Consider the following 288,358-nt stretch of genomic DNA (forward strand, 5'->3'; position numbering starts at 1 on the left):
ATTTTTATGCAACTTAAGTTTTAAAATTTTTGTTTAGTTTTTTATGTAATTATTTTATTTCAAATCATTTTTAATTTTGTTTATGTAATTAAATTTTTTGAATTCTTTTTTAATTTTTTTGTGTAATTATTATTTTTAACTCTTTATTTTTTTCTCTAATTAAATTTTTTAGTTCCTTTTTTTAATTATTTTTATTATAATTTATTCTATTTCACTTTATTATTCACATCCCTTATTATTGACAAACATTTGTAAGTTTACACAAGTGACAAAATATCAAAAATCATAGGAAATTAAATATATTTCACAGCTTCGCATGTGGTGCAGTGCCGCTGATCTTATAGACAAGGTGGTGGGCATTATCGTAGTGTGGACTGCAGCCTGCGCGCACGCGTTTCAGCCATGCCTTGATTTTCGGGTATTTGATGCGCACGTCATAATCAGCCATGCCTGCAAGGGAAAAGTGTAAGATTTCAAATATTATTTTAGGTAAAGCCAAGAAATGAAATTATAAAGTATTTTTTGGAGTTCTCCGAGCGAAAGTGTATATACAAAAATGGTTGTAAATACGAGTGAATTTAGTTTTCGTGTTATGAGAAACGAATTATTTGTTAGTTTTTGAACTCGCTTTCGATTTACTCGAAAAATGAACTCCACAGCTGAGGGCTTCCAATTTAGCCAATAAAAAAAAACACATTTTTTACTAAAAACCACTTAAATTAGATAATAGAAAATGAGACACTTACAGAAGAAGTCTTCAAAACAGAAAGTTTTTACGCGACCATTCCAATTCTTTAGAAGAGTCTGATTTTGGTGATATGGTGATATGAACCTTACGGTTCTCAATTTACTTAAAACACATAGCTTGGGAATCTAAAACCTATAGTTCTCTCAAGAATGATAGAAGCTATATTGCGCCCAACATAGAGTGCGTGATGTCACACTAACCTAGTTGTGTAATGTTGCCAACCCTTTGCTCTTCGCAATAAATTGAGTGCCTCTTTAAACACAAATTGCGAAAATTTTTGATTTTGGTGTTTGTTTCTTTTTTTAAATTGAAGCTACCAAAATGGTAAGTAAAAATTATAATTAAAAAAAGTTTTAAAAGGCAACTCTGAGAACTTTTTTGGTGCTATTGAAAATTTGTTGATTTTTATAAAATTTGATGTTTTGGAAGTGCAAATCCTATTTTTTACTCCTTTTGAGATTATACAAGAATATTGGATCAACTCCTCTTAACATTTAAAACTTTTTTATAAATTAAAAAAAGAAGCCTTTGAATTTACTGAGTACTAATTAAGTCCATGGACGACGTTTTTGAAAAATGAGTATCTTATCTTGGTACATAATCTCAAATATAGCAAAAAAGTGTTTTCGGCCTTTTGTTGAAATTGTTGTTGTTGTTGAAATTCTCTTAACATAAGCCTTAACTACAAGGTTGGATTTTTGAAACTATGTTTTTTTGATACTCTGTCTTTTAAAAAACGCACACAGTACAGACAGCTGTAAATTCTTTAATAAATCAATAAAAATTTGGTATTTTCTTTTCATTAAATAAATGGGTGTTTTAGTGCTTTTTCATATCCAAAACTAGGCAAACTAAATTAAAATTAATACTCATCAACAGTTCTCCTGTGAATTCGTTTTTCAAAATATTCAAATTCTTTCGGAATTCATTTTAGAAAAAGGGCGAATGAAATGGTTAAAGTAAAACACAGTTCGCCAAATTTTGGATTCATAGTGAATTTGATTGAAATTCAATCGGAAGGGAAATGCAGAATTTGTCTTCATATAAAAATAGTTTTGGATGGTTCATAAGGGTGTCGTATTGTTGCTTCGTTACATGCCACTTTCGCTTTTTTTGTGAATCCACCGAAGGCCACGAAGAGCCAAGTAACGAATCGCTGTGTTGACAAGCTTGACAATTTGATCGGTCAGACGCGAAGTTTATGTTTAAAATATTAAAAATTGAAGTAATTATAGCCAAAAATTCGATGTTTGAAGAATATATTCCGGTGATTGAAACGAAGGTAATTCGCAAGTGATTCAGCTGGTGCGAAAGGGCATTACCAAGCTAACAGAAATAAGTGAAAAGCGGTTCACAGCAAAACACATTTGCCGAATTGCCTCCCGCATTTTATCCCCGCAACTAATACGGCTATGCAAAATGCCGATGCTTAATACCAGCAGCACTATCAGAATTTGGAAGGACCTCTTCGAGCCGTTTGATACCAAATGAGGTTTCAGACAGGGTGACTGGCTAAAGAGGCAAAGCGAATGGGTCTGGTGGTGAACGAGGACAAATCGACGTACCACCTGTCATCAAACAATCGGCGCACTCGCGTATCAGCACCCACGTCACTCTTGACAGTTCTGATTTCGAGGTTGTAAAAGACTTCGTTTATTTAGGAACCAGCATTAACGACAAGATTGTCAGCCTTGACATCCTACGTAGAATCTCTCTTGCCAACAAGTGCTACTTTGGACTAAGTAGGCAAATGAGTAGTAAAGTCCTCTCTCGACGAACGAAACTAACACTCTACAAGGCTCTCATCATGCCCGTTTTAACGTATGGCGCAGAAGCTTGGACGATGACAATATCTGATGAGGCCTCCCTTGGAGTGTTTGAGAGAAAGATTCTGCGGAAGATTTGTGGACCTTTGCACGTTGGTGACCGCGAGGCAGTGAAGCAATGGGCTGTATGAGCTTTACTGCGACATAGACACTCCGCAGCGAATAAAGATCCAGCGGCTGCGTAGGCTGGGTCATGTCGTCCGAATGGATACAAACGCTCTAGCTCTGAAAGTATTCGATGCGGTGCCTGCTGGTGGAAGGCCTCCTTTGCGTTGGAAAGATCAGGCGGAGAGGGACTTGGCTTCACTTGGTGTGCCCAACTGGCGCCGGTTACCCCGAGAAAGAAACGACTGGCGCACTTTGTTAAACTCGGCCAAAATCACGTAAGCGGCAATCGCGCTAATTAAGAAGAAAAAGAGTTCGTTTTATAGCAAAGAACATAATAATCTAAGTTTCAAAGTTTTACATTTTCTACAAGATTTATAAAAAATAGACAAAATTCCAAAAATTTTCATCAAATTTTGAAAACTGTTAATTTCTTACAGCCCATTAATTTTACTAAACATCGTGCAAGTTTGAAATCGTGCAAAATATTCCTTGATTTTTGATCATTTTGTTTTCTTAACGAAGTTTCGCATTTTCTCTGCATAAAATAATGTTCGTGTCTTTATAATAATTTCGGTGAATGTATATTCCAAGTACTTTTAAATTTTTTACCCACTCACGTGTCTGTTCGATTTCGCACGCCGCAAAAATATCCGCCACCGTCAGCCGTTGCCCGGTAAGAAAATCGGTTTTTGCGAGCCACACATTCTCTACGATATCTAAATTCGCCTCCATTTGACTTTTGACTTTCGCTACTTTCTCATCCACCGGACGTTCACCGGTTACCAATGGATCCAGCCAAATGGTGCGGAAGTAAAGTGAACAGGTAACACGGAGAGTGATGTGTTGCCATTCGAGAAATTCATCAACTCGTGCCTGCTCCACAAAGTATTTTGGGTAAAGATATTCGGGAATTTTACCCTTTGCGCTGAGGTACCTGTGGAGAATTTCTTAATGAATACTAATTTTTTTTTTACTTAATTATAAAGTAATATTTTGTAATAAAGAGTGTTCGACTTAAGGTAAAAGTAAAATTCAGTGTTGATGTGGAGGAAAGAGAAATTTAAAGCACAATTTTTCCTCTAAAAACTTCAAGGTTTCAAGTGAGCTTGGCGAAAATATGCAAGGGAAGCTTAAAAATTGATGAGAAATTGCAATTTGTGGGTCGACGTACGATCAGGCTGCCAGTGGAGAGGAGGTCTGGACATTTGAGTATGACCGCAATGACTGTAAATAAAGTTAGGATTTCGAGAAAAAGGCTGAGAAGCAGCCAACGAAAGAGTGCAAGTCGCAACTAATCGATTGTTTACGACAATTACAGCCTCATTCTTCTTCTTCTTAATTGGCGCGATAACCGCTTACGCGATTTTGGCCGAGCTTAATAAAGCGCGCCAGTCGTTTCTTTCTCGTGCTAACCGGCGCCAATTGGACACACCAAGTGAAGCCAAGTCCTTCTCCACCTGATCTTTCCAACGCAGAGGAGGCCTTCCTCTTCCTCTGCTACCACCAGCTGGTACCGCATCGAATACTTTCAAAGCCGGAGCGTTTGTATCCATTCGGACGACATGACCCAGCCAACGTAGCCGCTGGATCTTTATTCGCTGCGCTATGTCTATGTCGTCGTAAAGCTCATACAGCTCATCGTTCCATCGTCTGCGATATTCGCCGTTGCCAACGTGCAAAGGTCCAAAAATCTTACGCAGAATCTTTCTCTCGAACACTCCAAGCGTCGCTTCATCGGATGTTGTCATCGTCCAAGCTTCTGCGCCATACGTCAGGACGGGCATGATGAGAGTCTTGTAGAGTGTTAGTTTTGTCCGTCGAGAGAGGACTTTACTGCTCAGTTGCCTACTTAGTCCAAAGTAGCACTTGTTGGCAAGAGAGATTCTACGTTGGATTTCAAGGCTGACATTGTTATAGGTGTTAATGCTGGTTCCCAAATACACGAAGTCTTTTACAACCTCAAAATTATAACTGTCTACAGTGACGTGGGTGCCGATACGCGAGTGCGCCGACTGTTTGTTTGAAGACAGGAGGTACTTCGTTTTGTCCTCATTCACCACCAGACCCATTCGCTTTGCCTCTTTATCCAGTTTGGAGAAGGCAGAACTAACAGCGCGGTTGTTAAGGCCGATGATGTCAATATCATCGGCATACGCCAGTAATTGTACGCTCTTATAAAATATTGTGCCTGAGCGATTAAGTTCTGCGGCTCGTACGATGCTCTCCAACATCAGGTTAAAGAAGTCACACGACAGTGAGTCACCCTGTCTGAAACCTCGTTTGGTATCAAACGGCTCGGAGAGGTCCTTCCCAATTCTGACGGCGCTGCTGGTGTTGAGCAACGTCATCTTACATAGCCGTATTAGTTTTGCGGGGATACCAAATTCAGACATAGCGGCATACAGGTAACTCCTTTCTGTACTGTCGAATGCAGCTTTGAAGTCGACGAAAAGATGGTGTGTGTCGATTCTCCTTTCGTGGGTCTTTTCCAAGATTTGGCGTATTGTGAATATTTGGTCGATGGTAGACTTTCCAGGTCTGAAGCCACACTGATAAGGTCCAATCAGTTGGTTGACGGTGGGCTTCAGCCTTTCACACAATACGCTCGCTAGAACCTTATAGGCGATATTTAGAAGACTAATCCCGCGGTAATTGGCACAAATTGCAGGATCGCCCTTCTTATGGATTGGGCAGAGCACACTTAAATTCCAATCGGCAGGCATGCTTTCATCCGACCATATTTTGCATAGGAGCTGATGCATGCACCTTACCAGCTCCTCGCCGCCATGTTTGAATAGCTCAGCCGGGAGTCCGTCGGCGCCCGCGGCTTTGTTGTTCTTTAGGCGCGTTATCGCTATTCTCACCTCGTCATGATCGGGTAACGGAACTACAATTCCGTCGTCATCGATTGGGGTATCGGGATCTTCACATTCTCTATGACATGCGCAGCTGTCACTGTTTAACAGGTTCGAGAAGTGTTCCCTCCATAATTTAAGATTGCTCTGTACGTCAGTCACCAGATCGCCGTCTTTGTTCTTACAGGAAAAACGCCCCGGTCTTAAAACCTTCTGTAAGCCGCCGAACTTTCTGGTAGAATTTTCGGGCGTTGTTCCTATTGGCCAGCATCTCAAGCTCCTCGCACTCACGTATTTCGGCCTCTCGTTTCTTCTGTCGGATAATACGTCTCTCTTCCTTTTTCAGCTCTCTGTAGCGATCCCACATGGCTCGCGTTGCGCCCGATCGCAGCGTGGCTCTATAGGCGGCATCTTTTCTTTCTGCGGCAGCATGACACTCCTCGTCGTACCAATTGTTTTTTCGGGCTCGCCGGAATCCGATTTCTTCTTCGGCGGCGGTACGTAGGGAACGAGAAATGTTGCTCCATTGCTCGCGTATGCCGATTTGTTGGGCAGTCTCATTAATCGTGGATAAAAAATAAAAATAAATAATTGGGGCGTACACTTTAGTTAGGAGTTTGGCCGAGCTCCTCGACGTGTGTGTCTTGATGTTGTTCCAAAAATAGAGGGACCAAATGGTTTTTATGAGGAGCTTTTTCATGACAGAAATACACTCGGAGGTTTGCCATTGTCCGCCGAAGGGCGAGCGCTATTTGAAAAAAAAATTGTATTTGCTGTTTATCCACGGAGGTTCGAACCTACGCACTGGCGAATGGTAGCCACGCACCAATCTATTCGGCTACGGAAATCATGGACACGTTGTCGAATATAGTGACAGATTGAATAGTTTTAAGTTGGCGTCACGGAGCGTCACATTTCGTGGGGCCACATTTTCTATGTTTCATTCTTCGTTCTCGTTAATTGGATACTAGTTTTTTTGCGAGAAAAATTATCAAGTAACGAGTTTTGGCGCTCCTTTCCAAAAGATCTCTACTACACGGATCGAACTTAGTGCACATTTTAGAAAAATTCAATTTGGGCTGGTTGTTAATTTTTGAAATCAAACGAACTCATAGACAATGAGATACTCGGTCTCACGACAGTCGGTTCAACGTACTGGAATGACCAGGACTTATATCCGGCCAAGAACTGTCTTTTCAGCAGCATTCCCCTCATATGTATGGGGAATGTTTATGTTGCTACAACAACAACCACAACAACAACAATAATGAGATGTTGCTATAATAGCTTGTAACATCTGATGGACGGACGGATGGATTAGACTTAACATACAAAAGTGGCCGTGATTTTCATCCGATCTCAGTCAAATTTATGTTGGAAGCAGTGCGTGTACTAAGCAAGGGCGAGGCTTATCAAGTCGTTATCGATATACCAGTAGGCGTGGCCTCTTCCATTTTTGAAAGTCTTACTTGCGTCATATTTCATTTTTTAGGGTCCATCAATCGCATCAAATTTAAATAATTTTGCTTTATTTGGAACGTCATAGATAGCACGGTTTTTTTTCTTTGAAAACAACCATTAGATGGTAGGCGGACGTGTTTATGAACCGATTACACCCATCTTCAATATTAAATTACGTTGGATAAAGAGAAAAATGTGCACCAAGTTTCATTGATGTATACAAATTTTTGCTCGAGGTATCGTGAGCACCGACTCTTGGTGGACTCTTCAACATTCTGATCATTTTGGTACATATACAGTCTGTGTCAGAAGAAAGGAACCGGTTTTTTTCTTGTAACTTCAAATTATTTTTCGTTCTGCTATTTGCTGCGTAATAGTCCCACTCAAGTTAGTGTCGTTCGAAACTTTCCCGTAAACGCAACCAAACAAAAGTTTGCACTCAGTACACGAAGTGTTTCGAGGTGGTATTTTTATGCACGCATTCGAAAGAGCCGAAATTATCCTACGCCGCGGCTGCAAAAAAAAAAATCAGCGGAATGAATGATAGAAAAATGTTGATGACTTTTCTGAGCACGGCTTGAAGCGAAAGGCGACAAAAAAGCAGGACAAAGTGATCGTCCAAGGGACCCTTCTTTGTGGCTCGATCAGTTCTTGCTGAAAAGGGAATAGATGTGGGTAAGAACACCATCGAACGGCGACTGAAGGAGGCGAACATATCCTACCGTCCCACATCATCAAAACCACTGCTCTCAGAAAAACACATTGAGAAACAACAAAACAAGAAAATGGCGTCACAGTATTGGACTAGCCTTCCCAGTCCCCAGACGCCAATCCCATTGAAAATGTGTGGGGAACTATGAAAACACTCCTTGTTGGAAAGCCAGTCCACGATTTAAAGCAACTCGTGCGTCAAGTTCGCAAAATCTGGTTCTCTTTGTCCACGAGCTACTCAGAAAAGCTCGTTCAAAGCATGCCAGGCTATACTCGACAACGATGAAGACTACACGGCTTATTGAGTAATTACGACTCGCAATTTTATACATAATTTCATGTAAATTTTAAATATATATCTTTAATAATCGCGGTTCCTTTTTTCTGACACAGACTGTATATATGTCTATATTTACCCCTTGTCCTGCTACATACAACCGTTTTGTCAACAAACTTATAGTGCGCCCAGGTAAATGGAAAACATAGGACTATGATTGACTTACCTGAGCACTGCAATACTTTCGGCCAATTTGAAGCCATCATCGATAATACAGGGCACACGCTGGAAGCGATTAATATTTTGCTTGAACTCTTCCGTGTAATGTTCACCTAGAAAGATACACGGAGGGAAAATAAAAATGAAAATATAAGCACTTAAGTGAGTAAATACTTTCCAAATGACTTTGATAATTGTGAAAATGCGTGCGCTCAGAGGAATTAGCCTTGCGCAAAATATCTTAAGGGGTGATCCAGAAATTTCAAAACATCGATTTTTTGTTTTTTCGATATTTCAAAAGTATGGTATCTTAAGAATGTATTCACAAATTTTCATGCGGGAATTCCCAATATTATAGCTGTCCGCGCGCTCCTGTACCTCAAACTTTAAACTCATTTATCTCGAAACTACTTTTTTCGACCTGGGGGTAAAAAAAAAAAAAAAAAAAAAAAAAAAAAAAAAAAAAAAAAAAAAAAAAAAAAAAAAAACTATTCAACAACATATTTTATTATGTTGTTCACAACACCAATGGCTACCATATTATTATTTCAATTACTTCGTTTTTTTTTTTATTAAAAAACTGAAAAAACCCCGATTTTTAGAGTGCCAAATTCAAGACCGTGCCATTTTGTGAATTTTTTTATTTTTATGTTCTAATACGGGACATAGCCACAGTCATACTGATCAATAATTCTTTTGGTTTTTGTGATTCGGATAAATAGAAGAGCCAAAATGGACAACACCGTCCAGGCCCAATTTTTCGGGAGGGTCAATTTCAACGCCATTTTTAAAATTACTAAAATTAGACACATTTTATTTTTTGTTTAATTTTTATATGTAAAAGAAGTTATATAAAAACCCTAAAAAATTTAAATTTCATTTTTTTATTGTATTTGTTCCTGAAAATATCATAAATTTTCGAGCTCTAGACTACCGGGACCCCTTAAGGCTAAAATAAAATTCACGGTCGTGAAATTTCGCCAGCAACATGCACATTTCATTTGCCGCGAAATGTTACTGGAACATTGATTGTCAAATGAGAAGAAACGTCAAATGTATGAAATTCTGAACCGCAGAGGCGATTGGCAAATTTCGGTAAGAAAAGTGTTTTTAAATAAATTCATACACATATAAATTGACACCAAAATTTATAAAGAAGATTTATTTACACGTTTCCCTTAGGAAGGCGGAGTCTTCAAACTCAGGCACTTCACTCGCAAACGAACTGTCAGTTTTCGCTAAATTTTAAATAACCTGTGTATTTTAAATAGGTGTGAAAAAAATGTTGCTTCTTATTGTTTTTACGGCGAGAACTGAGTACTGTTTTTGTTTTTTTTTTGTCGGGAGAACTAGCAAGTACATACAACACTCAGACAACAGCAAGTCCATGTACTGCACTCGGGTTCCCTTTTTAGTTTTCTTTAAATATACCGGACCTCCGAAGAAATCTCAGTAGATTTTGTGAGCTAAGGAGCCAAGCTGGTCGCTCCTCCTCTCCACAGCCAGAGGGCTGTCAATGATATGGACGTCTTTGTTTCAACGTGTGACTTCCAGAGGTGTTTACTATCGAGGATTACTTTAAATATTTAATTTCTTTGGATAGCTGAATTGCGACTCCTTTTAGCTTAGGCAGAACGAGTCCATCAAGCATCCTCCTTATGGTTAAGAGGACAATGACAGTCTTGGTGGGGTTTGCCGATAGTCCATTAGCACATCACCAAGTGCTAATCATATCCAGAGTTTTCTGCATTTTCCTGCAGATGTTCGTAAGCGAAGGGCCTGTTACCAAACAGGCAACGTCGTCCGCATATGCTTGTGCGTAGACTCCAGCATCGTTTAAGGTGGTGAGTAGAGGATCGATCAGCATGCACCAGAGCAATGAAGACAGCACACCATCTTGGGGGCAGCTTTTTTTAACCTTTTTTTAACCTAACATCGAACGAATCCAATTCACTAGCACCCGGTCCACCCCATGTCTACTAGCAGATCTGCACATATTGTCAAAAGTGGCATTATCAAACTCCCCCCTATATCCAAAAAGATGCCTGCTGTCGATGGTAGGCTCTACCCTAGGAACAAGGTTTTGCAGTGCCGACTCGCAGTAGTTTTGAGTACTGCTTTGCCGTGAGATACACATGAAATTTCACGCATATTTCACTGATATGCAAACTTAGTACTATGTTTTAGGTTCAGACAGAAATGCTCCCCGGAAATATTGGTTTGAGCTGAATATTTTTATACAAATCATTTGATGGAATTCATAAAACATAATAAACATTATAATTTCAATGAAAAACCGCAAACTTGCTTTGGTGTATGGTATATGTAACCATGTATGAATGTATATATTTATGTATGTATGTATAATATGTATTTGTGCCCGATTATTATAAACAAAGAATACTCTTGCGAATAGCTTTTGATAAGCATTGATTAAAAACGCTGGAACGCTAACTGTAGAAAACAAAAAAATTGGACTCGATAAAAATGATAACCACTAAATAAACACTTTTTTGGTGTAAAAGAATAATTTTAATTACTCGAACCTTAAACATTTTTAAACGGTCAGTTACTTTTAGAGATATGAAAAGTATTTTAATTTTGAAATGTTTACCTTTGACCTTTGATGCCTCTTAAATTTTTTTATAGCATAAAGGCATTTACAATCGTCATCACGCAAAGCACTAGGTACTTGCATGGTTGCCTATGGTTGAATATTGTTACGAGTATACAAAAATTGGAAAGAAATGCGTATTGAGAGAAAATAAAAATAATATTGCGGAAACGTTTTATAAAGCTTAGCCGAGAATCCATGACGTTTGTCTCTTATTTAGATTTAGTTGTTGTTGTTGTAGCAGCATAAACATTTCTCATATACATATATACGGGGAATGTTGGTGACAGTCCTTGACCGGATATAAATCCGGGTCGTTTCGGTAGCTTAGAACCGACCGTCAAGGGAACGATTTAGATTTTGTCGTTTTAAATGGATCTGTAGATAAACAAATTAAAAAAAAAAAAAATACTTGTATATAAAGAGGAACCACAATCAATAGATGAATGAAAAAATTTTAATATATTGTGGGTTAGGGGTAGTCAGAGGCCCGAAAAAATGATGATTTTCAATACTTTTTTCCCTACTCAGTTGCTTAATTTTGGAAAAATAAAAACATAGCATTAATACACCATATTTCGACTTGACTTTAGCCCGTTTCCCCAGAAGCCCCTTGCGGTGATCATCACAAGACCTTGGAGATTTATTTAAAATCAATCGGACAAGAGAAATTAGTTTTATTAATAGATAATCTTGTGCCTGATCGAAGCTTTTTTTTCAAATTAACTATATAGGGGCTTCAGGAAATATTTTTCAGATTTTCGAGAAAAAACCGGCAATTAATTGCTTTAAAAAAATCTATTTCTGAAAAAAAATCCTACGATCCGGTACGAGTTTTTTATGTTTTTCCAAAGTAGTATACATTTTATTGAAATCTACCTAGCGGTTTTCGAGTTACACCGATCAACAGTTCAAAAAACACAGTTTTGAGAAAAACGCATTTAAAGTTCTGCGAACGCTCCGGAGCGCCCTTTGTTAATTGTTGAATAACTCGCAACGCATTTGTCGGATTCACTTCAAATTTTCACACAATATTTTAAAGATATTATACTTTAAAAATATGCAAAAAAGAATTCATTTGTTTTGAAAATTCTGACTATCCCTAACCCCTTATTTATGGCTTTACAAAACAGAAACAAGTGTTCCTCATTTTTAAGTAAAACATTTTCATCGACTGGCTTCATGATAGCGCATATTATTAATCCAATCTTCAAATGCCCTGTAAATAGCTTTTGACTCTATCTTAGGAAGACCTGGTGCAATAAGCGGGCATTCTAGATTTCTGCTCAAAATTGACCTTTCAAGAAACCCCACAAAATAAGTACCACTAGAAATTCAATACTTTGCAACGTTGTTTAGGTTTTGGACCATTAATTTGTTTCTGTGGAAGTATTTCACTAAGTCACAGTAAAGATTTCGACCCCAACAAGCAGTCAGAACCAAAATAAAATAATTCTAAATTTAGATTTAGATTTATCGGAGGTCACCTCTTCGATTTCATGGACTTTTATGCCCTCTACTCATCGCAGTACTTCATCCAGAAAAAAACATAAATAAAGGGTCTTTTAAAAGTAACGCCTAGCTGTCAGTAGTGAACAATTCCTAGACGCTTCCTTTTTTTTATGCCATCTTTGACATTTGTCAAGTAGACAGATGCACAATTTTACACGATAAAATAACGCGTTCAAATAATGAATCTTATTGTGAAAATGATCGATCTTTAGGAACGACATATTGAAAAATTCGTGATTTTTTTAATGGAAATAATCGTCCAAATGAGTCAACAATACGACCGGACATTATACAGACAATCATTAAACGACATTCATCGGGATACTTTTACCACTACGAGTCCTGCGTAACTTTGACCCTTTCTGGATATTTTAGTAGGTTGAACTCTTACTTTTCCAGAATCGACCCCGACATATCCAATATATGTCCAGCGTGTGAAGTCGCACCGCATGACCTAACCACCCATTTGCATGCCCCATCAAACCTACCCACGTAACACCCCTCTCCCTCTGGGCCCAACTAGTCAAAACAGCACGTTTTCTGTGTCTACCGTTAGATGATCGTGGTCTTAGTAAGGAAGAAGACTACCGGTGACTAAGGTTTTTATTAAAAATTTCGACAAACTGTTTTTGTTGGGGATAGAAAAAGGACTGGAAGGCCTAAAACTGGACGTTCTGTTGGAATATTGCTGCCACATATAGCGCAAAGTCTTGCTGAGCAACCTTCAACCAACATCGATTTCTCGACGTTCTCGACAATTATTCACTCATAAAAATCGACTGTTTGGATTTTACCTGAAGACGCCCACCATGAATTGCCCCATGGTGGGGCATATATTATATATTTTTTTTACATATAATTGTTAAGAGCTGTATTTTGAATAAAAATACTGAAACCTAAAGGAATCTAAATGTTTACATGTAAATTTTAAACGTCTCGGCGCGTCTTTTGAAAGACCCTTCATAAAATTCAATTCAAACTTAGTGAACTTTGGCCCTCCCTAATCGAAATTCCACTACGTCCTACGGGTGCATTTTAAATGTGCATACAAACATACATAATTACATATCAACATCTGAAAATGCAACAAACAAAAAAACAAATGCCAACTTACATACCTTTTCTCAGCGCCACTGGACATTCTTCGAATTGCATACCGCTCATCTTGAGGATAATATGCAGCGCACGCGATGGCTGCGACATCAAATCATAATAGAATTTTAGCGACATGTTTTCCCTTCGACGCCAACGAAATGACACTAGAACACCAACAACACACAAATATTAAGCGCAAAAACTAGGCAATGCAGTGCGTAGAGTGTGATTTTGAAAAGCAGGTGTCGACGAATTTGTTATCGCTGGAAATCTTTATATGTCCAAAGCACTCAATAATTAAATATCAATTGACGCATTCACTTAAATATATAATATTAAATTAATCACAAAAAAAGAGTTGTACACATCAATTTCAGCGAGGCTCTCTGTTTTTCTTTTCATAGAACTCTGCTCACTTCCTAACCTGTTGCCGATTCGCGTTCAACTACTGAATACTAGAAAATTTGAAATGTGCCAGTCATGAATGGAATGCTGCGTTGTTGCTCTCTTAATCTCTTTGCTGCTCATTTATTGGATAGAAAAGTTAAAATTCGCATGCTTGTTGTTTATTTGTTTACACATTTTAAGTGAGTAAAAGCGCACGCTCATTTGGCTCTCGGAACAAAGTTCGTTATACACATACGTACATATGTGCATACAGGCATGTGTATGTATGTATGTAGTTGCCCATAGGCTCGCTGGCTTAACAGGTGCTTCTTTTTTTATTATTAAATATTAAGTAGATTCTAGTTAATTTTACGCTTTTTATGCGATATTTTTTGCGACAATATCAATTTCTAACTGTTAATAACCTGAATTGATAAAAGAATTAAATATTTCTCATATCAACATGTAAACAAAACATCTATTGAAAGAGATCGAGAGATTTGAGAGCTAAACCACCTGCAAGCTCTTAAATTCACCTTACCGTGCGGAAAATTGGGCATACAAATAATTTTTTTTAAGAGGAATTGATTTAAATGCAAACATTTTACTTTGACATTGTTGTTATTTTAATAGTATAAAACATTCCACACAAATTGTTGGGGTATCATGCTGAAGTGCAATTCTTAACCGGATACACTTATGCTCACAGAATTAAGTCACTTTATACTCGCAATATTTTTCATGCTAAAGTTTTTTCATTAATTTTTTATTAAAATACAGTTCATTGTGTAACAAAAACTCTAATAAATCAAAGTTGCAAATTTTGTACAACATTCATAAAAATAAAACAAAATGTCAATAGGCCTGTTTATGTAAAAATTATCCAGTAATTTAATTTCTGAGAATTCTCCCTCAAAAAGAAAAATATCAAAAAAATTTGCAAGTTTTCCGAACAGCTAATTAAATTCTTGGTGTTAAAAATCACAAAACTAAAAACAAACAAAATTCATTTGAGCTACCTCGTATTAAATTAAAAAAAAAATATTGTTAGTGAAACGGAAAATAACGAGCTTCGCATCACATAATTTTTTTTGTCCACAATAATTTTTTTGTTCTTGAGGCAAAGACAAAGAAATATGGTTGGCGACAATTGTCCGGCCATTTGTAAATAACGCTGCGTCTGTCTGGTTGCCTGGAACTAATGATACACAGTGGCCGCAGCTTCAGACAAGCCAAAACACTGCCATTCGGATATCTCCTGATGTCCCCATTACAACACCTACACAAGGAGGCACAGATGCTCCTTGTGAAGGAGCACAACAAACTGCTCAGCAAGCAATTTCTGATAGGGTGCTACCGCAGGTCCTACCCATGCAGACACCTGCTTGAAACTGTACCGCCTACCAAGCACGTCAGAAAACACCTTTTCAATTGTGCCGACGAGATCCAGGACAAAATAAATCGACAATTACTTGACGGAGAGTGTTTATACAGACAATTAACGACATTCATCGGGAGACACTTACCACCTTCTTAAGCTCACGACCCCCGAATGCCGTTATCAGAGTATAACCACCGCCCACTGCAGATGAAGAGCCCCAGCGTCCTCGTGAGACCCGCATAACACTAGCACAATTACGTTCTGGATATTGCAGCAGGTTAAACTCATAGTTATCCTACTAAACATATGTCCAGCATGTGAAGGCACTCCGCACGACAGTTACCACCTTTTCACATGCCTCATCAAACCCACTCATCTAACACCCCTCTCCCTCTGGATCCAACCTGTCGAAACAGCAAGTTTCCTGGGCCTACCGTTAGATGAACTAGGCGAAGGTGACTGGAGATTTATATAACACTGACAGGGATAAGTATACTGCTACAACAACAACAAAAAACACCTTCAATGCTTTCGATTTGTATTTTGGAAACTCTAGCATCGGTGACTGGAGGTTGTGGTTCAGAAGTACATATGCACCTCTATATCATTGACCGACTCCTATTTCCTGTATGTCTTTAAATAAACTTAATAAATTTTATCTAAAATATATTTATGCCTATTTCTTTTTTAGACGAATTGTGTTAACACGATTTCTAAAATTTTATGAATTTTTCTTGAATCTAATAGAGCAAATAGAGTGAGATTTTTCGACGCAAGCACGCGTTTAAATTAGTCTCAGGAAAAGTCTCTGAGACTAGGTAAATTTTGCCCTCGCCGTTTTATAATTTATTTCTTACTGTTGATGGATTCACACCACTAGGGAAGGGATCTGTCAGCTGCTACACCAGCAAGAAATATTAATATCAGAACACGTTTTTCTTTTCTTGTCTTCACCCCGAACTTCTATTTCTAAACTTAGATTCGAAAGGAACCTGCAGAAGCATTTAAATACTTTAGATAACTTTATCTTCCTCTGTATAATTCAAAGATCATCTTGTGTTTGATAGAAACAAGGCGATCTCTGTTGAAAGCATTGGAACTAAAAATAGTTGAATTATGTAACGCGTTTTTCAATAGGTGCGCTTCAACTTTTTTCCGATAGGGAGGGCGAACGACGCAATATTTTTGAAGTGAAAACTTCTTTAGAATCGTTGGGAGTGATTTGAGGAAAAGTGAAACGAAAAAAGCGACCAACTTGGCTACGAAGCGTTATATTATATGTTGATATAAACGTAGCGACGAACTAAATAAAAATAACTTTTATTTTTTCTTGTGATTCGAACCAAGGATTTTGGATCGGAAGCTCACATTGCTAGTCGCTCGGCTATCGCGCCATGCTGTCTTCGCTGGCCTAAAAGTTATTTAGTTACGAAGCGTTATATTATATGTTGATATAAATAATTTTTGTGAGCGTGTAATTCTCAAAAGGTTTATTAGGTTTATTATTTAAAATGTATTGACTAGGTAGTGTGGTTATCAGCTTAACATCTGATAGATCCTCCATCGGAGGACAACAAATGTTAAACTGATTTTTGGAAATGGGTGGAGTGTTTTAGGGGCTTGCCTCCACCTCTGCCACGGGTTGGCCCGGTATTGCAGTACCGCCGGGATTTCGGCCTTGAATAAATACAAGAAGAAATATACTAATACATTTAGCCTTGGTGGGAAGAGCCATAAATTTTTATATGAATACATGTAAACGAAAATGAAATTTTTTTTTGAAATTTGCATTGTAGGACATTTCTGATTATTTATTGAAAACAGTGTTTTGGTTTAGATACTGAAAGTCAGTTTAAGTGAATCGGTATAAACATTTCGTACATTAATTTTTGTGAGAGTGTAATTCTCAAAAGGTTTATTAGAAAATGTATTGACTAGGTAGTGTGGTATCTGTTCTTATTAGCTTAGCATCTGATAGATTCTCCATCGGAGGACAACAAATGTTAAACTAATTTTTGGAAATAGGTGGAGTGTTTTAGGCGCTTGCCTCCACCTCTGCCACGGCTTGGCCCGGTATTGCAGTAACGCCGGGATTTCGGCCTTGAATAAATACAAGAAGAAATATACTAATACATTTAGCTTTGGTGGGAAGAGACATAAATTTTTATATGAATACAAGTAGACGAAAATGGAAGAAATTTGTAAGTCTGTTTCTTCGGTCCGTTTGGGTATTTTTTTTTGACAACATCAAAACCAAAGCATTTGTATCATATTTTATCTATCATAAGCCACTCGTATCATTTGTTGAAATTGAAAACATTGAGGATGAATAATGATAAAATGAAGAAAATAAAATATGAACTTTATAGCAATATTATAATGAACCTATAATTATCCCGCTCCTAATGCTGCTTTCGTCTTATCCTCTCTCAGTTTGTTTTACGGAAGGTTTCACTTCTATCGAGTCTAACCGTTAGACTGGTATTTTTTTATTTTTCGCTTGTCATTTGTAAACTTCATTAGTATACATTTCATCATGGAACGCTACACACTTGAGCAACGATTGCAAATCGTGCCAATTTTTTATGAAAATAATCGTTCTGTTGCTGCTACTTTAAGAGCATTACGGCCATTTTACGGTCCATTTAACAAGCCATCCCGTTCGACAATCGACCGTCTAGTGAAACATTTTGTATCTACGTTTTCGCTACATAATGTTCCGGTGCCAGTGAGAGCAAGAAGTGCACGAAGTGTTGAAAATATTGCTGCCGCCAGGGCTTCAGTTCAAGAAGACGCAAATGTGTCACTCACACGACGTTCTCAACAATTGGGCCTTTCTGTGTCGTCATTGTGGCGAATTTTGCGAAAAGATCTTGGCCTACATCCGTACAAGATCAAGTTGACACAAGAACTGAAGCCGTTTGACCATTTGAAGCGACGTCGATTCGTAAATTGTGCTGAAGATCAACTCGAAAATGATCCAGATTTTTTCCAAAAAATTATCTTCAGTGATGAAGCTCACTTTTGGATCAATGGCTTTGTCAACAAGCAAAATATGCGTTACTGGGCAGAAAGCAATCCACACGTGATTCATGAGGCACCGTTGCATCCCGAAAAAATCACTGTTTGGTGCGGTTTACATGCCGGTGGCGTAATTGGCCCATATTTTTTCGTTGACGAGAACGATCGCCACGCTACTGTGAATGGAAATCGATACCGCGACATGATAAACGATTATTTTTGGCCGCAATTGAATGGTATGGACTTAGACGACATGTGGTTTCAACAGGACGGGGCCACAAGCCACACAGCACACGCTACAATTGATTTGTTGGAGAGTAAGTTCGATGAGCGCATTATTTCCAGAAATGGACCGGTCGAATGGCCGCCGCGCTCGTGTGATTTGACGCCTCTAGACTATTTTCTTTGGGGTTATGTGGAGTCATTGGTCTACAGTAACAAGCCTGCGACGATTTGTGAGCTCAGAGCCAATATTGAACGCGAAATTGCTGGAATTTCGGCCGGTTTATGCAAAAGAGTGGTCGAAAATTGGGTTCAACGATTGGACTTCGTAAAACGTGCACGCGGTGGTCATGCAAAAGAAATCGAATTTCATACTTAAATGTATATGTTCAAACTCGATAATAAAAAAAAAAAAATAGTTAAAAAAGTTAAACCGTTTGTGTTTTATTCAAAAAAAAAAAGTTGAAGCGCTCTTACTGAAAAACGCTTTAGTAGTAATGAATTAAAATGTGTAAGCACAAAATAAATTCTTAAGAGAACTTTAAAAAGAATTTTTTAGGGTTGTTGTCACTAAATTCTCTTTTTGCATGAATTTTCTTTTTACACGATTTTTTGGGAACGTATCTATGGTGTAACAAGAGAATTACGTGTACTTACATCGTCCATTTAAACCCTTTGGGGACGAGTGTCGGCATATAGTCGCCCAAATTAGTTCGTAGCTGCGACGTCTGTCGTTCTGAGCGATAAGATACGCATAGGTATAGTAAAAGAGTCACGTTTTTATTCAAAGAAATTAAGGGCCATTAGCGATGAAGTCTTATCTTCCTTATAATGTAAACTTACGATATGAGACGACGGTAGAGTCAGAACGAACTTCAGTTCTTCGATTTAGTCTCTCAGCAGGGAGAGACTTCCTCTCTGCCAGAGGAACCAGCATGGACACTATAATTTATATTTTATCCTACGCACGATGGCTAAGCGATCTAGAGATGATACGTTAGATAGTGACAGTTCTGACGAATACAGGTATTACTTTGAATCTGATAAGACGGAAGATGACGGCATTACTTTGTCAAGTGGAAGTGAAATCCGTGCAATAAGAAATCCACTCAGCCATTTCAACATTAGCAGTGATAGCAGTTTGTTTATAATTATTTTTTGATTTTATGAAAAATTTTTATTGTGTTAAATAAAAAGCCTTAGTTTTTATAACGTTCAACGTATTTATTTTCTTTACTGCGTACTCCAATACCTCTCGTCCTCAGCGACGCTCACCCGTCGAGCGGCTCCTTCGCCAAAGGGTTAATCATCATTTTTATTTCAATTCAGAACTGCGGCTCAATGCGCAAATTTGAGTTCGTGTTTATTTTTACTTTGCGATTAGCTGTTTTTCTCGCTTGCAAATTCTTACAAGTAACAATTTTTCCAGTAAAAATTTGCAACTTCCCCTCAAAATGAAATGCCATTTCGCTCTCTCACTCTCTTTTTTGGAAAGATGAACATCAAAATTTGATAATTTGCCTATTTGCTTCATGAACAGACCTAATATTTCAACTTTTTAGGAGGAATCTTTAGAAAATTGTTGCCTATGCAGCTTTATAGCCTTAATATTTGGTATAATAAAGTGAAGTTTAAATTCGCTCAAAAATCGTTTTACTTTTTGAAACTTTTTTCGCATACGATTTTTCTTCACGAAAGTCTTTTTGTCTGGTTCAGTGTTGTCTAATTCACAGATGTAAAATATGATGGACGTACAACATTTGCAAAAGTTGTTAATCTGCCGACAAGGTGACTAATTTTGCGTCCCGAACGAATATTGAAAAACAAAAAAAAAAAATTAAGTGACTTAATTATGTGCGCACAAGTGTAAATCGGGATCCTTCTGGCAACGTAAAACCGACGAAAATCTATTATTAACTCCATTTAATTCGTGTCAATTTTAATTGACTCCAAAAATTCTAGTATTAACTCCAGTTAATTCGTAAAAAAGTTGTAAGAGAGAAGGGTGAAAGGGCGGTCTCACCTCAAGCGCGGCCCCTTCAATAATTTTATACCTATGTTGGTGCATTTTTCCGCGCTTCGCCTTCAATATAATCGAAAAACACCTGTGTGCATAGCTGAACACATGAGTGATTTGTAGAAATTTTGCGCACCTGAATTAACCCTAACTAAAAAAAGTAAGATGAAAGCCGTTGCAGCCAGAGTTTTTATACTTGGTTTGTAATTTAATAAACAAAAAAAAAAAAAAAAAATTTAGCCTACATTCGCATAAAAAGTGGTCGGATATTATAGTATATATGTACATATGTAGCCTCGATCTTAGCAATAATGCGCTGAGGAAAATTCATAAAACCAAAATTTACCTAAATCGATAAGTATATAATTTTTGAAACTCGAATTTTTTTTCAATATTCTAGTAAGTAACAAGTTTTTATATATTACAAAAATTTGGACATACTGAACTTTTTTTGAAGTGAAACTTCTTAGGCGTCGATGGACGAGTGAGAATGGAGTAAAATTTCAAGGCCATGCAACGTTTTGGGCATTTTCATTCCGCGAGAGAGAAAAAAGATGTAACGTAGAGGAAAAGGAGAGAGAGAGCTATACCTTATATATATCTTAGATACACTTTACGCTATTTTTCCTGAGTTTTCCCTTGTGGTTGCTAATTTCTAGTGAGAAATAACACTGCCTACTCTTTGGCGCTTGTTTGTTGGTGTAATCTTGTAGGAAATATATTTTTGGTGCCTACTCTTTGGCGTTATATTTCCTTGGTGCCTACTGTTTGGGGCGTTTTGGTACCAATTTTTTTGGCGTTTTTTTTCTGTGCCTACTTATTGGCGCTTATTTCCGTTTCCTGGCTAGTGCTTGGGTGTACTATAAAGTGCTATCCATTCCGGCGTCGCAAATGTTGTGAGCTTACTTAGATATATATTCTTTCTCTCTCTCTATTCTCTCTCGGGTCTCTCCCTCTTTCTTTGTCTGCCTTGAAAGTATCACTTCTGTTATGTGTACTACGCTACACGCACTTTTTTTTTTAGAATTTTTTAAACTCCAAAACACGTATGCATTTATAAATGTATGATTGATGTTTACATCCTTTTGTTGAGTGTTTGGCCAAGCTGCTCCTCCGATTTGTGGTGCCCGTTTTGATGTTTTTCCCCACCCCATTTGGTGTTTTATGCTCGAAGTCGCGAATCTGCGCACTACGGAACTCTGTGACGCACAAACTGACCGGAACGACCCGGACTTACATCCGGTCAAGGGCTGTCACTTTAGCAGAATTCCCTATATACATATGTATGGAGAATATTTATGCTACAACAACAACAATACACTAACTCCTTCGGCTACCTCGACCTTCTTAACAATTATGACGCTGAAATTCTCTGGCAATTGCAGTGAAAATCACTCGGAAGTGAATTACAGAACCTGCCCGATGCCCATTTTTCAGATTTTTTTAAAGGGTTTGAAATAAAGAAAATAATTTGGCTCGCGCTTCACAATATCTGCATATAAGAATAAACCGGCGAATAAGAGTTTCTAGAATTGAAACAAAATTGAAATATCGCTACTAAATACTTTTATTCAAATACGACTTCGTCCAACTCCGTTAATTTCGAGAACATCTTAATGAAACTTAGAAGTATTAAAAACATGCAAACTTATATGTCTGTAAAATTAAGATGAACGTGCAAGGTGTAAATGCAAAAAAACCTGAACTTTGGTCTTATTAAAAAGCTGCCTTAAATGACCAATTAACCGTTGCTCTCTTAATAACTGAGTGATTAACATGAAATTTTATAACGAGATATCTTCACATTTCATAAATTAACAGTGTTTACATATTTTTTGAAATAAAATGAATTTATTCACATTTCGCATTAAATGTCAGTTTAACTCAACTTTCTTTCTGTTCGCAATTCAATTATGAGAACTGCATTTGTGTACCAATGCATGCAATTTTTTTTATTTATACATATGTACATGTTCGCACACGTCTATTCATGAAGCAAATGATTTGTTACGATTGTTTGTTGTAATTTGTACAATAACAATTTGGCGTTCATGTATCCAAAATATTTGCAAAGTAGGGGAAAGTGAGAGAGCAAAAAAGCATGCATTTCATTTTGAGGGGAAGTTGCAAGTTTTTACGGGATAAATTATTGTACTTCTTACAAGTAAGAATTTTACAAGTGAGAAAAACAGCTGATCGCTAAGTACAAAAAAGAGCACGAATTATAATTTGCGAATTGAGCCAAAGTTCTAAATTTAAATACAAATGGTGGTTAAAACTGAAAATATAATTAAATATATTTTAAATAAAATTTATAAAGTTCATTTGAATTCATATGTATGTATATTAAATAGGAATCGGTGAATGATACGGAGGTAAGTGCTTCAGAACCACAGCCTGGGGTCACCGTTGCTGGAGTTTCCAAAATACAAATCGAAAGCATTGATGGTATTTTTGAGGCTTATGCTTGTGGGTATCTAAGTACAATTTTCTGTATCTGGTGGCCCGAAAATTGTATTTCAAACGAACAACTCTTTAAACGAAGCAGATTAAAAACCAATTGCCATTGAAATATGAGAACGCAAAAGGAGTCAGATTGGCCATACGTTGCGCAAGCCAGCGACCGACATATGTACAATGGCACTCGACTGGAACCCACAAGAATCTCACCGCAAAGGACGCCCTAAAGGATCGTGGCCAGGTAGCCTAAAAGAAGAATTTTTAGGAATTGACGAATCTCTCTCATGGACTAAAATTAAGACGGAAGGGAGAAGTAGATAACATTGGAAAACATTTGTTTCGGCACTAAGGCGACGCGATAGCAACTAATAATAATATAATAACTTCTTAGTTAATAACTAAGTTGACAATATATTTATACATGCATAGACGGAAGCAAGAAAAGAATATGAAGAAAGCTGTGATTTCCACAAGAATGCAATTGCTAATGGAATGTGCTGCATCCGACAGCGATGATGGAAGGGAATAAATTATTGCGGACAAAATAAAATCATGTGAGGCGAAGCTCGCTATTTTCGAGGCAGGTTAGGCTAGGTAGTACTGGCTGATTTATATTTATAAAAAGATCTCACTTAAGGGGCGAGAACGTGAAAAAAATCCATTTTTTTTGTTTTTCCAATAAACAGATAAAATATCTAGAAAACAATTTTTTTTTTTTTGTTTTTTTGTGGTGGGTAGCAGACCATAGCGACATATCTCCTGATGAATAATCGACCGAATTTTTTTTCCAGACGAACCTGAGCAGCCCAATCAGTTACGGCAGTGGCATGTGTTACGTGAGGGGAAGCAATTTTTTATTATTGTCATTGAAAAAAATTTTTTTTTTATGTTTTTGGTTTTTTTTTGTACATAAATAATTAATCTAATGAATAAAAACGATTTTCAATTAATACCGATTGTTTTTCTTCAATTTTCAACGCCTTCAATTTTCACGTCTCTAGACCAGAAAGGTGCCTTAAAGTCCTACGGTCGACTGTGTTGCCAGTGCTATGTAACTGGAGTCGAAGATATCACGGTTTTTTATTTTATACGAGGTAGCTTATTGAACAAAATTTTAATTTTTGTGGTTTTTCACGCCAACAATTTAATCTGCTGTTCGCAAAACTTGCAAATTGTTACTGGTTTGCGTTCATCTACTTTTTTGATATTTTTCTCTTCGAGAGCGAATCCTCGGAAATTAAGCGACTGGCTAAGTTTTGCATGAACAGACCTTACATATGTAGAATGAGTCAATTCCACTGACATTTACTGAAATGCATTGATTTTAAAGACATTACTTGGATGCTATACCACATATGTTTTTGACTTTTGTTTTTTTGAATCCGATAACATATCAAAATAAAGGGTTTTCCAATAACAGGTGTTATTTTGAATAGCCCGCGATTTTGGTAGATGTCACTTTTGAAGCTGTAATTTTTTGATTTTTGACATGTAGAAACTACGCCATTAATAAAAATGGAACGATAAACGCTTAAACAACGCATTGAAATTATTAAAATTCACTATAAAAATGATGAATATTTGGCAGAGACGGTTCGTAAAACACGAACATTTTTGGGTCATCGTGAAGCAACTTGTCGGACCGCAATACAGAAATTGCTGATTGGGTCGTTGAAATGCATGAAAATGATCCGGAATTCCAACGAAAAATCATCTTGAGTGATGAGGATCATTTCCACCTCGGTGGCTTCGTCAACAAGCAAAATTGTCAGATCTGGGGCTCAGAAAATCTAAGAGTTATTGTTGAAATACTTCTGTATCCTCAACGTGTGACTGTTTGGTGCGGTGTGTGGTCCGGCAGAGTTATTGGACCTTCCTTTTTCGAAAATGAAGCTGGAGCAACAGTTATGGTGAATGGATTGCGCTATCGAGAGATGATCGGCAATTTTTTTTTTTTGCCGCAATTGGATGGTATTGATCTGGGCAACGTTTATTTTCAACAAGGCGGCGCTACGTGCCACACAAGCAACGAAACCATTGATCTTTTACGGGGAAAGTTTCCGGGCCGTGTTATCTCTCGAAGAGGTGATCACAATTGGCCACCGAGATCTTGTGATTTAACACCTTGTGCCTTTTTTCTTTGGGGCCACGTAAAAGAAAAGGTCCACGTTAACAGTCCAGGGTCGATTCAAGACCTCAAAGATGGGATTCGTGACATAGGGGCAGCCACCTGCAATTCAGCTATGGGAAATTTCATGAAAAGGATATTGTTCTGTAAGCGTGGTCGTGGTGGTCATTTGCCTGATGTTATTTTCTTTATAATGAAATAAACATCCGGTCATTTATATTAAAATATAGCATTTTTCTTTGAGTATCAAAATAACACCTCTTATTGGAAAACCCTTTAGATATTACTGGGATGCAATACTAATTTTTTTTTTTTTTTTTAATTCGATAACAAATCCAAAAATATTAAACAGTAACTAAAAAAAAAGTATGTAATTATTAATGGCATCAGTTGGCAGTTAAACTCCTTTCATAAAAATTTAATGCATACAAATTCATACTATTTTGTGTTCACTATTATTTACATGAACTGAAGTCAAGCGTAAATAAGTTCCATAGGCGCCACAACATTTTTTGAATAAAAAAAATTAAATAAAAGTAATTTTATGCTCTACACTTTATGCTCTTTTTTACTCTTTAATATATGGCTTTTGACCTTTCGAGAAATTGCTAATGAAGTTCCCGTTTCACACTTTCATCCGAAAATTCTACATTTCAGTAGTTTCACGAAATATTTGCAACATACTAAAATTTTCTGCAACATATTTACTGTTAAATATAAATTAGCTTTTGTCGTCCGTTTTTCCCCAAGTCGCTATTTTACGCGTAAAAAGAGTTTAATTTTATCAATATAGACCAACAGCTAAACAGAACTGATAAGCGTACAATGGCTTCTAAGATATCTTGCATACTGGAGCATTATTATTAGCGCAGCAATAATTGAGCAGGTCCAAAACAATTTCTTTTTTTAATAAAGATAAGCGAGAAGCTCTTTGCTTAAGAGCATATTTTTGAATAAGAGTGGCAAAGCCTCTTAAATTAGATTACATGAATGCAGACAAATGAGAGCGCACACTTGGACCGATAGCGAAAGAACACTTCTTCATTCATACTTTTAATGTATTAAATTTTTAGACAGAAGTTTACTACATAATTCACACTCCTGAGTTATTTATAACAAAACAAACGGATGGTATCAGTTTAACATATCCACAGTCCACTATGGAAAGTAATCTTTTAGTTTACAAAGGCAGTGCGCAAATAAGCAAAATGAATAAATGAGCAAATGAAAAAGGGGTGCAAAAAATGTGTTCTTCCTACGACAATAAAAAAATACTTTTTCGAGAGTAGCGATTCGTTGTCCGGTTTAACTCTCCAGCGATACCATGTCGCGGCAGATGAAGAATGCTGCAATCAATGCTGTTGTTTGAGGAGACTCAGTGCAACCTTTCGCCAAACGTTCCTCAATGTTGGCCATTTTTATAACTAACTTGTTCATAACGCCTGGCGGGAGCTCCACTAAAAACAAAGAAGTTGTGAAAAGCAAGATTTATAAATGCAAAATGATTTTTCAACTTACAGCGCATAACAAATAAATGTAAATCCGTGAGAATATCGCTCATCGCTAGGCCGCGCACAGATTTGATGCGTTGAATTTCTAAAACGGAAATGGAGAAAATGATGTAACTATCAGGAAACGAATATCATTAACTCTTTTAAAAGCTGTTATACAAAAGTTCTATAGAACTTCATTGTTGGTTGACTGGGTTTTTTCGGTTTCGCTTTATTAATTTCTCATAATCGTAACTTTGGCAGTTCGTTCCGCACATTTATTTTGCAACGGTATTGCAAATGTTGTGAAGAACGTTTTGAATAACATTTGTAATAATAGAATTTTAATAAAATTCGTAGTATTAGGTCAGTCCATAAGTTCGTGCGTTTTTTAAAGGTGGTTTTAAAATTAATAAAAAAGGTGTTTAAAGTATTTATTAATCAATAATATACAGGGCCGTCGAGGTAAATCCGGAATGTTGAACTTAAAAACAAATGTATTGGATTTTACCGGGACCTGAAGCGCCCCCATGCGCGAGCTAGCTCTTCTTTGTCCATTGTGGTCATCACTTTCTCGATGATTGTCTTCAGAGCGTCCTTAGTGTTATGAGGCTTTGCGTTAACTTTTGCTTCAACTGTGCCCCACACGTAATAATCAAGAGGATTGCAGTCTGGGCTTGAAGGTGGCCAAAAATCTGGTGACCAGCGGTAGGGTAGGTTGTTCTGGAGCCAAGCCTGAGTCTTCTTTGCCTTGAGAAGCAGGTGCGGAGTCCTGCTGAAACACATATTCTCTTCCAGCAGCCCCGCGGTCTATCCAGAGTTGCGTTTTTTTGTAGCCAAACCACTCAATTATCTTTTTGTATTTTCCTTCATTATTTACAATGTCTTCCCAACGTTTAGGCAAATTTTTAATTCCCTGTTCAAAAATTTGTTTGCCCTTCGAGCCAAAATACGCTTCGATATTCCTTTTTATAGCTTCTTTTGAGGAGTAGTTCTTGTTACTCATTTGTGATTGAAGTCCACGGAAAAGGTGATAATCACAAGGTGTAACATCCGCAGACTATGGTGGATGCGGCATTAGCTTCCATCTGAGCTTGTTGTTGTTGTTTTATGTTGTTTTAACAGTATAGGTAGCCCTGTCAGTGTAGGCATATCACCGGTCATCTTCGTCTAGCTCATCTTGGGGTAGGCCCTGCTGTTTCGACAGGTTGGGTCCAGAGGGAGAGGGGTGTTAGATGAGTCGGTTTTAGGGGGCATGTGAAGAGGTGGTTAGTGTCGTTCGGGGTACCTTCACATGCCGGACATGTGTTTGGAATGTCGGGGTCGATTCTGGATATGTAGGAGTTTAACCTGCTACAGTATCCAGAACGTAGTTGTGCCAGTGTTACACGAGTCTCACGGGGAAGCTGGTGCTCTTCGTCTGCAATAGGTGGTGGTTGGACTCCGATTACGGCATTCATAGGACGGGAGTTCATGAAGGTGGTGGCGGTTTCCCAGTGGATGGTAAAGAGTGTCGCCGTGGACTTGGTGGGGGAAAGTTGGCGAGAAAGGTCGGTGAGGTAGTTGTTCACTTTGGAACACAGGCCATCGATGTCATTGTCCGAGGCCATTATTGTGCAGTCGTCAGCGTATGAGATCAGGGAAACTCCCGCTGGTGGTTGGGGGAGCTTCGAGATATAGAAGTTGAACAGCAAAGGAGAAAGGACAGCACCCTGCGGTACACCTTGCTTAATCTTCCTCTGCTTTGATGTTTGATCTCGAAAAATCACTGACGAGTGTCGACCGCTCAGATAGTTTGCGGACCACCTCTTCAGCCCTGGCGAGAGTGTCGACTGATAAATATCATCTAGTAGCGTGGAATGGCTGACTGTGTCGAAAGCCTTCGTCAGGTCCAACGCTACTAGGACAGTCCTCTCGTAGGGGCGGTTTTGGTTAAGCCTGCGGTTTATCTGGGCGTTTATGACGGTGATTGCAGGGTGGTGCTATGCACTCGTCGGAAGCCGTGCTGATGTGGGGCTGGGCCAGGTGTTTCGTGAAGAGTGGGAGAGCTTCAAGTGTCTTCACTACTGTGGAAAGGAGAGTTATCGGCCGATAAGATTCCCCTTGGTTGGCGGGTTTCCCAGGTCTCAGTAGTGGGACCACTCTCCCTGCTTTCCACTTGTCAGGGATGATGAGAGTGGCCAGGGACAGATTGAAGACCCTTGTGAGAAATCCTACTCAAAAGGCTGATATACTGACAACATTTGTGTGTTATAAATTTTAAATTCGATCCACGCACTTACGATATTATAAGTAAATTTATCGTGGTAGTAATGGAAAGCCAACCCAAAAAAAACAGTCTCTCAAAATACACTCACCATCGTAAGCCTGCTCGAAATTCTCTGTGGATAGTAGTGTCTGCAAAGTGCGTTCTATATCACTGCGTAATGGATGACCAACACAGGTGTATACATTATCTTCATTAACGACATCGAATGCCATTGAGGTACTTTGCAAGACATTGAGCACCTTGCGCATATCACCTTTGGAAAGTGTCATCAGCGCTTTCTTGCCATCTTCAGTGACATTGAGCCTACAAATAGTTTAGAAAAAAGAAATCAATAGATTCACGAGTTCACCATTCATATAAATGTAGCGCCATACTTTTCCTTTTCAATAATCGTATCCAGTCGCGGTAATATTTGCTCAGGCGAGAGTGGCGCAAAGCGGTAACGCGTACAACGTGACTGCAATGCTGGTATAATTTTGCTTAGATAATTGCAAATTATACAGAAACGCACATTCTCCGTATACTTTTCAATAATACGTCGCAGCGCATTTTGTGCATCATTCGTCATAGCATCAGCCTCATCTAAGACAATCAATTTGAAGGTGCCACTGAAAATGGTGCGAGTTGAGGCGAAATTCAGTATTTGTCCACGCACAATGCCAATACCGCGATCATCGGAAGCATTCAACTCCAGCACCATCGATTTGAATTGCGCTGGACTGTAGAGCTGCTTAGCGCAGGCGAGAATGGTGCTGGTTTTGCCGGTACCGGGAGGGCCATAGAAGAGTAAATGCGGCAATTGTTTTTGACTGATGAAGCGATTTACTGGTGGGTGTATGGAATAATGACAGTTAAATTTGAACATTGTTCAGGATATAGCAACTTACTTGTAGAGATGATTTCCTCGTGCGAGATTAAATCGTCCAGCTTTGAAGGTCGATATTTCTCTACCCTGTAAAGAATTTCCATTACGAATTTGATATTCCATTAGTATTAATTCAACTTACCATGGCATTCGACATTCTTTATCAGTCTTGTCTGTCATTTTCGAGTAACTTTGCAAAAGTAATTGCCAATAAATATAAATAAGTGTAACAGGAAATTGGCGCCGGTTGCTGTTAATAACAAACAGCTGTGTTTAGCGTGCCTACGTTTTATTATTGTCGCTCTTTGAAGGGTTGCTTTTCATGCGTGTGGTGATGCCATGCCATGAAATTATTTGTATGGCCACTTGCACAAAGTAAATTTGAAATTACAATGGAGTACTAAAAACAAAAAAAAAAAAATAAAATAAAATAGAAAGTATAGATTTAACAAAAAACTTCCTCGTAGACTACAAATACAAAAATAATTAGCATAAATATTATGTAAAATACAAATAATATAAAGTAAATGTTTCTCTTCTTTCAGTCAACTGCCTCATAAACTACACACTTTTTTACGCCTTCATTCCAGCGAAATTCCCAAATTCCAGTGCAGTGGGTGGACACTTTCCATTTACAATGTAGGTAAGTCAAGTTCTACTATTTGTTATGATAACGGAATGTGAAGGATGGTTTGAATGATTGCGTGTGTATATGTGCATGAATGTGGTAGATCTGCATATTTACTGCGCTATTTGTTGGTATGCACATAATCAGCGGGTGATAAATGAATATGCATAAAGAAGCGAGTATATACATATGTACGTATGTATGTATATCGTTATGAAAGTGTGAAGAAAATAGTGAAAATAGGTAATTTTTAGAAAATAAAAAAGGGGAAAAGTTGAAAATTCCGATGAACCGGCTTAAACGAGTTGAACTAATAGTAGAGTATGAAGGAATTTATAAAAAAGTATAAAGTGCGTCATAAGGTAATTATTTAATTATTTAATTTTTGGAAACGTGCGCGTAGATTTAAAAATTACCGCTTTCACTCTCTTTGAAAAAACGGCGACCCTCCTATTTTTCGAAAATAAATGTGTCTTCTTCTTTAAGTATGGATAATTCCGGTTTCATAGGTATATAGCTGGTAGATGTTTTCTTTATAATGAGAAACTAATTAGTATTTCTTACTTTTGCAAAAGGAGAAAAAATACGAGCATCTATTTTCCAAATTATAAAGATTTTTACCGTTTTTATGGGAATCGGTGGTCAAATTTGCATTTTAAATAATGCTTTTCAGTTAGAGCTCAGAATAAACCTGCGGAAGTTGTATGTTGCAATGGGTCAAAACGACTTATACAGTGACTCACAGCCTATTTGATGCAGGTAATACTTTTTTAGAAAAAAAAAAAAAGTCGATGTTTATTAAATTTAATACATTTTTGTATACGACTTGTAATGAAATATGTAACGGTGAATTTAATTTTTTTCTGTTTAGCTTTTTTTCAAAAAATGTTAATATAATCCTTTAAAAATATGTCAAACAATTTTTAGAACGTAAATTTATATATTATAGATAGTCAACCGTAACGATTCTATTCTTTGCGTTCGAGCGCTGGGAGAGGTATAGTTACGTTGTATTCAAACTGTTTTTTTGAATTTAAGAAGTGTTTGGCGGGATTTTATATCCACAAAAAGCCAGGGTGTTCAACGTTTGGTATTGAAAAATACCTTATTTCGGTATGCAAAACTAAGTGCTCTGGTGCATTAAAGTTTTGAGAGTGACATTATTTAAAAGGAAAGGTTGGCAGCACTAAGAAATGAAATAAAAGACTTGAAGACTTCATTGGTTTTAAATATGGAAACGAGGTCCGTGTATGAAGAAAAAAACTGTAATTTGTTCTGATGTGATCAAGGAGTGGACAGTTAAAGATTCTGTGAACGCAAGAGTTAATTTCACCGGCACTGGTTTTTCTTCTGAGAATGACGAAAGCCGTCATACCAATCCCTGAATATTAAATTTCTTATAATTCTGAGTGCCTCTTCAAAAGTGAATTCTACGCTCAATATTGAGCCGTGGCAAACAAGTATTCAAACTTTAGACGCGTTTTTCTCAAAACTATATTTTTCGGATTGGCATACACGATAACTCGAAAAGTTGTTGACCGATCTCCCTGATATTTTGCACACATCGTTTTTATGATATTATCATACTTTCTATGCGAATTTACAATTTCGAAAATTTTTCGAAAAAATAATTTTTTCGAAACAAAAATATGTAGTACGAAAATCGCCCCAAAATTCATTTTCGTTTTTGAAGCATTTTATTCCACGAATTTTTCTTCCCATTTTTGTTTAATTTATATAGAAATTATGACATTAATAAACAAAAAAAGAGGTTGTCTGTAAAGTCGGTTTACTGACGATAGTTTAACGTGATAACGTCATAAGAAAATACTGATTGAATGGTTGCATTTTTCAAAAGAAAATTTTAATTTTATTTGTTTGATAGATATTTTGTATGGATATAGAGAATGAGTTAACATTAACATAACATAACATAACATAACATAACATAACATAACATAACATAACATAACGTAACATAACATAACATAACATAACATAACATAACATAACATAACATGCTGTTCAAGCAAGGTAACGACGCATGGGCAAGATAACGACGCATTTTTTGGTGCGTGCAGCCGGCTACATAGAATTATAAGACGTTATCACGTCAAAAAATAATATTATAATAACATTAAAACAACAGGTATTATTAACAAACTTGGTTTTATTTTAAATTCTTCAAGTAAATCAAATTAATAATAATCAAAAATTAATAATAATAACATTAAACAACAGGTATTATTAACAAACTTTGTTTTATTTTAAATTCTTCAAGTAAATCAAATTAATAATAATCAATAAGAAGGCATATGCAAATACAAATACGTGAATTTATATATGTACATATGCGCATATACATACATATATACGCTCACTTAAGTAGGAGAGAGCAAGATGTCGAACGTTGCCGTTCGTTTGCTTTGTTTGCTTTGCCGTTCGTTCCGCGCTTTCGCTTGCAGTTCATTCAATGCAATGAGTAAGGTAACGACAAATGAGCAAGGTAACGGCAATGAGCAAGGTAACACTAATGAGCAAGGTAACGACACATTTTTTCGTGCGTGCAGCCTGTTAAATCGAATTATAAGACTTTAGCACGTCAAAAAATTTTGGTTTTTTGTATTCAGGTCACTGACGCCGATTCTACAATGCCCGCCGATTGAGAAGCCCCGCTGCGACCCTCCTGGAAGAATTGGGTGTACATCCGCCATTTTAAATGATTAAAATAAAAAATAAAAATTGTTTATTATTTTAATGTATAAATAAACTGAATGCCAATTTTGAAAAAAAAAAATATATTGACTTCTGCATTTTAAATAATTTTAATGAAAATCAGGGAAAATATGGCCGTTTACAGGTATCTGCCCTCTTAAAGAAAAACCCGATTTAAGCACTTCAAAATTAACGAACGAAGTCGAAAAATACTTAGGCAAGATCTGTAACTCTGAAACTGTTCGTAGAGTTCTGCGCGAAGAAAATTTTCATGGAAGGACTGCCCGAAATAAGCCGTTGATTAATGCTCGTCATAGAAAACAAAGAATAGAGTTTTGCAGACACCATTTGAACAAAGACATTTCGTTCTGGAAGTCCGCTGTTTTTGCGGGTGAAAGCAAATTTAACTTTTTCAGGTCTGATGGAAAGTCCTGCGTTTGGAGAAAACCAAACACCGCGCTTCAACCATGTAATTTGCGCTCTACAGTGCGGCGAAGGCAGTGTGATGGTATGGGGCTGCATGTCCTATTTGGGTGTGGGAAATTTAACATTTATCGAAGGAAACATGAATAAAGAGATATATCTGGATCTGCTAAAAGATAATTTAGTACAAAGTGCGGATAAAATGGGCATTAATAAATTAAAAATATAAGATTTTTTTTCTATAATGGAAATACCACAAAATATATTTCATAATTTAATAATTTTTTTGGCTGCATTATATAAAATACGTTATTGGGCGTACATCATTTGTAGGGTATTTCAGCGATCTCCTCCTTCATTTTGTGATGTGCGTCTTCATATTGTTCCACATATGGAGGGACCTACAGTTTTACGTTACCTTTAGACGGCAGATGTTTTTTTTGCAATGAGAAGCTTTTTCATAGCAGAAATAGGAGGTTTGCTAATGCGTGCGGAGGGACGACCGCTATTAGAAAAAACATTGTCTATCATATTTTAATTAACACTTAAATTTATAAGAAAAAATAAACAGGCCTTCTTAATTAATTGTAACAAAAAGTGGTGATTTCTAGCAACAATTATTTTCTTTAAATTCAATAATTTTTTTTGGCTTTGTTGTACATCTTCAAACAGACGCAATTTCTGAAATCTTTGAGACTCCATCTTAGAGAGTACTTTTTTAAAAAGGTAATTTTTTAATCGCTTCTATGATTATACATAGTTCAGTTGAAATTTAGGAAATATGGAACCAAATTTTTAAAATTAAGAGTAGGGTTTTAAAAAAAATTATTTATTTATAAGAAATAATATATAAGACTAAAACTAATACGAGAACGAGTACTAGCTGTCGGTACATATTAACATATTCCATGGTTAATATTATGAAGATATTCAAACTGAAAAACTGTCTGGCTTATAGCCCACACAACGATACCCCTCCTATGCAAATCGGATTAGAAAATGTTGACTAATGTTTTTAATTTTTGACACCTTCATAACTAAACTTGGTGCGGCTACTTATATGTATGTATATTATTTATTTGTTAACCAAACAACAGGATGTTTACGTACTGTAAGATATATAGATATACATATACAAATAAAAACCTTATGACAAGAGTCTATCAGACATACTTATAAGTCACTTTTTAAAGTTAATCTTAGGGTAAGAAAAGCCTAAGAAACAAGAATAAGCATAAAATTGATCTAGCGTCCTCCTACAAGTAGCACTCATGCCATAAACAGTTTCAACAATACCCCAACGGAAAATGTGAGAGCGAACATTGAAATTAATTTTATTGAGCAGATACGCGCAATCTATTGAGCGCGCACAAATATCAGAGACAAAACACATCCACAACGTTAATAAGCAACGAGAGCGATAACACGGAATGGGATCAACAAATTTCATTGATCGCAAAGCAGAGCACATAAAAACTCTCTGAACATACACTAATCTATTTATATAGACTGCATGAAACGGTCTCCAAACAAATACCGCGTATTCTAACTTGAACCGAACTAAGGATGAGTACTACATTGCGAACGATTTAGAAATAATATAGTTTGTGTGGGTGGTGAAGTTGAGCTTGGAGTCAAAATAAACATCCAGGTCGTGTAATTCACTGATTGACTTTAGCGGCGAGTTCGGAATGCAGTAAGCTGTTGAAACAACATTAAAAACTTTCGCATATGAAGTATAGTGACATTAAATAATTTTGAGGAACAATTGATTACGCACATACCAACACTGTACAGGTTATTCAACTCACACGGGAGAGGTGATAAATCTTCTGGCCATGTAATTTCATAATAGATTTCCAGATCATTCACGTATAGAAGAAAATTACACATGGAAAAAGAGGAGGAAAAATCGTTAATGAAGAGTATAAATAGTAACGAACTTAGAACACTCCCTTGGGGGAAACCAGACGAAATAACGAAAGAATAAGTCGATACATTATCGAGCCGAAGGACACAGTGTCTATTATCCAGATAGGAAGTTAGCCGCTTTAGAAATTGACAGTGAAAGCCGTAACCCTCAAGTTTAGCTCTTAATATTGGGTGAGATACCCTATCAAAAGACTTAGAGAAATCTGTATAGATCGCATCCACTTGGAAATCCCTTTGAAAGGTATCAAATAATCCTCCTTAAAGGCAGCTAAATTTAATAACGTAGACTTGCCCGGAGCACACCCAATTTTATACAAACGGGCAAAGCTTCGACCTCAAGCTAATAGAGAATTTGTAGGAGTAAGAAGAGCGGCAGCTCCAAGGAAGCCAGAAAATAAGGAATTTTTTCAGTCTCCGACTATCACTCATAGCGAGCGGTTCATTCTTTCGTTTTGTGTGTTTTCTGACTTTTTCGCCATCTGCATAGCCCACGTGGCTCACGATTTTTGACATTCTTTTTCTATCAATTGATTTCGTTCATTTACATACAGTGCCAATATCTAATTAAACTACACCTTTGGTTAAGTGCTAAAACCATGGCCCCCGGGCCGCCGCTAATTGGCGCTAATCGGTTCGCATTGCTAGCCGATAGCACAACAATAAAAAAGAAAAAACGAGTGAAAAACAATAACAAAAAAACATCTCTGAATACCCCTTTCATTAATTTCCCCGAGCTTCCATCTACCAATAAAGCAAATCCTAAATTTATAGTCTTGGAATCTATTGACAAAAATAAGCCTTTATCTCACTACTCTTGCTTTGCGGTTCATAAATCTATTCGTGCAGTGAGTAAAGAATTCCAAACAGTCTCAGAACTCCGCGATGGTAACATTTTATTATTAGTGAACAACAAAAGCATTGCTGAAAGATTTATCTCCTTAAAAGAACTCCCTGGCATATGTCGTGTAAAAGTAAAATATCACGAAAATCTTAACTACAGTAAAGGAACAGTATATGCACCATTCCTAATAAATGTACCAGATGAAGAAATAGTGAGTGAACTTAGCCCCCAAGGAGTGGTCGCTGTTTATAAATTCCAAAGAAAAAGTAGCAATGATAAAATATTTCCTACTGGCGTTATATTACTTACATTCGACCTCTTCCATACCCCCGAAAAGATGGACATTGCTTGGCGTAATGTTCGTGTTAGGCAATACATTCCTAACCCCATGCGCTGCAAGAGCTGTCAATTGCTCGGACATACAGCCAAATTCTGCAAACGTTCACCAGCATGTGAAAATTGTAACTTGCCCCCTCACTCGCCCGAAGCATGTAAGCGCACGCAATGTGCAAACTGCTCCTCTGATCACCCTGCTTCCTCCAACAAGTGCGAAAAGTTCATCCAAGCAAAAGAAATTTTAAAAATAAAGGTGACTCAAAAGTGCACTATGCGAGAAGCCATAAAAACACACAAAACAATCACTCCAAATCTCTCTGAAAATTCTCCTTCATTTGCTTCCATTGTTTCTAATCCAAACAATAATATTGAACTAAACAACACTCAACCACAAAATAAGACTATTGTCAGCGAACAATTTGACACTCCAACGCCACAAATGCAGGAGATCTGCATTCCACAATCCAATTCACAGCTTATTAAAAACACTCAATCTTTTATCCAATCTCTCACTTCACATTCGATACCCACCCAATCGCAAGTTCATAACAACAACCAAGCTATTGATATTAATTTACAACATTCCTTTTTGAACACTAACACCAATATAGAAAATTATCTACATTTACCTTCAAACTACTCTCTTGACTTCTCTCATATCAGCAACCCAGATGAAATGAACGCTTACTCTCATATCAACTCTTTACCTCCTGCTGATGACTCCACAATGTTATCAGACAAAGAATAAAAATGCAAAGCATAAGATGTAAATTAACAATTATTGATCAACTAATTCACAAAGCAAAAACAAGACACTACTTACATATATACCCTACATATTAACTTTTTGTTTTTTCGTTCATACACTCTTTCTATCCATTCTCTCTTTGCCAAATTTTGTTTATTTAATAATGACTAAAGTACTACAATGGAATATCAAAGGCTATTGGAATAATTACCATGAATTGCAACTCTTGTTAAACGAATATAATCCGGCAATTATTGCATTACAAGAAACTCATTTACATTATGGGAACTCTCCTACACCACCCAAATCATTTTGTGGATATTATCACAATTTACCCATTAACACTAGTAATAAACAAGGAATATGCTTGTTAATTAAAGAGGATATCCCGCAGACAAAATTAGATGTCACATCGAACATTTCAACAATTGCAATAGAAATAAACATTGGGTTTAAACTTACCATAATTTCAATGTATATACCACCCGATCAAAATTTTAATTCAAGCGAACTCCTTTCCGTCCTTACGAGTATATCAACACCAATTTTGTTATTAGGGGATCTTAACAGTTGGAGCCCTCTCTGGGGCTCTGATACTGTTAACCAAAGAGGAAAAAGTATTGAAGACGTAATTCTTGCCTCAAACCTAATCGTTCTAAATGACGGGTTTTCCACCCACTTCTCAACGCACAAAACTTTCACCAATATAGACATTTCTCTTTGTAGCCCTAATTTAGCTGCGAAATGCTCCTGGAGAATTTTAAATAATCCCTATGGAAGTGATCACTTCCCAATTATTATAACAATAGAATCTAACCACAACAACGACAGAATAAGGAAACCACCTAGGTTCCTTACCGACAAGGCCAACTGGCCAAAGTTCCAAAAGTCCTGCGATGATCAATGTTTAAAAATTCCTACTTCCGACAACATCAATAAAGAAGCAGCAAATATTAAAAAGATCCTACGTGCTGCATCCCACCTCCATATACCTCAAACCAAAAATAGACTACTCAAACCATCGGTTCCATGGTGGAATAACGAGTTAGCAAACCTAAGGCAAAATAAACAAAACGCCTGGGCTAAATATAAAAAGCAACAAAACGAATATAATTTAATAGCCTATAAAAAGGCAAATGCTACCTTCAGATACAACTCCAAATTGGCTAAAAGAAAGTGCTTTGCAAACCTAACTGATTCAATCAACCCCAGCACTAGCCCAAAAGATGTCTGGCACAGTATTAGGCTGATTTCCGGCTCCCACAAACAAAACAAAGTTTCAGTTATAAATACAGAAAGGGGCACCATTACTGAAAGTAAAGAAATTGCCAATCACTTCTCCTCAGTTTGGTCTGCATTTTCTAGCGACACCAACTTTGATCAAGAATTTATAACCGAAAAAAACATGGCCCTTAGTGGATCTGACTATCTCCCCCATTCTATTTCCAAAGAAGCTGTTTTCTTAGAAAAACCGATCACTTTTGTAGAACTTAAGGAAGCCCTACGGTCTGCTAAAGGAAAAACCCCGGGACATGATAGAATATGTTACACTATATTGAAAAACGCTTCATTTGATCTAATAAGCAGACTGCTCAGGCTCTATAATAATATTTTCGTCCATGGGATATTTCCACAAAACTGGAAAAACGCCGACATTATGCCAGTTTTAAAGCCTAATAAACCAAAAGCTGACGTCAATAGCTACCGACCAATTTCTCTTCTCTCTTGCCTCAGTAAAACGTTAGAAAAAATTGTTGCAAAACGCATCATGTGGTTTGCGCTAAGGAAAAAACTTTTATCTCCTAATCAAGTAGCATTTAAATCTGGGCAAAGTACTTCAGATGTACTATTATATTTTGATCATTACTTGTCAACCGCTATTTCCAGCCGAAACCATGTCACTGTACTGGGTCTCGACTTTGAAAAAGCGTTTGATAGAATCGGCATACATGTTGTATTGAAACAACTTAAAAAATGGAACATTGGCCAAAAGATATTCAACTTCGTAAAAAGCTTTTTAACAAACCGTACTTTTCGAACTAAAGTTAACTATAAATACTCTGATAGAGTACCTCTGTACAATGGAATTGCACAGGGTTCTCCCCTATCAGTGATATTTTTTATTATTGCTTTTGATGAAATAAGTAACATTATTGAAAAATACGACGTCAAACACTCTATTTATGCTGATGATGTGTTAATATTTTCAAAGAGAAACAACTTAAACGAAATAAATAACATATTCCATAATTTACTTGATGATATATCTCTCTGGACACTTACTTCTGGAGCTAGCCTATCATATAATAAGTGCAAAACTCTGCATATATGTAAGAAAAAACCCTATTGTAATTTTAGCTTGACCTACAATGATCAGACAATAGAAAATGTTACTAACCTGAAAATATTAGGCATAATTTTTGATAAAAATCTTAGCTTTAAGGAACATTGTAAATACCTTAAATTTAAACTTAATAATAGATTAAATCTCATTAAATACTTTGCCTCAAAATATAGTAATGTTACCCAAAATTCTCTAATAAATCTAACAAAATCGTTAATAATATCTTGCATTGATTACGGTCTACCAATATATGGGCAGTGTTCAAAAGGTACCCTCGCGAACATATCAGCAATCTACCATTCAGCCGTTCGTAAAAGTCTTCGAGCTTTTCCAACCTCCCCGACAAAAAATATTTTAGCCGAAGCTGGACTCCCCGAAATGAGTGATAGAGTAAGGTATAATACACTTCGTTTAATTCCAAGGATATATTGTTCCAGTAACCCAATTATAAACAATGACTTGAAAAATGTCATCAGAAGAACCACAAAATTGAAGCGTGAATCAGCTATATACAGAGCGGTGGATGAAACCGCGAAATTCGACGTTTCCATAAAGCCCATGTTAACTTTTCAATCGAGATTCCCACCCTGGGAACTTCCTCCATCCATTTTCATCACCAGCCTACTGATGTATTCAAAACAAAACACCTCTAAAAATGTTTATCAAATGCTATTCTTTCAAATCAAGAACTATTGGGATGCCAAAGGCTGGAAATTTATTTACACTGACGGCTCTAAAGAAACCGACTCAACTGCATTTGCTGTGGTATCTGATAAGGGAAGCATACTTAGGACTGGTCTTCTATTCCCACACAACTCGATATTTACTACCGAGGCGATTGCTATAAACTTCGCCATTGACTACGCCTCCTCAACTAAAGGAAAATATATAATCTGTACAGACAGTAAATCTGCCATCACAGCTCTGTCGAGCGCAAACAGCAGAGAACCTTTAATTGACAATATTCGAAATAAATTGTCCCAGCAAAAGGCAAAAATAAAAGTTATGTGGATCCCTGGACACAGCGGAATTCTAGGCAACGAAAACGCTGATAAAGCAGCAAAAAATGTCAGCAATATCCCTACATTCTGTATCGAAACCTTCGTTAAATCCGACATTCTCAGGATAATCGATAGTATCTATCACTCAACCGTAAGGGAGAAATGGCTTACATACCAACACAGCTACAAATCCATAAATCCAGAACGACTAAAAGCAACTATTCCAACTGGAGCGACACTGCAGCAGACAAAAATCTTTACTCGACTCCGGCTAGGACACACAAATATTACTCACCAACACCTTCTAAAAGGAATGCCTGCCCCGATTTGCTCAGCATGTAACTGTCCACTGTCCATTATTCATATAATAGACTACTGCACCAAGTATAACAATGGCAGAAAAAATATCTTTAACGGCAGCAAACCTTCCGAGTTACTGAAAGAGATTTCTCTAGAAAATATGTCGAAAATTTATAATTTTATATACCAAATTGGACTAGTTTATCTTTTATAATTTTGTTTATTAATTCCCTACACATAATAATTTTTATTCTAATATTTTTTTTATAAATAAGTAAAAAATCTATTAGTATTATTTCAGGCCGATAGTCTTAGCTACTAGTGCCTTTCGTAATGTAATATAGTTATTTATAATTATATTCCTAATAAATAAATAAATAAATAAATAAATAAGGAATTTTTTTCAGTTTTATACAATTAATCATTCTATAGGAAAATTTGTAATTGTAAAACAATGGAACGCTAAAGGTCAAAATAAAGATTTCCATCACTCAGAATAATGTTTTTTCAGATCACTTAATATACAAGGTGGCGCAAAATTAATCAGCCTATCGGAAAATTGTTAATTGTAAAGCAATGGAGCGCTAAAGGTCAAAATAAAGATTTCCATCACTCAGAATAGTTTTTTTTTTCAGATCATTTAAATATACAAGGTGGCGCAAAATTAATCACCCTATCGGAAAATGGTTAATTGTAAAGCAATGGAGCGCTAAAGGTCAAAATAAAGATTTCCATCACTCAGAATAATTTTTTTCAGATCACTTAAATATACAAGGTGGGGCAAAATTAATCACCCTATCGGAAAATTGTTAATTGTAAAGCAATGGAGCGCTAAAGGTCAAAATAAAGATTTCCATCACTCAGAATAATTTTTTTCAGATCACTTAAATATACAAGGTGGCGCAAAATTAATAAAATCGGAAAATTTGTATTCCATCACTGATTTCCATCACTGAAAAGCATTTTTTTTATTTAGTAAACGAGTTATTGGAAATAATATTGGATGATTAATTTTGCGCCAGTTTGTATGAGCGCGAAATGTATGGTGGAATACATTGTTTTTCTCTTAAAAGTTTATTGATCCACTTAATTTAAAGAAAAAATTATAGCAATAAGTTGTACAAAAATCTTATAAAAACTTTTTTCCATTTTTTTTAATAAAAAATGTGCGTTTTTGACAGGCTTAGTGTTGTACTATAGCGTGATTTATTTATATGAGCGCAAGTGGAGATACAAACAAACATACATACATATATAATTTTAAACCTCGAGTTCAGTAGTTATTTTAGATTAATTTTCTTAAAAAAGTCTAATTTACAATTGCGCATTATGAATTTTCCTTCAATTTTTAATACTTTTCAAAAATATTCATATTCCCTACTCGTATTAACGCTTGCATTTATTTTCAAAAGCTATCAGCATTCGGTGTTTTCCCATTGAAAACACACAAACAATGCGATTTCAACGCTCTCAGCAAAGCGCACAGACCGGAAGTAGACGCCATTCAGTCTATCAAAAACAAGTTTGTCATACGCTCCTCTATGCAACTGCATATGTCGATATGTACGAGGTGTACGAAGTGCAGTAGCACTCACACACTCACTTCGAATGCATGCGCGTACACATACACACTACACATACACACACACACACATGCACCAATACGCAATTAATTTGTCGTCATTTACACGCACTCAGCCAGCAGAATCACTGTCAACCTACCTGACGAACAGTAGGATGGATGCTTGGTAAGCTAGCCCCGCTTACCCGTGAGCTTGAAATGAACCTCAACCCCAGCGTGCTAGAACTGAAAAAAAACTGAAACAAAAATGCAAAAAAAAAAAAAAACAGTATACGAACATACGCATATACGTGCCTACATACATACATATATACATACATTTGCATATACATAAGTATGTTTGTATTTGGAACAACAAACAAGCAAACCATACCCCTTCCACTCGCACGTACTCACCCACTTCGCTTGCTCGTTGCCACGGTGAGTGGGCGCCATTTCATTCATTGCATACTGTGACCGGTTATAGCAGCCTCAACACCGATTGCCGATTACGCTCGTCGGTTGTTCGGTAACCAAAAACGAACAAAAACAAAAACACACTAAATAAAACGCACATAGCAAATAAAAACAAAATAACAGCAGGAGAGATGAGCAAAATAATAACAAACAACAAAACACAAATTCCAATGGTGTCACCAGCGGCTCGATGCCATTAACCGCCCTAGTGTACTACACATACATCACAATAAACCGTAATATGTTGTAGTATGGGTGCTTTAAGTGCGCGCCTCAACGGCCTCTTCCGTTTCCTTCCAGTGTGCGTTATTGCTCTAACTTTGTTTTGCTCGGTTACGTTGTGCGCGCGCCTGGAAGCGGCGCGGGAAATCCAATACTCACACTCTGCCACTCTGCTGGTGCTTCCGGTACTTCCAATCGGCTGCTGCTGCTGCTGCTGATAGATATATTCTGGTATGTAAATATGTATTTGTTGTGTTGTTGGACGCGCGCAAATCTGGCTGACTTGACTCGTTGTGCGAAACAACTCGGCTGCCTTGACTCGTGAACCGACAACGACGACGACGACGACTATGCAGCCTATGTAACAGCACTGAGCGGCTGGAGCGCTTTGGCTATTGTCATTCCATATTTGAGTGTTGTCGCAGCAGGATCGCAGTTTCCTTGCACGCGTCACATTTTTTGTGCTACTCACACAGGATACACAACCGCATTTGGCTTGAAAGAAGAAATTTCGATAATCAAAAACCCAAAGAAAAAAAAACAAAGAAAAAAACAAAAATTTTTCTGCCTATGGCTGGGTGTTAGGCCCCACTTCTTGGGTGTAAAAACAAAGAAAAAAAGAAGAAAATTGCGTTCACTTAAAATAAATTGTAGCAGTGCGTAAAAAGTGAAAATTTATTTACCTATGTGTATGTACAAGTATGTATGTGTTAGTTAGCTGTGCATTAAAACGAGATATCCGGTTCCTTAATGTGAAATTTTTCAATAAATGCGAATAGTAAAAATTCGTAAAGTGGAAAAGTGGCAGTAGTGCAAAATTTTTGGTGTATACACACTTGCTTGTTAGGGCAGTGGCGAAAATCGAGCGTATGCATATATAATATGTATGTATGCATGTATGTGTTTAGTGATAGTGTACATGGATATGTGGTACATGCAAGCGTGTGTGTGTGTGTGCGTACTACAATATTTAGTTCAGTTGATATTGTTGTTGTTATAGAGAAAAAGCGAAAACCACTTACTACGTAAAAAGAAAGCTGAAAGTGAGAAAGCAAAAAAAAAGCGAAAAGAAAAAAAAAACATAAAAACTACGCGACACAACTCCCCACAGTTGAAAAAACAACAACCACAACAACAGCAGCAACAATAAAAGCAATTACTCTACAGCATCCAACTCAGCCAGGCAAAGTAACATCAGCAGCAGGGGAATGACAGCAGGAAAAGTGTTATCTCTTGGCAAACAACGATACAGTAAATTTTTCGCCAGCCTCTTATTTTCTATACTACAATTACCGACGAACCGAAACTATTTACAACTACAACACACAATACTTCGTATTCGCATTGCATTATTCTAGCAACAACTACATACAAATATATGCAGTTAACTACACTCGCCCATAGGCAATGCCTCCTTCGACTGCTTCCTTTGCAATCGCACCTCTTATGTTTCGTTGCGGTCTCTACTTTCGCCTCGATGCATACATACATACATACATATACCTATACATATATGTCTGTATGTATTTGCTACAGAGTCAAGTGGTTATTATTATGGCTTACACTGTCCCTTTCGTTGGCTTTCAAATCGAACAATGGTTGACCGCCCAATAAGCCTCCCAACCGTCAACTTGGCTGTGCTTCAACTCCTACTCGCTCGGATTTCCCTATGCAGCTCCTACTTTGTGTTGGCTATTTTGATTTACTCTATGCGAGTATTTTCATAGTTGACTGGTTTTTAGGCGAAACACTTTCTCGTGTGCGCAAAGAAAACGCCCATGAATAGTTGAATGGGAATTGTGAAAGTAGTTTTAGTTTTAGCTTTCACGATGTGTAGGGCTGCTGTAAAATTCTGTAAAATAAGATAAATGCATATATGCATATTTTGAGTAACCGCCAGGACGTAGCCAAACGGCCCATTCGATGGGTTCCAGATTCAATGCCCACTATGGGCTGGGAACATCAAGCGATAGAAAAGTGATTTCTAATTGTTTTCACTCCTAGGCTATGAAAAGGCTGCTCATAAAAACTGGGTACCGTTCGGAGGCGGCATAGGACATGGATTTGTAGGATATATACGTTGAGTGGACAACTTTGACAGGTTAAGTGGGAATTCCTCCACAATCTGTAGTGAAGTTCTATCACACATAGTCACATAGTTTTAGCCGTCCTTAAAAATCTGTGGTCTACTCCTGGAAAGATGGACCTCGCGTCAACTCTGGCAGCTTTGGGGTAGTGCGCAAACGTGGAAAGTCCCAACATCCTTTTGATCACGGGTAGATCGGGGCGCTCGAGGAACTTCTAAGGCTAACAAAGCCGTAGCTTTTAAATTTTGTAGGTATCCTTACGTGAGATTGTCCCTCAGGTGTCTATGCGGTGAGATTTGGGATTGCTTCATGTTCTTTTGGCGGAAGCTGTCTAGAGGATGAGGATTCTTCTCAGCTGCTGATCTGCTCTCGTCGGGCAAAGATTTAGACTGTGCTCTCACTTTTTTGCTACACCTGCAAATTTTTTGTTTGTTTTTTTTTCCCTTGTTCACTCCTCTCGGGAACATAGGGCCTCGTCAAGACTGTTCCATCGTATACGGTTCTGTGCTGTTGCTTTCACACCGTCCGATGAGATGTCGGTATCTGCAAGTTCGCGCAGAATCGATCTTCTCCAAGTGTTTTTTGATCGACCGCGACCTCTGCTCGCTTGGGGATTCCAGTCCAGTGCCATTCCCATGATGATATCTGGTGGTTTTCTAAGAGTGTGATCTATCCAGGGTCACTTTCTGCGTGTGATTTGCCATACGATGTGTTCCTCATTCGTTGATCTCCACTGCGCGTCGTTGCTGATGGTGTTCGGCCAGAATATTCTACAGATGATGCGAAAGATTGTAGCCTCTGTGTGATGGTGTTGGATATCAGCTATGTTTCCCTTCCGCACAACAATACTAACTTCACACATGAGCTGAATATTCGAAGTTTAGATAGCCTGAAGATTTGCGACCTCGCCCATACTGTATGCATTCGTCCAAACGGCATCCTTGCTTTGTTTAGCCTGCATTGAACATCTCCATCTGCTCCACAGTCTGCCGTGGTAGCAGAAGCTGTCCACAAATTCCTGCTTTATTGTGGTTGACTCTCATAACATCCGTCTTGGTGATGTTTTCTTCCGCTTCGATAGTGCATACCAGCGTGACCAGTCTGCCCGTCTGCGTTTTCGTGTCAGTGAGCTTGTGAGAGAGGAGGCAGATGTCATAGGCGAAGTGCAGGTCCTCAAGATGTCTGGTAAAACTACATACGATGTCGCGTTTGTGTAGAGTCAATTGACTCATGACGTCGTCTAGGACGATGGCGAAGAGAAGAGCGACAGGGGACAACCTTGCCTTACGCCTGCGTTGGTGGTGAATGGGTCGCTGCGGCTTAGATATGACTACCACAGGCATCATGGACAACCCAATATGTGTCCACTGCCGGGCAGAGGATGACAGTTCAGTGCACTTTATTTCATTTAGTTCAGCATTCGCTAGACCAAAAAGAAGTATTTTGAGGTTAGATGCATTCGTACTAAGAATACAAAGTAAAGCTCGAAATAAACAAGACTGAACTAAAATAGAAACGACAGGAGCTTTGTTCTGATAACTTCGAGTTTATTTATTCAAAATAGTCCCCTCTGGCTTCAAAACATTGTTTTTCGAAAGAGTGTTTCAGGTCATTGACCGGAATGTCTTTCAGGATGTCGGTATAAGCCTTTTGGATGTCCTCTACGAACGCAAAACGTTTTCCTTTCATGGCCAAATGCAATTTATTTAAAATGCGATTTGTAGTAAAAAATCAGTCACAAGAGTGGATCGATGAGATGCAATAAGCGCCAGCTTCCGCCTTCGCGATATTCAGGGCGAATTCCACGAATGCGATGCAACAAACGCTTCAAAACGCCAAGATAGAAGATTGCATGGACGGTTTGGCCCATTGGTGCGAACTACTTGTGGAAAAATCCCTTGGAATCGTAAAATCGACTGAATTTTTGACTTCTCCAAACGCGATTTTTTGGGTGGTGGCTCGCCTGGGGCCTTCCATTACTTCCATTGACGCTTAGTTTCAGGTTCATCTTGGGAGTTCTCGTCGTTTCTCGCCTCATTAGAGGTCTTTCGAATGCTGAATTCTGTGCGATTTTTGGTCCTCAGTTAATTTGTGCGGAATGAAACGTGCACAGATCTTTCCTAAGCCCAAATGATCAGTTAAAAACCGATAAATCGATTTTTTGGAGATATTCAACTTCGATTCCATGAATTTCAACGATAATTTTGGTTCATCTTTGATAAATTTACAAACAATTTCGATTGAGTTTTCGGTGATTTCTGATTTTGTCCGGCTTGGCCCGTATGTTCATTGTCATTTATGTCCTCACAACCATCTGAAACGTGTAAGGCACTAATGAACTCTAGCAGGAGATAGACAATCATCGCCATAAACTTGTTTCATCAATTCAAATGTTTCATTAACGTTTTACCGATTTTAAAACAAAATTTTATATAAACTCCTAATTTGTTCGAAACTCATTTTTGTACCGATGACACTTTTGATGTAACAACTTAACTTCCACTGAACCAAGTTTTCACTGGAAGTCAGCTAGGGATGAACTTTCAACGCACTAACTCATTATAAAGATGGGACCATCAAAAACATGTCTATGACACCAGTCTGATTTATTTTGGACTTCACCTTGTAGATCAGCTACATTTTCTACCTCTCGACAAGCTTCTCAGATTCCTAAATGAGTCAGCCCGTTTCCGTTTTTAATCCATACTCCCTGTGCTACTTTAAGGGTTTTAAGTGCAGTGGTTTTCCATACCTGAGTGCCTGAGTCTTCACTAATGAGATTCCACTCTATTCTATCTATCTATTCTATTCATCTATTTGTCCCGGAAACTTTTGGTTACTAAAGAATTAAGTTCATTCTACGGCGCTTTCTTTATTATGTGGTGCTGATTGATTTCTTAGGATCGCGTTCAGAAAATTTAGCACATTAAAGGTTATATTTTGAAGATACACAAACTGCGTAGATGCTAGGATGTTCAATAAGTTTGCGGTTCGATAAGAAAAACACAATTTTATGGTCTGAAATACACTTTGTTATTCTGTATAGTCTCTCTGAACATCAACCCACTTGTTCCAAAGAGATTCGAATTTATGAATTTCATTCCTGAAGTGAGAATCTGGAAGGGCTACAAAATACGCTTCCACAGCTGTTATGACTTCACCATTTGAAGAAAAAGGCTTTCCACGCATGAATATTTTGTCTGAAAACTTAAGTATGGAGCTTAATTTTTCTACTATTTGTTGAGCATTTGAGCCCGTACGCAAGTGCTTTTGAAGGACAAAGTACAGTTCCATTTCGAGATAAGCTTACTAATGAATACTTCCGTACAGTAAATCCATAGTTTTATCAGTAGTACGTGGTGGGGCACTGTTTTGCTAAATTAAAAATTTTTCAACCATGGGAACAAAAATCCTTGCACATCATTCTAAGGTGGTCGTCATTCATAATAGCAACCCGATTTCGTTTCTTTTTTGACGTTGGATGATTTGATTACGCCTCCGGTGAACAAACCGGACATATCAAACATATCAAAAAAGCATTTTTCGAGATCTTTTCATTGATGAGTCGCCTGGGGATTAGTGTCGTTTCATATGAAATAAGTTGGGTATTGAAATTTGAATAGGTCAAGCCAAGGAGCACCAAGAGTTTTGGTGGCATCTAAAACACTCCGGCTAAAAAGCCCATTGTATTTAGAGCTCTGGAAAGAGGGTAGATAGTCAAGGAGGGAAGGAGAAAAGTATCAGAGAACGAGACAAAGACAGACACAGAGACAGAGGTAGTTAGTCCTGTGAGAATTTTCCCGATGCTTTGGTAAATCTGTAAATATCCTCCAGTACTGTAGAGAACGAATATTACTAATTCTCACGACAGCGGAACCCAAAACTCGCAGCCTTGCTTTAGCAAAGTCAGGACACTCACAGAGAAAGTGCCCAGTGCTATCCGCCTCCTCCAAGCAAGACAGGCACATTGGGCCCTCAATGCTTCCAATGATGGTCATATGCTGACCCCATGTGCTATGTCCTGTAATAATTCTGACCAGCAACCGGTTGTCTTTTCTTCCAGGTTTTAGTAGAAATTTCGACAATTTTCTGTTCGAGCTTGTCAGAAAATACTTTGCTCTACTTGTCAGAAAATACTTTGTTCTATAGCGTTCTAGACTGGACTATCGCTCTTTATATAAATTGCATACATAATCGCTGATCCAATTCATGATCCCTGCGAACTGATTCTGATTACTGGCTCTGGCGCTTGTGGGGAACCGCTGATCCACGGTTGGCCAATTCATCGGCAATTTCGTTACCTTGAACACCGGAGTGCCCTGGAACCCATATAAGTACAAGCATGTTCTGTGTTGCGCCAAAATTAAGTTTCTCTTACATTCCTGAACAATCTTCGAGGTTTACTTCGCGTTCTTCAGAGTCTTCAGTGCAGCCTGACTGTCACTGAGAACTCCAATCTGTTTCTCGCTCCATCTCCTCTCGTTTACCCAATCGGATACTTTCAGGATGGCAAAAGTGTCCGTTTGGAAAACAATTGCCATTTCCCCATAGCAAAGTAATACTTATTACTATCGTTTAAGCACCACCTGGCTCCAGATCCTATTTCATTCTTTGACCCATCGGTAAAGAAAATATCCGTCAAATCGGTATTGATTCACTGATTTTACAGGTAAATCTCAATGCAGCGCCGTTATAAGCTCTTGCTTGGGTGTTTGGCCGAACTCTTCCTCTTATTTGTGGTGTGCGTCTTGATGTTGTTCCACAAAATATAGGGTCCTACAATTTCAAGCCGACTCCAAGCGGCAAATATTTTTTATGAGGAACTTTTTCATGGCAGAAATACACTTGGAGGTTTGCCATTGCCAGCCGAGGGGCGACCGCTATTAGAAAAAAAGTTTGATTTTGCGGTTTCCTGCATGGAGATGCATGGAGATGCAAACCTACTCACTCCCGAATGGTAGTTAAGCACCAACCCATTCGGCTACGGCGGCTGCGAACCCATTAGCTTAAGAAAATTGTGCCATGAATACTAATAATCTGATAATCATTGAATAAAATTTTATTTTCAATTATTCCACTACCACTCGACTAAGAACCACTCAACCATTCCTCAACGCAAAATGTGCTGATCGAATTTCTAAGCCTCCACTCGTATTAAACCATTATTACTAACTCACTAAAGATTTATGACAGCATTAGCTGAGAAAATCGTATTGAGTAAGTGGCCTTCTTCATTTCCATTATAAATGGCGTCCGCAAAGTCGTCTATGCCAATGTCAGTAATGATGGCAAAACAAAGCGGACTTACGATTGCCAAAACTCAAATGGACTATTAGACACTATTAAGTGGCTGGCGAATTTGCGGGCAGCACAAATATATTGTACGCACACACGCACACAGCGGCCGAATCTGGTGAGTGTGTGCGGAGACATTTTTCGACGCATTTTCGTTGGCATTGAGTCAAACGCTGGATATCAAGTCCATTATATGCTTCTTTGGGGCAACCGAAAGTGCGCATTAGTGAAACTACTCGCCTGTCTGGGCACCCCCTCAACCAGGATCTTTAAATGCACGCATGCGAGGGTGCTTAACTTGCTGGAGGGGTTGATGCCTGGTCATGCCTGTTTTTTTATGCGACTGCTGCTTCCTCTGCCGCACATCACCCAACTAGCGAGTGCGCATTATTTTTGTCTACCACTGCCAAACCATTTCTGTTGGATGCTCGAGATTTCCTTGCAGTCGCGTAAATAATATAAATTTGTTCTGCTGTTTGCGGATGTTGTTGTTGTCACACATTTATTATGCGTAAAGGCAGCATAAATATAAATTGTTTTGTGCCATTAACCCAAGTGCGTGTGAATTTGTGTCTGTGTGCGCGCGCCCGTCTTTCACTGGATATGTCAGGCAGCAACAACACCAACCCTTGACATTTGTTCTCGGAAAACATAGCCAACAAATTAAATTGTGACGTAGTAAATTTGCGCCAGTGCACAGCCGAAAAATAACATACTTGTACATAGCTGCTCTTGTTGTTGTTGCTGCTGTTGTTGTGTGTAAAGTAAAAGTATTCGTTGCATGTGTCCTCGTTGCAGGTCTGTGAACTGGGAGATGCCTCAGCCAACAGTTGAAATACCACTTGAAAGCATTTAAGCAAAAAAAAAAAACAGTTCTTATGTGAGTTAAAGGCGTAGAAACCAACAAATCAAATTTGGGAAAATCATAAAAAAAAATTAAAGCGCTTTCATACAGTGTTTCAGTGTAAATCGGCATTAACAGCAACACCGTTATAGCGTTGCAAAAACGAAGTCATGGATAGTTCACCCGATCTATCCTTGAAGTTACGTCGTGGCTCGAGCGATTCACGTGACAACTTCTACATGGATTTTGCGCAAGGCATAGACTCTGACATCGAGGAGGTGGATAATAGCGCTTTGGCGCTCGAGCCGCAACAACCACCGCCACCACCCTTGCCCGTCATGGCACCTGAAGATGCACTTGGTGCTGGTTTTATACCGCCTCCGCCGCTGCCCATGCAGGGTCAGCCGCTGCCAACACTCACCGAACACGATGATCTACCACCAACACCACCACCACATCACCCCACTGACACCGCAGTCGATTCGCCACCCGCTTCGCCTACTTCGTCGGTACTCGAAATGATACCACCACCACCACTATCACCACCTATGGCAACACCGCCTCCACCAGTACGCGCCATGGCACCACCTTCGCCACCCATTGAAACCGAAGATGAGGGAGACGATGCCGATGTAGATGAGGAGGAAGAAGAGGATGATGATAAGTCAACTCCACCACCTCCATTGCCACCACTGCCATCGAATTTTTCTTATGTGCATGGCAATGGCGCACATGGCGTGAACGGTGTTACACCACCGACAACCAAGTCGCCCTCAACATCACCATCACCACCAGACACCCCACCGCCATGTCCTAAAATGACATTACCCATGAAGTTGGCCTCGCCACCTCCACCGATGCACGCACAAGCGCCATTGCCACCACTGACACCGCCATCGGAGAGTGATCAATCACAACCTAATTCACCGCCACCACCATTGCCACAGCATGCTGCCCTACCACAATCACCACCACGTTCGGTTGGTTCGCCTACCAGCTCAGTCGGCTCGCAACCACGCTCGATTGGTTCGCAACAGCGCGTCGTTGTGGGTTCACCACCGCACTCCACAAGTTCCCAACCACGTTCCGTGGGCTCACCGCAGGGCTCGATTGGTTCACCGCCACGCAGTAGAGAACTTGTAATGGACGATGATCCAGCTACACCGCCACCAGATTTCGGTGAGCCAAGCGATGTTATAGCCGCCGCCTTGGCTGCCGCGGTTGAAGTCAAGTCAGCTGAGCTAATTCAAGGTATTACCTATGGCACCGCCTACCATATGATCGATGAGACCAAATCATCAAATGAAGATGAATCCACCACTATAACCACTCCTCCGAGCAATGGATATTCAGCTTCGTCCATCATTCCGCCACCAGCTGATCAGTTGGGTGAATTGGAGCAAGATACTGGCATGATGTTAGCTGATATACCGCCACCACCAGGAATGGAAGACGAATTACCTATCGAAGACCAGGAAGAAGAAATGGAAGTAGCAGAAGATGCTAGAAAACAGGCGGCAGAACTTATGGAAGTCGACGAAATTATTGAAGATGAACAAACGTCAAGTGAAAAAACTCCAATATCCGAGCGTCAATTGAGCGACGCTATAACCGAGGATCATACAACCGCCGATACGCCAGCAGACGAGATAGTTGAGACACGTGGCACTCCGACATCACAGGCAACACCACGCGGCACGCCACATCCTACACCGCCAACTTCTGGCTCGCCTAAGAAAAAGCGTAGTAGTGTTACCGGCAGTGGCGGAAGCGGCTCGGGTAGTCGCAGCGCTAGTCGGAGTGCTAGCCATAGCGGTAGTCATGGCAGCGGTAGTCGTAATGCCAGTCGCAGCGGTAGCGTACGCGGCAGTATTGCATCACGTGCTGGTAGTATTGCCGCTGCCTCGGTGGCATCGGCCGCAGCATCCATTGCATCGGGCTCGCAACCGGTCATTGAAGCAGTAGCATCTACAGCTGCCGTGGCATCACCACAACCCTCAGTTAAATCGATACGCAGTCAACCGTCGATAAAGTCGTCGTACTCGAAACATAGCGCTTCGCCACCGGTGATGAAAAGTCCGCCTGAGGGCGACCGGCCACCGGTAATGCCATCGCCACCAGCGATGCGTTCACCACTGCTCATGAAGAGTCCACCATTGATGCATAGTCCACCGAAGGTGACCAGTCCACCAAGAGTGTATAGTCCTCCATTGGTAGGTAGTCCACCTACGCGTAAAACGGATTCCTTGGATTTGAAGAAAGAAGACGTAGAAAGACCAACAAAAGGCCCAGTTGCAAGGTAAGAAGATCTCTTATATTATTGTGAATTTACTATCCAAATGGGAAAATCACTTTTGTTGAATGCAATGGAAATTGCGTGCATTTTGTTATGCACAAGGGCCATAAAATTGTATTGTACCCTATAGGATCTCTATTTGATGGACCACTTTATGGTCCAAGAGGGTGTGGAGGGACTCGTTGAAATGTATATGTAGAGTCGATGGATTTAGTTAGAAACAAAGAACTTAGTAGAGAAAGTCATAGTATTATACGAAGACTGAGCAGCAGCTTAAAATTAGTTGTATCTACTTCTGGTCAATTTCAAGAAAGGGTCACACGAGATAAAATAGTAAGCTGGGTGGAGAAAAAGGCTTCGATACCATCGTCACACCCATAATTTCTTCACAAATAGATCGAAAATAACAAAAGTAGGGGGACCTGAACTTGATTCAGAACTTGATTTTTAACTGTCGTACCAGATCAGACTATTGCAACTATCAGATTATTGCAACTATAGCTGAATCGGCAGCCGAACTAACCACTTTCAACTCTAATTATCGTCGTTGATAGCCAGACCGCCATCATTTTATTGGATGTTTGTCCAAACTTCTTTTCCAACTCATAGTATGTGCCTTGCAGTTGTCTTATAAATCGAGATACCTACTGTTTTATCACATCTCCGAACTGGGGACAACTTTTGAGCATCTTTTTCATATCAGAAATGTACTCGGAGGTTTCCGATTGCTTGCCAAGGGGGAATAGCTATTAGCAAATTTGATGTTTCCCCCTACTACTGTGGGTTTCTTACGCGAGTTAACCGAGTAGCTGTCACATACGAATCCATTCAGCTACCGCGCGCATCGACTCTTGGGATCACAACCTTTTCTTCTCTTTGTACTCTAATAGGTATTTATTTTGAAGGCATCCATGTATGAGATCTTAACATGTGTGGAATAACTGACGGACGTTTTCCTCGACTGCAATTAATTCAAACTCTTCGTACTCACCTTACTTTGCCTTCCTTTTAATGTTTTTACAAGGTCTCATCTGCACCTTTTCTAGCAGTTGATTTCTTGCTGAAATTCAATAACTTTGTTAGCCAAGTCCATCTCCACCTGATCTTTCCAACGAAGAAAAGGTCTTGCTCTTCCTTCCAGCTGGTACCGCATCGAATACTTTCAGAACCAGAGCATTTGTACTCATTCGAACGACATTAACCAGCTCGAAGCCGCTGGATCTTTATTCGCTGCGCTATGTCTATGTCGTCGATAAGCTCATTGCACCCATTGCCGTGTCCAAACAAAATTTACCAAATCCTACCTTTACGCATCCTTTAATAACATTTTGGCGAATAGAATCAGCCTTTCAACCCAAACTCTGCGTAAACCATCCAGGAAATCCGTGAAATGATTTCTCGAGAATCTGAGACCTATTCCTCGAAGTGGAGGGCATTTCCACAGACTCTGTCTCTTCCTTATCTCACAGCCTCTTCAGAAATCGTTATGTGTGGATCCAGACCAGGCGGTCATATACCACCTTGATCAAAAAGTACCCGGAATATATTCAGAAAATTCAAAATGTAAGTTTGTTCCTCAAAAAAGATTCTATCGGTAATACACTTAGGCCAGCGTTTGATCCAGCTGTTGAAAATCTGTTTTCGGTATAGCCATCAGAGCCGTCTTCAATTTTTCTTTTACTTCTCTTCGCCTGTTAAAACGCCAAAGAGGCTAGCCGTAGTGGTTTTTTGACTCGATCAAACAGAAAATATTGCAGGGTGCCATATCAGGGGATTTTGATAGCGGTTGGATGGTATTCGCTTCGTCGATAGGTAGGTAGTTAGGTGAAATGGTTGAAGTAGCACGCTGGGAGTGCCATCAGTAGCACCAAAGCGTCATTTCGATACTATTATGAGACTCCCAACAGGCAGATAGCTTCAGCCGGCCAGACCTGTTAGTCTAATGGAGACGATTGATGGAATTTAGATTGACGAACTGCCACAGGCTGTCGATCTTCTAATGACTGGTAAACAGTCTGAGTCTGGAAATTTCGGCGTAGAATCCGCAGGACCTTATGAGTGCTTCGTCTATTGTACTGGAAGAAGTAGAGCTCCATCTTTTCTGCATTTTCCTGGGAAATAAGTTGTAGAATTCCTCTTTTTACCACAGTCAGGGGGATGACAGGTTAGGCATCAGCCCCCTTCCTGGCAAACTTATCACCAATTTCATTTCCCTCTATGTACCTATGTCTTGGAACCCCGATCAGAGGAATGTTAGCTGCACATCCACGAAATTTCTCGTCCTTACCAGAGTTGACTAGTTCGGATGTGCACCATGGCGTCCTCAGAGCCTTGATCGCGGCTTGACTATCGGAAAATTAAAAAAATGTTAACATCTCCCTCGCTCCCACGTTCCCTAAGCATTTGGCAAGACTGCAGGAATGCAAAGCCATCTGCCTGATAAACACTAGCAGTATTCGGCAGTTTTAAGGAAGTAGATAAGTTGCCTGATTTAGAAAAAACCTTTGCTTCGACTCTTGATTCCATCTTGAAGCCATCAGTGAAGACAGAGGTTTGCTTCGTTCTCGGTTCAAAATTCGCGGACAATGATGGCACTCTGCGGCGGCGTCTTATCATGGTGGAAAATCCACGAGTTTTTTTTCCACAAATAACGTCCAAATAATAGTTCTTATTGACTGTCTCACCTTCTGGCGAAAATTCGTGGTATAGAGTATCTTTGTAATCTTTAAAAACTGTGAGCATCACTTTCTTCTTAGAGCTCTCCGCTCACTCACTTGATGTCTGGCTTGATGTCAGTAATGATACGTTTGATGAATGTTGGGTCGGATTCGGCCTTGGAAATCATGTCTTTGGCGATATCAACGCGGCCCCTTTCTTGTATAAGTTCAGGTGCTTTGGGAACAACTTTTTAGCAACTTGGCGTAAACCAAACCATTAACTACAATGCCCTGAAGGGATCTATAAGCAATGTTCAAGTCCTCTGCCAGCTGTTTGATGGTTAATTTTCGGCTATTGATCAACTTTTCTTTCACTTGATTGATATTTTCATCAGATTTCGATCTCGATGTGTTACGATGTGCTTTCGAAAAGGCTGTAGGGATGTTCGACATTCTTGAGCACATTTCGAAATGTACACTACCATCATAAGGGCTTTGATAGCAGCCCGACTGTGTATATATGTAGAAAGTTTTTAAAGAGCGAGTTCCATTACTCTAACCAGCTCTTCCTCCATGTCAATTGCATAGATTTTGTTCCTTTAAAGTACCTTAAACAATATTAAAAAATTGATCAGCAAAAATTTCTGTGCATTTGTCTAGAACAGAGCGCAAAACTAAAGAAAACCAATTGCGTAAGTCTCATCTATCAAATAATTTTTTCTAATATTATCCCGGAGCTAAGCTGGATTTCTCGTTTGTATGTAAATACCCGGAAGCGATTTTTATCTACTTTAATGTGCCGGTTTGTTGTTATGACTCAAATCCTTTGAATGAAAATATATGTCGGTATGTAAAAATATGAATATGAAACACATGAGCGCGCATATGTACGCATAAGCATGCAGATATGCCGCAATCCAAAGCACAATTAACAATCTTGAAAAGGTTGTAGAAGCGAGGTTACGCTACTTGTATATATTGTGAGTAGCAGTGCCCCCTATAATATATGTATGTATATGTGTGTACCTATACATCTGTATGCATTGCATGTGTATTTGCGTGCAATGGTGGTGTATGGAAGTCATTGTCCTGCCGGCAAACAGTCGCGTCATGCATGGCATGTCCTTTTTCCACTTTAACGCTTGTTTGTTTAAACTACTTGCCGGTGAGTAGTTGGTGTTGTTGTGCCAAAGTAGTAGTTGTAACAAGTTGCATGAATGTCATTATTTATTAATGCAATGGTAGAAAAAGCGACGAAGAAATGATACTCATAGAATTGAATAGTTAGAGTTAGCGGCAGAGGCAGAATCAGAGGTAGCGGCCGAGACAGATCAGCGCAGCAGACGAAAGTGCCGTAGGAAAGCACACATAGACTTGGCTAGTTCGACATGTTTGACTTTGTTTATGATATTTCTCAGAAAACTTACTTATTAGAGGTTTGAAAGTATGGATAAAGGGCAACAAGACCGCGCCTAGAGGATGGAGATTGTCGTAAGTTTTCTGATCTTTAAGTCACCTACAGTGAGTCATAGTAAAATTGAGTAAAATTATGTTATTAGTAGAATTGTTTGAAAACTTTTGTTGGAGTGCCATCTTAATATAGAAAAAAAAAACGATTTCATTTCGGGCCATTTTCTAGGAAATGTATTTCTATTCACCTGCATAGTTATAGAAGTATCATTGGGATACCTAAGTTCCCGAGCCAACTAATAATTAAAAACAGTAGGAGGCCAATAAGTCTTGAAGAGATGACGGCATGTGCGTAACAGTGAACACAAATAAATAATAAAAATACAAAGGAACTACTTAGCCTTTCAAGAGAAGATATCTCGAAGGACTCGGCTTGTATAACCGATCATTGGCTATTTGGCAAGCCTTCCTTGAGACTAGGAGTTTTCTCCCATGAATATTTTAGAAATTGTAGAGATGAGGGAGAGGCAGAAACAGTTGAGCACTTCCTTTGCAATTGTGTAACCTTAGCTAAAATCAGAGCCGGTTTTCTAGGTAAATATTTTTTTCAATTCTCTTATAAAATTGTTCAGAGGGGGAACTGGACCAATCCCGCGCTTCATAAGGGCCACAAAATGGTTCCGCGAAGAAAAATAAATGAGGTTCCCGTGTCGCACAGTGGTATCACAACACACTATAGCCTAACCTGATCTAGAACCGTTTTTTCATCTTGCCTATAGAATACGCTTTACTAACCGAGACGATGGCTCCAAGCAGGGTGGGCGGCGATAAAGTCCCTCACAAAACAGTCGACAACCTCCAAGGTAGCCATGAAATTCCGCGCATCTCTTAACGAGATGGCTGAGTCATTTCCCCTAAAGATAATATTGTGACATTGAGGGGAACTGCAGAGCCGATGAACTAGCGAAAATCGGTACCAAATTGACTGATGAGTACATATACAATAAAATAAGTATACCCTTGAAAACATGTAAACTACGTATCCTCGAAGAAATTATAAGTGTAGCGGATGAAAGATGGCGTAATGAAACCACTTGCAAAATCGCCCGACAGCTTTGGCCGACTCTTAATGCTAAACGCACGGGACTTCTACTAAGAAGAGATAAATAAGCACAGTCTTAGCACATTGATTTCAGTTATTACGAGACCTAATCGGTAGGCGGCCGCCGTAGCCGAATGGGTTGATACGTGACTTCTGCAGAAGTTGTCTAGATGAGAAGAGACGATTCCGCACCTTCTGTGTCACTGTCCTGCTCTATCCAGACGCACAGTGGTGCCACAGCGGCCAAAAATACAAGGAGTCATTCTAGAACTTTGAAAATTTGCAGAAATCACTTTTAAGACATTTTAAACTTCTAGTTAAAAAATCAAAAAAATCTGCCCCCTCTTACGACCACCTCCCATACAATACTAACTTAAAAAATGCTCTAACTGGCATAAAATTTTAGGTGAAACTTTAAAATTTGGTACATTTACGTTTTAAAAAGTTTTCAATATTTGGTGTAAATTTCAAATTATTCCTACTATATTATTTTTACGCCTACTTTTCATAGTACTGCAATAAAAAATTTTTTTTTTTTTAATCTTTTAATAAATTTTTTACATCATCATGGTATTCCGATTTCTTTAACTACAATTTTGTTCTAAATGAATTAATATATGGATGAGATAATATTTGAAGATGATGCATCACATCTTCATTCGTAGAAATGCGGGAACTTTTACGCGAATGAAATTGCCGACAGTTTCTGTAATTCTTATTCATGGCTTCTTGAGCTTCTTCAGATAACATTCCTGTAAAACAAAATATTAATAGTTGTGATTAAATATAAACATTTATCAAACAATAATATAGCAAGAAAACATACTTATTGGCAATATAGCCTCAGATACAATTTTACTGCCATGAATCAAAACTTTATGTACAGTAATGGGCATATAATACCACGCATAAAGTTCTACATATAATTTTGCAGTGTCCATGCAATAGACGTGGAACTTGTTGGTATCTATAGGTTTCCTACTATTTATGGTATTTAAAATAATTTTAAATCGGTGAATTAAATTTTTATTAACACCAGTTATGTCAGCCGTTGTTTCTGGATTTTTAAAAAATCTTCGAGAAACATTTCCATCATTGGTCGTACCTTGCTTAACAATATCAACTTTTAATCCCAGTACTGATCTAAAATTTCTTTGAATTTCTTTTTTAGTTTCTTCCTTCTGTTCTTTTGTATGTTCATTTGTCCTCCATGCTGCAAAATTTTTATTATATGCGATGTGCAAAATACACTCCATAAATTTAATTCTCGCATGAAGCGGAGAAATTCCAAATTTAAACTTTTTTCCATTTTTTAGGAATTTATTTTTTTGTTTGTCATTTTTGATAAAGAAAAATGGTTCTTACGAATTGCATTTTTAGAAATGTTGTGTGATGTTTCATATGTAAATAACAAGCATTCAAATATAGCACTTTGTACTCCCATATTTCAAGTATGTTGTCATACCTTAACTTTGACATACTGTGTACAGAAAAATAATCAAGATTATGGTCTAAAATTTTAAAACAACAATTCTTAATTAGTTGTTAATAAATTTTGAAAATTTCATGCAAATCGAACGATGTGAAAAAAATTGATTTATGGCCGCAGTCTACATGAAAAGTTCCCACTGTGAGACGTAGACTCGTCATATTTGGTGGACAGTCCTTTAATGAATTGGACGACCTCGGCTCCGTCGAAATTAAGGATCTTACAAAATTTTTTAAAAGTACACAGAAGGGATAAGGGCTAGTTCCCCACGCGGCATCACAATGGGCCATGAACCTGAGTGTGTCCCATAAAGTGAGTGTGGATAACCGCTTCACCCTAACCTAACCTAACCGAGACGATAAATTGTTCCTTATTTAAAGTGCCCTTTGATTCTTTCCGCTTTCTCAGCGAAATATTAAAGAACAATTTGTCAATTACGAAACTAGAACAATGAATGAGTAATTTGTTTGAAAATTACAATTTCAAATTAAATTTAGTAACAGCGATTTGGTGTTTGTAAACAAACAAAAAAAAAAACAAAAAAATCAAAAACCCCAAAAAATAAAAACTTTGTGAAAAAGACGTAAATGGAATATTAATATTAATTCAAGAATTCATCACATGTTTTTAGAAGTGTTAAATGCAGACATGCCATTCGTTAAATTTACTAGTATTACTTACAATTTTTGAAATTCATTAACCCCCAAACTCATAATACAGTATGTATTACAAATATAAAGCTTGTAATATAGGCTTCAAAATTTTTTCCATTTTTTTAAGAATGTGATTTTATACATCTACTAGAATTGCCTTTTACATTTTGCACCCAATACTGAAAACACAGTAAAATAATAACGAAAATGGATTGGTTGTTTTTCAAATATTTTCAGTGGAAGTCCTAAGTGATTCTACATGACTCCCTACACCCTTATGAAGAGTGGAAACCACCGTAATTCAACCTAGCCTGATATCAACTATTTTCTAAGGAAAATGTTACAATAAGTTTGCTGCTCGAGGACATTGCACAGACTGGTAGGCTCTTCCATCGTCTACTTGCAATGGTGTAATAGCAAGACGCCACTTCCACTTAATCCGAAGGAAACTTCTACTGGCTTTGCTTGGTTGACCTCATCCACTCAACGCTAGAGTACAAGCTGTTTTCGTATTCTCACGAGTTTGGTTTAGTTGTAGCTTTTGCCTATTGTAGGCGAATTTATCATATGTAAGAAGAGGTTTCAACAATGCTAGATCTTTTAGTTTCAACTGAGTTTACTGTGAAATTAAACTAAATTTTTCTAATTATGTTCGGGAACATGTCTGAAACCATTTGGTTGAAGGTAGAGAGAGTGTTTTTGATAACTAGTAGCCACAGCAGGGCGGTTAGTACACCTGCCTGCGGGGTACCTCTGTTAAGAGATTTTCAATTTCTGCGCGAATTTTCCTGTTTTTAACATTGAAATAATCTATCCACTCAGGGCTGCTTCTGCACCTAACCAAGAACACTTTCAAATAGGGTTGGACAGAACTTATAAAATCTTTGTTTATCGCAGGCCAATTAGTTGTAAATTACCCTGGATTGGGCATTCCGTTTAAATTGTTCTTCTGTGTAGCGAGTGTTTTCTGCCATGAAGGATCTTCTCATAAAAAACTATTTTACCATTCGGAGTCGGTTTAAAGCTGTAGGTCCCTCCGTTTGTTAGAAAACTTTGAGACGCACACCACAAATAGAAGGAGGAGCTCGGCCAAATATCCAATAAAAGATGTAATCGGCGAGAACAAATTCGTATAAAAAACTTTCGTTATTTTTAATTTTGTTCAATGCATAATGCTGATAAATTGTACTCAGTTTCGTGGCAAATTTCGCATGTGAACAATGAGGTGGGGAGCTTAGGAAAATCGCATTGCTGTGATTGCATTACAAAAGTGTGGTAAAAGCGCAAGTGAGATTTACGAATTGCTGAAAAAACTAAATATTTAGAGAATGTTTGGTTACCGCATGAACAACCGTTTTTCCTAAACGTCTGAAGTGGCAGACAGCAAAAGAGTGCTGCTATAAAATCCGTTAGTGAAAAATTTGCAGAAATCTCCTTAGAAAGCAGAAAATCATGTCTAGGGAAATGAATATGTCGACCAGATCCATGTCAAGACTAATTAGAGATGATTTCCACACGAAAGCCCTCCTTCGCTCAACTGATCATCTATTGACAACGCTCTTGAAGAAAATTAGACTCGGCTGATGCAAGCAGCTACTTCGGTGGCTGGCGGTCAACGGCCATGAAAATATTCTTTCCACAGATGAGAAATTTTTACTGTTGAAGAAGTTTTCAATAAGCAAAACAACAAAATCTGTGTTAAAACTTCTAAAGACGCAAAAAATGTTGGTCCAAGGGTTCAGCGTGGCCACTATCCAGCCTCCGTAATGGTTTGGTGGGGATTGTCTTGTAAGTCTCTCCATTTCTGCGAAAAGGGGGTTAAGATCAGGGCAAAAGTGTACCAGGAGGATGTCTTAGATGGTTTAGTAAAGCACTTGAGCAGTCCGAGGGATCCTCCAGCAAGATTCCGCTGTAGCCGATAAGGCAAAAACCACCCAGCAGTGGCTAAAACACAATATTCCTGGGTTCCTAGCTGTAGAAGATTGGCCGTCTGGAAGTCCAGATTTAATCCATTGTGGTCAGAATTCGAGAACATGGCCTGTCGAAGACCTCACAGAAAGTTGAAGAGTCCCAAACAATCTTTGGTTCGAACAGCCACGTCAATATCCATGGAAACCGTGCATGCTGCAAGAGCTGAATGAGCTAATAGTTTAAAGGCCTTTGTAAAAGCAAATGGTGATGATTTCGAATGAAAATTAAAATTTTTTTTTTAATATTTACATGAATAAATAAAACTAACTTTAGTAAAAAAAGTATTATAATTTCAAATGTATAACGGATTTCACTTGTAACAGAACTTATGGCAGGACTAAGTATAAAAACAAAAAACAGAAAAATTAAGCCATCATACCATACTCACATCCGTAGGCAAACAATTATGACAAAAAATCGTGAGATAATCACATTAAAAAACAAAACTATTACCAGCACAGCAGCACATGTTTATTCAATAATACGGCACATGTACGTATGTATGTGTGCACATCTAAACCAATCCATATAATACGAGTGCAAACGATCAGCGGATATGAGGTTGAAATATCAAAGCCACAATAATATTGGCAATAATTCGCGGCAACTTTCTTTTGTTGTTAAAGTCAACAGCAGCAAACGTATATGTGTGTATGAGCACATGTGTACACACATACATCACATATGTACACACATACATCATAATCAGAGTATACTTTATGGCGCTGAAACGAGCGAGTGCCCGTAACTGTGTTCTAAGCTTTCGCTGCATTTCCTTTGCCATTGTCTGGCGTTCGATGAGCGGCAAAGTGTTGGCGCACAAACACAAAAGCCATAATCCGCTAACATCCGCACACCCGTGCTGCCCTCCGTGCTTTTCCCCCCTTCCTGGGTGCCGATTTGTGCCAATGTGCAAACAATTTTTATGAGTTCTTTGTTTTTCAGTCACATCTTTCTTTATTTTTGTAACTCAAAACCCGCCACGCAATCCCTGCTTTTCTAAAGTCACACATTTCTATGCTTCACTGTTCTTTTGCTCTTTGGCTATGGCTTTGGCTTTGCGTTGTTCGGGAATGTTGAAGTTTGAAAACAAAATGCAAATCCGTTTGGCACTGACCCCTTCCCGCCTTCTAGTGGCCGGGTGTGAGTAGTCGCCCACATGTTTAGCTGCGTTGCTCGTCTCACGCCACCCTTTTTTCATCGGTTACATCGCATGGCGTGGCGCAATATTGTTTCAAACATTCGAGCAGAAACGCACAAATATGCGGCAACACGGGAATATTTAACAAGGAAAATTAGAACCACGTACCCTTCCTTGTTCGTATAACATATTTTAGCTTGATTTATTTGCTTCTATCCTTTGTGTGTGTGTGTTCACCACGGCTCTGATGTATGATTTCTTCGTCTTTCACAAATTTTCTTTTGTTTTACTTTTTATGATTATTGCTCTTTGTTGCACACGTTCTTCCGACTTTCATGCTCCTATGCATGGCTGTGGGGATGTGTGTCTACAGCTGTTGACTGCAAGAGTTAATAGCTTTTCGCCTGCCTATTAAAGTCCAAGGATGTGGGTTGTTTTGGGATTTAGCGGTGGGAAATTTGCATACGAAATATATAAAAGGGAAAGTATAAAATTAACATAAGATAAATGTATGTAAGCTGCCGCCATTCGACATTTCGTGCTTGAGCCATAAAACATCGTAATAAGCAGCAGTGTAATTTGTTCTCCCAAAACTGCCGAATGTGAGTGAAAGCTGTAGGGGCTTCTAAGTGACACTGCGTGGTTATGAATGTGGCTGCCAAATGCAAGTATATTAAATTTGTTCATATGAGCGCCATTCATTTGGCGTTGCCAATTTTCTGGATTAATTGTAAAGTCTATAAATATTTGACATTTTTGAGAAAGACTCAAGGAAATTCGTATATGAGACTCTACAGAACAGAACACTCACACACTCGGAGAGGGATCTAGGAAGTCTGAGGAATCAGAACAGTATTTCACTTAGGAAGACGGGGATCTCACTTATATAGGATGGGCCATGTAAAATTTGCTTTTTGAATCGGCTATAAAAAAAACTAATCAATGTTTTTTCAAACTTTTTTTTATTTTGAAGATTGAACATTGTCATTTATGAATGAAAAATAATATCGTTCAAATGACTGCTACGACTGGCTTTACAGTAGGCCATTCGGTCAACCCAATTTTTAAGCACATTTTCGATTGTTTGGGCTCCAATTTCATGAATGGCACCTTCGTTTTCGTGTTTTAAGGTGTTAGGGGTAGTCAGAATTTTCAAAAAAATTTTTGCATTTTCTTAAAGTATAATGTTTTAAAAATATTGTGTAAAAATTTGAAGTGAATCCGACAAATACTTTTCAAGTTATTCAACAATTAACAAAGGGCGCTCGGCCGCTCCGGAGCCGATAGCAAAACTTTAAATGCGTTTTTCTCAAAACTATGTTTTTCAAACTGGTGAACACTGTAACTTAAAAACCGCTACGTAGATTTCAATAAAATTTATACAGCTTTTGAAAAACATAAAAAACTTGTGCCTGATCGAAGGATTTTTTTTTTTCAAAAATTTCGATTTTTTTTTAACAATTAACTGTTGGTTTTTTTTTCTAAAATCTGGAAAAAATTTTCTGAGGCCGCCATTTTGTTCATTTTGGAAAAAAAAAGCTTCGATCAGGCACAAGATTATCTATTAATAAAACTAATTTTTCTTGTCCGATTGGTTTTAGATGAATCTGCAAGGACTTGTGATGTTCACCGCAAGGGACTTCTGGAGAAACGGGCTTCACACAAACAGCGATAACTTTTGCAATTATTAATTTTTTTTTTTGAAATTTTGGTGAAGTCAAGTTAAAACATGATGTTTTTATGCTATGTTTTTATTATTGTTAAATAAATTAATTAAGTAGCAAAAAAAATTCGTGAAAATCATCATTTTTTCGGGCCTCTGACTACCCCTAACCCCTTAAAGCATCAACCGTTTCTGGATGGTTCGCATAGCATTTGTGCTTAACGGCTCCCCACAAAAAATAGTCCAACGGGCTTAAATCACAGCTCCGAGGCGGCCAATTGATATCGGAATTTCGGCTGATTATTCGGTTTTCAAAAACGGTAGCCAAAAGTTCGAGTGTAACTTTGGCAGTGTGAAAAGTTGCACCGTCCTGTTGAAACCAAATGGCGTCCATGTCATCCTCTTCAATTTTTGGAAACAACTCGTTGAGCATGTCACGGTAACGCTCGCCATTTACTGTAACCGCGGCTCCTCGCTCATTTTCGAAAAAAATGGCCCGACGATGCTGCCAGACCAAAAACCGCACCAAACAGTGACTCGTTGTGGATGCATTTGCTTCTCTACAGTAAGGTGTGTATTTTCTGAGCCCCAAACCCGACAATTTTGTTTATTCATGTAGCCACCGATGTGAAAATCAGAAAAGAAGAAGAAGACTCAGCACTTTGGAAATAGGTTTTCAATATTTCCCAATTTCGTTCAAGCGTATAACGTCCCATTTCGTAAATGTCAAACCTTTAAGTAAATTATGAACACATTTGACATGTCATTTATGTTACCATTCTCAAAAAAATAGGTGGTTCAAAAAGCAAACGCTATATGGCCCACCCTGTAGAGAGAAGATAATAGGGGGGACACAGGGCGTAAATAACTCTTTGTTAGAGTTCTTTTACTGAGCGCTGAGGCTCCAAGAATTGCTCAGGCTGGCTCTTGTTGTTTCTGCAAGTAGCGTGATTGCTGTCAGCTGTAAGACGAAGTGAAAGTTCTAAGAGAAAACTATGGTAATAATGCCGTGCTCTATAGACTCATACCAAGCCAATTATTTTGCCATAAGCTTGATGAGTTTAGCGTAGAATGGGAATTGGCGTACGAAACTTAAGTGAATGATGCCTCTGGTTGGTAGGTAGGTAGGTAGGTGAAATGGTTGAAGTACCACTCTGACACTCCCCAAGTGGCTCTAAAGCGCCGTGTTGATACCATTTTGAGACCACCAACGGACAGATATCTACAGCCAACCAAAGCTGTTGATGCAATGAAGAAGAATGATGGGATTTAGGTTGGGCCACTACCCCAGTCTGGCAAAGAAAAGAGCACCCAATGACCTTAATCGTCTATCAACCAAACCGGGACATTTACAGAGAAAGTGCTCAACAGTTTCCTTTTCTGCAAAGGTCCCCACAGTTTCGGCAATGGGGTTTAAATGGTAAACCTAGCTTTTATGTGTCTGCGCCGATCGTCCGTTTGACCGGTAAGCACTGCTATAAGGCACTCATAAGGTCTACCCATAGAGGACGTTGGTCTGGGTTGAACTCGTGCAGAGTAGCCAAGTGCTTTGTGAAAGGACCTGAGAGTACCGCCTGTGGTCAGGCTGCCATGGGGGTCGTCGACAGCTATCCTGTCTTGAGGATGACGACAATGCAGAGCGTTTTCTCTGTAGTTGTCCGGCGTTTTCCAGAATCAGATTTAGGATATTGGGTTGCGATATACTGAGTATGGATAAAGTTCATAATATTCGTCTTCCGGATCTCTTAAGATTCATCAATGAATCCAAGAGATTTGTGGAGGAGTGACTTCAAACTAATCTTTCCGTCTTATCATCCACATTTTATCTTTCCTATCTCTATTAATTCTACTGAAATCTATGCGGGTGTAGTACAATGGTTTCCTGACCGAGTGCTTGGACTTGTCTCATCAGCAGTTTAATTTCTCTTCTATTTCGCTTTATTTCAGAGCCCTTATCGCGGCTTGACTAATTCTAGCTCGCGCCCACGTTCCTTAAGCATTTTGTATGCCTGCAGCATCACAAAGAAGAGTTCTGCCTGAAAACTCCTAGTAATATTCGGCAATTTTAAGGATATACATATATAAATTTAGTTATAACTCCTAGTTAGAACCGCATTGTTCCCATGTCCCAGTACCCAGATTAAGGTGCCGAGGTTTACCCTTAAGGTGGTTAGGCTACTTCTCTGCTTTGTTCCACTAGTTTAGAGGTTGTTGTAAATGAGTCCAACGTCTGGATTGACTATCCGAATGCATTGCGATGTTGCACTTAAAGAGAAGTCAGCGATTATTAGCTTAATCACTTTCCTCAACACTTCCGCCTGGAAGGTACTGCAAGTATTGGGAGGACGCAGAGATTTCTAAATTCTAAGTCTTTTAGAATATATACCAGCTTCAACACCACAGTCCATTATTGAGCCCTTTATATAGACTGTAGTGTCGAAATTGTTAGTAAAATTCCCTCCCGAGATGGGAAGAGAGTGGCGAAATTTTTATTGAATGCCACCGTTGAGATGATGTAATGAACCCTGAGTTTGTTGTTGTTGTTGTAGCAGTAACTTTGTTCTGTCAGTGTAGTGTAATCACCGGTCGCCTTCGTCTAGCTCATCTAACGGTAGGCCCAGGAAACTAGCTGTTTCGACAATTTGGGTCCAGCGGGAGAGAGGTGTTAGATGAGTGGGTTTTAATGTAAATTGTGCCAAGGTTACGCGGGACTCTCGTAGTAGTTGCAGCTCTTCGTCTGCAATGGGTGGTGGTTGGAGAGGTTCGGGGTTTGAGAGCTTAAGAAGGTGGTAAGAGTCTTCCGATGAATGTCATTAATTGTCTGTCTGTACACTGTCCGACCCAGTAATTGTCGGCCTGTTTTATACTGAATCCCGTCCGGGTAGTTGAGAAGGTGCCTCCTGACATGCCTGGGAGGCAGCTTAGGCTCAAGCAAGTGTCTGCCTGGGTGGGACCTGCGGCAACATTAAGGAAGGAACAGTTTATTATGCTTCTTTACAGGGAGCATATGGGCCTCGTTGTGTATAGAAGTGGGGACATCAATAGACATGCCGTGACAGTCCTAATGGCAGTGTTTTGACAAATCTGTAGTTTCGTGCACTGCGAATTACTGGTTCCAGGTGACCAGACAGGCGCAGCATAGTTTAGAACCGGCCGTCCTATTGCCTTAAATGTCAATAGCAACATTTATTTGTCTTTGCCCCAAGTGCTACCGGCAAGCGATTTGAGGACCTTGTGGTGTTTTTAGACTTTAGTGGCAAAAGCGGTTGTATGCGCTGAGACGGAGAGCAAACTGTCGAAGGTAACTACCAAGATTTTGGGGCTGTAAATAGTCGGAATTAGTGAGTCATCGACTTTTATCTTGAGTTGTAGTTTGACCCCCTTTGTCCAGGTGGTAAAAAGGTTCGCCGGGGATTTAGTGGGGGAAGTTGCAGATTCCTCGCAGTGAAAAGGCGAGAAAGGTCGGTGAGGTAGACGTTCACTTTGGCGCACAGGCCATACTAGGGCGGTTTTAGCTAAGCCCGCGATTTATCTGGGCGTTTATGACGGTGAGTGCTGTGGTGGTGCTGTGCACTCGGCGGAAACCATGCTAATGTGGGGCTGGGGACAGGTGTTTCGTGAAGAGTGGGAGTAGGAGAGCTGCAAGTGTCTTCACTACTGGGAAAAGAAAGTTATTGACCGATAAGTTTCCCCTTGGTTGGCACGGTTTCCCAGATTTCAGTAGCGGGACGACTCTCCCTGTTTTCCACTTGTCAGGAATAATGAGAGTGACCAAGGACAGATTGAAGACCCTTGTGAGAAATCCTACTCCCAAAGGACCCAGGTGCTTCAGCATCCGTGTGTTAAGTCCGTCAGGGCCAATGGCTTTAGATGGTAGCAAGGCTTTTGTCGAATCATCTGTCACATTTCTATAAAAAAATGTGAAAAAATACAGCGTGAAAAATGTTGCGAATTTTGTAAAAGATAAAGTAACTTAATTATGTGAGCACAAGTGTACATACCTACATAGTTATTGTATATACCTAAAGTATTGAATACTTCTGATTGAACGACTGTCGAGGTAAAATGTACGATATAAACGGACTTAAAGTTTTCCTGTAATTGGCAGTTCGAGTATTTGAGACAAAGCGTAATATCTGTTTTTTGCCTGCAAAGCAACGAACTAAAACTTTATTAATTTGCTACGGGCTTTAAAATGCACAACTGACCCAATTTCCCATTGTTGTGGTCTTATATACATACACACACACATACATATCAGGCTGGTATTTTCTCCAGGAATCCACAAACGCGCACATTCATGTGTGACAGCAGCAATGAAAATCATCCTTTGGGTGCTTAAATGGCAGCCTAAGGAATGGCTTATAAATTCTTAATTACAAATTGAATGGAAAATCCAACTCTTTCTGCAACACCCTTTCTAACTCCACTTTTCCGCTGGAACAACGTCGTATCCCTTTATTTAAAGCATGTAAATTGGTGATTTCGCGTAATTCAGCCGCGTTGTAACTACGCACTAACGCAATTTCAGCGGGGCGGTGGAGTTTTGGGGGCGCCGGCTGAAAAGGGATGAAAGCATTTAAATGCCATTAAACAACTTGAACATATGTCGAACTCTTTCAACTTGCTGCTACCCCAGTTGCAAAACTGTGCAATGACGCTTTTATCCATAAAAAATACAAACAAAAATGCAAAGAATTAAGTGCCTGCTACGCAGTAAAGCAAATCACAAGCGAAACAACCACTAAGCTGGTGCTTGCAGGAGATGAAGACATGAGGTGAAGGGGTAGATCTATGCATGTATATGTACAGTGAGTGTTATTAATATTCAGTGAACATTTTCTACATACTCAAATCTTTATTAAAAACTCAAAATTCATGAGTTGGTTTTATTTTATAATTTTTTACTTTTTAGTTTTCATATAATACTTTGTGCGAGATTACTTCTTACACATGACATAATCGATATGTATATATAATATATTGGGTTGGGGAAAAAGTAATGTCGTATTTTGTCAATTGAGCGCGACATTTAAACATATCTTGCGTTGTACTTATTGCATCGAGTCACACTAAACGGCGATTTGAAGACGAAAATCTGTACTACAAGTGCCTCTTTGACAGTGTTGTGATCGTACGTTTCAGTCTTTAGTTATAGCGCGTCAAAGATGGAGTCCACCAAGCAAGAAATTCGTCATCTTTTACGTTTTTACTACCTTAGAGGGAAAAATGCAACGAAGGCGGCGGCAAAAATTTGTGAAGTTTATGGGCCTGATACTGTAACGATTCGCACAGCACAGCGTTGGTTCCATCGATTTCGTTCTGGTGTAGTATGAGTAGATGTCGAAGATGCACCCCGTACTGGTAGGCCAATCATCGTAGAGACTGATAAAATCGTTGAAATTATCCAAAGAGACCGGCATGTGAGCATTCGCTCGATTAGTCAGGAACTAGGTGTAGAACACAAAACCGTTTGGAACGATTTGCAGAAGATTGGATTCCAAAAAAAAACTGGATGTTTGGGTGCCACACGTGTTGACGCAAAAAAATCTCTTGGACCGAATCAACCCTTGCGACTCTCTGCTAAAACGGAACGAACTTGACCCATTTTTGAAGCGGATGGTGACTGGCGGTGACTGGCGGTCAAGTGGATCACGTACGACAACGCCAAGCGAAAGAGGTCGTGGTCGAGAAGCGGCGAGTCGGCCCAAACCATCGCCAAGCCTGGATTGATCGTCAGGTAGGTTTTGCTGTGTGTTTGGTGGGATTGGAAGGGAATTATCCACTATGTGCTACTCAACTATGGCCAGACCCTTAATTCGGTCCTCTACTGTGAGCAATTTGACCGTTTGAAGCAGGCGATTGACCAGAAGCGGCCAGAATTGGTCAATAGGAATGGTGTTGTGTTCCACCAGGACAACGCTCGTCCTCACACATCTTTGATGACCCGCCAGAAGCTACGGGAGCTCGGATGGGATGTCCTATCGCACCCACCATATATTCCGGATCTGGCACCAAGTAACTATCATCTCTTCCGGTCCATGCAAAACACCCTTGATGATACCAAGTTGGCCTCAAAAGTGGCTTGCAAAAACTGGTTGTCTGAGTTTTTTGCAAATAAGGAGGGGGTTTTATAAAGCGGGGATAATGAAGTTGCCTTCTAAATGGCAACAAGTTTGCGAACAAAATGGGGCATATTTGACTTGAATCGGATAATTCTAAGTACGTTAAATGAAGCGTCAAATTTCGATCACAAATACGACATTGGAAGCCGCAGATAGTCCGCAAGGGGCTTAGCCGATAGACGGTTGCCAGTTTTTTTGTGAAGCTAACATATTTAGGTTTAGTGCATCAGCCCAGATCGGTGCGGCATACAAAAGAACTGAGCTGACTAGCCTGCTATATAGCATTCTTTTGCTGTGGCTAGGTCCGCCATTGTTTGGCGTGATTCGCGACAGGCAAGACTGCACACTCGATGCCTTCTTCACAGCGTATTCCAGGTGCATTTTGAAGTTTAAACGGCTGTCATCCATCACTCCTAGGTATTTTATAGCGGGTTTTGAACTAATGGTTACAGACCCAACATTTACATTCATAGTTTCTACTATATTCTTTCTGCTTACTATAACTACATCGGTCTTATGCTCAGCTAATTCCAGCTTCATAGATCTTAGCCTAGTCTTAATCCTGCTTACTGATTCGCTGGCGATCCTCTCAATTCCGTGGATATGTTTTGCTACCACCATTACCACCGCGGTGTCGTCCACGAATCCAATGAATTTAGTTCTAGGGGCATATCTAGTCTTAGAACCCCATCATACATTGGGTTCCATAGCAGTGGACCCAGAACCGAGCCTTGAGGAACCCCTGCTGACACGATATACTCCTCAACGCCTTTGTCACTTCTAAGCCTCAGCTTACGGTCCGAGAAATAGCTCTCAATTAATGTGCTAATATAACTAGGCGACCCTATTTTTGCGAGGGTTTCTAGTGTACGCTGCCAGCTAGCTGTGTTAAAAGCATTGAACTTCTGTTGCTAAATCTACCACGCATTTGGTAGCATCCACTGTTGAATGGGATTTCTTGAAGCCAAACTGGTATGTGGATATAATACCTTTATCTTCAGCGCAAGACGACAACCTGTCGCAAATAATTCTCTCCAGAATTTTCCGCATTGTGTCTAGTACACATATTGGTCGGTAAGACTCGGGTTCACCAAGCTTTTTGTTGCCCTTGGGTAAAGGCAAAAGTGTTTGCTTCTTCCACCTCTTTGGGAAAGTGCGTTTGTTAAGGTAGATTTGGAATACTGGTGTGAATAAACATATGTTGGTAGCACTGGGAAAGAACTGCTAAAGATCTCATTTGTTTGGAAGCACTTAATGCGTGTTAGTAAGACGGCGTTCATACAGGGAAACATTTGTTGCTTCAATTCGTTACTTGTGTTGCTCGTTCATTCTTCTCAATATTGCTGTTGACTGTAGACTAAAAACTGACAATTACAAGTTGTGTGAACACGACAGGAACCTCAAAGGACAATTCGGTAAGTTAAAGCAACAAAAGTCTCCCTGTATGAACGCGGCCAAATGAAATTCGCCTGACAGCATTGAAAGTGCTAGGTTGTTCAACAAGTTATGTGGTTAGATAAGAAAAACACAATATTATGGTTTCAAATAAATAAAATATTATAAATAATAATATTATAAATACATAATTGACGCGTAAGCTTCTGTTAGGTATTTGGCCGAGCTCCTCCTCCTATTTGGGGCGTGGGTCTTGATGTTGTTCCACAAATGAGGGAACTTACAGGTTTAAGTCGACTTTCGAACGGCAAATGTTTTTTATAAGAAGTTTTTCATTGACAAAAAGTCTAAACAAGAGAGGACCAAGGACAGAGCCTTGCTGCATACCGGAGCCAACACAACTCCACGTGGAGCAGCCAGCCTTGCACATTACCTTTTGAGTTTTCTTGAAAGATAGCAGATCATAGCTTGACAGGGCTATCAGAAAATCCAAAAAAGAGCTTAAGCTTTTTGAAATAAGGGCTATGATGTACCGAATCAAATTTGGGTGTTTGGTCGAACTCCTCTACCTATTTGAGGCATGAGTCTCTGAACGGCAGATATTTTTTAATGAGGCGCCTTTTCATGGCAGAAATACACTCGGAGGTTTCCCATCGCCTATCGAGTGGGGAGCGCTATTAGAAAGAACTTTTTATTCATTTAGGTGTTTCACGTAGATTCAAACCTACGAACTCTGCATGCGGTCTCACGGGACATCAATACACTTGCTCTAACGAGATTCCAATGTATGAATTCCATTCCTCAAAATACGCTTCCACAGCTCTTGAGGGCTGTTCGATAAAAAACGTTCTCCACGCATGCATTTTTTTAGGTCTGTAAGTAGAAAGATGCCGTAAGAGTCCAAATCTGGTGAATACGGTGGATGCTCCAACAATTCGAACTTCAATTCATGGATTTTAACCTTGTTGACTCTTGTGAAACGGTGTGTTATCCTGATGAAAAATACATTTTTTTCTTTTGCAAACTGGGTCTGTTTTGACGAATGTTTTCCTTCAGCTGATCTGAAAAGTTACAAGTTACAAGTTTGCAAGTAATCCACAAACAGAATTCCTCTCAGATCTCAACAAACTGAGGGTCTCACCACTCCTCACCCCTTGTTTTGATTTAGGATCATGGTGACGGCTCCATGCACAAAATCTACTTTATCATTTCGAAAATACTCTAAATGTTGCTGAGAAAGTCGCATTCGAATGTGTTTTTGTTCTATTTTTAGCAAATGGGCCATTGTGCGCACAGCTTTCTGAAACTCAATACTTCACTCAAAATATTATATTATATTGCTTGCACTGCCCAATGAGATGCCTAGGGCTTCTACTAAATCTCGTTTAGTCATCGACGATTTTCCTATTCGATATCCTGTATTCCGTCTACGATTTCTGGATCGTCTTCAAGACTTGTACGATCACGTTTAAATTCAGCAACCCATCCTTCTACCGTACTAACTGATGGCGAATCGGCCAAAATCGCGTAAGCAGTTATAGCGCCAATTAAGAAGAAGAAGAACTGATGTCGAAAAGTTCTTATAAATTTTCAATATTCGTTCATAAATTTCCGTTGCTTTTAAACCTTCCAAAAATAAAAATTCAATCACCGCACGATACTTGATTTTTTCCATTATAGAAGATACTCCGACACGACGATACTAAATGGCTTGTAAACAAAGAATAAATTGATAGATTGAAATGAAACTTCACTTGAGTGCATACGAAGAGTGTGCCAAGAAAACAAAGGAAAAAAATTAAGCTAATAGCAACGACCTGCCTTATCGAACCGTATCAGTTTTATGAGGTACAACCATACTCGTTAACGACGAATCTTGCTAGATAACTTTGTTGTTGCTTTCACATGCAAATTTTTCATCAAGCGAGCAGAGATAAAATTATATGAAATACATAGATATTAGAGCATCAAATGATAGAAGAGTGTCAAGAGAATTCAAAAATATTCTTTTTTCTTACTATCCTTTTCAAAAGTATGAAAAATAGTTTTAAAAAATTTCTTCCTTAAATATTCTTAAAGAATTACATAAGTTTCATTCCAAATAAATCGATGCTTCAAGTTTGTTACTTTATTAGTTCTTCTTTAAAAGAATGATGCAAGTATCAACAAGTATGCAGCATACTCGTGATCTCGACATTTTTAACTATTGGTTAACTAATGAATGCACACTTGTGGTTACGTAATCTCCTTCTAATCTTTTTCACTCTTGCTATCCAGTTGTAGTAAAGTCATTATTAGTCTGCGCTGCGTTAAGAAAAACGACATACAAAATGCAACATCTTGGTGCACTCTGCACTGCAGGGCAATGAGAACTACTCAAACGGTAGCGCTTGAAAGAATACTCAACCTGCTACCGATCGATATTGCGGCAGAATGTCTAGCAGCTAAATCTGCGGTAAGACTTAACGCAATGGGTGAATTTACATGTAAAACATTGGGACATAGCTCAATAAGCGTGAGTTATAGGGCCAATAAGGATTATATGACTCAGAAATGCAACTAGGTGAAGAGATTCCGAACAATAATAGAAGAAAAAGGGTGGAAAAAAGGCATGAAACCTAACTCCAATACGCTTCGTGTATTTAATGATGGCTCGAAAATGTTGGACGAAATGAAAATGTTGCCTAGCCATACAGGCATCGAGCGGCCATTCAAACTCCCTGACTGCAATATCTTTCAAGCAGAAGTCTTTGCTGTAGGAAGGGCTGTAGAATTATCATTCGCAAAGACAGCAAGCAACTCCAAAATAAATATATACGTTGATAGTTACGGCGATAACGGCAATAAACTCATATGAAATTTCATCTCAAAACGTTCTCAAGAGCAGGAGAAGCCATAGAGAGACTAGCAGAGACACGGCTGCACATCCAATACCCGAACATAAGGCCATTGCAGGAAACGAAATTGTAGGTGAGGTTTTCAAGAGCGTAGTTTATACGCCATTTGAACAAGAAACCGACATATTAAAACTCTTAAAGACGATCTACAATGGCATCCTTGCGAAAATCATGTATACACAGAATGCAGGAAAATACGCCAGATTCGTACTAACTCTGTCTAGAAAAGAAAGCACAATTATCTTAGTCGTACTGGCAGGCCACAATTTGCTAGCGGCACATGCATATGATGCTTATGGCCAGCCTCATCTGTGGTCTCCTAATTAAGTTACCTCATCGTTTTACAACATTCACAATATTTTTCATACCTAATTTTTTTTCGCTATTTTTTCTAAAAATATATTACTTTATGGAGCAGAAACTTTATAAATCAAACTTCCGAACTTTCTACAAAATTCACAAAAACCTAACAATTTCAAAAAATTATGAGAAACTTTTGAACTTTTTGTTCCGAATTTTTAAATGACGCACTTGCAGGTCACAAAGAAAGTGTTTTTATGTATATAGAATTGTAGGTTGGTAGATGTTGAAATTTTTGTTCTTACTTTTGTTGGTTACCTGCATTTTTTTTAACTATAGCTGAACCCGAATAGGTGGCTCTTTGACCAAAAATCGAAGTAAGTTGGTCAATGCATTCCTGTCTCGGTAATCCACATTGAAAATAGTAATTAATCATTGCACGATTCTCGTAAACATTCAGGAGTTAATTCTATCTTTGGCGGATATAAATTTCCCAGCTCACTGAAAACAGAGCAAACAAAGCTCGTGAGTGAAAAAGTTATATGTAAGTTTAAGCTAAAAAGTATCATACTAGTATATAAAAATAACGAATTACAGCTAATCATCAACGAGTAGTGTTGTAAAGGAGTTAAATACTATATGAAAAGCAATCCCCGTATAAATTCAAATTTTTCATTAACGAGCTCTGTGAGCTGTAGTGATTGCTGAGTTTTTTTTTATTATTAGCTATACAATTGTTTTCTATTTTTTTTCTATACTAATATTATAAAGAGGAAAACTTTGTTTGTTTGTTTGTAATGAATAGGCTCAAAAACTACTGGACCGATTTTAAAAATTCTTTCACCATTCGAAAGCTACATCATCCACGAGTAACATGGATCATATTTTATTTTGGAAATAGGGCTCGAGATATAGGTCAAAACGTGGACCCGGGTAACCTTCGGATGTGTATGTACAATATGGGTATCAAATGGAAGCTGTTGGTGAATGCTTTAGTCCAGAGTATCCTTCATGCCGCTCCGTGACTAGGGTCTCGAGATAGCGACCAAAACGTGGACCCTAGAATGTGTTTGTACAATATGGATATCAAATTGAAGCTGTTGGTGAATGCTTTAGTACAGAGTATTTTTCATGCCGCTCCGTGACTGGGGTCTCGAGATATAGGTCAAAACGTGGACCCGGGTAACCTTTGGTTGTGTATGTACAATATGGGTATAAAATGAAAGCTGTTGATAAGTGCTTTAATACGGGGTAATTTTCATACCTATTGATGACTAGGGTCTGGAAATATATGCCAAAACGTGGACCCGCCGTGTCTTTGCACCGAATTAAACCAAACTTACACACATTGTTAAGGAGGTATTGAAGATGGTTTCCGTATAGTTTGGATACCTACTGGTAGATAGGGTCTCGAGATATAGGTCAAAACGTCGACCCGGGTAACCTTCGGATGTGTATGTACAATATGGGTATCAAATGGAAGCTGTTGGTGAATGCTTTAGTTCAGAGTATTTCCATACGCTCCGTGACTAGGGTCTCGAGACAGAGACCAAAACGTAGACCCCAGAATGTGTTTGTACAATATGGATATCAAATGAAAGTTGTTGATAAGTGCTTTAATACGGGGTAATTTTCATACCTATTGATGACTAGGGTCTCGAAATATATGCCAAAACGTGGACCCGCCGTGTCTTTGAACCGAATTAAACCAAACTTACACACATTGTTAAGTAGGTATTGAAGATGATTTCCGTATAGTTTGAATACCTATTGGTGGGTGTCGAGATATAGGTCAAAACGTGGACCCGGGTAACCTTCGGACGTGTATGTACAATATGGGTATCAAATGAAAGCTGTCGATAAGTGCTTTAATACGGGGTAATTTTCATACCTATTGATGACTAGGGTCTCGAAATATATGCCAAAACGTGGACCCGCCGTGTCTTTGCACCGAATTAAACCAAACTTACGCACATTATTAAGTAAGTATTGAAAATGGGTTTCGTAAAGTTTGGTTGTAATTCGGAGCACTGGCAACGGGTACAGCGTTCTTTTGAACCAGCCATAATGTCGCTTACTTTTTTAACGCTTGGGGCGGAACTGAACTGTCAAATTGACAGTGTGAGTTACAATGTGTCAATATTTCTTTCTGATTTGGATGCCATAAGGAAAAAACGTAAGTGCAACATGTAAAAATTGTTTGTGCATTTTTTTGGAGTGGATTTTGGAACAGTGAATAATTGGATAATGGTTAAAAAAGCTCCAATGCTTAATAAAACAAATAAATTGAAACGAAAAATTCATGGATGATCAGGAAAAAAGACGATTGTTTCTTAGTTATTCATATGCGTTGATTTGAAATTTAAAAACAATCTTATTTTTTCCTGATTTTCAATTTATATTTTATATTTACTCAAAAACAAATAGAAAAACAAAAAATATTGTTTATGCCAAAGCGCTTGAATAAAGAATAAAGAAATAAATAATATGAAAACCATATATTTTCTGTTCTAAACCATATCTATTCTATTTTAGTGTGCCCAGCGAAGAGGGCCGGGTTTGCTAGTCTTCTATAAACTATGATTGATTATATCGAATTTCTTGCATATTTTTAAGAAAATATTTGTACAACAACCAAGAAAAAAGAAAATATGATAAAAATTCCGAGTATTTATTAATCTCACTGTACTCTGAGCCAAATAGTGCTAAACTGTGTAAATACTATTGCAACAATTCTCCCGATTGCTTCACTTACATACACACATAAATACGCACTTATGCATACATCAAAACATAGTAACTGCGCTGCAAAGAAGTAAGTAACAGTTCAGCAAAAGCCGGCAGGTAAAAGGATAAAAGGAAATACTTACATAGTTGAGCAAAAGAAAATAATAAATTTGGTTTCCTTCTCTTTCACTATTTATTTTTTATACATATTTACATGACAATAAAAAGCAACGGAATCACTTCACTGCTGCTTGATTGCCGTTTGATTGCTGAGCGGCGGATAGGGCATTTCGCGAGAGCTGCTTGTTAAATTACACAAACGATTGGGTGACTGACTGGCGGGATAACAGAGCGACTGTTCACAATTCGTTGCACATTTGTGCTTTCAAAATGCTTGCCTCCTAGTAAGCTTCAAATTTCAATTTGATATCACAGCCGTGCTCCAAGGAGTCTCCCGAACGTATGTACGAGTACATGAATGAGTATGTATGTGTGCCATACATAAATTCTTGTTAATTTCCACAACACAACCTTCGAGGATTGAGATTTCTCAAACACAAAATCAATTACAGTTGTTCAGAATTCCATACTTTTCAAATAAATCTCCAACTACTCTGCACTATTTAACACCTGAGCGAGTGTTTGGCATCCAAAAGTTTATCAAGTGCGGTTTGCCTGAGCCTGAATGTTTGCTGGGTTAACTCACCACCAAGTAAAGCAACTACCTATAAATACATACATACAATTATGTGTATGTGTGTGTCGCCTTATTTGTCAAGCGACGATTGAAGTTAATTTGAAAACGTATTTGCGCACACTTCGTCGCTCGCGGCGAAGTTAGCCATGGAATGTGGCAGCTGAAGGAGCAGCAGCAGGACTGCAAAATTCTGCGTGATTGCACTTAGCTATTTGTAACTTCTGTTGGCGAGAGTTGTACAAGTAATGTGGCTTTGCTATGGTTTCATATTATTTACCTTTGATGGGCAAGAACTTGGCTGCAGCCTGGCAGCTTTACAGTTTTGATGAGTTCTTGCAGAAAATTATGTACAGTGTGACAAAGGGGGAAATTACTCTTTAATTCTTCACAGGAGCATTTCTGTAGTCAGTCTTCAATTAGGTTATACATATAATCTATACTATAAAGGTGAATGTCTGTACGTTGTCCGCGCATCACTACGAAACGACAACACCAAATGACGTAAACATTTTTATACATTCATATTTTCACCCAATGAAGGTTATAGGCATGTTTTTATGATAGAACTCCCTTCCCACAGCCCCCAGACCGCGCCAATTGCTTAAATTTAATCCAAACAATTTTAGTTTCTCCTATTTCCCACTATTTATAGCACACTCTAGACTTTATAATCCGCATAAGCTGTTCAAATATGACCCAAATCCAAAGTTCAAAAACGGTTTGAGATAGAAAATTAATAAAAATAATTTTGCTTGGTATTTTTCAGATTGGTTGTTTTGATTTTATTCAACGAGGCATAGCAACGGATGCCGGGTATTGTAATATTATGCTTATTAATAAATAAATATTTTCTATGAAATTATTGTTTTGTAATTCTTTTATATACATATCCTAAATCCCTCAAAACTACTCCTACGCAAGCGGGGCTGCGGGTTAAAGCTAGTATATATATATTGCTCCTCCTCCTATTTGTGGTGTGCGTCTTGATGTTGTTCCCTAAATGGAGGGACCTACAGTTTCAAGCCGATTCCGAACGGCAGATATTTTTATGAGGAGCTTTTTCATGGCAGAAATACACTCGAAGGTTTGCCATTGCTTGCCAAGGGGCGACCGCTATTAGAAAAATGTTTTTCTTAATTTTGGTGTTTCACCGAGATTCGAGCCCACGTTCTCTCTGTGAATTCCGAATGGCAATCACGCACCAACGCATTCGGCTAAAAGTCAGCTTTTAGGTTCGCATAAATAATTAGATAGCTAACCGCAAGGTGCGTGCTGCATTTGCTCACAAATGAAAATAAATTCATTCTTTTGACGACTTCTAAGTGTATTTGGTAATGTTTTGTCGAAATCCAAACAAATTTTGTCACTGCTTCGTAGCCTTAAGCAACAAATGGAGCGATCACAATACTAGAGCCTGACGAATAACCTAGTCATCAAGTTAGTGGGCAGTGATGCATTGAAGGAGAGGGCGATAAGTAAAGGTATTTCTGACGGTTAGACAGGCCTTGATGAAAGTTTGTTTGAGCTGCGTGCGGTGCCGTTCACGTTAATTGTTTTTGAAAGAGTAAAACGTGCATTTGTGAAATAACACCCGTTTTTCCGCCATGGAAAAGCTACTCATAACAAACTGATGAAGCTGATGAATCGATGCGATGCCGATTTCATTAAAAATTTATTGTTCTTGCATTCAGAATATGCTCTGACTTGAGCCTCAGTGACTATTTTCTGTTTCCAAATATAAAGAAATGGTTCAGCGTCATTTGATTTGGATGGAAGAAGAGGCCATAGAAGAAACAAATAACTTTTTTCATACCAATTTAGAAATTGTTTAATTTGCAGGTCATAAAAATTTGGATGAACTGTATCGGGGTAAAGAAAAACGACGAAACGACGTTGAAATTTTTTTTTTTAATTTTATAAATAAAAATAGAGCTGGTTCAATAACAAAGGCCATAATTATCCAACTTTCAAATTTTGTACTTGATTTATAAAAAATCGTGAAATATCATCAACAGTTCAAAATGTATAAACCAAATTTTTTCAAACAATTTTTAAAAACAATAATCAAAAAAATTGAAATTTTTAGAACAATTTTGTGAGACGGTACGGAGCCCTGTTGAAACGTCCATGGTCTGCCACTGAAATGTTTGTCTGCCCACGGCTTCAAAGCAACCTCCAAAATACTTTGCCGATAATATTTCGCATTTACCTTGACGCCAGGCTCGATGAAAACGATTGGAGAGCGCCCATCTGCGGTTATAGCGGCCCAAACCATTACCTGTGGTGAGTGCTGCCTCCTGGTTGCCAATCGATGACTCAAATTTTCGTATGAACAACCGGCCAAATAAACCCTATCGTTTTGGGAGTTTACGCACTGCTTAATTTGAAAAATGCCTCTCAAGTCTGACTTGTGTGCTGCTTTGGATCTTGCGGCGGTTGCTATGGTCAGATATTTTCAGTTCTTTCGCCATTTGATGGCACTTCGTCGGGGATTTCGCTCAATTCGCTTCTTCACTTTTTGAAACATTTCATATGACGTTTCAGTTTTTTGATGACCACCTCCATGATGTTTCGTGATGCTACCAGTGTCACTGCAACGAGTAATGGTGCGATAAACAAAAACTTTATTTACTGCGAGGTGCTCGAGCTCACGTGCCTTAAGGTGCTCGTGCATCAGCTGCGCGAGCGACCTGAAGTTAGTTACACTTCGAGTGCCGGACCCTGTAGTAAGCATCTACTTTAAATAAACAATTCATCAGGTATATCTCTTACTTAGTGCCTCTACTTCCATTAATCAAGCCAACCTGTGCTTGCCTTGAAGTCGTCATTACCAAATCTCCTTGTACTATGTGGGCAAAAAGTAAGGTGAATTTGGTTGTAAAATGAAAAATCTTTATTTATTCTTGTAAATCAATTTCATCCCCTTCAAAATAATCCCCTCTCGATGCCAACGATTTTTCCAATCCCCGAAACATGCCAAATAGTCCATTTCCGGTATAGCCATCAGCACCTTCTTCGATTTAGCTTTTATCTCCTCAATCGACTCGAAACGCGTTCCCCGGAGTGGTCTCTTGAGTTTTGGGAATAGCCAGAAGTAACACGGAGCCAAATCAGGCGACTACGGTGGTTGCGGAACGATATGCGGGGAATTTTTGGCGAAATGGTCACGAAGAACGAGTGCAGTGTGAGACGGTGCATTATCGTGATGCAAAAACCAAGAGTTGTTGGCCCATAATTCTGGTCTTTTTAGACGAATTGCTTCACGTAAACGACGCATAACGCTCAAATAATATTCCTTATTAACAGTTTGGCCAGATGGAAGGAATTCATAGTGCAACACACCACGAAAATCGAAAAAAACTGTCATCATGACCTTTATTTATGAACGGCATTGTCGTGCTCTTTTCGGTCTGGCCTCGCCTTTAGCACGATATTCGCTTGATGGTCGGTTGTTTCAGGGTCGTAAGCATAAATCCAAGTCTCATCTCCCGTAATGATGCATTTGAGCTTGTCCTGATAGTCTGAAAGCATTGTGTCACACACATCAACGCGACGACATTTTTCGAAGAAATTGAGAGTTTTGGGTACCAAACGAGATTTGACTTTTCGTATGCCCAAATGGTCTCTCAAAATGGTTTTCACAGATCCTTCTGATATTCCGATCATATCAGTTAGGTCTTTAACAGTCAACCGACGATTTTTGAGCACTAACTCCTTCACTTTATTGACGTGTTGGTCATTTGTTGACGTCGATGGTCGTCCGGAGCGCTCCAAGTCATCAACACGTTCTCGACCCTCTTTGAAGTCTTCATACCACTTGTAAACATTTTTCTGCGACATGGTCGAATCACCAAATGCCTTCTGCAACATGCTAAACGTTTCCGCAGCCGAAATTTCATTCCGCAAACAAAATTTGATGGCACTTCTCTGCTCAATCAAATCAGACATTGTAAAAATCGAAAAATGCACTCTTGGTCGTTTGGTAAACACAAGCGTAAATATATTACTGATAATGACATGCACGTGATTAACAGTGCTGCCAACTCATGAAAAAAATAATGACATTCACGTGATTAACAGTGCTGCCAACTCATGAAAAAAATAACTAGAGCGAAATTTTAATCCCGCGAAGTTTGACAAATAAATTCACCTTACTTTTTGCCCACTCCATTGCTGTGCCCTTTAAAATTGCCCCGGATATTGACATGTTCTGATTTCTAGCTGCTGCAAGCCATTCTTTCTTAATTCTTTTGCAATACCCAGAGGCAGCACCAGACCCGAAAGACATTATTATTGATTCTTTATTTTTTTAAATTGTGGAAAACGTTCCCGTTGGGATTTTTCAGTCACTACTTTATTCTTTTTTCCACTTTCTATTATTCTATTAGCATACATATTTCAATAGGCAAACACTTTAAAGCACGCTTTGAAGCCGTGATAAATATACTTTAGTCCAAGGGAATGCTACCCAAACTGATTAACAAACATTAGCGTCAAAAAGAAACAAGGCGTTTGCTTTACAAATAAATAAGTACTTCCTCAAACAAGAATTTCGCGAAAGAAAAAAAATTAAATAATTACACATAATAATTTGGGACTTCTCCTAAATAATTCAACTCAGTGAAGGATGCCCGATAATCCTTATTCGAAGAACTTCGTGTTAGAGGGGTTCCCGTTATGGATATCCTATTTTGCTTAGAATTCATATTAATATCTTAGCTTCAGTGTAATTACTTAAAACCATTTTTTGAGAGATTGGTTTGTAGCATGGAATTAGAACAGAAAATATGTTGAATTTTATTTACATTACAATTTTCTATTCACTTACAATAAATAAATTTCCTTCACTCACAATCACTCACTGCGATGGTAGCCACCTGTCGCATTTTTAGGGGTTGCAAATCAACTTGTGGAATCTGAACAATTCGCTACAACTACCTTTGCTTGTGTCTGTATGTCGGTGGTAAACCAACAAATATAATATATATTTAGGTGTGTTCCGCCCTCATCCCATCCTATTTTGGACGGCATGTAACCCTGTTGCTTGCTCGCAAACCACCCTTTCCACAAAATATCAGTACAATTTTAAGTACATTTTGGCTGCTGTTTGCTACTGTCGCCGTCGAATTAAATTTAAATGCAACGAAGCTGCCTGTGCGCAACCCACCACATCGAAAAATATGCTCCCCTTTGTTTGGCTGACCTCCTGTCGACCTTTCAAATTTGTTTTTGCATGTTTGCAGGGGTGAAGCTGCCACTGTTTGATTACCGCATGCTGTTTGAAGTTTGACGTCTGCTCAGCTATACGCCAGCTCTGCGCCATACGTTTCAACGCCATCAAAATCCAGCAAACTCAATTTAAAGAGTTGTCGTCTATTAAATACTTAGCTGGATATCTGGAAAGTTGTTGTTGGTGGTACGGTTGAGTTGGTTGACTATAATGACATTTTACCTACTCCATTGACTTTTACTTTCACTTGTCCAACTTGTCTGGTGGTTTGTTGAATTACCCCCAAAATGTCGCCCACGGCGCTGTTGCTTTCCATTTTCTTTCACTCATTTCGAGTTGTACACAAAATTCGGGAGGCAGTGTATCAGGTGTGTGCTGAGCTGCAGGTAGCCGTTGGTCGTAGTAATTTGCTGTAAGCGATTAACGCTTCAATACACGCCCATAATTTTCAGTAACAGTCCAACAAGTTGATGTAACTCATACGCCCCGTAAGTCCGCTGGGTTGGTACGACCTCGGTCTCGGTAAGCTTTTGTGTTAATTCATGGCGTGCGTCGCCAACAGTAAAACCACAACTGTCTGTCTATGGCAGTGTTGCGTGTTGCCGGTGAGTTATTTGCGTCCACTCATCTAATCGCTTATAATCACTTCCAAGCTTTGTTAAGTTGTCACTAGGATTTTGCGCTCCACAAGTCGCGTGTCGGGGTGCTATGCTTAGCTGTATTTACATACACATTTATGTAATACTAGAAGCTACTGATTTTTTGCGAGCATTCCTTATTTGTTTACCATACAATTTCCATATTTCCTTACTTAGACCTGTGCATTTATACTTTTATCCCGCTGTACGTACATACTTACAGACATACAGACATTTCTGGTGACTTTCATCACGCCAGCCATTTAATTTGTGTTAGAGTGACTGAAATGCGTCTCGACTTGGATTTCTTAATTAGTGTGACTGCAGTTGGGTTTCAGTGAGTGTCTTTTATTGCACGCAATACAAATTTGTATGTGTGTGTGTATATGACTATTAGGATGTATCACTTTTCAGACAAAAAAAAATTGGTACTATTCATCAGAAATGCAAGGTTTATTGTATTTTGAGAGCTCCGCAAAAATATTGTAAAAAATTTTAGAATTTATGTGGGTTGGACCGGTTTGGAAGCACCTCCAAAAGTCAATTCAAAACAAAATTAAAAAAACTAAAAATTAAAAATTTTATAAATTAATAAAAGAAATTGCAAAAAAAAAAAATTATATTATAAAAACAAATAAAATTTACGTGAGTTGGGCTGGTTTGAAATCACCCCCAAAAATCGAATTAAAAAAAGTTTATAAAATGTAAATTAGCCAAAATATAGCAAAGAAATACTAAAATTTAGATGAGTTGCATCGATTTCAAAGTACCTCCGAAAATCAAATTAAAAAAAATTTAAAAATTCAAAATTAAAAATTGTAAATTATTAAAAAAAAAATGCATAGCAAAAAAAAAACAATCAAATAAAAAAAATTTCAATAAAAAAAATAAAACAAACAAAAAAATAATTCTATTTGCTTTACAATAAAATTTAGATGAGTTGGACTGGTTTAAAAGTATCTCCGAAAAAAAAATAAATAAAACTTTATAAATTAATACAAAAAAATTTAAACAAAAAAGAAAACAATCAAATGAAAAAAATTTAAATTATAAAATCCAAAATAAAATTCTATTTTTTTTTACATACAAATTTAGATGAGTTGGACTGGTTTAAAAGCACCTCCGAAAATAAAATTAAAAACTTTATAAATTAATAAAAAAAATTGTTAACAAAAACAAAAAACAATAAAATGAAAAAAAAAAATGTAAATTATAAAAAATTTATATGAGTTCGACTTTTAAGCCAGTCTCTAAAAATCGAATTAAAAAAAATGTTTATAAAATGTAAATGAAGTAAAACAAAAAAATAATTTTTATTATAGAAAAATTTAAATTGTATAAATTAGTAAAACAATAATTTTTTTATGAATAATAAACTAAATAAGAGAAAGTTTAAAAATAAAAAATTTTAAAAATTAAAAATTTTTATATATTTTTTACATTTTTTTGTTTCTAATTTATATTTTAAAAAATTCTCTTTCTTAAATTTTTAATTTATAAAATGTAAATATTCTTTTTAGTTAGATTTTTGGAGATACTTTCAAACCGATCCAACTCACCTAAACTGTAATACAAGAAAAGTTTTAATTTCAATTTTTTATTTTATATATTTTTTTGTTCTTATTTAATTTAAATTTTATAATTTTTTTTCATTAATTTATAAAATTTTTAATTTTTAATAATTTAATAGGCTCGCAACTAAGTTCTCGCTGTTTGTCAATAGATGCCGCCAGCAGTGTGTGCTAGTCGATTCTAACATAACCTAAACGTCATAAACGAAGCTCAGACATATGGTAAACAAACTGCTTCGACACATTAGTGATTTTGTTTTGGTATCATCACCTTTGGTTTTGTGAACAACTGCTCCAGCGGCAAAAAAGTAAGGGTTTTCTTCATCGCACATCACACTGGTATTCATTTATTATTTCATCAGCATAAACTTTGATACGCTCGTACACAATATTTGTGAACACTTTGTAACCAACCTTCAATAGCTTTCAATAAATAAAATAATAAAATAATTAAATTCTTAAATTCCAATTCTTGTTCTAGCTTCGTTTTTTTGTGAGCCGCCCTACTACACATGGCTACAAATTTATATATAGAAAATTGAATTTTGGGTTGAGTAGGCCAGACGTGCTTCCTCCAGTTGCGGCTGAAATTTAATTAATGTCATACCCTCAACGTAGTTTGTTTTTGATGTTGATGTGTGATGACAAGATTTGCGGTTAACAGTTCAGGTGTAATTGTGAGGCGGATCTAAGCAATTTATTATTTATAAATTGCAGGGAAAATTACATTCGGGGGAAAATAATAGCTTACCTTTTTCAATCTTTATATGAGTCGAAATTCCTGAAATGGGCATTTTTATTTTCACAGATCGATAATTTTGGAGTATTTCTTACTATTAATAATGACACTAAAGAATTTCCTTTGCGAAACTTTAAATTAAGCCTTAAGCCTAAAAAAATTAAAAAAAAGTTTATAAAAAAAATAGGTATCTGGAATGACTTTCAATAATTCTCTCTTTTCACATGTGATGTTATTTTTTTTTTGTTTATATTAAATAATGCCCTAAATTTACAATATAAAAATTATGTTTTCCCTTCAAGTTTTTTATATTCAATTTGGACTCTTTTTGCTTCAAATTTAATGATCCAATTTGATTTGTTTTTGAATAACTTTCTTATAACTGTTTTAATAAAAAAAATGATTCCGAGTGATGGAAACCCTTTTGACGTCTATGTGGTCCATTGCTTGTGTGTTTGTATACTGCGTAAGTGTTATATATAATATGATTGACGCATGACGCCATTTTCAAATATTATAAACCCTTCGATAGGTAGATTAATTTTGCGGCACCTTGTGTTATTTCAAAAGAAAAGATGCAGAATAGATGAGAGAATGTAGACGTATGAGTCGATAAACTCTACAGATACATTAAAGAGTTAGGGAAGTTTGAATAATAGGTTTTTTTTTCTTAATAAAAACAAATTTTTTAACTTTCCTTTATTTTAAAAAATCTTTTGCATATTAAAAAAAATTTAATTTGTTTTATTTATTTTAAATTTTTTTTAAATTATTTTGTTAATTGTTTTTTATTTAATTTAATTTTTATTTCCTTTTATTTTATTTTTTGCTAAATGATTCTTTTTTGTATTTTAAAAGAATTTTATTTTTGTTTTGTTGTATTTTTCTAATTTAATTTAATTTATTTTTTATTTTTATTTTTAGTTTAAAATTTTTTATATTTTATTTATTTATTTCGTACTTATTTATTTATTCGAAATTGATTTTTATTTATTTTTTGCCAAGTGCTTATTTTTTTGTTAAAAAGAATATTATTTTTATTTTATATTTTATTTTATTTATTTTACTTAATTATTATTTTTTGATAAATTGTTTTTTATATTTTACTTCATTTTTATTTCATTTTATTTTGGTTTTTGCTAAATGATTGTTATTTGTCATGTTGAATAAGTCAGATCTTTATTTTTATTTTATTTAAGTTTTTAAATTTTATTTTATTTTTGCTTTTATTTACTTTTATCTAATTTTTTTGTATTTTATTTAATTTTTATTTCATTCAATTTGGTTTTTTTTAAATATGCAATTTTTTGTCTTAAACAAATTAATTTTATTTGTACTTTACTTAATTTTTTATTTCATGTTTTAATTTATTTTTAATTCTTATTTTACTTAAATATTTTTTATATTTTATGCGGTTTTTATCTAACTTTATTTTATCTTATTTTTTGCTAATTGATTTAGTTTGTTTTTTGCATTCTTATTTTATTTGATGACTTTTATTTAATTTTCTTTTCTTTTTTATTATATTTCCCAATTTTTTTTTTTTTTTGACAATTTTTTTATATTTTATTTAATTTTATTTTGTTTTTTGCTAATATATTATTTTTTGTCTTAACAAAATTTTTTGTATGTTACTTGGTTGGTTGGTTTAAGGGTGACCCCGCATCGGAGTGCCACATAGACCGCAAGTTGGGTCCGTTGTGTTGCCCTAGAGCTCATTATTTTAAATGATTTCCCCACCTAACCGAGATTTTTATTGTAGATTTTGGTCAAAGATATTAATTCGTTTCGAAAATTTGATGAGAGATTCGATTTTCAGGTCCGAGAGTACTGAAAGATTGTCAATAGTTGGAGAGCCTAGAAGAGCGAGTCGACTTCTGGCTAGACCCGGACAACTGCACAGCAAATGTCTGCTCGATACTTCCTCATCTTCGTCCTCGCAGTATCTGCACAGGTCGTTTTGAGGAACCCCGAGCCGACGTGCGTGAGTGCCCAAAAGGCAGTGGCCGGTGATAAGAGATGTTATATGCCTTAGTTCGTGTTTCGAAAGACTTATAAGGGTTTTTGTCTGTTTCAGATTGTAGGATGGCCAGATTTGTCTGGTCGTAACGCAAGTAGTTTCCACTCGCCACCTCCGATCAGCAACGCTGTGAAATTCTCGATCAATGAGTAATTTACATGTTGAGAGCGGAATGTGGATTGTGGGTAAGTTACTGACATATGATTGCGCAGCTCCAGCTCTTGCGAGCTCATCAGCTTTGCAGTTACCTTCGAATCCACTGTGACCCGGTATCCAGATAACTTGGACAGAATTCTGAACACTTATCTCGTTAAGAGATAAGAGACAGGATCGAACCACATCTGAGTGGGTATAAGAGGAGCTGAGTGCTCGAACGGCCGCTTGACTGTCGGTGAAAAAGCGGATATCCTCTAGTGATATTCTATTTTCTAAGAGAGTTTTCGCAGCATACCAGATAGCGCATACTTCCGCTTGGAATACGCTACAGTAGTCGGGTAATCTAAATGATAGATTGATGTGAGGGGAATTGGAAAAGATTCCAAATCCCACTTTGCCGTCTTGTTTTGAACCATCTGTATATATAGTCAGAGGGCCATCGCTTTCGGTAAGATTTGTCTTCCATTCTTCCCTAGTTGGGAGTGAACAGGAGAATAGCAAGGGTGGTGATGGAAGACTTACATGATAGTCTATGTCGGAAGAGATAACAGTGTTCCTGTTCAGTATGGCCGAATGGCCAAGATACTTATTCCATTTCGATATAGCATTCATGCGTGTCGCTGCTTTCGCTGCAATCGCTTTGCCAGCCAGATCGATAGGGAGCAAGTGAAGCAACGTATTTAGAGCCTTAGTAGGTGTTGTACTTAAGCATCCTGTTATCAGGAGGCAGGCTGTTCTTTGAACTCGATCAATTGTGGCTACTCTACACCGTTTTTCGAGTGCTGTCCACCATACAACCACACCGTAGAAGAGTATCGGTTTGATGATCGAGGTATATATCGAATAAATGATCCGAGGTGAAAAACCCCAGGTTTTGCCTATAGCTTTCTTACAAGTATAAAGAGCTATGAAGGCTTTTTTGCATCTGTTTTCGATGTTCAATTTCCAACTCAACTTCCTATCTAGAATAACTCCTAGATATTTAGCTGAGTCAGATAGGAGTAATGATTCCCCTTTTAAGGTTATTGTTTGCAGTGGAGGAGATTGTTGTTTCCTATTGAAGAGAACAAGATCTGTCTTTGCTGGATTCGCATTTAGTCCGCATTCGGTGCACCATTTTGACAGAATATTGATTGAGCGTTGCATGAGCTCAGTAAGAGTATTCAGGTGTTTGCCTGACACGCAGAGAGCAATATCATCTGCATATGCTACAACCTTGCAGCCTGCTTTTTCGAGATTTCGGAGCAAACTGTTTACAGCGAGATTCCAGAGAAGGGGTGAAAGTACTCCGCCTTGAGGGGTGCCTTTGACGGCGTACATTCTCATGCGGCTTAACCCAAGCTCTGCAGTGATTATTCTACTTTGGAGCATTTGTTCGATCATCTTTCGGATGGAGTAATTGATACCCAATTTGGCAATTTCAGACAAAATAGCGTTGGGTTCAATATTATTAAAAGCACCTTCTATGTCCATAAATGCGACAAGAGAGTACTCCTTATTGTGAAGGGAAGTTTCCACTGTTTGCACCAGTGAATGAAGTGCCGTTTCAGTCGATTTCCCTTTAGTGTAGGCATGTTGTGCCTCTGAGATCAACTTAGTATCAAGTTGGGTTTTGATTTGCTCATCTAAGACTTTTTCAAAAGCTTTTAAGCAAAAAGAGGTTAGGCTAATGGGCCTGAAGTCGTTTGGTTTACAGTGTGAAGGCTTCCCCGTTTTCGGAATGAATACTACCTTCGATTTCTTCCAAATTGTCGGAAGATAAGACAGATTTAAACACTTGTTAAAGATCCTGGTTAACCAAGGCAGTAGAATTTCTAGTCCTTCTTGAAGTTCTGCTGGAATGATGTTGTCAGGACCTGGTGATTTAAATTTTTTAAAGCTTAGTATTGCTGTAGAGATGCTATTAGAGCTGATTAGATCTGATCTATTCCCATAATTACTCTGAAAAGTGCTGGGAAGTGCAGGTAAGTTGGCAACACAGCCTGGAAAGTGAGATTCTAGAAGTATTCTAAGAGTGTGGTCAGTTGAAGTAGTCCAAGTTCCATCTTGAGTCATGATAAAACTGGGAGAGACTGGGTTTGAAGCAAGAATCCTGCGTAGTCTGCTTACTTCTGAGGTGTTCTCTAATTCTTGAGTGTATGATCGCCAGGATGTGCGTTTTGCACTTCTGACGGCTTTCTTAAAGTCTTTGAGACATTGTCGATATTCTTCCCATTCGTCTGTTATTTTAGATTGGTTAAAGAGTTTCCGAGTTCGATTGCGAAGTTCTGAGATTTCTGGAGTCCACCAAAAAGGTTTATGCTTACCTCCTGTTTTCGTCAGGGGGCAAGATTGTCGTGCTGCGCTTTGACACGTCTTCGTTATTATGTTGACAGCGTTTTCGATATCGTTTTTATTTGCCATTTCAAACTGCCTGATATCAGGAAGTCCATTGGCAAGATGTTCTTTATATTTGATCCAATTCATACGTTTTTTGTTAAGGTACTTCATGGGTTTTGCCGTTTCGGCTTTTAAAGTGAATGTTATATATTGGTGGTCGGAAAAAGAGTGCTGTTTATCAACGCTCCAGTCCTGCACCAGTTGTGTACATGATTCGCTAGCAAGAGTAATATCGAGTACCTCTCTTCTAGACGAGTTAAGAAACGTAGGGACATCCCCTCTATTACATATATCAAGCTTATTTGCTAGAATATAATCAAAAAGTTGCTCACCTCGTGTGTTGTTGTTTGTACTGCCCCAAACAGTATTATGTGCATTAGCGTCTGCTCCAATAATGACGCGTTTCTGGATCAGATGCGCCGTATTGACGAGCCTCCTCACTGCTTCAGGAGGAGGCGCCTCCGCTGCGTCGTAAGGCATGTAAGCCGACACAATCCAGATCGGGCCGTGGACTGCTTCAACCTCTATGGCAGTGGTGTCAGCATTGCTAAGGGGAAGAAGAAAAGCATTAATATGTTTTCGAATGAGAATACAAGAGCGCGATCTACCGTTAGCCTCACCTTGAAACAAGGTGTAGTGCCTATCTTTCAGGCCGCATATCTTGTTGTTTGATATCCAAGGTTCTTGGATGAGAATGATGTCTTCTCTGAGGTCAGAGAGACGAAGAATGAGGGCTGCCGAGGCAGCCTTAGAGTGGTGCAGATTAATCTGCAGCACTTTTAGAGGGACATTCGATGACTGTGGCGTTCGCGTCATCATCGCTATCTAAAAGACTATCCTCGTCCTCGAGTTGAATGTTAAATAAGTTTCCCACAAGTTCGCTGTTTGATTCCGAGTCGGACTCAATCGTCGAATCTTGTGAGAGAGGCTTATCGACATCCATCTCTGGGGCCGCCGTACTCTCTTCGCTGGGTGCGAGGAGATTTTTCGGCTGATAGGTCCAAATGGTAGTGGTAGTGAACCCGAATGCCACAATCCCCTTGCGGTCGTCCAGTGCTTGAACGCTTTCCTGGTCCAGGAGCAGCGTGACATGTCTGGAGTTTCCTGAAGGCTCTTCCACCTTAACTACCCTCCAGTTTTCGGTGGGTAGGTTCGGGTTTCCGATCTTCAGTAGCTCCAGGATGGTTTCCGGATCGGATGGCTCTACAGGTATCCTTGCTCTGCCGCGGGGTTTGTTAGGAATTTCACTCTTTTTGATGAGTTGGAGATTCGCTCCGGGCCATACCTCGCCGAGTCGGTCGAGGGCCTTGCCGTACAGGCTGACCGAACGTTGATCCGAGCACGCGATCAACTTGACCCTTGCCTGGAACCATCCCGCGTCAGAGCAGAAAGGAGGAGTTTTCTAATTTATTTTTAATTCTTTTTAATTTTTTTTTTACTTAAATAGTTTTTGTAATATATTTTATGCAGTTTTTATCTAATTTTATTTTTTGCTAAATTACTATTTTTTAATATTTTTGAAATGAATTTTATATGCATGTTTGATTTTTTTAAGTTTTATTTTTAGTTGAATATATTTAATATTTTGTTTAATAGCCAAATGCTAAATGTTTTTGCTAAATCATTATTTTTTGTCTTAAAAATTTGACTTTTATTTTATTTATTTGTTTTTTTATTTTATTTTGATTAATTAATTTTTTTAATTTAGTTATTCAGCGAAATATTTTTTGTGTTTTATATAATTAAAATGTGTTTTTTTTGCTTAATGATTATTTTTGTCTTAAAAAATTGACTTTTTTTACTTAGTTTTTAAAGTTTTATTTTATTTATTTAGGTTTTTTTAGTTTTTTTTTAACTTAAATATTTTGTTATGTTTCATTTAGTTTTTATTTCATTCTATTTTATTTTATTTTATTTGATTTTTTTATTTTATTTTTTGCTGAGTGATTATTTTTTGTATTAAAAAAAAATATTTTTATATAATTATTTTCATATAATTTTATTTTTTTATTCCATTTTAGTTATTTATTTTTAAATTTTAGTGTTAGTTAAATATTTTTTAATATTTTATTTTATGTTTTGATAAATGATTATTTAAAGTATTTAAAAAAATTGGTTTTATTTTATTTAATTTTTTAATTTAATTTAATTTATTTTTTTGATTATTGTTTTTATTTAAATATTTTTTTAAATTAAATTTAGTTTAAGTTTTGTTTTTGTTCTAAATGGAGTTTTATCTGCCTAAACTTAGTCTTTTATTGCATATCAAAGGCATTAAAATAGACAATTAAATATCGAATTCTTAAGTTTAACCTTTAACAAATAATTGCGATAAATTCAAGACTAAATATTTAATTTTAAAATTAAAATTAAAACCGTAGTATATTTCACCTCCGTCGTCATTTTATTTTTAGGTCTTAAGTGCAAAGAGCATCCGTACCAAAGTACTTGGGTTTTCTTTAATGATTCTTTGCTGTACTCAGATCAGCCAAATAAAATAAAGCTAAAATATTGGCCATTTGATTAATTTGCATTCCTAAGCTGTGTACCATCAAAAAACACCCACTTACACCATAAGCACTTAAATCTATTTATTTATTTTTCCTTAAGTTCAAGCAACTTTTCTCACACCATCCGAAGCCATGGCAAACTCTATAATCAGCGTTAATTTGCAAATTAAGAAATTTTCCAATGCAACTTGATCTTTGTGCGACCACTGCTAGGCAAAATAAACTTCTTAGGCCACAAGTTGCAGCCAGTCAACAAAGCAAGAAAGACGCAAGAAAAGAAAAATACGAAAACTGAATGTGCTGACGCAGCAATGGCTGACTAACAGCTGCCATTAATTAAACATCACGTGCCAGTACAACACCACAGGCGCTTAAGCTGCAAACATTGAAGAGAAAGAAGAAGAGAAGCGTAGAAGAAAGCATAGATAGATGCAAATAGAAAAGTGAGAAGTAAAAAATTAGAGTACAGCAAACAAAGCAACAAGCAAGAAGGGGTAGAAATGCAAAAAGTCTGTGCAACTAAGTCTGCTAAAAATATGGTAAGAAAAATTTAAAAAAAAAGAGTTCAGTAGTTGGAATTTGAAAAAGCATGAAAGATTGCAAAAATATGAAAAACATGAAGGATTTGCAAATATGCCTATTTTGCTAGTGATATCACGTATACACCAAGGCGTACACCATCAACTGGAGCGAGCGCTGAAAGAAGTATTGGTGTTGCTGCTCGTTGCAACTCTATCGCCTTTGGCATTAGTAACTGCGGTGTTGTTGTGCTGTTTTTGTAACTGTTTATGTTGCGTCAAGTGCACTACAACTAAATAATGCAACAGAGGCGAGAAGAAAAAGAATAAGAAGGCGAAGAAGAAGCAGTTATAGCTGCAGCAGCAGTTGTAGCATTGAAGTGAAGCTGCATCATTGAGACGTTGCTGAAAGAAATCTACTTCTATGCTCATATATATCATACATACGTACATAACTCTATGTGCGCCAGAAAGTTTCTTTCAGCAACATATCAATGTTGCATACATTCATACATTCATACATACATTCATACATATGTATGGATGATATTTGTTTGCATATTTTCGTCGCTATTTGTATGCGGTTGTTTTCCGTCTGCAACACTTAAACGCAGCTGAAGGCGCCAGCACACAGCACCAACATTGTTGCGTCGTTCGAATTGGAGTAGTTTTTCTATGCCTTAAGGCATCTGCCAGAACGTTGGATGATTGCAATTGCTTGTATGCGCTTATGTTTTCCAAATGAATTTGTGTGAGTGTGCGTGTATGTTTGTGTTGATTTTCGCGCTGCAGAAATGCATATTTGCAGTTTAATGGCCTGGGTGTGTTCCAACAGTTGCCTGGTTGGTTGCCAGTTCAATAGTGGGAATTTAGTCTCTACATTTGGTTTTTGGATTGGATTTCTTTTCATTTCTGGAATAGTTTTCTTAGTTGCATTTAGTGCGCTTAGTGAATAACTTCAAAAATGTGTATATAGATACAGACAGCGTCAAAATAAAGTGTGCACCACATATTGATAAGTTTTGACTATTTACATATTTCTTTAAATTTTTTTCTTTATTTCATTTCAATTATTATTCTTTATAAAAACGTAGTTCATACTACAACAAGAAGCATATAAAGCAAAATTTGAACTTCGGCAACATTTTATAAAAACTTCAAACTTTTTACTTAGAATTTTTAGATAAATGTCAGCTATGCTGTTTTATATATGTATATTAAAAATTACACTGATTTTGGAGAATTTTTTCTCACTCGGTCTCTTTCATTTTCTCGACTTATCGCCTGCTACACATTTTTTATATATAGGGTTTTCCAATAAGAGGTGATATTTTGATATTCAAAGAAAATTGCTATCTTTTAATATAAATGATCGGATGTTTATTTCATTATAAAGAGGAAGGAATGTCGTTAATAGTGGAAAATAACATCAGTTAAATTACCACCACGTTCACGCTTACAGGACAATTTTCCATATCCTTTTCATGCAATTTTCCATAACCGAATTGTAAAGTGGCTGCCCTATGTCCTCGATAGTCTCACGAATTCCATCTTTGAGGTCTTGAATCGACTCTGGACTGTTGGCGTAGACCGTAGACCTTCTCTTTCACGTGGCCCCAAAGAAAAAAGCCATAAGGTATTAAATCACAAAATCTCGGTGGCCAATTGTGATCACCTTTTCGAGAGATAACACGGTCCGGAAATTTTTCCCGTAAAAAATCAATGGTTTCGTTGCTTGTGTGGCACGTAGTGCCGTCTTGTTGAAAATAAACGTTGCTCAGATCAATACCATCCAATTCCGGCCATAAAAAATCGTTAATCATCTCTCAAAAATTTTATATATTTAAATAACACCTGTTATGGGGAAACCCATATTATATAAAACATCAGTTGTGTAATGAAATTTTTCATAGCTGAGGTCATCTGGCTTCACATAAAAAGAGAAACACAACAGCTAGTTGAAAAATGCCAAATAGCCAATAAATGTTAAAAATAGTAAATAGCTGTCGGCCTTGCGAATTTGATGTGGAAAACTACCAAATTTTGTGAAGTGCGTGAAAAGACCTAACACCGTCAGGCAAAAAATTGTCGAAAATTAACGCAAATTTTGAGCAACTTGAAACTTGTACTTCTACTGATTAGTAAGCTTACCCCATCTTGTGTTGAGTGCCGAGATCAGTAAGCTTACCAACCGAGTGCTGAGTGTTGAGTGCCGAGTACTGAGTGGGCTTGAACAGTTGTTATGGAAAGAGTTGACAGAATACTTAATATATTATATAACAGGTGGTGCAAAATTAATCATCCAATTTTGTTGTTGAATAACTTTTTTACTAAATACAACAAAAAAGTGATTTCGAGTGATGAAATTTTGCGCCACCGTGTATATTTGACAGTACATAAATCTTTTCGAAACAGTTCAATGATTTTGAAAAGAGTTTTTAGATTTTCATCGAACTTGAAAATTGAAATTTGAATTGGTGCCAGAGTGCCAAGAGATCTCCTAAAAGACTCAGGCTAAAAAACCCAATGTATTTAGAGCTCCGGAAAGAGGATAGATAGTCAAGGAGGAAAGGACAAAAGTTCATTGGAAAAGAGATAGGAAAGAATAGAGACAGAGATAGATTTAGTTAGTCCTGTGCAAATTTTCCAGATTCTTTGGCAAATCTGAAAATATAATATCTTTCAGTTTTAGAGAACGAATATTACTCATTTTTACGACATCGGAACCTAAAACTCGTTACCCTGCTCTAGCAAAGTCAGGGCAATCACGGGGAAAGTGCTCAGAGCTATCCGCTTCCTCCAAGCAAGACAGGCACAACGGATCCTCAATGCTTCCAATGGTGATCATATTTTGACCCCATGGACTGTCCACTGTAATAATACCGACCAACAACTAAAGAATTTCCTTCCCAATTTTAGTAGAAAGTTTGACAGTTTGACAGATTCTATTTCATTCTTGGATCCATCGGTAAAGAAAATATTCGTCAAACCTCCCTGCATGCATTCTGGATTGCTCCATTGCTCACGCAATGGAAATCTGACATTAAATTTCCTTCTAAATGAAACTATGGGTATCAGGTCATCTTTAGGTGCCAAAAACAGTGGATACTGCTCAGAATAGCAACTTAAAGATTTCTCTGTGTCCCGAAGTTCCATCTTCGTGCCAGAACCCATATTTCCTGTTGTATCTTAAGATCCAACGGGAGCAAATCAAGCATAGCATTTAGAGCATCTTCGGAGGTTGTACTCAAGGCACCCGGAATGCATAAACATACACTTCTTTCAGCTTGTATACTTCCCGGAGTGTGGACGTATCCATGCTCCGTCGCCAACAGACCACAGAGGCGTAAGTGATGATTGGTCTGATAAGTGCTGTGCATATCCATAGAACCACAGCATGTTTCAGACCCCAGGTTTTACCATTGCTGAAAAATCCTTAATGCGCGATTCACATTCAGTCAAACGTGCGTCTCCCAAGTCAGCTTCTTATCCAAGATTACACCTAGATATTTAACTTCATCGGAAAGACCAAGTGCCACACCTTTCAGTGCTGGAAGACTAAGTTCATCCAATTTCCGTTTTCTCGTGAACAAGGCTATGGTTGTTTTGTTCGGATTGACGGAAATACTTTGTCTCATGCACCAGTCATCGATTTAGTCCAGAATGCTAAGCCTTCTTAGGTTCTTCGAACTTTATGTTGCAAATTATTTTATACCAAAGTTTTAATTTCATCTGAACTTCCTCAAAGTCTCCTTATCATCATCCTTGTCACCCCTATCGAGAGTATGAAATTCGTTTAAATTTAGTACTGTATTATTGTAAGACTCCAGATATTATTGATTATCGGGTAAAGGTATTTGAAAGCTAAAGCCAAAACATAAAGGCTTATGTCTTGAAAATCGATCTGTTAGATTGCGTATAAGCAAAATTTAATGATGCCTTCAACGCTTAGTATTCAGTAATAGAAATAGAAATTTAATATTTAGAAATCTAGCTCTGGGTTTTCTTGCTCTATACAAATTAATTATCTATATAAATTTATTCAACTTAACGCGATTTTCTGAAAGAAAGAGACACTTGTAATTATGCTGAGGCAAATACTTGTATATACAAGGTGGCACAAAATTAATCACTTAATGGGAAAATGTATAATTTTTGAAAGTGGCGTCAATCATATTTGATATCTGTGCACTAAACAGTGGCAGTATATAAACAGACAAGTAATGAAGCGTGTAAAGGTCAAAATAAAAGTTTCCATCATCATCCGCAAACTGGAGTTTGAGGGTCTCGTCAAGGTAATATTTGCTGCAAGTAGGCAGAACTGGAACGAGGTGAAAATCTGTAGCTCTGTCTTCACTGACGATTCCAAGATGGAATCGGGAGTCAGGCAGGGGTTTCTTTATATCAGAAAATGTTTTTATTTTCTTAAAACTGCCGAGTACTGCTAATGTTTTTGAGACAGCAGTCTTTGCGATCATGTAAACTGCTTAGGGAACGTTGGAGCGAGGGAGATATTAACATTAGTCAAGCCGCGATCAAGGTTCTATCGACGCCATGGTGTAGATCCAAAGTAATGAACTCCTGTGAGTAGCAGATCAAATTTCGTGAGTGTGCAGGTACAAATTCTCTGATCTGGGTTCATGATTGTGTGCTGTGCTTACTGGTCATTGGACGTTCGTCACACGCGCAGAAGAGCTTAATCACCATTGCAGAATCTGTGGAGATATATAGAGAAGGAGTCTATTGAGCACTCTCTCCTTAAAAGTCCAGGTTTGGCAGCTAGACGATTAAGGTCACTGAGCGTTCCTTTCTCCAATAGCCTGTGGCAGTGCACCAACCTAAGTCCCATAAATTTGCTCCATTACATCAATAGCTCTGGTAGTACAATGCTCTCCTGACTGAGTGCTCGGACTTGCCCAACCCCTCACAAATATAATCCAATCTAATCTGTTGACTGTAGATATCTACCCGTGGGAGATCTCATAATGGTTTCAAAACGGCTTTGGTTCTTCAACAATTTCAGCTACCTACTTAAAAAAGTAATTCAAAAACAAAATTGTATGATTATTTTGCGCCACCTTGTATTCGAATTGTTAAAAAATTAGCATTTGCTCATTTAGATAGAATCAGAATCTCATTATACCAAAATCTAGTATAATTAGCTCGTTTCCTCAAGCATAGAAAGCGCGGAGTGAATGCTGTCTATTCTGTTTAGTGCTTCTATAAAAAAATAAAAAAAAAATAAAAAATAAAAAAATTTCAACATTCGTTATATGGCGCAGGAAACAAAATTCTCAAAAATCAGCACAGTTTTTGATCCACTTGAAACTTGCGCTTTCTGAGACCAAACTGCTGAGACCAATGGGCTATGAAACTGCATACCCGCAATTTTTCGAAAAAGTATGAAATTTTGATTCCAATTTGTTGAATTTATTTCTAAATTTATAAAAAGCTTGAAACTTGGGCTCTATAGTGAACGAGAATGTAGGTACGAATCTCGGTGAAAGATCAAAATAACGAAAATGTTTTTTCTAATAGCGATCGCCCCTCGTCAGGCAATGGCAAACCTCCGAGTGACAATTATGAAAATTTGTTAAAATTTTTTTGAATTTTTTTCTAAATTTTCACAAAGTCTGAAACTAGATTTTATATAATTTTTGTAGTAGAGTGAACCATATTTGCATAAAAAAATTATTAAAATTAAATAAGAAACAAATGGATTGTGAAATATTGCCAATAAGTCCATGTGTCATAGCACACGTAATGCATAAACCCACTCGGCTACGTCGATCGCTTCGTATAAACCACCTTTAAATTTAAGCTGTCCAACTATGCAACAGTTAACAGTCTTTTATCCATTCAAGAGCACTACCATTTGAAAAAGTTTGACGCCCACTGCATAGCTAAAGTACTTAGGGCTGCGTAGAAGTCAAGGTGGATATATCTGCTTATATTTTATTGTATTAAAATTCAAAAGCAATCCAGTTGAAACGTGATGATGCGTCTAGAAGTAGTAAAAAATGCAAAAAAAAAAGAAAAATACTAACAAAAATGCAACTCCTTTCTATGAAACATGTACTCCAACAACACTCGAAAGCACACACACACCAACAGAAAAAATAGATAGCTGGCAGTGTACACAACAAAAGCACCTACCATTTGTTCCCTGAAGTGCACTTCTTCATATAATTCTCCAGCTACTGGCACAGGCATTACAAAGTTTTGTACTTGGATTTCCTTACTCGGGTATGTGGCAATTTTTTATCTTTCTCGCAGTATTGTTGCTATAACTGTTGCACATACGCGTTGCTAGTAGTGAGCCGTAGTGTGAAGCATTAGAAGATGGAGCTGCAGCACACACACTTACATGCCCATATTTGAATACATACACAGATGCATGTGCACATGTGTGGGTACGTGCTTACTTCGCTTGAAAAGTTGCCAATGAGGTCTAAACGTGCTTACAGGTTATCAACCTTCGCCTATTTGGCATGCCTCACTCAGCGCCGGCGAGCATAGCCGAAGGATTCTGGAATGTTGACTTTGTACCTGTATGTGTGTGCATTGGCAAAAGTTGGTTGACTTATCTCTGCCAGTTAAACGCTATGTATATTTACTTTGAGTTTTGGCATCGAAGTTACCTTGAATTGATGGAAAAGATACTAAAGAAAAAATAAATAAAAAGAAAAACCCTGAAAAAATGGGCTCAAGTATTTTATTCGTTTAAGCGAGGATATTTGGGGAGGATATGTTAGATTGTGGAACCCATGACGAATTTCAATTTGGATATTGTTGGTCACGCACTCTGAGTTGTTGTGATATTTTGCATCAGTTCGATAAAAGAAAGTCATCTTCTTCTTCTTACGCGATTTTACCCGAGATTAGCAAAGCGAAAAGAACCAAACTAGTGGAAAAAGGAAGCAGGTGTTTTGGACTAGAAAATGACTACCAACAGTGGCTAATTTCGTTCGTATTAACCACTTCCGCAGGTGGAGAAAAAAAGCGAGAACCTAGGTGCTTAAAACTTTGCGTGCTCGTCGAGAACAGCGCAGCTGAGAAGAAGGTACTGAGATGATTCCACTTCGTTCTCTAGACAGCTGACCAGACAAGGGACCTGTGCGGTAGTGTGCCCGCGAAAGGAGAAGATCGGGATCCCCTTGAAAACCTGCGCTCTACTCCTGGAAGGCTGGGCTTTGCACCAACTTAGCGAGCGCTGGGCAAATACACGAACGTGTAAGGTCGCGAAGTCCTTCTGGCCACGTTTGGATAGGAGGCGTTCGAAGGATATTCTGAGGATGACAAAATCTTATCTCTCACATTTCGTGGGCATCCTCACGTGGCACTATCCGCAGTGTATACATGCCGTGAGACACGGAATCACTTCGAGTCCTTTTTGCGTCAGCTGCATGGAGGATGAGGTGGAAGCATCTCAGCACCTGCTCTTTAGCTGCCCAGCTCTCGCGGGACTAAGATTCAAGCGTCTTGGTTCTCACTTCTTTTCTAAAAAATCTGATGAACTTCATCAACAGCATAAAGAGGATGACAGAACCGCAAATAAGTCACAGTTCTTAGTCCACAAATACTCGACCCTCCCTACCCATTTTCTTTTCGTCCTTTCGATTTTTTTTTGTCCTTCTCCTTTTTTTCCCTCTCGTTTTGCCAGCTCATAAACCCAACAGACAACAAACCCCGGGAATCCAAATGCGAGGTTTGCGCAATGTGTGTCCGATCCATTTCCACTTGCGACGCATAATTTCTATGTGATTTTTCCTTGATTCAATGAGTTGGACAGCCTTTTGTGAATTACGTGTGCTATTTCTTTATTCACCATGCTTAGCAACGTGATTCCTCGCCAATTTTTGCACTCAGATAGGTTACCCTTCTTCGGGAGAAGGGTGATAACCAACTCTTTTAACTCAGATGGTATTCTTTCAAAGTTCGAGATGTTTTTCAATAAGGGCAGAAGGATCTGAGTGTTTATCTTGGGGTCAGCTTTTAGTAGTTTCGGGTTGATATTATCGGGAGCTTTGCAGTTTTTTAGAGACGTTATCGCATATATTATCTCGCTCGCATCTGGGCATATCGTGGAGATGTCACGTCTTGCAATGTAACGTTGGCAGCTACACGATGGAATGGGCTGCAAGGGCGGGGGTGGGGCTGGCTGGAAGCTATTCTTTGACTTGCTTGTGCTTAGATGTTGTTGGCTCACCGTGCTTGGTGTTTTGTTAATTGTCGTATCGTGCGATAAAGGTCTCGGGTACGGTTCGTTTCCGCAGCAGCCTGCGCTGTAGTGGCTAGTTTGTCGCTCCACAGTCTTTTATCAAATCTGGCGACGAAATGGTTGTGGTGCGTGTCAACTATGGGTCTTCTCCATGGTCAGTGGCAGTGCGAACATTTTGTTGGCGATGGAGTGACCAGGTCTGAAAGCCCACTGATACGGCCCAATTAATGCTTGGGCGTAAGGTCTCAATTTATCACATAGCAGGCAGAATAGAATTTTATATGCGATAACGATAAGGCTGATCACTCAATAACTCGCGCAGTTCGTGGGGTCACCTTTCTTTAGGATAGGAAAAAGGGTACTGATACTCCAATCACCGGGCTTGCTTTCTACTTGCCAGAACAAGCCTATAAGTCGGTGCATGCGCGCTACCAATTCATCTCCTTCAACTTTAAACAGCTCGCCAGGCACGCCATCAGTTCCGGCAGCTTTTGAAATATAGAACACTTTACAAAAAATCGTATCTGTATAAAATAAAGTGTGAGTGACTGTATATATTTGTTTATAAAAAGAGTTTTAATCACCTTAACTAACTTTATGCAACAGATTGGATACTCGGCTTTTCGTTCAGTTTTTTTTTTTGGGCTAGTAAAGTGGATGTAAATGATGAATGATATTCCATTAGAAACCCCTTTTTGGGTGAGTTACAATTGGCTAAGCCGCTTCAGTGGTTGTAAGTAAACACACAGCAGAGGAAGTACTCCTTTCGGATTAAGCCCACAAAAAGTGGCAGCAAATTCAAATAAAAAATGTGCAATCTAATTGAATGGTACATTTTCTCACGGTTGCATTTTCCACTGCATCCGGAATAACTAACTCGTTTTTTGCTGCCGCTCTGCTCACTGCTCTCTTTGCCAGAAAAATGCATATCCAGGCGAATTTTTGCGCAGATATCCGCCCAGATGCCGTTGAATAAATCTGTGGCCTGTTTTTTATTTGTTTCATTTTTTTTATTTTTTGTTCATTGCCTTCTCTTTTGCATTTCGTTGGTTCGTTACTGTCAATGCTTGTTTCAAAGGAATTGAGGCTGACTGAAGTGCGTTGACTTTAATGCAGTTTGTCATGAATTTTGTTTTTACTATGAAATAAGTTTGTTGGAAAAGATTTACATACACATACACATACACTTTTATAAACTTTTGCACTTCTATGTTTTCATTGCTAACACCGGCTGTTTTTCAAGGATATACCAAATAACGCACACATGCAAACACACACTTACACACACTCATAGATAAGTAGCTTAAATTTCAGAGAATTTAAGTCAAGTGGGGTTTGGCTAAAGCGAAAAATGCCAGTGAGCATAGAGAAAATATAATAAAAACAAAGACAGGAAATATGAAATAAAGTATGATTTCATGTGGTGAACGGATATGTGGTGACTCCGACTGAACAACTGATGATATGCGAAATTCCCGAATTGAGTCAACTGAATATTTGTGCCGTTGGCGCATTTTTTCAGACATATTTTCCTATTTCTTCCACCGGTATTTATTTGCTGCTGTGCAAATAGCTGCTTGCGTTGGCATTTTTTGGTGCCAGGTTTGCATTTTTATGAGAAAACAAATGCTTTGCTCTCCTTTTAGTGAGCACACTGGTCATACTCGGGCGTTGGCTACTGCGAAACCTTTGTTTTTGTATTTGTTTTGCGTAAAAACTTGTGGCTTATATACTTTCCTCTGGTTGGTTGGTTAGAGTAGTGATTCATTCAGAATCCAACTAGCGCTTCCGCACCATATTGTTGCCACATCCTCGTTACCAACTTGTTTAACAGTTATTTACAGCAATACTATATCCAGTCTGTGCGGTTTAGGAACCTTATTAGGCTGTTGACGTCTAAGCCAGACAGTTGCTCGAGACTCTCGAACAGCGGTTTGCCCAGGTTTAAAATTCTGTACTTCCATAGGACAGGGCATTAACAGAGGAATTGGAAGATTTATTCCTTATTCTCCGGTTGTGTGGAACTATGACATTATACTCGTATATTGTGAGGGATGCCCATTTTGGCGGCTTGTCCCCCGATATACTAGAAGCCAGTTATGACTACCGTTAGTCTACAAGCGTCCCGTCGTTTCATGCTTATCAATGTCGACGATTGCTTGAGGTTGTAGGTGGGCCATAACGTTGTGCTAATTTTGTATTTGGTCTGGTCTTTCCACCTACAATCCGCGTCTAGGAGGTATTTTTGGGAAATTGTACTGTAGACTGCACTTAATGGTGTGAATACCGGTACTGCAAGAACGTTAATCATGGCAGTTGCACTCTTTCTATTTTGCTCATAAAATCAGGATGCATCATAGACTATATAGCAGATACTGATTTTCAATGTATCGATATTAATCGAGTCTCATATCTTGAAGTCCTGAGTTCAATTTAGCTTACAAAGGGTATTTTATATTGTATTATTTAGGATCAGTTTCTCATCAGATTCATTTCTAGACAGGGTTGACGTTAAGTGAGCTCTCCTTAGTCCAGATATGTACGAGCCAGAGCGAGTAAAGCTAAGGTGTTAATTGGATTTCAGAGTGCAAAAGTTGCTTATCAAATATTTAGAAGCTGCTGAAGTAGCAGATGTCTTAAGAAGGTGATATTCGGCGCATTTAAAAAATCATAAAATTCCTCAAGTTCTGCCTTTTGCTAAATGTCACTTATTGGTCGCTATAAACTTTGTTGAATTAAGTACTTACTTTAGTATGATGGCATGCCCTTTAGAAGGGTGTGAACATGAAAAAGATTGACAGGGTTCAAAAACTCGCATCTGTTCTCATAATAGGTACAATGCCAATCACACCATCTAAATCATTATATGCGACACTAAACTTCCTTTCAGTAGATCTGCAGGCAAAATACATTCTGTCAAAAAAGCACCAGGAATTGTTCAATAAAACGCAAAATAATTGTTTAATCATTAACATTTGTTTTGCCGCCTTTCTCCATTCGTAGCAATACTCACATGCCAACGATTAGTCCAGTCATCAAATCACCTTTTAAACGCGTTTGAAGAGATCTTCTTCAGCTCCTTCAGCGAATTCTCTTTAATGACCTCTTTCGACTCAAAGCGGTGTCAGCGGAGTAGCAATTTAAGTTTAGGGAAAAGGAAAAAGGCACAAGAGGCTAAATCCGGTGAATACGTTGGTTTTTCGATGATATTTGTTCAGTTTTTAGTCAAAAAAGTGTTCGCAATATAAGTCTTGTGAGACGGTGCGTTATCATGGTGGAAGATACATGAGTTTTCTTTCCACAAATTGTGCCATTTCCTACAGATATTCTCTCTCAAACGTCGCATAACTTCAAAATAAGATTCTTTATTTACCGTAGAACTATTTGGAACGAATTCCGAGTGCCTGATAACACTGGTTTACAGCCAAAATGCACCAGAGACGCCGTTATGAAATTCCTATGTAAAATCACCGTCTGATTCCGAAAATCAAGGTTATTTTTTATTCTATGGTAACGTTTTTGAGATATTTACGAATTACCGTTATTTCAAAAAAACAAAAAATTGGGCCCACTTAATCATATATATCTCAAAAACGAATTGAGCGATTCCAAAACCGTTTAAAGCTTTTAAAAGGTAATAAAATTTCCTATAAACTGTGTGTAAAACACTTTTTGCTAGGCCCTGCAGATTCAAAGATAACGAACTATCATAACGGATTTTTTAAATTTTTTTAGTAAAAATATAAAAAAATTTGTACTTTGAGAGAAAGGATCTCGAAAACTTTTTACTTTTTCGTGTATTTTTTGTTTTCACTCTAAGCTCTGTTTTATTACAAAAAAAATAAACTTTGATTAAACAAAATCGATGAACTAATACAAAAGTTACAAGCATTCAAGTAAATATATCCATATAGTAAAACTTAAGTATCCTACAAATAATAGCATATGTACTGTATGTATTCTGTCTTAACTCTATGATCTTATTTTATAATTGAAAAAGTTATGTGTCTTGTTTTGACGCTTATTTATATAAGGATCGGTTTCTCTTATGAGAAACCAACAGTAGTCACCCATCATAGCAACATCCCAGAATCCTTGATACCGACTTTCAATCATTTTTATTTGCTGGTGAAACCTTTCGCCATGCTCGTCACTTTCGTCGCCAAAATTTTGCGGGAAAAAATTTAAATGGGAGTGCATAAAATGAATTTTTAAAGACATATTTACTCCTGAAAGAAAATTAAAAAAGGAATTAGATAAATACATAAGTGACACATTAGCATATAATTTTCTTAGGCTGGGTTAATCTTCCAATTCAGAACAAATTTTGGTCGTTCTTGTTTGTTCGGAGCAGGGCAATAAATTCAGGTTAAGGGCTATATATTCTCATGTAAATTTAAAAATTTGCTTTAAAATTTTTTGTTTAGTTTTAAAGTTAACTGAGAAAACGGTCTTATATACATATATATATATATAATATATATATAACGGTCTTATATGTGTTTTTTATTTACCCATTTCCGCATTGTTTTTGATTAAATCGTTCTCTATCAGCTCGAAGGACTTTTGTGTTTGCCTAAAAAAGAAGTAACGACCTTTTCAAAAGAGTCCCACGCCGCTGCCTCCACTCGTGACAATAGTTCTTTGAAATGGGTATTGGCCGTTATTTTCCTTATTTGCGGCCCCACAAAAATCCCTTCCTTTATTTTTGCTTCTGAAATCTGTGGAAAGATTGTTTTCAAATAATGAAAAGTTTCGCCTTCTTTGTCCAAAGCCTTGACAAAGTTTTTGATAAGGCCGAGCTTGATGTGGAGCGGAGTATGAGTATTTTATGTTATCCACCCCAACTTGAAACGCGATTCGTTCTGGCCAATCCTTTATGATGTAGTGGTCTTGACGTGCTCGGCTATCCCATTTGCATAGAAAGCAACAGTATTTTGTGTATCCAGGTTTTAGACCACATAGCTTTCCAACGACTTTTAGATCGGCACATATTTTCCAATCATGTTCTTCGTATTTAATTAATTCAAGCAATTTTTGCATTGTCTCATATGTTTCCTTCGTATTTACTGCATGCGCGATCGGGATAGATGGCTTTTGGTTGCCAATATGCAATAATACGGCCTTTAAACTTAATTAATTGCCGTCTATGAACAATCGCCACTCTTTTGAATCATATGGTTCACCAAACTGTTTAAATAGACTAGCAATGTTTTTGCAATAACAAACACTGTCCTTCTTCGTATAGTACTGGGAGAATTGTTCGTGACGAGTCCTATAATATGTTACCTTAACATCGGATGAAACAAATTTAAATTGTTGCACACGAGAGGCGTGTAGTTCGGCCTTTTCTTTTGACAATTCCAAATCCCTTATCCAATCATTGAGTTGTGCTTGTGACAAAGGGTTTCTTTCGTTTTCCGTTTGCAATTCAGTACAACATGATGCCGCGTAATCAGATACTGCTGTTGACAATGAAACTGGAGCCGAAACTAAAGTTAAATTTGATTCTGGCAATGTAGCTTCCCTTGAATTTAGTTCTGGCAATGACACTGTAGATACGCTGGCATAGGTTACTTTTCTTGACTTTCCAACCCCAAATACTTTTGTAGTACAAATATAGCAGTCCGTTGAATGGCAAGTTGGTTCCCTCCTCTTCATTGGTGTAATAAATTTCATATGTCGCCTAAATAGATAGTTTAAGAATCATATGTACATATGCTACTATTTGTAGGGTACTTAAGTTTTACTATATGGATATATTTACTTGAATGCTTGTAACTTTTGTATTAGTTCATCGATTTTGTTTAATCAAAGTTTATTTTTTTTGTAATAAAACAGAGCTTAGAGTGAAAACAAAAAATACACGAAAAAGTAAAAAGTTTTCGAGATCCTTTCTCTCAAAGTACAAATTTTTTTATATTTTTACTAAAAAAATTTAAAAAATCCGTTATGATAGTTCGTTATCTTTGAATCTGCAGGGCCTAGCAAAAAGTGTTTTACACACAGTTTATAGGAAATTTTATTACCTTTTAAAAGCTTTAAACGGTTTTGGAATCGCTCAATTCGTTTTCGAGATATATATGATTAAGTGGGCCCAATTTTTTGTTTTTTTGAAATAACGGTAATTCGTAAATATCTCAAAAACGTTACCATAGAATAAAAAATAACTTTGATTTTCGGAATCAGACGGTGATTTTACATAGGAATTTCATAACGGCGTCTCTGGTGCAGAAAAAAAGTTGAAATTTGTGATCCAGTGTAATCAAAGAAAACGAGTATCCTGTCTTTCACTTTTGACCGACTTTGACGTGGTTTTTTGGGCTTCGGCTCATGTGGATAGCGCCATTCAGCCACCTGGTTGCATGTTGACTGGTTTGCATGTCGAACTCATATACCCACGACTCATCACCTGTTATGATGCGCTGAATAAACGTTGGGCCCGAATGTTAAGCATATCTTCGTCTTCAGCCACCTTCTCCCTATGCATTTTTTGAAAGAAAAAATGCCTAATTGTTGGTGTAAAATGTTGCGAATTGACCTGTGAGACGCGCTAAGGTCACGAGTTACCTCCCTGAAACTTAAATAATGGATTTCCAGCCCCATTTCCTCCAGTTTGTCGACGTTTTCATCCGTTGAAGACGTTGAGGGGCGACCAGATCGGGCAAATCTTCCACGACTGCTCGGCCCTCTGAAAAAGCCGTATACCACTCACAGACCCGTGTTTTTGATAAATCACACTCACCATAGGCTTTCTGCTATATTTCCAACGATTCAGCCACGAAATCCCGTTCACAACACAAGATTTAAGACAAATTCTTTGTCCGATATTTTTATCAGTAGTGAAAATCGCAGAGCACACCTGCGGTTTACTGACATAATTAAATGCCAAAAACAAGCTAATTGACAGAACACCTTCAAACTCTGCGACACCATACGAGTAGAGGACCGTTGTACCAACATTCCAGCAAAACAAATTTGACAAATGTGTAACGTGCACTTTTTAAATGAACAATTCCCGATATTTTTTTGACAGAATGTATATCGCTAGCAGTGCTTAAAAAAAGTTGAACACCTTAAGTAAATGGTAAAAAGGGATCTATGGAAACGGTACCTTACTAACTCGTATGTTGGAGCTTTCCGGACTGGTGCACTGTACCCTCCCACCTACAATTACCATTACAAAGATCACGACCTTCCTACCCTCAAGGGAAGGCCGAGAATAGGACGATGTGAGTCAGGACGAACTCATCCATGCATGCACTGGTGGCTCGAGGGTAGGGTGGTCGGAGGTGTATATTTCGAATATCTGGGAATCACCTTCAGTTTGCAACTACCCAACTACTGCAGTGTCTTTCAGGCTGAACTGTTGGCAATAATAAAAACGGTGATACTGGTACAATAGTGTTTTGTAGTAGGGATTTCGTTTATATAGCTGAGAAGCTGAGATGGTGGTAAGCGTTCAGGTTGCAGTTGTGCTAAAGATAGGTGATTGAAGAATCCAGTACTGTGATTTAAGACATATTTTTATAGCGAGCAGCTTGCTTCAAGTACGTACACCCGCACCTAGATGGTAAGAAGACGGTTTCTTGTTCGAGTTTCTCTCCTTGATTCGGGATGTGGCTGCTACTGCTGGCCCTACTCAAAAATAAAGGCTCAGTCTGAGTCACAAAGTGAACGTTGGACCTACAAACTCATACCACGTGTTGATGAGTGGTTATTGAGAAAACATGGAGACACCGACTATCACCTCTCGCAGTTGTCCAGCGGACATGGCTGTTTTGAGGAATACCCGCACCGTTTTAAGCCGGCACATAGCCCTTTTTGTCCAAACTGCCCTAATACCAACGAAAACGTAGAACACGTCATGTTTTATTGCGACCACTTCAGAGAGGAACGAGCTATTCAGGAACAAGCCCTGGGTCATCAACCATCCCCCAGCACCCTCACCCTCGCTATATTGACTGCGAACGTAAAGCGTTTCAGCAACAAAGAAGGCGGACAGTTTCTAACGAACCGACAACAAGCACTGACGTTTGAGTGAAACACTACTGCAAGTTTTCCGATGTCTCCTTTACTTTGGAGCCACCTATAAACACCGTGGGAGTAATTGGGACTATCGACGGGGTATATCCTTCATATGCTTGCAGGAGAGGAACCTGGACGCAGGTACCTGTTGCGTCTTTGGACATAAACGCGGCTCTACGCTGCCGAGGTGGAGGACTTGTATAGTATTAGTGGGAGAGTGCCCCACATACCAGTGGTGTGACGGCACCTCTGCGATTTTTCTGACCTTTTGGTTCCTTCCAAAAAAAAAGCTCGTCTGTTACCATTCCTCGAGAAGTGTGACTCGAAAACACACCAGGTCATCTCTCTCTTTCGCTACAGTTTTTATTACTACGTTTCCTCGTTCTCACCAGATACAAGACCATTCGTCTACCGCTACACTGCCTGGTTTGCGCCCGCACTCCGTCCACAGATACTTCTAGGAGATTGAGAGTAAGAAGGTTTTGCCACCCATAATACAAATATATAAAAAAACAAACGCAAACTTACAAATCTGTAAGCGTACAATCGAATAATAACTAAGAAAATCTTGTTTCCTCTTTCAAGTGCCTGTTAAGCAAATTATTTAAATGATGCGTAAAGTAAAATGCCTAGAATAATTTTGCACGTACGCAAATACACGAAAACAAAAATAAAGAAAAAAAATTTGAATAGACCTATTTGCATGCAGCCTTGTTTGCTCAAATCTTAGGGTAGTTGATAAGCAAGTCGAAGGCGTCCAAAACAGCCAGAGCCAGTTCACAAACTTTTCATCTCCTTTTAAGTTCTTATATGTATGTCTTCGGGTGTGTATATATGTATGGGCGTATATATGAGTGTATATATGTATATATATATGTGTGCGAGTATTTGTATGGCAGAGCACTAGGGAGCTGTACGCATTCGTGCGTGACTCGCAGCATATCACCCACACCTCCACCACTTTCGAGCTGTTTCCGTTTCAGCTCTTAGTGTTGACTTTTATTTTTTAGTTTTTCTATTATTTTTACAAGACCTTTTGGAGACATTGGAATGGCTGTATTAAGCAGACAAACTGGCGTGCCGATTGCCGACTGCCGCTGCGCCCGCCTCTGCTGGTTAGCTGATTCGTATGGCTGGTGCGACTGATTGAAGATAGTAAAAATTTGTTTTGTTGGTAGTAAAAAGTAATTTTAGATGTTACTGTTATCCGTTTATAGTTGGCCTACTTGTTTTTTTGCGATTTGTATGAAAAGGATGAGCGGAAAAATGGCGCGTAACAAATTTGAAATGTTTCGTAAATGGAAAATGAAAAATTTCAAAACAAAGCAATACAAATAATAAAGCAAAGTAGTGATGCGATCAAAAGTAAAATGGGGCTAGTACAGCTCTTTGGATGCTATATTCACATTTTTTTTCTTTTTAAGGGTATACAAATAATATTTTAAAGCTAAATTCGGGGAAACATTGAAGCAAGGTTACTAATAATAGTTTATTAACACATTTTCCAGCCACAATTTTTTAGTTATTTTGAAAACCGACAACTTTACTTATTTCTCTTTGTTTAAGTAAAATTTTCGGTTTTCGAAATGATTAATTTATTTCTTTTAGTTTTTGATGTCCTGTTGTTAAGGTATTTGAAATAAATCCACATGTTGTCATACAGATTTCCTTAAATTATGCACAAATGTGCTTTCGAAGCTTGTTAGCAAAGCTTATCCCTATCCAAATATATTTGTGCGTATATATTTTATGCTTATATACTTATATCCGTATATACCTGTATATGTGTATTAGGGGGGGCCAATTTTTTTGTCTTCTTTCTCGCACATTCGGCTACTACATACAGTTTTATGAAGAAAGTCCCATAGCTAAGTTCAAATTTTAAAAGAATTTTACCTTAATTAGTATGGAATAAATATGAAGATTAATTTTACTAAAGTATTCTGAGTGTTAATTTCTAAAATGCCATTTCGTACAAGAAATTTTCTTATTAAAAAGAATGTTCGATAAATATTTTTTATAAAAAAAAACTCATGCGTTTGTAGCGATGTCAAAAATATTTTGTTTTGTAAACTGTACTTTGATATATAATATGTTTACCAGCACCGTTTTACTATCACTGTCTTCGTGTGATGATGTCTTTTTTTTTTATTCTAAGTGAGATCCAAGTATAGCAGAAAATTCTCGATGTTTGAGATCTCATTAATGTGCTTACCTACTTAACTAGTGGGGAAGACTTTCCTTTTGAAGAGGGAAATTTCCCAATACACTTAGAGAAGTCATGCAAGATTTACTAAACATGGTTGAAAACTGGTCAAAAGCAAATGGGCTAAGAGTCAACCCCAATAAAACTGAACTCATGCTATTTACCAGGAAACACAAAATTCCAAATATACCTCCTCCGACTCTAGGTGGAACGGCACTGTCATTTAGTGATGAGGCCCGCTATTTAGGTCTAATACTAGACCGAAAGCTAACTTGGAAGGCAAATGTCGAAGATAGAGTAAAAAGGGCGCCAATAGCACTATACTCTTGTAAACAGCTGATAGGACTAAGTTGGGGTCTCCCCCCATCTATTGTATACTGGCTTTACACGGCAATTGTCAGACCAATCCTAACATACGGCATATTAGTATGGTGGCCAGCTTTAGATAAATTGTACGTTAAGAGAACCATGGCACACGTACAAAGAATGGCCAGTCTTTGCATCTGCGGGGCCCTCAGAACCACATCCACAGATGCACTAAATATTATGTTTAAAATTTTACCAATAGAGCAATACGGTAAGCAAACAGCTGCCAAAGCAACTCTCAGACTAAGAGAAATCGGCCTACTCAGAACGAACCAAAGAGGACACTCCTCAATTTTAGAACAATTCCCCTGCATTCCCAGCACAACGGATTTCTGTAGGACCAAGGACATCAATTTTAATAAATCCTTTGTCACAGTATTTCCTTCCAAAGAGGAATGGGATAACGGGCTCATTGTTAAGATAAATGACTTAAACATCTACACAGATGGCTCAAAACTGGACAACAAAGTAGGTGGAGGGGTCTACTCCGACAAACTCGGAGTATGTCAATCATTTCGCTTACCTGATCATTTCAGTGTATTTCAGGCGGAAGTCACTGCCATAAAAGAGGGACTTAAAGAAATAAAACGAGAGAATTATCCACAAATGAAGTCTTCATTTACTCGGACCAGGCCAAGCAGCAATAAAAGCGCTGGAATCAAAAACAGTTCTAGAATATTTTAAACTATTAGATGACGTATCTAAGTGCCACAAGGTGCACCTTATCTGGGTACCAGGCCACAGGAACATTGAAGGAAACTGTAAGGCGGATGAACTTGCAAGAACCGGTATAACGCTCCATCTCGAACCGGGTAAGGCGCTGATACCCATGCCCATAGCCACTTGTAAATTACTTATAGACAGGGAAACCATCAAAAAGGTAAATACAAGCTGGCAAAACCTCCCAACATGCGAACTAAGCAGACACACATGGCCGAACTGGAACAGCAGTCGATCGAAGATCTTGCTAAGATTCAACAGAGAATCTATAAGAAAAATGATAGGTGTATTAACTAGTCATTATTTAATAGGTAGCCACGCTAGAAGACTAGTTTGGATGAATGGGAGTTGGAGTCTAAGGTCTTGATAGATGCTTGACTATCTGAGAAGATAGCTACTCTTGCGCCAACTTCCTTGTAGAGTTTTAGCGATTTGCATGCTTCTCTGATCGCTAATAATTCTGCTTGGAACACGCAGGCATAGTCAGGAAATCGAATTGACTGAGATAGGTTGAGCGGCTCCGAATGGAAGCCAGCTCCCACACCACTGTTCATTTTAGACCCGTCAGTGTAGATTTCAATATCGTCTCTTCCAATCACCTTCCCTTTTCCCCATTCGGCTCTCGGTGGAAAACGTATCGTAAAGTCTTTCTTGAAGTTAAGGTAGGACTGTGTAGTCCGATCTGGTTTTGAGCAGCGAGGGTGCTTGTAGGAGGATCTTGCTGTGGCCGTATGACCTTGTTGGCCAGCTTCCTATGTGTCAAGTAGCGATTGTTTTTATATGTAAGTCTAATGGTAGGGGTGCCTTTTATATGTCAGGATTAAAACAAAATTTTAATCATCGAAAATCACTTTATTGTTTTCCAAAATATTCTCCATGAAGATCTATACACTTTTGCATTCGTTTGAACCAATTGTCGAAGCACTTTTGCCACTTTGAATGAGGTACCTCCAAAACATGCATTCTGAATGCCGCAACCGCTTCTTCAGGTGTCGAAAAACGTTGACTTCTCAGTTTGTTTTTTACGTACGGGAATAAAAAGAAGTCATTCGGTGCCAAGTCAGGACTATACGGCGGATGACCCATTAATTCGATGTTTTGGGTGCTCAAAAATGCAGTTGTTTGAGCCGATGTGTGAGAGCTCGCATTGTCCTGGTGAAGAGTGATCCGTCTTTGGCGATTGGTTTTTCTAATTTCTTGGAAGACAACTCGCAAACAAATGGTTGTGTACCACTCAGACTTTACTGTTCTGCGTTGTTCTAGTCGTACGGTTGCGACATGTCCAGTTTTTTCGAAAAAACAGGCGACCATTTGCTTGGAAGTGCTTCGTGCGCGAACTACTTTTGTTGGATTTGGCTCATCTTGAAACACCCATACAGTCGATTGCTGTTTACTTTCGGGCTCATACGCGTAAATCCATGATTCATCACCTGCCACGATGTCATAGACGTGTTTCGAAGCCCCGCGATCGTATTTTTTGAGCATTTCCTTCGACCAATCGACACGAGCCTTTGTCTGAGCGATTGACAAATTGTGTGGGATCCAACGCGAACAAATTTTTTTGACAGTCAAATGTTTATGCAATATTGAATGTATGCTGGTCCCACTAATGCCTAAGATTGTCTCAATCTCACGATAGGTCACATGACGATGTTGCAATATCAGTTCGCGCACAGCATCAATGGTTTTCGGAACAACAACTGATTTTGGACGACCTTCACGAAATTCGTCTTGGAGTGAACTACGACCACGATTGAATTCACCATACCATCGATAAACACTGGTCCTTGATGGAGCTTCATCGCCAAAAAATGAATTAAGTTCATCCATGCAATGTTGCTGAGTTAATCCACGTCGAAAATTGTAAAAAATAATCGCACGAAAATGTTCACGATTCAATTCCATTTTTGGACCGAAATGAATCTTTTAAGTTACTGTATCTTGTTCAGCTTGGTTTGGTTGTATTTATTTTCAATTGCGAGACACCAGACTAGTGCCGGATATGTTAGTATTGGCCTTGCAATGGCTGTGTAGGACTAGTTGGATAGTTTTGGTTGGATACCCCATTTACGCAACATTCTCTTACACGTGTAACGTGCTATATTCGCTTTCTTTACCCTGTACTCTACGTTGGACCTACAGCGCTGAACCTTCGCCTGTTTCTTTATATAATATAATAAAATATTAAGAAATTACAAATAATTTTCTTCGTAGGACCATCTTGCGATTTCTTAAATAAAAAGTAGATATCAAAAACAAATTATTCGTACCGAAGAATTTCCAAGAACTAGTTTGTATAATATTAAATAAAAAATAAAAATAAATATTAATCTTGATATAAAATAAAATTCGGATTAATTAATATTAATATTTGAGAGACTCAAACCGGCCTCGGAGCTTTGCTCTAACGAACTTCATTTCTTCGAATTTCATTAGAATCCACAACTGCTGGGAAGTATGACAAAAAAAATTGTCTTATGCAAATGAACCCTCCCTAATGTTCACATACATACATATACATACACATGTATCCAGGCACATACTTGTGCAGCACTCAGTTGTCATTTCAATAAAATCACGTATCTGCCAATTGCCTGTCAAGGCTCTAATCAAATACAATACAATAATCCTTCACTTTTGCATTTTCCAAAGATTGTGTCTGTAGCGGTTTGCAAATTCTAATATTTCAACACATCCAAGTAGTCGCACATTTATACATAGGTGCCCTGCTGTGAAAAGCCAGTCTACTCAGCCTACATGCCACTTCGTAAATTTGTATTTGCCATACCAGTTCGAAAATGAATAGAATTATACTACATAGTTGCGAAATGACCAAATAGAGTTGTATGCAATTTAAAATTTCTTCGAAAAAGTAAGAAAGCTGCCCGAAATGCTGATTAGATTAATACAAATTTTAATGAAGCCGTCCATCTATGTTTTGAATAAAAAACTATAATTTTTTTAGTGGTGTTTTTAAAAATAAGTTTAAAAAGAAATTTAGAAAGAAATTTAAAAATAAAAATATAATTAAAAAAAATATTATAAAAATATTCAAAGAGCCGAAGTTCACTTAAAGATTTGTATGAAAAAAAAAATGTTCAATGAGAAAAAAATTTAATAGAAATATATATTAAAAATGTTTTTTTTTTTTGTAAACATGTTCAAAGGAGCTGAAAAATATTTTTTTTCAAAAATTACCAAAAAAAAAATTTTGTTTTACAAAAAAATAATTTTGAATAAAAAATATATTTTAAAAATGTTTTTTTATAAAAATGTTCAAAAGAGCCAAAAAATATGTTTTTCAAAAATTATCAAAACATTTTTTTTTACGGAAGGAAGAAATTTAAAAAAAAAACTTTATGAAAATATTCAAAGACGCAAAAAATATTCATTGAGAAGATTCAGAAATAAGACGAATATCTGAGTGGGGTTCTATTTCAAAAATTACCATAAAATATTCAAAGAGCCGAAGCTTTTTCACTTCGTCTGTTCAAAAATGTTCAATAAGAAAATTCAAATATAAAAAAAAATATATATGAGAGGGGCTCAAAACAATATTTGTTTCTAAACATTTTGAATAAAAACGTATAGTTTTTTGTTTTTCTTGTATTTAAAAAATTTTTTTTTATGCAAAAAATGTATTTTGAATAAAAACTATAATTTTTTCGAATGGTGCTTAAAAAAAATTAAACAGGAATTTAAAACGAAAATTTTATAAAAATATTCAAAAATACGAAGCAGGTTCCTTAGAATTTGCATGCAAAAAATTTTCAATAAGAAAACTCAGAAATAAGATAAATATCTGAGCGGGGCGGTTTCCCAAAAATGACAAACACACTTTTTCGAAAATCTCACAATTAAAAATTAGAAAAAAATGTTTAATAAAAATGAAATTTCTTTATTGTTCTTTTATAAACAGAAATTTAGAAAGAATGTTTTGAAATAGATAATATATCACATATCTGGCATCACCTTTATTATTCAGACTAAATGTCAATTCATGGAATCACACTTTTTTCATCCTGTTTAATCGCATAAACGAGAACACGTTCTAGCAAGGCTCTGCGTTTCAATACATATTTTCAATAAAATGTGCAAAAGAGCCGAAGCTATTTTACTTAAAAATTTCTATGCCAAAATTTTCTAAATTGAATAAATCTCACAATTATTAATTTTTTTTTCAAAATATTTCCAGTTTACTTTTTATTATACTCAAGCCTAATAAGAAAAAAAAATTAAATAAAAATATTTGAAGCACTTGACATGGCATCTCCAAGTGTCTTGTATTTATAGTCAAATTTAATATATTAAAATTTGCAACGCTAGATCGCTCAGCCTGAATACCCGTATAAGTAGTTCACAACCCAATCTGATATTTGAATATTAAAAATAGTTGACCCATGTTGGGAGAGCGCCGTTTTCCCCATTTTCTGAGGTTTATTCTTAATCTCGTCTTCATTTCATTCAAGTGCAAATCCATTGAGACTGAACTTTACGCATTACAAATCAAAGTTCGTCTTCCTCGCCCTCTGCCATCATCAGTACAGTACTGAGCACTTTGAGAGCTAGAGTACTCACGCTGTTTGAATGTAAGTCTGGTTATTGTGAAATGTCAAACAATAATGAATAAAAAGGCAGACAAATGAACTGTCATAATGTCAGAGTTCCTTCCTGTGGAAAAAGCTTCAAAAATACATGAAATTTGAAATAACTTTTAAATTAAATCATATTTCTGTCAGGCAGCAGTGGATTTGCCATACAACAACGAATAATTGAAATTGGTTTTATAAATATGTTGAAATGTGTACAAATAAACTAAATGTGTATGTATCGAATTCGCAGTCTGCAAGCTTGATAGTACGCCAATTGGGCCATTATTACCGTGAGTAGCATCAAAAGAATCATGAGACAAAAACCAACCCAACGGAATAAGCGAACCATCGGTGACAGGCGAAATTTATTTGGCATCAAATACAGTGGAGAGCAAAACAGTCAACATTTTTGCTAAAACCAACTTCTGTAAATACTGTGGAATAGCTGGAACTATCTCTCTTTAACAAAAATAAACGAATCATTTCATTTACAAATCATTTTGACAGTCGTGACAGCTAAATCTCGTATAGATATGAATAATTTGTCCCAAAATTTTTATTTTGACTAACGTTTTTATACGCCTGGGCATAGGTTAGATTAGCTAGTGCTGGCTGATTTATAAAAAGATCTCACTTAGACCTCCACGGTTCATTGTGTTATCAGTGCAGCTCGTATTTGGAGTCGAATTATTAGCAAATACCTGCCCTAGTGACCTCATCGGCTCTCTCATTTCCCTCCATCCTTTGTGTCCTAGTATCCTGTACATAGTGACTTGACTATTTTCTGAGAGTTAATCCATTTAGGATCTGCATTGTTAAACACATTTCGAGTAAGTCCAAGGAGCCAGTTAGTCTGCTTAGTGCTAAGTGCTTTTGTTGCGGAATAGATTTCAACTAAAAATATACTACAGTAATTATGGCCGTCGTAGCCGAACGGGTTGGTGCGTGACTACCATTCGGAATTCAGAGAGAACATAGGCTCGAGTCTCGGTGAAACACCAAAATGAAGAAAAAGTTTTTCTAACAGCGGTCGCCCCTCGGCAGGCAATGGTAAGCCTCCGCGTGTGTTTCTGCCATGAAAAAGCTCCTCATGAAAAACTATCTATTTGCCGTTCGGAGTCGGCTTGAAACTGTAGGTCCCTCTATTTGTGGAATAACATCAAGACGCTCGCCACAAATAGGAGGATTAACGTGGCCGTACCGCGCTTGCCTTCAACCACTAACCCGACTGAGACCTTTACTTTCACCAGAAGGAGCGCCATGTCGCTTCCAGTTTGTAGTGATGTCCAAAATGCAGAGAAATCGTCGGGATGCTAGCGCCAATGGTGAGAATGTCCGCAATCGTCTATCAATTGCATCACGCCTACAGAAGCTACAAAATGCTAAGGCAGTAGCACCGCTCAAATGCTTTAAAAAAGTTTGCGCATATTCCACAGCCTATTATCTGATTCGCGGGGGTCATCATTAATGGAAGAGGACGATATGGAATTATTTGACATTGAATCGATGCAACATTCCGCAAAGTCATCGAATTCAATGCCAAAAGTGCCCAGCGATCTAGACTCATTGTTTATTGGGCAAATCAAAAATGCGTTTTCACCCGCCCACTGACCAGACGAGCAGTCAGAACTAGTGGATCCACTGAGAACGCCCGAAATTCGTCCACCACTAGTGCGCCGTTGTTTGACTGATAACTACCCAGCGTCACCAAATACGCCACAAACTTTGCTACGACAAGTACAAGAAACTGCCACAAGTCCTTTCGGGCTCAATTTTTTAACTATCCATCGCAGCAATGGCACCATCAGTTATTGTTTTAAGCGTCCCGAACTATCATCGAAGACCAATTCACCTGTGTAAATTAGCTCGGAGCTCGGCCAAATACCCAATACCCGCGCCAATTATATATACATAATTAGGGAGTCTGAAAGACTTTGGAGATCAAATTCCGGACAAAAGACAGCGAGTCCTACTCCTTTCTCCGTTTCGGAGCAATCTGTACAGAAATTGTCTATAAATTCTGCCGTGTATTTTGCTCTATAATGACGCTAGGCTTTTTTCCAAATTTAAGTTGTGATCTTTTGGCTGAGTTTCTTACTACTACAGGGTGGCTGATGAATTTTGCTACATTAAGAAATTCAAATAACTTTTTTTTTAGTGTATGGAATTCATTTATTTTTTTTTTCAAGTTGAAGGTCATTAAATTTTATAAAATGTAGCTTAACTAGTTTTAAAAATAATTGAATTTAAATGCCCCCCATGCTCGTTGACACAAGTGCGGCATCTTAGTAAAAAGTTGTTCATTGCTGCTTTGAGAGTTGCGACAGGAATAACCGCAATTGTTGCCCGAATGGATTGTTTTAGTTCATCCAAATTTGTTGGCTTTGTTTTATAAACTTCTTGTTTACATAAACCCCACAAGAAAAAGTCAGGTGCAGTAAGGTCAGGCGACCTGGGGGGCCAACGAAATTCGGAGTTTCTTGAAATCAGTTTATTGGGAAATTTTCGTCGCAACTCTGTCATAACAGTCTGAGCAATGTGAGACGTTGCCCCATCTTGTTGAAACCACACAGAGTTGAAAGGAATTCTCTTTCGGCGTAGTTCTGGATAGAAAAATTCGTTCAGCATTTTCAAATAACGGTCTCCAGTAACCGTAACGGTGTGACCATTTTCTTCAAAAAAATAAGGCCCGACAATACAGCGTGAAGAAACCGCACACCACACTGTCACGCGAAGAGGATGCAATTCCGTCTCGTGGAGTATCTGTGGGTTAGAAGTACTCCATATTCGACAATTTTGTTTGTTCACATTGCCGTTTAAATCGAAATGGGCCTCATCAGACATGAAAAGGCAGTTTAACATGTTTTGGTCTTCTTCCACCATTTGCAGGATCTTCTGGCAAAATTCCAAGCGAATCGGCAAGTCTGCTGCATTCAGTTTGTTAACCATTTGAATTTTGTAGGGAAATAAGTCTAAATTTTTGTGCATTATTGTTTGCAAAGACTGTCGGCTGACACCAAGTTGGGCAGATAAGCTTCTTGTTGAAACCCTTGGATTGCGTTGTATAGCTGCAGCTACAGCAGCGATCGTTTCCTCTGTCCGAACTGGTGGGTTTCGATGATAAAGCCTTCTTGCGACTGTTCCTTGCTCAGCAAAATTATTCACCAGTCTCATTATGGTCCATCTGCTCGGGGGATCGCCGCCAAACATCCGCCTGTGCTCTCTCTGTACCAAAACTACGGACTCCAGTGCGTGATAGCGGCGGACTATCCAAATTCTTGTTTGCGTGTCCCAGTTATCCATTTTAATAAATTTTAAAGATCAATCTGCAAATTAAAAGAAAAATGGAACAGATAACTTAAAAAGAAAAAAAGTTATTCAATTTTTTTTTGGTAGCGGCTTTCATCAGCCACCCTGTAGTTTGATTTTACGCCTGGACACACTTTCTACAAAATTTTTAATAATTGACTGAGGTATGCGAGTATTTCCACTCCGTACCCGGAGCCACACTTCGTCCATGCTTGATGCTGGATTTCGGCACTGGACCAGTGGATGATTCATACCTCATACCCACAGTTGTTCCATTGAGTTAATATCTGAACTTTTTGAAGGCCATTTGAACGTTTTAAAATATTGATTTAGTGGCCAGGTTTGAACAATTTTTGAAGTTTGCTACTTGCTGGAAGATTATTTCCGCGGCTGCAGTGATTGCAGAATGTGTGGATTCGTCTCCTGGTTCATTACTTCATTTAGCCCATACAATTCACCAACGCGCCACCTCTTGAAGCACCATCGCGAGGATGGGTGCCCCAATTCTACTACCCTCCTATAAGACAGTGCCTAGATAGGACTCCTACTAATTGTCGTAGGTATTTCCTATTAAATTTAAGTAGACTGTTAGTACGACCCATATTCCATTCTGGCCATGCCTGCCTACTCATGCCTACTGTCTGCAGTGATTGTTAACAATACTTTAGGTATATCTATGTATCTATTTGTTGCTAACTTGTTGCCAAGGGCATGGGTATATCATCTTTGACTTGAGTAATTTGGAGCGTAGTGCCCAGTCTAGCTAACGCACCTGCCTCGCCAGTTACCGTCGGTGTTACTGTGGCTCGGCACCCAGAGTAGAGTTATATGTGTATTTCATTTCTTTGTTTTTTGAGTTCCATCTCGTCAAAACCGGCATGCTCTGCTCCACTATTCCCGTTTCAGTTCCTCACCGGGAACGTCAAAAAAGGGTGAGGTAAACCCTGCTTAACTTTTTTCAAGCACAGCAAACACTTTTTAGGTTTTTGGATTTATTTGAAGAACCAACTCTACATTTTCAATGCACAGAAGTGGCAAACTAAGCACACGAATGCAAGCAAAGCAAATCATTTTGCGATTATTCATGTCTACGACGAGAAAATTAGCTGGGCGGATGCCATCACCTGCAATAAATTCACATTTTGACCGCCGAAGTTACTCTCACAATTTTGCTTCGGATTACCAAACCTGGTAATCTATCACCCTTGGCTCTAAACATGGCGGGAGTTTTCTAGCGAAATTGCGCTTAAGTGAAAAACTGTCAAAATGACTTGTAAGTGCAATTAAACGAATATTTTTGTGGAATAATGAAATATTTTTTTTTAGTTTACCAGTTTGAAAAAAGGAGAGTTCCAGCTTCATTTTAGTGTTCAAATGTTATAGAACAAATGTTATAAAAGTGTTCCAAAATTGCATTCAGCAAACTTGTTGACTGTTTTGCTCCCTACTGTGCGTGCCTACATACATAGATACACACACACATGCACATATTTATTGAATCAAACGAATTTGCCACGCTGCGTTACCATATCTGTTGATTCATTGGTCGCACTCTTCTATATGCAAATCTACGCCTAGCGGCAAACATTTCTGTGCTCGCCATATATGTTAACACCTCTATAGATGTATGTGTGTAACTGTGCGTCCTGGTTTGTTTGTTGTTTTTTTTTTTTGTAATCAAAAGTATGATGAGGGAAACTCATTTTGCTTTGACACGATACTAACGACCAACACGACATGCGGCGCGACCTCACATTCCTCTTTTGCGTACACACACACACCCACACGCACACACATACAAACATACAAATAGCCATTTGCAATGGAAAATAAGTGTATGTGAATTTCCTCGACATCTGAGGGTATTCTGTTGGCGACAGCGCCAGGGTCATGCCAACACAAACAGGTTGCCGTTGACAGTTGACATTTGACTCTCTCAATGGGAAAATATATTTTTTTTAATATTATTTATTTATTTATATATATACGTGTTTCTTTATTTTAATCTGTGTGGAAATGGAAATTTAATTTTGGAGGGTTTGAGTGCCCCAACGGCTAGAATGTCAACAGTTTGCAAAGAGCGGCAAGAAATTTATAGAGAAAGCCAGCTTACATAAATAAATACCCAGTTATTTGTTTTTATATGTTTATATGTACTGAAATATGCATTGTTGTTGTTGTTGTTGGGGAGCTAGCACTTTTTTGAGCTCAAGTGAATTTTAAGTTTCCTTTGAAAAAGTTCGCTTTTTGTCCATAGACGGTGTGATTTACGGTATTGTTGACTTTTTTAATTGACATTTTTAATTAAAAATTAAATCACGATGGAATTTTGCAAGTTAGCGAGCTAAAAGCTTTGCGTAAAAGTGCGAGCTTTAAGGAGATTTGGTGGGTTATCAATATATTTGTTCTAGGGAGTATTCCTCCTGACCGTAGCTTATAAAGGGTGTGGCAATTCAGATCCTTATTTCAATGGAATTATTTTCTGAAATTTCTTTTATTAATAATTAAGTTACTATGACTGCAAATAAGTAAGAAAAAGACGAAGGCGCTGCTTAGTTTTTCAAAAGAGGATATTTCGAAGGTTGTGGCTTGTACAAGTGGTCATTGGCTATTTGGCAGGCCTTTCTTGAAATTAGGAGTTTACTCCCATGGATATTGTAGAAGCTGTAGAGATGAGGAAGAAGCAGAGCACTTTCTTTGAGCACTTCCTTTGCAATCGTCTAGCCTCAGCTAAAATCAAAGCAGGTTTTCTAGGTGCATACTTTTTCAATTCTCTTAGGGAACTGTTCGGCATGGGGATGGGATCAATCCTGCGTTTCATAAGCGCCACAAATGCTTCCACGAAGAAAAATATATGAGGTTCCCGTGTCCCACTGTGGTATCACAAAGCACCTGTAAGGTCTAAGTGAGTTGGTTGTACAGGCCGACTTGAAATTTGAATAGGTCGAGCCAAGGAGCACCAAGAGATTTGGTGGCTCCTAAAACACTCAGGCTACAAAGCCCATGAGCTGTGGAGAGAGAGTAGATAGTCAGGGAGGAAAGGAGTAAAGTATCAAAGAAAGAGATAGGAAAGAAAAGAGACAGAGACAAAGGAAGAACTTTCCAGTTTCTTTGGCAAACCTGTAAATATCTTCCAGTTTTAGAGAAAGAATATTACTTATTCTCACGACATCAGAACCCAAAACTCGTAGTCTTGCTCTAGCAAAGGTAGGACACTCACAGAGAAAGTGCTCAGTGCTATCCGCTTCCTCCAAGCAAGACAAGCACATCGGGTCCTCAATGATTCCAATGGTGGTCATATGCTGACCCCATGGTTATTTTTTAATTAATTTATTTATTTGTTTTAATATTTATTAAATATATTATTAATTTATTCTAATTATTTTGAAAAAACTCGTTAGCTTACTTCATTTTCTAGCTGGGGTTCATACGTGTAGAAATTTATTTCGCCTCTACTCCATGGTCTTCGAGTTTGCCGGTATTTTAGTCTTGAAGAGCCTGTCGAAGGTGAGTTTCGGAAAAGTGTAGTCGATTTCTTGGTTATAACTACTAATAGTATGAGTATAAAGGCGTGGTTCCGCCAATTTTGACATATGGTTGCCTAGTGTGGTGGGTAGCTTTTCAGAAGGGCTACAACACCACTAAACTAGAGAGAGTGCAGAGAATTGCATGTGTGAGCATTTCTGGTGCTAGAACATGTCCCACTCATGTCCTCAACGTGATTCTGCACTTACTTCCCGTGGATCTTCAAGTTAAACCCATTGCTGCTCAGAGCGCTATTCGGTTGAAGGAGATTGACCTCTGGAGGCAACTTCCTGTGAGACATGGTAGCATCTTGAAGCAGATCTCCCCTTCCTTCTCTGTACTACGTACAGATCTCTCCATCCGCAAACTGGGTTTTGAGGTTGTGCTAGAGCTATCTTTCCGAGCAGACAAGATTGGAATAAACGCAGAGTCGGCACGGATATATCACCTCTGTTATCACTGACTGATCCAATAAGAAATCTGGAGTGGTAGCGGCGGTTTTTTCTAAATCAGCCCATATTTCGGTATCCTTTAAACTACCGGAAACGAGCAGCATTTTTCAAGGAGAGGTCTTTGCGATCCTGCAAGCATGCAAAATGCTTATGGATCGGTGCTGGGAGGGAGAAATTAATATTTTTCCGATAGTCAAGCTGCGATCAAGGCCCTGTCGTCGCCATATTGCAGCTCTCTTCTGGTTAACTCCTGTAAGGGGGAACTCAAACGTCTCGAACGTGTAGGAAACATTTCTCTCTTCTGGGTTCCTGGGCACAGGAATATAGAGGAAAATGAAATTGAACCGATTTCAGTTGTCTCCTTCTCAGACATCGGCGTCCCCTTGACCGTTGTTAAAGGGAAACTGCACAATTTCTTTCTTAAAAAAGAGCAAACTAAATGGCCGTCGTAGTCGAATGGGTTGGTGCGTGACTATCTTTCGGAATTCACAGAGGGAACGTTGGTTCGAATCTCGGTGAAAACACCAAAATTAAGACAAACATTTTTCTAATAGCGGTCGGCCCTCGGCAGGCAATGGCAAACCTCCGAGTGTATTTCTGCCATGAAAAAGCTCCTCATAAAAATATCTGCCGTTTGGATTCGACTTAAAACTGCAGGTCCTTCCATTTGTGGAACAACATCAAGACGCACACCACAAGTAGGAGGAGGAGATCGGCCAAACACCCAAAAACGGTGTACGTGCCAATTATATATATATACTAGCAAACCCGACCCGCTTCGCTGGGCAAAGACACGGTGGGTCCACGTTTTGGCATATATTTCGAGACCCTAGTCATCAATAGGTATGAAAATTACCCCACGTTAAAGCACTTATCGACAGCTTTCATTTGATGCCCATATTGCACATCCACAACCAAAGGTTACCCGGGCCCACGTTTTGACCTATATCTCGAGACCCCAGTCACGGAGCGGCATGAGAAATACTCTGTACTAAAGCATTCACCAACAGCTTCCAATTGATATCCATATTGTACAAACACATTCTAGGGTCCACGTGTTGGTCTCTATCTCGGGACCCTAGTCACGGAGCGGCATGAAAAATACTCTGAACTAAAGCATTCACCAACAGCTTCCATTTGATACCCATATTGTATATACACATCCGAAGGTTACCCGGGCCCACGTTTTGACCTATATCTCGAGACCCCAGTCACGTAGCGGCATGAGAAATACTCTGTACTAAAGCATTCACCAATAGCTTCCAATTGCTATCCATATTGTACAAACACATTCTAGGGTCCACGTGTTGGTCTCTATCTCGGGACCCTAGTCACGGAGCGGCATGAAAAATACTCTGAACTAAAGCATTCACCAACAGCTTCCATTTGATACCCATATTGTATATACACATCCGAAGGTTACCCGGGCCCACGTTTTGACCTATATCTTGAGACCCCAGTCACGGAGCGGCATGAGAAATACTCTGTACTAAAGCATTCACTAACAGCTTCCAATTGATATCCATATTGTACAAACACATTCTAGGGTCCACGTGTTGGTCTCTATCTCGGGACCCTAGTCACGGAGCGACATGAAAAATACTCTGAACTAAAGCATTCACCAACAGCTTCCATTTGATACCCATATTGTATATACACATCCAAAGGTTACCCGGGCCCACATTTTGACCTATATCTCGAGACCCCAGTCACGGAGCGGCATGAGAAATACTCTGTACTAAAGCATTCACCAATAGCTTCCAATTGCTATCCATATTGTACAAACACATTCTAGGGTCCACGTGTTGGTCTCTATCTCGGGACCCTAGTCACGGAGCGACATGAAAAATACTCTGAACTAAAGCATTCACCAACAGCTTCCATTTGATACCCATATTGTATATACACATCCAAAGGTTACCCGGGCCCACATTTTGACCTATATCTCGAGACCCCAGTCACGGAGCGGCATGAGAAATACTCTGTACTAAAGCATTCACCAATAGCTTCCAATTGCTATCCATATTGTACAAACACATTCTAGGGCCCACATTTTGACCTATATCTCGAGACCCCAGTCACGGAGCGGCATGAGAAATACTCTGTATTAAAGCATTCACCAATAGCTTCCAATTGCTATCCATATTGTACAAACACATTCTAGGGTCCACGTGTTGGTCTCTATCTCGGGACCCCAGTCACGGAGCGGCATGAGAAATACTCTGTACTAAAGCATTCACTAACAGCTTCCAATTGATATCCATATTGTACAAACACATTCTAGGGTCCACGTGTTGGTCTCTATCTCGGGACCCTAGTCACGGAGCGACATGAAAATACTCTGAACTAAAGCATTCACCAACAGCTTCCATTTGATACCCATATTGTATATACACATCCAAAGGTTACCCGGGCCCACATTTTGACCTATATCTCGAGACCCCAGTCACGGAGCTGCATGAGAAATACTCTGTACTAAAGCATTCACCAATAGCTTCCAATTGCTATCCATATTGTACAAACACATTCTAGGGTCCACGTGTTGGTCTCTATCTCGGGACCCTAGTCACGGAGCGGCATGAAAAATACTCTGAACTAAAGCATTCACCAACAGCTTCCATTTGATACCCATATTGTATATACACATCCGAAGGTTACCCTGGCCCACATTTTGACCTATATCTCGAGACCCCAGTCACGGAGCGGCATGAGAAATACTCTGTACTAAAGCATTCACCAATATCTTCCAATTGCTATCCATATTGTACAAACATATTCTAGGGTCCACGTTTTGGTCTCTATCTCGAGACCCTAGTCACGAAGCGGATGGAAATTGTGAATCTAAACCATTCTCGAATCCCATTGAACACACACAAAAAATTTCATCAAAATCGGTTCAGTCGTTTAGGAGGAGTTCAGTGACAAACACACGAACATAAGAAATATATATATAAAGATAAAATTTAGGGGTGGACTACCCTTAACATTTAGGGGGATGAAAAATAGATGTTGGCCGATTCTCCACCCTGTCCGACAATCACGCTAAGGATCACAAAAATCGGTCGAGCCGTTTCGGAGGAGTTCAAGTTCGAACACCGTGACACGAGAATTTTATATATAAGATTATACCTATATATATACCTATATATACATAGATGGAATTCTATCTTATCGTGTGCTATCTCAAAAACGCTTTAGGCTCAGTACGACAGAAACATTACGTTTAAAGTGCTGGGGATCCTCCGTCATTCACTTCACAAACTCATACCGGTGGTCACTGGGGGATCGAAACTCATGCGGAGAAGCTTGGATTTCGGTACAACTGCAATTGCAGAAGTTGTGAAGAAAGAAGTGTTGAAGCCTTTGCAAATATCTGGGTCAACAGCTAGGGTCTTGAGGTTTCTTAGTGTGTTTTTCGGGTATAGCCTGAGGCAGTTCTCCTCCCTAGATCTCGTTTCTCTCCCCCACTACATCAACAGCGCTGGATGGCTGACAATAGTTTTTCTTCCTTTAAGTTGTGAAATTTTTCGCATGTAGTAGTCTACAGTAGGGTATCAAAACGGCACTCAAGTGCACTACTTGAAGTGTATCTGTGCTACTCTTGCCATCTAACCTACCTAGAACAAGCAAGCGCTTTATTAGGGGTGGTCTTTAAAGCAACGGGGATGCATACAAATACAGTTTTTTGGACCTTGCTCAGCAGTTTCCTATAATTTGCCTGACAAGTATTCTATATAGTAAAATAGGCCGAACTAACGAAGTGTAAAGCCAGTGTGAGATACGAGGTGTTAATCTCCATTTGATTCCGACACTTTTTTACATCTGAGTCCTAAGTATTTAACAATCGCCTTTAAAGGAATGTCCACACCCTTGAAAATTAGTGGGGAGACTGTAGGCTGTCTATGTTTTTTTGTAAAGACAATTTGATTTACCTAAATCATTCGTGGCTCTATCGTATTATGAAAGTATCCATTTCTATTGTCAACCAGAATATTTCTATCGTTTTTGATAGAATATTGACGAAGAGCCACCTTTTGATCCCTGCGGAACTATAGGAAGTTATTTATATTTATATATTAGGTGCGCAGCTAAGTTCTCGCTGTTTTTTTGATGAAAATACAGCTTTAGTCTGAAAAAATGGTTACAAGTGAATCATTGAAAGTATTACCCATCGCTGGCTACTACTTTTTCCCATTTTTCTGGTAGATCTCGTATACCGTCGCGGTAAAACTGTTCATCTTTTGAGGCTATCCACGGATCAAGCCATTTTTGGGGTCTTCATATGAATGGAACTGCTGGTCAGCTAGGCCATGTGCCATCGATCGGAATAGGTGATAATCGGACGACGCAATTTCTGGAGAATATGGCGGGTGGGGTAGGATTTCCCATTTCAGTGTTTCCAGGTAGGTTTCAACGGGTTTGGCAACGTGAGGCCGAGCGTTGTCATGCTGTAGAATCACTTTTTCATGCCTATCCGCGCATTGCGGCTGCTTCTCGCGCAGTGTTCGGCTCAATCGCATCAATTGAATTCGATACCGATCCCCAGTGATGGTTTCGCTTGGTTTTAACAGTTCATAATAAATAACACCAATTTGGTCCTACCGCAGCGTGAATACTCGATCGAGGCGACGACGTAGAAGCTTGACCGACATAGAAGCAGTCCCCATGACTTTCTTTTTTTGGATTGCTGTTATGAATCCATTTTTCATCACCCGTCACGATGCGATGAAGAAAACCCTTCCGTTTTTGCCACTGGAGCAGTTGTTCACAGGTGGAAAACGATGATACGGATCCTCATTGAGCAATGCCTCCAATTCAGCGTCTTCGAAGGCTTTTGGTCTTCATTCACGCGGACGGTCGTCAAATTTAAAATCACCGTCTTTGAAGCGACGGAACCAATCTCGGCACGTTGTTTCACTTAAAGCAGCATCTCCATAAACTTTTTGTAGCTCTCGATGCGCTTCAGCCGCCGCTTTTTTCGAACGAAAGAGGAAAATCAACACTTCTCGCAAATGACGATCATTCGACACCAAATCAGACATTTTCACAAACCAAAAGTATATGATACCAAAACGAAATCGCTAATGTGTCGAAGCAGTTTGTTTACCATATGTCTAAGTTTGGTTTATGATGTTTAGGTTATGTTAGAGTCGATTAGCACACACTGCTGGCGGCATCTATTGACAAACAGCGAGATCTTAGTTGCGCACCTAATATATTGCCAAAATGGGCTGAATTGAAACAAAATACGTTGAGTTCGAAAAAGTTGTGCCGGCTTAATGAATAGCATCGAATATGCCACATGAAGTTTTCTTGTGTTACAGAAATAGAAACACAAAAATAGAAAAAGAGAAACTCCAACTGGTTTGCCTTTTAATAAGTTCAGTGGAAGTTGAATGACATCGATGTATTTTACTGTACATTACCTGACAAAGTTTCTTCAAATCGATTTGGCGAAAAGTACATTGCTGTCACAACAACAATTACCAATCTGAACTAGGCACACCTACCACCTTCGTATTTTGTGGAATTGTTGATATTCATGCAACATTTGTGGCACGCTAGTTAACAACGAAAATTGCGATTGCGGCGTCACAACGGAAATACAATAAAGCGAAGAGGCGACGAACCAACAAAATAACAAGAGTGTAATAATAACAACAAACAAAGACGCGCGAAAGTCTCTAGGGGAAATGAACTTTCGCTTCCCTTTTGACTGCTGCTTTGATTTATTAGAGTAAACAAAATAGAAAAGAAAAACAATAAAAAACACGGTAATAAGAAGGAAAGCAGCACAATAAATAATAGCATAAGGACAACTACACAAATAGCACATTACACATACATACATACATACCCGCATTTACACACATTTGTACATTCATATAAATTCATAGCTCGAAATGAGCGAACGTGACGGCAGCGCAAAGATTATGATGAACAACAAAAAATAATTGACTCTTTGTGTACACACAAACACACATACACATATATGCATACATAAGTAAATGTGGGTATAAGTGAAATGCATTTTGATTGTCGCATAAATTGAGGATATAAAGGTCTGAGGCGACACACAAAGGCACTGAATGGAGGCGGATGGACCTGTTGGAATAATAAAAAATAATAACAACGCAACACTATTGCTATTGTTGTTATTAGTAAGTAGGAATCTCAACGCAATCTTAAGCTGAGATTCTCATGCATGCATGCATACCCGTATATACAGGGTGGAGCAAAGCTACTCAGCCAATTTTGTTTTTAAATAACTTTTTTACTAAATGAAAAATAATTATTTTGAGTGATGGACATCTTTGTTTTGATTTTTACGCGTTCCAATAATTGCTTGTTTGTGTACTACAGCTGTTTAGTTCACAAGCGTCATACAAGTAGCATATATGATTGACGTACGATGCCATTGGCAAAAATTATAAATCTTCTAATAGAGTGATCCATTTTGTGCCACCTTGTACAAGTACAGTGTTCTGCCTTAAAATGGATTCACATTTTCTTCGAAGGAAAGGAAGTTTCTCAACAGGTGCGTTTTTAATTAAAGAATTGATAAAAATAATCAATATTGGGTATGGGAATCCGTCCTTTCTTAGCCAAAGTTGCGAAATATTTAAACAATTAAACAATACCTGATATTATGTGAAGTGTGTGCCATTGGAAGTTACAACTCTACTCCGTCTTTCAGGCATCATACGGATTCCTCTGACGAAAAATTCGAATTCTTTTGAGTTGACCCATTCATTGAGCCAGTTTGCGATGATCTCGTAAGAAATGAAGCGCTCTCCAATAAGGACTGACTGCATTGGTCGGAACAGATGGTAGTTCGAAGGTGCAATGTCTGGGGAATACGACGGGTGGGGTAAGATTTCCGAATTCAGTTCCTCTAAATATTTCTGCACCGATTTAGCAACGTGTGGCCTGGCGTTGTCATGCAGCAAAATCAGTTTGTCATGTCTACCGTCTCATTCCATTTCCCATTTCTTTCAGAGCTCGATTGAAATGCATTAGCTGCAGTCGGTAACAATCGCCAGTGATGGTTTCAGATGGTTTAAGGAGTTCATAATAGATGATACCCTTCTGATCCCACCAGAAGCATAACATAATCTTTGAAGCATGAATAATTTTTCTCGCTGTCGATGGTCCTGGCTGGCTCATTTTCGACGCTTAGGGTTATCATAATAGATCAATTTTTCATCGCCAGTGACGATGCCGTTTTCTTTTCTGTCGTTCAAGAAGCCTCTCACACGTCACCAAACACGTCTCGATATCCCTCTTCCTCAATTGATGTGGCACCCAGTTACCTGCTTTCTGGACTATTCCCATTGCGTGCAAGCGTTTAGCGAGGGTTGATCTGTCAACATTCAACTCTTTAGACATATCATTAAGGGTTCACCATGCGTCTTCATCCAATAATTGTTGTAGTTGAGTATATTCGAATTTTTCCGGTGCCCCTTCGCGGTCTTTATCATTCACGTCGAAGTTGTCACTTTGGAAGCGTTGAAACCACTATTTACAAGTAGTATTTGATGGATTACCGTAATCGACACGTTTCAGCTGCACTTTTCTTTAATATGTAATAATGAAGCATGACTTCCCGCAAATCCTGTTTTTTCTGGACGAACGTAGACATTTTTGACGTCAAGCGCTTCTTTACGCTTGAAATGAATATCAACTACTGCGTTCGAGACCTCACATATACACCTTCAAATCACCAGTGTATTATTAGAGCGAACACAAAAATAGTATCAGCCGCGACACCTCTTTTACGAGGGCGGAAACTTATTCCCATAAGCAATGTGAGGAATTATTCGTCTTCCTATCTACCGCTCCAAATCCGACAATTTTGTTTGTTTACGAAGCCATTTAACCAGATATGCGTTGGCCAAGAAGGTCTATTTGAACTAACCTCGAAACTTTTTCCAACTTTAAGTTAAACGCAGTTGATGACAGACTTCAAATAAATGCGCTTTACACGGATTTCATTGAGGCCTTCGAAAGTTTAAACAAAGGATTACTTTTCACCAAATTGAAAATAGGTATATACTCCATCCCTCTTAAAGGGATTGAATCGTACTTGAAGAACAGATCGTAAGGACTACAGTCCTAAGAGAAAAGTTTGCTTTTTATACAAGATATCGAAGAACTGCATGTGGCTTTAATGAATCGATTCATAAGTTCCCTTAATCTTTTAATTACTAAGAGACTATTTTAATAACTAAACTCAAGTTGATCATTTATTTATCATCATAATTGTTGGCTGGACAACCCTGGTCGGGTCTTCGGCTGCTGCAGCATAAGCCTCAAATTGTTTCGATTTCATGGGTGCATCCTCCATGTCCGAAATCTCAAAAACCTGCATCTTCTTCTACACCGTCAGCCCATCTGAATGGGTTCACGAATGTAGCGCTTCTGTCTTTCGTCTATATCACATATCACGTCAAAGATTTTTCATAGGACTCTCCAACTCAGCAGCTTCTGTATATCCAGGCTTCACTACCGTATAGCGAGGTTGGAATAATATGATAATTCAACGGTACAGAGTAAGCTTCGTTCTTTTGCCTGAAAAGCAGCTCTTTAGGTGATTGCACAAATAGAAAAAGCAGCGGTTCGCATAAAGGAATCTGTGAGTAATTTATTTATAGATATTTTTGTTAGTAGATCAAACCCAATAAATAAATAATTAAATCTATTTAATTGACACTTACATATTTTGCTAGTTGTTTGGGCGAATTTCTTAACCACTTGGAGGTGCTTGCCTTAATGTTTTCTTATACATAGAGCAACCTACAAGTTTTTGCCGTCTTCGAATTGCAGATAGGTTCTATGAGAAGCTTTTTCGGGGTGAAAATTCATCTAGAGGTTTACTATAGCCTACTGAGGACAACCCCTATTAGAAAAAAACTGTTTTGATCTTTCATGCTCTCAGTGTGCCTCGAAACCGGATCAAATGTATATCATTATTAGCTTCACAACTAGCTCCGGGCCTTGGCTTGATGTAAAATTTGTCTCCAGTTCGATGTATTGCTTAAGTTTTCCAAACTCCAAATAACTCAGTATTCCGATCTACGCCGTCTAACCATCGGAGTTTTGGTCTTCCTTTGCCACTTTTTCTTCTGCGCATATCCAGTAGGATTTTCTGCCGGTGACATACTTCGTCTGCCTTTATAAAGTCACAAGCTGTGACAAGTGTATAAAAAGTCTCGTGATTGAATCGTATTCCGTAAATGTCGTTTTCGCAAACAGCACCAAATATTTGGGATTTTACGTTCGGCCTTGTTTAGTGTCCAAGTTTTACATGCGTTAATCTGCAATTTCACGATAAGAGTACCAGAAATTATTATTTTTGCTGGTCTCGCAAGAATGCGACCTTTTATGTTGTCTTTATTGTCGATTTTGACACCGAGATATTTGAGTTCCTGAACTAATTCGAAAATATAGGGACTTGGCTAGACAGGGAATCCTGGAGACGACTTCATCGCAATATGAATTGATTGGAGTTCCCTTGAGAACCTGTGGTCTGCTACTGGAAAGATGGGAGTCGTGCCATTTTAGCGAGAGCTGCGCTAGTGCGAAAACGTGCACGGTCACGAAATCTTCTAACCACCACTAAGTCCAACAAAGCTCGTATCTTGGTATCTTTACCGGACATTGTCCGTTAGGTGTTCATGCGGCGTCTGGAGGACGAGGTGGTATCATCTCAGCACCTTCTTCTCAGCTGCCATGCTCTCGTTGTCGGGCTAAGGTTTGGGCATCTGAGCTTTCACTTTTTTGCTACACCGGCGGTTATAGCGGGTTTAAATATCATACACCTGGTGAAATTCGTCAGTAGCTTGAAGCAGTTAAAACGAACGTAAATCGTCTAGTCCAAGCCCCTTTTTCTTCCACCTGTCTGGTTCCTTCCCCTCCCTTCTCTTTCTCTTCTCTTCTCCTTCCCTTCTTTCCCGCTTCTGTTCCCCCTATCACAACCGACAAATTTTAAATTTTTTTCCAAGTTAGAGGCTAGCAAGGACAGCCATTAAACCTAACCTAGGGACCTATTTTAAGACTTTAGCCGATGCTCTGCGCTGCTTGTCCATGTGACCTGCATACGCCAGGATTTTTATTGATTTGAGGAATGTAGTTCCGTCCATTGGTACGCTAACTTTCCTTATTACTTTTTCAAGGGTCGCAGGTATGAAAGATCATAACTTTGTTTGAGGCCATTTTTTGTTATGAATTCAGATGACAGCGAATTTCCAAAATTTGACGACGTTTCTAATATCTGCTAATGTTGATTTTGTTGGTCGAAAAGTTTGTGGGGTCAAATGTATTTTTTCTACAGACTGTCAAAGTTCGTGCATACCTATTGGAAACCCCTTCGTTTGCATACCTCCGGCGTGCCAGCAACAATGCCGCAGTGAGGATATTAATATAACCTCAGTGACAGGTTATTTACCGGTGAATTATGCAAAACAGAGCTACAGAACGCGACAACTGCCCCGAGAATTCAACATTTCAATCACTGTCAGTCATTTTTAAATTTCATTGTTTAAAAGCCTGACAAATGTAGGTACACGTACTAGTGTAGTCTGAGCAAAAAATCTACGCTCACAATTTAGTGCGCTATGCAAATCTGCTTTGAAGCGGATCAGCTGTTTCCAAACCCAAATTACGCCATTCCGCACGGAAATTTTGTTGCTAACGCAGCTCAAGCGAAAGGCATTTCAATTACGCTTAATAATGTGAATTTGTAAAATCTTATATTTGTATGTTTGTATAAGCATAAATATGTATGTTCACATACATCAAATACGAAGCTATGTGTCGTTGTCCAGTAGGGGTTGTACGCTGCCGGTGCCAGACACTGTGCCACACAGCAGCAGCCCAGCACTTAAACTCGGACCACAGGCAAATGAGAATCATTTACAATTTAAAACAATCACTGATCCCGTAGCTGAGAACTGGTACACTTATGATGACTCTAATGTACATATTTACATATTTTGCAAATGCACACACACATATACATTCATGTAACATTTTATTCACGTAAAATGTTAGTCGAAGCGCACACGCCACAATCGCCCGATGAATGTCACAGTCAGCTGTTGCACAAGCTTACCCTGCTGATTATGGCAATTATTAGCGCAGTTAGTTGGTGTTTAACTGAAATGAACTTTGACCTTGACAAAAATACGACATAAATATGTATGCTCGAAAGGTATTTTTAGCAATTGTTGCAATTAGTCTCATTTCCTGCCGTCTCATTTGTGGAAGTTTTTATTTAACGCCTGTTAATGTTGGTTTTCTATTTTGATTTGTTTGCAAAGGCTTGCAAGCAAATGCGTTTTAATATCAGAAGTAAAGTAGAGACTAGATTAGACTGAGCCACTTTTTAGCTGATACTACCCAGGGCTTGTACCTGAAATGGGGATGTCGGGGATTGGGATGTTTTTTTCTCGTGCTAACCGGCGCCAGTTGGACACACCAAGTGAAGCCAAGTCCTTCTCCACCTGATCTTTCTAACGCGGAGGAAGCCTTCTGCTCCCACCAGCTGGTACCACATCGCTACTTTCAGAGCCGAAGCGTTGTATCCATTCGGACGACAAGACCCACCCAACATAGCCGCTGGATCTTTATTCGCTGCGCTATGTCTATGTCGTCGTAAAGCTCATACAGTTCATCGTTGCATCGCCTGCGATATTCGCCGCTGCCAACGTGCAAAGGTCCAAAAATCTTACGCACAATCTTTCTCTCAAACTCTAAAACTCCACGCCTCTGCGGAATACGTTAGGACGGACATGATGAGAGCCTTGTAGAGTGTTAGTTTTGTTCGTCGAGAGAGAACTTTACTACTCATTTGCCTGCTTAGTCCAAAGTAGCACTTGTTGGCAAGAGAGATTCTACGTTGGATTTCCAGGCTAACAAAAAATGGGGTTGGTCCAATAAATAGTCCTTCTGCCCTTTCTTTGTTTCCTTCGTGTTCTTCATGTCCTGGTACCGAAAAGACCTGATTATGAGTGGCCAGTTTGTTGAGCCCATTGTTACACTCTATTAGGACTTTTGACTTGAAGGTGGTGATATTCAAGGCTTTGAGAATCGATAGGCTCTCCGAAAGTATTTTAATTTTTTCTTTGTCGAGCCCTCTTTGGATATGATTTCCACTGTTTCCATTATGGCGAAGAGCTCCGCATGGAAAGTCGTGGTATCTGTACTTAGTGTTAGGTATTTGTGTGCACTAGGCACCCCTATTCCTGCTCTTACTCCTGGGAGTGTTTTGGAACCATCTCTGTACCAATTTTTTGAGCCATCATTTATTTTTAGTTTTAATTCGATATTTTTATTGAATAGTCACTTAAGAGCCTTACTGCTTCTTTTTTCAGTAAGTTGGAAAATTCATCTCCACCAAAAAAAAATATAATTAGCTGGTGAAAATTTTGTTGCGAAGATTTATTACGATTTTCGACGTGGATTATTGAGACAGGGGAGCATTGATAAACATACTTTGAGCTTTGGCATTGAAGCAATACACTTGGCCACTGTAAAACGCTAGGGTACAACGAGTTCCAATGTGGGCGTCGATTCTTGCAGAATGAATTTCTTTAAGGCCGTCCAAATACGGTTGTTGTGTCAGAAACCATCGATATTATGCGCCAATTAGCAATGCAAGATCGTGATGTGACGTAACGCTAGATAGAGACATCCATGGGACCAGCATTAGTGGGGTCAGCATAAATTCAATATTACATGAAAATTTGGTCTTCTAGAAAATTTGTTCTCGTTGGATACCCCATAATTTGACAAATGCGGCACTCCTGCCGATTGGGGTAAAGAAATGTTGAAGAAATTCAGCCGCTGTGGTTCTAACCACGTCTATGACATTGTAATAGGTGACCAATCTTGGATCTATGCTTATGAGCCGGAAACAAAAGACCAATCAACCGTATGGGTGTGCCAAGACGAACTAAATCCTATAAAAGTTGCTACCCAGTTAAAAACCACTTCAAAGCAGATGAACGCGTGCTTCCTCGAATAAACTTGAAAATCTGGTCGTGTCGCTGACGTACCACTAGAGAAACTTAAAACAGACAATTCTGGGTGGTAAACAACTATCGGTTTGCTAGAAGTTTTGAGAGAATTAAGAAAAACCAAATGCGAAAGACGAATCCCTCTTCACCAAGCCAATGCGAACTCTCACGTATCGGCTCACATAAGAGAGTTTTTGAGTACTTAAAAAATAGGAGAAAGATCGGTCATTCGCCTTAAAACTTTGATTTGGCACCGATTTTCATAATTTTTCATGCCTGGAAAGCCTAATGCTTTCACATTAACCTCCCGAAATTTCAGGCTGATCGGAGTAAAGGGAAGCGAGTTATAGCAAGTTTACTAAAAAGTTATGGTGAAGTCAAAGCAGCTTTGAACTAGGTGTTTCGGGTCACTCGGCATTTGACAGTTTTGTTGTTTTACATCCGATTTTCAAAATTTTTCATGCCTTGAAAGCCTAATGGTTTTTGCTCGCGAAAATCAAAAATAAAATGTAAGGTCACCGTTTTTCAACGCCTAAAGAAACTATTGAATACTTGAAACCGCTCGTTTTGGAGGTATCCACTTCTGAGTGCCAAAAGTGGGTTAAAAATTGATTCAAGCGAATACAGGAGTGCATTGACTTTCAAGGAGTAGTTAGTTTGGAAAACAATAAATCCGTTTCCATCACTATTTTACTGTTAGTATTGGGCGCATTATGTAAAATGCAACTCTCGTATAAACCATATTAGACTTTTGCTCATAACAAAAACACCTGCAACACTTAGAAGTGCAGTATATTCGTATGCAGAAAGTAAACGTAATTTCGCCATTGATGTCCTTTCGTGCATTGATCCTTTATACGTAACAAACATTGCTCTGCGCTCCAAGCAAACATTTTTCCGAAAGCACATCTCTTCTCAGGTACTCTCCCAAGAGATTGCGCGTCGCCGTAATTCTTTCTTTTTGTTTGAATTTATTCTAGAATTACATAAGTGCCATCGTTTTATTGTTGAAACAAAAGTTGTTGCTGCGCTGACTTTGTGCGCCATTGTCTCGGGAGTAAAACGTGCCTGTTGGCGAATTTGCTTTTGATTGTGATTTCGAATAAATGGCAAAAACAATGGAAATGAATGGAATATGAAAAAGTTGGAAAAGTTTTCGCAAAGCCGAAATTCGAGTTTATTAGTGTGCGTGGAAAGTACTGAAGGCTGTGGATATATTTGGTGTTAAATAAAGAGAAACAACTTTTCAGCGTTTACTCACTTTTGTTCACTGTTGTTTCCCCATTACTGCAGGCCATACACGTGGACAAAGAGAAAATAAGCACCTTTCACGATTTTAGACCGAAACAAATAAATTCTTGTCTTTTGTTTTTGTGAATTAAGTGTAGATGGCTGTATTTGTATGTATGTATATATATATATACATATGTATGTGTATGTATGCATACAAGTAGCTGAAAGATTTTCTTCTTAAGCAGTAGGCAGCGCAACTTCCAGAAAAGTAGCTAAGCAGTTTTTGCTTAAATTTCGCATGAATTCTCGTATGGACTTAAAAAGTTTGATTCTCGGATTTATAGAGGATTAGAAAAGTATTTGTTTTTGTTTGAGTTTGAGTTTAATGCAAGTGTAAACAAAACGAATGCATCGAATTAGAGAAGGAAGTGAACGAAAACGCTAATAATTTTTTTTAATATAAAATCAAAATTTTAAGGCAGCACAAATTCATTACTTCCAACGATATGGGTTTTTTTCGTGAAATACAATTAAACAATCGATTTTTATCATTATGCGTAAGTTTCTTGTCTTTGATTCGTTTGAAATGATTCTGAACCTCATTGCCAAAATTACTATGGAATCATTTGCTACATACACCACACGAAAAAAAATCAAAAATACATTCAATCAATAAATACAATCGCTCATTCAGTAACGCCTCTGGTTGGTTGATTGGTTAGAGTGGTGATTCATCCATCTTTGGTGCCACATCCTCGTTAGCAACTTGTTTACCAGTTATTTACGTCATGACTATATCCAGTCTGAATCTAAGCCAGGCAGTTGTTCGAGACCCTCGAACAGCGGTTGGCCCAGGGTTAACAGTCTGTCCTTCCATAGGGCAGGGCATTCACAGAGGAAGTGCAAGATTGTTTCCTTTTTCTCCGGTTATTTACAACTGTGACAGAATGTATTGTGAGGGATACCCATTTTGGCTGCTTGTTCTCCGAAAGGCCAGAAACCAGTTATGACTGTGGTTAGTCTCCAGGCGTCCCGTCGTTTCATATTTATCAATGTCGACGATAGATTGAGGTGGTCAGTGGACCATAACGTTCTGCTAATTTTGTATTTCGTCTGGTCCCTCCATCTACAATCCGCGATTCGGAGGCATTTTAGGGAAATTGTACTCTTCACTGCTCAAGAATGCCGATTCTGCAAGAACGTTATTCATGGCAGATCCTCCTCTTGCCAGTTCGTCTGCTTTTTCGCTACCTTCAATATTCCAATGTTTTTCACTCAAGGTGGAAAGGTTATTCCTACTTTATTCCAACACCATAGAGGTTGTTGTAGCTGAACGTACTGCATGGATTGCAGCTTGGCTATCCGAAAGAATAGCTATATTGCCCTTAAAAGAGGGATCTGCGATTAGAAGCCTACAAGCTTCCCAAATTGGCAGTACTGCTGCCTGGAAGACACTGCAGGCATTGGGGAGACGCAAAGATTTTTCAATTCTAAGTCTTTGAGAATATATACAAGCTCCAACACCACCGTCCATTTTACAGCCATCTGTATAGACTGTAGTGTCGAAGTTGTTTAGCGAGAATCCCTTATTCCATTCCTCCCGAGATGGAAAGAGAGTGGTAAAATTCCTATTTACCGTCGGGACGATGTAGTCAGTCCTCTCTGAGATTAACACTTTATCGACCGGTTGTATTTGAGGCTGCCACTCAGTAAGTACCGGCTAAATATTCACTATGCATTGTGTTGTGCTTATTCCTTTTGTTTTAAAGTAATGGAATTTTATTGATATTTATACTTTATTTTGTATTTGTTTTATACAATTTATTGCCTGTTTCACTTACATTCATGAAATAAATTCAAGGTAACAGTAATTAAATTTTTTAATATCTATTTAGAGTGTGGTATCTCTCGTAACAGTACAAAATTTACATACGAATCATGTTCGACTTCTTATCTTTTTCGACGCACATACTCTACATTGTATTTGGGGTTTTTTGCATTTACCACTTGTCTCTATTCTTATCCTTTTGTGCTTCTTTATGCATGATAATCTTTCTGGATGATCTGATTTTGGTGCTCTTCTTGTAGGCCCTGAAGTATTTTGGTGGTCATTTGAGCATCTAAGCAAAACTCTTCATCTGCACTTTCTTTATCCATTAGAAACGGTAAAAAACTATTATAATTGATAAAAAATTGGAGAGGTCAGTACAAAGTTGCAAATAATTAACGACGTTGGCGCTGCGTAGTTATAAAAAGAGCAACCCACTGACAGAAAGCGTCGATAACCAAAAGCCGATTAATAGGCTACCGGTCGATAAAGTGTTAACTGAGCTTTTAACCTAAATGCACTCATGGTTGCCGTCTTCTTTATATGTAGGTCTATTGGAATAACCAGGGCATTGAGAGCCTCTCTAGGACATGATCTGATTGCACCGACCGTTATTGTACAGGCTGATCTTTGTATTCTACCGAGTAATTTGGTGTTGTAATCTCTCTCTAGAGCTTTTCACTAGACTACCGAACCATACGATAAAATTGCATAACCGCCGTGTACAACCGTAATGTATGCTTAGGTTGAAGACCCCATCTTCTTCCAAGCATACGTTTACAGGCATATAAAGCAATTTCTGCTTTTCGTACCCGATCTTCGACGTTTAATTTCTAGCTAAATTTGGAGTCCAAAATTACTCCCAAGTACTTTGCACTGGGTGAAAGTGAGAGGAGTTGTTCGTTAATATTTGGTACGGTAAAGATTGGTACCTTATATCTGGGGGTAAAAAGCGTAAGTTCTGTTTTACGCGGGCTTAAACTTAGGCCTCAGCCTGTGGCCCAAGAGTTAAGCTATTAGGCGAGCTTTTGAATGATCCCACTGATCGCATTAGGACACAGTCCTGATGCATCACATAATCAGCGTACGCTACCGCTTTATCCCACCTCTATTAAGTTTTATTAAGAGTTTGCTAATCACACATAACTAAAGAAGTGGAGATAATACTCCCCCTGTGGAGTACTTCTATGGACTCTCTTAGTTATGTTGATATAACCCATGTTAGCTTTGATGATCCTGGTCTAGCATAGAGATGATCCAATTGCTGATATAATTTTCCACCCTAAGTCTATTAACGCTCCTTGGATAGCATCAGTGCTAACGCTATTAAATGCGTCTTCTATGTCTAGAAAAGCTGCCATGGTATAGTAATGCCATAGGACAAAATAAAATTAAAATAAAACATTAGGTGCCAAGTCAGGGTTGTGTGGCGAATGACTCATTAATTCGATATTTTGAGTGCCTCAAAACTCTCTTGTGTTAGCCCACAAGTGAGAGCTCGAATTGTCCTGGTGAAAGATGATTCTTTTTCGGAGGTTGGTTTTTCTTAATTCTATGCCATCTTGAATGTGGCATACTGGCTAATTGAGAAAATGTGGCGGGTAGCGGTATTGGAATTTCACAGTCAAGCTGCACTGAAAGCCTTTGCTAACCCACGCTGCTCTTCGAAATTAGTCGGTGAATGTAAGACAAAACTGAACAGTGTTGCTAAAAACATCAAAGTTAGCCTTATTTGGGCCCATGAACATTGTGTTATTACATGGAACGAGTTAGCTGATAAATTGGCAATTGAAGGCTCTGCAAGTATGCCACTAGGTCCTGAACCCTTTCTAAGTGTCAATTCTGCATCGATTCAACTATGGGTTGACGACTTCATGAGGTCTACCCACAGAGGTCGTTGGTCTGATTTGAACTCGTGCCGATTAGCCAAGTGGAAAATAGCGACCTTTCTCCTAAAACTCAGCAGAAAAGACCTGAGAGTACTGGTGGGTGTAATCACAGAGCACAACACCTGTGGTCAGCATTTGATTGCCATGGGGGTCGTAGACAGCCCGATATGCCTATCCTGTCTTGAGGATAACGACACTGCAGAGCATTTTCTCTGTAGCTGTCCGGCGTTTTCCATAATCAGACTTAGGATATTGGGTTGCGATATACTGAGTGTGGATAAAATTCATACTCTTCCTCTTCCGGATCTCTTAAGATTCATTAATGAATCCAAGAGATTTGTGGAAGAGTGACCCTCAAACTAATTTTTCCGTCTTACCACCCACATTTTATCTTCCTATCTCTCTATTATTTTTACTGAAATCTATCCGGGTGTAGTACAATGGTCGCCTGACTGAGTGATTGTACTTGTCCAACCCCCCACAAATCTAAGCAGCAATTAGGGCCTTGGGCTCGTCGTTTGTGTATTCGAGACTGCTCGGGGAATGTCTGGCTTCTCCCTCGATTGCATCCAAATACTTCGATATCAGGATCATTTGAGTTCCCGGTCACAGCAGCATATAGGGAAACTGCTGGGTTGATGAGCGGGCTAAACAGGGAACTTTGGAGACAGTTTCGTCGCAAAATGAGAGGATTGGGGTTCCCTTAAAAACCTGTGGTCTGCTTCTTGAAAGATGGGCCTCAAATCAACTCAGCGAGCACTGGGCTAGTGAGCAAATGTGCAAGATCGCGAGATCCTTCTGGTCACGGTTACATCGGGGACGCTCGAGGGAACTCCTAAGGCTTACAAAACCGCAGAGTTTGGTGGGTATGCTTACCGGACATTGCCCGTTATGTGTCCATGGGGTGAGATTTGGGTTTGTCTCAAGTCCGTTCTGCAGAAGCTGTCTTGAGGACGAGGTATAAACATCTGAACACCTTTTTGTCAGCTGCCCTGCTCTCGTCGGGCAAAGATTTAGACATCTGAGCTCTCACTTTTTTGATACACTTACTGATATAGCGGGTTTAAATATAATACATCTGGTGAAGTTCATCAGGTGCTTGATGTGGCTAATTACGAATGTAAATCAGACACCGTCGGCGTCGTCGTAAGTGCATGGGCGTCATCCCCTATTGCCAAGGCTCCTTCTTCCTTCCCTTCTCCTTTCCCCTGTATGGCATCACAAGTGGGCTCCCAAGCAAGGGCAGCCATTTAATCTAGCCTAACCTAACGCACAGTGATGGATTTAAGTCTACATACAATATATCGAAATTTTTAAAATTTTTGTTTACCTTCTGGAAAATACGAAAATATACTGCTTTACGCAGCCTTAAGGCCTTCACTTTATGTTCCCACATGTGCGCCAAGCCCCACTAAGCTGGTATTTGCTAGTCACACAATGAAATACAACTTTTGAGATCTTACTCTATATATTTTATGTTTAGCTACTCATAAACGAAATCTTAAATATTCTCTACAATTCTTAATGCGCCACTCTAAGCTTTTACGCCCTCTAAAGAAAATACATTCGTATGCACCGTAAACTCGCTGCACTCAATGCGTTGCACTTCAACAGTCTCGTCGCATATCCTTGGCAACACTTGTGATCGCAAATAGCCTACTCACCTTTGCTGGCCTACAATAGAAGAGGACAAATTGCATTAAATTGTATGTAACCACCATATTGTGTGTGTGTGCGTGAATAGCTATCTGTGTGTGGGCGCTTTTGCTCCATTAAATACACTTAACGTAACAAATTGCAACGACAAATGTGATTGTCCGCAAATTTACCCACTTTCACTATAAAAAGAAAATTAAGCGAAAAGAGAAAAGAAAAAAGGAAAAAAAAGAAAAAAATGAAAGCATAAAAGTATAAAAGGACATGCACCGGCTTAAATATAAATGAAAGCAAAGGAACACAGAAAAACAAACGAACTGTAAATAAAATTTCTGTGGAGCTGTTGTTGTAGTTGCTGCTGCAACTGCTGCGATGCTGTAATACCTGACCCATTAACTAAAAACAATCCAATTACCAACTTTTCAAGCCTATTGTGGCAATTTGTAAAATATGCACATACACACACACAACCATGACAAATGCACAGAAGCACTGTTGCCTACAAATATATATATTTTTATATGTTTACGTTATATATTGGGTAATCCAAAAAGTTCGGTAATAAATTTTGGCAAAGTAACAAATTTTTTTAATGAAAATTGGATAGACCCAGTTGGCCTATGCGTACGAATTGAGTTTTGCTGAGACAAAATTTTATGAGTTAAAAATGCGATTTGTAAGTGTAAAAGAATGTAAAATGCAAGGTGCCGCAAAATTAATCATCCTATTGGAAGATTTATAAGTCTTGAAAATAGTGTCATACGTCAATCAAATTTGGAAAGTAGACAGCTACAGTACACACACGGACAAACAAGGGAGAGTCAAAACAAATATTTCCATCACCAAACTTATTTCATTTATTAGGTTAAAAAAAACAAAAATGGACGATTAATTTTGTGCCACCTTGTATATTACATTATTTTTTTCTGTTTTAATAATTTAAGAATGAACTGTACAAGTTAACAAGCTGTTGTAATTTCTATGTAGATTTGCACAAAAGCAAAACTACCGCTGCCATTATCTTATAAGATCTAATTTGCTGAATGTCTTATAGTAGATAGATTGCAAATAAAGTAAGTTATATAAAAAAAAAAAAAAAACTCCCCACTTGGCAGTATATGGCCTCGACAAGACTATTCGTATTCGTACATCGACCTTCTCCAAGGAGTCGGTGTCCGACCACATCCTCTGCTCCCTTGCGAACTCCCGTGCAGTGCCATACTCGTGATGCTATTTGGAGGATTTCTAATCGTGTCATCTATCCATCGCTTTTTTCTCCGTTTGATTTGCCATAGGATGCGCTCCTCATTCGTTCATCTCCACAGCTCGTCGTTGCTGATGGTGGTCGGGCAGAGTATTCTGCAGCTGACGCGGAGGCATTTGTTGATGAAAGATTGTAGCCTCGGTTTGATGGTGTTGGAGACCAGCCATGATTCACTTCCGTACAGCAATATTGACTTCATACATGAACTCACCCACCCTTGGTTTGTTTAGCCTGCGGTTGACATCTTCATCTGCCCCGCAGTCTGTCGTAGTAGTGCAGCCAAGGTAACAGAAGCTTTCGACAAATTCCACCGGGCACCCGCTAACCATTATATGTCTTGCTTTATTGTGGCTGACTCTCATGGACTTGGTCATGGCGATGTTGATCTCCAGTCCGATCGTGCGTGCGAGCGTGACTAGTATGTCCGCCTTCGCTTGCATGCCATTGAGCTTGTGAGAGAGGAGGCATATGTCATCAAACTCCATACGATGCCTCTGTTGTACAGGGTCGTTTAAAAAGTTCGTGCAAAGTCAGAGAGATGGCGCTTCTGCTGCGTATCGAGGATATGTTTAGTATCTCTTGGAATCAGATATACCAAGTTTCCGCCAGATCGGTTTACTCCATTGTGTTTGACAGTCGTATGAATCGAAAACGTTAAGTGTTCACAAAATTAATAGAAATAGGGTTCCAACTTGTTTCACATCCCTCCTACTTTCCATACTTGGCTCTTTCGAATACCTTGGACTACCATTTGTTTCCCACTTCGAAGAAATGCTTGGCGAGAAAAGGTTTTACTCAAACGAGGAGGTGATTGCAGAAGCGAATGGCTATTTTTCGGAATTGGACAAATCATAATATTCAGAATTGGACAAATCATAATATTCGGAAAGGGTCAGCAAACTATGTAGAACTAGCAGACTATGTTGGAAAAGGTTAGCCCCTAACAATTTTGAATGGTCCTCGTATATTATGGTGATCTTAAATTTCGAAAATCAAAGAAGAAATAAATTTTATTAAAGACATTTTTGTCAGCCCAGAGACATTTTATTCTTATTGATTTATTTTTGGTGAGTTAGGTGCGAACAATAATGCATTCCTAGCACACTCAAGTCCCTAGCAATATCCGGCCATTATCTGAGCAGGTCTTCGTATCTATTCTCTATTACTTTTATATTTTGCTGCAAGAGCTTCCTTTGCTCTTCCCTTAAGTCTCTTGCGTTGTGTTTTAAATATATCGATATGGCTGTGGAGGTAATGCAGTCTATATATCCGAAATTTCATTCGAAGTCAGTGCAGTTATTCACATCCTCGTTCTAGAGGATTACCACGCATGGATTTCGACTTGAGTAATATTTATCACGATATCACCTAAGCTATTCACTCTAGTGTTCGAGTTTGCTTTTAAAAAATAAAACAATGTATTTGAGTTTTGAGCCGTATTTCGTTAATTTGTTATCAAACTTTTGACACTACCCCACATAAGTCGGATATATGTACCCCATTTAACGGTTTACAGTTAGATATTTGCTTTACGAGTATTACAAGCCGTGGTGTATTCAACCCCTTCACTCGCCTCCACCAACTCAATTTCAACCAACTTCAGTGGCCCAATCGTATGAATTGAGTTGGCGGAAAATCGCCTTGGAGGACGGGAAAAGTGGTTAATGGCGCTGTAAACAGCTGGCGTAGCGCAATGTGTGACTTACATCCCGACTTCTGCATCTATACTATTTCCCATTTCACATCCATGCCTTCCACCTCCGTGCAGAGCTTGACTGGCTTGCGTCTTTAAATGCAATTCAATGCATAGTAAATCGGCATAACCCAACAATCATAGCACAAAACTTGTATGTTCGTATGTGTGAGGCCAACAACAATGTGGTGCCTGCCTGCATTGCGGCAACAACTACAAAAACAATGGCCGCCATTGATGGCTGACTGACGTCGAAATTGCATTTTACCCTGATTTTCATTTTTTATTATTCCTTTTTTTATTGTTGTTTTTTTTTTTTGTTTTTGTTGAGTGGCAGATTTTTGTGATATTTACTTACGACTTTGGCTGCAGCGGCTTTATGGGAAAAGCGTAGTTGTATCTAACCATTGTTGTTGTAAGCGTTATTGCACTTTCATGGCAGCGTATTGTTGTTGGGTTAGGCCACCCGCATCATTTTAAGTAAATTCGCAAATCCAACTATTCGTGCTTTGAAAGCTGCCATCTGGTGAGTGTAAGTAAAGGCAGATCAGTGTGGGTGGGGAGTGGTGTGTAATGGATGGTAGTGGCGCTTAGGACGGACTGTGAGAGAAAAGTGGAAAAGTTATGATTATAACTGCATACCATGAAACTGGGTCATGTGGGTGAAGTTGTGTGCCATGGATTTGTGTCAAATCGAACGTTTCGCAGCTCTGCTTATAGGCGCACACATGAAAGGAGGATTGATATATGTATGTACGTATATTTGCATACAGTGAGTATCACTGCAAATCATATACCTTCTTTTTCGCTTTTTTTTTAAATTTGCCCTTTTTAATAAAAAAAATCGTTTATAGCTTAAACAAATGTCTAAGATGTTTTAAAAGCTCATCGATTTTTTTTTAATTTGAAAAAGTTATCCAAATGCTGTTTTTTAGCGCATGCAGTTTTCTAGTTACCCAGTACTGCTCACATTCGTACAGCAATTTAAAAAAATTTTTTTAAGATAACATTTTTTAAGATAAACGTTTTTTTACGATAAAATTTTTTTAAGATAAACATTTTTTAAGATAAAATTTTTTTAAGATGAAACTTTTTTAAGATTTAATATTTTACTAAGAAAAAAAAAAAACAAAATATATCCATATATATATAAATGAGGGTTCCAGATGGCGTAAAAACTTAACAAAATTTTTTGAACCTTGAAAAAATGTAAACACAAATTTTTGTTTTTGAGAATTTCATTGATAGTAGTAGAGCTATTTTAAAATTTTTTTGTTTGAATTTTTTTATTAAAAAAAAAAATTTTATAAAAGTTCCAAAAGTTTAAAAAGCTTAATAAAATAAACAATTAAGCAAATGTTTGTCTTAGAGTTTTTTTGGGTATGCAATTTTCTAGCCCAGTGCCCCCGACAGTCGAATAACTTTTTTTCAGTTTCTGTTTTGCTGAATTTTTTGTTGTTGTTGTTGTTTTTATTTTTTTAGTTTTATTTACTTTTTACCAACAAATTTCACATAAATAAAAGACCCAGTTTTTTTAAAAACCTTAATTTTTTTTAAATTTGGAAAAATTTAATTTGATATTTCTTAGAATTTTTTCGAACTCAGTGTCATTGATGGTCGTGAAGCTAATTTACAATTTTTTGTAGTTTCAATATTTTTTCATTTTTAGAAATTTATATTATTTATTTCTATATATTTTTCATAAAAAGAAATAATATAAATGCAAGTCTCATAACGAAATTTTTCGAAACATGAAAAAATTTTACAAAACGTTTTTGTTACAATTTTTTCGGTGTCACTGACATTCGAATAACTTTTTTCATATTCTGCTGTTTGAAGTTTTTTCTTACCAAAAATTTTTGAATAGATGAAAGTCCCAGATTTGGTTAAAGTCTATATTTTTTTTAAATTTGAAAAAAATTAACCAGATATTTTTTAGAATTTTTTCGTTTTGTAGCTCAGTGTCACTGACAATCGTATAGCTAATTTTCACATTTTTGTTAATATTTTTTTTTTATTGTATGAACAATTTTGTTTAATTTTTTTATATTAAAACTAAAAAACAAATTAATTTTTTATTAAATTTTGTGTATATGAAAGTCCTATATATTTAAAAGCTTAACAAAATTTCAAAAAATTTGGAAAAACTTAGGCAATTTTTTTGTTGCAACTTTCGGATTAGCAGTCATGCCCAGTGCCACTGTCGAATAACTTTTTTATTTTTTTTTTTGTTCTAATTTTTTTATTTTTTACCAAAATTTTGTTTTTTGTATAAATCAAAGTCTCAGAGTTTTTAATTTGAAAAAATAATTTTTTTTTAATTTTTTTTAATTTGAAACTATTTATTTTTTAAATTTTTATCATAAATGAAGCCTCGTAGCCCAATGTCACTCACAGTCGTATGGCTTATTTTTATTTTTTATTTTTTTTTTCTTTTAAGTTGCTTTCTTTTGTGCTCTTTTATAAAAAATATGGTATACACCCTAATTACATATGTTTTAAAAGCTTAAAGAAATTCTTAAAAGCTAGAAAAAATTCTCTCCGATATATTTTTTAATTATTTCGGGTATTCACTTTTGTTGCCTCTTAAAGTTTAGGCCTTTTACTGAATATTTTCAGCTAAACCAAAATGATATACTAACGCCATTTCCGTTTTTTTAATTGCTTTAGATTTTTCCTTCAATGCTTTTCGAATTTTTTCATTCAATTGTGCGCACTGGTGGGTGTAATCACAGGGCACATCGCCAGTGGTCAGGGCATGGCTACCATGGGAATCATTGGCGACCCAATGTGCCTATCCTGTCTTAGGAATACTGCAGAGCATTTTCTCTATAGCTGTTCGGCGTTTTTTAGTATCAGACGTAGGCTGTTGGGCTGCTATGTACTAAGTATGGATGAGGTTCGTACTCTTCCTCTTCCGGACCACTTAACATTCATCGATGAATCCAAAAGATTTGAGGAAGAGTGACCTCAAAACCAAGTTTCCAGTCTTAGCATCTATTCTGTATCTATCCTGTCTCTCCATTCCTTCCACTGCATTCTATCCGGGAGTAGTACAATGGTCGTCCTGACTGAGTGCTTGGGCTTTTTCAACCCCCCGCAAATATAATCGAATTTATGATTAATATTGCCTTTGTTAGAATTTGCATTAAGAAATCTAACAACAAAAAAGAAATGCAAACTTTGCAAACAATAGTTGTGCGATCTTCAGTGACACTCACTGTATCTGTATGATGCACTTACAATACTGCCTTCATCCTGGTAGCTGAGTGCGTATATACCAACACACTTAAACATATAGGTGCCCTACACACACATACGTATTTGCACAAAGAATGTAAGCCAGTGGCGTTATCAGCAGCAGTAACAGCATTAAACTACGATTATTAATGAAATTTTATCGAAATGAAATTTAAGCTTGTAAAGGAATCCTTTTTACATGTTTACATGTAGTTACACATACATGCATACACCAATTTCATATGGCACAAAGAGATTTCATACATAGCGGCAGGATGCTCTGGGACACTACAAATTTTAATCTCAACTTTTCCACTTGCTTGCGAGTGTGCGGGCGAGCGAGTGATGCAAAGTGGTCATGAAGGTTGTTAAAAAGTTAAAAAAAAGAGAAAAAAAAAATCAAGCCATTAAAAGGCCACAGTAAGCGACTAATAGAGAAACTTTCAGTCGATTACATATTTAAGTGAAAAATTAAAGTCTACTTTAGGGCGGTAGACACATTAAATTTTATCATCTGCGCTGTAATGAAGCTGCTCATCGTTCGCTCTGCCATTAACTGCTTCGATTGCATAATTTTGGCATAATTTAAATTCGTTGGCAAGCCAAAGTGGCGTTTTAGAAACCTCCAACCCTGCGCGAGAAGAAGAATAATGGAAAGAAACAGAGTAAACAAAATAAGTCTGGCACCAGTTAGGCGGTTAAAATTACATTAAAAAAATGAGGTCGCTTAGAAAAAATAGGCGGGACATTTTTGTGGCTATGGAACTTATCATTTCATCTTTTTTTTGTCCTCTTCTGCCTTTACTGCTTCTTTGCTGCCTGATAACTGTTAACTTGTCTCGATAACAATGCGGAAACTAAATTGCCATTTGCCATTGAAGCGAATATTCAGCCCCCTACCCATTTCCACTTCTGTAATTGCTCTTCTTGTAAGCTGCCGGTCTTGACGCTCTACTCCTGCCAGTTTGTACTAAGTAATCGCTTGTTACAGATTTTCCATTCTAACTTTCCATTTATCAGTTTGTTTTCCTTATTGAATTTATCGTTCAAAGCTCTTTACTTAAAATTTTTGTGCTCGTATCAACTTACGTTTTTCGCTTGGCTAGTTTCTGTTTCAATTTTATTATAATTCAATAAATATTTTGGAAATTACTTTGTTGTTATTTTCGTTCTGCTCACTGCTTTTTATTACGCATTCCGCTCATTAGACAACGAGTTTACTGTGGCAGGACGTTCAGAATGCGAGGCGTTTTTAACGGCTGGTAGGGGATTCAATGTTCAAATAAACATTGATGTATTTTAACTTTTTCTTTGCATCGCATTGTCGGATCTACTGTAAGGGGACTATGATATTTGTATTAGCTAGTGGCAATATTGCTAGAAATTATTCTGTTGGAAGAGATAGTATTGCGCATTTGTTCATTGTTGCCTCTTGACAAATCGGCTCTCTTAGCAAGACACTGGGTTGCTAAATTTAAAAATATTGAGTAAACAGGGAGAAAAAGCAAAATTTGTAAGAACAACTTTTCTCTTTCAAAAAGGTGTGCTTATGGTGTGTGCATGAACTTGCCGGGTAAGCCCAGGACCATTACAGCATGGAATATATCCTTACATAACACTTACATAGTATGTTCAATAAATAGCAGAACTTTTCAGATGTAGAATAAAACACGTATCGTACCGTGTTTGAAAGTTATTTTTTATTCAAAATAGTCTCCATTTAACTCGATACAACGTTCAGAACGATCAACCAATTTCGGCATGAACTTTTTTATGTCATCTAAGGGAATGTTCTTTAACACCTGTGTCACGGCTGCTTGAATGGCTGGAATGTCATCATAAAACGCACCTTTCATGGCAGTTTTCAATTTAGGGAACAGAAAATAGTCGCATGGTGATAGATCAGGAGAATACGGAGGGTGGTCGATGACACAAATATGTTTTTGCAAAAAAAATGCACGAACATTTTTGGTTTTGTGAGGTGGTGCATTATCATGCAATAAAACAGCTGTTTCCCCTTTGGGGGATGTAAAACTTGTAAATAGTATTATCCATTAATAGTTTGACCTTCTGCAACAAATTTCTTGTGTATAATACCCTTGGAATCGTAGAACGTGATCAACATTGTTTTGATTCTTGACTTCTGAAAACGCAATTTCTTTGCTTTTGGCTCCCCTTTCGTCTTCCATTCTGCAGATTGACGCTTAGTTTCAGGGTCATATTTGAAGCACCATGTTTTGTCACCAGTTATGATCGAATCAAGAAAATCTGGATCGTTTTCAGCTGCTGAAATGATATCTTTACAATGCTCTACACGAGCGATTTTTTGATTTTCATTTAATTGGTGTGGAACAAAGCGTGCACAAACCTTTCTTTTACCCAAATCGTCAGTTAAAATTTTCCAAATAGTACCAATAGATGAATTTAATTCTTTAGCCAACATTCTTACAGTGAAATTTCCGTCAACAGCAATGATTTCGCGGACTTTTCCCACCAATTCAGCATGATTACTTGCTTCTGGACGACCAGATCTTTCATCATCAGTCAAATCTTCACAACCACTTTTAAATCGTTTAAACCAATTATATACATTTGAACGAGCTAAACAATCATCATCATAAACTTTTCTGCATCATTTTGCGTCTCACTAAATGTTTTTCCAATTTTAACACAGAATTTAATATTTGCTCTTTGTTCCATTGTGTTTTTACGACACAAGCACGAAACATACTCTCAATAAAAGGCGCGTAACTTTTTAACCTGTCAAACGATTTACATGAAGTTGGCTGCGGTTGAAAGCTGACGCTTGTACCTTTTCAATATGATCAAAGTTTAATAGATAGCTCTACGTGTTCCATGATTTAAATAAAAAGTTCTGTTATTTATTGAACATACTGTGTAAATCAGGATATCCTAGAGCATTTTTTGGGGCAATGTGCGCAAGAGATGAACATTTTGACACCCAGAGGCCGACAAGAGTTCATTTAGTAATATGTAATTAATCACGGCCCGCTGCTCGCGGTAACGTGCAAACTGATGGAACCGAGTGGCTTCACCTAAGTTACGTATGTATCAGTGGAGAATTTAAAAGGTGATGAGGTTATTTTTAGGGAATTCACGTCGTGAAAAGAGCTAAAATAAGGATAAGAGTTATAAGAGTTGAATAGCCTCCTTGAGTACGTGATGGAATACATTGCAGGCTTCATTATAAGAAATCTGGGATTGACAGAACATGTTTCCTATGAGCCTATCTTCACTGGGGTGGATGAAGTATTCAAAAAATATAATCTTGAATTAAACCATTGGTTGAACCGTTTCTAGGCTTAACGCTACAAGTTAGCAAACTTTAAATACTATATTTGAATCATGGTATTGTGTATAAGTAATGGAACAGTCAACTTTAGCTTGCTTGCCTTCACTATAAAGGGCATATGTTAGTATAGGGTGGGCCATATAGCGTTTGCTTTATGCTTTAAAACACGAAATCGAAGTTGCCATTTATGAAATTGAAGCCCAAACAATCGAAAATGTGCTTAAAAATTGGGTTGATCGAATGGCATACTGTAAAGCCAAATAAAAAAAGTTTGAAAACATATTGAATAGTTTTTTTATATAGCCGATTCAAAAAGCAAATTTTACATGACTCATCCTATATTTTGTCGTTTAAAGGTACCAATTTTTTTATAGAAAAAAAATTTGCAGAAATGAAGCTTTTTGAATTTTTTTTTACGTAAATGAGAAGTTTCTATATAACATATTTTATTATTTTTAAAAATAATTTTTTCATCAAAATGATTCGACATTTAACTGAGTAAAAACTCTATTTTGCCTAATAGAGAAATATAAACATACAAAATATCGAAAAGTCAACTTTGAGTGGGCAAATTTGCGAAACTTAATTCAGAAAAAAAGTAAATGAGCAACTGTATTTAGCTCTATATAGAGATTGCCTCACAATATACAGGGTGGGCCATATAGCGTTTGCGTTTTGAACCACCTATTTTTTTGAGAATGGTAACACAAATGACATGGCAAATGTGTTCATAATTTACTTAAAGGTTTGTCATTTACGAAATGGGACGCTATACGCTTGAACAAAATTGGGAAATATTGAAAACCTATTTCCAAAGTGGCGAGTCTTCTTCTTCTTCCGCGGTTACAGAAAATGGCGAGCGTTACCGTCACATGCTCAACAAGTTTTTGTTTCCAAAAATTGAAGAGGATGACATGGACGACATTTGGTTTCAACAGGGCGGTGCAACTTTTCACACTGCCAAAGTTACACTCGAACTTTTGGCTACCGCCTACTTTTGGCAATTGGCCGCCTCGGAGCTGTCATTTAAGCCCGTTGGACTATTTTTTGTGGGGAGCCGTTAAGGACAAATGCTATGCGAACCATCCAGAGACGATTGATGCTTTAAAACACGAAATCGAAGTTGCCATTCATGAAATTGGAGCCCAAACAATCAAAAATGTGCTTAAAAATTGGGTCGATCGAAGGACCTACTGTAAAGCCAGTCGGGGCAGTCATTTGAACGATATTATTTTTTATTCATTAATGACAATGTTCAATCTACAAAATAAAAAAAATTTTGAAAAAATATTGATTAGTTTTTTTTTTTATAGCCGATTCAAAAAGCAAATTTTACATGGCCCACCCTATACAAACATTTTTAAATAGATTCCTTAATGACTTATTGTTCTTAATACTATCAGGTAGTTCATTACAACATTTAAGGCCTTTATAGTAAATACAAGGCAGCCTAAAAGTAATCACCCTGCCAGACGATTTATAATTTTTGAAAATGGCGTCCTACGTCAATCATAGACAGCTGCAATGGAGCCCGAAATGGGCAAAAAAAAGATTTCCATTACTCTAATTTTTTTTATATATAATAAACAAGTTATTCAAAAGCAAAATTATTGATTATTAAATTTGAACTAGCTAATCCCCGGCAAACGTTGCTACGCCTCAACAAGTAAATTAAAATTAAATTTATTAAACAAAAAAAGCAATATTATTAATTAATTTAAAAATATTAAACAGAATTATTTTTTTTGATTTGTTTATCATTTTTTTTTTTTTAATTTATCGTAAAGCGATAAACAGCGTTTTTGGTTTTGGCCATTTGCATAAATTAACAATTTTTGCAGAGTACGAAGTCTGGAGCAATCTACAAATGTATGCACAGGGCGTCCTCTGGAGAGTCAGGTTTTAAATTTAAAGCTTCTTTCTAACTGCTGAGCCCATGATTCGTGTGCAACTGCTCGTCGTCGATTTTGTTCATGTTACAATATTCGACGTATACGTGATGTACCAAGGAAATTAAACGAAATGAAACAGTTTACGACCGGAGCTTAGCCGGATATCGAGAACAAATGAAAATATTGAATTCGTTGCTACAAGTTTGCACTCATGGTTACAGTAAGATTACGCTATCCCGCACACTGGGAAATATAAATAGCTCTCTTAAACCTTATTTCATATAAAGTCCGTGCTATAATCTTGATGTTGTTCCACAAATGAGGGGACCTACAGTTTCAAGCCGACTCCGAACGGCAGATCTTTTTATGAGGCAGAAATACATTCGGAGATTTGCCATTGCCTGCCAAGGGGCGACCGCTATTAGAAAAAATATTTTTCTTAATTTTGGTGTTTCTCCGAGATTCGAACCGACGTTGTCTCTGTGAATTCCGAATGGTAGTCACGCACCAACCCATTCGGCTACGGTGGCCGCCAATGTTTTCCTTGATATTATTTTTAATAAAAAAAAGTATAATATTGCGCACAAACCCCAGACTGACTGCAACTGGCGAGCCTTAATTATTGATAGTAGTTGACGGTTTTTCACCGCCTACCGCCATCCCGGCGTCCTTTACTACAGCTTCCACTTTTGTCTATACTTCTTTTCTTAAATCTATAATAATAAATTTTCACATTTGATTCATTTCAGTGAAAGTATATTTGTGCAAGCATTTCAAGCATTAATTCTCATATTCTCCCTTGCTTTCCATTCATCATAATTTTTTAGTTAAATGTGACTTGATAACTAAGCTTAGCTAACCAAATGCCACAAAACCTAAGAACCTGGAAATGCTTCGTTCCCATAAAAATACGGTTTACGGTTTTTTGGCGCCCAGAAGTCGAATGTTGCATGATACGAGTACAAGCAGAAAGATAAATTAAAACTTTAACATAAAAGGGAGAAACCGAGAAGGGGATTGTAAATATGGACGTAAAAAGTAATTTGTCGAATTCTCTTGCAATTCTTTTCATTTAATCAACTTACATTTCGCACTTTAGTTATTGTTCTTTCTACTTGCCTTCGCATTGCTGCTACTTGGCGGTCGCACTTTTTGCCAGCTGCCATTTTAGCAGCAGCAGCGTTTTGGTTAACACATTGTCAGAACAACGTGCCAAACAACAAGCCAGTCAACCAGCATTTCATTCGTTCGTTCGTTCATTTAGTCATTCGGCGGTTGGCTTTCCATCGTCACATTGTTGTCAGTGTCCTGAGATTATATTGTCACGTTTTATGCCACAAAATGAATGGTTCCTAAATGTGGTGAGTCAGTGAACTCTAGCGGTTCGCTTTTCGGGATTGCTTTGTGAGCTTCTTTGGTTTTTCTTTAATGTTTACTTGTCACTTTGTTTTTTTCTTTTGATTTGTAATTTTGTTTCTTCAGCGTATTTTCGTCACTTGAGAATTAAATGGAGCAACTGCGAGAAAGAAAAATAAAGGGAATAAATGGAGAGTAAATGAGTAGAAAGAGAAATTAACTGAAACACTTTACGTTGCTTGGGTCATGAAAAACCGTTTGGCGTTATTTCGCTGTGGTGAATCACGTTTTAAGTGGTTTTTTGCTGACTTTTATTGTTTGTTCTTTGTTTTCGTGTAGTGGGTGGATGGACAGTCTCATCTCCCCAAAAGTTATACGTCGTGCGCAATTGCAATTTCATTCAGAGTCATTAATTAGCAATGAATTGAATTATGCTTCAGCAAATACTTGAAATGAATTGCTAAAAGCGCAATAAAGTAGGTGAATGTGTGCTAGCTACTTTTGGGCGTAATTTCGTCTGGCTTTATGGAGTTTAATGACTTGAAACGAGTGCAAGTTTAAATTTAATTTTCTATTTAGTAAAATAAGAAATCCTAGATATCGTTACAGTTAGCCTGACACTGGTAGGCAATTGACCTCTAAATGTAATTAGATGCCCCACAAAGATTTTTTTGGTGCTGACCCTTTAGGAGGGTTGCTAAAACTGTTTATACTATAACCCTGAAAATTTCTTAGCCAATATGCGAGGACGTGTTTCTTTTACTGCTGAATCATATTTGAATAATCTCCCAACAGGGCCCCTGATGGCCCCTCAAAACGGCGGGAATGTTCTTTATTAACCCTAGAGAACATAGTTCTGCCTTTTCATGAAACGTGAGGGATGTCATGGGGACCATTTTCCAGACCTTAAATTAATAAATATTTAAATTTTATATGATACTAGCGTACCCTCGCCCGCTTCGCTAGACGATAAATTCAATGATTTTCTGAAAGAGAATAAAATTAATACGAAACAAAGCAAATTCTTTGATACAATTTCATTGAAACTTTATTGTAACACTTTTTGGTAGACAACGTTTTTGGTTTTTTCATCTTTCGCGTGAATAATGACGATGGTTTGCCAACTCGTGAGCAAGCTACATACAATTGTCCATGAGAAAAAATTGGGTATTCTAAATTAATACCGCACATTTGTAGAGACTGCCCTTGCGCCTTATTAATTCTCATAGCGAAGGCAAGGCGAATAGGGAACTGCAAACGTTTGAAATCGAATGGTAAATCCGCCGGAATCAGTGGAATTCAGGGTATCAAAATGTCTTCTCCTTTGTACTTCCCTTTCAAAATTGTTGCTTCGATAACGTTACCCATTAGCTTCTTCACAGCGAGTCTGGTACCGTTGCAAAGTCGGGGCACATTACTATTGCGCAGCATAATAATCGGTGCTTCAATTTTTAATCGTAAATTATGAGGTGGTAAGCCTGGCAAATCGAGTGAGTTTAAGAATTCAGTTGGATAATTTACGACCTCATCTTGATCAGTAATAGTGTCCATTGACTTATACGCAACTATGTCACCAGGTATTTGATCTAAAATAGCTGAATTTATATCATTGACGTCCTTATTTTTCCCAGCTAAAATTGCTCTTTCGCTGAGTCAATCATGGTTTTTGTAATGTTGAACTATGTTTGGAAATACACTCTGTATCAATGCCTCTTTAGACTGTGCAAAAGTGCAGAAATTGTTAGGCAATGTTATCATTCCTGTTGTTTTTGAAAAAAGGTTTATTTTTTTTGGTTAAAAAGTGTTTTTTGAAGTTTTGAAAAACACTTCGCTCTAACAAATTTCTTCTCAGTTAATTGCTGAAAATTAAATATTTTGAAAAAAATTTTTTTTTTTAATTTAACGTTTTTGAGAAAATTTTGTTCTTGAAAAAATTTCATACTTTTGTAAAAGTTTAAATTGATTTGTTAAAAAAGATTTTTTTCCGCTTTGAAAAACACCCCCTCGAAAAAATGTATTCTCTATTAATAGTGGAATATGAAATGCTTTGAAAACACCATTTTTTTTTTTTAATTTTGTTTGGTTTTCAGAAAATTTTGTTTTGAAAAAATTTTATACCCTTGAAAAAATTTTATTTTATTTTATTTGTTTAAAATTTTTGAAATTTTTTTTTTGTAATTTTAGAAAAACACCTCTTCGAAGAAATTTCTTTTATCTTTTTGAGGAAAATTTGGTTTTGAAAAAATTTCATGTTTTCGAATTTTTTTTATTTTACTTTATTTCTTCAAAATTTTTGAAAACAATTTTTTTTATAATTTTCGAAAAACACCCCTTTGAAAAAATGTTTTCTATGTGTCATAGTGGTATTCCATTAACTTTTAGGATTATAGTCAAATACTTACAAATATCTACGCTTTCACAAATAGCAACAATAAACAAATTTCCTCAAAACCAAAAAATTTACTTTTTTTCTAAAAAAATTCTAAACAAACAACGTAATAAATTTACACAAAACTGTGTTCACGAAAAAACAGTATTGCTTTTATTGTATTAACTGAAAACCAAAATGTTGCAAAAAATCAAAACAAAACTAAATTATACTACTAAATACCTAACGCAGATATTCATCGCGACCTTGACATCGATACTATTGATGAAACAATACAAAGCGCTAGCAGAAGACACATAAATAGACTATTAACGCATACAAATCCTATGATGAGAAGACTACCAAATAAAGAAAAATCTACCCAAAGTCGGCTTAACCGTCAAACACCAACAAATCTTGCAAAATCCTTGTAATCAATTGTCAACTAATCGTATATGTCATTGTTTGTTAACCACTTGTTTTTAAATAATATGTATATATTTCTTCTAAATGAGCTTGGGGACATTGGCCCTTCAATATCACTCTCATTCCATCTTTTTGTAAATCAAATTACTTATTGTCTAACGACAGGTGTAATATTTTATGGAAGAAATAAAAAAAAAAATAAAAAATTTCATTCGAATCATTTGAAATTTCTGTATACAATAACGAAAAATTCAAAAAAAGTTGTACACATAAAATGAATGTCGATTCGAAACTTACTTTAATCTAAGAATCGAGCAAGTTTTGTTTTGTACAATATTTTGATTTTTTCTTTTTTTTATATGAAGAAAATATTTAAAAGAAATCTTTTTTTGCTAAAAACCTTCCTCTTGTGGATCCCTATAATATGAAAAAAGAACGAATAAAATTGGCCTCGTATCGGCCTAAAAAAATGCGTACAAACGAACATCATTTCATTTTTATATATATAGATTATATATAAATGTAAATACCGAATAAAATATACTTTAGGCGAAAAAGTAACATTTATTCAGATGCGACATTACCAGATTTTCCAGTTTAGGGCAAGTCAGAGGCCCGAAAAAATGATGATTTTCAAAAATGGTTTTTGCTAGCCAATTGCTTTATTTTACAAAAAATAAAAGCATAGGGTTAATGCATCTCGTTTCGACTTGACTTTAGCGAAATTTCAAAAAAATAATAATTGTAAAAGTTATCGCTGGTTGTGTGGAGCCCGTTTCTCCAGAAGTCTCTTGCGATGCTCATCACAAGTCGTTGGAGATTCATCTAAAATCAATCGGAGAGGAGAAATTAGTTTTATTAATAGATAATCTTGTACCTGCCCGAAGCTTTTTTTCAAAAATTAACAGTATGGCGGCCTCAGAAAATTTTTTTCAGATTTTCGAGAAAAAAACCGGCAATTAATTGTTAAAAAAAAATAGAAAGTTTTGAAAAAAAAATTCTTCGATCAGGTACGACTTTTTTAAATTTTTTAAAAGCAGTAAACATTTTATTGAAATCTACCAAGCGGTTTTAAGTTACAGTGATCACCAGTTCAAAAAACATAGTTGTGAAAAAAAGCGCATTTTAAATTTTGTTATTGAGGTCCGGAGCGCCCGAGTGTCCACTATTAGTTGTTGAATAACTCGAAAAGTATTTGTCTGATTCACTTCAAACTTTCTCACAATATTTATAAGATATTATACCTTACGAAAATGTAAAAAAGATCAAATTTTATTAAAATTCTGACTTCCTCTAACCCAGGGCCCACGGAAGAGGAAAATTCCGAGTATTGTGCTAGCGAACCATCATGATTTTCTCAACCTCAACAGAGTTTCCACTTGCGAAGGTTTCAAGAGATTTGAAAAATCGAGCAGAATTCGTATCGAATCGATCTTCTAGAGAAGTGATAGCTTGGTCGAAAACTTCCAAACACATCTTTTGGAACATTTCTTTTGGGGCTGAAAACAGATGTCTTTGTTCTTGATTAAAGTCGTAGCGCTTTAGAAGTTTTCGTCGTCGAGGCAATTGTGGCTCATCGATGCCACATTTTCTTGAATCCTTGATGCATTTTTCCCATATTACGTCGAGTTTCGATTCCCGCGATAATATTTCACTGCCTCAACTTTTTGATATGAATCATTGACGCTATATTCAGAGTTTTGTAAATCCTTGTTCAATATTTCGATTCTGTCAAAGAGTTCAATCATTATTGTCAGAAAAAAGAGAAAATGGAATGAATCCATTTGTGTATAAAAGCCTGCTGCTTTTGCAGAACTTGAACTGTCAGTCTCGTGATGTCTAACCACATTGTCGAAAAACTCCATCGATTCCGTGTAGTTAGCTTGCACAATTTTTAATGAATTAATCCGTATGACCCATCTGTAAAAAATACACCCGACGCAGGCAAAACCCGACGCCCAAAAAACGCAGGCAATTTTTAAATGCGTTTCCAGCTCTGAACTCATATAAAATCGAGAAGGCCAACCCATTTGGAAAACTTTCTGATTACTCACAAAATATTTATTTTAATTTATGAAATTACGTATATGAAATGACAATAATAACGAACAGCTGATATATGCATACAGAGAAACGGAGAGGCTGGAAAATTTACGCTTGTTCACCAAATGTGGCGCTTTTAGCTAGGCTAAGTAACATGGAGGGACATTTGAAATGTAAAATTTTGAGAAAATGTTACAGTTTGTTTTGGTTTTCATTAATTTTATTGTTATTCAGATAAAAATTGACCTTTGTTTCAAGATTCCGAGTATTGGATCCAATACTCGGTGAATTTCGAGTATTGGGCACCCTATACCAACAACATATCTTTCGCTGGCCCTCCTCTAACCCCTTAAACGACTCATCAGAGCTCACATCCAAATTGGCTAGGCGATATCATGGGAATATACTCCAGTAGAGCTCAAAAAAAAAACAAGAGACATACCAAGATCAAAATAGATTGACGAATTAGAAGACGATAGGAAGAAACTCAGTGTCAACAACTGGAAAGAATCAGCCAAGGATTGGTTCAAATGGAGACGACATTTTGTGCAGCAGGCCAAAGCTCATACAGAGCTGTGGCGCCAAATGAAGATGACCAATTATTGTAAGGCCTTTTTACAGTACCCTGTTGTTCACCTTTGACAAGGATAACAATTTTTGTTCAAAGACTTGCTTTTGAGCCCTCAAACTACATTTGTGTGGATACATACCCTATGACCAAAAAGTACCGGGAATGTTTAATATAAACGAACCGAAGACGTAGTGCACCATGAGTACCTTCCATCGGGCCAGACAGTCAATAAAGAATATTATTTATCCGTTTGGAAGCGTTTGAGAGATGCTGTATGTCGCAAACGGCCAGAAATATTGGAAAAATAATTCTTAGATTTTGCATGATGATAACGCGCCATCGCACCGAGCCCAAAATGTGCTGGAATATTTGACCAAACACCAAGTAAATACCATCGTGCAAGAACCGTATTCAGCGGATATGGCCCCGTGCGACTTTTTTTTGTTTCCCAAGTTGAAACTACCATTTCGTAGAAGGAGATTTCAGTTGATAGAGGAGTTCAAAAAGAATGCGACGAAGGGGCTGAAGGCCATCCCTTCGTCGGCCTACCAAGGGTGCATGGAGGACTTTTTTTTGTTTTTTTTTTGTATTTTTTTTAAGGAGGTTGAAATCAAAATGTCAGAAACATCTCAAAGGTGCCGTCACATCAATGGTATGTGAGCCACGCTCCCACTAATAATATAAAAGGCCTTCACCTCGGCTTATTCTACCCTGGGACCACAAAAGTATAACTTCTGGGTAGGTTCCTCTCCTGTTGGCGTATGAAGGCTTTATACCGTCGATAGTCCCAATTACTCCCACTGTGTTTATATGTGGTTCCAAAGTAAAGGAGATATCGGAAAACTTGCAGTAGTGTTATTTTAATTCAGTTGAGTGTTTCCCTCAAACGTCTGTTAATTCTTAATGAGTGTTTCACTCAAACGTCTGCGCTTGTTGTCGGTTCGTCAGAAACTGTCCGCCTTCTCTGTTGCTGAAACGCTTTGCGTTTCCAATCAATATGGCGAAGTCGCGTCATAATCAAGGGTGCGTGGAGAACTGGGTTAAACGTTGGCACATGTGTGCTGCTTCAGACGGGCCATTTTTTGAAGGAGATAAAATGAATTTCCCGAAACCTTCTTATCATAAGGTAAATGCAAGATATTATTAGAATAAATTCTCCTATTTTCCTGTTAGATGCTTAAATGATGCGGTATTTTTTTGTTTATTTCGAAAGTTTTTGATTCAGCTAAACCAAGTGTTTTTGCCAAATATAAAGCACTAAACATACGAAATGTGGTTTTTCAATAATTAAATTTTTTTTTTTTTAAGAAAACGATTTATAAAACTTTAAAATATACTTCTGCTCAAATATGAGCGAGACTGGTTTATTAAAACACAAACGGTTAATTATTGTTCAATTTTTATTTTATCTCCTTCAAAGTAATCACCATTGGAAGCGATACACATATGCCAACGTTTTTTCCAATCATCATAGCATTTCTGGAAGGCCGATTTCGGTATGGATTTCAGTTCCTTCTTCGAATTCTCTTTTATGACTTCAATTGTCTCAAAATGTTTTCCACGGAGCGGCAACTTGAGCTTGGGAAACAGGAAAAAGTCACATGGAGCCATATCAGGCGAATACGGTGCTTGCGGAACGATATTAACATTATTTTTGTTCAAATAATCGCGAACAAGACGTGATGTGTGAGCTGGTGCATTATCGTGATGCAAGAACCATGACTTGTTGTCCCACAATCCCTTCCTTTTAAGACGAATGTTCTCTCGCAAACGCTTTAAAACATCTAAATAATATTCAGCGTTAACCGATCGGCCTTGCGGAAGGAACTCCGAGTGCGCCACACCTTCGTAATCGAAAAAACAGTCAGCATAACCTTAATTTTTGAGCGACTTTGGCGTGGTTTTTTGGGTTTCGGCTCCTCCGGGGAGCGCCATTCCGATGATTGTTGGGCTGTTTCGACGTCATACTCATAAACCCAAGTCTCGTCACCAGTTAATTATGATGTGCCGGATGTCCGTATCAGTCATGGCGAGCATTTCCTTAGCGACAGTTTTGCGTTGTTCTTTTTGAAGAAAATTCAACAATTTTGGAACAAGACACGCGGACACTCGTCTCATGCCCATGACATCATGAATAATAGTATGAACGGATCCATTTGATATGCTCAGCTCACTAGCTATCTCTCTTTCGTTCACACGGCGATTTTCAAGTACAATTTCCTTTACTTTTCCGATGTTTTCGTCGTTTACTGATGTTGCTGGACGACGTTCATGAGGCAAGTTTTCAACCGATGTACGGTCCTCTTTGAACGATTTGTACCACTGGAAAACACGTGCACGCGATAGAGCAGAGTCCCCATAGGTTGTCTGCAACATTTTTAAGGCGTCTGAAGCCGAAATTTTGTTGGAATAACAAAATATCAAACAAATTCTTTGTTCAACTTGAATTTCTATCGTTAAATTCGAAAAACACACTCGAGCTTGACTTGTTTACAGTAGCACAGAAAACAAACTATGTGACATATCACGCTGAAATTTGCCATGTAAGCTTATAACAGTCCTACCAAAAAACAAAAAAAATGTATCTTTGCCATATCTCATCCGCGGACCGTTTTATTGATAAAGTCTCGTTCATATTTGAGCAGACGTATATCAAACAGCATACTTTTACCCCCAAATGGTTTGCGTTTTCGAGCTGGCCTCCAACTATAATGGCCAATTTGATAAATAATCCTTACTGCTCGTAATTCGTTGGACAGATCCTGTATATTAAATTTTAAAATAGATCGAATCGAATTTCGGTGTCTTTGGCTCTGCTACTAAAAATTTCTGCGCTCCAAAACCAAGCAAACACAAATTACAAATTTTTCAATTTTCTTCGGGTATTTACAAGCCTAAACTATTTAACTCGATAAAGATAAAAGATAGGCACACAAACTTGTTACATAACCGCGCCCCCCCCATCTACGCTTGAAGCCGCGCAAATTGCCCAACAAATTGAATATTTTAATACTTATTAAAACCGCTTTTATAAAAATAAATATATTTTATGCACATACATGGTATTAGTCCTGCCTGTGCGCTTTCCCTAAGTTGTGCGTGTGTGAAGCTGCGTGAGGCTGTATGTGGGCGCGTTTCTTTTCATATCCAGTAAATTTTTAAATCGCCAAAGCGCATTGCTTTTGCAAATAAATTTTTCATTTCAATTCTGAATGTAAACCACAGCCACTTCAAAGCCGGCAACAAGCACGAAAAACATCGGTAGCAGCTACTCATACCCGCACAACAATCGCACAAAGACAGCTGCAAGAGCGTAAAATAGCGCTGGCGCTTTGTCCTCGTTACCCAGCTGGGCGTATGCCGAACGGTTGTTTAGCTAAGTTCAACCAACTTTTTGCCTACTCGCCTATATACGACTCTAAACACACACACACACATATATACCTAAGTATCACGAATATTTCCTTTTCAATATGCGCTTACAAATAAACATAAATCCACTTTACACTTTTGAGGCGGCAATAAAAACTATGAAAAATGAGTTTGAAAAAAATACAATAAAAATAAAATGAGAAAAAACTACATTCAGCTAAAATGAAAAACCAACAGCAGTGAAATTGTAAAAAATGAAATAGAACTAAATTGTGGAAAAATAGTGCAAAGCAACAACTGTAAAAGAGCTGTAATGTAGATGCATATATTTGGATGCGAGCCGAGCGACGCCAACATTTGATAAGGACATCGATGCTGCACCCACTAACCAAGAGATTGGGGAGCGGATAAACAAACGCCTATCAAAATGCAAGCCAAATACCGGCTTGAGGACGTTTTCTTTTTTGGCACACTGTACGGAGAGCAATGCACTGGCTGATGGTGAATGCCACAGTGACTTACAGCGGCGCAATTTTCCAAATCTACTTTTTGTGCATTTGTGTATATGTGTGTATGTGTGTGGGTGCATTTATGTCTGTGTCTGTGTCTGTGCCGCAAAATTACCCAGCGGCTGTAAGCTGAGCAACACAGCAGTCGCATTCGAGTGTTAGCAATGGCTGGAAAAAATTAATATCCAACAACTTGAAAAATGACAAAAAAAAACAAAAAATGAAAAATAACAAAAAAAAAAATGAAAAAAAGTAATGTTGGCGAAAAACAGGAATGTTGGCGAAAAAAAGTAACAGTGTAGGAAATCCATAAATCCTTATTTTTTGTGCTTACTTTTTGTTGTACTTCTTGAAAAGGATTCTATGTTTGAAAAATGTTGCAAGCGAAACTACGAACAGGCAGAGAAATGCATAATCAGCAGTGTACAGATGGGCAGTTGTAAATTACCGGCGAAAACGCCTAAAAATATGCAAAAACTGCTGATTGCGATATTTGCATTTACTTTGGGTTGATGAAAGCGCATACCTACATAGCAGGCTGGGGAATGAGGAGAAGGTATTTGGTAGTATTATTTATGCAATAATTTGCAGTAAATTAATTTAGTGAAATTATTTAACTTTTTGGTAGGTAAATAGTGGTAATTTTTCGTCTGACAGTAATAAATTTAAAAAATCTGGCCAACTCTAAATCAAATAATTTGCTGTATAAATGAGTAAAACAACTTGAAAAAACTATAGGGTGTATAGTATATACAGTGTATAGAGGCCTCTTAGCAAAACCACAGTTATGCAATTTTTTGAAAATATTTTTCTTTTTCTTCATCTTCTTGTTTTTCTTCTTCTTAATTGGCGCGATAACCGCTTACGCGATTTTGGCCGAGTTCAACAAAGCGCGCCAGTCGTTTCTTTCTCGTTCTAAACGGCGCCAGTTGGACGCACCAAGTGAAGCCAAGTCCTTCTCCACCTGATCTTTCCAACGCAGAGGAGATCTTCCTCTTCTTCTGCTACCACCAGGTGGTACCGCATCGAATACTTTCAGAGCCGGAGCGTTTGTGTCCATTCGGACGACATGACCCAGCCAGCGTAGCCGCTGGATCTTTATTCGCTGAGCTATGTCTATATAGTCGTAAAGCTCATACAGCTCATCGTTCCATCGCTTGCGATATTCACCGTTGCCAACGTGCAAAGGTCCAAAAATCTTTCGCAGAATCTCTCTCACGCACTCCAAGTGACGCCTCATCGGATGTTGCCATCGTCCAAGCTTCTGCGCCATACGTTAGGACAGGCATGATGAGAGCCTTGTAGAGAGTGAGTTTTGCTCGTCGAGAGAGGACTTTACTAGTTAGTCCAAAGTAGCACTTATTGGCAAGAGAGATTCTACGTTGGATTTCTAGGAAATATTAGTTTAAGGAAAAAGAAATTCATTATTTTTGCGTACAATTTTCTGCGCTAATGGTTTGAAACTGTTTTATGGTCGATCTGTAGCTTCTAGGCGATGATACGACTAATAACATGTCGGTCAACTTCGACTATTTCGGTGATTTTATTGACTTTTTTCACGACGAGGCGAATCTTTAACATCAAAAATGCCTGAACGAAATCGACGAAACTAAAACAAGCCGTTACTGTATTGGCACCATAAACACCATTCACAATTCATCCACCTGGCTTGCATTTGCGTCTTTCGCCTTTATCAAAGAAAATCTGTAAAATATATCGAATTTTCTCTTTGTCGACTTTCTTTGTCCAGAGTAGGTCCCTGTAACTCGCAACTGAATGAAATAAACTAAAACAGCAAACGATTTTTTTAGTTTGACTTCGAGCATAAACTTTAAATTGTTTGATGTATACTTTACGAGATGTCGACTACTACAGCGTTTAATTGGAATCAGTTCCGCTGCAATCATGAATTGGATCAGCTATTATGTAGGCAATCTACATATAGAGCAATGGTCTGATCTGGAAAACTGTCAAACTTTCTACTAAAACTTGGAAGGAAAGACGTTCGGTTGATGGTGGGTATCATTACAGGACATACAGGTCAGCATATTACCACCATTGGAATCATTGAGGACCCGGTGTGCCTGTCTTGCTTGAAGAAGGCGGATAACACTGAGCACTTTCTCTGCGAGTGTCCTGCCTTTGCAAGGGCAAGGCTGCGAGTTTTTGATTCCGATGTCGTGAGAGTGAGTAATATTCGTTCTCTAAAACTGGAGGATATTTACAGATTTACCAAAGAATCTGGAAAATTTTCACAGGACTAACTAAATCGATCTCTGTCTCTATACTTTCCTATCTTTTTCTCTGATACTTTCCGCCTGCTGAGCCTTCCACTTTAGTTTGATGGAAGACAGTTGGCTTATAAACTCTGCAGTCAGGGTAAATTCTACCGAGTAATCGGACATGACTCAAAAATGCGAACAAGCGAGCAAAGTACTTCTTTCGGGATAGCAACGTCAACGTGATAAATGGGGACAGCGTCGTCATCAGAAGAAATTCTGCCACGCTGGTTTAAAGCCCGTCTATGATATCGTCAAATGTAACGAATATTGGATCTATACATATGAACTGGAAACAAAACAACTATTGACAGGGTGCTCCAAGAAAACTTAGTCCAAAAAAAAATTGTTCACGGGAGGAGCACCTCAAAGCAAATGGTCACCTGTGTTCTTCGGAAAATCTGGTGATGTTGCAACTTTTTCCTTCGACAAGACTCTTCCATCGTACGCGGTTTTGTGCTGTTGTTTTTGCACCTTCCCACGAGAGGTCGGCATTTGCTAGTTCGCGCAAAGTCGACCTTCTCTAAGTGTATTTTGGTCGAACGCGACCTCTGCTCCCTTGCGGATTCCAGTCCAGTGCCATTCCCGTGATGGTGGTTTTCTCACAAGCGAAACTTAAAGCAGTCGTGTCGGAGTGATGCACACCACTTGTGCCAGAATTTTTCGAACTAACGCTATAGAAAAAGTGGTTTAATAGAATATTGCAGCAAGTTTTTTCGGGGTGCAGAGCATTAAAAATTATTGAATAAATTCTTCCTCTACCCCTTCCTCATCTCGACAAGTTCTACAGAAATCTGCATACTTCACTAAATAGCTGCCGGCCATATAGCATACCAGTGAAAATTGATTTTGAAAGTATAATTCCTTTACCGATAAGGCCATTCCGCAATGTATTTAGATTTTTTTGTTTGTTTTTATTTATGGTATGCGGACCTGGGAAGTGAAATTTTCTAAAGATACATATGAGACGACTCATACGTATGCCTGAATCACAAGCGATATTCCGCGGCTTTTGTTGAACCAAATTTCGTAGTGCCTACGGACTAAACCACCCCATCCCCTCGCTGTTCTGCTTTTTTCCCCTCGGTATTACCAGTTAAGATATTCCTGCGAGGGGGCAGGATGTGTGTATTCAATCATTTGTCTGCGTTCATTATCATCGTGTCTCAGTCTTCACATAATTGTTGAGACTACGTTGCTTAATATGACCACCATTGGAATCATCGAGGACCCGGTATGCCTGTCATGCTTGGAGGAGGCGGATAGCACTGAGCTCTTTCTCTGTGAGTGTCCTGCCTTTGCTAGAACAAGGCTACGGGTTCCGACGTTCGTTCTCTAAAACGGGAGGATATTTACAGATTTGCCAAAGAATCTGGAAAATTCTCACAGGACTAACTATCTCTATCTCTGTCTCTAATCTTTCCTATCTCTTTCTCTGATACTTTTCTCCCTCCCTCCTTGCCTATCTATCCCCTTTCCAGAGCTTTAAATACAATGGACTTTTTAGCCTGAGTGTTTTAGGAGCCACCAAATCTCCTGGTGCTCCTTGGCTCGACCCTTTCAAATTCAATTCAAATTCAACGTTGCTTCATAGTCCAGTAACCATTGCTTCATATCACGTTTCTTCAGATTCTAGCATATTGGTGTATTTGAGCGCCACATGCTTCGTTCCCCATCAAATCAAGAGCATTCTAACAGGGCATGCTCAGGAGTTTTATATTTTCGTGGCAGTATAGGCAAAATGGGGAGTCTGTGTGTTTGTATTTGTACAAATACTGCCTGAGACACTCATTCCTAGTTAAAAACTGGGTCATCAGGAAATTAATATTTTCATGGGTTTTCCGGACTAATTTCTTTACGTCGGGGATCATAGTGAAAGTGGTTCCTCCCTTCCCACTATCGTTCCATTTGGTCTGCCAATTTTGCAGAGCGATATCATCGATCCTCTGTAGGGCGTCCCTCAGTGAGGCTTTGCTACCATATATCCGCGCGTTTTTTGTATGCTGGTATTTTTGTTTCATACAATTTACTTTTATATCAAAGGGAATTCTGCTTGCTATTACCTCTGCTGCTTCGTCAGATATGGTTCTGTAGCCTCTAATGGTTCTAATATTGCATAACCTGTACACCCGTTTAGGTTGTCTCAAGTAGCTGGGATATTTCATTTCGCCATTCCACTGTTCCACAGCGTAAAACAGGATCGAGTGGCAGACGCTTGCCAACAATGCTCTCATTTGTTGTCTTGGTCCACCCACATTGGGCATCAGTCGCGCTAAAGTCGCGCAGGATTTTGCAGCTTTCGAGCTTGCGTATTCCAGATGCTTTTTAAAACTGAATCTTCTGACGATCATTACCCCTAAATATTTTATGGTACCTTTTGATGTTATATTGAGACCACCAACCTTTATTTGAAGGTTTTTTCGTCGAAAACTTATGAGAACCAGTTCTGTCTTATGGTTTGCTAATCTTAGCCCAGTCGATTGTACCCATTGCTTAATTTTATTGATGGTGTTCTCTACTCTTCATGAGACCTCTTCTATGTAGCGTTTTCCCTACGACTACCACACCCAGATCATCTGCATAATCAACCATATTTGCTTGTTCGTGCTGCTCAACGCGTATTACTCCATCATACATTATGTTCCACAGAGATTCCTCCAGTTACCTTACAGCTTTTGGGGTCTACGTCTGTATTATACCATACGGTTCTGTTATTCAGATTAGACTACCAGCTATGCGCAATTGCTCTTCAATTTTTGACGAATCATTTTTCCACCAAGGCAATCTGAGCTCTCATGTGTCGGCTCACGTAAGAGAGTTTTTTCAGCACTCAAAAGATCGAATTAATGGATCATCCGCCTTACAGTCCCCCAATGATTTCCTTTTATTCCCGATTTTCAAAAGTAAACTGCGAGATCAACGTTTTTCAATACCTGGAGAATCTGTTGAATCCTTCATTTGGATAATCAAAAACAAGCTGAAGGATCTATTGGTTCAGCAAAAGTATCAAATTTCCTGCGATTAGGATGACCGCTTGAGCCAATAGCAGCTTTGTTTGTTCCGAGATGTGCCATCATGTGGAATTGGATATGAATGTGAAGAGGTGTGCGTACTAGAAGAACCTCTATTGAGGTGGTGAGTTATGCACGCGTGGCTCCTGTTATGCATACACACGCAAGTCTTTGCAACCGTTTTAGTGTGTTGATTCCGCATTGTTTCATCGCGTAATTCTCTAGGACTACTGCACCATAGGAAATCATAGGACTGACTATAGTCATGCAGATCCATTGCAAATTCGTTGACTTTTACCTGAAATAGTTTTACACGTCATGAATATTTGGTGAACTTTCATGCCATCTATTCTATTTATGCTTTGTATAGGAATTTTTGGAGAAATGTTACACCTAATTGTTTTACTTCCTTTTTTTTATTTTTATGTCAATTCTTGTGAATATTACGACAGTCGATAATGCTGGAGTTATGTTTCGCTTAACACACCACCTTTTAGTTAGTTTTAACCCTAATTGAATTCTATTAAAAAGAGTCCCTTCGAATGATAAACCATTGTTGAATAGTTCCATCAAGAGAATTAAAGTCACTTGCGTGGCTAGCATAAGGAAGTGCGCAGGTTCGAATCTCTGTGTAGGAAACACCAATGGTAGAAAAAAGTGGTTTATAATAGCGGTCGCGCCTCGATAGTCACTAACAAAGCTCTTTTTCCTATTTGTGGTGTGCGTCTTGATGTTTTCCACAAATGGAGGGACCTACAGTTTCATGTCGCTTTCGAACGGCAGATGGTTTTTTATGAGGAGTTTTTCATTTTCGGGGGTTCTCCTTTACCTGCCTAGATGCGACCGCTATTAGAAACAAATGATGTTTTGCGCGAGGTTTCGAACCACCAAATGGTAATCATGCACCAGCACATTCAGCTGTAGTGGCAGATGCGTGAAGTTATACAAATCGAATCGCATAGTGGCCTTGATATAAAATGCATGGCCATACCCATCGCCACGGACTGAGCATTTAGCTGCTCTCAAGTATACAGAATTATACTTCTTTGCAGAGATACGTATTCCACACAAATATCCAAGGCGAAATTGAAATTAAACAGTTGAATTTTTAAAGCCCTCCTACCCACTTGGATGTGTGGCGATGTGTGCGCATTTGTACATTTTACCCATTTATTTCACTTGTAATTAGAATATTAATTGACTAAAATGTAACCATGACATTGAGGTTTTACAAATTAAATTAAATTCCTAACAAATGAGTAACAAAGTTTGAAAAGCCTGCAGCCAACTAACAAAGCTGCCACAGATGCCACAAGCGCCACAACTGTGATTGGGAGTAACGAATGAAATTTGCTGCCTTGTAGGTATTCATAATAGATGGGAGGAGGCTGGAAATTAGCAGACGCTCAAGCGCTAGCAGGTGGAATCAAGGCTTGCTTTGGGAAAATAACAACAACAGCAATGCACGCACAGCGATTAATGACAGCAGCAACTGCAACACAACTAAGTAGCACTTCCAACACAATTGCACGTAAATATGCTGCACTCAACACTTAAAATATAATTATCGCTCGTATGATGAACACTTAGCTAGCTGGCAAATGGTAGCAGCAACTCAACTGGCAGGAAAGGCAGCAATACATTTATAGATATATGTGTGTGTACGTCTAAAATATGCAAATACTTGTGCCCGTGTGCGTATGGGTGCTGGTAGTTGTTGTCACTCACTCGGCGGAGTTTCAGTATTTTGCTTAGTTGGCTTAAAGTGTAAAGTTACTAATAGCAAACGCAGACTCCCCTGACAAGCTGCGCACATTTGGGGGTATACATAGACAAGTACATGTATGTGTGTCTACATATACACCCTCATATGAAATGAAATGCACATAAGCTAGTTTAACGTATGCGCAAGTAAGGCAGAAAGACTATTTGCACTAATAGATAATTACAACTCCATGCAGATCCATTTAAATATTTTACATATATACAGCGACAGTGAAATTATTGGAAACAACCTTCCAGAGTAGCGATTTTCTATGATATATCCTGTCCATCATCTGTAAAGACAATAGGAACTGCTCAGAAGCTTTTTGTTACATCTTTTTTCTTTTACTCTATCAACGATTTTTTTTTTAATATTGCAAATATAGTTTAAAATTTATTTGTATTAATGCAATATCTGAATTGGGTATTCCCGCAAAACTAATACGGCCACGCAAAATGACATCGAGCAATACCAGTAGCGCTGTCAGAATTGGGAAGGACCTCTCCGAGTCGCTTGAAACCAAACGAGGTTTCTCACAGGGGGATTCGCTATCGTGTAACTTCTTTAACCTGGTACTGGAAAAGATCGTGCGAGCAGCAGAACTTAATCTCTCAGGCACAATTGCAATTAGTGTGGACAGACGCCACCATCCCTGGCTACTGGGAAGAGGGCGTAATCATTAAATATATATATAATTGGCGCGTACACCCTTTTTGGGTGTTTGTCCGAGCTCCTCCTCCTATTTGTGGTGTCCGTTTTGATGTTGTTCCACAAATGGCGTAATCATTACCATCCCAAAAAAAGGCGACCTGAGTAATGCAATGTGTTTAGCTTTTGTTTATACAGGGTCCGGCACTCGAAGTATAACTAATTAAAAAGGCCACAAATTTAGTTTGGAAAATTACTTTTATTCAATTCAAAGTAAAAAATGTGTGAAAATAATTCAAAATTAAGAGTCAAGTTTCTTTTGCTCGATATGACCATATTTCGCCTAGACTATGGCCTTGAGACGATCCAGAAACGAATCGCAAACTGCCTGAATGTGGCTTGCAGGTATTTTGGCTCACTAGGGGACAATGGCTTTTTCAGCGCCTCGAGACTGGTGAATATTTTAGTTTGGACTTTGAACTCTAAAATGGCCAAAAAGGAATAATCCATCGGATTCGCGTCTGGTGAGCTTGAGGGCCATTGTGTGGACGTTATGAAGTTCGGAACGTTGTTTTTTAACCATTCTTGGTTTATTCGAGCTTTGAGAGATGACGCCGAGTCCTGTTGAAACGTCCATGGTCTTCCACCGAAATGTTTGTTTGCCCACGGCTTCAGAGCAACCTCCCGAATACTTTCTCAATAATATCTCGCATTCACCTTGACGACAGGCCCGACGAAAACGATTGGAGAGCGCCCATATGCGGTTACAGCGGCCCAAACGATTACCTGTGGTGGGTGCTGCCTCCTGGTGGCCAATCGATGACTCAAATTCTCGCATGAACGGTCGGTCAAGTAAACCCTTTCGTTTTGGGAGTATACGAATTGCTCAATTTTCTTGTCAGAAGACCCAATGCTCGGAAATTCACCGCTTCAGGCCAAGCAAGCAACTGCTTCGCTGTCTCAAGTCTGACTTGTTGCTGCTTTTGAATCTTGAAAGACTTTACATTGAGATTATTTTTAATATGTGGAGACGCTACGGTGAGATATTTTCAGTTCAGTTGGTTCATCACTCTTTGAACCATTTCACGTGATGTTGCTTTCTTTTGATGACCACTCACACATTAGCTGACGCCACCGCAAATTTTCGCCAACTAGAAAATAATGCACCCGCAGTTGGTTTTAAAATAAACTTGACAAAAACTTAACTTATACAACCGTCAAACATATCTCCTCTTGAACTTACAACCAACCAGAACGCCATCATTATCGAAGATGTGAATGAGTTCTGGTACCTCGATAGACAAATCACAAAAGATGGTGGCGCAGTTGCAGATATGGCAGCTCGTGTTTATACAGCACGAACTGCGTTTCATAAGCTTAGCAGACTGTGGCGATCTCGCACCCTGCCACTAAAAACAAAACTTAAAATCTTCAAAACTAGCTTCAACTCGGTCTTCCTATGTAGTTCTGAGACCTGGCTCATGTTTGGTCACATTAGATGACGTCTTCAAGCTTTTGCCAACAAATGCCTCAGCATTATATGCAGTATCTTTTGACCCAGAACCATCTCCAATATGGACCTTCTTTAGCTTACTAAAAACTGCCCAATTAATTCCGAAATGAAAATACGAAAATGGAATTGGATTGGACATACTCTTCGTAGAGAAGACGATAATGTTGTCAAAATGACTTCTTAATGGAACCCGCAACGAAGTCGAGGCAGAGGTCCTCTATGTCAAACATGGATGCACAGAATCGAGACTCTTTCCACAACCACCTGGAGCCAAATCAGACACATAGCGGCTGACAGAAAGCGTTGTTTCTGCCCTATTTTTCGACTAAGAGCGATATACAAGCTGAAGTCCAAAATAAACAAGACTGGCGTCATAAAAATGTTTTTGATGGCGCCATTTTTTTAATGAGTTAGTGCGTTGGAAGTTACATCCTTAGCTGACTTCCAGTGAAATCTTGGTGAGGTTCGGTTCAGCCGCAGCGAAATTATTGCGTCTAAAGTGTCAGTATGTGTGTGTCCTCGGTACAAAAATGAGTTCCGAACGAAGAGCTAATATCAAATTTTATTTTAAAATCGGTAAAACATTTACCGAAATATTTGAATTGATAAAAAAGTTTATGGCGATGATTGTCTATCTCGTGCCAGAGTTAATGAGGGGTTAACACGCTTCAAAATCAGTAATCACTGCAAACTCCATCGGAATTGTTTGTAAATTCATCAAAAATGAACCAAAAATGAACGGAATCGCAGTTGAGTACCTCCAAAATATCGATTTATCGCATTTTAACTGATCGTTTGGGCCTACAAAAGCTCTGTGCACGTTTCATGCCGCACAAGTTAACTGAGGGCCAAAAATTGCTCAGAATTCAGCATTCGAAAGTCCTCATTAAAGAGGCGAGAAACGACGAGAACTTCATTTTCAAAATTGTAACTGGTGATGAAACGTGGTGTTTCCAACATGAACCTGAAACTAAGCGTCAAAGAGTCGAATGGAAGGCCCCGGACGAGCCACCACCCTAAACATCGCGTTTGGAGAAGTCAAAGATCAAGTTGATACTCATTAGTTTTTAGGATTCCAAGGGAATTGTCCAGAAGAGTTCGTGCCAACGGGCCAAACTGTCAATGGAATTTTCTATCTTGGCGTTTTGAAGCGTTTATGCATTGCATTCGTCGAATTCACCCTGAATACCCCGAAGGAGGAAGCTGGCGCGTATTGCATGATAATGCAACATCTTATCGATCCACTCTTGTGACTGATAGAAATCGCATTTTAATCATCAATCACGATGATATTCGCCCGATATGGCTTCCTGCGACTTCCACCTATTCGGAAAATTGCATTTGGACATGAAAAAAGAGCCTTTTGCGTCCGTAGAGGCCATCCTAAAGGCTTGTACCGCCGACATCCTGAAGGATATTCCGGTCAGTGGCATAAAACACTCTTTCCTTTTAGATCGCGCAAAGCAGTGTATCGAGGTCAGAGGCGACTATTTTGAATAAATACCTAAACTTGAAGTTATCAGAACAAAGCTCCTGTCGTTTCTATTTTAGCTCACTTTTGTGTATTTTGGACTTCACCTTGTAATAAGCATTATGATGTTTTTTTAAATGGTTTGTTAATTTTTAATTGGAAATGTTATGTAAATGTATAATTTATAAAGGAATAAAAAAAAATTGCTGGCGTATGCCATCGAACTCAACAACCGCATTGTTAGTTCTGCCTTTTCAAAACTTTTTCCAAACTGGATAAAGAATAAAAGTGAGTCGGTCTGATGTTGGAGAATCGTACGATAGTGAGGATTCTGATGGTGGCTGCATTACTGTGGACGAAATGTTGTTCTCATTTCGGGGCAGACGTTCTTGCATACAGTATATTCTATCGAAGGCGATGCAAAAAGTTTATTTCGTATATTTTATGTCTAAAATGTAATTATAGTTTTCACAGACCAGGCACTGGATTCGGCTACAACAACCTCTAAAGTGGTGGAGCAAAGTAGGAATAGCCTTACCACCCTAAGTGAAAACCATAAAGTTGCTTCAATCTGAATCCCGGGACATCGAAACATTAAAGGTAACGAAAAAGCAGATGAAATGGCAAGAGGGGGATCTGCCAAGAATAACGCTCTTGCGGAATCGGTATTCACACCATTAGGCGCAGTCAAGAAAATGATTTCCCTCCGAATCGCGGATTGTAGATGGAGAGACCAGACGAAATGCAAAATTAGCGGGGCTTTATGGCCGATCTACAACCCCAAGCAATCGTCGACATTGATAAACATGAAACGACGGCACGCCCGTAGACTAGTGACAGTCATAACTGGCTTTATATCTGTCGGAGAACAAGCAGCCAAAATGGGCATCCCTCACAATATACGAGTATACTGTCACAGTTGCAAACAGCTGGAGAATAAGGAAACAATCTTCCATTTCCTCTGTGAATGCCCCACCCTACAGAAGTAGAGAATGTTAATCCTGGGCAAGCCGCTGTTCGAGAGTCTTGAACAACTGTCTGGCTTGGAGGTCAACAACCTAATAAGGCTGTCAACAACCGCACAGACGTGTTATAGTCATGCTGTAAATAAATGTCAAACAAGTTGGTAACGAGAATATGGCAACAAAATGGTGCCGGAGCGTTAGTTGGATTCAGGCCAACGAGTGGTATTCAAAAGCAAAATTGCATGATTAGTTTTGCGACGATGAATGTACAGATAGCTTGCCTGATTTACTGACCTGCACATTTTACTGCCCATTTCAGCGGAATTTACTGAATTCAGTAGCTTTCGTAGCCAAACTTTCTCGACTAGCATCGCTTATGATTATGTGCCCACCACTGTATACATACGCAAACACAGATTATTGGCGATATAGTCGCATGAGTTTATCGCTTAGTTAAAATATCTCGCAAGCAGCAGCGGCAGAAGCAACGCGACAACTTATCTATACTCACATGGGAAAAATATGGATTTGCTAAGCTCGAGTACTAACGTATGCCTGCGTGTGTTTGTGTTTGTTGAGCGTATGCGCCTGCTGCAGTCCCTGCCATTGGCGGTTGCTGTTAATTTCATTGTTAATGCTCGGTTTGGGTGCCTTTTTCCTGAAGGATACATAAATTTGCACCACTTGGCGACGGCGGCGGTAGAAGTCGGTGCAACAAACTCAGCCAGTCTATTACGAGTAGAAGCAGAGTAGACAGTTTCGCCGCTGGCACGTCGCTGGCTACAAAATGCATTAATGCAATTTTCTTCAGTTTATTTGCTATACTCCTTTTTGCAATTAGATAGTGTGTTGTAAAAAATTTGAAAATTCCATGTTCTGGTTTTAAATACGAGTATTCGTTACGTAAATTATACGCTCAGCAGCCTGAACCGGTCTTAGAGTAGATGGGGTTGTTTGCGGTAGGCACTAGGGCCAGCCAGTGATGATTTCGAGCTTGGGTGTAACTTCGTTGGTGCTTTGCTGGCGCATATTTTCCCAGTTTTATGGCAGATTGAAATTGAAATAGTTAGGTAATCGCAGTGCTGTTGCATGCGCAAAATGGTGTGTGGTAGTAGTATTGAGATGGCAGTGAGATGCCGCAGTTGTGTGGTAATTTGTATGTGCTTGAGTATGTTTTATATGAGGGAGTCATGTCAAACTCTGTGGTGGAGGGTTTATTGTGGCTAATAAACTTTAATTTCTTTTTTATTTTGATTACTTGTTGAAGAATATTTTTTTGAAGAAATACATACAGTGAATTCGATAAAGATTCCAATTTTCAGCATACTTGGCATGACAAAACGACAAAAGAAAGATGCAAATGGCATAATGTCCAAGATCTTTACCAAGGCTAACGTTAAGGGTCAGTGGCAATATTTACTGACGGCTCAAGACAAAATAAAACCGCCGAGAGTGGCATCCACTCAGTAGTGCCGCAGCTGAACCTAAGTTTACCGCTACTTAACTTCGACTTCACATTTCTCAGGAACTCGTCTGTTGCAGCACAACCGATCACAATCTACTTTGCCCGTCAAGCTGCGCAAAGCAAGAATACATCTCCCAAAGTAGTAATTGGATGTAGAGCTCTTCCTAATGAGCTGGTGCAACACGAACGTTGTTTGAGTTCCAGGACTCAAAGACATTCTTAGAAATTGCATCGCGCATGAGCTGGCTAGGAGGGAAATAGATATTAAATCAGTCTGTCCAATTTGAGAGCATCCATTTATCCTCAAACAAGCTCTAGATTCGGTCGCTTTATATTGCGCAGGCCAACAGTACATGGACTACGGAGCCCACTTGCTACTTTTTTTTTGTTTTGGGAAAGGGAGTATAAAAATGTCAGAAACATTTTGGTTTATACCGTCGCACCATTGATATGTGGGACCCACTAAAACAAACTTCCCTTATTCGGCTTACTTCCACCCTGGGGGACTGCATTTGCACTACATCGAGGGTGGAGTCGTAATGGTGTGTATCAACCACAAAAGAAACCCGCATCCAGACTCTCTACCTATTACGTATGGAGGCTATACGTCGCTGAAAGTTTCCATTATTTTCGTTATGATGCCGATGGAGCTTCAAAAAGGAGCGATAATGTCATGTGCATTACCGTCTTGTCTGCTTATGATATGGCCCTGAGTCGTTAATTCAAGCGTCTGTAATTGTATTCGGTACGTCTGAGTCGACTTCTTCTGAAACAGTGTTTCAGGTTCAATTCAGCACCCGTCGGGAAGTTCGGTGTGATTACACGCGGCCCAGGGCGTAGCTGACGCTTTTCTTCATTCTGCTTTCGTAGTGTACGTGCATGTACAAGAAATGTTTTCAATATCAAATACTACCAGTTAAATTTGTCTTACTTGGCTGTCTTCCAAAGATCGTGGCGAACTCGTTATCTCTTGTGAACCTTGGATAGTAGAATAGTACGTGTCGCGCGTCTTTCAACTCTTCTGGGCAGGTAGGACAGTATGGTAAAGCGGAGAGACCAAACTTATGCAGATAATAAGTGAAATAACCGTGTCCGCTCAGCATATGAGAGAGGAAGTAAACCACTTCTTGCCAAATAACTGGACAGATTTCACCTAGAAAGAATAAGCACAGAACCAGATCTCTCATAAATCTAGACGGGCTTTCATTAATACGACGCTTGAAATTAACTGCCTCGAAATATATGGAATCGGTAAAGTGCAGAATTCGTTTGTCGATTCAGTTGCCTATTCAGCGCAAAGTGGATAACAAAGCGTTTATTAGTAACGGCGTTAATGTCGGTTTCCAATTAATCGAAGTTCTCTGCTATTTTTTTTTATTTATTTGAGAAGTACATTTCAATAGAGACATGAGTATAGAGAAACGTGTGACTGTTTGTTTGTCGGCAGAAGGGTACTTCTTTGTCCCCGCATATACATCCAGAATCATTTGCTTCATGCTTATTGTGTTTAAAAAAAACAGAACTTATGTTTGCTTGATGCAATCGAAATTCCTTGTATTCCTTCTTCTTTTCATCGAGAGCTCTTCAAGAAGCTTTGAAAGCAGTTCTTATTCATAATGGAAATAAATTTGCATCTCTTCCTCTGGTTCATTCATGTAATGCAACGCTTCAAACTTTAAAGTATGAAAAAGTTTCAAAATTGTTCATTTTTCGGCAGGAATGCAATGCGGCTACACTAAATATCTGCGTTCTCTTTGCTTGTGGGATAGTTGAGCACATCACTATCAGTAGCACTCATAACCTAAACGGACCGAGTTTAAAATAGGAAAACATAATACCAAAAATAAACCAATTGTGAAGCCTGAACATTTTTTAATGCCTTCACTGAACATAAAGTATGTTTTATGAAGCAATTTGTAAAGGTTCTTCATTAAGTCTCTGAAGCCTTTCCATACTCGTATTCAAGCATATTTTTTCTGAAATTCGCAGAGTCTAAAATTAAAGCTGGTATTTTTGTCGGTGCACAAATAAAGAAAATAATGATCAGTGAATAATTGGTACAGCTCCTGAGTAGCCATGAAAAACAAGATTGATTCAGCATTAAAGCAGTGACAACAGTTCTTGACAACAGGAAGGCTGAGAGTTACAAAAGGTTTATTTCTATTTTTTTTTTGATGCCTTCAAATTCATGGGTTGGAGAATGTGCCTTAAAGTACACGCGATAATAAGCTCACCTGGATAAATTTAAATATAACTAGGGAGCATTTTCAGAAGAACAAGGGGCACACTTTCACTAAGATGTAATGAGCTACAGAATTCAGACTCGAAATTCATGTCGATCTGTATTTTTGTTTTGTATGGGTGAAGCAAAAACGAAGGCATCTAGTTTAAGAATATGTGTTTATATGTCAATTATGCGGCAATAGAAAGTTCGTAAAAAATTTAAATCCAAAGTCTCATGTCGTGACAGTGACAATTCCCACTTTTACGAATTCTCATGAAATCCCTACTTGACTTGGCGCTTAACCGGCACCAGTCAAGAGTCAAGAGTTGGAAGTGCACCCAGTTAACGGTAATCCCTAACCGTAATCGTGTATGCATATACATATTTATGTATGTGGGTAAGTGTGTATGTACGTATGTTTGTGTGTATGTATGTATGCATGTTCGTTAAGATAAACTTTTCTACGACATTTGCTCTTAATCTTCAGTTGCTTAGTTCTACAAAATGTTTCTCCCATTACAAGCCACATAAACACCAGCAAACTGGCAACATTAAAATCGTTTTAGTTTTTGATATAAAAATGTCATTCATGTCTTATGTAGGTCACTTGCCAAGCAGCTAATAAAATATGTACGTACATACATAAATTCTTTAATGCAAATGTACGTACAAGTAATGTACGCTGGCATAAACTTTAATACTTCTATACTTCAACGCTGAGCATAGTTGCAGCAAAGCATTGTTAGGCATTGAGGCTCGGACAGAATTTCCAAAGCTCTCTGCATTTTATTTGTCCGTATTTTTGAGGTATAAAAACTAAATTAACTATTTTCTGAATTTTTTTCTTTTTTTATTGGTTGTATTGCATTAAAATTTCAAAGTACTGCGATAAAAGCTGAAAAGTTTGCACTTTTGCCGCAACCCTTCGCTCAAACACACTTGAACTCTGCTGATAGCTGGTGACCTGATTTTCCACCGGTAAAACATTTAGTTGGTTTAAATATTTAACGATTTTCATAAATTCTTCATTTTCGTAGTTACTAAAAGTTATTTGCCAGAAAATGCAGTTAGGAATTGAAAACTGTGGAATTGTGGCGAAAGACTTTTGTATTTTATTACCAGAATTAATAGGAATTTTTAAAATTTTTAGAATTAAAATTTTCATTGAGTTTTGTTAATTTAATAACCGAAAATTCCACATGAATCCAATAAATATTTTAATGGGATTTCGTTAAGGAATACCCAGTGATTGTAATTATCACCCTTCCATTCTCTGCTGCGAAAGGAATTTCTCAATAAAAATCCCTTCTAGACAGGAATGGCTTGAAGAAGATCCATTACCCCCCAACAGACCCGTTAAAATCTACATGGACGAATCGAAAATGGACACCGCTGTAGGATAAGGGTTTTATCGGGAAGAGCTTTTTATCAGTGAATCCTTTAAACTACCGGTACACTGTGGTGTTTCTCAAGCGGAAATAAAAGCTATTCATGAAGCCTTAACATGGTTGGAGATAAATAGAAGATCATCAATAGATATCTGCGATCTATCTCATTAAGAGGTTGGCGGCAATGCAAAACACTCCTTGATGTTATTTTCAATGCAGCTAGGGCGCGTAGGGCAGCTTCTAGGCATTCCTGCGCCCTGGATGCATTCCAAAAAACATCAAGGCGTACCTTGCATTGCCGCCAACCTCTTAATGAGATGGCTAAACAATTTCATATTATCTTATGCTAGATTCCAGGCCACAGAGATATATCATGGAACTATAGGGCTGACCAACTTGCAAACGAAGGTACCTGTATGCCAAACATAAATAATTTTGTTAGGGTACCTCCGCCAACTTGTAAGCTTCTTGTTATGGACGCACTAATCGTTTCTGTAATTCAAAGACTTCTTAATGAATACAGATAATCTATACACTTTAGGTATCAACAACCTTTTACGCTTTGTCCAAAGATCAGGATGGTTCAATCTGGAAAGGGAAATGTAGTCCAGCATCTGCGGCTCACAATGGACCCATTTCGTGGTCTAAGTGGTCCCATTTCGTGGTCTAGTTGCCATCTTCACTGATGGTACTCAAGATTAAATATTTTCTCGGAAACCTAAGCGCTCGGCTGTGTCTTTTAAACTCATCAAATCGAGTATAATAGAATAATAGAAGAAAAATTGTGAAAGTAACTTCGGACGCCATGTTTTTTTTTATTTTTTGTTTTTTATACGAAGAGGAAGCCTCGAAAGCCTTTATCCCGTCAGTGTGGGACATTAACTCAATCCAAACATCCCACCGACAATGCACCGATCCCCTCCCAGTACTACAGTTAAAAATCGTTCGGAGGCTGTTCAGCACTAAGCTCTACATCAGTTACTAAGCTCTACATCAGTTAGTCTTCACGTATAGGCCGTCAAAAGTTGCATGTATTTTCCCCCAAGTTTGGTTTATTTCCGAAAGAAACCATCCAAATTGGGCCTGTCCGTACTTGCCACATTTCGACTTAAGAGTTCGTTTCTTTGTCAAGTACGAGTATCGTCTGTATCCCAGTATACTTTGAAGACATTATGACGTCGAATATGTATCCGTTCTGATCTTCTTATATTGCAGCTAAATTATGCTTGATGCCATGTCATCAAGGATCCGACAGCAGAACTATGATCGCTCACTTCACACGTATTCTCATCCTACCAGTCGTTGTTCAGACGCCAACGAAGTCAAATGAGACTGTGTTACTTTTTTTTCGTATATTATCAACAAATTTGAGTTTCTGTTGTAGGCAAATCCTTCAATATTAGTTAGAGTCAGCTAACGGTCTGAAGTGTGTCACACTTCTCAATTCTGTAGAACATGGAGATATTATCTATAAAACAGACAGCGTTGTGGGTCGCGAACTCGTCTGTTGCAGTACAACTTATCACTATCTATTCTGACAGTCAAATTTCTTTCAAAACGGGCCACCTATACTAAATTAGGTGGCTAAGCGATGTACCAAGAGTGTTGTCTGGGCACAGGGATACTCTTGGAAAATATATCCCGAATGAGCTGGCCAGCAGTGGAACTCATCTTAAATCAGTCAATCTGTTCATTAAGTGAGCATCTCTTTATCCTCAAGCAAGCTCTAGATCAGGTCGATCTACATCATGCAGGCTAACAAGAGATCCACCACTTTTGAGATAACTAGTCAGATATGGCCTAGAATTTGAAAATATAAGTAGTTGCCTCATGAATATAAGCCGGTCTTCCATTAGCACAGTAGTTCGTATAATTACCGCTGGCAAATTGGAACACGAAGAAAGCCTAAGAGAAAGAGAAAGTGCTTCCCTCGAATGAGTTCTGTCGTAGCTGCAAAAACGTGGAGGAAGTGGAGAGTGCTATTGTTTGTCTGTCATCGTTGTCTAAACTCTTACTTCCGACAGACTTAGAATCTGCAACAATCCACAGGTGAAGGAAAAGGACGATAGGACGAAAGCGAAAGAGGGTTGAGTGTTTGTGGACTATGAATGGTGACTAGTCTGCGGTTGTGTTAACCTCTTTATGATCTTGATGAAGTTCCTCAGATTCTTGTTATCAAGACCTGCTATATCAGCAGTCACAGAAAAGAAGTGAGAACCAATATGCTTAAATCTTAGTCCCGCGAGAGCTGGGCAGGTAAGAAGAAGGTGCTGAGATGATTCCACCTCATCCTCCATACAGCTGACGCAAAAAGGACTCGAAGTAATTCCGAGTCTCACGGCATTTATACCCCGCGGGCAGTGCCCCATGAGGGCATCCGAAACTTGAGATCCTCAGAATATCCCTCGAACACCTCGTAGGCCAGAAGGATATAGCGACCTTGCACGTTCGTGTTGTTGTTGCTGTTGAGGTGGTTGAACATTTCTGAGCTGAAATGCTCCTAATTAGTGACTAGCACCGTTTTACTACCACTATCTCGTGTGAAGATGATGTTGTTATTTTTTTTTTTTTTTCCAAGTCAGATCCATTTAGTGAAGTCCAAGTATAGCAGCAAATCCTTTATCTCGATGTCTGAGATCTCCTTAATTTGCTGTAGGAAAGGCTTACCGAAGGATCGGAGTCGTGCCCTGGCTAGTCCCGGACATTCACATAAATAGTGGAACAGACTTTCTTTCGCCCCTTCCGCTTGACAGCTTCTACAGATAGGATTGAAGGGTAGATTGAGTCTAGCTGCATGATCCCCTACTTTCCAATGTCCTGTAAGGGTTGCAGTGATACGTGAAATGTTTGGCCGAGGACATCCTAGCAGGTCATTCGTCCTTTGGATTTTGTATGACGGCCATGTGTTTTTTGTTGTAATACATGTAGGTATTTGCTTCCATCTTCTTTCGGCTAAAGCATGATAGTGTGAAGCAATGGATGCTATTAGAGTGTTCAGTGGGGTGGAGACTGTCACCACCTCTGCTATGTATAGTGTCGAGCCCTTTCTTGCTAGCTCATCCGCTATCTCATTGCCCCGTATGTTCCTATGACCGGGAACCCATATCAGGGTAATTTCAAGCCAAAGGCTGAGCAGTTTCAGCTCCTCTCTACACTGTAGGACCAGTTTGGATGAAATGTAGTTGGAGTCTAAGGCCTTAATAGCTGCTTGACGTTCGTGTACTTGCCCAGCGCTCGCTGAGTTGGTGCAAAGCCCATCCGCCCAGGAGTAGAGCGCAGGTTGTCAAGGGGATCCCGATCCTCTTTTTTCGCGGGCACACCGTCTCACAGGTCCCTTGTCTGGCCAGCTCGTCGGCTTCGCAGTTTCCAGCAATTTTACTGTGACCTGGTACTCAAATTATCTTTATATGGAAGAATTCTGATGCTATCGAGACTGAGATCAGACATTCTCTGACCAATTTCGAATGCACCATAGTAGAGCCTAGGGCCCTAATTGCTGCTTGGCTATCGGAGTAAATATTTACCTTCTTAGCATTGCTTCTGTAATTGCGGCCACTTTTGCTTGGAACACACTGCAGTGATCCGGTAACCTGAATTGGAGTTTGATGGGGAGCTCTTTGCAGAATACTCCTCCTCCAACCCTACCGTCCAACTTCGAGCCATCCGTGAACAGATTAACCAGGCCCTGTCCCCAAGTGTTGCCCCCGGTACACTCCTCCCTTGATGGAATATGGGTGGAGAGAGTTCCTCTTGGAGTAAGCGAAGGCACGCACTGATCCGTCGACGAGGGGATGAACTCAAAGTTTCTGAGAATGCTTGAGTGGCCATATGTGAGATTGAGCTTATAGCCCAAGCCCCTCAGTCTGATTGCGGTACGTGCAGCGGCAATTCTGCCTGCGATGTCTATAGGTACCACATTTATCATTACATTAAGCGCTAGAGTAGGAGTAGTTCGAAGTAGAATACCCCCTTAAGTAGTTTTTATTTTTGCACGGACTTTCTAAAATACCCTCTTATATGTGCGAATTTCTGACTTAAGTTCTAAGTGTCTTGAATTGTCTGTTTTGTATGATATCGATGGTAGGGCACGGAATGAGGTGGCAGAGCTGTACTCTCAATTGAAGTCTACAAACTCTGCCTATTCGGCCAATTTATCAACTAAAAATCTCGAGTATTCCTTTTGTAACTAGGATGCGGTGTGACAACAAAAAGCATAATTTAATAAACGTGTCAGTTTTGTGAATTTATGTTGCTAATTACATAAATAAAATCGCATTATGCATAATGTCGCTGCATTGTTGTTATTTGTGTACACATGCATGCATAAAGGATGCGTTGTTAGCACACCAAAAACAATTTAATTAAACACCTCACTTTGTGCTGTGCAACCAGCCGTACTTGTGCTCGCACGTAACTCATACGCCCTGGGGCTTATTTGACATTTTCAATGGAAAATAAATAAATGCAAATGCGTAAAACTTTAAGCGGCTTTTATTAAAGCATTATCATAAATATTCGTGAATGAAATGACCTGTGTTAAGCGTGTAGCTATGTGATAGTACAAAATTTATTAAATAACATATTTTTCTCACTTACTTCCTGCCCGCTTTTGTTATCCATGGCTGTGAACTGCAAATGTAGGGGAATCAAAAGTGTCCACTTGAAGTTGGCAAAAGCGAAATGCTGGGCAGTAAAGTGGTAGCTAAAATTAAAAAAAAAAAAACAGGAGCACAAGCAGCAGTGTGTTTTTGTGTTTTTGTGCTTGTGTGCTACTTGTTTGATACAAATTTCTGCCTGCAAGCATATCCTGTGTAGTGAAATTAACTTTGCTTTACAAATTGAATTGTGTACGCTGTAAATACTGCTCAAACCAGCTCATACCCGCCTGCAGAGTTGCGGCGGCTTGGCACTTTTTTCTTTTAATGTTTGCTTTACCGCTTTTTTACATTATTTGCTGCTACCTTTTTCTGCCTGTAAAGCGTTGGACATACATACAAGCAAACAGGTACACCTGTCAGCACTCAATTGTCTGGCATAAAAAATATATTGGCTCGAAATGGGCCAGCATAAGAAAGTAAATAAATTCAATTTGCTGTTGCTAAAGCAACAAAGAGTGAAATGAAGCAAGCAATCTATCCAGCCAGCCAGCCACACAGTCAGCCACCCAGCCCTCATCCAAGCGACTCCTCTCCCGCTGCTGCCATACCGAAGTGAGAGTGAGCGAAAATATTAAATTAAGCTGCCATCAAGCTGTGTCGCTGTACCCGCTCTTGCACCCTTATCTGTTACTAACTGCCACTATTCTTGATTTTTCTTTTGTTACAACTAACAAAAACGTCAGAGACGCGCAAATACGGCGAACTGCTTGCCCCACAGCAACTGCAGCAGAAATAAGTTGCCCGCCAGGTCGTATGCGCAACTTTCGCAACTCTCGCCGCTTGCTAGCTTACGTACTGATTGTACACATATTGTGCGGAAATTGGTGGCAATGGCTTGTGATTTTTAATTACTCAGTCGAATTTCCTTTGTATGGCTGTTAATTAACAAAATTTACAGGTGTGCACGTCAGTATTGAACTGTCGAGTTGTCGCGAAATAAGATATGATTTTTTTTCCTGCGAAATAAACCAAACGTTATTCAACTCTCGCCCAATGGATAATGTTGCGCTTCTCAAGGACTATTGATTCAATGGACCGCTGATGGGAGACAGCAATAGTCTCGACAATTCTGTTTTGAAATGCAGGCGCGAAGGATGGCGGAAGGCTTACTGCTTGCAGCGCAAATTAAACAGCTAAAGCTTGAACTCATCAGTTGCCATCATCTTTTATAATAACTTTTCTTTAAAGCATTGAGTAAAATTATATTAATTAAGGCGAGGCAGTAGATTAGCATTTGAAAATCAAAACAGATTTCATTGCTATTAAATGCTTGGAAATTTAGTAGGTACTTCATTATATTTTTGTTTCCTTAGATACCTTATATATTCTGAAGGAGTTCAACAGAGTGATCGACTATCACATTCAAGAGCACTCTGAAACCAAATTACCGCCAGCTCTGCACGTTTACCCGAAAGGGAAATGTACCGAAACAGCCTTACATGAGGTAGTAGGGACTGTGGAGAAATCTCTCTAAGGGAAAAACTTTCAATGATGTTAGGGCTGAGCCAATTGTCACTGCACTGAATAGACTAGAGGTAGAGAGGCATATTTGTAGCTGTATATCGTCCTTACTAGGCTTTAGGGAGTGCTCAGAATCACTAGATTCGTGCAGAGGGGTACACCGCAGGGTAGTGTCCTTTCGCTTCTCGTTTGGCTAGTAGCTAACGAAGATCTAGCACGTTTAAATACATAGGCATGGGGTAAAGGTGGTAGTATATGCCGATAAAGGGTCCTAATGGTATTGGAATCGTTTCCCCCAGTTTAGGCTGAGGAAAAGCTGACTGAGCTGTACTCAGTCGCTGGGCTGCGAGTCAACTCTGGCAAAACGAAACCACGAAAATAACCACGTTCTTCTAATTTTATCGGATGTTACATAGGCATCTTGGAGTGATACGTCACTCCAAACTCCATTGGAAGCTAAACATTGAAAATCGGGCAAGGAAGGCCAGTACAGCTCTCTACTCCTACACATCTATGTTCGGCAAAAAATCGGGACTCAAGCCACAAAATGTGCTTTTGGTTCCAGGACATAGAAACACAGATCGAAATAAAATTGCCAGGAGGGTACTGCATTGGTCTCAGAAACCTCCTGCCCGGTCAACAGCATCCCCTGACTGTTGTTAGAGTGCAATTGCACAATGCTTTTCTTAGGAAAGTCCAGAAAAGATGAAGTTTCATTTCTTCATGTGAAATTTCGAAAGCAATTTGGTCCCACTACAAGTAAGTAAGGTTAGAACGAGGAGAAAATCTGCACCCAAACTAATACCTCCGCCTTCACTGACGGCTCCAAGATAGAATCGGGAATCGGAGCCGGAGTTTTCTCTAAATCAGCCATAGATGGAAATGAAATTGCTGATGAGCTTGCCAGGAAGTGGTTGACTAAATTGGTCTCAGAGACCTCTTACCCGGTCATCGGCATCCCACTAATTGTTGTTAAAGGGGAATCGCACAATTTATTTGGATGGAGCTCCGTTTCTTTGAGCTCTGCAATTTCGAAAATCTTTTGGTCCCAATACAATAAATGGAGGACTCATAAAGTCGTGGGAGCTCCACGCCGTTTACTTTCCAAATTCGTTGCTGTGTTTACCGGTTATTGGACGACCTGTGGTCTACCTTTCAGAGAAGGAAACTGTTGAGCTCTTTCTCTGTAAATATTCGAGTTTGTCAACTAGAAAATCAAGGTCACTGGGTGCTCCTTTCTTTGATAGCACTCTCATTCTCTCTCGTTTCTCTCCCTCTTTCTTTGTCTGCCCTGAAAGTTTCACTTCTGTTATGTGTATTACACTACACGCACTTTGTTTTTTGCTACTCAATTGCTTTATTTTACATAAATAAAAACATAGCATTAATAGATCATGTTTCAACTTAACTTTAGCAAAATTTAGTAATTGTAAAAATTATCGATGTTTGTGTGGAGAGTCCCTTGCGGTGCTCATCACAAGTCCTTGGAGATTCATCTAAAATCAATCGGACAAGAGAAATTAGTTTTATAGATAATCTTGTGCCTGATCGATGCTCTTTTCTGTTTTTGACCAAATTAATTATATGGCAGCCTCAGAAAATGTTTTTCAGATTTTCGAGAAAAAAACCGACAAGAAAAAGTGATCAGCAGTTCAAAAAACATAGTTTTGAGACAAACGCATTTAAAGTTTTGTTATGGGCTCCTGAGCGCCCGAGCTTCCTTTGTTAATTGTTGAATAACTCGAAAACTTGAAGCGGATATATTTCACACAATATTTTTAAGATATTATACTTAAAAAAATGCAAAAAAAATGTCAAATTATTTTAAAATTTTTACTACCCCGAACTCCGTAAAATAAAACAAAAAAAATTTAGGTTTAAAAAATGTCATTTATAATATTTTTTAAATATATTTAAATCATCCTCTGACGCATTGCATTGCTTTTTTTTTTGCTTACAACTGAATATTATAAATACTTGCCACCTCATTAAAATCTTCCTCGAATTGAGTTCAAAGTGATTTTTTCATAATGCAAATTGAATGAGCCTGTTTATATGCCTGTACCTATGTGCTGTGCAAAACAAAACAAAAAAAAAAAACAAGAAAACAAAATTCAGCTTTGCTATTTCTTAATTCTTCCCGCTGCTTCACTTTCGCTCTTATGCGAAAAATTCACTTGACGCTCGCCGTGGCAAAGCCGTGCCGACACCAACGTCAATTAGGGCGTTCAAACAACTTAAAACTGAATTATCCAATTTAATGTTAACAACAGCAACAAAAAGAAAAAAAAAACACAAGCTTAATATAGGTACATATTCGCAAGTGTTGTTGTTGCTGCTGTTATTTTATTTAATTTTTATTTGCTTGACGGCAGCGCTTTAAAGTGTATCCGGTCTGTTGGGCCGTTGGGCAGCTGAACGCTTAAATTAACGGCACCGCCATCGCAGTCACTCAACGCGAGCGTGCTGCGGCGGGCGTTCTAAAAACCGTGGTTGTGGCGGCACTAGAATTTTGTGGGCAAAAATGTGAAAATCATGAAAATTTTTAATGTTGCAAAAAAACGAGCAGAAAGATAAAATGAAATATAATTTTATATGAAACAAAAAAAAAATGGTTGCAAATGATTGAAATATTTACGTTTAAAATATTCGCTTTTTATTTTAAATTTATTTCATTATGGGAAAAAATAAAATAACTGAAAAACTAGCAGTGAAAATGAGCAGATTCCCCTAATCCAGCTATTTAATGAGTATTTATTGCAAAAATAAAAAATATGCGTTTGTAGAAAAGAAAACAAGCAAATATCAGCCACAATTTAAAATTGAAATATTTGTCTGGTTACAAAGCGCAGAAAAAATTTCCAGTTTAAATAATGACTCAAGCACTTTCATTAAAAAAAAATAGTCAAATAAAATAAAAATCAGTTTACCCCCAACCATCGAATTATCCATGAAATTCCTACTTTACAACCGACAAAAGTGATTTTCCCAATTAAAAAAAAAAAAATAAATCGTTATGCATATTTGTATTTAACTTGTATATGGCTGCAACAACAATATCTCGTTCCAATTCCACTTGCAGCACCTACAGCGACTCGGCAGCCGCGTCCAGTGAAACTTTAGACGCCGCTTCGGTCGCTTCGCCCACTATGACAGACGCTGCCGCACCTCCCGCTGTGAGCACATCGCTCAGCTACCAGGACGAGCAACAGCCCCAGCAGCATGTGATGCGCGCACACCTCAGCAGTCATCACCACTATCACCTGCCGCATCAGTTCCAACATCCACACCATCAGAATCATCATACGCACGGTGGTGTACCCGTGGCTACGCCCACGGTGCCCGCCAGCTATGCGGGGACACAACATCTACTGCACCACAAAGCCACAACCTATAGCAGCAGTGCGTTGGATGAGGATAGCAGCGGTAGCGTGAGTGGTGGTAGTGGTCCAACTCCACCCGCCAAGCCGCCACACATTCAGGAACGTCGTTCACCGCCCAGCGCGCCAACAACCGCAGCAACGTCAAGTCTTATGCTGATGCCAGGTGCTGTGTCGACCACCTCCGTATCGCCAGGACGCTTGACTGCACGCCTACGTGATTCGGGTTCACATCACCGCGTCACTATCGATGAATCGAATATACCAACATCTTCGGCGGCGAGTCATCAACTGGATATTAGTGGTGGTGGTGGGGGTGGTGACGATGGTGATGCTGGTAGTGGTGGTGGCGGTGGTGGTGCTGGCGGTTCGGGACCACCATCGCCTGGTTCATCAAATCGCAGGCTTTCCTCGGCGTTGGGGGATGACCGTCAGACGGGGCATTTAGCGTTAATGTATCACTCGCATCAGTTAACCAGCTATCCGGTGTTGCCAGCCATTAAGCGGACGCATCGACCGTCGTTCATATATCCGCCAATGCCGCGAGTCAGAGCGTAAGTACTACATTGTATATATATTGAAGATGTGTATTTTGTTAATTGTTGTAGGCTTTATTCGGAAGGCTTTTTTTTGATTTTTGAATTGGTTTTACGAGATTTCAAAGTGAAGATGGCTACTTGACTATCCGAAAAAATAAATACTTTCTATAGTTGTTGTGATGGCTTCTAATTATCCTGCAAGTTTGTCTTATCCCGAGGACAACGACTTGAAAAATACTATTCCAATTCATCAGGCGAAAATATTTGGTAGTTTCGGAGTTTTGCGAATGTACACCAGCGCCGACACCGCAGTCTATCTTAGGTCCGTCAGTGTTATAAAGTATATTTTCTTTGACTACAGACTTCAAATCTCATTTCTTCGTGTGCGGCACTTTATCTTAGTTCTAAGTCTGTTGGTAGCAGGTAGAGTATGACATTAAGTGTCTTTGCTGCACACGATTTGATAGTTCCAGTTAATCCTGCGCAGGCTGCTCGTTGTACGCTTGTTAGCCGCCTCACTTTGCACTGTTTGTTTAATGCAGGCCGCCATACCAATGCTCCAAAGTGCGAGTTTAGGCTCTAAACCCAAATTTCTGCTAATAACTCTTTTGCAAGTATAATAAGCTACATAAGCTTTTTCTTTTCGCTTTTCTGCCTGTGCCTCCAGTTAAGCTACTCTCAGATTTTAAAGCGGAATTTACCCTCTTTGATTTATGCTAATCTAAACTGAGGAATATTGATTTTAGTTGTAAACAACTCTGGTTTCGTTTTGCTTGGGTTGACATTTAGAATACTGCTCGTAGCCCATCTACTTAGTTCCTCCAGAGCTCCTTCTAGTATTTCGCTAATAGTAGAAGTATATAAACCTATTGTTAGAATCTCGACGTTACCTGCGTACGCGACTACCTTCACTCCCCCTCTGTTGAGTCGCAGTAAAATAATATTTAAAGCTAGAGGCCATAAAAGTGGAGACAGGACCTCGCTCTGTGGGGTACCGTTCATGTATAAGTATATATATATTTATTTATTTTATTTTGGTAATCTACAGTGCAAAGTACATTAGGTTTGGTTAGGTTATGGTGGTAGTCTGTCCGTATGACCAACTCACCTAGACCTTACAGGTCTGTTGTGATACCACTATGTGCCACGGGAAACTTGTATATTTATTTTCATGAACCATTTTGAGGCTCTTATGAAGCGCAGGATTGGTCTAATTCCCGCGCCAGGTAGTTCTGTAAGAAAATTGTTTACCTAGAGTTTGGAGTGTTTATCTAGACAACCTGCTCTGATTTTAGCTAAGGCTGGACAATTGCAAAGGAAGTGCTGAACTGTTTATTCTTCTTCTCTGCAACTTCTACAATATTTATGGTAGAAAACTCCTAGTCTCATGGAATGCCTGCCAAATAGCCAATGACCGGTGACACAAACCACGACCTTCGAGATATTATCTCTTGTGAGGCTAAGCAATTTCTTTGTTCTTTTCTTGTTTATTTGCGGCCATAGTAGCCTGGCTGTTGCGCATGTATTTTCTTCTTCCCATGACCTATTGGCCTCTTTGGTAATGCTGTTTTTTATTATTAATTTACTCGTGGCCAAAGGTATTCCAATGGTACTTTTATCACGGAACAGTTGAAGAGCAGTACTTTTTCTGGCTAGCTCATCAGTTCTACAGTTTCCCTCTACTGTGTTCCGGAACCCAAATAAGGCTGACCTTGAATACGACGCTAATATCATTTAGGGCTACCCGACATTCCTGTGCAGGCTTTGATTTAATGGCCACTTGGCTATTCGAGAGCTTGTCGAAGGTAAGTCTAGGAATAGAATAGTCTACTTATTGTTTGTGACTGTTCAGAGTGTGCCAAATACAGGCGTGGCCAAACCACCATTCTTTCCATATCGCCATATTTTTGAGTCTAAGCGCCGGGGCGGCGGCCACGTTTTTCCCTACGAGATTTAGTGCAGAGAATGGCCTTGGCAAAGTACCTTACAGACTTAGAAAAATGTAAAGAAAATCAAGCCAAATGTGGTATTAGGCAACTAAATTTAAAATTTTTACAAAATTAGATTTAGATCAAGTGAAGTCAAGGATGCTAAAATTGTACAATTAATTAAAGTCTCGAAGTGCCCGAACAATGGATGCAGTACTCGCAAGTTTACTCTTCAAGTTTTCCCCATAAAAAGGGTAAATGATACGGAGACAGTTTTGTGGAATATTAAAGCTTATCCACTCAAGTAGAAGTGGACAGTCGACGATGCTATTGACAACACTGGAAATAAACGAAAGTGAAAGGACTGCCCTTTTCTTTTTTGGCGATTCTAGAATAATTAGCTTTAACCGAGAATTACAGGATGGATATAATTGGTGCTTACCTCTTTTGTCCTATTTGTGGTGTACGCTTTGATGCTTTCCACAAAAAGAGGTACCTACAGTTTTAAGCCGACTCTGAACGGCAAATGGTATTTTATGAGGAGCTTATTCATGGCAGAAATTCACTCAGGGCTTACTATTGCCTGCCGAGTGGTGACCGCTATTAGAAAAAACTTTTTCTATCATTTTCGTGTTTCATGCAGGGAGATCGGAACCTGTGCACTTCCGAATGGTATCACGAACCCATTCAGTGGACTACAGCGGTCACTCAATTCGTTAGGCAGTGAAAAAAGCTTGGAACGTGAAGCTCAATAAAAGCACGTCTGCTCACGGACCGATGTAATGTTAGCTAGCTAGGAAGATAGGTGTAGGTAGAAGTGGAAGTCGGTAGAGACCAACTCACTTAGACCGTGCTGATCCCCTATGATACCACAGTAGTAATTTATCTACTACACCTCGTTAAACCACTTTGGTTTAAGTGCAAACCCTGGCTTGTTCTGGCTGACTCTTACATCACTGAGGCCATCAGTGTAATTGAAGAACGATAACCCAAACTATCTGAAGCTAGTGACATGCCACGTGGGACAGTGACAGAGATGATGTCCGACAGACTCTTCCTCCTCCTCATTCTTGCCGCTTCTACAATAGTCGAAATGAGGTATCGACCTGGGAGACAGCAATTAACATAGAGACATATTCTTTTGACTGATTAAGTAGCCCTTTTGAGCGCTTGACGTCCAATTTTGGCTAAATACTTTTTGTAGAATTACATGTCAGACTATCAACCCATCTCGTGCTGGCTGAAGTGACAATGCACTTGTAGCACGCAATTTGTAGATTGAGAGGGATATACCTGCAATCTTCATACCAAGAGGGAGGCGAGTGGTAGTGCCCTCTCTCGTTAATTTGTCTGTCACACAATTCTCTGGTATGACATTATAGCCCTCGCACCCATATCAAATTAATGGTGAAATATTCGGCCATCTCGTGAAGAGATATCGGGCATTTTCGCTGCAATGATGGAATCAGTGACAACCCCACCCAGAGATTTAATCGTCGCTTGGCTATCGGTGTAAATATAGACTTCTCTAAAGGCAGTCACATTTTTGCCTAACCAGTCAGCTACCTCATTAGTGGCTACAATTTCAGCCTGAAACATGCTACAATGCTTAGGAAGAAGAGCCGAAGCGCATATATTTCATTGTTCACATCTCTAATCATCACATGCGCCGGGGCACAAAATTTAATTCTGATGTACTTTAATTTTGTTTTTGAAACCTCTTAGTCATTCTAAGCGGTTTACTGCTTTCACTTGCTCTAATTGAATAGCAGCATTCTTAACCGTCAAAAAACAAACTAAGTTTTTAGTATAAATTTTGTTTTCAACTGTTTTTTTTTTTGTTTTTCAAGATTCTTAATCGCGATAATAAAAGCCAATCATTCGCATCACTGCTTCAGACAGAAAGGAATAGCCATTCAAAAGTGTTTTGTCATTTTGGCAGAGTTTAAGAAAATACGAAAATTGTCAACGCTGTGCATCAAAAATCGCTTACAATACCAGCGACGAACCCCAGCCGAGATGACATGTCGTTTCCATAATCTGAAATCTTAAAGATGTGTATATGTATACGGGCAACTAGTTGCATGTATGTGTGCATATGGGAGCTTCAGTTTACAAGTACAGAAGTACGCACACTCATTCACATGCTTTCGCATACTTCGCTCTAACTTTCGCCCAACACTCCATCTTATTCGTGGAGCTGCTGGCTGCATGGCATCCCACAACTCAGTGACAAATTACGTAATGATAAAGTAAGACAGATATTTTGATAAGTTCAAGTTATTGGGCTGAACTAATAGATGTTGCACATCATCTGATTTGCTGTGATTTATCAAAGCCCGATATGTGTCAGTGTTAACTTAATGAGGTTAATAAATAATAAGCCTTATAAATTACATACATTTTATCCATTTTATTCACTGAAAACTCAATAAAAACTGAAATAAATCAAAGGAAAAAGGAATGAAATGCATCAAATTATTGTGTTGAGCAAATTGTAAAGACTTTACAGGATCTTAGAAAACTTGTTCAACCACAAATGTGGAGTCCCTTTAATATTTGACTCTTTTTCACGTCATCTCATGTCAATTGCAGTTGCGAACAACTTCTCATAATATTCCATCAGATGGGTAAATGACAAATAGGTATTCTAAGGCGAATCTTCAGTGTGGAAAGTGGTAGAAAAAAGTTTTTCGGATTTACTGCTACATCCAAATTTTTATTATGGCCAATAAAATAAAAAAAATGAGTCACCTGAGAAATTCCGCTTCAAATGATCCAAGTATTTCGGACATTGCCATACATTTCTTTGAAAATTTGTGTATTTGTAGGCTTGAGTATAATGAAAAGTAAATTAAAATTTTTTTAAAGAAAATTTTATAGTTTTGCGGTTTATTTAATGTTGAAAAATTGTTGACCTCGTAAAGAACTTGTATGGCTTATTTTTAAAATTTTTATGAATTTTTTGTTTTTAATATAAAATAACTTTTCAAAAAATCAAAAATATGATAATTTTCAATAATTTTTTTTTTGCTAGTCAATTGCTTGCATTTGTTTTTCATTTTCAATGGAGATTCATCTAAAGTCAGTCGGAGAAGAGAAATTAGTTTTATTAATAGATAATCTTGTGCCTGACCGAAGCTTTTTTTCAAAATTAACAATATGGCGGCCTTAGGAAGTATTTTTCAGATTTTCGAGATAAAACCCACAATTAATTAAGGAAAATCCTTCATCAAACACCAGTTTTTTATGTTTTTCAAAAGCAGTAAAAATTTTATTGAAATCTACCAAGCGGTTTCTAACTTCCAGTAATCACCAGTTGATATATTCAGTTGAGCGCCTTTTGTTAATTGTTGAATAACTCGAAAAGTATTTGTCGAATTCACTTGAAATTTTCACAAAATAGTTTTAAGATATTATAATATATCCTCTGCTCAAATATGAACGAGACGTTATCAATAAAACGGTCCGCGGAAGACATATGGCAAAAATAATAATAATAAAAATAATTTTTTGTTTTTTGGTAGGACTGTTATAAGCTTACATGGCAAATTTCAGCGCGATATGTCACATAGTTTGTTTTCTGTGCTACTGTAAACAAGTCAAGCTCGAGTGTGTTCTTCGAATTCTGTTTTATGACTTCAATTGTCCCAAATGTTTTCCACGGAGCGGCAACTTGAGCTTGGGAAACAGGAAGAAGTCACATTAAAAAAAAAGAGATACAAAAAAATGATTTTGAGTAATGGAAATCCATCTTTTGACCTTTACGCGCTCCATTGTTTGTCTAATGCAAAACTGCTTATGTTGCAGGTGTCAAGTTCTCAAGTGTCAAATATGATTGACATATGTCGTCATTGGCGAAAACTATAAATCTTCCGATGGGGTGATTAATTTAAAATCAATTTGTACTTGCTAATGTACGTATCGACGGTTCGGTCGAAATGGCACGAGTGCGTAGGCCGGCGCTTTGACAGAGCAATATATTGCAGGAGTTTTTTGGAGTTTTTCCGAAAATTATAAAAAAAATGGTTCTCGAAAATTCTTAAAAAGCAGATTTTATTCTTTATGTTAAAAATAACCGAAGATAACTGAAGTTTACCAAAAAACTTCACTTTTGTAAAACTCCCTACCAAAGTTTTCAATATTTAATAAAATTTGAAAAACGAGTTCTTAGCAAAAAAATATACAAAAATGTCCCACACAAAATGTATGTATTTGCTTTATACTAAAGAACAAACAACGAGACTAGAAAAACGTTAAACACAAGCGAAGAAACTTTAGTTGAAAAAAAGAAATCGTAAAAATATTAAAAATAATGAACGAAATTTCACATTGAAAATCTCTCTATCAAAGTTTTCAATATAAAAAAATAGCAAAATTATACCATTTTTATCCAGACCTTTTTCAGTTTACTTATTATTATTATTATTATTTCTTGTTCACTCCTCTCGGGAGCATAGGGTGCCGACAAGACTCAGTCTTGCGTTGGCTTCGTTAATCTATTTGATTTCTGACAGGGTAGGTGATTAGCCTGCCGCTAGAAGTCCTAAGTCGTGGAAATGCCCACCTGTCGTTGCTTAGGAACAACGCCTTCTTACTGCTTGAAGCGCCATCTGTGTTTCCCATTCTGGCAGAAGGATCGTACAGATGTTTGGGGACTTCGCTAAATTTAGTGTGTCTGCGCTATTACCGCGGTTGCCCGCTTCGTCTTGCTGGCGCCACTGATGCAAGGTGTATTCTTTGTTTTTTGCTTGTTTTAGCAGCTATCATACAATTCAAATGATGCGCTGACTATTGTGCGGAAGTAATGATGGAAGGATTAGGATTTGGGGTTGAGGAATGAGATGTGTTTTTTTATGAGAAAATGGAAAGTAGGTAAATTTGGAAAGTGCGAGAACCGTGCTTTACGTGAGACTCGAACCCACAAGCTCTGGGATGGCAGAGGTCGCCACTATTAAATAATATATTATTAATATTTTTAATATTTAATTAATTCATATTTTTCTTATTTTTAATATTAATATTATTATAGTTTTTCTAATATTGCCTTGAAAAAGCAATGATTCATAAGTAAAACTTTTTTTTTTTTAATCGATGTTAGTTTAAGATCAAATTTAATAGCAGATACTTTTCGATTTATGCAGAGGTACAAGCACAGTTAGGAAAAGCTTACCTATAATAATGAAACGAAATGCTTGTAAAAGCTATAAATTCCAAACCGTATATTATTTTGTACATTCATACGTAAGTTGCATAATGACGGAACAGAAAATTTATAGGTTGTCGCCTAATGTTCAGCTGAATTAAGTCCTTCAAGCAAAAAGTTGAATGGCTGGCACTAAAGAGTGACTGCACTTGCGAGCAAACATACTTATACGCAAGCAAATAATATAGTATATTTATATAGGTACTAGGGTGGTCCACAAAAATTCGAATTACACAATATTTATTACGGCAAATGAGAAATTTTCATACACATGTGGGTCTACTACTTCTCTCTAGCCACTCTTTTTTACTACACATAAACCGCCTGCCAATCCGATATTAAAAATATCGCAGTATGATTGCTTATTAAAATTAGTATCGGCCGTGATCGAAAACTCGACCAATAACAATTCTCATGATCCTGTAGATGGCACATATACCAGAAATTGAGCCATAGTGAACCAAAGATATGCCAAGTGTTTCGTATAGAGAGTTTAAAAACTTTATATTTTGCCTTTAATATAAAGTTTAGATAATTAGCAGTCTACTTAGCTAATTTTCTGTGTACTACAGTACGAAGCCTGCCTTCTCAGGATTTACTTTTAGTTGCGCTCAGCTGCCCACCTCCTGATTTCCTGAAGCGCCCCTTCAAGATTTTGATCCATAGTGTTTAGACATCTTCCCGAGATGATGATGGCCAGGTGAACACATAAGCAGTTAACGTTGGTCCTCCGTTTCTCATTTTTAGTAAGGTCCTGTTTCCTACCATAGTCTGCAGTAGAGGAGATAGTAGACCTTCTTTTGATGTACCTCTACTAGCTCTCAGATACATAAAAAAGAGGCTTATTCAGGTACCGACAATTCAATAGGTTGCCGATCTAGTTTTGTATCGATGGATGTGTGTCAATTGATTTTAGACCCTCAATCAGTGCCTCGTTCGAAACATTGTTGAAAGCTCCAGATATGTCAAGAAAGACTCCAAATTTTTTATCTGCAATTTTACGTAGAGCTGTTTCGGTGGACCTAACTTTTGCGTAAGCGTTTGATATTCAGATTTTACGTGAGATGGTATTCTTTTTATTAATATAGGAATCCAGTAATCTTTCGAAGGTTTTAAGGAGGAACGATGGAAGGCTTATAGGCTGATAGTCCTTTGCAAAAAAGTAACTGCTTTTATCTGCATTTGGTATAAATACAACCCATGAGAGACTCCAATTCTTCGGAACATAGTTGAATTTCAAACAGTATTTAAATATGTCTTTCAGCCAAGGTATCAGGGATGAACTTCCCTTTCGCAAAACCGCTGTAATTATGCCATTCGGACCTGGTGCCTTAAGGGGTTAGGGGTAGTCAGATGATTTTCAATAATTTTTGTTTGCTAGTCAATGGATTCGACTTGACTGTAGCAAAATTTAAAAAACAAAAATTAATATTTTGTGTGGAGCCCGTTTCTCCAGAAGTCCTTGCGGTGATCATCACAAGTCCTTGGAGATTTATTTTAAATGAATCGGGCAAGAGAAATGAGTTTTATCAAAAGATTATCTTGTGCCTGATCGAAGCTTTTGCTTTTTTTTTTGTTTTTTCAAAATATTTTTCAGATTTTCGAGAAAAAAACCGAAAAGTAATTGTTTAAAAAAAGTCGAGATTTTGAAAAAAAATAATAATTCTTCAATCGGGCTCGAGTTTTGTATGGTTTTTAAAAGCAGTATAAATTTTATTGAAATCTACCAGCGGTTTTTAAGTTACAGTGGTAACCAGTTCAAAAAACATAGTTTTGAGAAAAACGCATTTAAAGTTTTGTTATCGGCTCCGGAGCACCCTTTGCCCTTTTGCAGACCCCCCTAATATGTGTGCATCCTCATATGTAGTAGCACACAAATACCTATACATACCTACATGTGAAAATATACATTTCTTGTTGCAACTGCATCTTTTGCAGCTTTTCAACCAACTCCAGTGCTGCATTTCGTAAAATCCTAATTAATGGTTTTGTACGGGCAATCATTGCTTGTGTGCGGTTAATGGCAAATTGCTGTCTCACCACAATTGGTGCTTGTAGCACAAGAGCAATTATTCGCTCACCGCAATTGTTTGATAACATCTTTGGAGAGGTCGCGTGCCATTTGTAAAATATTGTGATTGAACATCGAGTTGAGCCCCATAGAATTTATTTAGCAATCATAGATTGGCACAGTCGATTTTTTCTTCAAAATTCCAATCGATTCAACTAGCAGTTATACAGCCATCCCAAATTAAAAGTAGTTAGCTTCAAAATCGTGGTCTTCGAGTTAGCTCATATATGGCATATGGGCCGAATTCATGTCTAAAATGACGGAAAGGGGCTTACAAGAATTTTGAAATTTTTTTCACAGCAGTGACAAAAATCAAAAAAGTTTTAACAAGAATTACTAAAACCTTATACAAGGAAAACTAATTACCCTATTGGGAAATTTATAGTTTTTGCAAATGACCTCATACGTCAATCGTATTTGACACTTGTCTAGTAGGCAGCTGCAGTAAACAAACAGACAAGCAATGAAGCCCGTAAAGGCAAAAATTAAGATTTCCATCACTCAAAAGAATTATTTTTTAATTGGTAAAAAAGTTGGTTGGTTCTTGGTCCTTCTCCTATTTGTGGTGTGCGCCTTGATGCTGTTCCACAAATGGGGGACCTACAGTTTTGAGCCGACTCCGAATGGCAAATCTTTTTTATGAGTAGCTTTTTCCTGGCAGAAATACACTCGGAGGCTTGCCTTTGCCTGCCGGGGGGCGACCGCTATTCTTCATTTTGGTGTTTCACGAAGACTCGAACCCACGTTCGGTCTGAAATCCGAATGGTAGTCACGCACCAACCCATGCGACTACGGCGGCCTAATAATACAAAACAATATTCTTTAAATTTTTTTATTATAGTCTGGTATATAATTTCATGGCATTTAATTTTTGAATATAGTATCCGGCACATATCCGCCGCGGGTACTAGTTACATGGTCCATTCGATCAGACCTAGTTTTGACTACTTTTTCCAATAAATCTGAATAAGAAATCTAAATGAGCCCAATCAGTAAAAATCCGACCCAAACGATGGCTTCAACTCTTGTATGAACTGTATTTTATAGGCACGTAAGCCAAGATTTATACATCTTCAAATTTGTATCAAATTTAAACCAAAATTTTCCATGTAAGGACAAATGCCAACAAATAGAGTTCGACGATTAGGCGACATTTCGCCTTCTTCTTTAACATTTCATTCGATGAATTTCGCGAACAGATTTATTTTTTTTCAAAGTAAATTTTCACAATTTTTAAGCGTTTTTCTGGTGTTAAACGTTTGATGATGACTTGCCACACCTTTTCGTTTACCACACCTTACTGAACAGAAATGTCAACACAGTTTGGCATTCTTAGCTGTCAAACCATAATTATCGACGTCGCCTAATGCAGCTAAAAAAAATACGCGATATAAGTCAAAATTCTCTAATCATATGTACATTAAAACTGTATCATTGAAAAGGTTATAAAGCAGGCAGCATTCCAGTTTTATTATCTTCATAATTTTTTCCACAAAATATTTGTTTAAAATGCTCTTCTTTTTAATATTCAAAACTTCGTTCCATATATCGAAAATTGTTGAATAAAATATAATAAATAAATATATTGAAACCTTTTACCTTTTAAATAAGACGCTTTCCGAGATGAAGTCTTAAAGACTCCAGAAGTTATGGCTTCCAATTACAAACAATAATAATTATCAACTTTGCTCTGCTTTCATCAAGACTCAATTGACTTTCTCCGATGTAATTCAATTTTTATCCGTAGCAATTTTTCTCCTACGGCAACCACTAATAGAATTTTCTGTTTGAAATTTTTGTTGAGCTTTCAGTAAAAGTCTTTTAAGGTGTTTCAGAACACTGAGGACGGGAATTATACAATATTATTTATAATATTTCAAAAAAAAAAAAATAAATAATAATAATAATAATATTGTAATAATTGAGTTTGTGATAAAAAATTTAAGATCTAAATCACTGTAAAAATTTGTGATACATGCATCCAACTCCTTTTTTGATACTTGGATACTTTCGAAGTTAGTTGGTTGAGGCTTTGAACCACAATTCTTACATTATTTGTTTATTTATTAAGCCAATAAAGATAACACTGTGCGACAGTGATATTATACTTTTATGGAGACCTAGTACAACTTGTAGGTATAGTAAAACTAAAAAAAATGGTATAGGAGAAATTTCCAATACACCCCCAAAATCTCATTTTATGGCCATAAAACCGTTTTTCAGTAGGTTGATGTGAACAATCACTCCTAACTTCGCCAATTTCCACCGATTTCGAATTTGTTTTTTTAGTTCGAAAGAACAAAAACAAGCCGTTTTGACAGTGTGTTGACAATTTTTCTGAAATGACAACTGACGAGACTGTAGACGGAAGTATTTTGAATTTTTTTATTTTTTCTCTATTTTTTCAACTTTGACATAATTTTTACGATATTATCCGATATTGAGGATTTTTTTTAGTACTCTACTGTTATAGTAAATTTAATTTTGCGTCGAATGAGCTAAATTTGACTGTAATTGAGTTAAAATTAATAGAGTTGTGTAAGTTTTAAGATCTTATTTTTTTTTACTAATTTGGTATGTAGGTATAACTTACGCTAAATGGGAATAAGGGCGCGTTTCGAAGCATGAAAATGATAAGTGTCATTATAAACACATAATATTTATTGGAGTATTGTGCAGTGCAGCACTGTACGGTATGGTACGGTGCGGTACGGTGCAGTACACAACGGAACTGGTTCCAAACTTAAAAATGCATGGAAACGGCCCTTTGGAGTTTAGTATGTTACGGTACATTTGTCATTCTCTTCATCAGTTTTGAATACTTCTCTGTAAGAAATTCGATCATCATCATTCATCTGAAGTCATCAAGTAAAATCCATTGTTTAAATCGAGAAGCGAGCGTTTCAAGACTACGGGGTTCTCAACAGTTGCAACACCAGCATACTTTATGTGCTTTCGAGTTTTATAATGATGACCGTTTACGTCCGTTTTACAAAAATAACAATCATCTGGTTTATGATAAGGCTGATGATGCCACATCATCGGAGAATATAAAGAAATTCGACTTTTCTGGCAACGTTTTGATTTATATCTCTTGTGTGTAAGTATTTTATGTAAGCTTAAAGAAATCGTTGTAGCCATCAACCAGAGCTTTATTACTCTGTAACTTCAAACAATGCTTTTGATCCACAAACCACATATGACACAAAACTTATTGCGATTATTGCACATTTCTTTCTCACAAATTGAAGCAAAACAATAAAACTTTAACGATTTAATAAGGTTAAATTATAATAACAAACTTCCTTTGTTAATCAATGTACAGTGTGAACTTTGGTACACTTGGGAGCTTTTTCATATTTCTATTGAAAAAAAAAAGTGTGATAATATGTCAGATATTTTCGTAAGTTCTAACCAGTTCTGTTGTATGCAGTGCAGTGTACTCTTATGTATACATATATACTCCAATTAATATTACATATCTATAATAACGCATCAAAACACGTCCTTATTCCCATTTAGCGTAAGTTATACCTACATACCAAATTAGTAAAAAAAAATAAGATCTTAAAACTCACACAACTCTATTAATTTTAATTCAATTACAGTCAAATCTACCTCATTCGACGCAAAGTTAAATTTACTATAACAGTAGAGTACTAAAAAAAATCCTCAATATCGGATAATATCGTAAAAATTATGTCAAAGTTGAAAAAATAGAGAAAAAATAAAAAAATTCCAAATACTTCCGTCTACAGTCTCCTCAGTTGTCATTTCAGAAAAATTATCAACACACTGTCATAAAGGTTTGTTTTTGTTCTTTCGAATTAAAAAAACAAATTCGAAATCGGATGGAAATTGGCGAAGTTAGGAGTGATTGTTCACATCAACCTACTGAAAAACGGTTTTATGGCCATAAAATGAGATTTTGGGGGTGTATTGGAAATTTCTCCTACACCATTTTTTTTAGTTTTACTATACCCACAAGTTGTGTTAGGTATCTATAAAAGTATATTTAATTTTTTTTTTTGTCACACAGTGTAATAGATTCTTATAGGCTAGTAGACATATTTTAATAGGCATTAAAAAAGTACAATTAAACTATTTATAACAATTATTCAAAAATTTCAATAGGAATTAATTGTAACCAAAAGCATGGAAAATTTGGTGTTTTTGACAATTTTACTGATATTATAAAACTAATAATACGGAGATTTTACACAATGCTGAGACTTAGCTTTCAAAATAAAAAAAAAAAACAAAATATGTTTTGGCGAGTTTCCAGTCATTCTTGTTGGAACTTTTCTCCACAAGAGTGCTGAACTGCGGTGCCTAGCATTACTTTTTACTACTTCACCATAAATCTCATTTAAACGAAGAAATTTCTTCAGTTTTACTTCAACAAAATAGCAACTTCTAAATGCCTTAATCCGAATATAAAAAAAAGTATTTATCGTTTAACTATTTTTTTTTTCAAATTATAATCGGTCGCTGTAGCCATAAGGTGCGTGATTACCATTCGGAAGAGCATAGTTTGATATTTCCGCGCATGAAACTTTTTGGGAAATTGTGCACACATCAAAGCGTTTTCTCAGTATATGGAAGCAACGAACGTAATATCATAGACCGACCATTCCCCTAGCAAAACTGGTAATTTCATCACTTTGTAATTTCATCGAAAAAAAAAAATTCAAAATTATAAAATATATAAAAATATAAAAAATAAAAAAATATAAAAAAATATATTACTTGCTAGAATAAATTTCATCAATCATTTTCTACAATAACTTAAAAAAATAATTTAATTAATTAAAATAATATTCTTACAATTTCCGATCCGAGTTGCGTTGAATAGACCAGCATCGCCAGTTCTTATTTTTATTCGAAAAAAATTCCATTTCTACTATCAAACTTGTTGTGGCAACACAAGAAACGTTCGATTGTAAAAAAATCGATGGTAATCCTAGTAGTAAATAAAAATATATTTCCCTATCACGAATAAAAAAAAACACACACACACACATGCCCACCTCATGTACACGCATCTTTGTGTTGCCGTTTGCAATAAATTTTCAGCCACTGCCTTGCTACCTTCACGACTGACACAGCGCTTTGCTTCATTATGGCGCTCATTTACTTCATCAGTGATCTTTTGCTTTTCCATTTTATCAGGCCATTATCTCACTCAACCCTCGAGCATTAGCCGGTGACTGCACTGTAATGTGCATCATCGCTCGTCATTAGCTTAATTTCTGTCGCTTGGCACTGTCGGCCCTGTTCCACTACAGCTGGCTGCTGCTTTCAATGGCAAAAATGTTAGGGTTATGTGTAGTTTTCGCTTGTCTATCGGCATCTTTAAACATAAACAACACTTAAGCTCGCTTGCGCATATGTATTTATATTTATAAGGGATGTTAATCCCGGAATTACGGGACTTAGGTGCTTTTGTTGAATAAAAATCTCAGGATTAGTTTCTGTGAGTTCTGGTATAAATTATTAACTTTTTCAGGTTAAAGTGCAGTAGTGTTCAAGTGGAATATAACCCTCTAGGAAATGAGTTAACGTTACAGGAACTATAGAATTGCATTGCCAATTCGAAAGTCTATGCAACTTTTACTTATAAAGTGTTGCTTTTCTACTCAGCTTTTATGTGAAATACCATAAATTTAAATCATCCCTAGAATACCAGCTTTAAATGGGTTGATATTCTTGCACCCAAAATTTAAATCTAGGTGTTACCTCAGTTTATTTTATTTTTTATACTCTTTTCGGTGATTTTAGCTCCCAAAGAGACTGCTAATTGAAAATGATTAAAACAAAAATTTTAAAATTATTAATCTGCGAGCCAACTTTTGTTTTAAGAACTTTCTGTGGTTTAACTTAAATTATTTTATATCCCAAAAAAAGTTTGCTCCTTAGAAAAACTAATTATAAAACTTATTGAATGTTTATCGAATTTCAGAAATGTATGTATCGCAACGAATAACGGGATTCTGGGATTACATCAAAAATATCTCGACTTATTACATTTTTTAGAAATTTTCATTTATGGATCCATGTTCTAAAAAATTGTTTGGGCATATACCAGGTGAAGTCCAAAATAAACAAGACTGAGCTAAACTGGAAACGACAGGAGCTTTGTTCTGATAACTTTGAGTTTATTTATTCAAAATAGTCCCCTCTGGCCCCGATACACTGTTTTGCGCGATCTAAAAGCTTTTCGAAAGAGTAGTTCAACTCATTGACTGGAATCCGCAATGTCTTTCAGGATGTCGGGACAAGCCTTTTGGATGGCCTCTACGGACGCAAAACGTTTTCCTTTCATGGCCAAATGCAATTTTCCGAATAGGTAGAAGTCACAGGGAGCCTCATCAAGCGAATACGGTGAGTGATTGATGACTGCTTAATATGCGATTTCTAGTCAAAAAATCAGTCACAAATGTGGATCGATGAGATGGTGCATTATCATGCAATAAGCGTTAGCTTCGTCCTCGCGGTATTCAGGGCGAATTCGACGAATGCGATGCAACAAAGAAAGATAGAAAATTGTATTGACGGCGTGGCCCGTTGGACAATTCCCTTGGAATCGTAAAAACAAATGAGCATAGACGTGATTCTTGACTTCTCCAAACGCGATGTTTAGGGTGGTGGCTCGTCCATTCGACACTTTGACGCTCAGTTTCAGGTTCATATTGGAAACACCACGTTTCAACATCAGTTACAATTTTGAAAATGAAGTTCTCGTCTTTTCCCGCGTCTTTAATGAGGTCTTTCGAGTTTTGAATTCTGAGCAATTTTTGGTCCTCAGTCAACTTGTGCGGAATGAAACGTGCACAGCCATTTCGTAAGCCCAAGTGATCAGTTAAAATGCAATCAATCGATGTTTTGGAGATATTCAACTCCAATTCCATGAATTTCAACGATAATTTCGTTTCATTTTTTATAAATTTACGAACAATTTCAATGGAGTTTTCGGTGATTACTGATTTTGGGTGACCTCTCTAAAACGTGTAGACCACTCACGAACTCTGGCACGAGATAGACAATCATCACCATAAACTTTTTTCATCAATTGAAATTTTTCGGTAAATGTTTTACCGATTTTAAAACAAAATTTGATATTAGCTCTTTGTTCGAAATTCATTTTTGTACCGATGACACAAACATACTGACACAATAACTTCGCCTTCACTTAACCGAACGTCACCAAAATTTCACTGGAAGTCAGATGGGGATGTAACTTCCAACGCACTAACTCATTAAAAAGATAGCGCCATCAAAAACATTTTTATGACACCAGTCTTGTTTATTTTGGACTTCACCTTGTAATATAATTGGCGCTTAGACCATATATGATGGCAAACATGAATGCATATAGGTTCAATGAAACTGGCAGGAAAAAACTTATGGCGATGCCAGTCTATTTTTGCGACAAACTCAGTTCCTCTCGGGGAGGACCGATTACATCGTCTCCACGGTGACATTAAATAGGAACTTTGCCATTTTTTTCTATCTCCGGAGGAATGTACTAAGGGATTTTTACTAAACCACTTCAACACTGCAGTCTACACAGATGGTGGCGCTGGAGCAGGCATATATTTTCATTGATTTAGAATTGAAAAATCTGTGAGTCTCCCTAATGCCTGCAGTGTCCTCCGGGCGGAAGTATTGGCAATAGGAGAAGCTTTTAGGCTTCTAATCGCAGGCTACTTTTTTAATGGCCATGTCGCTATTTTTTCGGATAGCCCAGCTATTGCGGTTTGAGTGTAAATAACCTCTAAACAGGTGGAATAAAGCAGGCGTTAATGTTAACGACATCGAAACATTGAAGGTAATGAAAAAGCAGATGAACTGGCTAGAGGGAGATCTGCCTTGAATAACATTCTTGCATAATCGGTATTCACACTTTAAATATCTGCGAATCGCGGATTGTAGATGCAGAGACCAGACAACATGCAAAGTCAGCAGACCGTTATGGCCCCCCTACAAGCACAAATAAACGTCAACATTGATGAATATGAAGCAAGAGGATTCCTGCAGACTCACGGCAGTGATAACCTGCTTCTGGCCCATAGAGAGTAGCAGTATCAGCAAAAATGGGTATTCCTTACAATATATAAGTATACTGCCATAGTTGTAGTCAACCGGAGAAAAGGAAACTATTTCCACTCCCTCTGTAAATGCCCTGCCCTATGGAAGGCGAGAATGTTAACCCTTGTCAACCCACTATTCTCGAACAACTGGCGTAGACGTGAACAACCTTATAAGGTGCCTCACTCGCACAGACTGGATATAGTCGTGAAGGAATAACTTTTATCAACTTGGTGGTAGCGAGGATGTGGCAACAAACTGGTGAAGAAGCACTAATTTGATTCTTGGTGAATCATCACTCCAATCAACCCAACACCCTTTATTGGTTATTTTGCCCGAACTCCTCCTCCTATTTGTGGTGCGCGTTCTGATATTGTTCTACAAATGGAGTGAAATGCAATATAAAATGGGCTTTTTTTTATGAGGAGCTTTCTTAAGGCAGATATGCCTCGAATGGTCGTCATTGTCTGGTGAGGGTAATCACTGTTTTTCCAACAAAAGAGGTGTTGTGTTTTATCAGTACGTCTGTAGTGACTCGCCAAAAACGGGAGCTTGGTTGGGAAGTTTGGAATAATGGATATTTTTTTTCCACAAACTACCATTTATTTCGCATATAACTGTAATTGGTAATTCTGCAACTGGTCCAATTCCAGGCACTCACGAACTAGTATGACTTCTTGCCTCAAATACCAGTTCAAAAACTAGAATGTTTGCTGAACAATTTGGCTTTTAACTGCAGGCTACATAAATGTATGCATGTATGTGTGTATGTAAATATGTACGTATGTGCTCGCCATATGCATTTCCTTTAATACGAGTAGACACTTTCGTTGTAGCTGTCACTCAAGTGTGCGGCTTTCTTGTGCTAATTAATAGACAGTTTGCGGTTGTCTTTGTTGTTGCTGGTATTGCTGTGGTTAAGTACGAAAAGGTGTTCACCAAATTAACTGCACCATTTCCGTTGTGTACGAAGTGAAGGGTTTGCAAATGGGGTTGAAGATGTACACTTACACATACATACATATTTGTGCAGTTAGAGCAAGTTAATGCATATTTGATAGTTTTGTGTGTAATATTGGCGCGTTTTAGGCTTTTGCTTAAATCGAAAATGATTGGCTGTGCGTAAGCTTTTATATTTGAGCCTTAATGGTTTCTGGCATCTAATGTTTTTATGGGAATATTTTATTTTTATTTCAGTGGTGATGCTTTGGCTACACTCTTCTCTGCATTGTATGGCAAATTGTTGGTGGTAATGGGCATCGCCTTTCCCATGGCTGAAGTTATATCCACTTATATACCGCCTTCGTTTTATGAGGTAAGTAAATGAATAGTAATTTTTTATGGCATGGTCGACTCCAATTTTTTTTTTTAAATAAGCACTAGAAATTTATTTTTCGTAAATTTATTGTTTTTATGAGTATAAAGTACGCTTCCTATTTTATGAGATATATTTAATATTTCTAAAGTACACATCATTAATATATTTCTAACATTTGAGCGCGTTTTGATCATGAAAAGGTTTAGGATTTATTGATTACCTTTCGAAGATGATATACGGGGGTTGCTATTTATATTTGTCACATAATTTAATATAATTTAATTTGGCCATGGACCCCTCTAGAGTTGTCAGGCGCCAACTGACGTTCCCTTTGGGAAGTTCAATATAAAGGGTGGTTAAGTTTTAAGGGCCGGTCTTGATTTTGGTATTGGTATAGTTCAATTCTGTATGGAACACCTCCATCCGATGATCCAAATTTTCGATGACGCTGAGGCATAATTCAGGTTCTATGCCGTTAATGTGCCGAATTATCTCATACTTTAGCTCTTGAATTGTGGCTGGCTTATCGACGTACACATTTTCTTTCAAATAACCCCAAAGAAAGAAGTCCAACGGTGTCAAATCTCATGATCTTGGCGGCCAATTAACATCGCCGCGATGTGAGATTATTCGGCCCTCAAAATTTTCGGGCAAAAGAGCCATTGTTTCGTTAGCTGTGTGACAAGTGGCACCGTCCTGTTGAAACCACATGTCGTCCAAATCCATGTCTTCCAATTCGGGCCATAAAAAGTTCGTTATCATCTCACGATAGCGAACACTATTCACAGTAACTGCCTGACCGGCCTAATTTTGGAAAAAATACGGCCCAATGATGCCGCCGGCCCATAAACCGCACCAAACAGTCACTCTTTGTGGGTACATTGGTTTTTCAGCAATCACTCTTGGATTATCATTCGCCCAAATGCAGCAATTCTGCTTATTGACGAATCCACTGAGGTGAAAATGTGTCTCATCACTGAAGATGATTTTCTTCGAAAATTGGTTATTCACTGTTGCCCGTTTTCATAATAAGCCTGAATAACTTTAACGCGTTGGTCAATTGTGTATCTTTCCACGGTTCAAATTGAATTAGTCTGAAATTAAAAGTGTCAAATAAAATGCAGAAAAAAACTTGAAGTTTAGGTGTGGTTCACATTCAACATCGGCCCTTGGAATTTAACCACCCTTATTTTACTATAAACGAACTTAGAATTTTTTGATGTGGAAGCCATAGCAATGTTTTTTACAATAACTTTAAAAATGCATCTCTCCAAAAAAATTAAATTAGACCGGGCACATTTTCCTCGTTTAAAGTCGTTACGATTTTCGTATACACAAAATTTAATTTATAATGAAAGCTAAGAAAGTGGGTAACATATAAGGTGTGAGTATGCAAGCAGTACAATGACAAACGACAGAATCAGCATCATCATTAGCTCTACAGTCTTGTGCAGACTTTGCTTTCACAATGTGGATTAGCGACAACAAATATTTTGATTTGATTTTTTTGTATCTGGAAATTACTTCCTAAATAGTTTGCTTATGTTCAAAGTATATTTTGTCGCAATTGAGGGATGTGACCAACCTTTTCAACTGAGAGGAGGCAGATCGCCAGCGACAACAAATACTGGTATAAGGTTCTTTGCTTTAGGGCAGGTTGTCAGTCTTCCCACTTTGTGAGGTACCCAGTTTCTGGTTGAGTTTAACAGTTTCACCGATAGGAGGATTCAAGTTGGGAGATTGACAGTAAGAGAAGATATACTTCATGTTTCGAGATCTGTATTTAAGTTATTACTGCGCTTTGTGGAACCAACCAAAGGCAGAATTCCTTCCAAAACTATTATAATCCAAGCGAATGTATACATATTTTTATAATATAGAAAGCTTTAAGTTATTAGAGGTGTGGTTACGGTATCGGAATAATGCTTTCAAACTTAGCAACTTGCTTAACTTTTCATCGACAGCATTACATTTAATAAAATCATACCTCATTGAACGCCCGCAAGGTGTTTGTGCCGTTGACATTATGTCTAACTACTTACTTGTAGATTAGGTTAGGCTATGGTGGTAGTCGGTCTGTACAACCAACTGACTTAGACCTTACAGGTCCGTTGTGATTCCACTGCGTGCCACAGGAACCTCATTTATTTTTCTTTATGGAACTTTTTTGGGGCGCTTATGAAACGCAGGATTGGTCCCATCCCAACGCCAGACAGTTCCGTAAGAGAATTATAGAAATGATTGCCTAGACAACCTGCTCTGATTTTAGCTAAGGCTTGGCAATTGCAAAGGAAGTACTCAACTGTTTCTTCCTCTTCCTCATCTCTACAACTTCTACAATATTCATGGAAGAAAACTTCTAATGCATAGCCGCCCCCGGTGCTTTGCAGTTTAGCAAAATTCCTCAGGAGAATTGAGTTTGTGGCCGCCATGATTAGCCTTCTTTTGCTCTGTGTTGGCCCACCGATGTTTCCCCTTAATCCCATTCTCGTGACCTTTGATGTTTTGGTAGCTGCATGCCGTATCTGAGCCCAGAAAGTAAGCCTGCAGTCAAGTTGAATACCTAAATACTTCAATACTTTTTAGGTCATTAGGGACGTGTCGCCATATTCGCGTCCTTATTATAACTTGGCTCAACTTCCTCATAGCCACTGGGTAATACCATTGTTCACTCCTACGCAAAATGCTTTACAAAGTCCAAAAAGTTCCAAAAGTTAAAAAAACATTATTGTTTTCATTATTATTATATTATTCATGAATAGTATTTTAAAGCGGCGATTAAATAATATCAATCGGTAAACATTTTATACCAAATATATGGAAAAGTGCATTTTTGCAAAGGAATTCAATAATTCAGTACTCAATAATTCAATTCCAAGCGTTGGGTAGATATTAAAAAAAATAAAGAAATAGGAGTCTAATTTCTGTGGCCCAAGAACAAATTCAAGAGTAGCACCATAAATTTTGTTTTTTTGACTATCCGCACGTAATTGTAAATGGAAGTATTTTTCATTCTACTGGCCTTTTGCTAGCTTTGCACGTTGTGCTTTTTGTTTCTCACAACAACAAATTCAATTAACTACTACCCAATGCTTAGCCATTTACAGTCATTTGTCTTGGCGGGCAAATTGTCTGAAAAGTGTCGTAAAGGTACAAAAGCGAAAAAAATCAATTTTTAAACACCAGCAACGATTTAAATTAACACCAGTTCAATTTGATAAATGCGTTTTTGTTTTTATTTTTGTATTTATTTTCTGTTAACGTGTGAGTGTGCCATTTTGTCACTGTGTTGCAATATGTTAGGCAACTCCCTGCAGACAATTTGAAAGTACAGAAAACATGGCTAACAAGACAAGCGCGACAACTACAACTGCAACCACAACAACAACACTTACTTACATAGATAACTGCTAGACAAGCCGTGCGCCTGCTTCACCAGTGTTTGCAGCGCTTCGATTGCCTATGGCAAGTTGTTGTTGTACTGCCTAGTGGTTCGACTGGTTGGCTGTTTTGGTTGACTGAAAGTCATGCCACATGTCATGTTCAATTGCAGACAACATTAATTCCTTGCTGCTTGGTACAAATGTCGTGCTGTCCCTGTGTGCTGTAATCCTTCTACTTCTACTACACCTACACACACACACACACATACATGCATACATCTATACGTAGTGCTTATAAGACGCATTGTGGCGATATCATTTTGTCATCTGTTGTCGCTGCTGCTGCAACTAACGACTCGCACGCTAACTGGCTGGCTGACTCACTGTAGTTAAAGTTATTCCCGTTTCCATCACGCGTAAATTGTTATTGCATACTTCGAGGCGTTCGCTGGGAAGGATTAGAAATATTGCTTTTGTGTTGTGCGCCTTTGTTGGTGTGTGTGTGGGTTTGTTTGTTACACTCGCTTCAACGCCATCCATTGATTGCGGAAGTGCATTTAGTCGGCATTAATAGTCATCGTTTGCAAACAGCTTGGCTGTGTGGCCTGGCGTGTTGATATTATCGATTGTCGTGGTGGCAGAGAGTTCAATAAATCTTTTTTCGGTCAATCATATGTCAACAGCGTCAGTGGAGTAGTGGTGCGCAATGCTTCAGGATTATATTGATTTGCATTATTTCGCGTGGATAATTTGTACGCCTATACTTGCACGGTTGGTAGCTGCTTAAGGCTACAGGGAACTGCTCTTTAGGAGTGGAATTCATAAGCAACTGAATCATTAAAAAAATTAGAAAAATAAAGGCTTAATAATTTATATGCATCCACTAATATGTCCAAATATGGTACACAAGTACACAGAAAATCGTAAAATATTTTTCGAAAGAGCATCACTCAAAATTAATTCCTCAATTTTCGCATCACTGGAAAGCCGAGGGTCTTAGATTGCTTGCGTGTAAGAATATTTCAGCTTGATGTTGTCACCTATTTGAATTAAAATTTATCCGTGCATGAAACAGCAAAACTATAGAAAGTTTTTTCTAATAGCTGTCGGGTGTTGACTCCATAATTATGGTTTTTGGCATGAAGACGGAACTTCGGGACACAGTTGCTATCTGAGCAGTATCCACTGTTTTTGGCACCTAAAGACGACCTGTTACCCACAGTTTCATTTGGAAGGAATGGAGCAATACAGAATGCATTCAGAGAGGTTTGACAGATATTTTATTTACCGATGGGTCCAAGAATGAAATAGGGTCTGAAGCCGGATGGTACTTAAACGATAGTACTAAGTATCACTATGCTATGGGGGAAATGGCAATTGTTTTTCAAGCGGAAATTTTTGCCATTCTGAAAGTAGCCGAATAGATAATCGAGAGGAGATGGAGCGGGAAACAGATTGTAATATAGTTTTCAGTGACAGTTAGGCTGCAATGAAGGCCCTGGAGAACGCGAAGCAAGTTTGTTCATTCTGTCGCAGTACAGACTAAGCTCGATTTATACCATTTTAACTGATCATTTGGGCTTACGAAAGATCTGTGCACGTTTCATGCCGCACAAGTTAACTGAGGACCAAAAATTGCTCAGAATTCAACATTCGAAAGACCTCATTAAATAGGCGGGAAAAGACGAGAACTTCGTTTACAACATTCTAACTGGTGATGAATAGTGGTGTTTCCAACATGAACCTGAAACTAAGCGTCGTCTAAGATGAGCCACCACCCAAAAAATTCCGTTTGGAGAAGTCAAAAATCAAGTCAATGGGCCAAACCGTCAATGAAATTTTCTATCTTGGCATTTTGAAGCGTTTGTTGCATCACATTCGTCGAATACGCCCTGAATATCGTGAAGGATGAAGCTGGGGTTTATTGCATGTTGATGCACCATCTCATCGATCAACTCTTGTGACTGATTTTTTGACCAGAAATCGTATTTTAAACATCAATAACTCAGCGGATTCGCCTGATATGGCTCCCTGCGACTTCTACCTACTCGAAAAATTGCATTTGGCCATGAAAGGAAAACGTTTTTTGCCCGTAGAGACCATCCAAAAGGCTTGTACCGACATCCTGACGGACATCAGAACCGAATAACGGTAGTGCACCTCTAAAAATCTTTTCACCATGGACGAACTTGCACATACTTCCTACCATCTAACATCAACTCTATTTAGTCTCGTTTCATCGCTGACTATAATATAACGCAACTGATTTTGATTTTTGCTCTCGAAAGAACTCCATTCTTACTTGTCGATCTATGCTGGCATCAATGGCTTCTGCCGTCCCTGTCATACAGCTTATCGTTCCATCGCCTGCGATATTCGCCGTGGCCAAAGTGCAAAGGTCCAAAATGCTTACACAGAATCTTTCTCTCAAATACTCCAAGCGTCGCTTCATCGGATTCACTGGGGATTTAGCGGAAGAAAGTCAAATTTGCAACATACCACCTACGCAATGTTTAATGGTATTTCTAAATTCCAGAATAGAACAAACAATAAAATCAAAAAGAATTACTGAACTCCGACTTACAGTTTTTTTTATAGATATGTCAAAAGCATAATTTTTTTATAGTATTGAACTGACTAAGAAAAAACTTCAAAGCCCAAGGTGGTTTTTTTTTCCTTTTGCTTGAGCCGACTTCCAATTTTTTATTTTTCACTTAGGGTACGATATTTTTATATATTTTAGCCGGAAGAACAAAGGCTGTGAAGCATTTGATTATCTATTTATAATTAATTTTACGAAAAAAAAAATTATATTCCTTCATATTCTTGTATCTGCAAGTTGAGCTACATTTACCTACGGTCAGAAACTAGTATCAACGTGTTGCTTAATAGCGTCTCTTTCAGTTTTAATCAATTGCAGGTGCCACCAGGCGCCACTGATTATTTTTTGGCAATGATAATAACTAAACGCTTTCTAGTGTGTGCATAATGATAACGAAACACTTTTAATTTTGTTTTGACATTTTGAGGGTAATTCAGAATTATGAACTTACATGTATCCTGTGCGTAAATATTTGCTGGCTTATATTAATAAAAAAAAAATTAAAATTTATGAATTTTAAAAAACATTGTTTTTTGAAAAAATTTAAAATTTTTTAAAAAAATAGTTTTTAAACATGTTCTTTTCATACACAAATATATACAACTTCGTTAGTAGTAAAAATGTAAATATTTTTTGGGATGTATACTTTTTTCCGCATCTCTGTACAAAAATCCCCAGTGTGCGCCACACGTTAGGGCGGGCATGATGAGAGCCTTGTATGTTAGTTTTGTTCGTCGAGAGACGACTTTAATACTCAATTGCCAACTTAATGTTAATTCTGGTTCCTAAATAAACGAAGTCTTTTAAAACCCCAAAAATACTAAAGTCAACAATGTCGTGGATGCCGATACGCGAGTGCGCCGACTGTTTGTTTGATGGAAGGAGGTACTTCGTTTTGTCCTCGTGCACCATTACACACACCCATTCGCTTTGCTTCTTTATCCAGTTTGGAGAAGGCTGAACTAACAGCGCGGTTGTTAAGGCCGATGATGTCAATATCAATGTCAGCAGCCCTCTTCCTGGGATCCTGTTTAGGCAATGTAACGATCATCCTATCAATCTGGCTATTAATCTTCCGTGCTTTCTTTTAAATAAAATTTTGAAAAAAATGTATTCAGATCGAAGTAAATGAATAGGTTTCAAGGAATGTGATAACATACAAAGTGGCGCAAAATGAATCATCCAATTTGGTTTTTCAATAAACTTTTTACGAAATAAAAACACATTATAAGGGACAAATATGGTTGACATACGACGTCATTGTCTGCCTTTCTGCGCCACCTTGTAGATACATATATCGCACCCTAAATACAAAAGGGTCACAACTCAAAATACTATATTAAGATTTTCAGGAGAGACGAAAAACGTTTTATGTAAAAATTATTGTAATATTTAAAGAAAATATTGTTCCATCATGAAAATATACAACATTGAAGAAGGTTCTACTATATTTTTTTCAATTTTATATTATGTTTGCGAAAATAAAACAAAATTTTGATTTATGACTCTTTAACTGAAATTTTTTCGATTAACTAGTGATATTATCTTAAGTTGTGCCTTTTTAACTGATAAAATGTTGTAATTTTATAAGTTTCCTAACCTAATTGAACTCACTTTTCACAACTAAAGAGGCACAATGCAAAATAATATACCACGAAATGTATCACTTTTTACAGTTGTAGAGGCAGAACTCAAAATAAAACTCTTTATGTGTAATAAAACTAATCAGCTGTTCTTGAGCCCATTAACGCAACTCAAAATAATGCTCTTTAGTTGATCGTGCAAAAGCAACACACTTGACATAAAAACAGACATAACTGTATTTTTGCAGTTAAAAAAGATAGTTATGTGAACGAAATATTTGCAGCAGTTAGAAATGTGTACTCTGAATTAATTTATGCAAAAAACTCAGTTTTGGAAAATTTTGAGTTGTGACCCTTTTGTATTTAGGGTGCGATATAGTAAATATAACTATTACTGTTATTCTTTTCTAAATTGTTAGTTTTAAGTCAGCAACAAACAAAGTCCAATCCTCCCAATGGAAGAGTATAGGAGCGTCACGAGTCGATAGCAGAAAATCGCCGAACACGCAAAACTCTTGCCTTATTTATGCCTCTCACAAACAAACTAAGCCACTATATTGCTAAAACCGTGAACATATCTTCAAGACGAGGGTACAAACCAAAAAACAAAAAATAATAATTACAATCGAAAGTCGAATGTACGTAGCCCACGAAATTTGCAAATTCACCTTATTTTTTTTAACAAACTTCGTATATTTCTCTAAATCCTCAGTCATTGACCGATTTCATATTTTTCTATTTCAATTTAATTATTTTCCTTCTTCCACAGGTGTATTACTTATACTTGTACATTGGAAGTATGATATTCCTGCTCTTCATGTATGCCACACTGCTGTGGGGTCGTCCGAAAATCCCGGCAAATATAAGTAAGTACCAGGAAGTAAAAAAAAAAAAAAATTAGTAACAACAATACCAAGTGAGCAGGCATCCCTTTAGCTGAAAAGCTTACGAATTTTTCATCCAAAGTTTTCATTTAATTTTAAACTATTCAATTAACTGTTGACATGTCATTTAATTTTTCATTTCCAACACAAAAATGTCTTACCGCATACATAGAAGCGAAATACAAACAAAAAGCAAACAACAAGAATAATAATTAATCAAAAAATGTAGAAAAAACAAGAGTATTGGTAATTAAAATGTTTTTCCACCATTTTATTTATTTTCGCCATTACGCGTGTCATTACCAAACATCAACGTTAATCGCGCCGAACATCCTTTCTTGCGTAATAAAACAACCCTTGCAAGCGTATACAGTTGCGGCAATTAAGATCCGGCCGCATTAAGAAGTAAAGGTTTTGCCAAAAATTTTGATAAAGATTTCGTTTTCTATACTGTGTATGAAAAAAAACAACAAAAACAAAATTAATTAATTCATAATTAAATAATAAAATTTATTATTTTTTGTTGCTATTTTATATTCATGTCAATGAAGTCATAAACCTATCTTGAACGTAGGTCTTGGGATGCGTCTTCAAAGATAAGTCAGTTAAGAGCTCAATTCGCCCAAATCAACACGGATTTGTATCGGGTCGTTCTACACTCAAAAGCTTGACTGTGTTTAGTGAGTATTGTATTTCAGCATTCTCTTCTGGGTGCCAAATTGATTGCATTTACACCGACTTTTCTAAAACCTTCGACACAGTTTCACCTACGGCGTTGATTGACTGGTTCGTTTGTCTAGATTTTCACTCTACTTTCCGCAATGGCTTAAATCCTTTGAATATATTAGAAGGAATTGATGTTCAATCTGGACCTTTTTTCGCAACTTCTGGCGTAGAATTCAGGATCCATTGGAGTATATTCTGTATATGAATGGTATTGGTTCTTGCTTTTCGTACGCCAATTTTCTTATATTCGCACGTTGCAATCAGTGGGGCGCTTCGATCTACTCCTACTCTAGCGCTTAATGCAATATTAAATGTGGTACCTGTAGACTTCGCAGGCAAAGCTGTCGCTACACGTCCCGCAACCAGACTAAGAGTTTCAATTACGGACACTCAAGCGCCCTTAAAAGCTTTGGGTTCATCCCCTTGACGACTGTTCAATGTGCATTCCTGCTTAATCCAAGCTGACCAGTCTCCACTCACATTCCATTTCAAGGGAAGAGTAGACAGGGTGCATTATTTGGAGGCAGGGCCTGGTGAACCTGTTCATGGATGGCTTGAAGTTGAATAGAAGGGATGGCAGATGAGTATTCTGCGAGGAGCTCCCCAACAGATTCTAGTTCAGGTTACTGGACCACTGCGGTGTATTCCATGAAGAGGTAGCGGCAATTAAAGAAGCAGCTGATTGGCTACTAATTTGTGTAATAACTGCTACGTGCACTCGAAACTGGTTCAAGATTGCCTGACTTCATTTTCGCTATTTCTTTGATATAATATAAGGCTTGTCTGGGTTATAGCGGCATAGCTGGAATCTGCGATGCGGATGAGTTGGGCAAACAGGGGACTTGTGAGGTAGTTTCACCACGAAATGAGACGATCGGGATGTCTGGATCCTGGAGAGGTGGGCTTCGTGTCAACTCAGCGAACACTGGACAAACACACAAACTGATTAAGTCAGAAAATCTTTCAGGCCACGAAACTGGTTGGCGCACGAGGGATCTCTTGAGGCTAACAAAATTTCAGTTCTCGAATTTCGCCCTCTCGATGCTCTTACAGCACATTGGGGATGAGGTATAGATGCTGTGAGACTCGGCATTACTACAAGTCCTTTTTGTGTCAGTTGTATGGAGGATGAGGTGGAATCACATCAACACCTGCTCCTCAGCTGCACTGTTATGATGCTCTGCACACTTCCTTCAGAGTAGTTGGCTGCTGCGTGAAGTGATTCGGATTTTTACGCTTGAGTCTTTCTATCCACTGAAACTTTGCTATTAAAATGGTGAAAGAGCCACTTCATGTGCAATATGGCATATTTTTGGATTATCACAGCAACTGTCTCAATACCAAAATCACGTTCGAGATCGCTACTGCCTTAGTACGGGAAGGCATGTTAACAGCACATTTCAAGACTTTGTCTTGAAACCTTTGCATTAGTTTGGGGCCATTATTTCTGGCTACAATAATAAATAATCAATAATGGATTTTTCCCCTCGACCTAATATTTGCAAATTATTGCTGGTACTTGAGCAACCTCCTAATTAGATTCTATACATCCATATTGGTTTGAGCATCTGGAATGAGGATAAAGCAGATCGCTTGCCTATAGGCCAGATCATGTTTCGGTATTTCATTTCCAATTCCTCTTTTTTCTTTTTAACATATTCGTTCCATTTGAGTTTAGTATTTAAAATCGTACCCAGATATTTAGCGGTGTTATGATGTGGGATTTGTAGTCCGTGTATGTACAAAGGCAGGTATCGGATTTTGTTGTAGGTAAAGGTACATATCAATTTTTGCCACTTAACTTTATGCGTCATCCTGTTGTCCATTCAGAGATGTTGTTGAGGTGACGTTGAAGTTTTGCAATTGACTCGAACTGCGGTTTACCAACCGAAAAAATGGCCGTTTCGTCTGCAAACGCGGCTGCTTCATGGGTAATTCGCAAGTAAAGGATGGGGCGCAAGCACTACCCTGCAGAATGCCAGCTTTAATTTCTTTGAGGGCGGAGCATATATCCCTCTATTTGATTCGACAAAAGCGAGCTGGCAAACATGATGTTAGTAGGTTGTGTTATTGTGTTGGTAGTAATGCGTTAATCCTACTGGGAAGACCACCGCGGCATAATTTGTCGATGGCTTTAGACATGTCAAGGAACACAGTTTTTCTTCAAAGGCGTTTTCAATAATTCGAGTTAATATGTGGACTTGATTGATGGTTGAATGCTTTGCTCGGCAACCAAGTTGGCGCGTAGTAATTGTATTCCTCTGTTCAATTAAGTGACTAAGATGCTTGACAAGCAGTCTTTCCATTAACTTTGAAAGCATAAGGCAATCATCGGAGATATGAGCCGATATGATGTGACATGCTGGTTTTCCTGGCTTGATAAACATTAGAACCTTAGCTGTTTTACAGGAGATGGGAATGTATTTTAATTTTTTCATCAATAAATTTTAGTATTTGTCTTATTTTAGTGAGTTTTATTTCCCGCTCTGGTAAAGTTTTGGTATAGTGTAAGATTATAGTAAAGTGCAAGTTTGAAGTAGCTCGAAATTTCCATTGATTTCTCATAGATTTCCCATTAGTTTTTTTCTTAAGATTTTGCCTATTTTCTTTTGCCATTCATTACTCATCATTTCTTTTGTATGATGTTGCCTGGTTTTTCTTCCCGTTGATTGTCTATCATTTTTTTCCTTACGACGTTGCCTATTTTCTCTTCCTATTGATTGTTCCTCATTTCTTCTGAACGATGTTGCCTATTTTCTCTTCCTGTTGATTGTTCATCACATTTCTCTACGATGTTGCCTGTTTTCTCTTCCGTTTGATTGCCGATCTCTTCTTTTCTAACGATGTTGCCTATTTTCTCTTCCCATCGATGGCTCCTCCTTTCTTCTGTACGATGTTGCCCATTTTCTCTTCCTATTAATTGGTCCTCCTTTCTTCTGTATTGTCTACTTCCTATTTTATCTTCCGATTGATTGTTCCTCATTTATTCTGTATTTTCTATTTCCTATTTTCCCTTCCGATTGATTGCTCCTTATATCTTCTGTACCATGTTGACTATTTCCCCTTCCGATTGATTGCTCATCATTTTTTCTCTACGATAATACCTATATACTCTTCATAAAAGGAAATGTCGTGCCATCACTATAAAGGGGTAATGCATAATGCCATCAATAGACAGGGCTTCCTGCAAAATGAGTTTTTCTTTGATATTGCGCAATAGCTGAAGGTATCAAATTTTAATAAATCATCTGCCTGCGTGTATTATTCCATGTACCACAAGAAGAGACAGGGCATTGTGAAAAAAGCACTCTCCGACCCAGCTGATATTTTAATTTGTCGATTCTTCAAGCGTATGACATTCTCTCGTTACAAAAATTGTTGTATTTTCATTCGCCCAAGAAAATTACTTTTTATTAATCAATTTGCTGTCCTTCGGACATCATAGGCAATTTTGATGCACTGTTGCAGTCAAAAGAAAATATTTTGTATGGGTTATTTAACTTTCAAACCAGTATGGAGAGGTTTTCCACTGAAGATTGCTTTTGTGATTAGCTGGTTGAAGTGCTGATTCACCAAGAATCCTGTTAGTTCTTCCGCATCATTTTGTAATACATCCTGGCTACCAACAAGTTATACGATTTATTCTTCAGGACTATACCCAGTCTGAAATTGAGGAATCGTATAGGTTTGTTTACTATATAAGGTTGTTTTGCTATGCTGGTCAGCTCTACGAGGTTTTCAAAAAGCGGTTTGCCAGGGTTAACATCCTCGCCTTCCATAGGGCAGGGCATTCATAGAATAAGAGGAAGATAGTTTCTTTTGGCTGTGTAAACGAGAGTATACTTTTATATTTTATACTCAGTACAGTATACTCTTTATGCCCATTTTGGCTACATACTCTCCTATAAACCAGAAACCAATGACTCGTAAGAATGTTTCTACACTTTTACACAAATTCCCTTTATAATGTCCTAGATATTTTTGAAAAATATTATTTACGCTGATGCGCTTTTTCTTTCAATTGGTAATTTTTACAGCTCCTGGGACTATTCGTCGTATAAGAGTGTCGCTCATTTTATGATTTTTCAAAAAATCTTCGATGGCAGATTTGCTGAATCGAACTTTTGCAATAATTTCCTTCGTACCACATTTTTTTTTTCGCCATGCCAATACAAAAATTTTGCTATTTCTTGCTTTAATTTTGCTTATACTTGACCTAACCTCAGCTTCTTTGGCACTTTCAAAATTAATTTTCTCGAAAAATAAATTACCATTAATAACAAAAAGCTTTCATCGCACGCATTTCAACCTGCATCTGATGCCTGTCAATGGCATGCATTTGTCACCTATTCCACTACTTGCCCGGATTTCAATGTGCACAACTGTGTTCACCGCAAAACACAAAAACAGAATAAATATTTCCGAAAACATGCAAGCGAACACTAATGTTATTTAATCCTTACTTTATCCTTCCTTTCTTTCTCTCACCGCTGCAGCATCACCAAGCAAATCCGCGTCAAAAGCGCGCTCCTCTACTGCCTCGGATAGTATGGATGAATCGGACACTGACAGCAATTCGATGCATAACAAACGCATACCGACGGTTATACCCGCCCGAAGGCCCTCGCTGCTGGCACCGCTCGGTCGACAACATCACTATGGATCCTTCTATCTGCGTATGGGTGCAGTGGGTGAGTATATTTGCGCATATGTATGTACTATAATTTGCGGGAAAACGTTAAATGTGTACATACACCCATTTATGTATGTGGGAGTGTGAAAATTAAAGTAGTAAAAATGAAGTGGAACGAAACAACTGCTGTAACTCTGTATAATCCTTTTTACTTACTTTCGTATGTATGGATGGATGTGTGTGTGTACATGCATGGTTGTGGGTATGTATGTGTTTGTATGTATGCATGTATCCACGTATTAATCGTCGAGCATCTTGAGTTGCGTGAAATAAAATCGCGCGGTCTCTCATAACCCTTGAATTTATGAAGATTTATTTGCTAGCTGGACAGCGTAAGCGTTTTTATGCATTTAATGAAAATTTATGAAGTTCCAGTATGTAGATATATTTAGATACTAAATGCTTGCTGGATATGCACTTACATACATACATATTTTCCTGATGCCGCAAAAGTATAAATTATTTGAAGTACTCTCACTTTAAGTGGCTTTTTTATGGTTTTGCAAACTGAGCAACACAGAATCCGCTACATTTCCCGTCAACAGTAAAGTCAACGTAGTGAATCAACATATTTTCCGCGCCATAAATTACTTGTATATAATGGGCACTTTGAAAAATTAAAAGCGAAAATATTGTCAGTTTTATACGATGTAAAGCAAAATTAATAAAAACATTTTTCTAATAGCGGTCGCCCCTCGGCAGGCAATGGCAAACCTCCGAGTGTATTTCTGCCATGAAAAAGCTCCTCATAAAAATATCTGCCGTTCGGAATCGGCTTGAAACTGTAGGTCCCTCCATTTGTGGAACAACATCAAGACGCACACCACAAATAGGAGGAGGAGCTCGGCCAAACACCTAACAGAAGTGTACGCGCCAATTATTTATTTTCTTTTTTTTTTATACGATGTTTACATTTTATTTTTTTAGTTAAAGATTTTATTGAAGGAGAGTGTACGAGTGTAGTTTTTTTCTAAGTTAACGAGAATATGACAAATAAGATTTTTTGTGAAAAAATAACAACGAAATTTCATAGTTGCTGGTGAGAGAGAAAATGCGTTTTCTCACTTTTTCGTAGTGTTGATATTCAGGGAAAGATTTCTTCTTTGATATTCTTTGATCTAAATATCCAAAGTTTACCAGAAGGCATACAAAAAAAGTGAGAAAATACAGCCTTTATATTATAATAAAATTATTTTTAAATGCATTCTGTCAAAAAGTACCGGGAATCGTTCAATAAAACGCAAAATATTTTAATTGTTTATGTGGAGGTTCTAGTCCAAAGGCCCGAAAATGTGCGTAATTTCATGTTTTTTTTTTTGAGAGTAGGCGAAAATGGGGAGTTGTGAGACACAGGGAGTTGTGAGACATTGTTACCTTTCGGCATTATTCATTTGCTTACATTCGATTTTAAGTGTCAACAACTGTTCTCGATGCGATCTCACTTTTCAGCTAGCATTGGTCATATTTACACGCATTCGACGCGTCTCTCCAGTTACTGTGTTTTGGAATTTCTCGGTAAGTTCTTTTCATCATTTGTTTTGCGATACATTCAATCAGTTGTTGAAACAAATTGCAAATGTTAATATATACAAATTATTAATTGTCCTATTAGCTTTGAATTTACACATTCACTTGGGCATGAACTGGCTTCGATGTGTTTATGACTACGCGGCCATTTATAAAAAAAAAACGATTTGGGGAGTTGTGAGACACCGTTTTTAACGCATCTTTCAGCAGCAATAATTTCAAGTTCATCAGAATTTGAAGAAGAAGAAGATTTCTGCATCATCTGCAAAGGTGCAATGCCGAAAAAGTTAAGCAGAAACAATTCCATTCATTGCAATGTATGCGATCGAGCTGTGCACCTAAAGTGTGCCAATTTACGAACTGGTTATTATACATGTTCTCATTGCGAATCATCAGATTGATGGCATTGCATTTTTTATACACTTTTTTATAACAATTGTCTTTTCTTTTTCATTTTTCATCTTAATAAAGAACTAACAACTAAAATAAGTCATCTTTATTGATTTAAACCATGGTGTCTCACAACTCCCCACATTTTTGTATTTTGTATTATATTTTATATTATTATATACAATTTTAATTTTAAGGAAAATTGTAGTTTTGTTAAATAGGCCATACCAATAGCTTCCAGTATTCATTCACTAAAGATTCCATCGTTGACATATGCAGAATATTAAGATTTTGAGTAATACAGGTCCAAAAACAAAACCCGTTTCACAACTCCCCATTCTCTCCTACATATAATACAAAATGGTAGCTCCAGCCTTCATGGTCGTGCGCGGGGCACTCTACAGTCCTGCCAAGTGATCTGAAACGAAAAAACCAAAAAAAAAATCTTAAAATGGATGAAATTCCGGAGGTCTTATGAATTTCCGATTTTTAAAAAAACCCTTTCTAAAAAAAAACACCTCTTCCCCTCTTTTTATTTGTTTTAACGTTAAGAAAACAATACTAAAAAATTTTTTCACAAAAAGCAGTTGCTCAAGGCAGCCTAAATTGAATAATCTTTAGTTTGAGCCACCAAACGTCCAAATCGGCTTAGTCGCTGAAGCGGAATAGCGTCCCGCGTCGAGAAAAACGCGTTTAACGGCTCCGAGCGCGCGCTTTTACCTGTTTTTTGGCTCTCCCGTGTATACGCTATAACTCGCAAAATCAATCAGATAGGGAAATATCCTTTTGCCTACATATTTTTAAGACCTTAAGGATGAAAATAAAGCAATACAAAAGAATACGTTTTTTTGGTCGATTTTGACTAGAACCTCCCGTTAATTATCAAAATGTATTTTGTCGCCTTCAAAATAGGCTTCATTCGAAGCAATACACGTTAGAAAACGATTAGTCCCGTCAGCAAAGCACCTTATAAACGCGTTTGAAGAGATATTCTTCAGCTCCTTCAGCGAATTCTCCTTAATGGCCTCTATCGACTCAAAGCGGTCTCCGCGGAGTGGCAATTTAAGTTTTGCGAAAAGAAAAAAGTCTCAGGGGGCTAAATCCGGTGAATACTGTGGTTGTTCGATGATGTTTGCCGAGTTTTTGTTAAAAAAAAGTATTTACAATATGAACCTTGAGAGTCGGTGTGTTATCATGGTGCAAGATCCATGAGTTTTATTTACATAAATTGGGCCGTTTCCTACGCACTTCCTTCCTTCTCTCTCAAACGTCGCATAACTCAAAAATAATATTCATTATTTACCGCAGTATCATTTCCAATGAATTCCGCGTACACAACACCCTGATAATCGAAGAAAACGAGGAGCATTACCTTCACTTTTGGCCGACTTTGACGTGGTTTTTTGGGTTTCGACTCATGCGGATAGCGCTATTCAGCCGCATGTTGACTGGTTTGCATGTCAAACTCATATACCCATGACTCATCACCTGTTATGATGTGTTGAATAAACCCTGGCAACGAATTCACTTGCTCAAGCATGTCTTCAGCCACCTTCTTCCGATGAATTTTTTGAAAGAAATTCAACTCTCTTGCTTCAAGTCGAGCAGGCACGCGTCTCATGCCCAATTGATGGTGTAAAATGTTGGGAATTGATTCGTGAGTCACGCCGCTTTCCGGCACCATTTTCTTGACTTTGTCGACGTTTTCATCCGTTGAAGACGTTGATGGATCTTCCAGGACTTCTCGACCCTCTGCAAAAGCCTTATACCACTCGTAGACCCATGTTTTTGATAAAGGAGTCTCGCCATCTCGGCGCTCTGTAACATTTTCAACGATTCAGCACACGAAGTCCCGTTCAAAACACGAAATTAAAGGGAAATTCTTTGTTCGATATTTTTATCCATAGTGAAAATCACAGAGCACACCTGCGGTTGACTGATGTAATTAAATGCCAAAAACAAGCTCATTGACAGATTACGCTCAAACTCAATCAATGTGTAACGCGCGCTCTTTAAATGAACACTTATCGATATTTTTTTTACGAATATATGTAATAAAAATTATCTTGGGTAATGGAAATCTTTATTTCGACCTTTACTTTGACGACTAATTGCTTGCTTGTTTGTATACTGCAGCTGTCTAGTTTCCAAGCGTTCAAACAGGATTGACTTACGACGCCATTTGCGAAATTTAGAATTAGTTTGAGAAAGTACTTGAATTTGGTTTACGATTTAAAAATTTATTTAAAGTTTGTATGACATTCAAATCAGGATATGGCCATTTATTTATCTCCAGATATTCTTCCCCAAAGCTTACAAAAGTACAACTGCTGCAAGGATTCTTTTAAAACTTTTTCTAATTCATTTCCCAATCGCTCATTCAGTGACGTTAGATTTCCCAAGGGACCTATAAAGTGATTGAAAACGGAGAAGAGCCATTTATTCTTATCCACTTTCATACTTACTCACACTTATACACGCATACATACATACATGCATACATACTTACACACATACACACACATATGTGAAACCAACAGTAGCAGCAACTGAGTTAAGCGTATTTTCTTCTTTTGCGTCTTAACATTTATTGCGAAATTCGAGCAATTTAAGGAAGTAGATATGAAATAGATACTAAAGCTTACATCTGTTTGCTCTTTTTTGTTCGTTTTGCCGAGCAAAAGTTATTTATTGCGCACCACTCAATAGTGGTTTATCTCCGAGAAATGTTTTGCGATAAGCAGCATCTTTTTTATTAATGTCTATTAGTTTTAAGCAAAACTCTTTAAATGCCTTAAAGACTACGAAATTTTGTAAGAAAAATGAACTTTCATTGAAAATCCTTAAAAAAATTCTTTAAATGACTTAAAGCAGTATGAAATTTTCTAAAAAAAAAAAATTAATTTTCTTTGAAAGTCCTTAATAAATTTCTTTAAACGCCTTAAAGCACTATGAAATTTTGTAAGAAAAATTAACTTTCATTGGAAATCCATTAAAAAAATTCTCTAAATGCCTTAGAGTAGTCTGAAATTTTCTAAAAAAAAAAAATTTCATTGAAAATCCTTTAAAAAAAATTCTTTAAATGACTTAAAGCTCTACGAAATTTTGTACGAAAAATAAACTTTCATTAAAAACCCTTTAAAAAATTCTTTAAACGCCTTAAAGCAGTATGAAATTTTGTAAGAAAAATGAACTTTCATTGAAAATCCTTAATGAATTTATTTAAATGCCTTAGAGTAGTCTGAAATTTTCTAAAAAAAAAACATTTCATTGAAAATCCTTTAAAAAAAATTCTTTAAATGACTTAAAGCTCTACGAAATTTTGTACGAAAAATAAACTTTCATTAAAAACCCTTTAAAAAATTCTTTAAACGCCTTAAAGCAGTATGAAATTTTGTAAGAAAAATGATCTTTCATTGAAAATCCTTAATGAATTTCTTTAAATGCCTTAGAGTAGTCTGAAATTTTCTAAAAAAAAAACATTTCATTGAAAATCCTTTAAAAAAAATTCTTTAAATGACTTAAAGCACTACGAAATTTTATATGAAAAATGAACTTTTATTGAAAATCCTTTAAAAAAAATTCTTTAAAAGCCTTAAAGGTTATGAAATTTAGTAGAAAAATTAACTTTCATTGAAAATCCTTTAAAAAAAATTCTTTAAAAGCCTTAAAGGTTATGAAATTTAGTAGAAAAATTAACTTTCATTGAAAAAATTTTCTAAAAAAAAAATTAATTTTTATTTTAATCCTTTAAAAAAATTTAGCCTTAAAAAATTTTGTAAGAAAAAATGAACTTTCATACCAAGTCCTTTAACTTATTTCAGCGCTGCAAATATTTTCCTTTCACTTTCACAAGTTTTTTTATTACTTTTTATTGTGCAAACAAATGCATGTTGACTCCCCGTCAATATTGCGTTTACGCCCACAAATTCCAGCTGTCGCCAAGTCATCAGTTTGCCAGATTACTTGCTAAGATTTTGACGGCAACTGCCACCTATTTTGTTAATTTTAATTTTGTTGCCTAATTACCTCCTTAATTTGGTTTATGATGCCTTTTATAGCAGCTATAAATTAAATTTTATATCTAATTTTATTTCAATAACATCGTTTCCCTTTTTCTTCTCATTTTATGTTTCCATATTCTTCATTGTAGCCTTTGGTATTGGCAGCATGATTTATTCGGGCTTGGAGTTTGGCCAATATTTCGAATTGAATCCGGACACCAAATGTCACAATGTACTTTTGGCATTGACACCAGCGACGCGCATGGCTTTCATTTTCATACAAATGTACTTTATATTCCTGAATAACGAGGTGAGTCTACTATTTACATACATATCTATAAGTAATGGGTGTTTTTCAAGAGCTTGAGAGCTTAAAATGATAATATGAAACAGGAGTATTTTTTGAAAGAATTTTTTTTATAATCTGGTAGATAATTTCATGGGACTTATTTTTTTAATATGACATTCGGCGTATATCCAACGCGCCCACGTGTTACATGGTCTATTCGATCAGTCCAATTTTTGACTACTTTTTCCAATAAATCTGGTCACATGGCGTGAATGGTGGCTTGAATATCGCAATAAATCGATTAATAAGCGGGCTGCGTGGCAAGTTGCGCCGTAATGTTGGAACCAAATATCAACGATGTTTAGTTGATTAATTTTGTGAACTTCAGTGAGCATAACTCGAGAGTCCTTGCCACTCACCGTAATTGAATATAACGAACTTTGGCAAAACGAAAAAATTTTTAATATAAATAGTTTCGAAGCTTCGAAGCGAAATAACAAAATATATTGCCACTAAACTTTAAATGATGTAATTATCAATAAAAAATCTAACAGTGTACATATGTTTGGCTTAATTACTGTATCTGGGAAACTAAACTAAAAAAATAATTTTATTTTAAATTTATGCAAATTTCGTTTTATCGTGGTTTTTAATTTTTATAAATATAACGAAACTGTAGACATACCGATATACAACTCTTCCAACTTCGGTATATAGAGGTTTTACTGTAAAATCTTTACTGCTAACAAATTTTCGCTGCACTCAGTGAAAGATTAAAGAAAAAACGACCCAAATTGGGAAAGGGTAAAACATGAGTTATCCACCAAGATAAAGCGTCATTAGCTCGGCATTGCTTGTCAATATGTTTTTAGCCAATAAAGATCATCCATACCAATAAAGATCATCCGATTTATTCATTACCTTTATTGCTTTATTGCAACGTGCGACTTTTCTTTGTTTCCTTAGATGGAATCTGCTTTCAAAGGAAGTCGATTTTAGTCTGTTGAAGCTGTAAAGGTCAGTGGCATGGGTATTGTGAGAGGTGACTGCAGGAAAATGCCTGTTCTAAGTCTAAAAGAGGGATTTATATTGAAGGTAGTGGTAATCTTATTAAAATATAAAACATAGTTTAAATACTCATTTGTGATGACTGCACGAATGCGCTTCTCGGTAGGCAAAGACAAACTTCCGAGTGCTTTTTTGTCATAAAAAATCTGCTCATAAAAAACCATCTGCCATTCGGAGGCGGCGCTAAACCAAAGAAGAGTGCATATATTGTACAAGTATTCAAGTAGTGTATAAAATCGGTGCGCTGTGGACTGAAGATTTTATTTCGTACTACTGCAAGTCAGAATACCTGTGACTTATATTAGAAGCAGCGCTGATTCGAAATGATCAGTCCAATTATTCGATTGAGGCATTTTGCCAATAAATAAAAAAAAAACCATTTGCCCTTCGAAGGCAGCATAAAGCTATAGGTCACTCCAGTTTGTGAACAACAGCAAAACACGCAACACAAATTCAAAGAGGAGCTCGGCACAAGGATATTGCGTTTTAGTTATTTAAAGTAAAAACTTTTAATGGGCAAAGCCACGATCAAAATCAAAAAATGTTTTAAAACCTTAATCTCGCTATATGAAAGCCACACCTAGTAATTTACTATATAAAATCCAATTTGTTAATAACAATTTGATTGAGTCCTTTATAATCTCAGAAATATGTGTACTTTATTTCAAAGGAACCTATATACGAGGGTTGCCATTTATATGTTACGTCCAATAATGAAAACATAGTAAAATAGAATGAAAAAGGCTTTATTATTTTTCAAATATTCTCCTTAGAAGTCAATAGACTTCTGCATTCGCTTGTACCAATTTTCAAAGCACTTTTGCTACTCAAAAGCGGAAACCTCCAAAATAAGATATTTAAAGGCTCCAGTGGTTTCTTCAGGTGTTGAAAAACGTCGATCTTTCATTTTATTTTTGATGTTCGGGAGTAAAAGGAGTCATTAGGTGCCAAATTAGAGCCAACTAATTCAATCTTTCAATTCTTCAATGCTGAAAAACTCTCTGGAGTGAGCTGATACGTGAGAGCTCGTATTGTTTTGGTGAATGATTATTCGTCTTTGGGGATTGCTTTTCCTTAACTCTTCGAAAACTTCTAGCAAACGGTGAAGAATTATTCGCCTTTTGGTGAAGGATTAATCGTCTTTGCCGATTGGTTTTCCTTAACTCTTCGAAAACTTCTGGCAAACGGCTGTGTACGACTCAGAATGGACTGTCTTAAGTTTCTCTTCTTAAATAAAGTTGCGTTATGACTAGACTTTCTACAAAAACAGAAGATCATATCCTTTGGGGGCTTCTCACGCAAACAAATTTTGTTGGATTAAGTTTGTGTTGGAACACCTATAATGTCGACTGCTTTTATGTTTTCGACTCGATTAGATCTCAGACTCGCCAACTGTTACGATATAGTGGACGTGTTTTGAGACATCGCGGCTGAATTTCTTTAAAATTTCTTTACACCAATTGACATGAGCTTTTTTGTTTTTGGCAATTGTCCAATTATGCGGTATCCAAAGAGAACAACTCTTCTTGATGACCAAATGCTTATGCAATATTGTATGTATATATGTTGGCCCCACTAATGCCCAAGAATAAATCAGCACACGATATTTTCCACGAGTTAAGTCCATTGTTTGGACGAGGTGAGTTTTTCAACGAAATTTTTTTGAAAAAAAAGAACAAATGAAGGTCGTAAGTGAAAACATTAGATGTAAGATTATACCAAAGAATACCAAACTTTTCTATAAAAATATCGAATTACAGCTCATTACACGTGGTGTTGTAAGAGCGCAAAATATAAAATCCAACTCTTGTATTATGTTTTCTTCATTTTGTGCGAATATATGTATATATTTTTGTATCATCTTCACATTGCCATATTTTTTGTATAACTGATATCTCTTTCTTGCAGCAAATTAAAGTCTACCGCTACAAGATAATCGCCCGCTTCGGTCTCATGCATATGATTGGCACCAATTTGGCCGTCTGGCTGAATGTACTCATACAGGAAACGAAACACGAAATTCTCACATTTTACAACCCGGAAAATCGCACACTACGCATATCACATCGCATTCCAGGCCATTCGCGCGGACATGCCATTGCACCGGCGGTCATTACATCCGATCCGACGGCACACTTGCGTGTACCGCGTGGCCTCAAGGGTCCGTATCAGATTTTCGAGTGTCGACGAACCAACATACTCGGCACTCTCGTACAAGATGCTTCGCCATTTCTCTTTCCCTGCACCATTGAGTATTCACTCATTTGCGCCGCCATTCTGTATGTGATGTGGCGTAGTATTTCGCGCCCGCAAACACCAGCGCCACAACGTCCGGATACGATCAGTTCGCCGATGAAGCGTTCTCCACATCACTATTCGGTGGATTGTGCGCGCGCGCACAAGGGTCTCTTCGTTGGCATACTCATACTCGTGCTGACCATCATTTCGCTCATTCTCTTCTTCGTGTTGATCTCGCGACCGGATTTTGTCGCCCTGGCCGTCACCGAAGTGACCATCTGTGAGCTGCTCATCTACGGCACTGCCACCATAGCGACACTCATTGGCATGATACAAATAAGGCATCTGCAGTACGATTGGTATCGCAGCTTCTCCTTGGATGATATTCTATTAGTCGGTGCACAGACTGGTTCCTTTTTATACAACATATTCACGGTAATTGCGGGACATTTTACACTACGCAGCGACGATATGCTAGTGCCCTTGAATGCACTCGCCTCCATTGTGCAAACTGCTTGCCAAACGTTGTTCATATTGGATGCCAGCCGGCGGCAAGCCATCACACCGGAGCATATACGTAAGAAACCTGGACGAGAAATTGTGACCTTTATGCTGGTGGTGAATTTAGCCATGTGGGCTATTAGTACGCTAGAAAAATCACGCGCCGAATCACATCCCATACAGCTGAATTTCTACGGTCTTTGGGCGTGGACGATAATTACGCATGTCTCCATGCCATTGGCAATATTCTATCGTTTTCACTCAACTGTTTGTCTGTGTGAAATCTGGAAGAGGGCTTACAAACTCAAACCGGCCTATATGTGAGAGTTTGCGCGCGAGCGCATTGCAAGCATTGCGCAACAGCAACAATTCTGTGAAGATCTCAAAACCAATCTGTCGTACTGTTATTGCTCGACAACACTGGCCGGTGGCGAACTCGAAACCGTCGAAGAGGCGGAGAGTGGCGAGAGCAACGGCTACGAAGAAGATGACGAGGGTGAAGATGGTGGCAATGGCGACGTTGGTGGCGCTGGTACCGATACAACCACAGCGGTGCTAGAGGGTGGCACCGGTACCGGCACTGTAGCAACCGAAGAAGAGGAATTGGAGACAACGGACGGTGATGAACTGGAAGTGACACAACGACCAAAACAAACCAAATCAAATGGCCGTGAACAGAAAAAACAGCAGCAACAGCAGCAGCAACCCAGACAAAGACATGTCAAGTTAGTGGGCGGTAATGGTAATGGTGGAGGTGATGGTAGTGGTGGTGGTGGTGGTGGTGGTTTCAGTGGTAAACCTGCCCCATTTTGTCCGGTATTCATAATAAATGGTGAATGAGTTTACGAGGATTTTGAGTTCATCGATGCGGGTAGCGATCGCGAGCTCACGTTCGTTTAAGGCGGCAGTGCACAAATAGGCATCTAGGGCGTTTAGGGCGTGGAGGGACCGTAGGAAAAGTATAGGGTTTGGATTAAAAGTACGATCAGCGCTTAAATAGAAAACAAGAAGCCGCGAACTTTACTAATAGTTGTGTTATGCATAGAGGGGAAAAGATGTGGAATTTCTTTTTCAAAGCAAACATATCCTGCGAGTTTAGTACTTGAAATTTATTAAATAATAAAATAAAATAAAATAAAAAAAAAATAAAATAAAATAAAATAAAATAAAATAAAAAAAAATAAAATAAAATTAAAAAAAAAAATGGCAAGTCAAATTTTAGCGCAAAACTAAAGTGAAAATCAACTCAAAAACGCAAAAATCAAAAAACAAAAACATAGTAGCATAAAAAAGTGTAGCTACTCAAAAACTTGGTATCTATATAAAGCAGATACCATAGTATTTTTTGTTGGGACTTGCAAGACCTGTGGTTTAATGTAGGGAAATAACCACAGCCTGTTTGTGAAGAAAGCGTAAGTTTGCTTATTATTTTATAGCTAAAATCTGGCGTCTGTTAAATATTACAGTGAGTGGTATTAAAAATCGTACAGTGATTTGTTTTGCATTGTTAATTTTTTTGTTGTTGTTGGTGTATTTTAGAAATATGGTTTAAATGGTATACATCAAAAAAGCAAACTTTTCAAAAAACTTGAAAAAATTTTGAAAATTTCAAAAAAAATTTAAACTGTTAACATTTAAAGTCAAACATTTCAAAAAGTTACCCTCTTTTCAGGAAAATACAAACTTAAAAAAATAACATTTTCAAAAAATGTTTCAGAAACTTTTCAAGAAAATACAAACTTTTTAAAAACCTTAAACCTATACTGAAAATTTCAAAAAAATTTAGCAAGTTACAAACATTTCAAGAAAATAGAAACTGTAAAAACAAATTTTCAATAAATTTTTCAAGAAAACAACTTCAAAATATACGCACAAAAAAATGCAATAAATTTTTCAAAAAATTTTCAAGGAAACACAAACTTTTTAAAACCTTTGAACAAATTTTGAAAATTTCAAAAAAAATTTAAAACGTTAAAAACGCTTCACAAAGTTACAAACTTTTTATAGAAAATAGTATAATAACTTAAAAAAAATAAAAATTATTCAATAAATTTTTCCGAAAGTACAAACTTAAAAATATATACAAAAAAAATTTTCAATAAATTTTTCAAGAAAATGCAAACTTAAGAATATTAAAAAAAAATTAAATTTTTAATAAATTTTTCAGAAACTTTTCAAGAAAATACAAACCTAAAAATATATAAAAAAAAATAAAATTTTTAACACATTTTTGACAAATTTTCCAAGAAAATACAAACTAATAAAAACCTTGAACAAATTATGAAAAATTCAAAAGTTAAAAACTTTTCAAAAGTTAAAAATTTTTCAAAAAGTTGCAAACTTTTCACGAAAAAATAAATTGAAAAATGCAAATTTCAATGTGTTTTCAAAAATTCTTCTAGAAAATAGAAACTAAAAAAAAAATATAAAAAAATTAAGTTTTTAATAAATTTTTCAAAAACTTTCCAAGAAAATTCAATCTTTTTAGATACCTTCAACAAGTTTTGACAATTTCAAAAAAATTTAAAAAGTTACAAATTTTTGAAAAAATTGCAAAACTTTCAAAAACTTACAAACTTTTCAAAAAAATTCAAACTAAATAAAAATAAAAAAATAAAATAAAAGTTTCAATAAATTTTTCAAAATTTTTTTGAAGAAAAGAAATAAAAAAATAAATTTTCTATAAATTTTTCAAAACTTTTTGGGTATGAGGCTTATAGTCCCAGCATTTGTAAAATAAAGTGCAAGTGATAAAGCCTAAATTACCATAAATCGACATTTTTTTCTTGGTGCCATTAGAGCCACTAGTGTAATTAGGGTCTCCAACTATTGCGACGAAACTTACGACTTAGGAGGTTTTCAGCTGACAGCCTTGCATATTTCCACTTCACGCAAATAATAAGAACCGATGAAAAGAATAGAAAATGTTATTACGGTAAATATGAAAAAAATGCACAGGATTATTAGAAAATTTACATTTTTTTTATTTTGTCGTGTTTTGCATTTTTTTGATAAAATTTAGGAATGTGATTTATAACGTTTTTGTTAGAATATAAACAAATTTTTTAAAAATAATACGTAAAAAAATATAAACATTGCAAAAACAAAAGTAGCTACCTGATATTCAGTGTAACTGATATTTAACACGTTGAGTGCCACCTGAGTGAGTGCCATTGGCTGAGACCACTTAATTTTTAATAACACGCCAACGGTGTGCCCCCTAAATGCTAAATGCAAAATAAATAACTTTCTGTAAAACTGTGCTGATTTTGACTTTTTTTTACTTTAAATTTTTTTTTTATGTCATAGAAATTAAAACAACCCACATGTATTATTTGCTGCAACATGGTATTGATATTGATTTTTAACACGTCGAGTGCCAGCATAGAATACTACTTAAGAAGGTAATCTGCATTTGTTTTCTATTATTTTCTGCAAAACGGCACTGAAAAAAAAATGATGTGCGTTTATGACCTCCAAAAGGCAACGGCAAATTTATTTCAATTAAAAAAAAAAATTCATTTTAATTTAATTTAATTTTAATTTTTTTTAATTTCATTTAATTTTTTTTTTGTTTTTTTTTTAATGTCAAAGAAAATTATTATGCCTTAGATATTACAACAACACAAATCTATCATTTTCTGTAACACTGCACTGGTGTTAATGTTTAACCCGTTGAGTGTCATGTGCATCGTCGGCTCAACACACTTTATTTTCACTAGTGTGACGTCAAATGTTTTGTTCCATTATTTTCTGCAAAACGACACTCAAAGAAAGCAACGTTAAATTTATTACAATTTAAAAATTTTTAATTAAAACACATATATTTTTTATTTTTTTTTTTAATTGGTTTTACTGTCAAAGAATATTATTAGGTCTTAAATATGACAACAACACAAATCTATTACTTTTTGTAACTTTTTGATATTGATGTTTGACCCGTTGGTATTGATGTTTAACCCGTTGGTGTGCATCGCCGGCTCAACAAACTTTATTTTTACTAATGTGACGTCGCATATTTTGTTCCATTATTTTCTTCAAAACGACACTCAAAGTAAGCAACTGTAAATTTATTGCAATTTAAAATTTTTTTATTTTTTTTTATATTTAAGTTAATTTTTTTTAATTCTTTTTTTAATTTTTTTTTTCATTTTGTTTACCGTCAAAGAATAATATTAGGTCTTAATGATGGCAACAATAGAAATTTATTATTTTCTGTAGCACTTTATTGATATTAATGTTTAACACGTTGAGGGCCATGTGTAGCGCCAACTTTGCAAATTCTATTTTCACATCTTTTATTTTCTTATTTTCTGTAGCAGTGCAGCCAAACAAAAAATAATGTGCATTTATCGTCGTAAGAAAATAATGATAAATTTATGGCATTTTTTTTTTAATTTCTTTTAGGTTTGTTTTTTTTTTTTTGAATTTCAATAAATCTTGTGATTGAAACAGCATAAATCTATTATTTGCTGCAACATTGAAAAAATCAAAAACGAAAAAAAATGTGCATTTATGGTCTTAAGAATATATTGATAGCTTTATTTATTTAAAATTTTTTGTTTTTTTTTAATTTTGGAAAATTTATTTAATATCGAAAAATAAGACTATGCGCTAGTCTCTGAAACTAATTTTAATAATGGCAACTAGAGAATGTGAATTTTATAATTATATATCGCGTCCTTTCTGTGTTAACCTCGTAACTTCATTTTTTTCGAAATTGAGATTTTGAGTGAAAAACTCTCCTTAGCACTCCTATTACGTAAACCAAAACATACAATGATTATAGAATTTTTTTCAGAGCGTTTCGATTTTTCTCGTATCTACATGTTCGAATTCAAAAACTTCGTATCTACTATAAGTATCGTATCAAATAAGTTTTAACTTTTCATAGGAGTTAAGTAACTCTAAACATTTTTATCGATTTACTGAAAATTATGTTTTATAGATAAGAAGTTAACACAGAAAGGGGACGATATGGCGGCTCTCAACGTGTTAAGCTTTAAAAAAGAATTTCGAATTTTTGATTATGAGAATTAATACCTTGAAAGAAATATGTCTCTGGTGACACTCAGCGTGTTTAGGCAAGAAATAAAATTTTGAACTAAAACTAAGAATTTAAAATCAATACATGGAAAGAAATCCGCCACTGGGGGCACTCAGCGTGTTAAGATTTGAAATAAAATGTTGAGTTAAAACTAGGTATTAAAAATTAATACATGGAAATAAAGTTGTCTCTGGCGGCACTCAACCTGTTAAGGCATAAAATAAAATTTTGAGTTAAAACCGCAAATTGAAAATTATTATTATTATTTTTTTTCGTCCTTCACTCCTCTCGGGAGCATAGGGCCTCGACAAGACATTTGTCTTGCGTTGCTTACCTTAATCTAATATATTTGAATTCTGACGGGGTAGTTGATTAGCCTGCCGCTAAAATTGTGACCAGGAAATAAATGAAATAATTTTACTTTCGAGTCTGCGCACTTAACTTTCATAGCTCACCGGCAGGAATATTAGCAGCATTCCTTAGACAAGTTATGTTGAAATCATAAAATTTATAAAAACGAAATTATTAAAGCAATAATATGAAAATGCTCGAGTTGCTTAAGAGCCGTTAATTAAGCAGGCATTGAAATCAAAAACCAAATTATGCGCAACTAACTGAGACCACTAGGAAAAAATAAAATAAATAAAAGAGAAATAAAAAACGAGTAATAAATTTCATTAAACTGCATTCACCGAGAAAATTGAGGAAAAAAAAAATAATAAAAAGAATCATTAAAGCGATATACGGACCCACCACAAACCACCATTTCGAGCAAAATTTGTATTGGCGCACTAACAAGACTAGAAATGAAACCCAAAAAACCAAAACACAAAAAAGGAATGAAATATGAGAAAAAAGCATAATTCGAATGAATGAATGAAGTAAGGAAATGAACGGAAATTAACAACAAACAATTAACCCACGCATACATCTACACTCAGCTAAGGAGCCTACCTTACATACTATACCTACACACATACATACATACATGCGTACATATGATGAACTACAAACAAGTATTTTTCGATGATAAATCATTTATTCTACAAACCAAATCAAATATAAGCCAATAGAGTTTTATTTTCTTTCGATTTTTCATAAAACATAAATAAAAATATATACATACATACAAACATTAAGTAAGCATACTTAAAGTGCATAGTTAAATTGTAAAAGAAGAAAAAAACGCAGAAGAACAGGACTAAATAATAATAATTTTTATTGTAACTGAATTGAAAAACAAAAAAATTGATAATAATCGAATATTGCGATATACACGCACGCATTTGTAATGTAATGTATGTAGATCCATATATAAGAATATGTGTAGCATAAATAAAAATAATAAAAAAAAGAAATAAAAATAAAAATAATAAACAAAACTAATAAATAGAAATACAAAATGCAAAATACAAAAAGCAAAAATATTGTAAACTTAAAAAGCGATTAAATGGATTTCGAAAGTACGCAAAAATACTGTTAAAAATCTAGAGAATCTATAAAATATATCGAGAAATACTATGGGCATGTAGACGTATTTATCGATACTATGTATTTGTATAGACTGATTGTGTGTTCACTGCAAAAAAAACTATCGCATAACGAAAAAGTAAGCAAAAAGAAAAGAAACCAAAAAAGTTAATAAAGTTAATAAATCCTATAACGAATTCAGTAATAGCAGAATTTTAAACGAAAAAGTTTATTAACATTAGTCATTTTGAATTGGGTCATTCAACTAGAGCGCATGGGATATCATCATCATCATCATCATAAATGCCTAGAGTTTCAGTGTGGAACGTAGGGCCACAACGAATTTCTTCCATTCGTGTCTGTTTTGCGCCAATCTCTCAACTTCATTCCAGCGCGGGTTTCTGACTCCAGCAGTCATCTCCAGGTATTCGCTAGTTTCCCCCCTCTGCGACTTACTTGGCGGTTCCAGCCAATGGCGGCCCTTAAGTTAGGTTAGTTAAGTCAGGTTGCTTGTTTAAGACAAGATCAAATGTGATACCTGCATTTGATTTCTTTTCCATAAAAAGTATTAAATATACGCGTGGAAGGCGTTGAATTCCACCAATTTCTATTTCCATCGTTGGACTTCATCAATTTCAATGGATTCATTTCTACTCTGGTCCTGTACTCGTACTTACAATATAGGCTTCACTAAAATGTACAATGCACATAGAGCATCGACATGTTCTCTCCATCTAACTTTATTTTGGACTAAGGTTTTAGCTTGGTTCCAAGATGCTTGGGCTGCTGCCAATTCTCGTTTGGTACAGCGGCTTCAGAAATTTCATGGACGTCCCCGCCTGCGCTGCCATTGTGGTTTTCAGTCTTACACAGTTCTGGCGATCTCGTTATCGTTGGTCGGCATAGAGTATGGCCCAGTCAAGTCCATTTTATACTCCGAATTTCTTTTTCGACCGGGCTGGTACTTGTGCGTAACAAAAGATCTACGTCTGAAATACGATTTGGCCAGAAAATTCGGAGTATTTTTCGTAAGCATCGGTTGATAAAAACTTGGAGTTTGCGACTGGTTGCCTGTGTCAGACTGCTAGTTGTGCAAACGTGTAACAGCATTGCCGTGACATTGCAGTTGAAGATTCTTATTTTCGTGATCTGTTAGATATTACTGCAAACTTTATTGAGGGTAAGAAGAGCACTTATCGTCGTTGATTTCTTCTTCGGACCCATCATTTTTAGTAATTTTGGTGCCATGGTAACAAAAGCTGTCAACGTCTTCAATGACTTAACCATCAGAGAGTGGGTTTACATTTAACAGGCCGTTAGGCATTAGTTTAGCTTAGTTTTTCCCGTATTATATTTTAAGGACGACTTTTGCCGCACTCTCCAAGAGGACTTCAGTTTCGCCTCTAAATGCTCGAAGCAATGCGCGAAAATATATTTGTCATCAGCGTTATTAACGCCTTCGAAGAACTCCAGCGGATGCCAAAGTGTCCTCGGTTGTTTTTTGCGTCAAGCGCTGAGTCCAAAAGTAGTAAGAAGAGAGTGGGTGACAAAATGCATCATTGTTTCACTTCTCTGGAGATGTCAAAAGCTCCACTTTCTCGTCCGTTGAAGCAAACTGCTATTTCGGCGTTTCTGTACAGCTCGCTTTGGTCCTGCAACAGTTGCTGGCAATTTTTTCATTCAATAAGCAGTTCAACCGATATCGCTTTCTGTCACTAGCCTTACACAAATTCAATAGTAAGGTGGCTCAGAAGTGCCAGAAGTAGTGACAGCTTAATTTTGCAGCCTTCTCCTAAAAATATGCCATATTTTCGTCAAGCTGAGGAGTGCAGAAAAATAATTTCAATGCTCAGCTTCATATAATTTCACCAGGTGCGCAGAAGTATGTAGTTAGAGTCAGGTGAATCATTTTTGTGCGTATTTTAAATGCCACGAGGGAATTATATAGTTTTCTCTGAATTTTAAATGCTTAGGCTAAGCTGGTGCTGAATTTCATTCAAAAGTGGTATCTGATCTGATTAGTAGGTACATCAGGAAAAACCGATATATTTGTTCAATGGTACAATCTCATACATCTATGCTCTCACAATTGGGCAGCAATCAGCTTTGCAATATGTATTTCTATGTTCCACTTTCTGCTGCTGGGCATATATTTCATTTTTATTGCCAGTAATTTATTTCCCAGCAGCTCAGTAGTTCAGCAAAAATTGATTTTTGCAACCAACTACCAATTTTACCAGCCAAATGGATATGGGCAACAGCCGGCAATACATAAATATTCTTTATGCAACAATAAAAACGTTTTTTCCATTTTGCTCCTAAAAATATGCTGCATTTTTAAGTGTCAGTTTCCTACACTAAGCAATTTGCGTGTAGAAAAGAAGTATTGTATGATTTTACCAGGCGCACATAAATGAGTAGTAGGAGTCAGTTCAAGCCTGTACGTTGAAATGTAACAAGCAAGGAGTAGAGAAATTATTTGTTTTTTTGGAATTTGGTTTGCTTATGCTTAGAATAAACTATAATTCTGGGAATACGGTTGCTGATTGTGCAATTAAGTGGATCAGAATAAATCGAGTTTTCAAGTCAATGATGAGAAATTCTGCATTAAACTCATAACACCATAGAGAGCGACTTGATGAATATTTTTTTAAGTATTTTGCCTCCTTCTACTGTATTGTGAAAGAAATAAATAAAATGAAATAAATGGAGTCCCGGTATTAAGATGGTGTTTTAATAGGAAGTATGTTTTTTGATTTTCCCCAAAAGTCTTGACGCTTAAGTAGTAAAGGCTATGCGGCAGCCGAAAATGGTATGATAAAATTAAGTTTGTCACCAGATGACAGTGGGAAAAAGATAGCAATACTGTGAGATATCAAACAGACTCTTACTTTTTTTGATAATGAAGTAAATAAGTCTTTGCTTAAAATTGTACAAGCGTGTGACAGTAGGATGATCGTTTTCTTTTTCTTCTTCATCATCGCCATGGCCCCTTAGTTGGGGTCGGCCCTCCTCGTATGCAATTTCCAGATCACTCGATTCTCGGTTGTCCCTGTGTTGACTTTGCTACGCTGCAAATCGTTTTTAATAGTGTTTAGCCAGGGCTTAAAGGGTCAGTCACGGTGGTAGCGGCTGTGTTATCAATTTCTTTGTTGCATGCTGCTCTTCTGCTGTGCTTCTGCTTAATGTGCCCATACCAGCGCAAGCGATTTTTTCTCAATTTCTCTGTTATTGGCGCCACATCACAGCTACCTCTGATGCGTTTACATTTTGCTTATCTTAATCAGTTTTGTGACGCTCGATGGCCATTGCAGCATTCTCATCTCTGCCAAATGGATTCTTTGCTCCTGTTGAGCAAACGGCGCCAGCATTCTGAGGCATACGCCATTGCTGGTCTAATCACAGCTTTATAAATTTTGCCTTTTAACTTTATTCGCATCCATTTGACACATAAGAATTGTGATGTTGCTTGTAGATAGGTACATATCCTTCGCCCGTTTTCAGTGATTTCTGGAAGATACTTTTTTTCTCAAAGCACCTTCCCACTAGATTACTTGGAACTCGATCGAACACATTTTTCAGATCTATAAATATGGCATGAAGGCTCTTACGTTGCACTCGAGATTTTTCCACCTGATGTCATAAAATGTGAATAGGGCATCTATCGTAGATCTGCCGCATACAAAGCCAAACTGATTTTCACTGACATCCGCCACTTCTTTGGTACGGGCGAAAATTACTCTTTCCCAGATTTTCATCACATGAGACAGGATGATCGTTATATTTAAGCTAATTTGTTTTAAGGCGCATGACTGTCATCAAATATTGAAATTTTAAAAAACAAATATTACACTGCACAACAGCATTTCTGATGATTGGGTTATGATACATGGTTTTAGTCCAATTTTTAATGACAATTTCAAATCTGTAACTGAAATTTCTGTATCAGCTCTATATGACTCTATATGACACATTTGACTTTTTGTAATAAAACACTATAGATTTAAAGATTATTTTATTTTATTGCCTTCTTAAGTTTAAAAAAATTTTCTTTTATATGATTTCCTTGCTGAAGTTGAAGGCATAGAATTGTTGTTAATGCTCCAACAATAGTCGGCCATCATGTGTGTGTTCCAGTAACCTTGATAGCGTTCCTTCATCGTACGAAGGTCCTGGTGGAATCGCTCGCCCTGTTCTTCGCTGAGATCCCCAAGATTAGCTGGAAAATAGTCCTATATGGTTGTGAAGAAAGTGTAACTTAATGCTCATATTACATCCAACCCTTTGGAAGTGACCCATTAGTTGTTCGACGTGCTGAGAATAGTCAGAACTTTTCTTATTTCCTAAGAAATTTTGAACCAGCCAAACAAACTCATTCCATGCCATTTTCTCAATCACTGTCATAGTGTCTATGAAATTTGAGTCTTTTATTAACGACCTTATCTGTGGCCCGTCAAAAATACCCGCTTTTATCTTTCTGCACTCAATTTTGGAAACTTTTTAGACCGAAAAAGAAAAGAATTTCCATTTTTGTCAAGAGCTTTAACAAATTTTTTTATAAGCCCCAGTTTTATATGTAACGGAGGTAAAATCATACGATCCCTTGATACTAAAGGTGGGTTTATCACGTTCTGTTGTCCTGGTACTAACGCTTCCCGAGCAGGCTAATCTTTTTTAATCCATTGTTGATTTTTAGCTCTACTATCCCATAAGCAAAGAAAACAGGGAAACTTTGTGTAACCATCTTGTTGGCCTAGAAGAAAATTTACCATTTTTAAATCGACACATATGACCCAATTGTGTTCCGCATATTTAATTTTGTCTAAAACTAGAGCAATAGTTGTATGTTCTTCTTTTACTTTCGTCGAATGTGCAATAGGCAATGAGCCCAGTTTGTTCCCATTGTGTAAGAGAACACATTTTAAACTCCGTTTTGATGAATCTATAAATAAACGCCACTCACTAGAAATGTAATTTTGTAATCCCATTGCAGTCATTAAACCAGGTACATTTTTACAAAATACAAAGTCATCTTCTTCAGCAAAATATTCAATGGTTTTGGTGTTCCCAGGTCACAATCAAAGTCACTATCGCTATTGTCTGTTTTTGCCTCAAAATGTAAAGGTTCTTTCTGTGAAGCACCAGGTTGAAGTTCAGATGACATCGTAGGGCTCAAAACACGTCTAGTGCCGATCGTATGGTTGCCTCGATTTTTTCGGTTAATGCCAGTTATTTTTACCATACAAAAATAACAGGCGTCGTCGTGGTTCACAGGTTCAATTCAGATCATAGCAGTTTCGTATCTAAATTTATTCCTTTTCTTATTCGTCCACAAACGTAGAAACTCAACGCACGTTCTGCATACCTTTTGTGGAATCCAAGGCTTATTTTTCATTTCCATTGGGTGACCGAAGTAATTTTTGTACGCCTCATTTACGAACGATGTCACATTCAAACGGTTTTCTTGAAACATATCGCATCCTAAATACAAAAGGGTCACAACTCAAAATGTACTTCTGCTCAAATATGAACGAGACGTTATCAATAAAACGGTCCGCGGATGACATATGGCAAAAATATTTTTTTTATTTTTTGGTAGGGCTGTTATAAGCTTACATGGCAAATTTCAGCGCGATATGCCACATAGTTTGTTTTCTGTGCTACTGTAAACAAGTGAAGCTCGAGTGTGGAAAATTTTGAGCTGTGACCCTTTTGTATTTAAGGTGCGATATACTCTCCGCAAATAAAACAAAAACTATTCCCGTCATTTATACAAACTCGTCTTGACGATGCCATAACAAATAATATTAAGAAAACTTAATATTTGTTTAAATATTCGTCAATTAACACTGAAATATAGTGATTTTTTTGTGATAGCTATAACTCGTAAACAAGAGCTGTTACAAAAAAAATGAGGGTATATTTAGAATCAGCGTTGTCAAATTAGTAAACATCAAGTATCAAAAGTCATTCATCAGACAAAAAGTGCGATTTTGTTTTTTTGTGTTATCATTTGTAATTTTTGCTGTTTTCTTCCTAAAAACCTTTTGACACAAGACGCAAATAAAAGTTGCCAAATTTGTATAAATTATTTAGCAGATTTTAACAGAAATTTATTAAGGAAATAAAACTAAAAAAAATGCTGTAAGAATAAGATTAAAAAATCAGCCATGAAAATCAAATCATTAAGAAGTAGATATAACTGATTGGATTAGGCTGGGTAACATAAATGTAAAAAGAAGACCGATGTCCTAACCAAGAAAAAAAGTTGCTCTATGAAGGCAAATACAATAAGTGGGTGGCAATACCCAGGCTGAACTCATTATGATACATGTTAGTTGAAAATGCCTACTTCTACAGAAAAACTCCAAGCGCATTTGTGCCAAGAACAGCTGTTCAAGGGAGCAAACTATCATTTTTGTCAGGAAGAAGCTGCTCACAAAAGCCGAATACCATTTAAAGTCGGTATATAACCAGAGAATGTTAATGAAATTAACCATGAAATTAAAATTCTCTGAAATAACTGTTTTTGTTATAACTTCAAAATGTTCGCCATGAATTAGAGGAAATCCTTGGCCTTGAGCTTGCAAAGCATAAGAAAACACACCCTGCTAAATCTTCCATAAATCGTTAACATTTTGATGGTTCGTATTTCCAATTTTCTGTTAAGCTTTGAGCACAGTTTTTATGTCTCGCAATTGAAGATATTTAAAGCCTTAAGCTGAAGTTAGAAGCAGTGCGTGTATCACTTCACCTCAGCTAAGCTTCACTTCAGCCAAGCTTACTAAGCATACATTTTATATAAAGTTTATGTGCATTTAGCTGTATAAAATTTCTACTATCGATGCTCTCTAGTAGCTGCTTGCAAAGTATTCGTACAAAGCTTTCGATGCTTGTCAAGTGTGCAAAGTGATTTGTTGTGTTTTGCTGTATAAATCGTTTAAATCTAAGACTTTCAAAGCCAATTCGCAATTGATGCGCCTCCACGCATATCGGCCGCCATAGATCCTAAAGCCCATTAATGCTTTTCGTAAGGTCGCGCTAATAGCCCTCTAATAGCCACCTGTTCATACCAAAGAAAGAAAAAAAAAGAAATATAAAATTCTGTTATTTGTTTGCGAAATTGTTCCGTTGCATTCCTTTATTGTTGCAAAGATCGACGAATTGTTTGTTTTATTGTTCATATGCTTGATCCTTTGAACGTTTTTTACTGGTTGATTGTAATGTTCTAATTCATTAAAAAATAAAAAAATTTAAATTATAAAACACAAAATTATATTAACAAATGTAGTCCTAATCCCGAAATGTGTTTATGTGTGTGATAATTTAGGGCATCGGTGAGGAGGTAAATATTCTTTTGTATTATTAATTATACTATAAGTACATACAGATGTTTATATGTATGTGTTATAATAATAGGTGTAAGTGTAAAATCGTTTTGTTTAATTAGAACAACTAAAGGCTTTTACTACTAAGAAAAAATTAGTTTTCTACTGATTTTATTTAACAAAACCTTAAGATAAATAAAAATTATATAAAAAAAATATTTCCAAAAATTGTTATCACAAAAAAACTTATTTCTCACAGTATTTAACAAGTTTTTAATTTCTTGATTTAAAATTTTTGAACAGAAATATTTTAATAAAAAATATGTTTATCTTAATTTTTTTAATTTCTTTTAAAGTTTGTGTTCTTGACTGAGTTTTTTAAGCAAGAATTTAAATTAAAAAAAAAAACAAAAATTCCTATTTATAATTTAATTTGTTAGTTTGATTAAATTTCTTTCTTTCAAAACTAAATTTTATACTTCATTTGTTAAACAAAACATGGTTAAAAAAAATATTATAAACAAAATAAAAAAAAATAAAAAAATAAACGTTTTGGTTTATAAATTCGATGACATATGCGTTAATATGAGCACCAAATTATTACCACATTAAAAATTTTAAATCATTTTAAATCAAAATTTTTAATTTACATAACTTTAAGTAAAAAAATATTTAACTGAGAAAACTAAATTTATTATAAAGAAATTTAAAATTATAATATTTATTCAAAATTTCAGATAAAAGTATTTAATTTCCAAATCTTTAATTTTTAAAACAATTTTATTTGAATTGAGAAAAAAATTATTATTTATAAAAATATATATTAAGTTTAAATACTTTACTGTTTATATAATATTTTTTAAAATTTATAATTTTGTTTTTTAAATTTTATACACATTTTTTTGTTTTCCAAAACTTTTAATTTTAAAGCATATATAGGGTTTTTCAGTAAGAGCGCTTCAACTTTTGAACTTTTTTGAATAAAACACAAACGGTTTGACTTTTTTAACTAATTTTTTTTTTATTATCGAGTTTGAACATATACATTCTAGTATGAAATTCGATTTCTTTTGCATGACCACCGCGTGCACGTTTTACGAAGTCCAATCGTTGAACCCAATTTTCGACCACTCTTTTGCATAACTCGGCCGAAATTCCAGCAATTTCGCGTTCAATATTGGCTCTGAGCTCACAAATCGTCGCCGGCTTGTTACTGTAGACCAATGACTTCACATAACCCCAAAACGGGACGGCTTGTTAAATGGACCGTAATGCTCTTAAAGTAGCAGCAACAGAACGATTATTTTCATAAAAAAATTGCACGATTTGCAATCGTTGCTCAAGTGTGTAGCGTCCCATGATGAAATGTATACTAATGAAGTTTACAAATGATAAGCAAAAAATAAAAAAAGATTGCGTCGTTCGCCCTCCCTATCGGAAAAAAGTTGAAGCGCACCTATTGAATAACCCTATATAAACAAATTTTGATTGTTTGTGAATATGAAATAAAATAAATATTTGTAGAATGAATTCACAAATTGAAACATTGTTTGATTCTTTAATAAGAAGTACTAATAAGAAGCCAATGTTATTCCACCAGATTTTCTATTTAATTTTTTTTTTGGTTTTAATTATTTATTACTTTTATCTAGCTTAAATATTAACTGCAACTTAGGCCTTTATTTTTGTTGAATTTAGTTAAAAAACGCAAAAGCCAAAAAAAAGAAATTTCTTACTTTGAAGCGCTAAACAAATTCTAATCACACCGAGACGTTAACTGCATCGTTGGAAAAAGTAAGAATAATAAATTTAGCGTGTAACCTGTAATAAATAAATCAAAAAAGTGTATGCCAAATAAATTTTATACCTATTGTAGTGTAATTATGATTTATTAGTTAAGAAATGAAAACTACTTGAAATGAAAAAAAAAATGCTTTCGTCTAATGCGCATAGTTTTTTTTTTTGATGCCAAAGATTTTCAAAACCACATACGAGTAGATACATAAATTATTTATATATTCATACGTATTTGTATTTATAAGTCTAATTTAAGTGTTTGCTGTCTGTCATTGGAAAAAAAATTATAAATTAGAAAGTAAAAAAAAAATGGAATGAAAAAATAAGTATTGAGTGTTTTACAGTTAATTCTGAACAAGCAAATAGTTTTTAATTTAGTTATTGCAAATTTAATATACTCGTACACACAAACATATATACACATACTATAATATATGCTGTATTTTGTAGAATATAAGCAAACATAGCAAAACGAGATGAAGTGAAGATTTCTTTTTATAAGATTTCTGTACATCTTTTTTCCAGTTAGAGTAGTTAAAAGCAAAAAAGGACGAAGCAAAAAAAAAAAAAACAAAAAAAAAATTATAAATAAAAATTAAAGAGTTATAGGGAAAAAGCAAGCAAGTAAAATGCTTGTAAATAATATTACAAAAACAAAAAGCAAATAGAAGTAAAACAAACAGTATATAAAACCCAAGCAATCTTATAGAGCGACGTGTTCTTGCTATACTTACTTCATATAAACGAGTACTACAACAAAAACAAAAACTTTAATTTATATAGAAATGTATGTTCAACATAGTCACTACAAAAAAAAAACGAAATAAAAGAAAAAATAAATCAAATCAATAAAGAACGAAGAATGAAAAACTAAACGAAAACAATTACAAATTAAAAAAAAATTAAAAAAATAAAAAAAAAATTTAAATACAAAAAATTAAAAAAGATAAAGAAGATAAAAAACTTAAAAAGAAAAATTGAGAATAAGTAAAACAAAAAATTTTAATAAAAAAATTAAAAAAAAGAGAATTAAATAAAAGACTTAAAAAGAAAAAAATTGAGAAAAATTATAAAAAAAATTAAAAAATTTGTGTTAAATAAAAAAAATTTAACGAAAAAGCTTAAAAAATAAAAAAACTTTAAAAGAAAAATTGAGAAAAATTAAAAAACAACTTAAAAAATGTTTGTTAAATAAACAAAATTTAACGAAAAAACTTAAAAAAATTAAGAGGAATTAAAAAAAGTATTAATAAATATTAAAACAAAAAAAAAAAATTAACAAAATATTAAAAAAAATTAAACAAAAAAAAATCAAACAAAAAAAAGCATTTAAACAAATTAAAAAAACATCAAAAAAAAAATTCAAAAAAATTCCAAAAAAAAATCAAAAAAATTCAAAAAAATCACATACTTATATGTTAGCGATTGAAAGTTACCAAAATGTATTATAAAACATTAAAAAGTAAATACACATACATACATACTTACATACCTACATATGTATGTGTATATACCCATGTAAATCATTTAAATTTATAGAATCGCAATATTTTCACTGTCTGTAAATTATTTCTTCATTCCTCTTCATTGCTATTTTATGTTTTAGGTATACGACTTACAATATACATACATACACACATACATATATACAATAGAAATCACTTAGCATTAACTATTTACATATTACTTATACATACGTACGATATTTTAATATTTATTAGCATATTTTTACAACTACTAAATTTTGTCTTAATTGAAAAATGAAATGTTAAAAAAATATACATACATATATATTATAATTGATAATTAAAAACATACGAAAAGACAAAAAAAAAACAAACAAAAAACAGAATGTTATTATTTCGTTTTACTAGTATATGGCGAAGGATATTCTCCACGATATCTCTGCAGTTGAAAGACATAAAATTGTATGATGTAATAACAATCATAAAGTTGACGATAAAGCATATAGACATGCATATTATTAATAAATATAAATAAATATCTAAACTGTTTTCGTCTTTCATTTGAGGTTAGGAGCTGAGAGCCTAATAGCCTATGTAGACAGACGGTGGCGTTAATCGGGATTAACGAATGTATTTAGAATTATCTCAGGAATTAAGGAATGCAATTATGCGTGGTCTTAGTGTTATTTTAGACAGCCAAAGGCTTATTAGGAACTCATCAAATTTTACTACTGCTACCAGAGACTTTAGAATAGAGTTTAAGGTAAAGTTCCCCATGCGAAAGGAATTACAGCGCACGCTCGACAACGTGAACTAATTTAAACCAAGGCAGTTCACGTTAACAAAATTGTTCACGTTTTGGAATGCCCCAGCAAACTAAGCAAATATATTTTTTCACATTTAAATTCACAATTTATTCTGGCTTTCGTTATATATTAATTGAAAATTAAGTCATACGATGGTTTTATTTAAAAAAATCAGTAATCTTTTTTTGTATCTTCTGTTTTTCTAAAATTTGAAGCACAACTTTCTCCCTTAACCGTCTTAGCACACTCATATGATGAGCCAATATTATTGACCAACCAATATTAACGCCTTGTTGAAAATTTTAACCGCTTCAGTCGGCTTAATTTTCTCCAGTTGATCTGGTATGCTGTCATCATCGGATTCGCCCTCTTGTTGATGATCGTCATCTACATTGCCCTCCTCAATAACTTCGGTCCATTCATGAATGGCTGGAAACGTGAATTCAATCTGAAATTTTTAATAAAAAAAAGTTTTTTCAATAACCCACATACATATCTTTGAGCATATCTGCGTACACGAACGAACCTCAGGATTTAAACTACTAAGGAGATCGACGGTGTTGCTTATCAAAAAGCGAAGTTGAGCTTCCCATTTTTCTGTTAAAACCGCCAACGGAACATTATTCTCGGGATCATCATTGTTTACCGCAAAATTTAAAGTACTGTTCCAGTACTTAGCTAATGTTGCTTCACCAACCCGAAACCAAGCCGCATCCAAAAGATTTATAGACGTTTTTAAGTTAATTCTTTTCAACCACTCGAGCAAATCACACTTTGTGGCCGCTATTGAAGCTAGAAGGCTGTTTCTGTAATGCAACTTACTGATTTTTTTTTGCATTCTGATCCATCGGTTGAATGAAGGGAGTAACGTTTGGTGGCATAAAAATTGTTGTCAGTTCATTTGGGTGAGAAGGAGCGTTGTCGATTAGGAGGAGAGCTTTAATTGGTAAGGCTTTCTCCTTTAAACACGGTGTAACCTTAAAAAACAACCAGTTAACCTTAAAAATCGGACAAAACTTAAACGGAATATCCACCTGTGGAACAAATGACTCATGAAACTATTGCTTGAAAATAGCCGACGTCATCCAGGCGGATTTCGAGTTCTTATAGTCGGTGGGACACTGAAAGTTTTTAAAGCAGCGTGGATTCTTCGCCTTTCTAATTCCCAGATGCTTAAGCTTATGGGATCCAGTGCCGTTTGAACAGCATAGAAACGTCCTTCGCTGCTTCTCGAACTTTACTCCTGGGGCTCTCTTCTCCAAATTTGAGCGTACGTTTTCTCTGGCAAAAGTCTCCGGAATAACCCCGACTCATCAGCTTTATATAACTGATCGTTGCACAACTCCAATTCGGCCATTTTACCTTTAAGTTTTTCTTTAAACGGATCCACTAGCTGAGGTTGCGAAGACAGTTTTTCGCCTGATATTTTAAGAAGACGAATACCGTACCTCTTCTTGAATCCTTGGAGCCATCCATCACTAGCGAGGAAGTTTGCTTCATTTTCCTTAAATTTTGCATGCAGTATTTTTGCCTTTTCTTTCAACACTAGAGCACTTACTGGCCAGTTTTTATCTCGCATTCGGATAAACCAACGATAAAGAGCTCGCTCCATTTTGGGCAATTCTGAAGAAAGCAGTGTTTTTCGATTTCCCGGATTGCGGTGTCGGGGCCGGTGTACGAGTATATTCAAAAAACCTCGAAACTATCAATTGGAATTGGAACAATATTTTTCAAGTAGATATTCTCGGGATAAAAGAAACTTACAGGATAATTAGAAATCATCCACAAAAACAGAAATACGTATTTTTTCAGATAGTCAAACTGCTATCTTCCCTTTAAAGTCTTCTATTATCAATTCAGAAATCATCGGACAATGCAAAGAAGAACTTAATGCTTTAGCGCGCACGACAGAAATCTCTCTAATCTGGGTACCTGGCCATAGGAGCATAAAAGGAACTGGCAATACCAAGGCGTGCACAAAAGGGAGATCTTCTCGCCGTTTCAGAATCAGGCCGTTAACTGATGCACTATGATACGAATGAAAAGAGCAACGATGAAGATGAAGACGATACATCAGAACCTTTGGAGTTAGTTAAGGTAGCAAGAACCTCATTCGATAACTTACCCGTATAACCCGTATAAATGGGTTATTTTCAAAGATTACTTAATTCACATTATGAATATGTAAAATATTAACAGTTAAATAAAAACTCTTGATAATTCGAAGTTTTATTTATTTTCTCTCAAAAATTTCGAACCATTTAATATTTCAAACACTCGATAATTCGTAATATTTTAAGAGTCCCTCGAATTTCGAATTAACGAGAGTCGACTGTAGCTTCAATATTTTCCAAATTTTGTCACTCTGAAGTGGATACCTCCAATACGAGCTGTTTAAAAGCTTAAACAGCTTCCTCGGCCATTAAAAAACGTTAAAAACGTTCAACGCTAAAAGTTCAAGTAAGTGAATCAAAGCACTCCTGTCTCGGTAATTCCCGTCGAAAATCGTACTAAACAACGCACGGATATTTTCAAAACTTAATTCCATCGTTTCCTTCGTTTTGCGGCCGTTGTAGCCGAATGGGTTGGTGCGTGACTACTACTCGGAATTTAGAGAGAACATAGGTTCGAATCTCGGTGAAAGACCAAAAAGAAGGAAAAGTTTTTTCTAATAGCGATCGCCCCTTGACAGGCAATGGCAAACCTCCGAGTCTATTTCTGTCATGAAGAAGCTACTTATAAAAACATTTGCGGTTCGAAAGTCGACTTAAAACTGTAGGTTTTCCATTTGTGGAACAACATCAAGACGCACACCACAAATAGGAGGAGGAGCTCAGCCAAACACCCAAAAAGGGTGTACGTGCCAATTATATATACATATATATATATATATTCCATCGTTTGGGCGAAATGAATTTTTTCGACTCACTCAAAAAATAACAAATAGAGCTCGTAAGTGAAAATTTTATATGTAAGATTATCCTAGAAAATACCAAAATTTTCGATAAAAAAGCGAATTGCAGCTAATCATGCCACCGTTGCGAAGGCCACCCTGTTAAAGGGCAACCCAGACATCACGTTTTTTTTCTTCGAGTCAAGATAAAAGATTTTGCAACAATGCAAATTTTTAATCTGTAAATGCATTTCCTTATGCATATTCCGAATCAGCGAATTGGCAGCTCTAGCGAGAAGAGAAGATTCTTTTAGCGAAGGCGAGCGGACTTTGCTTCGAAAATAAATAATATCAACCAGAGTCTAATCTGAAGCCTCAAACTAATATTTTATACTTAGAAAAAGAAACCAGCCGATGGTCTACTCTTATTAAATTGGTGCCACATTCGCTAACAATGGAACAAAAACACATTCGAATGAGACTTTATCAGCAATATTTAGAGAGTTTTCGAACGGATGAAGTGGATTTTGTACTTCGGATGAGACTTGGATCCATCACCATGATCCTAAATCAAAACAAGAGACTGAAGAATGGATGCGAAAGGAATTCTGTTTGTGGATTACTTCCAAACTGGTAAAACAATAAAGTCTGAATATTGTTGTAACCTTTTCGACTAACTGAAGGAAAAAAATCGTGAAAAGACCGAGTTCACAAAAGAAAAAAATATTTTTCATCAGGACAATCCAATAAAAAAATTTCAATATGGACGGAGGAGATGGTTCCTAAATGTATGGCCATGATAAACGAAGAAAAAAGAAAAAGGGAGTGGCTCGTAATTTCGTAGGAGGATCTGTCATGGTTTGGGCAGCTATAAGTGTCAAAGACAAAACGCCTATATGTTTCATATCATTTCAATGTCAGGCTTGAAATCCAACGAAGAACATATCGCGTAAAAGCTTGGACGATGACAACATACATATGATAAAACGACGCTTGGAGTGTTTGAAAGAAATATTCTACGCAAGATTTTTGGACGAATTCGATGCGGTACCAGCTGGTGGTAGCAGAGGAAGAGGAAGTCTTCCTCTGCGTTGGAAAGATCAGGCGGAGAAGGACTTAGCTTCCCTTGGCGTGTTAATCTCGGCCAAAATCGCCTAAGCGGATATGGATATGTCAGGGGCCCGAAAAAATGCTGATTTTCAATAATTTTTGTTCGCTAGTCAATTGCTTTATTTTACAAAAATTAAAACAGAGCATTACTACATCATGTTTCAACTAGAGCTTAGCAAAATTTCAAAAAAAAAAGTTAAGAATTGTAAAAGTTATCGCTGTTTGTGTGGAGCCCGTTTCTCTAAAAGTCCCTTACGGTGATCATCACAAGTCCTTGGAGAATCACCTAAAATCAATCGGACAAGAGAAATTAGTTCTATTAATAGATAATCTTGTGCTTGATCGAAGCTTTTTTTTTCAAAATGGCGGCATCAGAAAATATTTTTAAGATTTTCGAGAAAAAGCTGATAATGAATTGTTTAAAAAAATCGAAATTTTGAAAAAAAAGTCCTGCGATCAGACACGAGTTTTTTATGTTTTTCAAAAGCAGTATAAATTTTATTGAAATCTACCAAGCGGTTTTTAAGTTACAGTGATCACCACTTCATAAAACATAGTTTTGAGTAAAACCCATTTAAATTTTTAAGTTTCCGCTCCGGAGCGCCCGAGCGCCCGTTGTTAATTGTTAAATAACTCGAAAAGTATGTATATGTCGGATTAACTTAAAATTTTCACACAATATTATAAAGGTATTATACTTTAAGAAAGTGCAACAAAAAAAATCAAATTTTTAGAAAATTCTGACTACCCCTCACCCCTTAAGGCCCTCGCTTCATTTGAAATGGTGGTTTTTGGGTGTTTCTATAAAAGCGCGTAAAACGGAAACGGAAAAATATTTGCTATTTTTGTTTTGAGTATTTTATTTCTTAATCCATTGTCAAAAAATAAAATATTTTAATTGGCCATACGAGGTTCATTCAAAAAGTTGCCGGCCTTCATAAAATGGTTTTCATATGGAGAATGGACACAGATATTGCCGGTTCTACTGAACCATATTGATCAAATAAAATTTAAATGACGTATTAGTGATGTCGTTATTGTGTAAACTACGATCATTTGGAAAAAAAATTTAATATTTTTTCGGACCCTTAAAGTGAAAAAAGGGTCAAAAAACGGGTTTTCGACTTTAAACATGTGTCATTTTCTCAATTTGTTTTTTTTTTAAGATCGTACTTCACACGATAACGGTGATGCTGAACAAGAACCGTTTTGTCTCTTTGATTTCAGACACCTGTGAGTCCCGGAGTCCTTGTCGCCAGCAACACACTTTTTATTGGAAGACCATATTCTGAAGGCTGCCATCTTTTTTAACGAGCCTCGTATGATCAAAACGAAAATGTGTTTTTTAATAATGGATCAAAAAATAAAATACTCAAAACAAAAATAAAAAATCTTTTTTCTTTTCCATTTTACAAGCTTTTAAAGAAACACCCAAAAATACCATTTCAAATGAGGTGAGGGCCTTAATAATTGATAATTATATAAAATAATGGTTAGTATACATAGATAGAATCGAGACACATCACCAAGGTTTAATTCCCTCACCTGCATACTAATTTTGAATATTAACAGACCTTTCTTTCAGGTGCGTATGTCCCCCGAATTTTCGCAAAAAAAAAGTTAGTTTTTTTTTTCTTATAGTCACATCCTAGTATTTGCCTACATTAAAGCAAAAATCACTGGCTCTTCAATTAAATCAATTTGCCTGAGAAGCAAATATTCGACAAGAACCTCACACAATGCGCCTCCAATTAAATACGCGCCACTTTGAGTGCCAAATAAATGGCCCACAAACCTATTAAGTAAAAGTGGCGAATGTTGTTAATTTTCATTTGAGTTGAGGTTATGTTAACAAGTTTTTCGCATTCTCCACTTTGTGTTGAAGCAAATAAATTCATCTACATAAATAAAAGGTACACATAATTTTCCATTTGATTGAATTTTATAATGAAAGTTATGACCCTTGAGAGAGGCTGCTGGTAGAGGAATTCATTTGTGGTCAACTATGACTTCCGGCAAGCAAACACATACGCGCACACATACATACATGCATAATGCACACTCAGTTATGTACGAGCCGTTGTGAGTAGCTGGTGCGGTTAAGTGAGCAGCAGCTGGTGGCTTGCGGCAGGAAAGAGAGGGCAAAGTGGAAGCTACCACAGGAAGCCAGAGCACGTATGCGTGCAGGTACATACATACTTCCCTCCACATGTATGAGTGCATGAGTATGTATGTATTAATGTGAGTATTGTGCTCATATATGGACATTGGCTATTCACCACCAATCACAATGACAATGCGGAAATGGAGTGATTGTAGTGCGAATTGTAATAAAAGTAACTACGGCACAAATATTGGCACAGTTGAACACTTCATAAAATTGGGTTAAATGGGCGTTTCGGTAGCTGCTAGAGTAGGTATTGTATAAAGAGTGAATGTGAGGGAGGAATGTGGCAGGTGGCATAGCTTTTTGGTGGCAAACTGGCTGGCCGCTTACCAGTTGCCGACGACAACCTTATTCACCGTTGTAGAATTTGAAATGCGCGGATAAGCGTCGTGGAACTGTATTAAATACTGGCGCAGCCAGTTGGGATGGGCAAGGCTGGCTAGGTGTGTGTGTGTGGGTGAAATATGTACAAATGCGTGTGTGTTAGAGAGTTGCGAGTTGGGTGGGGTTCTCGCACTGCTGGCCGCTGTTTATACATACAAAAATAATATACCGCAGAGATACAGGATACACAATAAAATGATAAGAGTATCCGCAACACAAAGCAGCAACAAAAAAGCATAGCTAGGAAAATATGAATTCGGGACCAACCCAAAAACTAAAACAAAAAACTTCATTGTAAGTAATATTTGAGATTTAATTGTGTGTGTATGCGCATTTGAGTACATCACAGCTACCATCTTATCGCTTGTGGATGCTGTGAGCGCGCGTTGTTGGCTGCAGCGGCACGCAAACAACTTCGCGAATATCATTCGCCACTCATTTGTACCTTGCAAAAAAAAAAAACAATAAAAAGAAAAAAATTGTGTGAGTATCTGTTAGATATTCGCGCGCTCGCACTTGCAGTCGCACTCTCTTGCGCTCGCATAACTGTTAAATTCCATATGCACTCTCTAACTCCAAGCTTAGGCTCTCCTATTTCCATTTACAAGCTGGCCGCTAGTCGTGTATGTGTGCCTTTGCTTCTGTATCAGTATTTTAAGCGCCAAATTTGGTATGCATACTTTGCGGCGCTTGAATGCATGAAAAAGTTTGTAATCTATTGTAAGTAACGCCAAAGTTTTAGTTGGATGCTATGTAGCTTTCGTGCCGGAGCTTTCAGCGAATGAGACAGCTAAGGTATTAAAAGTTCCCCTGCGAAAGAGGGGAATTATGTCGCACGCTATATTGGTCTCTTTCCTGAATTCATGCGTTTGTTAGAAACTTTGGTTTCCCCTGTTGGTCGCTGACCTAAAAGCTTTTGGTGGGACTGTGTTTTGTGTTTGCTTACACTTATCGACATTTTCGCGAGGCTTGCATAGGGCGCATGGTATACAAGGGAGCTGTTAATAATTAAACAAACTCGCGAATACAGTCATTTACTTAACTCTTATACGTCAACATTTTGCTGGTAATCAATGTGATTACGGGAAGCAAGCCGAGATTGTTGCGTCGGATTTATGCCACAATATCTCTGTGAGCCTTTTGAAATCATAAAGCAGACAGGCGCATGATAATAAGAACCGAAAAGGGAGCAGGCAAAAGACAACTTCAATCCCGTCTGAGGTTCATATATCATAGTGAGTCATAAAAATACTTTTAGCTCCCAATACAAACAATAGGCCAGAGACATGACCTTGGCGGCTAGTATACAGGCCTAATTCTGGAGATAGTCCTATTAATCAACAAATCATTTTATTTTTAAATTGATCTTTTAACCTCCCAGGCCGGTGTAGCGTCTTCCAAGCTGAGTTCTACGCTATGGACAAAACAGCCAAGCCGATAAGTCTGATAGACTTACCTCCAGCAAACTTCACCATTTTTGTTGATAGTCAAGCAGCGATCAAGGCACTGACCTCAGTGCGCGTCAGTTCAAGATGCGTTAAATAATGCAGAAGGTCGCTCTCGCTTATCCAACAACACAACAATACACATTGTTGGGTTCCCGGCCAATCTGAAATAGAGGGAAATGAAAGAGCGGATGAGTGTGCAAAGAAAGGCTCTGAACAGGGCCTTCAGTGAGTGGAAGAGGACATAACCATTCCTCTAAACGAATTATACACTGCGGTTGGCTTTAACGTAATAACGGAAACCAGTAAAAGGTTGTATCTCACTACTAACTGCAGGGTCTCCATAACGCTCTGGCCAAAATTGGATCTTAAAAGGACAAAATGTTTGCTTGGAGGCAACAGATCAACTACCAGCAGCCTCACAGGTGTTATAACGGGTCACTGCACTATTGGCACCCTAGCCGGTAGAATGGGTGTACCTCACAATGACTTTTGCAGGAGTCGTGGAGATGAAGAAAAAATTTAGTCAGCTCTGTGAATGTCCTGCACTTTAAAGAAGCTGTGCCAAGTATCTTAGCGATTATTTATTTAAAAACTTGGGAAAATTGTCTCACTGGAGGTACTAATTACCTTGTTATGAAGATCTAAGTGGTTTAAGCACCTTAGTTAGGGGAAGGAAATCAAATGCAGGTATCACAACGAACCTTAGGGCCATAGAGTGTTTTAGACAAGCAACCTGGCTGGCCTAACCTAACCCATTCTTCAATAAATCAATGCGTTCGCGTTAAACGTTCAGCTGAAATCAAATGCCTTCCAGGCAATGTTCACGCCTTTTGGGAAGATACCTCTATTTTTGTCAAGCAAACCTCTAACTATGATGGTGACTGTTGGTGTTATCCTTCCTTCAAGAGGAGCGTCAAGTTGGCTCTTAAATCTGCAGGTTTAGAAAAGAGGCCTTACAAATTCTCTTCTTCTTCTTCTTCTTGATCGACGCGAAAACCATTTACGCGATTTTGGCCGAATCTAAGAAAACGCGTCTATCATTTCTTTCTCGTACTGACCGGCGGCAGTTCGAAACACCAAGTGAAGCCGACCTCTACTTTCCAACTCAGAGGATGCCTTCCCCTTCCTCTGCTACCACCAGCAGGTATCGACTTTCACTGGATATTATACTAAAAACTTTAGACTTCCTCGTCATTTCAGCGGAGCACATCTTCTGCCAATGTGCAGCTCTCTCAAGACGAAGACTCACTCAGCTAGGTGGTGTGACTCTGACTTCTACGCGGTGATATGGAACAAAAAGCCCGCAGAAGTGCTCAAATTCATTAAGGGCATCCAACAAATGTTCATTATTTTTGAAGAAATATGATCTAATTATGCCTTTGTCGACCTAATTATGACTTTATTGAACCAATAAGCCCGTTTTTCAGTGATCATCGGTAAGAGACTCGATTTAAGAACCTGTCATATAAAAGATCGGATCGAAGGTGGTTAAGGTGGCGTACAAAAATCGCTGTGTGGCATGGTGAGCTATCCGGATGAAACCAAAGATCGTCCAGATCCGTGTCTTGAACTTTCGGGGATAAAAAAGATAATTTGCCATGCCACTACAGCGCTCACCGAAATGGCGCTTGATCGAAATGGCCGCTGAAGCATTTCAAAGCAAAATGGGCGAGTGATACAGCTCCACACTATGCATTAAACAATCACTCTCTGAGGGTGCATTAGCTTTTCGACAATCGGGTACGGGTTTTTCGATACCCACATACCGCAATTGAGTTTATTAACATAACCGCCGAGATGAAAATGTGCTTCGCCAAAAAAAGTGATTTCGATTTCTTTTTTTTAATAAAAGCACTGTTGGGGTTACACAACATTGACTTGGGAAATAAGTTGACAATACTTCCCAACGTTTTTCAAGCAGAAAGCGATTCATTTCGTTCCGCGGAGATATGTTTACGATTTGTTTGCGATGCTCGTATACATACCATAGTGGATAATTTTGCAGCTACAATACTCTAATATGGGCTCCTGTAGGCACGAACCAACAAGCTCTTTGTAGTCATCACTTCCGTGATAGTGACCTCTGCGTTAACTCTTGCTTCAACTACGCCCCACACATAATAATAAGATAGTTTGCAGTAGGGGAATTAAGACGGCCATAAATCAGGCAACGAGATGTATAGAATGATGCATGCAGACACCTGCTTGAGCCTGAGCCACCTCCCAGGCACATCAGGAGGCATTTTCTCAACTGCGCGGACGAGATCCAAGACAAAACAGACAGACAGCTACTAGATCGGGCAGCGTATAGACAGGCCATAAACGACTTTCATCGGGAGACTCTCACCACCTTCTTAACCTCCCGACCCTCGAATGCCGTTATCGGAGTCCAACCACCACCAATCGCAGACGAAGAGCTCCAACTTCTACGAGAGTCCCGCGTAACCTTGGCACAATTACGTTCTGGATACTGTAGCAGGTTAAACTCCTACTTATCCAGATTCGACCCCGACGTACTAAACATCGTCCAGCATGTGAAGGCACTCCGCACGACACTAACCACCTTTTCACATGCCCCATCAAACCCACTCATCTAACACCCATTTCCCTCTGGACCCAAACTGTCGAAACAGCTCGTTTCCTAGGCCTACCGTTAGATGAGCAAGACGAAGGGGACCGGTGATTACACAGACAGGCCAAAGTTATTACTACAACAACAACGTATAGAATGATAATGTAGGGAACTTGAAACTTCCATTGCAAAATTGAATTGACTATAAAATTGCATACTCGACACTTTTTAATAAATTTTGAATAAAATATTTCAAATCTTTTATTTTGCATTTTTTGTATTTTTTTAAATTTTCATAAAGTTTAGAATTTAAATTTATACGAATAAAAATAATTAAGGCACGAACAAAATGTCGAAATTTGCCAACAGATACCTGTGCAGTATCTATCAACACACACTCACACACTTTTAGGCCCTTCAAATATGCATTTGGTCAAAATATGTGTAGACGTTTGTAAGTATGCATGTATGCGAAAACGGTGAGTGTATCAATTTGTTTGCCATTCCAAGTTTAAGTAAAATTTATCACTTTCCAAAGTTCAACAAAACCTACATACACACACATAAATATTTCTACATGTAAAAGGGCAGCGAAAGCAAAGCGAAAGGTGAATGTCCTTTCATTCGAATTGCAGGCGAATTCATAGAGCAACGTTTGCTTCACAAATGCAAGGCGCATGCTTGGCGTGCAGGAGGCAAACGAAACTATGAGTCCACATAAATGGATAGAGATATGCATTTGTAGTAGTGGTAGTAGTAGTAGTAGCAGCAGTAAATATACGAGTGCATATCTTCACACGTCTTCATAAATGTGTTATATATACTTTTGTATATACATGCGCTCGCTAGCTTATCACAGAGCGAGTAAATTATGAAATAGTTTTGGTTCAATTTTTAATAAGGCTTTGTGAAATATAATATTTCAGGCGCGTAATTTCACTTTGTTTTCACACTTTTTTTTGATTTATTTTAATTTGATGCCGTCGGATGGCTTTCTAAGAAGATTTCCTGACAGAGAAGATAAATTCCAATAGGTCAAGAACAACTCCTGAACTAAAATATGAAATAAAATATCATTTCATTTGTTAACCCTAGAAAGATAATCATACGTAAAATTTACTCATAATTTTTAAATAGCTACTTTCTCGTATTTTATTGATTAACTTGGAATGAACTAATTTGGGTTATGTTTTTAGATACAAATGAAATAAAAATACTTGAATTTAAGGGGTCCCGATGGTCTAGAGCTCAGAAGTTTTGGGTATTTTCAGGAATTTTTTTTTTGCAATAAAAAAATGGAAACGATATTTATTTTATATTTTATTTTATTTAACTTTCTTCACATACAAAAATGAAAAACAAAAAATTTCGGTTTTTCGATTTAAAAAAAAAAATTTTTAATATTAATAATTGAAAAAATGGCGCTAAAGTTGACCCTCTCGAAAACTTTGACCTGGACGGTATTGCCCACATCAGCTCTTCTAATTATTTATCTGAAGCACAAAAACCAAAAAAAATATCAGTATGACTGTAGCTATCTACCTATGTCCCGTTACTAGAAAAAAAATTTTAAAAGGGCGCGGTTTTGAATTTGACACTCTGAAAATCGGGTTTTTTCTGATTTTTAACCAAAACAATACGAAATAATGGAAATAATAATATGATTTTAGTATGGGCGATGGCCATTCAAATTTCAGACGACTTGGTTGAAAACCTTTTTTTAGATCTATTGCTACGCATTCAACAGGGAAAGTTGCCACATTTATAGTACTCGTATACAAAAGTCATTATTGAGCTGGCATTGCTTTCTGAAAAAAAACTCATTATTAGGTGTACGATGGCGATGAACTTAATAGTTTTAGGAGCTCCCCTGCAGGAAAATAGAAAAAGAATTGTCTATCCCGGAACAAACAGTGATCCAAAAAATGAGGGCTCACTACTCCCCCTTCAATCGAGGAGGATCTCATTGCTAAGCAAGGTTTTGTGATGGACATTAATTATTGGAGGTTGAATTAGTTTTAAAGGTGACACACAGATGGCGCTATTTATCACTTTATCGCGTTGGCAATACTGAATATATATTCATGACAAAGCCTCATCCCTAGGCTTTGTTTATCAGTATCCGTCATTTCGCTGAAGTATAAACAACGCAGTGTTTTCGTGCTCCGAGTATGTCAACTTTCGTGCCGTCGAAACGCAATTTGCGGGAAGCTTTGCTTTTCTGCTTCAATTTAAAAAAAAATACAGCCCAAGCCCGTGAATTGCTGCAGGAGGCCTACCCAGATCATACTCCGTCGATTTCAACATGTGAGTACTGGTTTCGACGATTCAAAAGTGGTGATTTTCACACCGAAGACAAGGAGCGTCTTGGCCAGCCCAAAAAGTTCGAGGACGCGGAATTGGGGGAATTGGTAAACGAGGACTCGTGCCAAACCCAAGAAGAGCTTGCTGAATCATTGGGCGTTGATAAATCAACCGTTTGCAAGCGTCTAAAAGCGATGGGAATGATCCAAAAGCAAGGACATTGGGTCCCGTACGAGTTGAAGCTGCGCGACGTCGAACGGCGATTTTTTACGTGCGAATTGCTGATCGAGCGACAAAATCGGAAGGGTTTTTTGCATCGGGTGGTGACTGGCGACGAAAAATGGATCCACTACGATAACCCAAAACGCAAAAAATCATGGGGTTTGCCCGGCCACGCATCAACGACGGCCAAGCAGAATATTCACGGCAAGAAAATCATGCTCTGCATTTGGTGGGATCAGGTCGGCGTCGTATATTTTGAGCTGCTCCAACCGGGCGAAACAATCACGGGGGATCGTTACCGACTGCAATTGATGCGTTTAAGCCGGGCATTGAAAGAAAAACGGCCGGAAACGGTAAAAAGGCACGACAAGGTTATTTTGCAACATGACAACGCTCGGCCGCATGTTGCTCAACCTGTCAAAAAATACTTTGGAACGCTTGGCTGGGAAGTGTTACCCCACCCGCCGTATAGTCCAGACATAGCTCCCTCCGATTATCATTTGTTCCGGCATATGAGTCTCGATTTGGCGGACCAGCGGTTCTTCTCGTACGAGGCTACCAAAATATGGGTTGAGTCATGGATAGCCAAGCAGCGGCCAGAATTTTGGAGAAACGGCATCCGGAAATTGCCCGAAAGATGGGCGAAAGTTGTAGCTAGCGATGGCCAATACTTCGAATAAAATATTTTCTACCGTTTTTTCACAATAAAGCCCCAAATCTTCGAAAAAAACCTTTAAAACTAATTCAACCTCCCTACTATTTTCGAAAGAAGCTCAAGTAAAATATTTTCGGGTATTTTTGACATTTTTAACGTTTTTTTTGTGTATTAAAATATACTGAAAAATTTGTTTTTTTAGAATAAGAACTACTTATATATTGTAATATTATTTTGTAATTTTTGGAAAACACCCCCTATGCGCAATAATTTTTGCCAATTTCATAACGGGACCCTCATAATAGTTGTATTTAAATACCATTAATAAAAAGCTCAGACGACTTGGTTGAATAGTTGTTTGTTTTTTTTTTTTTTTGACCACACCAGGCCGAAAAAAGTAGTTTTGCGATAATTGGGTTTTTGAGAGTGGCCGCGTGACGAATCTGACTCTACCTGCTAAAGCAGCTGCGAATCGATAATACTGGGAATATCCTTCCAAAAATTTGACAGTATATCAATTTTCTGAAAATTCTAGACCACAGGGACCCCTTAAGAAATATTGATGTGAAAGGGTGATCAATTTAGAGGTAGCTACGTGCCACACAAACAACGAAACCATTGATCTTTTACGGGAAAAGTTTCCGGATCGTGTTGTCTTTCGAAGAGGTGAATACAATTGACGACCGAGATTTTGTGATTTCTCACCTTGTGACTTTTTTCTTTGGGACCACGTAAAACAGAAGGTCTCGCCAACAGCCCAAGGTCGATTCAAGACATCAAAGGTGGAATTCGTGATGCTATCGAGGACATAAGGCAGCCACTTTCCAATTAGATTATGGAAAATTTCATGAAAAGGACATTGTCCTGTAAGCGTAGCCGTGGTGGTCATTTGCCTGATGTTATTTTTCACTATTAACGGCATACCTTCCTCTTTATAATGAAATAAACATCCAATCATTTATATTAAAAAATAGCATTTTTCTTTGAATATAAAAATAACACCTCTTATTGGAAAATTCTTTATATATATACAGCGCACGCTCGATAACGTGAACGCTCTAAAGTGTGAACACCCCAAAACGTGAACAGACATTTTTGTGCATTGACTTCTCTAAAACGTGAACAAACCCAAAAGCTCTATAACATGAACAATAAACGTTACAATTATTTGAATGTAGTTTACATTGATCTCAAGTAATTCTGAAATTGGGGCATCCGCTAATTATAAAATAGGCATTTTATTCGTAATTGCATGTAAGGAGTAAAATATTTCAGTCGCGGTTTTGGTTTTGCAAAGAGTGTTTCGTCTTATTTTCTGGTGAAAATGATTTTAGCAAAGAAATATAATGTTGCTTAATCAACAATTTGTAACAGTAAAGCGAAAAAGCAAGTGATTTTAAAATGCGTAAGCAACACGTATTGTGGACCGGGAAATAGAAAACACTGCGTTCTTCAGAATTGCCCAAAATGGAGCGAGCTCTTTATCGTTGGTTTATCCGAATGCGAGATAAAAACTGGCCAGTAATTGCTCTAGTGTTGAAAGAAAAGGCAAAAATACTGCATGCAAAATTTAAGGAAAATGAAGCAAACTTCCTCGCTAGTGATGGATGGCTCCAAGGATTCAAGAAGAGGTACGGTATTCGTCTTCTTAAAATATCAGGCGAAAAACTGTCTTCGCAACCTCAGCTAGTGGATCCGTTTAAAGAAAAACTTAAAACTAAAATGGCCGAATTGGAGTTGTGCAACGATCAGTTATATATTGCTGATGAGTCGGGGTTATTCTGGAGACTTTTGCCAGAGAAAACGTACGCGTCAAGTATGGAGAAGAGAGCTCCAGGGGTAAAGTCCAACAAGAAGCGAATCACGTTTTTATGAATATTGCTCATTTATTTCTTCTAATATAACCGTTATCCGCTCTTCATACTCTTACACTAATTACCAACTAAGCATAAATTCAATTACTGTTTTATTCTTGAACTGTGCGGATCGGTAATATCGAACAAAGTTATAAATGAACAAATTTAAACAAAAGTTTTCTTAAATTAACAAGTGTTTTTCTTAAATTGGCGAAGAGCCGTAAGTACTCGTGTGTGTGTGGGAGTTATGCGATATACATGAAAGTATTGGATCCCACAGGCTTAAGCTTTTGCTAATTGGAAAGGCGAAAAATCCACGCTGATTTAAAAACTTTCAGTATCCCACCGACTATAAGAGCTCGGTATCCGCCTGGATGACGTCGGCTATTTTCAAGCAATGGTTTCATGAGTCATTTGTTCCACAGGTGGATATTCCGTTTAAGTTTTGTCCGATTTTTAAGGTTAACTGGTTGTTTTTTAAGGTTACATCGTTTTTAAAGGAGAAAGCCTTACCAATTAAAGCTCTCCTCCTAATCGACAACGCTCCTTCTTACCCAAATGAACCTGAACTGACAACGGAGAATTGGCCAATGGCGGCAATGTTTATGACACCAAACGTTACTCCGTTCATTCAACCGATGGATCAGAATGCAATTAAAATCACTAAGTTGCTTACGGAAACAGCCGTCTAGCTTCAATAGCAGCGACAAAGTCTGATTTGCTCGAGTCGTTGAAAAGAATTAACTTAAAAACAGCTATAAATCTTTTGGATGCGGCTTGGTTTCGTGTTGGTGAAGCAACATTAGCTAAGTGCTGGAAGAGTATTTTAAATTTTGCGGTAAACAATGATGATCCCGAAGATAATGTTTCGTTGGCGGGTTTAAAAGAAAAATGGGAAGCTGTACTTCGCACCCTGATGAGCAACACCGTCGATCTCCTTAGTAGTTTAAATCCTGAGGTTCGTTCGTGTTCGCAGATATGCTCAAAGATATGTATGTGGGTTATTGAAAAAACTTTTTTTTATTAAAAATTTCAGATTGAATTCACGTTACCAGCCATTAATGAATGGAACGAAGATATCGAGCAGGGCAATGTAGATGACGATTATCAACAAGAGGACGAATCCGATGATGACAGCGTATCAGAGCAACTGGAGAAAATTAAGCCGACTGTAGCAGTTGAAATTTTTAACAAGGCCTTAATATGGACTGGTCATGAACACGTCGATCAAAATGATATGTGTGTGCTAACACGGTTAAGGGAGAAAGCTGAAACAAAAGATACAAAAAAGATGACTGATTTTTTTTAAATAAAACCATCGTATGGCATAATTTTCAATTAATATGTAACGAAAACAAGAATAAAATGTGAATTTAAATGTGAAAAAATATATTTAATTAGTCTTTTTGGGCATTCCAAACGTGAACACTTTTGTTAACGTGAACTGCCTTGGTTTGAATTAGTTCACGTTATGGAGCGTGCGAGTTACGTCACTCAACCATTCTACTCCAAAAGAAAATACAATTGAAGTGGACTGGTCATCGTAACTCGATACCCAACCAAATAAGTGCCATTGCACTAACGCATTTCGCAAGCGACACAATTAGCTTGTAATGAAATGAGTGCAACGACACTTATGCAAATAATTTAGGAAACTTAGAATAACAATATTCATATTTCGTTGATTCACCAAATATTGTATTGTAAGTGAATCAACTATTAGCAATAGGAAATATTATAAATACTAGCTGTAAGCATATAAAAATTTGTAATTGAAAAATACCATTTAATCAATAAAGACGCGTTTCGACGCCGGTTGATTTTTTTTAAGCCACGACTTTCGCATTGGCTTATTTGGCGCAGTCGAAAGGGAATCAATTCCGAAGAATTGATTATAGAACGGAACGAGTCCTGAAGGACCGTTACAACAATTCAACACGGTACACTTAAAATACCGTCGCGGAAATCAAACTTAAGTTGTACACCGCCGTGAATAAATTCCGAAGAATTTATCACTAACCCAGTCGAATCCTTAAGGATTATAAAAAAAAAAAAAAAAAAAAAAAAAAAAAAAAAAATTGAAATCTAACTTAAGATATACACCGCCGTGAAATCAATTCCGAAGAATTGATTGAAAGAGCTAGTGAAGAATTAGTGAGTAAAAGAACTATCGGCATCCTTAAGGACCGAAAAAAAAGAAAAAAAAAAAAAAATTCCTGACTGAAGTCAAGAATTAGTGATTAAAAGAACTATCGGCATCCTTAAGGACCGAAAAACAAGAAAAATTAAATTCCTCACTAAAGTCAAGAATTAGTGATTAAAATAACTATCGGCATCCTTAAGGACCGAAAAAGAAAAAAATTAAAATTCCTGACTAAAGTCAAGAATTAGTGATTAAAATAACTATCGGCATCCCTAAGGACCGAAAAAAAAAAAAAAAAAAAAAAAAAAAAAAAATTAAATTCCTGACTAAAGTCAAGAATTAGGACCGAAAAATAATAGTGAACAGTCACAGTGATCAAAAGAAACTAAAAAGACGATTAAATTGGTCCTTCATATTTAAACAAAAAGGAAAAGTTTATAAAAATGAACGACCAACCACAACCAGCAATAGCAGTAACCGAACTCATCAAGGAGGCGTCCCGCATTAAAGAGTTCAGAGGCGACAGATCTTATGACTTATCGGCGTTTATACGGGAAGTTGAAATCATCCTTCCGCTATTTAGCCAAAATCTACCGCTGCAAGAGTTCATATTCCAGCGTCACATCAGGACGAAGATCCAGGGACAGGCACTAAACACAATCAGGACATTGGGACAATCACCTACTTGGGACGAAATAAAAAGGGAGCTGATCAGGAATTTCGGCGTGAAAGAAACCTATCACAATCTGTACCACCAGGCGATCACAACAAAAAATTATAATGTAAGTGATTATTTTTCTAATTTAAGAAATATTTTAGACAAACTGAACACAAAATACGAACAGGACGAAAGCAAGCCAGTAGAGTTTGCACCTGAGGTTAACGAATCAATAATTTTAAAGACATTTCTTAATGGGATAGACCCAAATTTAGCTAGTATAGTTTATAGTAGGAATAAAAAGACACTTAGGGAATCTTACTATATACTCGAAGAAACTGGCATGCTCAAGAAATATGACTATAGGAACAATAGGTCAAATAGATTTACACAAAACAACCAACAGTACGAGTCGACACAAAACTATCCTCGACAAGGATCCGGACAAAATACAAGGAGTCACGGACCAACTACTAGTTCCGACACATCAGGACAGTTTAAGCAGAATAAACCTGCTTCTGGACAATTTCATAGAAATTCGCAACAAAGTAGGCGATTTCCAAATAACACAACAAATAGGGGTTCAGGACAGTACAAGTCGAATCAGACCGAACCCATGGAAGTGGATAACATAGAAACCACTAACGAAGAAAGTGAAAATTTTCGGTTTCCTGCCCATACTACAACCTACCGGTAGTTAAATTGACAATAGGAAAAAACGAAATGACGTGCCTTATTGATACAGGCTCTAACACTTCTCTTCTCGGAGAAGACAAACTCCAAAACTATAAACGACAAAGACTCACGAAGCCTCTCAATTTTAAGACATTGGACGGAAATGTAAGAGTGGATACAGAGATTATCACACCACTCCCAACTGAATTCAACGAAAAAAATTTAATGAGTTGGAAGTTGACAAACTTGAAGAACAAAAAATTCGACGGAATACTTGGACAAAACATTTTAAAGCCAATGGAGGCAATAATTAACCTAAAAGATGGATATATAGAAATCCACAATACAAGGACGAAGTTCATCGATTCATGCCCACACAGTTACGAGGACATACACACACTCGAAACCACACAAATAGACAGTAAAATTATACAAAAGCTTTCACGTGAAGATATGAACGAAGAGGTAAAAAGTCTATTACAAACAATAGTAGACGAAAATGGCGACCTATTTTTTCAGGAAGGACAAAAACTCTCTCACACACATGAAATAAGACACGAAATCGTCACCACTATTGACAGACCAGTATATTCTAAAATATATCGATACCCTCAAATTCATGAAGAGGAAATAAATAAGCAAATGAAGGAAATGCTAGAGCACGGCATCATTAAAGAAAGCTGTTCTCCTTATAACTCACCATTGTGGATCGTCCCCAAAAAAGTGGACAAATCAGGTAAAAAGAAATGGCGCATCGTTATAGACTATAGAGCCCTTAACGAGATCACGGTAAGCGATAAATTTCCTATACCCAACATAGAAAACATTTTAGAAAAATTGGGAAGAGCCCAATATTTCACAACTTTAGATCTGGCCAAAGGTTTCCACCAGATCCTTATAAAAGAGGAAGACAGGGCGAAAACCGCATTCTCTACTCCACTAGGACACTACGAATTTGTTCGTATGCCCTTTGGACTAAAAAATGCTCCTGCCACCTTCCAAAGACTTATGAATTCAGTCTTGAGAGACTATATCAATAAAATTTGCGTTGTCTACTTAGACGACATTCTTATATTTAGCACTACAGCCCAAGAACACATGGACAGTATCAAGAAAATCTTCGATAGACTACGAAAACATAACCTACGAGTTCAAATTGATAAGAGTAATTTTTTCGCTACAACCACAGAATATTTAGGGCACATCCTGACTACAGAAGGTGCAAAACCAAACCCCACCAAAGTGGAGGCAATCCAAAAGCTCAAGCTGCCGCAAACAGCAAAACAGATTAAATCATTTCTGGGAGCAACTGGATACTACCGTAAATTCATAAAGAATTACGCTAAAATAGCTCAAGCTATGACTAAATACCTAAAAAAGGATGCAAAAGTCAACGTCCACGATACACAGTACATGGACGCCTTTTATAAATTGAAGAGATTACTTATATCCCCACCGATACTTAAGTACCCGGATTTCGGAAAAAAATTTGAAATTGCTACAGACGCAAGTGATTACGCTATAGGTGCCGCATTAACGCAAGCAGGTCATCCCATATGCTACGCAAGTAGAACTTTAAATGAGCACGAAAAAAAATACTCTACCACAGAAAAGGAACTTCTCGCCATAGTATGGGCAGTCAATTATTTTAGGCCCTATGTTTACGGCAGGAAATTTGACTTATTAACAGACCATCAACCACTAAAGTGGTTACAAACAAAATACAGAGGAAAGGACATAAATCCAAGACTACAAAGATGGATACTGAAATTAGGTGAATATGACATCAACATCGGTTACATTAAAGGTAAAGAAAATACCCTAGCCGATTTCCTAAGTAGAATTAATAGCGAAACAGGTGACATCTACCTAACGAATGAGGACACACAAATCGAGGATAACTTAGACAATATGAGTACCTCTGCAACCATACACTCTCAAGAAGAGGACCTTAATGATCATTTTCCAATTCTAGATACAGTAGTCAATCGTTTCCACACACAAATAATATTAGTTGAGCACAAATATAGAGAGATTGAAATTATTGGAAATAAAAGAAAGATATATATTTGCCTAGACGATATAAATAGCGGTTTTATTTCTGATATATTCAGACGATTTCTCAAATCAGGAAAAGTTGGAATTTTCTCTGAGCTTTCTGACAGTGATTACAATACTGTACAGCAAAAACTAATAGAATTATTTAATGGAAATATAAAATTTTTCAAATGCTCTTACCATGCTAAAGACATGCAGAATGAAGACGAGACATTTAGGTATATAAAAAATTATCACTTCACCGAAAGTGGCCATTCAGGCATAAATGAAAATTACGAAGGACTGAAAAAACTCATATATCACAAAAATTTAAAGCAATTAATTCAAAAATTTATAAATAACTGTGATATATGTTGTCAAACAAAATATGATAGAAAACCTATCAAACCGAAATTTCATCTGACCGAAACACCAAAGGATACTAACGAAATAGTACACCTTGATACGTACACAATTAAGAAGCACAACTTTATGACTTTTATCGACAAATTTTCTAAATTCGCAGTAGCTATCCTCTTAGAAGACAGAAATAGCATTACACTTGTTGAAAACCTACGGATGTATTTTGCAATGAGAGGAAAACCTAAACTCTTTATAACTGATAATGAATTCAATTGCGTGAATGTAAAAGACTTTTTAAGAGAAGAAGGAGTTGAAGTCCATTTTACTAAACCAAATAGTCATACAGGGAACTCAGATATTGAACGACTTCATAACACGATAGGAGAAAAATTTAGAATTATGGAACTCCAATCACCAACTCTATCAACAAGAGAGAAAATGTACAAATGTATTCAAACCTACAATAATAATATCCATTCCACACTGAAAGAAAGACCTTCAGATATAGCATCTGGTAAAATTGACAAAGAGATAATCCATGACCGAATAAAAGAAGCTAAAGAAAAAGTTATTAACAAGATTAATAACAAAAGAGAGGTTTTTAACGATGAAAGAAGTACAGGACACGTAAAAAATTATAGAGCACTTAGACATAAACACGAACCTAGATATCGAAAGCTACCATTTCAAAACACTCATGCAAGTAACATTAAAAGACCCGGAAAATTTGCAGGTACTCTTGACATCAATGATGTTAATAACACTGATAATAGGATCGACCACAACGATAATAACTGAAGACATCAAAAGTGAAGACGGGTTTGCTGAAATAAAACTCGACAACATACAGGTGATCACAGATTTTGACATCATCCTCCACATAATCAAACCAAAGGAAATAGAAAATATTATTGACGCACTTGAGAATTTAGCAAAAGACTTGAAACTGATCGAAAAGGGACAAATTCTAACACAGGAATTTGCAATATTACGAAGCAAACTTTACACATTACTACCTCACAGACAGAAAAGAGGACTAATTAACATATTAGGTACAACAATGAAATGGCTATATGGAAGTATGGACGACGACGATAGACAAAATATAGAAGAACATTTTAAAATTATTGACACGAATAACCATATTGCCATAGACACCTTAAATAAGAATATAAAGATAAATGATAACTTTAACAAAACATTCCAAAATATTCAAAAAGCTATAGAATCAGATAGAAGACAAATCTCTTTAAAATTAAACTCAGTACAACATCAAAATCAAGACATACATAAAGAGCTTCTACATCTTGACATTCTTTTGAGAATTAGATCACTTAGCAATAGTATAGAGCACATCCAAAATAACTTAGCATCAGCTAGACTAAACTTAATGTCCAGCAACATTCTTACCCCTGAGGAAATAAATACATACAATATAGATATATTTAAACTAGAAAACATAGAATTAGGAGCAGCAACCGCCGCAGATAATATTATATTTTCATTAAAAATCCCAACAAATACAACTATAGCAAAACATATATTCATAACTCCATGTGCAAACAAGAACTCGGAAGAATTACAATTCAAAAGCGAACATCTTTTGGAAATAAATAAAACAAGATTCACTTTTTCAAGAAATTTATACCAAAAAAACCTAAAAGCCTCAAAATCATGTGTAATAAAGAAAAATTGTAAGAAAATCAAAAATTATAAAGAAGAAATTATGGAAATCGAAAAAGGCTTAATAATTGTAAAAAATTCTAAAGGAATTGAAATAAAAAGTACATGTAACGAAAGAACTTTAAATTCCATAGGAACTCAACTTATTTTATTCAATGATTGTGAACTTTATGTAAAAAACGAAACTTATAAAAATTTAAATAAATCATTTACACAAAAATATGTAATACGTCACCTTGAATCAAATATAAATAACACACAACTCGAACCTACATTTGACGAATTAATTATTAACCAAATTGAAAACGCTCAAAAAATCGAAGAACTAACCTTCCACAAAAAATCATATCAAATTAATATTTGGCTAACAATTTCATTCATCGCAGTAAGCACATTAGCTTTATCTGTAATTTTTATTCATTTCACAAATAAGCACAAAGCCATTGAACTTAACGTAAATGCAAAAACCCAGGAGTGTTTTCAATCAAAGGAAAGGGGAGTAACGTCACTCAACCATTCTACTCCAAAAGAAAATACAATTGAAGTGGACTGGTCATCGTAACTCGATACCCAACCAAATAAGTGCCATTGCACTAACGCATTTCGCAAGCGACACAATTAGCTTGTAATGAAATGAGTGCAACGACACTTATGCAAATAATTTAGGAAACTTAGAATAAGCAATATTCATATTTCGTTGATTCACCAAATATTGTATTGTAAGTGAATCAACTATTAGCAATAGGAAATATTATAAATACTAGCTGTAAGCATATAAAAATTTGTAATTGAAAAATACCATTTAATCAATAAAGACGCGTTTCGACGCCGGTTGATTTTTTTTAAGCCACGACTTTCGCATTGGCTTATTTTGCGCGATATATATATATATATATAAATATATATATATAAATACATATATATATATAATACTTAATAAAAACGGACGAAAAAAATTGTTTTTTTTAATTTATAAAAAATATTCCCAAAAATGTTCAACAAAAAAAAAAAAAAACGAAAACATTTGATTTAAAAATTTGCCAAAAATTTTTAACAAAAAATTGTTTGTAACATTTTTTTTTTAATCTCGTGTCTTTAAAAATTTTTGACAGAAAAAACTAACTAACTAAACAAATTTGTAACAAAATTTTGTCAACAAATTTTTAAGAAAAAATTTTTTTTAGTCTCGATTGTGCGTTTGAAATGTTTAACAAAAAAAAACTAACTAAAAGCAAAAAAATTTTTTGTCAAAAATTTTAAACAAAATTTGTTTCCAAATTTGTTTTTTAAGTCTGGTTTGTCCCTAAAAATTTAAAGAAAAAAATTACAAAAACTTAAAAAAAAGAACCGAAAATATTTCTGCTTCAAAAACTGTATACCAAAATTTGCAACATTGAATAAATTTCAAAACTACATATGAAAATTTTTTCAAAATTTTTTTCAAAATTTTTTTCAGTTCATTTCTTATTGTATTCAAGCCTACAATTAGAACATATTTAGAGGAGTGGACGACAGTGCTCAAAATTCTTGGATCACTTGACATAAAATCGCTCTCGTCAGTTATTAAAGAGAAAAAAAAATCCATACTTCTTTTTGATTTTATAAAACTTCGGGTTATGTGCAAAATAATTTCTTCAATATTGCAACAGATTATCAAACAGGGCAGAGAGCCGGCAGAGTAGTGGGAATAAAATACTGAAATATTTTTTGCATATCTCAAACACACCCATAATATGCAACTTAAAAGAATTGATTTTCTACTTAGTAGACTTGAAATTTTCAAGCAAAATCTCCACTTTTCCATTCAGTCATTCAACTTTCAACTTTCATATATTCCTATGCAAACATATAACATTTTTTCGTTTTTGTGTCTTATGTATCTGCTGCGTAAATTTTTACAAGTACTCAGCAAAACTTTGCATTTTTTTGAAAACTTCTATTGTTGAACAGTTATCTATTGTTTGTTGCAAGTATTGACTTTTGAACATGGATGCGTTATGGAACACATGCAACAAAAGGATTTGCGTATTGCATATTTCTATAAGTACTTTCCGTGTTCGCGTAATTATTTTGTTACTATTGTCTTTACGATGCGCCTACTGTGTGTTAATAGATGGCTTGCACAATTCCCGCCATGGAAATGCGCAGCTATCGAACTGGTGCGTTTCTGGTTCATTTGGAACTAGTGTGGGTTTCTTCTTTTCCCCACATGAGCAATTGCAGCGTTTACAGCTTTTTCTATAGTTCGGTCTGAATTTGTCAGATGAGATGAACCTAGTAGTATATAGTGCACTCTGCATTTACAGTGGCAGTCAAAATAATAGCAGCGCGACGATTTGCTAAGTTTTATTTTTATTTTTTCTATTTTTTTATTTTACTATAAAAATATGAATATTCGAAATTTTTTCTATATGGAAGAAATTGTTCAACATTGCCAATTAAAAAAAATTATCAAAAATTAATGGAGCTTTCAGCCACCACCATTTATTGGACCACCATTTTATGGATACCAGGACACAAAGGAATATAAGGAAATGAAAGGCCGATGAGCTAAGGTAAGTATTTCTCTTTTATGAAAACGGAACTGAAATAGGAATTAGCTCTGAAATGCAAATTAGGAAACGCAAAACTGCCAAAAATATACTAAAGCCTTGGATTACGAAAGCTACAAATTTTATTTTATCACTCTCTGGAAAAGACTGTAAAATGTTGGTTCGAGTACATACAGGAAACTTTTTCACTCCACATCACTCAGCGAAAATCCGATTAGTCCAGAGCGAAGCGTGTAAGTCATGTAAGTAGGGAATGCTAGAACTTTTAAATATTAGAAATAAACAAAAATATTTTACTAGAACAAAAACAATTGCAGTTTGCCAAATTTTCCTTTGCCAAATTTTTTTAAGTAAATTTAATAAGAAAAGAAAAAAGTTAAAAATGCCTAAGTTAATCAATGATATTTTGCTCCAAAAATAAGTGGAATTTTTCCAAAAAAAAAAAAAAAATGTTAAAGTAAATTTTATAAAGAAATAGACAAATGTTAAAAATAACCAAAAATATTTTTCGAAAAATGTCATTTTGAATTAAAAAAAGGACAATTTTTAAAAAGTAAATTTTATAAAGAAAATAAGTTGAAATGGAGTTTTTTCCAAAAAAAAAAAAATTGTTAAGTAAATTTTAAACAGAAAAAAAATTAAAAAATGCAAAAAATAACCAAAAATATTTTCGAAAAATGTTATTTTGAATTTTTTTCCAAAAAAATTTTTTTTTTAATAAATTTTATTAGGGAAAAACATTTTAAAAATGCTAAAAATAACTAAAGATATTTTACTTAAAAAAACAATTGAATGTTTTTTCAAAAATTATTTATTAAGTAAAAAGATACTTTTCTGAAAAAAACAAGTAGTTTAAAAAAAAAATTATTTAAAGTTTTATTTAAAAAGGTAATAATTGCAAAATGCTGAAAATAACCAAAAATATTTTACGAAAAGATTTACATTGATTTTTTTTCCAAACATTTTTTTGTTTTAAATAAATTTTATTAGGGAAAACCAATTTTAGAATGCTAAAAATAACTAAAGATATTTTACTTACAAAACAATTGAATTTTTTTCCAAACATTTTTTTTAATAAGTAAATTTTATAAGAAAAAAAATTTTTAAATGTTGAAAATAACTAAAGATATTTTGCTCAAAAACACAAGTAGAGTTTTTCCAAAAAAACAAAAATTTTAAGTAAATTAAAAAAAAAAAAATAGAAAAAGACTAAAAATAAAGATTTATATTGAATGTTTTTCCAAAAAAGGTTTTTTTTGAAATAAATTTTATTAGGAGGAAAAAAATTTTAAGAATGAGAATGATAAGAAGAATAACTAAAAATATTTTACTAAAAAAAAATTGAATTTTTTTTCTAAAAAAATTGTTTTTTTTAATTAAATTTTATAAGGGGAAACAAATTTTAAAAATGCTAAAAATAACCAGAGATAAGTAAAATAAAAAAGCACAATTTAATTTTTTTTCAATCTATGAGATATTAAACACCAAACTAATTCACTGCCGTTGTCGCAATAGACACAACAGATTCACTTTTTGGGGCGTCAAAATAAATATTAATTCGTATTTTTTATAAAAGGGGGCGCAAAATTAGTCGCCCTATTGGAAGATTTATAATTTTTGCTAACAGCGTCGTACAGTAATCATATTTGACACTTGTGAATCAGACAGCTGCAGTACACAAACACACAACCAGTGGGGCGCATAAAGGCCAAAATAAAGACTTCCATCACCCAAAATTATTATTTAGTGCTTATTTAATAAGCAAATTATTCAAAAAACAAATTGGCATGCCATTAAACTTCATTTGGGTTGCAACTAAGATTTATTGATTTCAAAGAAACCATTTCACATCATCTTTTAACCAAAGCCGAATCAGAAACTTACTGAGACAGTAGCTGAATACATATATACATTCCACGGGCATTTGTGGCAATTCTTTGTCTCTACTTCTCAGCAACGCTACTGTTTTACTCAAAAAAAGATGTCGCTACGCATCAAACGAAGTGTTTTGAATTCGTCACTACGCTCCCGACCTATCATTTCTCTACTGGGTTGTTCGAGATTTTTTTGCTGGTAGTATTGAAGTAGTACTTATATACATTCGAGCATATTATATTATATGTTAATACGTACAAACTTGTAATTTCTGTGTATTTTCGCGTCTGTGCACTCCCTCTATTTAGGTTAGTAATGTTAATGCTGCCGATTATGAAGTTCTGTTGAAACATATTGTTCGACAAGTTTTGTGAGAGTTTCGAGGATGTATGCGCATATATTTCTATGCATGTATGTATGTGTGCCAGAAACTATTAGAAGATTAGCGCATGAAGCAGCATTAGAGCCATAAAAAAGTTGATATATTTTGATAAAATATGTAAGTCTTCCCAAAGTTTAATGAAAAGCTGTAAGCATCGTTCAAAATAAGCCACTAGGGTTAGGTGTAAAGCACAAAATTTGAATTCAATAGTGCACCCATATTTTCAGACGCTGCTTTGCCATTATGTACAATATACGATTTTGGCCAACGCTTCCACTATTTTCTTATTTCATCACACCTAACTATAGCAAACTTTATTCGAACTACGTAGGAAATAAAAACAAAAAAACGCTATTTTGGACTTGGTCTTCAATTTCTCTGAAAAAGTATTTATTTGTAGTATACTAAAGTGTACTAAAAAAATTTTGAAAAAAAAATTCATAATTTTGAAATTTATTCAATATTGAAACTATTGATATGTAGGTATTTAAAGTCAGTTACCTTGGGCCGCTCTTAAAACTTTTATAAATTTTTATTTAGACTCTTTAGGATAAAATGTACTTTCTAAAAAAATATTTCTTCAATTTGTACTATATTCAAATACGGGAAGCGAACCAGTAAAAATAATGCAAAATACTTTTCCTAGCATATTTCGAAACGACTTCTAAATCGCCGACTCCATCAAGCTTCAGCGACTTAAGTGGGTTGGGCATCTTTTGAGGATAGACCAAAACGATCTATGATAGCAATCTTTATAAAAGAGGTCATCCAAGGAAAACTTGAACTGATACACTTATTGACAACGCCAGGATTTTTGGACTGAAAAGCTGGAGGATTCTGTAAAGAATTAACATTCTTCGTCGAAGTTATTGAGAGAGGCCAAGGTTCAACCCCAACCGTCCCGCCAACATTGATCATAATTGCATTCGTTTGAAAATTGATTGAAGCATCGCTATGAACATTAGTAAGCAGATTCGTTGCACATATTTGAATATAACTCGAAAAGTTATGAGAATCCACTGTGAAACGCGTTGGGATTACTGAAAATGGTATCAGTTAATAATATTATAAAATAAATAAAATCTGATTTAATGTTTTTTCTTTTTTATTAAGTTTTATTTTGCTAAAAATAATCGAAGATAAAAAACCATAGAATTTTCCTAATTTTAAAATTTAAAAAATATATTTCACTTAAAAACACAATTGAATTTCTATTTCAAAAAAAGTTTTTTTTAAAGCTAATTTTATAAGGATTGAAAAAATTTTAAAATAACCAACAATATTTTACATGAAAAAAGCAATTGAATTTTTTTCCAAATTTTTAGTATGAAAATTTTATAAAAAAAAATTTTTAATTAAAAAAAACAATTGAATTTTGTCCCTAATGTTTTTTTAATATGTAAATTTTATATAATAAGAAAAAGTGAAATTTTAAAAGTCCTACAAATAGCCAAAGATATTTTATTAAACCGAACAATTGCATTTTTTTCCATAACAATTTTAAAAAAGGTAAATTTTATAAGAAAAAATTTTTAAATGCTAATATGTATTTGTATGTGTATATAAAAAGGAATTGAACATTAAAAAAAAAATTTTAAAATAAATTTTATAAAGAAAAAAAATTGAAAATGCGAAAAATAATGAAGACATTTTAATAAAAAAAAACCGAAAAATTAAATAAAAATAACTAAAGATATTTTACTTCAAACCTATTGAGTTTTTTTCAAACAATTTTTTTAAGTAGTACATTTTATAAATTTTTTTTAAATATATTTTAATCTAAAAAAATTAAAAATGTTAGAAATCAAAGAAAATTTTTTAATTAAAAAATCAAAAATATCTTCCAAATTTCTAACGTGTGTTTATGTAAAAATATATTTAATAGTAATAAAAAAAAGAATCATTAAAAATTTTAAAAGAGCCAAAGATATTTTACTTAAAAAAAGTTTTAAAATTGAACAAATGCAATAATAATTTATATTTATGTAAATATAAAATATAATAAAAACATTCATTGTATAAAAATCCTCAACTTTTAAATACTCATAAATCTCAACGTATTGCAAAATTTTTATTTTCCATATTTGCACGCATATTTCTGCATTAGTTTACATAGTTATACCTACATGCATAGTTATGATCAACATTTAACTCGATATTTTTCTATTTCCCAACAGAAACATATCCTTTAACAATTTTCTGTTTGCTTTCATTTAATTTAACATTTGTCGACACTGTAAATCACCTCTGTTGAAATTCCGTGGTGAAAACTATTAAACACTGTTAGCGGCCAAACAGAAATAATTTCCAATTCGCTTTCGCACCTTCTCAACTTTTTTACGTTCTCTGACGTAGTATTTGCGTTTATCGTAAATTTGTGGTAAGTTTTAAATATTTGATTTCACGTTAGCTGCACACTCGCTTCTCTATTGTGTTGTGCCGGTTTCGCCAAAGCTATTATTTTTCATACTCTGCTTCTACGCATTTACTATGAGCAGGGTTGCCTTGACAACTTGATTTTGCTGATTGATATTGATAACTTTTTAGTCCGATGGTTTTTAATTGAAAATTAAAAATTTTTGCATTAACCTCTTGACTACCAAAGTTGCGATTTTGGTGAAAGTTTCAGTTATTGTTGTAATATATGGAAAAAAAAACAAAACAAACAATGACACAAAGAATGCACTTTTTATATGAGAGGCTGTTTTTATTGAAATTTTTTTGACGTTTAGGCCACTTGCATTCAACTTATTGTATGCGTTTATTGGGTACGGGTGAATTTTTTAATGAATATGAATAAAATTAATTTAAATAAATCGAAATTAATTAAAAAATGAAATTAAATAATAATCAAAAACAAGTATGAATTATTAAGGGAAATAATAAAAAAAATAATAATAATAATATATAATAAAAGAAAAGTACCTATGTGAATACCCAATACATACAATTTTACAAATGTATTGGGTATATATATATAAGTTTATATTTAAATGCTATACTTCGCTGCTTATATATATATTTTTTTCTTTTATTTGAAGTCGAAAATTTATAATTTTTTTTATTATAAATTTATTTAAATAAATAAATAAAATTAGTTCAAAAAAGGGTTTAAAATTTCATGAAATTTCTCTTGGACTCGAAAAAGTTAAGCGAAATATAACTCGTGATCTCATTGAATTCGGTTAGTGCGCGGCCAACAGGAGCATTACGCGCAAAATTCGTGTAAATCAATTTAAGAGGAAATGGGTAAGTGTTGTGTAGAGCTCTAGTACGGATATGAAAGTGGATGCTCTATAACAAAGATTAGCATTCAATTTCACCTTTGGTTGCACTAAAAACAAAACACAGTGAGAATACAGACCTTCTATTCTCTAGGGATTTTAAGGATTAAAATCAAGCGGGAATTATAGAATGGGATATGATCAAGACGAATCTGTTCAAGGTGGTAACATTCGAGTAACAGCATATTTTTAATTAGAACTGTTGAGCGAAAGATGATAAAATAAAGTAATAAATGACAATGAGATACAATTGGTTTGTTGCCCATTCACAATACAACAACAACTTTCCGGCATTCCGTTTTACTGACATTTCCAAATTAAAGGCGAATGGAAGAACAGGAAATCAACTACTCTAATCGCACCACACATATGTACGCCTTAGATAGGATTCGACAATTTTAACGATCTGAGAGCATATCTAAGAATCGACTTCTGTACCCGTAATTGAAATTTGATGGCAAGGCCTCCAGGTAAATGCTGCATACTCTAATCTACAGCGAACAAAGTAAGTGGACATTAATTGGAGAGTGTAAGGGCTCGACAGTCTCGGGCTATTGCGCCGTATAAAACCTAAGATTGAGTAAGAAGTGGCACAAAAAAAAAAACGGAGTACATTGTTGAATATGTCCAAATTAGCTGATGGGCTGGGATTGTGTTGCTGATATAAGAAAAAAAAATCAACTAATAACAACATTTAGTTGCCATCTGAACAACGTGCTCCACTTAGGGGGTTAGGGGTAGTCAGAATTTTCAAAAAATTGAATTTTTTTTGCATTTTCTTTAAGTATAATATCCTAAAAAGATTGTGTGAAAATTTGAAGTGAATCCGCATGGTAGATTTCAATAAAATTTATGCTGCCTTTGAAAAACATAAAAAACTCGTGCTTGATAGAAAGATTTTTTTTTTTCGATTTATTTTAAACAACTAATTATAGGTTTTTTTCTCGAAAATCTGAAAAATATTTCCTGAGGCCGCCATATTGTTGATTTTGAAAAAACGCTTCGATCAGGCACAGGATTATCTATTAATAAACTAATTTCTCATGTCCGATTGATTTTAGATGAATCTCCAAGTACTTGTGATGATCACCGCAAAGGACTTCTGGAGAAACGGGCT

The 288,358-nt window shown here is 37.1% G+C and overlaps 3 protein-coding genes, 1 non-coding gene and 1 pseudogene across 6 annotated transcripts; 3 read left to right on the top strand and 2 right to left on the bottom strand.

Moving 5' to 3' along the window:
- Positions 1-211: 211 nt before the first annotated feature.
- Positions 212-26,055, bottom strand: LOC129237501 (glutathione S-transferase theta-1). 3 transcript variants are annotated; one of them, XM_054872291.1, is made up of 5 exons: positions 25,751-26,055; positions 13,450-13,590; positions 8,213-8,318; positions 3,300-3,616; positions 212-450 (listed from the first exon to the last, which is right to left on the bottom strand). In XM_054872291.1, coding segments are annotated over exons 1-5 (711 nt in total). In that variant the 5' UTR covers positions 25,752-26,055; the 3' UTR covers positions 212-304. The 3 variants fall into 3 exon arrangements, with proteins under 3 accessions (XP_054728266.1, XP_054728269.1, XP_054728270.1); XM_054872295.1 differs by having other exon boundaries at positions 261-450; positions 3,292-3,616; XM_054872294.1 differs by lacking the exon at positions 25,751-26,055 and having other exon boundaries at positions 13,450-13,836.
- Positions 16,696-16,880, top strand: LOC129239869 (U2 spliceosomal RNA; annotated as a pseudogene).
- LOC129239856 (U2 spliceosomal RNA) lies at positions 17,108-17,302 on the top strand. The gene has a single exon (XR_008581965.1). It is a non-coding gene; the product is annotated as a U2 spliceosomal RNA (small nuclear RNA).
- A 121-nt stretch (positions 26,056-26,176) lies between the features above and the next one.
- On the bottom strand, positions 26,177-29,942 carry LOC129237500 (replication factor C subunit 5). The gene is made up of 6 exons (XM_054872290.1): positions 29,809-29,942; positions 29,689-29,753; positions 29,176-29,626; positions 28,890-29,104; positions 26,561-26,638; positions 26,177-26,499 (listed from the first exon to the last, which is right to left on the bottom strand). The coding sequence occupies exons 1-6, from the start codon at positions 29,844-29,846 to the stop codon at positions 26,348-26,350; spliced, it is 999 nt and encodes a 332-aa protein (XP_054728265.1). The 5' UTR covers positions 29,847-29,942; the 3' UTR covers positions 26,177-26,347.
- Positions 29,943-51,590: 21,648 nt separating this feature from the next.
- On the top strand, positions 51,591-238,785 carry LOC129237129 (proton channel OtopLc). The gene is made up of 7 exons (XM_054871605.1): positions 51,591-53,719; positions 194,726-195,577; positions 214,056-214,173; positions 222,514-222,610; positions 227,851-228,045; positions 234,118-234,278; positions 237,234-238,785. Exons 1-7 carry the CDS (start codon positions 51,591-51,593, stop codon positions 238,386-238,388), a joined length of 4,707 nt encoding a protein of 1,568 aa, XP_054727580.1. The 3' UTR covers positions 238,389-238,785.
- The last annotated feature ends 49,573 nt before the right edge of the window (positions 238,786-288,358 follow it).

The sequence above is a fragment of the Anastrepha obliqua genome, chromosome 2, assembly GCF_027943255.1.
Source record: "Anastrepha obliqua isolate idAnaObli1 chromosome 2, idAnaObli1_1.0, whole genome shotgun sequence".
NCBI lineage: Eukaryota > Metazoa > Arthropoda > Insecta > Diptera > Tephritidae > Anastrepha > Anastrepha obliqua.

Bases quoted from the DNA above. Each gene is read 5' to 3' on its own strand.
- LOC129237501 (XM_054872291.1), bottom strand. The intron at 8,319-13,449 runs GTATGTAAGTTG...GTATCTTTCTAG, and splicing joins TCCAGTGGCGCTGAGAAAAG to GTGAACATTACACGGAAGAG. The intron at 451-3,299 runs GTGAGTGGGTAA...TTTCCCTTGCAG, and splicing joins GTGCGAAATCGAACAGACAC to GCATGGCTGATTATGACGTG.
- LOC129237500 (XM_054872290.1), bottom strand. From the start codon at position 29,846: ATGACAGACAAGACTGATAAAGAATGTCGAATGCCATG. The intron at 29,105-29,175 runs GTATGGCGCTAC...AACTATTTGTAG, and splicing joins ACGATTATTGAAAAGGAAAA to GCTCAATGTCACTGAAGATG. The intron at 26,639-28,889 runs GTGAGTGTATTT...TTTCCGTTTTAG, and splicing joins TTTCGAGCAGGCTTACGATG to AAATTCAACGCATCAAATCT.
- LOC129237129 (XM_054871605.1), top strand. From the start codon at position 51,591: ATGGATAGTTCACCCGATCTATCCTTGAAGTTACGTCGTGGCTCGAGC. The intron at 53,720-194,725 runs GTAAGAAGATCT...TTCCACTTGCAG, and splicing joins ACAAAAGGCCCAGTTGCAAG to CACCTACAGCGACTCGGCAG. The intron at 222,611-227,850 runs GTAAGTACCAGG...TCACCGCTGCAG, and splicing joins GAAAATCCCGGCAAATATAA to CATCACCAAGCAAATCCGCG.